This window comes from Amphiura filiformis, chromosome 20 (genome assembly GCF_039555335.1).
Source record: "Amphiura filiformis chromosome 20, Afil_fr2py, whole genome shotgun sequence".
NCBI classification, from domain to species: Eukaryota; Metazoa; Echinodermata; class Ophiuroidea; order Amphilepidida; family Amphiuridae; genus Amphiura; species Amphiura filiformis.
In genome coordinates, this window is record NC_092647.1 from 18,624,156 (window position 1) to 18,912,513 (window position 288,358).

At 36.9% G+C, this 288,358-nt stretch overlaps 4 protein-coding genes and 2 long non-coding RNA genes across 6 annotated transcripts; 1 reads left to right on the forward strand and 5 right to left on the reverse strand.

Moving 5' to 3' along the window:
• Positions 1 to 37,739: 37,739 nt before the first annotated feature.
• Positions 37,740 to 45,250, reverse strand: LOC140143066 (uncharacterized). Its single transcript, XR_011857608.1, has 2 exons — positions 40,136 to 45,250; positions 37,740 to 39,459 (listed from the first exon to the last, which is right to left on the reverse strand). It is a non-coding gene; the product is annotated as an uncharacterized lncRNA (long non-coding RNA).
• Positions 45,251 to 51,300: 6,050 nt separating this feature from the next.
• LOC140142177 (PTB domain-containing engulfment adapter protein 1-like) lies at positions 51,301 to 86,491 on the reverse strand. The gene is made up of 13 exons (XM_072164144.1): positions 86,400 to 86,491; positions 80,148 to 80,270; positions 75,440 to 75,504; positions 73,522 to 73,593; positions 72,562 to 72,660; positions 71,663 to 71,800; positions 70,812 to 70,928; positions 69,624 to 69,731; positions 67,863 to 68,067; positions 62,878 to 63,009; positions 58,603 to 58,686; positions 52,772 to 52,843; positions 51,301 to 51,485 (listed from the first exon to the last, which is right to left on the reverse strand). Exons 2-13 carry the CDS (start codon positions 80,173 to 80,175, stop codon positions 51,301 to 51,303), a joined length of 1,305 nt encoding a protein of 434 aa, XP_072020245.1. The 5' UTR covers positions 80,176 to 80,270; positions 86,400 to 86,491.
• Positions 86,492 to 93,433: 6,942 nt separating this feature from the next.
• Positions 93,434 to 172,148, forward strand: LOC140141758 (telomerase protein component 1-like). The gene is given in 49 exon segments (XM_072163626.1): positions 93,434 to 93,482; positions 97,074 to 97,932; positions 99,290 to 99,424; positions 100,508 to 100,669; positions 103,670 to 103,766; positions 107,115 to 107,373; positions 108,633 to 108,790; positions 109,610 to 109,810; positions 110,982 to 111,126; positions 111,768 to 111,948; positions 112,611 to 112,763; positions 114,817 to 114,894; positions 118,801 to 118,934; positions 120,427 to 120,583; positions 121,144 to 121,235; positions 122,520 to 122,696; positions 123,006 to 123,193; positions 123,196 to 123,247; positions 124,759 to 124,881; positions 126,165 to 126,285; positions 127,345 to 127,527; positions 127,775 to 127,950; positions 128,587 to 128,737; positions 131,446 to 131,622; positions 132,460 to 132,552; positions 133,066 to 133,198; positions 134,938 to 135,121; positions 136,793 to 136,902; positions 137,655 to 137,929; positions 139,391 to 139,612; positions 140,557 to 140,652; positions 140,850 to 140,974; positions 142,151 to 142,409; positions 143,533 to 143,652; positions 144,655 to 144,753; positions 146,060 to 146,320; positions 149,132 to 149,236; positions 149,238 to 149,299; positions 150,888 to 150,996; positions 152,645 to 152,776; positions 154,540 to 154,647; positions 155,522 to 155,657; positions 157,268 to 157,458; positions 158,771 to 158,982; positions 159,683 to 159,913; positions 162,171 to 162,362; positions 164,092 to 164,383; positions 166,582 to 166,686; positions 168,518 to 172,148. Coding segments are annotated over 48 exon segments (8,058 nt in total). The 5' UTR covers positions 93,434 to 93,482; positions 97,074 to 97,149; the 3' UTR covers positions 168,641 to 172,148.
• Positions 172,149 to 201,915: 29,767 nt separating this feature from the next.
• Positions 201,916 to 215,978, reverse strand: LOC140142178 (uncharacterized). The gene is made up of 4 exons (XM_072164145.1): positions 215,612 to 215,978; positions 203,432 to 203,961; positions 203,058 to 203,140; positions 201,916 to 202,354 (listed from the first exon to the last, which is right to left on the reverse strand). The coding sequence occupies exons 1-4, from the start codon at positions 215,718 to 215,720 to the stop codon at positions 201,916 to 201,918; spliced, it is 1,161 nt and encodes a 386-aa protein (XP_072020246.1). The 5' UTR covers positions 215,721 to 215,978.
• A 1,071-nt stretch (positions 215,979 to 217,049) lies between these two features.
• Positions 217,050 to 219,629, reverse strand: LOC140142179 (uncharacterized). Its single transcript, XM_072164146.1, has 4 exons — positions 219,585 to 219,629; positions 218,465 to 218,864; positions 218,194 to 218,371; positions 217,050 to 217,188 (listed from the first exon to the last, which is right to left on the reverse strand). Exons 1-4 carry the CDS (start codon positions 219,627 to 219,629, stop codon positions 217,050 to 217,052), a joined length of 762 nt encoding a protein of 253 aa, XP_072020247.1.
• Positions 219,630 to 238,316: 18,687 nt separating this feature from the next.
• Positions 238,317 to 242,418, reverse strand: LOC140142664 (uncharacterized). Its single transcript, XR_011857554.1, has 3 exons — positions 242,321 to 242,418; positions 240,380 to 240,471; positions 238,317 to 239,984 (listed from the first exon to the last, which is right to left on the reverse strand). It is a non-coding gene; the product is annotated as an uncharacterized lncRNA (long non-coding RNA).
• Between the last annotated feature and the right edge of the window lie 45,940 nt (positions 242,419 to 288,358).

Consider the following 288,358-nt stretch of genomic DNA (forward strand, 5'->3'; position numbering starts at 1 on the left):
CCTTTATCCTTTCATATGGGTATATCTATAACAGCGTATACAAAGAAGCCAATGGAGGCAGAGTACCAACTTGAAGGAAATTACAGAGCAGTTTTGTTGGTACTTGCAACTTTCTGTATGCAAGCAGTTGGGTTGTAATACTTCCACCTGTTTATTTAATTGATTTAACTATTTTATGCTGGACCCAAATCAGATTAAATCTCAAGTTAGGTTGAAATAGGATTTGAACTGTTCATTTGAACCAAAAGTCTTACATAATGTCATTACCTCAAATGACCTTTGACCTCTGTATATGGCCTTGAACACCACCAATACATGAAGGACCCCAGCTCTATGACCCAAGTTTGATATAAAATAAATTGGGTTGATTTAGCCCATTTTATTGGTGGAGCTATGAGTTCTTATAAAATTGGATCAATTGAGCCCATTATTGGTCGAGCTATGAGTTTTATTTATTTATTTATTTATTTATTTATTATGCTTCATCACCGGCTCTAGTCATATACAATTACAATTACAAAAACAAATATATTATATATAAATATTGCACATACTAATCAAGACAAAGTAAAGATAAATAGAATAAAATGCCAGCAAAAAGAATGGGACAAACAGGTGCAAAATCACCTCTAGGACCATCCCTCTTTCGATTTTAGAAAACAATTTATGGGGAAAAAAAACCCAAAACCCATCCCAAATTAAATAAGCCTGCAATTCGAGCATTTGCAGTAAGAGCTCCAAGAGCATATAGGCCTATTCAAAGAACAAAAATTTTGAGTAAAATGAGAATTCAAAAATTCATAAATTTTGGACGAGACGTAGTCTTGTCCAATATTATAGCGAGACCAATAAATATTGCGCGTAAAGCATCCAATTTTATCATTATTATTATGTGTTTGATCCAATATTTTCACACACTTGGATTCATCAAAACATAATAATGGTTGCAATAGAATAGGAAGGTGGATATTGATATTGCACTCTGTACATTCTTGACATTTTCAGAGCCTTGATTAGCAGCGACGTAGCTTGCGACACCATCACAGTGTATCCTACGCCCGGGATCCTACGCTGAATGAAGATGCCGTGATGGTGTCGCACGCTATAAGGCGCAGTAAATCAAGACTTCAAAAAGGTACTTTTAAGCGAAGGATAGGAACTGTTCATATGAGAGTCTAACATATCTTTTGTACAATTAGTGATGCCATATTAAGGGATCTGGAATGAGCGTTTTGAGCGTTTTGACAGTATTTCTTGTGGGACATGAGAGCACCTCAGGCGTGTCGAATTACATTCTTAATCTGACATGTCTTTCTGATATCAAATAATTTTAATTTTTGAAATTCACGATATAATACAAATTTTATGACAAATTATTAAAATTTTATATTTTTCAAATTTTTTATATATAACAGTCCTCGAAGTACATTTTATAAATCTAATGATATATTCTTAAAGTGTATGTAGCTGGGATGGAAAAGCCGACGATCAATTGAAAATTTTGACCTTTCGTATTGAAGATATGGATTTTTTCCCCCAAAAGACCTAATTTTTTTGCTGTTTTGGGAAAAAAATCCATATCTTCAATACGAAAGGTCAAAATTTGTCAATTGATCGTCGGCTTTCCATCCCACCTACATACACTTTAAGTATAAATCATCAGATTTATAAAGTTTACTTTGAGTACTGTTAAATATCAAAAATATCAATTTTTAATGATTTGCCATAAAATGTGTATTACATTGCGAATTTCAAAAAATCAAAATTATTTGATATCAGAAGGACATTCTTCGTATTCAGAATGCAATTCGATATGTCTGGTGTGCTCTGATGTCCCACAATAAATACTGTCCAAACGTTCATACCCCTTCCCTAAAGGTCTTTTCCTTCTGAAAACCTAAAAACACCTTTAGTGGTGGTAGATATTTGTGTATGTGTAGGTGCAGGTGCATCACACATATTTGTTCAGGAAATTAGACACCTACACAAGTATTTCCCTTAAATTATACAAGTTGATTGTATTAGGCCCATTTTTTAACATTAATTTGATTTTTGATGGGATTTTTGACTCCTGGTCTTTTTTCAAACTCTCTCAATCATCCATGTACTCCCATTCACCCCTAAATATTGTTCAAAAATCTCAGTCCAAATTTAATTTATTATTAACCTAAAGTGATCTGGGGGTGGAGGAATATTTGTGAAGAAAGTGCAATACACTATGACACCATCTGCATTGAAATATTTTATGCAATCCTAACCTTATTTCTCAGAACTACCCTTATTGAGTGGTAATTGTTAGGTTTAATTGAGGTCACCATGGTCACGCCCATTCTAATAGTAAACTAAAGCTTCGGCCTCATTAATCAAGAATGACCCTTAAAATCAAATTTCTTGTTTGGTGAGGAAACAAAGGGATTGTAACTTGAGCTTGAACCCTCCTATGGAAGACATGACCTTAGGGGTACACCATTTGATTTATGGGTGGGGGGGCAAATAAATCTGCCTAAACCGAAAATCGTATGCGAGGCCCTGAGATTCAAACAGTGCATCCCTTATTCACTAAAGAAGGAGTCAGCCACTCAGGTAACCCCATTTGAAATTCACAATCCCTGTGTGGAAGATTAAAGTCACATTAGGTGGAGGCACCATATTTAGCGTTAGCTTTGGATATTTAATTATTTCCTTTATTTTTCACCCGGCACCCGAGCTAACGCTAAATAGAGCGCCTCCACCTAATGCATTTCTTTCATATAAACTGGAATAACCCAACGCTGTCTCTTCTTTTATAAAATAAAACTGAGATTAGTTAACATGTTTTACAACCAGGGTGGAAATACAACCAGGGGTCTACTAATCTCCCAAATTTGCCCTTGTGAATTGTCGTTTTTACAGGGGGACATTTTTAAAGGGGGGTAATAAAACTCCACCAAATAGTTCATTTTTGGCATAAATAAAAGTTGAAAATGATTAAATTTGTTACTTTGACCGGGAAGTGGCAAGATTGGGACAAAAATGCCACCATGTCTTCCACTGGCAGTGCCACTGCCCATTGGTTTTGAAAAGATGGTTACACCACTGCCCCCCCTCCCCTTGGCAGTGGTGGTACCATGGAGGGGGGAGCATGGGGGAAATGCCCCAGTCAGAACTCTTTCCCCTGTTGCCCCCAGTAAAAACCCAAAATTAATATATTTTATTTTGCCCCCCATTCACTTTCCCCAGTGCCCCCCAAAAAAAAAATCCTGGCACCGCCACTGCCCCTTGGAAGACTCGTTTACCCTTTGCAAATGTGCCAAGAGGATTGTGAAAGATACAACCTGTCAGAGATGAAATATCACATCAGAAGAGTTTGAGATGAACCTGACCTTGTCCTCTCTTAGACTCAACTCAAGTCAGCTTTTAATTCTGTTTAGGGCTTGTTTGGAAAAAGTAGCCCATCTTTAATACCCCCCCCCCTCATATTGAAAAGACTTGCGAAATTGAACATTAAGAATAAGATGCCTTTTATCATTTGAACTCAGCTCAGCTAAGAAAATATTGTTGTCCTTTTGGGTTTTGTGAGATTGATTATCAGTGGCGGTGCTGGGGTGCAAATGCCCCCTGTCAGAACTCTTTCCCCAGTTGCCCCCCTAAAATTGTCTAATTTTAACCCAAAATTAGGAAATTTTCAACTTTTGGGGGCAATTTTGAGCAACATTTGTTGATTTTGCCCCCCCAATCTACCTGCCACAACTTGAAGTCTGCTTTACATTTTTTGCTTATCGGCTTCCGCACTTGGGTCTGTTCTTAAGTCTAAGTTTGGAGTCAAAAGACTTCTCTTCAACTGGAGTGATACATGGGACAATAATAGCTGGTAGGCAGAATAAATACCTGAAATGGGTCATCTTCTGAAGTAACTAGACTCTTGAATAGATACCTGGGGGTCATTGTGCTATTTGCAGGGTGGTGTGAGTGACCACAGATAAAACAGGCATGAAAAGTCTGAAAAACTATGAAAATTGTAAAGCTCCTAGAAATACTTTTATACAGAGCAAGTGCAGAAAAAGAGCTGAAAACCAAAACAATCAACCTAGAAACGTCGCTTATGCAGGCCTATCTAAATGCTTCCTTAAAGGGACCATTGAAAGAAAAACATATTTGGTATCAAAATAAAGCTAATAACATATAGAATCCATTTCTAAAATGATAAACGCAATTTTCCTTTATTTTACCCCCCAAATCAGCAAATAAAGACAAAGCGCCCAATGTCGCGTCGTTCCTTAATTCATATGTGCAGAGACACGTGGCAACCCCTGTGACGTCAAAGTGGTTATCCTTTCCGCTGCATGGCAACACTGCATAGTCCAGACTTGGTCCTAAACCAACGCATGAACGTGTTTACAGCAATGAACTTTTATGTGCCTTTTAGGCCTAACAAGTATATTAAAAAGGATATTATAAAATAAATTACAAAGCTACAATGACTTCTATGATAGGCCTATATATAAAGTCTAGCTAGGCCTACAAAATTGGCCAACAACGGGGAAACATAAGTAAGTTAGGCATAGGCCTTCATATTGACAAAGTCAAATCTGTCAGTGCTAGCTGCTCGGCGTTTGCAAGAGAGTATCATTTGTTTTGACTGAGGCATTCTGATATATAATAGGCCTATAGCAACTCTTTACTTATATTTCCTCTGAAATATCTGGTGAGGATAAGAAAGAGAAGGCAATGATGTTTCGGGTTAGCCCATGACATGCGACTTAATTTCTTTAGACCTATTATAGTCTACCTCCCGGGCGTGCGGCCTAGGTTAGGCCGTATAAAATTAATATTTTGGTTCTCGTCCAGAGGATTTTCATGAATTGATGAGGGAGGGAGGTGTTTTTTTTTCAGTGTAAAATCAGCATTGTCTGCAGTTTTCGGTCTTTTCCAACAGTGCTCGAGGAAGCGATGACGCACTTTTTTTTTTCAAATGTGAGATTCTGAGGATAAACCCACTAGAGTAGGCCCTACCACAAAAAGACTTGGAAGTGGTCCTTGTTCTAGGGCCTATAGGCCTATGTATGAAAAATTCATAAATCATTCAAAAGTCTTAAAATAATTGAAAAATCTATTTAAAAAAAAAAATCTGACAAATCCCAGAAAAGACACACTTATGGGACCAGGGTCAAAACAAAAGTCAGGCTCGGGATAGCGTGTTGGCGCGGTTGTTTCCTCGCCTTGCACCACTACTGAGGTCCCGGGTTCAACTTCAAGCCCCTGGCGCGCGGCCCAAAGACTCGTGTGAACTTGGTTGATCTCGATCCCGCACGCTTTCTTCGGGATCTCCAGTTTCCTCCTGCTTCTCAAAAATCGGTGATTAGTTGTTTGGTTATCAAAAACTTCCTTCACCCAATGAAATTTGGGGAGCTGAAAAGATAATTGGTGGAAGTTACAATCCAAGCGCGGCTAGATTTGCGACAGGTTCGGCAGCATCCAGCCTAGATGATGCAATCTGATTGTGATAAGTACCATGGCAGCGAAATTACAGCGCTTTCGGCTTTGAACCCTCCGAGATCTGGGAAAAGGCGTTATTATATAAAAGCGAAATTTATTTTATTTATTTTAAAAGCCTATGAAAATGAAAAACAAATTTGAAGATAAAGAACCACGAGAAGAACATATTAAGGCCACTCCAAACAATCATATGAACAATATTTACTGTCAGCCTTTGGTTTGGGATATGGAAATGCTTATAGGCCTAATCCAATCTCAACTCAAACTGATAGGCCTACTTGAAAGTGCAAAGTGTCCGAGCGTTTTATCAAAGGTAGGCCTATAGTTACAAAGTTTATGTTGATTGGGTAAATCTTGTAAAATACAGTGCGCCTGGCTGAATATTTCGTTTTTAGAAATGACTGACATCAATTTAGCATAGCCTAGGCCTACCCGGTCCTAACCATCCATGGATGAAAATAAGTGTAAGCCTATAATATTTCCAATTTGATGTTTGTAGCATATAGGCTTTTTGAAGGCCAATGTATGTTTGTAGGCGCTCCTCGTAATTTATTTCAAGAACAGCTTGCATGTCATGTTCTTCTGAACCAACTTCTTCATCTGCCGTTCAGCTACTGCCCCAGTGCCAACGGCTCAAATAATATTGGCAAGACTCCCGTATTACACATGGTAGGCCTATAGGGGAATACATTTGCAAAATAAAAGGGCCTATGCCTACTTTGCATTGGGGGTATGAAAATAAGCATTTTTGAAAGTTAACTTATGGAAGAAAAAGCTTTTTTATACCAATTGTCAGGTTTTGGAAAAAATAATCATCTCTTGAATATTTTTAAGGTAGAAAAAAAAAAAAAAATACATAGGCCTATAATAATAATATCCATGGGAGGTGCTCGCGCCGGCACCTCATCTGCAATTTATGTGTTGCGACAAATCTTGGCGATATTCCCCTTAACATCGTCACTATATCATAGGCCTATAGGCATACTCATAATTAGTTTTATGGTTTTATATATGCCATGTAGGGCCTACATAAAGTCATCGGAATCATATATTGGTCATGTTGACCGGGGTAGGAAGCTGCATGCTTGATGATGATAAAAAAAAACCAATTGATCGTCCCCGCCCGCTTCCTTTCGCATGGTATTGCAATTGCGGAGTCTGAAATGTTTAATGCTATTTTCTTTATTATAAGGAAAACTTCTTTTTAAAATGTTTCAAAAGTTAATAATATTGTCAATAGTTTAGATTTGCTTCTGTCCATTAAGGATTTCAATTTAGAGGCTTTGTTTTAATCATCTTCTCAGAGAACCATCAAATAACAAGAGCCTCGGTCCTATCATCCTCCTCTACAAATTACACAACTAGTAATAATATCCGGGAATAATACATAGGGCCTAGGCCTAAATGATCCATTTGCATTGTAAAAATAACTAATAAATATAAATAAAAGGCCCTCCACTTCCTCTTTTTGATAACATGTGGACAATCAACTGGAATTTTGTTTTTACTTGACCTTTAAATAATTATAAGTGGTTGTATTACCATGCTTATTGCATCTGATATTTAGATCGCGATCGCTGTTGTCAAATTATCCGGCAAAAATGTCAACGCATAACACAAAAGCGCGTAACCACAATGACGTCATAAGGAAAGCGCCAATTTTCTACTTTGGATAAATGGCCCAGCGATGTAGCGTCGGAAGGGAATAAATCGAGTCGTTGTTTTCATTGTATTTTTATTTCTAAAATAGTTAGTTCTTCAATTGTTTTAAATATTGATTCTATATTTTATGGGCTTTATTTTGATACCAAATCATATTTTCTTTCAATGGTCCCTTTAACACCTAAATGTAGATAATAATAAAAAATTTGCTAAACGCCTAAAATGTTTAAAAAGTGTTACAGCTAGGAATTTACAGTGCATTGACTATTTTGTTTAACATTTGGGAGATATGATGCCCCAGAAAAGCACCCACAAAAGAAATGCATTGTGGGAAGAATGTCCTTGCTTGATGTTTTTCCCTACAGTTTTGGTCCTGGAAAAATAACATTTTTAACACTAGGGCGTAAACAGTCAGCGCAGCTTGAAATATACTTTCAGAAACTAATCTTTGTCATTAATAACAATGTATTTGCCAGTTTGAATTTCATTCTTGCAGATTTAAAAGAGCATTCTGTGTTCCACAGCCTCATCCATCCAATTTTTTCAAAAAAAGTTGAGATTTTTATACCTCTGGAAACCTCTGGCTACATAATGTTTATGTACAAATAACATCGGCCTATGTATGGAGCAGAGTAATACACATAATCATGCATGCATAACTCGCAAACGCAAAATCGAAATCAACTCAAATTTTGGGAATATGCTTTTGTTGTGGATATCTACTGAAAAATAAAAATAGGAGGATAGAATCACAAAATCCGCCTTTAACTTGGGTTATTTTTGGATACAATTTTATGTTTATGTGTAGCCCAGTTTTTCAAGCTTTCTAGTATAAACTTCTAAGGTCCTTTGGAAGTGAACTGAGTCATGGGTGGGGTGGGTAACATAACATGCAGCTGGACTATTACAGCTATGTAACCTAGTTATAATCAAGTGTTATTTCCTTTATTGATCGTTATCAATATTACTTAATTAACACACTTAATCTCCATATACACCTGTATTTATGCCTTGTGAAGTTCACTTTTAAAAAACACTCACACTATAATTAATATATGTGATGCGATCAAGCAAAATCAGTCTGACATAGGCCCAGGTCAAATTTTGTGTGCTTTTTCATTTAAACATAATCAAAGCTCCACATTTAGTGAAAACCCCATGTCAATGCGACCTATGGTTACAAAGTTACAACAATTTGAATGTTGGTGCATTAAAAAGAAGAAACAGAGAAAAATCAAGTTTAAAGTTGGAGTACTTACTGTTTATAAAGTCATATTTACTTTACACCTAAAATACATGTAAATACATAGTCAACTCAGCTAGAATGCCTTTGGTTTAAGATATGGCTACGAAATTTGGCATAACAAAATGCTAAATCTGAGCTTCATTTAGAATAATTTCAGGATTTATAACAATGATCAATGAAAGTTGAATGGGGGTCAAAAAGTAACTTTTTCAACATTTTCCCTTGAATAATTTCATCAAAAATATTTGTGTGTGAAAGAAGAATGTTTTTCACTTTCATTTTTGCAAAAAAAAGTCTATTTTGATTTTTCCCCTACACACATTATTTGGCCTATATCTCAAAACTAGGATTGCCGAGTTCTGACTGATTTTCCTCGATCGCATCACAAATACGCGCATACGGTCTATTTTGAAAATTGTCACATAAGAAATTGGACCCTATCATCCCTATGACATTTGGGCATACACAGTACATGTAGGCCTAGGCTATAGCATATTTTCACCCAAAAAGTGGATCTTTTGTTGAATTGCTTGATTTTAATTTTGATAAGGGTTTGTAGTGTTCTGATCACCCCCCCTTTGGTACAACTCCCCCACCCCCAGCTACAGGCCTGGCCCAGCAAACACAAAACTTGTAAGTTTTAGAGAAAACATTTTAACATCATTGGGTTTAATAAAAGGTGTAAATATAGTAAATAGTAGCATGATGATGGGCTTGACGGATACTTCGAGTGTGTAATTACAGATATTCTATTTATAATCACACAATGCAAGGAAAGCAGTCTATTATTTATAACATTACAGACCCGTCCAGTAATTTGCCCATCTGGACGATCGTAAAAATCATCAAAAAGTTTCCAAGAAACAAGTCATCATAATTTCCCACCACACTTTAATATGATCAGAAACCCAACACAAACATTGATCTATCCCGGCTTAGTAACCTAAGGGCGGAAATTAACTCAATGAACTCTGAAGAAAACTGAAATTCATCCTGCTTAAATTTACCCCTCCCATTTACATGATGTACCAGAGTATACAAGCTGCATCAATACCAATAACAAAGCGAAGGAGAATACTCCTGCCTTAATGCTCTGCGTGCTAGCCATAGGCTTCAACACAAAAAGTCCAAATTTTGAGATGTTTTCTCAAAATATCAAGAGCTACCTCGAGAACCTCTGAACCAATACAAGGCTTGTTTGTACTCATTTTAATGCATTTTTCATGCTGATGCCAAATCTGGTCATGAAAATGTAGAATTCTAAAATTTTTGAATTTTTAAAGAAAATTTGAAACCCATCGTCTGCAGTCGACACCATCGCGGTGAGGGTTAAGATAAATTGGTACCATGGCATTCAATTATTTTCAATAGAGATCAGTTTGTGTGGCATCTTGAGTATATCTCACACCTTTGCTACACCCAAAGTTCAGGTAAAGTAAGTCAACTGGCTCATTATGGCCAATAGATGGGGCTAAACCACTTTTATGGACTCTGTATGTATTAAAGGCATCATCTTCTACACGGCCTACATGATAAAATCCTGTGTGTGGTTGGGAGGATGTTCACATGCCTTTGCTTTAATATACAAATAGAGTGTTTTTGACAGTCTATATTGGCAGGTATTCAATTTATTCTTCCCGTTTGCCCCTAAAACATGTGTTTTAGTGCATGAGATGGTATCACGGAATGATAACAAGTGAAAACACATGATTTTTGACATGGGTAGTTTGAAAACTAAAGTTCTCTAGACCTTTTGTAAAATAGCCATTTTGTTGAGAAAAATTAATAAAACAGTATTTAAACCTTAAAGGGGGATCCAGTTGACCAGGCAAACTTTCAAGGACAACCCAATTAAGTAGGCTTAAAATACAATCAAGTCAATGTTCACCTCTATACCACCAAACTTTATACAGCTCCCAACTTAATGTGTTTTCCAGATATTTATAGCGACCTTTAATCATTTTTCTACATTCTTTCTTCCAGACCCACTTCTCATCAACATAAATGTCACATTGTTGAAGTAAATGTGTGACTGATTCACACATAAAACAAAATAAATTTGGTAAAATATGAACTTGACACTTCCTGTCTGCAACTAACTGGCAATAAAATCTGAATTTATGCACAAAACTGTTGAAAATTGAAACTGATCCTAGTCCATAAAATATGAAATATAACATCTTAGCTATACTTTGTTCTGCTTAATATTATTTGCTTTTTGCTACTGGGTGCATCAATTATTCTCTTGTAAATTCAAAATAGCATGAGCTAGTCACCCAGGCATATCATTAATTTCGGTAGGTATACTCCCCCCCCCCCCTTGAATTTTGAGATGCTGCAAGGTCTGTGGGAGCTGACGACGTACCAGTAAAAGGGGGTCTTTTGGAGTTAACAACAGTCAAAATCAGGAGTTGAAATTTGCCTGAAAAAAAAACCCAGAAATGTGAGGATTGAGCAATTTATAGGGGTCAAAGAGCTGAAATTATCAAAATCAAGGGCATTTTAGTGCTGTTTTGGTACAATTCAGGGCTCTTTCAGAGCTGTGTGGTCCAAAAATAGAGGCCTCTCATATCCCTGGTTTTGCAAAATATTTTGAAACCTTTCGCATTACAAAATAATCCCAAGTCATAACAATGAAAACTATCATCCTTGTCACTCCATCAAACTAAATTAGACCATGATTAGACTTAATAATAAACATGGGAATCTAACCCTGAACCTAAACCTTCAGTCCTGGTTCTGGTAAAGCTGTATTATTAAAAACACAATCTGAAATGGAGGTAAAATTTAAACCAAGCTTGAAATTTTGATAAACAAACAAGGTCTTGAGGGGAAATGTTCAAGGCCCAGTTTAAAAAAGGCTGACAGCCAAATTTGATCATTTAATGGTAGACATCAGTCATACCACCAGAAACGTGATGAACCAAATTGTCTGGTTTTATGTGATAGATGGATGGCATTGTGATTGTCAGGTGGTAGCACTTCTTAAACTGTAAAGGTACATTGTGAAGTTCAATCTATAAAACATTATAATGATGACGTCCATGAACTCTAGAGACTTCCACCAAGTTTGGAAATGAGGCATTTAACTCTCCCTATCACTAGGATTCCATGATGAGCAAATCATGAGGCAGTGGGCCGTTTTACCATGAAAACCACTTTAATCTAGGGTGCCCTTATTATTAAAGACTTTAGGCCTACTATTGATCCCAGAGATTTATACTTCATTATTTCTTCTTCTTCTTCCTTATAAGTGCCTCCCTCATATGTATGAGTATTATCGCACTGAGTACAGACAAGCTGTACTTATTTTTTACTCTGGAACCTAGAGTAGATGAGTGTATTTTGAAGTACAGTCAACATGACCGGGATGATCCCCTGCTCTTTTCGAATAGCCGGTGACGTTCTTTAACGTGCACACTACATTAATGTGAGAAAATATGCATGTACAGGACCGACAGCTTAAAGTGCCCTCCGAAGCACTAAGCAAGTAGAGTGAAGTGTCTTGCTCAAGGACACAAAGAGCCTGACCTGGGATTCGAACCCTTGACCCTTGGGTTCACAGTCCTATGCCTTAACCGTTAGGCCACGCTCTCCTCCTATGAATGTACCCTGGTGGAATGAACTTGTAGTGTCGTGAATGTGTAGTAACTAGTATAGTGTAAAATCTATGCATGTAGGTTTCATGTTATTGTAGGCCTACATAGATTGTGTAGGCCTATTATAGGCAAAGCTTTAAAATATCAGTTTGCCTTAAATCGAGGGCACTCTAGATAAAAGTTGACGTGATAAACAGCCGTACCCTAGGTATAGGGAAATACAAGTTGCAAGTGGGCCGTCAGTTAACCCTTCCTCCTCCAACAAGAATGGTAGGTTTCCGTTTCAAGTAGCCCTCAAAATGAACAAATACCCTGAACCTGCGGTTTCTAAGGGTCGTGGGCAGTGGCGGCACCACGGGGGGGGGGGGGGGGATGGGGCATTTCCAACAGAACTCTTGCCTCCCTGTTGCCCCCAGAAAAAACCCAAAATTACGAAAATTTCCACTTTTTATGCGGTAATTTTATGCAAAATTTGTTGATTTTGCCCCCCTGAAATTCACTTCCCCACCCCCTAATGCCCCCCCCCCCGAACAAAATTCCTGTCGCCACCACTGGTAGTGGGCCATTTGAAAAAAGATTGCGAACAAAACCCTTATGAAAGAAAATTATGAAACTAGCATTATAAAAGTAAAGATACCCTTATTAACTTGCTATTTTTGTGAAACAATTATAAAATATCAGCCCCCCCTACTGAGATTGATTCTAAATATCATCCCTATTAATTTTTGACTATCAATATTCATTCATTTTACCTTTAAATGCACGATGACATGCACTGGAACAGAAAAACATCGATTGATGATGGTTTTTGTTTATTATGATTAATGTGGCTTCACCTTTCTTTCATAAGAGACCTACTTAATGTGGTGATGTTTTTCCATCATAGGCCTACAAAATGTGGTAACCAATCTACATGTATACACTGGAAAAATAATTATTGGTTAATTTGATTACTTTTTCACAGAATTTAAACATTGTGTCTCCTGGCTGGATTTTAATAAAACCATTCTAAAACCTGCCCCTCTAGTTAAAGATCTGCGTACTAGCCATAGGCTTCAGCATAAAAAGTTTTGAGATATTTTCTCAAAATATCAAGAGCTATCTCAAGAATCATTGAAAAAAATTCTGCCCGACCCCAACTTCCAATTCCCCCTCCCCCCAAGTCAAATTGTGCATCCCAAAACCGGGCCCTAAACAAGCAATTTTCTTATGCTAAATGTTCAAAGCAAACAGGTGATAAACAACTTGTCTGATGGTTAACCACTTTCACCACCAAATCGTTCAGTAACCTTTGGACTTGTCATATCGAATCATCTCTTTGGTCCGGTCCGGGCTCTTTGGCTGGCCATAAAATTGGTTTCCTCTATTTCCTCCAGCAATTTTATGCAAACATTGTTGATTTACCCCCCCCTTCATTTCCCCCCCGATAAAAATTGCTGGCACCGCCACTAGTAGCAGTACACACCGGGCAGGTCAACCCACGGCCCACTTTTTTGCACTTTTTGTAGCTTTGCTCACTTTGCTTATGGAGATTGTAACTTTGGGTACCCCATTTTTTGTCACCTTTGCTGTACACACAATGATTTTACCTACACAAAGAAGTAACTGCATAGTGGCTAAATGTATTTTGATGATCTTTTCAATATGTAAACATTTCTGGTAGAAAATATCTCTACACCTATAGATTTTACTTTTAACTCGACTCAAAGATTATTTCCTGAAGCACTCCGAAAACAGATAAAGACAGGAAAGAGTAAAGGATGACCAGATACTTGTTTCCTGCTCTCAAGTATTTATCACATTTCATAGCCTGGTATCAGCATGATCAGGAAACAAGGGGACACTTGAAGTTTGGATTGATGATTAATTTATACACAAAATGATCAAGACATGTAAAAGGCACATTGTCTTGCAATTAATGACTAAAGAATTAATTATATTAGTTTCCCCTCTCCTTGGCTTGTCAAAAAATGCAACCTACATACACAGATTGGAATATATATTATAATTGTTGTACTCTGTGCATAAATTAAATGATATTTCGAGTCTTCTTTATTGACCAGGAAGAAGAAGTGTGGAGCCCAGTTTGACCAGGGATATGATATCCCTGGTTTGACTTATCTCAAGTTTAGCCTATTTCCTGGATCACACCTGGGATCACACAACATTATTACATAACAGATAAGGACAGGAAAGAGCAAGGGCAAGGATGCATGGCCAGATTCTTGTTTCCTCAGTCTTTATCAGATAAAGTGATGTCTCACTTTCCAATTTTCTGTACTGATTTGCTATGGGTAGATAGTGACAAAATGTACCTAAATGCACAGAGTACATCCAGATTTTGCAATGAACAAACAAACACAAAACCTGAAACTCATATTAAATAGAAGTGCCAGAGAAAACTTTACATTTCTAGATATTGCATTTGATATCATGATCCCAAACCCATAATTGAAAATCTGAAAACCACTAATGATGCTATCTTCAGAAGATAGCATAATCACCTGAAGACTCTCAAATGCTCCATCCTTGATTTGGTTATTTTTATTGAAAATAAATGCATATTTCGTTAAAATGTTCACACTTAACTGGTTGAATAATATCCAGTTAAAAATGTTGTTCTTGTTTATTCTTTTCATTACAATCATGTATTCTATTCAATTTCTGTAAAGCTCATAGATGTTTTCAAACATTTTGTAGGCACAAATAAATAAATAAACACAAACCCTTTTCGACATTAATCGCAAAAGGTTAGAAAAGATTGCCATAAAACTTTTAAATGTAGGGTTATATAAAGGTATGAAGGGTATAAAACTTTTCATAACATTTTTTGAAAACTTACTGCAAAATATGCTAATAATATAATGTTATTTAAAAGTGTTGACAAAATATTTGGCAAAACTGTTTGCAAAAAATGATTTATATAGGCCTATATGAACATTTTGCCAACATTTAAAAAATGTTGGTATGTATTTTTAAAATGTTTTCATGACGAGGCATTAAACCGACATTCAATGTTATAAACAATTTTACCAAAACCCAAACCCAAAATCGTTTTAAAAACGTTTTGTGTTTGCTGGGGAAATGATGCAAATTGCATGCAAACAACAGAATTGTACATTTTCATGACCATATTTGGAATCCCCATGTAATAAAAATTCCTTTAAAAAAGGAATGTGGCGCCCAATGTGAACTTGGACGTGATATGGTGAATTCCATGGTGTGTAGATTTGGTATTATAATGATTTTTCTAGGGAAGAGTAGAAGATGATCAAATGCAAGAGAAATGTGTTTGATTGGGGAAGGTGTATGACAGGACCGTTTTGGATGAAATAAATGGGAATGAAGCTTTCGTATGTAAAAAGCATTAAAATGAGTACAAACAAGCCCAGTATTGGTTCAATGGTTCTTAAGATAGCTTTTGATATTTTGAGAAAATATCTCTCAACTTGGAACTTTTTATGTTGAAGCCTATGGCTAGCACACAGAGCATCATGTTCTATATTTTCTGTGAGGTCATTTTTGCACCAGGGTAGTTTTACCTGGCAATCTTTGTTTTAGAGAACCCACCTGTTTCATAAGAATATAATTAAGTTAATAAGAACATCTGATCACTAGAAAAGCTTTAAACAGTTATTATTATTATATTGTTGAACACAACTGTTTGAGACATAATTCTGCAATATTTAGATTCAGCTTAGTGACAACACCTGTCTGTGTTTGGCCAATAACTTTGTCAATTGATTTCTAAATTTCTCTGCATTTGCTTAATCTTGGGATGACCACAAATTGGATTTATTATAATATTATTGGCTTGTTGTGATTTATTCAAATGACCTATATAATTGCTTTTATTGGATGGTCAAGTGTCATGTCCTTTTTTTCTATTTTTCCTTATTTTCATTTTACTATGGTCAATCAACCAGCCAATCAACCAGCCAATCAACCAGCCAATCAACCAATCAATCTATCAACTGAGCAATTTGCTGTAGAAATGATGAAACAGGGTTACCTACCAAGTACCATAGCAATAACAAATTTTATATAAATGCACTGCACAAGTACTGGTACCTTTGAATTGAACCAGTAGACTTTTCCCTTCATATTGACTTTTTATGTGGAGTATGGGGATTCGCACCCCACATCCTCCTGGCTACGGCTCTGTGATCAGGTTAAATATGAACCTGTGTATTAACCAAGTTTTTCTTTCAAACCATTTAATTTTCATGACGAAAATTGGAATCTCTATAATAAAATAAATCATTAACCAAGTTTTTCATTCAAACCATTTAATTTCCATGACCAAAATTGGAATCTCTATAATAAAATAAATCAAAATGCATATAAATCTATTAAATGCTGGTTCATGTTTCTTTTTTTGCAATTGCTGCATTTTCTGAAAAGTTCAAATTTCATTAAAATTGCAAGGAAGCAAAATAGCTGCCTACAAAGGCTATTTTAAGCCTAACATCTCTAATTTAATATAGAGTACCGTACCTTGGAAATAATTGATAAGACAAAATAAGATACCCTGGATCTCAGGGACCTTGTGTTTATGTCTGTGTTAATATGTGAACAGGAAAATTGTTATGTAATTGACTTTCCCTTGCTAGTTTATCTTGATAAAATGATATAACACCATAAATGATAGCCTTAATTGTCAAGTACATTACTTCACAGACTCCGGAGATATATAGATATATTTAACTGATAATATGAGATATGAGTCACTGGAGTCCCCAACATATTTGAGTCATTCAAAAACAAGTGAATTATACCTTCTCATGATGCATTTCATTGGCTTAGGAAGATTTTCAACATGGGGGGGGGGGGGGGCTGAAACTTAAAAAATATTTTGATGGGGGTTTCCCCTCCCCCCTTGGAGTAAGAAAATGTTGCAAATTATAGGTCACAAACACCAATTTTCCCTCTATTTTATCACAATTTTTAACTTCATCTATTATTGAGGTGGGGCTTGAAAGGTATTCCAGTCCCGCACCAAAATTATTGAGGGGGCTGAGCCCCCTCCCCCAGCCCCCCGGTTCCTAAGCCTATGCATTATTTCATTCGTAATATTGCCATTTTTCAGTCTTAATATTGCCATTGGCGTAAAACAATGAGGCGAAAAAAATAATGATATCGCCCATGTTATATGAGACGATAGATGCAATCCAGCAGCTAAAAAAATACTCTAAATATTGGACAAATGAGGTATCAAAATGTGCGTAAATATCAAAATAATATTTAGGCCTATTCCTAAGTTTAAATTATTGTGAATATGATGAATATATAGTTCTGAAGCTATAGACGTGTATATAATGACTGCGTTCCTTTTTGTGAAAGCTTTATTTTCATGCCTACACTGTCAAAATATATAGGCCTACTTGAGGTTTAACTTGCTGACTTTGCAAGGTTTGCAAAAAAGCCTGTTTCTGGCACTACTCCCAAGAAAAAATCAATGGCGCAAGCCTGACAATTACTCACTTTACTCCATTCATTTAGAAAACAATACACAGAATAAAGATTTGTGGACCTATGTAAATTGTCAAAATTATGTTCTTGGGTATTTTTGGCTCTGTTCCGAAAACCGCAAACCATGTTAGATAATACAAATTTGCTACATATGAACCTGTATGTCTCCAGGCACAGTTAACAACATACAGGAACCCTGCGCATCTTGTCTCAGTTCAAAAGTTCAAAACTTCTCAGAGATAACAAATTTACCAAGTAAGCCTGGAGTAAAAAAATATATCACTGCATTTACTTGCATTTACACTTTTTTCAACCTGGTGGGAGAGTCTGCAATTGATCTGATCTGATCTAGTCATACCAAAGGCGGCAAAAATAAGGAGTAAAATACAATAAAAACCAATCAAATGAACATAAAAAAATGTAGAACTTATGAAATATGCCAGAGATGTGTTGACTTCAACATCAATAATACACAAAAAGCTAATTTATTAGCAATGGTATTGCTAAATTGTCAAAATTTCCAACTTCGGTGGATAAGATCATGTCACAAATAGTAAGAAAAAAAAATCTCATTGGATGGTATATAATTCCTGGTGGAATGGTGGTGTAATTTGTAAAATCGGCTCATAGTTGGGAATCCTGGGAGGCCATTTAACGTAATCAAAGGTTATGTGGAAAAAACACCTGTCTTATCTGTCTCGGCAGAGAAGATATTTTACCCTTCCCAGAATCCTTTGCAACATGATGCATCACCTCATTTCATCAAATCACACTCCTATTTTTTAATACAATAGCTTACTTTGTACAGGTTCCTTTTGTTTTCAGTGTGAGAATAAACTGGTTAAACCTGGTTAAACATAGGTCAATCAAGAAATAAACATATTTTGCAAGATCTGGATGTCCTCTGTTTATTCATTGAGGTACCTAAACTACCTTTTGTCGACCCATGCTGAACTGGATTGCAAATCAGTACAGACAATGGAAACGGAAGCAATGCATTATGGGAAGTATAAGATATAGTATTGCCTCTGTACACTGATCTACCAGGGCCTGCAAGAAGGTCATAAGCACTTTTAATATTATATGCACTTACACTTTTCTTGCATTCAGATCTATAATCTATATATTCATAAAAACTAGAAATGTTCAGAAATTCCATAGAGGTAGGCACATGTTATCTAAAATACTGCCAAGCACATGCATGGTAAATTGCAGTGCAGTGTTTATGGGGTTGGGGGTTTTATTCTGGAAAAAGTGGTGCGCCAATTGCAAATGAAATGTTTTTTCCCCAATTTTGTCTTAAATTTTCTCAAATTGACTAATATTGCAAATTTGCAATACAGAATTGCAAATTCTTGTGCACAAATCTCATTTTAACTTGGCCAAAAATACATCAGCACAGGTGTGGGAGGGGTCATTTTAATAGTTCGGCCTATATGATATAAATGTCAATGACCTGTGATTTTACAGCCAGCACACCACTGCATCTCATCCAAATGTGGGTCTATTAAGACCCTGTACAAATTAAAAAATGTCTTCATTCGACGAAGATAAGTTAATCTTGATTAACTAATTAAGCATGCGTACACATTACGCTGAACGAAGATCGAACAAAGACATTGCACCATACACATTTCATGAAAATTAACGAAGCTATTAACGCCCGGCTATTATTAAAGTATTCCTTCGTTGTCAAAACAACCTTTTTAGCTTTGTTGAACGAAGCAATCTTCTTCAAAGGAAGAAAAGAATTGGCACTGATTTTGCCCTATTTTTGCCCACGATTGGAGTCAATAGCTGTGAATATTGGTGGGAAACGGATTCCTTGCCCCCTTTTTGTGAATATGTAACTTCTTTTTTAAAACAAAACTGTAGAAATTTTACAAATTGCATAGATTTGTGGATATTTTTTATCATTCTCTTCCTCAACATCCAGACAGTCAAAATTAGGTCATATTGGTATGTCTGTCTGTGCAAGTAACTTGCTAAATTTCTCCCTGTGGAGCAAAAAAAAAATCTGAAAAAGTCAAACTTTTGCTCACCTCGTAAGTGAGTAAAGGTCACGTACATGTGGCATGGGAACACGCTGGCTTCTTACAAACTATTATTAGTTTAAAATTTCTACCCTAAAATGGATATATAAAAATTATTTGAACTGTATAGACCTACATGTATGTGTGATTATGAAAGAGTGAGTGCATATGAAAGATAGCGCTTTTAGCAATACATGTCCCAAAGCTTGCGAAGATTTTAAAATCTATACCAAATGCGTTTTTTCCCACTCTTCCCCCAAACTCATTTTCATATTGGCCTAAACAAAATGAAATATTTTGACTAAGGGACCGTGCACAAACACTTGTTAGGGGGGCCTGATGCAACAACAAAAAACAGTCAACGGTCCCTAATATACAATTTTACTAGGAAGCACAATGATTCTACCAACAAAATGGTTTCACCAAACTTTTTTGGTTTCTGGTTATGGACAGGCCCAACAAAGATGCCACGCCCCAAGAAAGTCCCTCTGAAAGAAGTGGACTTTTGAGGGTAAAACACGGTAAAAATGTTCAAATTAGAAAGAAAAAATTAAAGAAAGGGATCACTTTTGCCTATAATTCAAACCAGTAGTGTAGTATATGGGTCATCATATGGGGGCACCGGTCCACCGACCATGATTGGGGGCACTGGGCCTGCATGATGTGGGGGGCACAAGCTATTTTTTGACAATTTTTCCAATTAGATTTTCTATATTTTCAGATCAATTTAGGGAAGCACATACGTGCGCCCCGTGCCCCTATGACGCTACGCCACTGATTCAAAGTAAACCCAAATCGCTCTCTCCTGTTTCTTTCTATCCCGTCCTCAACTGCTTGCTTCCTTTCTTTTGCTTAATATAATCAGAACACAGACCCTCTCCTCTTTTTCTAGGGTCTGTGATCAGAACCATTAATACCATTAAACTTGTCACATCATAAATAATCATTATTAAAGTGCTATTTGGGAATTCACCATGAATTGATCTTCCTCCAGGCTAAACTCCCTGTAGGTTGTAAATCAACAGGTACCAACATGAGCCAGAATTAAATCTATTTTTGGACAAAAATAATTGGTATAATAAATAGGTACCTATACCTGTCTATTTTTAATATGATTAAAAAGTTAATATATATTAACCTCTGGTATCAACAAACATAGACCATAGTCTATGCAACAAACAAGGTTTTGTTTGGGAATTTAAAAGGTCATATGAGGATGTACCTTGAACAAAATACCAGCAGAGGAAGCTAGATGACAAACATGAGAGGAGACATTTTTGCATATGCATGAGATGTACATGTGAACTGTACAATATAATATCCTGGGGAAATATCAAGGATTTCTGCATGTCCAGACAATTGTTCACTAATTAATGAGGTCAAAGTATGTTAAATTAAGCATATAATAATCATTTAACATTCAGGAAGTTTGATATATTATTGAGATAAATAATACTCATAGACTGAAAAATAATTAACTTCTGATATCACTTACAAACATGGAGACTTATTGGCAAACGAGGAGATAAAAATAATACTTTCCCTTTTTTGCTTACTTTCAATGTAAATTCTGAACATGGGACTTAAAATTTATTTAGGCCTTTTATATACACCTAGCTACCTGTGGAAGTTTTATTGCCAAAGTTTGAATAAATATGGACTGATTCCAAATATAATTGCAAATTTCTCTTTTCCCTCATCTCATTTACTGATTTAGCAATGTTCATATGGTCACAAGTTATTCCAGTACAATTTCTCAATTTCTGATGATTAATTTGGCACTTTTAAGATGCGCCATTTGTCTACACATTAATGCCGTCTATAATTGCACAGGTACATGATCCATGATAATATTCAAAGAAACAATTAATTTTACAATGATTAAATTACTACTTTATTAAAGAACATAATTTTGGATCTTTTAATGCTCTGCTTGCTAGTCATAGGCTTCAACAAAAATAAGTCCCAAGTTTTGAGATATCTTCTCAAAATATCAAGAGATATCTGAAGAATTACCAAACCAATACTAGGCTTGTTTGTACTCATTTTAATGCATTTATGATGCTGATTCCAACTACGGTCATGAAAATTTACAATTTTAAACTTTTTGAATTAAAAATAAAAATTGAAACTTGTGGTGTGCAGTTGACACCTGCATTTCCATGGTATTCCCTTCATCCCTCGCAAACAGATGTGGGGGTCAATGACGTCAGAGCTAATGGTTCAGTTTGTAGCCTTTTTCAGTGGAGCATAAAATGCATGAAATGTGAAGCTATCCTTTTATTTTGTGTGTTTTTGCTGTGGGTGTCTTGGGAGACTGTAGTATATACCCCCATTGGAGAAGTTGAACCTACGCACCATTAAAGGCACATTCAGCAATTTCCTGTACCAGTTTTAAAAAATTCACTGATCAAAATTCAGATTGTGCATTTTGGGAACATTCGAAGCATAGATGTGTTACTGAAATGGCCAACCAATTTGGTTAACAGTGGTGGCACCAGGATTTTTTTCCAGGTGGGGGGGGGCACAAAGTGAATTTCAGGGGGGGAATTTCTACAAATTTTGTAAAAGTGGAAATTTACGCCATTTGGGGAGGGTTTGCCTCAAAAGTGGCCGGGGGGGGCAAACTGGGAAAAAATATTGGGGGGCACAAAGCCGCCAGTGCTGATTAAGACACGATCGGACATCAAAAAGAAGATACAGAAGAATTATTAGCATTTTTTTGTTCTTTTCACCCCGGGCTTGATCATCAAATTTGGTGCAAAGTATGTTTGGTGTAAACACCGAGCAAACAGGCACAGAGGATAGCAATTTACACTTGCAGAGGGTTATTTACACCTTATTAGACATGATATATTGTAATCAAATCAGCCTAAATTGCTATAAATCTGTTGGCGGTACAGTAATATAGACCCAACATTTTAGACAAATTATTTTGCACAGAAAATCTGTGAATGGGCCTTTAAACTTCCTTCCATGGGTTTTGGAGCAAGCCCTTGGTCATGGTATAAAACCGAAACTTGAGCTGTTCCAAATCTGGTCTTTCTTCCCAGGGTTCTCTTGTCTGGTGGTATTGGTGGCCTGTCCAACCAGACCTTCACATTTAGACTTGTTACAAGTCTTCATGGATGCCATTATTCGGATGGCCTGCTTCTATGAATGGCAGTATCTACACCCTGAGGCAAATCATGTCAACAACAGAACTCAGTGGTGGAATTTGTAGTGTGTATTTGATTCCATCTGTTGCTGTTGTATTGTTTAGAGATGTGCAGAAAAAAAAAAACAATACAAAATTTGATGATGAAGAACGCCGACAAAAAAAATGGTTATAAAAAATGAATAATCTGTGCTTTTTCTAAAAATTTTACAACCATTTTTGTGAAAATGTTGGCCCAAATTTATACCAAAAAGCCTGAAAATGCACCCCAAATCTGCTGCATGCAGGGGTCAATGTCATGGTTCTCTTTCTATTGCTCCTAGATACATGTAGGCCTATGTATTAAATATACAATGTAGTGAACCAAACATTAGAATTCAATGAACTGTAAATTACAAGCTGCACATTTGCACTTCCCTGGACAAATGGATACAGTATGCTAGCATACCAGTTGCAAGTTGTCAGCGGGGTTGTCAGCCCAAGGAGATAAGAACAATTGGGATGACCTAGCTCGAAATACTCTAGCTAAAATACAGGTTGACATTTTACTATCTTACGTTATCTTGTATTTCAGCTAGAGCGCCATACTTAGAAAACCCAGGTTTTTCTGAGAACAATTAAAACACGTAATCTTTCATAACTTCAGTGATGCAACCTCGATGGCCATCATTATTATTCACAATTGAATTGAATGGATACGTGAGTTCCTCACAACAGAAATTAGCATCTCATCATGAATGAGCTGCCAATCTATAGAGTGTATGCAATAAACCCAAGTGGAACGAGAGTTGCTAAGTAACCGCTACCCGAACCATAAACACATGCATGATCAGACAACAAGTGTTCAATTTCCCCATAGCTTCCCACGTTGTACACATGTCAGTCGAATTTGGCGGTGTTGGTTTGTTTGTCCTCAAGTTATAGCATTGTTCACTTTGTGTTGAACATTGTCGTGGGCCTCACTGTAATAACTCAAAGATAACTGTGATCATCATTTCAAGAGGTCACTCTCCCGATTAAGCTAAACAACCTATGTGGAGGAATTTTATGCATGAGCAATCACATCAATGACGTAGTAATGAATACCAGGGCTACGACACTCAGCTCATTTGCATGGCAAAATTACCCGTCTCCTCCACAGCCAATTTGGTTTCGCTCCATCGAAATCAAGCTGGTCACGGAGGAGACTATCCTCCTTTGTGTTTGTTCATTTGTGTATGGAGAGCCATTATTGGAGTCTATAATGACTTAGGCTACGCTCTCAGCTAGAGTCCGCGCTGCACTGTACTAGAAATACCTTTTCTGTTAAATCGCTATAGAGCCAACCGGGGAACACGTATTCGTTTTGAAAATATAGCATTAAAATTAGTATCACCCTTGTGGCCCCGTGCAGTGGAAAACCTTAATTCTTTCATTAAAAAGAAATGAAAATAAAAAACAACACGGGTCTACCTGTGTACCTATAAAATGGGCACAGCAATTTGTCTCAAATATGAGTGAAATTTAAGAAACATACGGGATATGATGAACATTGACCTGGCGCCATGATAGCAGGATCTATTAGTCGTTTTATATACAATGTATATACCGTATTGTCATAATACCAATATTTGTCATAATATATAATGAGTAATATTTAGCTAGCGTAAATGTGCAGTTCATATGCACAAGCGAATACTGATCTTTATGATATTCAGGTTCTTGTACATCGCATACATGTCACATAGGAGGTCATACGTGTTGACCTTCAGCTATTGTATTTGTTCATCTGTGTATGGAGAGAATTAACGCATCATTAAAACTCCATCAGTATTAGGGCGTAGTTCAGTGAACTCACCGGATTGCTATTCCAAGTACTTTGATAATACAGATAATATATATAAATGGGTCGAGCGATTGCATTGAAAAACCTAATAAATTATTCATAACAGTTACGTAATCAATCGATAGTGCGGACACTTTTCATTTGCAAACCACCAAAATTAAATGATCTTTTAGCGTTGGAAAAGAAACCACGTGAATAGAGTGCCCTCTCAAGAATAGGTTCTCTGTGTGAATACCCTCTATAGAATTCACTTTTAGACGGGATGAGCTTGTGTCTGGGATGACCTAGCATTGTAAATGATAATATACAGCTGGGAAATGGGCATATATTGGCTACAAAGTAAACCTATGCTAAAGGAATTTCAAAACAGTGAAAAAAACAAAGGCCTATTCTTTAACAAACTGGTTTCATGCCGGGGCTTCTTGTCAGTTGGTTTTGCAAATAAATTAGGCCTACATATCCAATAGAACTGTGTTCGGAGATGTCAACTGCATGCTGCAGTTAGAATTGGAATCTATTCTTTTTGTTAAATTTCTTAATTATATGAGAAAATGTTTGTTTACAACAAAGAAATCTAGACTACAATACAATAATGGCAGCAGGTAGTAGGCCTATTGGCTGTTGGATCCTGGACAAGAGTAACCCTTTGCCTACAGATTTCAGTAATCGGTACAATAAAGATTACCAAAGGAAACTACAAGGTACAAGTTGATTTTAAAGATTCGGTCCAAGTCTATCATTATCAGTCCACAAACAGCTGGTCTGTCAATTTAGCCTTGTTGACCATCATCTTCACCGGGGTTGATGTGGCCAATAACAACACAGTGGCCTGTCTCATACCCCAGACATAATGAGAGAAAATAATAAACATACTGAAATCAACTTTTCAGTCCATATTTTTTATGTCTTCAATCTAATTAACTTGATTCAGTTGTCACAAAACAGTCATTGACATCAAGCAAATAATGTCAAGGTAAAGTCCCGGGTATAAAGTAGACTGGTTTTTCAATTTTTTTAGTAATCATCACTCCCAGAGCCCCCTGTACCTGGGAAGTTCAAAATGTTTTGGCTTTATCAGCAAAGTCTTGGCTGGAAATTAATGTGAACATCTGTTACTTGGGGTTGTTTATGGTTTAATTTATAACCAATGGTAATAACAGATTTCATTTAATATGTATAATAAAGAAGCAAAATAACATGGGAAAAAGGAACTTTTATATTGTTTCCTGCACTTTTTATGATCGTAAATCCTGCTTATATTATTATATATGCTTTTGATGATAAAATACAGGTATATTGTTATGTGCAAACATTTGAAGTAAATCAGGTGGCACCTAACAGACCCATGATATAAACCATGTTTAATACCAATATTTAATTTCATGACAAAGCTGTTTGGTATGATTCTTAAAACATTTGAAACTATTTTTTTACACTTCTTTATCTTTAGCCCAATTTTGTTTCCCAACCAAATTTTACTCTTTCATGCCACTGATGTATTGTAATAGTAATAGTAATAGTATACAATACTTGCATATTTGTAATGCAAAATATATTTCTAAGGCAATAAATATAATTTATATAATATAAAATAGGGCTGGACATACATGTAATAGAGAAAATTACATGTTCAGGTAAAAATCAAGCAAGTTTGGTAGAAATTTTTGGGTGTGGTCCTTATTGGTGGCAGCATAATAGTTTTATGTATGGTGTAGAGTGTAATTCAACAGAGTGCGCGAACTGTACAAAAGAGGGCGGTATGTAATAAAAGTCACTGGAAGCTTGCTTCAACCATGCCAAGAGAAGCAACCACAAGTCATGTTGAGCTGGCACAGTTTATACATAGAGGGCAGCATTTACTGACAATATCTAGTCACTTACAGCAGCAAATCTGCTGATTTGTTGGCCACGCCTACCCTCCATGTTCAACTCATGAGGGCAGCAATCATGGAAATAGAGTGATTTGCAGTTTCTTAAGGCCAATTACAATTGATCCTTAGTTTCCTGTTTCCCTCGCGCGTCCAAAATCAAGAATGGAAAAATATTTAATTATTTTATTTTTATTTAGGTATTTTCATCTTTTAATTGACTTTTTAATTACTTTTATTTGCTAATATCTGTTTTTGATCATCTCAACTTTGATTACGAATATAAAACAAGAACATTATAGGGTCCCCTACTAATATTAATGTAAAAAATCAATTATAAAGGTAAAATAATTAAATCCGTAGTCTTAGTCAAAATGACCAAATGGACTGTTGATAATAGTCACGACCACATTTTCAAAATAAAGAAAGTAATAGATAATTAATCATTAATAGATAATTAATAATTAATAATTAAAAGTCACCTCGTCCTTTATTTTCAAACTTGAAACAGGAAACTAAGAATTAATTGTGAAGGGCCTAAACCCTAACTTACCCAAAAGCCACAAATAGCCACTACCAGTGCAAGTATTCCATGTGATGCGATTGCGTCATAATGCGAAAACACATATGGGCACGGAAAGCTTGGTCGGTCGTGGGTTAAAAACCGGACCCAAGAAAATTAAAATTCACTTTATCTTCTTCCTTCATTCCTAAGGACACTTGTAACCAGCCTTTTTGAGGCCCCAGCCATTGCCCCCTTTGTAAGGACTCTTATTACCATCTCTGAGGCTTCAGTCCTTTGCCCTCTAATTAAGGACCCTTATCACCCGCTTTCAGGCCCCAGCCCCTGCCCTCTCTGTAAACAGCCCCTGTCCCCTCGGTAATGATACTTGCTACCCCCTATGAGGTATCAGCCCTCAATAGGTACTCTTTGAACCCCAACCTTGCCACCCTCTTTGAGGCACCAGCCACTGCATCCTCAGTAAGGACTTTTACTACCCTCTTTGAGGCCTCAGCCCTTTGCCCCCTCAGTAAGAACCCTTGTCACCCTCTTTGAGGCCCAGCCCCTTCAGTAAGGACCACTGCCACCCTCTTTGAGGCCCAGCCCCTGTCCCCTCAATAAGGAACCTTGCCACCCTCTTCGAGGCCTCAACCCCCTGCTCCATCAGTAAGAACCCTTGTCACCCTCTTTGAGGCCCAAGCTCCTTCAGTAAGGTCCACTGACACCCTCTCTGAGGCCCAGCCCCTGTCCCCTCAGTAGGGAACCTTGCCACCCTCTTAGAGGCCTTAACCTCTTTACCCCCCCCCCCAGTTGCAACCCTCTGAGGCCCAACCCCCTTAGTAAGAAACCATCATCTCTGAGGCCTCAACCCCTTCTCCATCAGTAAGGACCATTGCCACACTCTTTATGGTTCAAACCCTTGCCCCCTCAGTAAGGACCCTTGTCATGCTTGTTGAGCCCCAGCCACCCTGTCCCCCTTGGTTATGTAGCCGCTTTGAGGCGCCAGCTACTCAGTAAGGACTCTTACTACAATCTTTGAGGCCTCAACCCTTTGCCCCCTCAGTAAGAACCCTTGTCACCCTCTTTGAGGCTCATCCCCTTCAGTAAGGACCACTGCCACCCTCTTTGAGGCCCAGCCCCTGTCCCCTCAATAAGGAACCCAGCCCCTGTCCCCTCAGTAGGGAACCTTGCCACCCTCTTAGAGGCCTTAACCTCTTTACCCCCCCCCCCTGAGTAAGGGCAGTTGCAACCCTCTGAGGCCCAACCCCTTAGTAAGAAACCATCATCTCTGAGGCCTCAACCCCTTCTCCATCAGTAAGGACCATTGCCACACTCTTTTAGGTTCAAACCCTTGCCCCCTCAGTAAGGACCCTTGTCACACTTGTTGAGCCCCAGCCACCCTGTCGCCCTTGGTTACGTAGCCGCTTTGAGGCGCCAGCCACTCAGTAAGGACTCTTACTACAATCTTTGAGGCCTCAACCCTTTGCCCCCCTCAGTAAGAACCCTTGTCACCCTCTTTGAGGCTCATCCCCTGCCCCCTCAGTAAGCAGCCCAGCCCCCTCAGAAAGGACCATTGCCACCTTCTTTTGGGGCCCTAACCCCTTGCTACTCTCTTGAAGCCCTATCCCCCAACCCCCTCAGAAAAGACCATTGCCACCTTGAGGCCTCAACCACCCTTCCTACCCTCTTTAGGGACTCTTGCCACATCCCCCAGTTAAGGACCATTACCACCCTCTTTGAGGCCCAAGCCCTTACTCCCTCAGTAAGGAACCTTGCCACCCTCTTTGAGGCCTCAACCTACAGCCCCCTCAGTAAGGACTGTAGCCACCCTATTTGAGGCCCCAGCCCCTGCCCCCTTAGGGACCATTCACAAACACTTGTAAAGGGGCCTGATGCAAAATGAAAATTCACATTTTTCAGCTCCCCCCCCCTTTGGCCATGAAAAATGAACATCAATCCCATAGAAAATAGTGTGAACTCATGTTCTCTGAGAAAAATTATGGTGATTTTTTAAAGACCCCCCCTTCAGAGGGACAAACATTTTCAGGGCCCCACCACTTTTTGCATTAGCCCCCCCCATTACAAGTGTTTGTGAACGGTCCTTAGTGGGGAACCTTGCCATCATCTTTAAGGTCCCAGCCCCCTTTACTCCCTCAGTAAGGACCATTGCCACCATCTTTGAGGCCCCACCCACTCAGTAAAGAACCTTGTCACCCTCTTTGAGGTCTCAACCACTTAGGCCTCTGGAAGGACTGATGCCACCTACTTGAGGCCCTAGCTCCTGTCCTCTCAGGAAGGACCCTTGCCTCCCACTTTCTTTGGGGCCCCAGGCCCAATGCCTCTCAATTAGGACCCCTGTCACCCTCTTTGAGCCCCAGCAACTCTGCCCCCTGAGTTGTCATCCTCTTTGAGGCCTCATCCCCTGTCCCCTCAGTAAACAGCCCTGAGGTCTCAACCACTTGAGCCTCTGGACGGACTGATGCCACCTACTTGAGGCCCTAGCTCCAGCCCTCTCAGTAAAGACCTTTGCCTCCCACTTTCTTTGAGGCCCCAGCCCCAATGCCTCTCATTAAGGACCCCTGTCACCCTCTTTGAGCCCCATCAACCACCCTGCCCTCTCAGTTGTCACCCTCTTTGAGGCCTCATCCCCTGCCCCCTCAGTAAGCAGCCCCTGCCCCCTCAGTAAGGGCCGGCCATTGCCACCTTCTTTGAGGCCTTGACCCAATCAGTAAGAATCACTGCTACCCTCTTTGAGGCCCTATGCCCTTGCTCCCTCAGTAAAGATCGCTGCCACCATCTTTGAGGCCATTATCTCCCTTTCCTCTTAGTAGGGACTCTTGCCTCCTTCTTTGAGGCCGCAGCCACCAAGTTAAGGACAATTGCCACCCTCTTTGAGGCCACAGCCCTTGCTCCTTCACCAAGGCATCAACCTCAACCCCTTGCCCCTCAATAAGGATCACTGCCACCCTCTTTGAGGCCCCAGCCCCTGTCCCCTCAGTAAGGATCCTTGCCACTCTCTTTGAGACCCCAGCACCTACCCCTTAGTAAGAAACCTTGCCATCATCTTTGAGGCCTCAACCCTCTGCCCCCTCAGAAAAGACCATTATCACTCTCTTTTAGGCCCCAGCCCCTGCCCCCTTAGTAAAGAACCTTGCCATCATCTTTGAGGCCCAGCCCCTTGCTCACACAGTAAGGAATGTTGCCACCCTCGTTAAGGTCCCATCCCACTCAGTAAGGAACCTTGCCACCTTCTTCGATGCCCCAACCCCTTGTCTCCTCAATAGGGACCATTGCCACCCTTTTAGAGACCCAGCCCCTTCCCCTTAGTAAGAAACCTTGCCATCATCTTTTGAGGCCTCAACCTCCTGCACCATCATCAGTAAGGATCATTGCCACCCTCTTTTATGCCCCAGCCCCTTGCACCCTCAATAAGGACAGTTGCCATCCTCTTTGAGGCCCCAGCCCCTCCCTTCAATAAGGACAATTGCCACCCTCTTTGCCCTTGCTCCCTCAGTAAGGACCCTTGCCACCCTCTTTGAGCCCCAGCCACCCTGTGTCCTTGGTTAAGTAGCCTTGTCACCCTCTTTGAGGCACCAGTCCCTACCCCCTTGTTAAGGACTCTTATTACCATCTTTGAGGCCTCAATCTTTTGCCCCCTCAGTGAGGATCCTTATCACCAGCTTTCAGGCACCAGCCCCTGCCTCCTCCATCAGCAGCCCCTGTCCCTTCAGTAAGGACTCTTGCTACCCTCTGAGGCATCAGCCCTCAGTAGGTACCCTTGCTACCCTCTTTGAACCCCAACCACCCTGCCCATTCAGTTATGAGCCTTGTCACCCTCTTTGAGGCACCAGCCAATACCCCCTCAGTAAGGACTCTTAATGTTATCCTCTTTGAGGCCAAGCCCTTGTCCCCTCAGTAAGGAACATTGCCACCCTCTTAGAGGTCTCAACCTCTTTCCCCCCTGAGTAAGGGCAATTGCCACCCTCTTTGAGGTCCAACCCCTCAGTAAGAAATCATCATCTTTAACGTCTCACCCCCTGCTCCATCAGTAAGGACCATTGCCACTCTCTTTTAGGCCCCAGCCCCTTGCCCCCTCAGTAAGGACCCTTGTCACCCATGTTGAGCCCCAGACCCTCAGTTAGGACTCTTACTACAATTTTCGAGGCATCTGCCCTTTGCCCCCTCAGTAAGAACCCCTGTCACCCTCTTTGAGGCTCATCCCCTGCCCCCTCAGTAAGCAACCCCAGCCCCCTAAGGACCATTGCCACCTTCTTTTGGGGCCCTAACCCCTTGCTACCCTCTTTGAGGCCTCTAACCCTCTGCCCCCTCAGTAAAGACCATTGCCACCTTTAGGCCTCAACCACCCTTGCCACATCCCTCAGTTAAGGACCATTGCCATCCTCTTTGAGGCCCAAGCCCTTGCTCCCTCAGTAAGGAACCTTGTCAACCTCTTTGAGGCCTCAACCTACTGCCCCCCTCAGTAAGGCTCCCTTCAGAGGAATAAAATTTTTCAGGGCCCGCCCCTTTTTGCATTAGCCCCCCTCCATTACAAGTGTTTGTGAATACTGCCTTAGTGAGGAACCTTGCCATCTTCATTAAGCCCCCAGCCCCTTTGCTCCCTAAGTAAGGACCATTGCCACCATCTTTGAGACCCCACCCACTCAGTAAAGAACCTTGCCACCCTCTTTGAGGTCTCATCCACTTTGAGCCTCTGGAAGGACTGGTGCCACCTACTTGAGGCCCTAGCCCCTGTCCTCTCAGTAAGGACCTTTGCCTCCCACTTTCTTTGAGGCCCCAGCCCCAATGCCTCTCATTAAGGACCCCTGTCACCCTCTTTGAGCCCAAGCAACTCTGCCCCTGAGTTGTCACCCTCTTGAGGCCTCATCCCCTGCCCCTCAGTAAGCAGCCCTGCAGTGCCCCCTCAGTAAGGACCATTGAGACCTTGACCCCCTCAGTAAGGATCACTGCTGCCCTCTTTGAGGCCCTATCCTCTTGCTCCCTCAGTAAAGATCATTGCCACCTTGAGGTCTCAACCACCATTGCTCTCAGCCACCCTAGTAACGACCCGTGTCACTCTCTTTGAGCCTCAGCCACCCTAGTAAGGACCCTTGTCACTCTCTTTGAGCCTCAGCCACCCTAGTAAGGACCCTTGTCACTCTCTTTGAGCCTCAGCCACCCTAGTAAGGACCCTTGTCAGCCACCACCCTAGTAAGGACCCTTGTCAATGAGGACCATTCCTACCCTCAAGGTCCCAGCCCGACCCCTCAGTAAGGACCATTAACACCCTCTTTGAAACTCCACCCGCTCAGTAAGGACCATTACTACCCTCTTTGAAGCTCCCACCCCCTCAGTAAGGACTATTACCAACATCTTTGAGGTCTCAGTCCCATGCCCCTTCAGTAAGGACCCCTGCCACCCTTTATGAGGCCAAGTACCCTGCCCCCTAAGGACCCTTGCCACAATCTTTGAGGCCTCAGCCCCCTAAGAAAGGAGTTACCCTCTTTGAGGCCCCTACCCCACAATCCCCCAGTAAGGACCCTGGTCACCCTTTTTGAGGCCTAGTCCCCATCACCTCAATGAGGACCCTTCCTACCCACTGAGGCCTCATCACCTGTCCCTCAGAAAGGACTATTACCACCCTCTTTGAGGCCTCGGTTTCATTCTCCTTCAGTAAGGACCTGTGCCACAATCTTTGAGGAATCTGCCCCCTCAGTAAGGACTCTTGTTACCCCTCAAAGAGGCTCCTACCCCTGACCCCCAGTAAGGACCCTTGCTACCCTTTTTGACTCCTCAGACCCCTGCCCACTCAGTAAAGACACTTGCTACCCTATTTGAGGCCCAGCCCCCTTAGTAAAAATCTTTGCTACCCTCCTTGAGGCTTCACACCATTTGTCCTCAGTAAGGACCATTGCCACCCTCTTTGAGGAATCTGCCCCCAGTAAGGACCCTTGCTACCCTTTTGACTCCTCAGACCCCTGCCCACTCAGTAAAGACACTTGCTACCCTATTTGAGGCCCAGCCCCCTTAGTAAAAATCTTTGCTACCCTCCTTGAGGCTTCACACCATTTGTCCTCAGTAAGGACCATTGCCACCCTCTTTGAGGAATCTGCCCCCAGTAAGGACCCTTGCTACCCTTTTGACTCCTCAGACCCCTGCCCACTCAGTAAAGACACTTGCTACCCTATTTGAGGCCCCAGCCCCCTTAGTAAAAATCTTTGCTAACCTCCTTGAGGCTTCACACCCTTTGTCCTCAGTAATGGCCATTGCCACCCTTTTTGAGGAATCTGCCCCCAGTAAGGATTTTTGTTACACTCCTAGAGGCTCCTACCCCCTGACCCCCAGTAAGGACCCTTGTTACCCTCTCAGACTCCTCAGACCCCTGCCTCTCAGTAAAGACTCTTGCTACCCTATTTGAGGCCCAGCCCCTGCCCCCTTAGTAAAAATCTTTGCTACCCTCTTTGAGGCTTCACACCCTTTGTCCTCAGTAAGGGCCATTGCCACCCTTTTTGAGGAATGTGACCCATCAATAAGGATTTTTGTTACCCTCCTAGAGGCTCCTACCCCTGACCCCCAGTAAGGACCCTTGCTACCCTCTTTGACTCCTCAGACCCCTGCCCATCAGTAAATACTCTTGCTCCCCTATTTGAGGCCCAGCCCCTGCCCCCCTTAGTAAATATCTTTGCTACCCTCTTTGAGGCTTCACACCCTTTGTCCTCAGTAAGGGCCATTGCCACCCTTTTTGAGGAATCTGACCCCTCAGTAAGGATTTTTGTTACACTCCTAAAGGCTCCTACTCCATGACCCCCAGTAAGGACCCTTCCTACCCTCTTTGACTCCTCAGACCCCTGCCTCTCGGTAAAGACTCTTGATCCCCTATTTGAGGCCCAGCCCCTGTCCCCTTAGTAAAGATCTTTGCTACCCTCTTTGAGGCTTCACACCCTTTGTCCTCAGTAAGGGCCATTGCCACCCTTTTTGAGGAATCTGACCCATCAGTAAGGATTTTTGTTACCCTCCTAGAGGCTCCTACCCCCTGGCCCCCAGTAAGGACCCTTGTTACCCTCTTTGACTCCTCAGACACCTGCCCCTCAGTAAAGACTCTTGCTACCCTATGTGAGGCTCCAGCCCCTGCCCTCTTAGTAAAGATCTTTGCTACCCTCTTTGCGGCTTCACACCCTTTGCCCTCAGTAAGGACCATTGCCACCCTCTTCGAGGCCTCAACCCCCTGTCCCCTTAGTAAGGATCTTTGCAACCATCTTTGAGGCCTCAGGCCCATCTCAGCCTCTCGCCTACTTAGCAAGGACCCTTGTAACCCTCTCAGGCCCCAACCCCTCATTTAATACACTTAGAACTCCCTTAGCACACCAGCCCCCTCAATTCACAGTAAGGACTGTTACCAGCCTCTTTTGAGGCCCCTACTACCTACTTTGAGGACTCAGCCCATCAGCAAGGACCCTGGCTACCTGATTTGCTGCCTCAGCTCCCTCTTCCCATGAATTGGCAGTCTCTTTACAGGGATATACCATTCAGAATCCACACACCCCTCCCCCGACACAGTCATTACAGCCGTTTATTATGTCCATCTTTATCAAGGGTACTCTAAATTTGATATTACGTAACATGTAGTCTATCTGCAATCTACCTTTTGAGGGGTGTTTATTTACTGGCAAAGATCTTGGACAGGGACCATAGGTGGTTTGAACGAGGCATCAAGGAGAATCAATCTTGCTTCTTGTAAAGGAAGTTGCAAGAACAAATGGATTACACAGTGTGAGTGTGAGAATCAATCTTGATTCTTGTAAAGGAAGTTTGCAAGAACTAATGGGTTACAGTGCGAGTGTGAGAATCAATCTTGATTCTTGTAAAGGAAGTTTGCAAGAACTAATGAATTACACAGCGTGAGTGTGAGAATCAATCTTGATTCTTGTAAAGGAAGTTGCAAGAACTAATGGGTTACAGTGTGAGTGTGAGAATCAATCTTGATTCTTGTAAAGGAAGTTTGCAAGAACTAATGGATTACAGTGTTAGTGTGAGAATCAATCTTGATTCTTGTAAAGGAAGTTGCAAGACCTAATGGATTACACAACATGAGTGTGAGAATCAATCTCGATTCTTGTAAAGGAAGTTTGCAAAAACTAATGGATTACACAGTGTGAGAACCAATCTTGATTCTTGTAAAGGAAGTTGCCAGAACTAATGGATTACACAGCAAGAGTGTGAGAATTAATCTTGATTCTTGTAAAGGAAGTTTGCAAGAACTAATGGATTACACAGTGTGAGAACCAATCTTGATTCTTGTAAAGGAAGTTGCCAGAACTAATGGATTACACAGCAAGAGTGTGAGAATTAATCTTGATTCTTGTAAAGGAAGTTTGCAAGAACTAATTGATTACACAGTGTGAGAACCAATCTTGATTCTTGTAAAGGAAGTTGCCAGAACTAATGGATTACACAGCAAGAGTGTGAGAATTAATCTTGATTCTTGTAAAGGAAGTTTACAAGAACTAATTGATTACAGTGTGAGAACCAATCTTGATTCTTGTAAAGGAAGTTTGCAAGAATTAATGGATTACACAGTGTGAGTGTGAAAATCAATCTTGATTCTTGTAAAGGAAGTTTGCAAGAACTAATGGATTACACAGTGTGAGAACCAATCTTGATTCTTGTAAAGGAAGTTGCCAGAACTAATGGATTACACAGCAAGAGTGTGAGAATTAATCTTGATTCTTGTAAAGGAAGTTTGCAAGAACTAATTGATTACAGTGTGAGAACCAATCTTGATTCTTGTAAAGGAAGTTTGCAAGAACTAATGGGTTACAGTGTGAGTGTGAGAATCAATCTTGATTCTTGTAAAGGAAGTGGCAAGAACTAATGGATTGCACAACGTGAGTGTGAGAATCAATCTTGATTCTTGTAAAGGAAGTTGCAAGAACTAATGGGTTACAGTGTGAGTGTGAGAATCAATCTTGATTCTTGTAAAGGAAGTTTGCAAGAACTAATGAATTACACAGCGTGAGTGTGAGAATCAATCTTTATTCTTGTAAAGGAAGTTGCAAGAACTAATGGGTTACAGTGTGAGTGTGAGAATCAATCTTGATTCTTGTAAAGGAAGTTTGCAAGAACTAATGAATTACACAGCGTGAGTGTGAGAATCAATCTTGATTCTTGTAAAGGAAGTTGCAAGAACTAATGGGTTACAGTGTGAGTGTGAGAATTAATCTTGATTCTTGTAAAGGAATTTTTCAAGAACTAATTGATTACACAGTGTGAGTGTAAGAACCAATCTTGATTCTTGTAAAGGAAGTTGCAAGACCTAATGGATTACACAACGTGAGTGTGAGAATCAATCTCGATTCTTGTAAAGAAAGTTTGCAAAAACTAATGGATTACACAGTGCGAGTTAAAATTGACATTGGGTATTTTTAAAATGGAAATTTGGCACAAAAAACGAGGAAAACAATAGTATTGACTAAGTTGAAGCCCCATTCAAATACATGGAGCTAATTTCTCCACATTTTTCATGTAAAATGACCTATTTTGTCTTTATTATACAGCTTTCACAGCTTTTACAGCTCAACCACTTGCAGGCTATGTTAGCACATCTATGCTTATAACAAAGGTGCAATTTTTATGATTTTCTGAATGAGTTAATCACTGAATGGGCCTTTAAAAAATGCCAATTTTTGTTCTTTTCATTAACCAATAAATGCCAGAGGCACACTATTTGCCCTCTACGTGCGACAAACCAAAATGGCGGATTTACCCTAGCATTACACACAGGGCAATTTTGAGTTGGTACTCTTTGGGTATAATCTTTATGGCGGATTTACCATAGCATTACACACTGGGCAATATTGAGTCGGTACTCTTTGGGTATTATCTCTATGGTGGATTTACCATAGCATTACACACTGGGCAATATTGAGTCGGTACTCTTTGGGTATAATCTTTATGGTGGATTTACCATAGCTTTACACACTGGACAATATTGAGTCGGTACTCTGGGGGTATAATCTTTATGGTGGATTTACCATAGCATTACACACTGGGCAATATTGAGTCGGTACTCTTTGGGTATAATCTTTATGGTGGATTTACCATAGCATTACACACTGGGCAATATTGAGTCGGTACTCTTTGGGTATAATCTTAGCGACTCAATATTGCCCAGTGTATAAATCTTTATGGTGGATTTACCATAGTGTTACACACTGGGCAATATTGAGTAGGTTCTCTTTGGGTATAATCTCTATAATGGTGGATTTACCATAGCATTGTACACACTGGGCATTTTGAGTTGGTACTCTTTGGGTATAATCTCTATGGTGGATTTACCATAGCATTACAAAGCGCAATTTTGAGTTGGTACTCTTTGGGTATAATCCCTTTAAACATTAGAAGCCATATCTGTATTTTCATGAACACAAGCTAATGTAAATGTCTAACCCTTGTAAATGAAGCCCGAATACCTTTAAGGGGGTACTACACCCCTGCCCAATTTTGTGCCTATTTTTGCATTTTTCTTAAAAATTATAGCGCATTGGTGACAAGTAAGATATGTATATTATAGGGGCAAGGACTACTGCACTGGAAATTTTATTTCAGCACAGACAACAGTTGTGGAGTTACAGTCAAAAATGAGGGAAAACCAATATTTGATCAATAAATCAATAACTACTTGCCTTGAGTTGCTGAATTTTAAGTGCAGTTGTTGTAGTCCTTGCCCCTATAATATACATATCTTACTTGTCACCAATGCACTATATGCAAAAATAGGCACAAAATTGACCAGGTGTGTAGTACCCCCTTAAAAAATAGTTGGCATATCGGAAATCCGCTCAAAAGCAGTGCTGGTCACCAAAACAAAATTATTATGGTCAATAAAAAATATACACAACAAATCTTAAGATGAGACCACCTCAAACCAATGAGGTGTACATTTACTGTTATTTAAGAATATAGTAAACAAAGTATTTACAACTGTGTGAGTACAAAAGTAGGAAATAGTAACTAATATTTTAAAAATATGCATTATAGTGAATATATTAATGTAAGTGTATGTGCGCTTGTATTAGGAAAACTAGTGGAAACAGATATATGAGATTAGATAGTCCACACTATGGACCACAATGGCCTCATCCCAATGGCATAGTTCAATAACCTCAATCAGAGTGCAAAATTTGACCTCAAGAGTATGAGTTTTTCTACCCAAATTTTCAAAGGTCATTCAATGAATGTACAAATGTATTGGGTTAAAGAACTGTGCCCTGATAGATGATCATGTTATGGATCCAAGTGTCAGTAAACCCTATGCAAGTTATTTGAGATATATAACATTGTCTTACACTTCCCACAATGCATTTCTCCCATTTCAATTTTCTGCGCCGATTTGCTATCTAGTGCAAAATGAGTTGATAGTGACAAAATGTACTGCAATGAACAGAGCACATCCAGATCTTGCAAAATATGTTTATTTCTCGACTATCGACCCATGTCTAGCCAGTGTATTCTTAAAATGAAAACAAAGGCAACTTGTAAAAAGTAATGGGAGTGTCCGGGAAGGGTAAGATATCTTTACTGGTCTTTCACAAGCACAATAGTGGTATAAATTGCAACTTCAGATCTACATCTATTTGTCAAAGTGTTACCTATAAAGCTAAATATAAGTGATAATCTTTTTATAGTCTAAAACCCTCCACGCATTACATTTTAAGCTGCATATATCAAGCAAATTTGATCAACAAATTTGTTATCACATTAATAGGTGCGTTTAGATGGTAGCCTACTTTCGAATGTAACTTACAAGCGAGCCAGCAATTAAATTATGCTACAAGCGAGTGTGTGTCCACTCGGGACTTACCGTAACCACTCGGGTATAAGCCCACCCCCCTAGATGGCAGATTTCACTTCATAAATGGGGTGGGCTTATAGCCGGGGAAGGGCTAGTGCATGAATTAAAAAATAAGAACAATCTTCCCCCATTTGTATTGCCCAATGTGCCAGTAATTTCTATCATCTATGTCAATTTCTTAAAATTATAAGTGTGGAATGTTAATCATCAACTGATATTTTTTTATATTTGTTCTTAAATATGAGAGCAAAGCATTGATTTGTTTTAAGAACTTAGCCAAAATTTAGTACTGGGCTTATACCTGAGTGCACCCTTGTTCCCAGAATGTTTTGAAAAATAGGGGGTGGGCTTATAGCCGATGGTGGGCTTATATTCGGGTGGTTACGGTACTTGTAAGCTATCTCAAAAGTAAGAGTGACCTTCACTGGTAAATTATGCCATGATTATGCACAATCAGAATAGGATTGGGTCATCAAGGTCATGCTTACATGTGAGTTTACATGCAAATCTTGTTCACACTGGCCTTACATTTGAATGTAGCTTGTTACAATATCTTACATGTAAAATTGTCACTTGTAACTTGCATGTAGCTACATGCGAGTGCGTTTAGACGGGTACTACATGCAAGTTTACATTCAAATGTAGTTACAAGCGACTTTACAAGCAATCGTCTGAACAAGCCTAATATAGTGAACTTTTACAGCAAGAAGTATAATGGTATTTCAGTGAAGTAGTAAAGTTCAGTCTGACAGGCATTTCTAACAAAATCATGCTTAAGGTGGTTATGGAGGCATTATAAAAGTGCTCTAAACATGTTTTAAACAGATTAATTGAGTAGAGCAAAGTACACTGATCAATATACCTTGTGTTTGGAGTCAATCGGACATACGGTTTTTCAAAATATATCAATTTATATTTTCTTTGTATCTTATTGTTTTTTTCAATTATCAATCAAGTTAATGAGCTAAAATGACTGGAGAAGCTCATTTACATATAATTTTTTGCCAATATTTTGCTAAAAAATCCATGCATAAATGTTCAGGGTACTTTTATTTTGCATAATTTTATGCCCTGAAACTTAGTCAAAGTGTTTCTAATATGTTCCTAATTAGTATTATATTAGTGAAACTTTGACCAAGTCATTTGCATATTTGCATAATTAATTAGCATTTATGCAACATTTATGCTCATTGATTATTAGAAATTAATATTGGCAAAAATTACATATTAATGAGCCTTTCCAGTCCTTTTGGCTCATTAACTATATTGATTATTGACAAAAACAATAGGATACAAAGAAAATATAAATTGATGTATTTTGGAAACCGTATGTCCGATTGACTCCAAACAAAAGGTATATTGATCAGTGTACTTTACCCTACTCAATTAATCTGTTTAAAACAAGCTCAAAGCATTTTCTAATTTCTAGAAAATGCATCCAATACCACCTTAAGGATGAGGATGTGGTGACAACTCTCTAGTCCGAAGGTTCTCTAGTCAGAAGGCTCCTTAGACCGAAGGTTTGGTAGTCTGAACACGTAATTTACCATTCGCTAGTCCGAAAATCGGGTTCTCTAGTCTGAAGGTTCGCTACTCTGAATAATAAATAAGATTCTGTAGTCCGAATATAGAATAAGGCTCACTAACCCTAACTCTAACACTAACCCTAACCCCAACCCTTATTCTATATTCGGACTAGAGAACCTTCGGATTAGCGAACTTAATTTGATTTTTGGACTAGCGACCCTTTCAGACTAGAGAGCCTTCGGACTAGCGACCCTTCGGACTAGAGAGAAGTCACGGAGGATGTACAACACAAATACCAATGACGTCACTCATTCACATAACATGTCAGGTACAAAAATGAATCCTGTTATTTATATTCAATTTTCTCACATTTTACGCTTAAATAGCCATTAGAATTCTTACGATTTTTGAGAAAAATGTTACAAAATTTCACCCTATGACGGTACAAATTGATATATTCCTACCAACTTTCAAAGTCTATTTTATTGCAGAATTAAATGCTAAACTTTTTAGTTTTTCACACTAACGAACCCATACTTTGTAGTAACTTTGGACAGAATCCCTGAATTAATTAAAGCTCACAATATGCTTTGCTAATACATGTAAGTTGATTATCCTTAAAGCCATAATGTAGGATTTCCATCAAATTTAAGTTTTGTTATTCTTTACTCAAAATGCTGAAATAATATAAGTACCGTATTTGTTCCATTAACCGCCAATGTCGCTTAAGAAATTCATTTTGGGTGCTCACTATGAAATAGCGTCATTTTGCTTGTTGTACAGACACTGGGTGGGCGCTTATAGGAGCATGGGCGTTTAAGGAACAAATATGGTAATACTAAACTGTCAGGAAAGGTTTCTGCCCATTTAGAGCCAGAATAATAAGGTAAAGTGACAGCAACTACACCAACTATTTTGGCCGTTTCACATGGAGTTCTAAGGGGGACTTGATGCCTGAATATGACATTATGCCAAACTTTCACTGTTGACCCCATCTAGCTGATTCCATTTAGATATAATCTGGGACATGTGTAAAATTACAAATATGCCAAAAATCAGGTTTGAAAAAAATGAACTAATTTCATATTATAAGATCATACATTATGGCTTTAAATAGTGCAAAGGTGCTAGTACTATAAAGTTAATGTTCCCATCATATTACCCAGTTGACCTAAGAAAGTATAAAAATCTATCAAATCTACCTACTTACAAAAATATAGTGAAGAATTTAGTACTATTGCATCTACAGAAGAAATAACTGGCTAATTTCAGTAAGTATAAGAGTTCAGTTTGCATGAGTGCTTGCATAGTATCATCAAATTTTCTATCATCAACAATTATCAGGCTGGCATCTTAGCCATAATGAGCTATTCCAGTTGAAATCCACACAATCTATGGAAGACATGACCTTAATCTTCCGCACAAGGAGTGCAAATTTCAAATGGGGCTACTGAATAGGTACTTCCACTTAAAATCTACACTCCCTCTGTGGGAGATTAAGGTTATGCCTTCCATACAGGGTGTATGGATTTCAACTGGAATAGCCCATTGATCTCATTTCTTATGTCAAAGTTCACCAAACCTCCATTAACTATTGTAGCTCAAAATTTGACCTCAAGTCATAGAGTATGAGTTTGTGTACCCGAGAAAATCATTCTATAAATGTACAAGCATATTGTGTTCATAGAAATGTATTGTGACAGATGAACATGAAGAATACTGCACACTGGCAGAATGGGCTATTCCATTTAAAATCCACACTACCCCTGTGGAAGATTTTGGAAATATGTTCCACAAAGGGAATATGAATTTCAAATGGAATGAACACATTAGCAGCTCCGTTTGAAACTCACACTCCCTCAAGGGAAGATTCAGGTTGAATCTTTCTTAGAGGGTGCATGGAATTCAAATGGATCTGCCTAATGCACTCATTTCATTTGAAATACATACTCCCCCTGTGGGAGATATTTCCAAAATCTTCCACAGGGGGAGTGTGGATTTTAAATGGAATAGTCCAATCATGCTATAATTACTTGTCTGACAATGTAAAGATATTATAGTACAAACTGTCTGCATGTCTTCCTCGAGGCAGTAAAGTAAAATCAAATTTTGTGATTTTCTCAAAAACTGCCCAATTTTGCAGGAATCGATTATGCTAGTTGAATTTCTTGTATCATCTCCTTTCTAAAAATGTATCCTTTTAAATACTTATCATTATTACGTTATAGTAGAAAACAAATCTAAATTACTGACTCGATAAAGGCATATGTTCAACCAAGTGTTTATCTGAATTCAACTAAGTTTGAAGTAAATACCCGTCATGATACATGAGATAAAGTGGGCTATTCCATTTAAAAACCACACACCCTCAGTGGAAGATTTCACTACCATCACAATTCCAGTTGTACCTTATGGTCAATGCAGCTGCACATTTTTGCAAGTTTCAAGAAAATTGTTGAAATTTATAAAATCCAGCTGAATTTTGCACAATTTAGCTTAGAATTATTAAGTTTTGTTTAGAATTACAACTTTTTATGGATGAAAGTGGTTGTATCTGGAATAATCTAAACTCTTGAATTTGGTTGAAATTGCAAAATCTTCAGTAGTGGGGGTGTGTTTTTCAAATTGAACAGCCCATTAAGCTGCTTTCCTCACCAAGACTAAAATCTATGCACCAACACATCGTGGGTTTGGTTCAAGAACAGCTTATCTGCAGTAACTGCCCTATAGACAATTGAACCATTTCTGCATTCTATATTGTACACACATGACACCTGGCAGCTGCAACTGCAATAGCTGCCCTATGGACATATGGCAGTTTCTAAAGGCTGTATTGTGCACATATGACAGCTGGCAGCTATTGGTCTTTCTTGCACTACACCCTCGAATGAGGTTTTTGTCAACAATTTGACAAGTCTTAACAATTTTCAAAAATATCTGTCACTATTTGTTTCATAAAAAATGACCCTGCTACGTTACGAGGTTTGAAAACATGTTCAATATGACTTTCTTTTGCATACATAGATAAACACATCTTATTCCATCACCTATGGAAATTGCCATAATAATATTTTGCAGTAAACCTTTGACGAGCTTGTACTACCGTGATGCTGCAAAGTCAGAGCTAACAACACGTACGACGCAAAGTTCATTCGTAAATTTCCACCTCGGCAACGGCAGATCGCCTCAGCAGCCAATCAGAGACAAGTCCGTTTCAACGCTGTTAATATGCGATATACGCTTTCATCAAAGGTTTTCTGCAAAATATTATGGTTCTCTACTTACCTGCTGCTAGTGGTGAACATTGCTCACAACTTCATCAATCTAGAAAATAGGCTGAAACTCCGCACAAGCTTCATACATATCAGCCTTGTAATCCACATTTGCACCTTACCAACAAATGTTCATGTTATCTTCTCTAATAGTTGACCCCATGGGCACTACTAGTCTAATTAGCCATCTCTAAGAACTAATTTGATTGGTTACAAAGAGGACTATATCATATATTGAGCCAATCAGAGATTAAGTTAGAATGCCCATAAGGGCTGAAGGCGATAAAGCTTAAAAACTGCTTAGAGATCTAAAAGCTCCAGTTTGATTGGTTACTCATAATGATCTTATCATGTAATTAACCAATTAGAGACAATGTAAGAAAGCAGTAGTGCCCATGGTGTTAACAGCAGTTCCAATACAACCCTCTGGGTTGGGACCTTATTGGAATAGGTCTGTAATTTAATACTTTTTACTCGTAGCCCAATTGCAAAAAATTTGCGATCCCATAACTTTTGCCATTACCAAAAAATTATGATTTTAGACCCGAATGTACACATCGTGGGATCTTAACAGAATCCTGCCCCAAAGTTTGATGGGAACCACTGCTTGTAATAATCACTACAGACCACAAAAGAATTAAGGTACCAGTTATGATTGTTCACCCCTGTATAATATCCTAAACAAAGAGAGACGTGTCATAATTAGAACTAGCAGCCAATAGCTGCACCTTTTTGTACATTCATTGAAATTGGTCAAGAAATGAAGACACAACAATCCCCAATATCATCCCAACAAAGATGCAAATTCAAAAGTTACAGTTTGCTTCTTTGGATGCTCTTTGTACATAAAGCATTCTCGAAAAAGAGAACTAGCACTGAGCTTTTCATTGATTAGATCATTAAAATTCTTCTGATTTTGTTCTTTCTTTTGGTTTTAGGTCACTGAGTTTCTTTAATTCTCAACCAATTCAACAAACAAGATCTTAAATCAGAGCTATATGGTACAGGTAGTGGCTGCTGGTGTAATGACATATTTGTTGTTGTTTAGGATTGAACATAACTGTGAAGAAGTGAACATAACTGATACCTTAATTCTTTTGTGGTTTGTATAATGTTGCGCTACAGACAGGTGTACATGGACAGTAATCACTTAATAATATACAAATATTGACTGCTATGAAGGGCATAGTTAAAATTATAGGCCCGAGGTGATGTCAAAACCATGACTATGCCCGAAGCGAAGCTGAGGGCATAGTCATGGTTTTGACATCACCTCGGGCCTATAATTTTAAACTGTGCCCCGAATATTAAGCAGTTAATATTTGTTTTATATACCGAATAATATAGATTCTTCTCATTTGATTGGTTAAAAGATTTCCTGACTGACAAGGCCTACAAGCTTTTAACTGCATAGGCCTAAGTAAGCTTAAATGCACACAGTGCATGCAAGAGCAAGGGTGCAGAATTTGGACCGATATCTACCGATTTCATATCTAAAACAACCCTACCGTTTCTGTGCTAACATCACACACTGCCGAGTCTCCAGGTCATAGTAATTTGTCTAAAAAGTGACATTTGGCAGGTCTAAATCCTTGACATGTAACAGATTGTAAACAATCACTGCACTCACGGCGGCCAGGGAAAGATCGTCGTCAAGGAGAGGTCAAATTCCATTTCGAACTGTGATCGCGATAGTCTCTTTTACAACACTGTAATCAACGCCGGCCGTATAGTGGAGTGCGCAATGTATCTGAGCGATCTGTGTATTCGGGTTGGGAATATCCAATTATTTAGCGGGCACAGTTGAATCTATGCCCGGGGCACAGTTGTTGCTTATGACGTCATCTTGATAGAAAAAGGGGGCACAGCTATTTTAATGATTCCACTTTTAACCAATCAGATGAGAGGAATCTATATGAGGTATATAACATGGAATGATATTCCATTAATGTTAAGTTCTTAATTGATAAGATTAGATGTTTAGTTGTAAATGTGATGTCACACATGTACAAAATCTAATCCCATCTAATGTCTTAACAAATAAAACGCATGAGTTCAAATGGATTAGTTTAACTCAACATGATTAGTCATGGTGGTTCAAAATATGTGTACATAAAGACAATACAACTAAACAAATTAGTAAGTAATTCATATAATTCTTATAATTGGTTATTCCAGTTGAAATCCATACACCCTATGGAAAACATGACCTTAATCTCAAACAGGGGGTGTATATTTCAAATGGAGTCACTCGTTTAGGTAACTCCATTTGAAATTCACACTCCATCTGTGGAACATAAGGATATATCTTCCGTAAGGGGGGTTTATGGATTCCAACCAGAATAGCCCAATAATTATGTTCCTACTAATGGCAGTACTGGTTTAGTTAATGAATAAAATTTCACTAATCCAAATTCATTACACACAATAGGGTCATCTGACTCAGTTAGTTAAAACCCTAATCATCTTATTATTTCAACACCAACAACAGTTCTCATATTATATTATATTTCAATTTTAAATCAGAGACAATTCAAAGTCCTATATTCTGGCCTACATACCCTATAAAAGACCCCATTTACAAAATTCAAACCACTTGGCACGTACGTGGTGATCGCTATCAAAATTACACAAATATAAGGCCATTAAATGGTTACCAATGTACATAAAACAAGATACCGGAAATATTTCATTACAATTACGTGGAATATTGACCCACTTTGGAGCCTAATTTTTTAAGCTGTAGATCATTTTTAAACCAAACTAAAATAGTATCATCTCTCCTCTATTTTCAGCTTTGTGCTAAATATACAGTTCATATTTTACAATTTAGAAGTATGTGATGGCTCAGCAGCAAAGAGACGTATTTCCGTACAAGTGCATAAGTGAATTCACCATACATGTGTAGTTCATGCTTATCATAGGTAATCATACACAAAGCAACTAATAAAAAAAGCTCAGTGATTTATAGTGCAGTACCCAGGGTTTCCGCACCTTGAAGCCTTTACAAGGTCAAAAAGCATGATTTTCAAGGATTTACCCCAACACAAAAATCATGATGCGGCTCTCCAAGCGGCACGTGACAGCTCCTCTCCCCAAACTTAGTCAAAATTATACTTCAGGTAAAATTCCAATTTTCAAGGACTTTCAAAGGACCTTGTGCAAATTTCCAGGACTTTTAAGGCCTTGAAAAGGTGTTTTCAAATTCAAGGACTTTCAAGGACCGCAGGAACCCTGGTGCACTATGCACAGGCATAAACCCACAAGCCAAAGCACACTTTACAGGAATTTTCTGACCACTTTGGCCCAAGACACACCATATAAACCATTTTAGCAACACATGAAAAACAGTGGCTTTTTTCGACGGGAATAAGCAAACTATGATGCAATTTTATCAGTTTCGCCGTCGAACAGTGATTAAAGGAGGAAATAGGAAAAGTGATCCCACCCGGGAATTGAACCTAGGACCTCTGGTTTACGAGGCCAGAGCCTTAACCACGGGAGCTTCATAATTAGGCAGACTGGGAATTCAACCTATAAGTGGTCACTTAACCCTACCTCCTTTGTGCAAGTCATCCCAATGTGGCTCGGGCTTGACAAGCGTGAATAGTGCCATCCTCACTGTAGAGGGACATAACATGAAAAACAAGTGGCCAAGTGGATAAGGCGCTGGTCTCGTAAACCAGAGGTCCTGGGTTCAATTCCCGGGCCGGATCACTTTTCCTATTTCCTCCTTTAATCATTGCTCGATGGCGAAACTGATAAAATTGCATCATAATTTTAGCAACAATCACAGACTTGGAGCTAAGAAGCACACACCCTATAGAATACATACTGTAGATTCAACTCCCCAAGTTCTCAGATAACCATGACAATAAAACAGTTAGTTCCTTGCCCAGGTGAATATCAAGTTAGCACAAGTATTTTACGAGAACAAACAGAGACTGCACAGGGCTCGAACTTGCATCCAGAGATGCCACTTGCTTGTTGAAAAAAAATCAGGAATTTGCGAAGCGTATCCACTCATTCATTGCCAAAAATAATCCTGAATGTTTGGCTAAAAATGGCGAAATTTAGGAATTCCTGATAATCGGGAAAAGTGGCATCTTTAACGGTAAATTTTGCGACACTTCGAATCATGTGCATATGCCTCAACTTTGCAATACGGCAGTCCTCCAGTTGCCCCAGCTACTACTTGGGGCAAATCTAGGTTATTATGCAAACGACACCTTTTCGACGAAGGTCGTGATAATCACAGAACCTACAAAAACTCAGTGTTCACTTGACTGATTAGTGGAGATAAGTCTTTCTGCTGCAGAGCCATCAAAACTCAAGTCGAAGTACCTACTAATTATTGGTTATTAATGTATTTATTCATGGTAAACAAAATGAACCAACAATATATTTTATTCCCTACATCAGTTTTGATTCCCAAGCGATTACAAACATGGTGCATTATATTTTAGTTTTGGATATCGTGTATCAAAATATTTTTTCCTAAATAATATTGGAGTACTATAATATTTGTAAAATACAATTTATTACAAAAAGAGATTATTTGTTCATGATTCGTTTAGTACACAACTTTAGGCACAGTACATAATATTTGTAGAAATTCTATTCAATGTATTCATTTACAATTTGAAAAAAAAAAGCAAATAAGAAAAAATACTAAATCCAATAATATATTTAGTTATATTCAGCACTTTGTTTACAATTAACCTGCAAGTACATGAGACAGTACGATGGGCTGTTCCAGTTGAAATCCGTAACCCCTATGGAAGACATCACCTTAATATGAATTTCAAATGCAATCGTCCATTTAGGTACCCCCCATTTGAAATTCACACTCCCTGTGTGGGAGACTAAGGTCGTAACTTCCATAGGGGGTGTATGGATTTCAAATGTAATAGACCAGTACAAAATATTCTAGGCTTGGGACCAGAACTCGCTTTGTTCCCAAAAAAAGTTTGAAAATGTTAATCACTCTGGAAAAATCAAGAAATTTTCAGAAAAATGTATTTTTCCAGTTCTTTTTGAGTAAAAATTTTGAAAAATTGAACATGGCTACTTTAGACACAGTAAGTGTATCCAAGCATAAGCTTCATAATTAGTTACAAATAGAGCTAATCCACTTAAAGAACACACTCCCCATGTGGAAGATTTTGGAAATATTTTCCACAGTGGGAGTATAAATTACCACATTAACTAATTCTATTTGAAACTCACCCTCCCTCTGTGGAAGATCAACATTTAAATGTTCTCAGTGGGTATATGAAATTGAAATGGAGCTGCCTATAATGTTCATTCCATTTGAAATTCATACTCCCCCTGTGGAAGATATTTCCTAAATCTTCCACAGCTGGAGTATGGATTTTAAATGGAATAGCCCTGAGCAAGTTCTGGTTCCAAGTCCTCAATATGACACTAACTTACAACAATAAGGTGTTATTGGTGACTGGTGCATTAACACAACTATGGAAGCAACAGATCACAACCCAGGAACACTGTCAACTGTCATACTCATGAGCATGTCAACTAAATTGTGTAGCCCCCCCCTGAGGATATATATAGATTATGCATCTAATGATATTAGTGCTTTGAAAACTTATACCCAACAACTGATGAGGAACTAGCATCATACCCCAAGTGCTTTTTATACCCTTGTGCATTTAAGGTCATTTCTAGGGTTAGGATCACTGAACTTTGTACGAGAGAATACAAATTACAAATAGACAATTGGGGAACTTCCATTTGAAATACTCCAGTTGCGGAAGATATAGGTAAAGTCATATACAGGGGGAGTATGGGGTTTCAAAATAATTAACCCTGCCCAATTCCATTTGAAAAACATACTCCCTCTGTGGAAGACTTGTTTTAAATCTTCCACAGGGGAATGCCAAGTTTCAATTGAAATAGCCTATATTGAGCCCCTCTCTCTAACATATTATCACTATGGACCACAATGGCCTCATCCCAATGGCATAGTTCAATAACCTCAATGAAACAATCAAAGTGTAAAATTTGACCTCAAGTTGCAGAGTACGAGTTTTTGTACACAAATTTTTAAAGGTCATTCAATGAATGTACAACTGTATTGGGGTTTAAGAACTGTGCCCTGATAGATGAACATGTTGTGAATCCTAGTGTTTACTCATCATTTTGGACTTTTTTAGTTATTTCCAACTAGGAATTTTCCAGGGTGTGAAATCTCGCCCTAATTCAAAAGCTTAAATGCAGCCCAAATATGAGAACGTGTCCCAAATATGAGAATGTGTCAAATATAATAGAGACAAGAATGTATACCATTACAATAGTGCATTGCGGGAAATTCTCAGAAAGGTCTACGCGCAAAATGTGATCCTCGGAAAACCCCAAGTTTACATCTTAATACATTTCGATTCATTTGCATTGTAAATAACTTGGTTCTCAATATAAGACTTTGACAGGTGACAGTGACCCCGATAATGGAATGATCGCACCTTTTCTGTACAGCGGCTTTGGAGATTACTTCTTGAGTTGAACATTGAGATGATTCTCTGCTTACTCCCTCTCCTTCATTCAGAGGAATGATTGCGTCCTACTTATTTAGGGGATCAAAGTCCGCCAATGAGAAGTTCTCTGTTCCTAAGCTTAAGCCACGCTCAAAGCCCTCCTGAAAAAAAAGAGAACAAAAAATCAGAAGCATGTCTTGAAGGCAGATTCTGTGATTTCTGCATCCTTCTTTACTTGTTCAAAATGTGGCCTTGTGTTTTTAGCTGCGAGTCCAGCTCATGCAATAGCCTTTAGTTTGTCCATTCATAACGAATGCGCAATCGCTTGTTCACGGTTGTTTGGTGGGATCATTTATTAATTTTTCAAACAAAACATCATGTACAACCATATTTTAGGCTTAAACAGCTAAAAGTGATATCGTGCTAATGTATACAGATGCTTTTGAGTCATTCTCAACTTTCATTTCCCCTCTTTTACAAAATTATTTACTTTTATAGTATTTTTTAAAGCTTTTTCGGATATAAAATGTATATATTTATGACAAAATTGGTGGCGCTATTTAGTTACTGGAAATTACCCTTTTAAGCTTTTAATACAAATAATTCCATTTATTGTTTGATAAAATTGTTTATAAAATTTCCTTGTTGCTTGTTTCACCTATTCCAGCTGTTTTAATGGCTCTATCAATCACCTAACCCTTGCAAATAAAGAAATATGATTTAGGATAAATAGCGCCATCTATAGTTTGCATTTAGTTAATAATGAAGCCAATTCTATATACATCAAACTGCTGGTCTCCCTTGCTGGGGGCTGGATCATAAGAAGGGAATCTAACCCTTACCCTGGCGATAAACTTACCTGCATTTCCTTCATCTGATTATCCATATAGAGTTGACCTGAGCTTGCAGGGGATCTGATCAGGTCTCCTGCTGCTGGTCTCCCTTGCTGGGGGCTGGATCATAAGAAGGGAGTTTAACCCTAACCCTGAGGACAAACTTACCTGCATTTCCTTCATCTGATTATTCATATAGAGTTGATTGTCTACATCCATGAAGAATTGACCTGAGCCTGTAGGGGATCCGAATGGGACACCTTCTGCTGGTCTTCCTTGCTGACGGCTGGATCATAAGAAGGGAGTTTGACCCTAACCATGATGACAAACTTACCTGCATTTCCTTCATCTGATTATCCATATAGAGTTGATTGTCTACATCCATGGAGAATTGACCTGAGCCTGTTGGGGATCTGAACGGGTCACCTTCTGCCTCCCTTGCTGGGGGCTGGATCATAAGAAGGGAGTTTGACCCTTACCCTGGCGATTAACTTACCTGCATTTCCTTCATCTGATTATCCATATAGAGTTGATTGTCTACATCCATGGAGAATTGACCTGAGCCTGTTGGGGATCCGAACGGGTCACCTGCTGCTGCGGCTCTCCCCTGCTGGGGGCTGGTTCCTGAGAAGGGGGCCTGCCCAAAAGGGTCGCTTGCAGCTCCACCCGACCCTGTTTAAAGAAATTTAAAGGCATAGTTGTGAACCTTTGTTTAAGTGATAACAATCAAAAATGAGTGACTTATTAAACAAATGAACATCCATTTTAGAACTCTGATAAAATCAGAGACAAGCACAATCAGGCATGAGACTGCACTTTCCTAAAAAAACAAAAAAAACTGAAAATGCGCGTGAAATTGGGCAAAAAGTACCAAAAACAGGCTGAAATTAAATAAAGTTGCGGAAATTTTGACTATAAAAAAAACTGAATTCAGTTTTTAAACTGAAAATTCTCATGCCTGCACAATTTTGACCTTTGCCGTTTTATCTTAACCCCATAAGAACTACCTGCCGATGGGCCAAAAAGAAGTTTTCATTATCAATTGGACCAATCAGTAACATTGTTAGAATAATTTCACCACACAAAAAAATTTGGGTGAATTATTTGCAAAACTCCATTCTGATTGGTGATTAAAATGAAAATTGACCAATCAGAGGCAATGTTAGATCGGCAGGTAGTGCTCAGGGGGTTAACAATGGCGAGTATCACACTGCAGCTTTCATATCTTCTTACCATAATATTTCAAGGGAAAACATAACAATGGGTAACATGAAACATTGTTTCAACAGATTTGTAAAAAATTTTAACTTCTGACAATGAGAAAATCAAGACGGCTGGGATTAAGTTTTAAAAATAACAGGTGTGCTACAAATCACACTTCTGGAAATGTTAAGGGGGGCTGTTAGGCATGCTATTAAATTACACTCAATAAGAAGTTTAGGAATCGTGATTTAGGAAGTGTGATATAAATAGCACCCGGCAAGGCAATTTAAAGTGTGTGATGGTGTGTGATCGCACCAGTATGCCTTAAAACTCAATCCCCGAGACAGCTTTTTCATCATGAGAAATATTGAATATTCTTATTCAGTTGGTGTGTCTTGTCAAGAATACACACAATTTGATTGGTTTTGGAGTGTCTTATATCACACAATAGTGGATAAGTGATATTAGTCAGGGCGCGCGCCGCCACGCAACTGCTGCACGCTTGTTGCTCCTCAATGATCGCGCGATAATGCGCCGGCATCCACTACTCAAAATATTGGCCAGCCCACCCATTATGACATGATATTGGATAGGCAAAAGACAAAATCCTATCTTTTATTCTCTAAATATTGAATGGTTTTGGTGTGGCTTTGGTTCGAGGACACCACTCATCTTAAGCAAGCAACTAAGTAAGGTGTGATACAAGACTATATTTTTCTCTCAAAACAGATTTTGTGTGTCTTGGCTATTCTTACCCACGGGTCTTGCAATTGAGCCTGGTGTAGTCCCTGCTCTACTCCTGGTTGATTTAGGTGGTGGTGCAATCCCTGTGCAACATACAGACAAACACACAATCAAATCAATATACGCATATATACAATATAGGATAGAATATGATAACATCATTTTCGATTCGCCAGTGAAGTGTTACGTGTAATCCTATTATCACCATGTCAACTGGATCATGCTTTTGAGTTCTGCAATACAAAGTCTATGGCATGTATTATCAATTCCAAAAGGTGTGTGAACCAGCTACCAGGGAGTTACGTAACCATTTCGCTGGCGGATAGCCTATAATTGCCCTGCTTAAGTGACAGTTTTACAACCATGGGCCCTAAACAAGAGCACCAATGGCGCTGTGGCTCTGTGCTTTTTTGAATGTGAAAGTAATTGCAGTCGAATGTGCAACAGGTGAAATCATATACATTGTATGTGCCAGATCACACGCAATCATACATCTTGCTGGTTGGTAGCTATATCTTATTTGCAGAGCATAATACATCCATCAATAAGTTTCATATCCACATGAGGTTTTAGTAATTTGACCACAGATGACCCCTGAGTGACCTTGGATGACCCCAAAATGACATTCCAAAATTTGGCTTGAAATGTTGACTGTACCCACCAAGTTTCATGCCCATGCGAGTTTTTAGTAACTTAACCTCAGATGACCCCTGGGTGACCTCGGATGACCCCGAAATGACCTTCCAAAAATTTGACTCTAAATGTTGACTGTACCCAGAAAGTTTCATGCCCATACAACAGTTTTTAGTAATTTGACCTCAGATGACCCCTTGGTGACCTCAGATGACCCCAAAATAACCGTCTGAAAATTTGACTCTAAATGTTAAGTGTACCCACCAAGTTTCATGCCCATACAAGTTTTTAGTAATTTGACCTCAGGTGACCCCTTGGTGACCTTGGATGACCCCGAAATGACCGTCCGATAATTTGACTCTAAATGTTGACTGTACCCACCAAGTTTCATGCCCATACGAAGTTTTTAGTAATTTGACCTCAGATGACCCCTTGGTGACCTTGGATGACCCCGAAATTACCTTCCGAAACTTTGACTCATAATGTTAAGTGTATCCATCAAGTTTCATGCTCATACGAGTTTTTAGTAATTTGACCTCGGATGACCCCTAAGTGACCTCGGATGACCCCAAAATGGCCGTCAGAAAATTTGACTCTAAATGTTAACTGTACCCACCAAGTTTCATGCCCATACGACAGTTTTTAGTAATTTGACCTTAGATGACCCCTGGATGACCTCGAAAGTGACCTTCACCCACTAACCAATACAAACTTGTTCTGTCTGGGGTCAAGATGCACCCGCCCACCAAGTTTGAAGAATGTACGACCCTAGTCTCCGAGAAAAAGGTTTTTGCATATTATGCATAAATTATGCAAATTAGGTAGGTAATTACCATATTTTGCGCTGAAAATCGAATCAGGTCGAGATCCTCTGGTCATGCTACCCCCACCACATTTCATCATCATAGGGCTTAGCATTCTTACGGATCCCCAGAAACAGCTTCACAAGGCGGATTTCTTCAGATTTCCAACCATTTTGTAGAAGCGTTCCGCATAAATTATGCAACTTAACAACTAAGTGCGAATACTTTTAACCAAAAACTAATCAGGTGATCAGCAGGTGTGTATCATTCCTGTCACAAGGTTTCGTTACCATGCACCGCTATCAATTTGCGCTGATATTCGCATAAATTATGCAAATTAGCTTGTTAATTTGCATATTTTCACCGAAAACATACAATTACGGAGCAAACTTGGATACCCTTCCTCCCACCAAGTAGCGTCCCCGTAGGTCTTACGGTTCCCCAGATACAGCTCCGGACAAACATTCGGACATCCCACCCCCACACACAGACGGAAATAGTGATTACTAAGTCCCATCCTGAACAAAGTTCAGAAATGAAATTTTATCAATTTGCGCTGATTTTTGCATAAATTATGCAAATTAGCTATGTTAATTTGCATTATTTTTCACCGAAAACATACAATTACGGAGCAAACTTAGATACCCTTCCTCCCACCAAGTAGCGTCCACGTACTGCGTCTTACAGCTTCCAGATACAGCTCCAGACGGACACACGGACATCCACACCCCCGGACAGACAGAAATACTGAGGCGAGACAAAAAATGAAATTTTATAACAAATTTTTGTGACTTGAGATCATTTGCATTTTTTTGTAAACACCAAAACTGTTCTGTCCTGACATGTCTGTTGTGTCATGTGTGTTGAACCGTCCAACCGAACAATCGTAAGTTCTGTTCGGATCTGGATCTGCCTGGTCTGGATGCTGTACTCCGATTAAGCAGGACTAGCCTACATCACATCAGTGTTTATTTCTGATAGATTTCACTTCATGATTTTTTCTTCAATTTCATCACTTACGAGAGTACAAAAGTAGACAATCTAGTAGTCAGTATAACCTCGGAGCAGTTCGTGTGAGACCTACGTACATGGAATAGTAGTACATGGCTTCCGAATTTGGAACTTCACATGTTCAACTTGTCATGCCGGTCGAGTCCCGCGTTTACAACTAAAATCAAACCACTTCTATATTAAGTCCATCGCTGAATTTTACAAATAACTTAAATAAACATCTTTATATTTAATTAAAAAATATTATGGTATGCTCAGTAAATGCTTCGAATGACATTTACCAGAAGCTCATGAGCTCAGAATGGTAAACAAACTAGCGTATTTTCACCTCGATTATGCACCGTAGCTCTCTGTGGTTGAGTTTGCAAGGTCAGTGGGTCAGTGAACTTAGTCTCCTATGCAGCCAGTTTGGTTACGCCCCTCCACAAAAATGTTTGTGTGGAAGGGGCGGAACCAAACTGGCTGCTGTGGAGACTACTGCAAGAATCGATCAATCACACAAAACTGTTTGCTGATTGGTTCAGAAATGGTGATGTCATCAATCAAGAAAACTACTCGATTTATTGGTTCAAAATAGCCTCATAGAAAAGTACGAAGTTTGTTGAGCATCGCAGCTTATCGGTAAAAACGTGACCTTTAACAAAAAAATCGACACAGTGCTTTCATACTGCACTTGCGCAAGCCAAATAGTCCCCCAGAAAAGTCATTTGTTCAGATTTATTCGGGAATTTATTCAAGATTCAGACATGTTCTTGACTATTTTTTGACATTCTTTACCTATCTCTTTATTTAAATTATAAAGAAATAGTGAAGAAAAGTTAAGAAGTAGTCAAATAATTTCTGATCTGAACTAAATCTTAAGAAATGTACCTCCATTGGTTTCCGCTGTATTACGCATCTTAAATTATACAGACCAGAATAATCTCTAGCACACACAGGGAACCAAGATATAACTCGATTATCGTGACTATTTTGGTCTTTTTTACCCAAAAATAATACTTTTATCGCCTGAATTTCAATAAAATCTGGAGTGCAATCGATTCAAAATAACTTAGCCAAACTTAGAAACAAAACTTAAGTCTTCATATCAGTCATTAAATGATCCTTAGCATAAAACCAACAGCGTATTGTGGCCTGAAAATGAATGCTAGTTAGTTGCATGACAAAGGCACTGATAAGCTCCGCTCAGAGCCAACAAAACAGGATAAAGGTTTATTCAGATTTCCTTTTACAAATTAAGCGTACTGCTAGCCGTCCAGCGCGTATTATTTGCACAAGGTTCAATGCACATGCTTGACGTCGCGCACGTATATGCGATGGTTAAGCTGTCAAAGAAATCTGAATAACACTTTACACACACATATTTCCAGTCAAAGAACAATACCATCTGATGATCTGATGTCATGTCACCTTACCTAAAGGTGGAGGAGTGCAAGGCATTCTGTAGGCAGGGTTGCCAACAAATTTCAGCCCCAATCGCGGGTCAAATAATAGAAAAGTCACCCAATTTTTCTCTTTACCATTGGTTTCTATGGGGCAGGAAACTATCGGAAGTCGCCGGAGCCAATGTTGAAAAGTCACCCTTTCTTTTTTCTTATATGGGACAGGAAATTGTCATATAAAGTCACGGGGAAAATCTTCAAAAGTCGCCCAATTCGGCTACCAAATTGCGGGTTTGGCAACACTGTCTATAGGCATGTATAAGCGGAGACTGATTTAAAAATACTAGTTCATACATACTCACGATATAACGACGTTTCTGATTGGATTTGGGACCTTTTTTGCTGGTCATAAATTCTGTTTATGACCAGTACGCAGGGCATAAACAAGCTGCGCCATGCAGCGTTGGAACCCAATTAACACGATCCACGATTTGCTAGTGTTGCGTACATCGCCAAGCATGTCACAGCGCCCATCTCACGCTGGGCGCAAAAGATGACGCTGAATCACGCGTTGACTCCCGGCCGCTGACCTCATGAGCCGAGCTGCTTCCTGCAAGTAGGCCTACTCATTTTCTTCCAATTTATGATGGAAAACGGTATGGAAATGTTATTTAAACTTGTAAACCCTTATTATTTTCATCTGTATTGAATTGCTAAGAATGTTGGGTATGTATGAGCGGGTTCATTCATAGGATTTCGGCATGATCGCTGTTTATGCCCTCAATCCTATGAATGAACCCCTAATTTGCGTCTGGTGTCATCTGTTAATCAAACTCAGAAATGATTTGTCGTGATGATTGAAATGTCTGAACGCTGCAGTAAGACAGCAATGCCCAATAGTCCATTTTCACCTTCAAACATAAAACCTGTCTCAAAAGTTAGATCCTTGTCATTGGAAACTTTCATTCCTAAAGGCACCATGTCAACAATGCTCAGAAAAGTTGCCCTTTGCCATTTTCTACAATTTCTTTTCTTCAATGAAGGCACCAGATGAACCAATTTCCTTTTACACCCTAATAATAATTGGGAGGGCGAGTTAGCGCAGCGGTAGTTCCCTCGCTTTGCACCACTGAGGTCCCGGGTTCAAGCCCCGGCGCGGCCCAAGGACTCATGTGCACTTGGTTTATCCCGATTCAATGCTCGCTCTCGCAGGTTTTCTCCGGGATCTCAGGTTTCCTCCTGTATCGCAAAAAATCGGTGATTAGTTGTTTGGTTATCAAAACTTCCTTCACCCAATGGAATTTGGGGAGCTGCACAGATAATTGGTGGATGTTACAATCTAAATGCGGATAGGTGTGCGCCGCTCGGCAGCAACCTAGTTGATGCGATCTGATTGTGATGATTCACCATTGCAGCGAAATTACAGCGCTTTGAGTTCTCTAAGATCTGGAGAAAGGCGCTTTATAAATCCTAAATTTATTTATAAGGGGCATTTCGTGATCCACAGCCTCATCCCCCACTTTTCCAAAAAAAAATTGAGATTTTTACACCACTGGATACCTCTGGCTACATAATGTTTATGTACCAAATATTTCTTGCAGATTAATTGCTTAGCAAAATAATATCGCTAAATTTGAATTTCGTTCTGGTGCACCAGAACGAAATTACAACACATTGTCTATGGAGCAGTGTAATACACATAATCATGCATAACTCGCAAACGCAAAATCGGAATCAACTGAAATTTTGGAAATAAGCTTTTTTCGTGGATATCTACTGAAAATGTCATAAAAAGAGGATGCTAGGATCACAAAATACTCCTTTAATAACCAATCAAGAGTTGTGGGGAGTTTGATTGACAGTGATGTCAGATCCAAACTATGTAAAATGTACATTTCGCCACAGCACGAAAAAATATCACATCCATATTTGGAAACTGTCTGGATTGAACTTGACTGCTTTGGAAATAATTCCAGAGGAATTTGGTACTGCCTAAAGGGCAAGTCGGCTTACCTGGTGTAACTGAGGCGGCCACTGCATGGGGTCTTGGTCTGCCGGGGGGACTGGCGGGGGTTGGTACGTTGGCACTGGGCGATCCTGAAGAGCAGCAAAAAAGGAAAATGATAAATAAGTTATGCTACAGCTAGAAATAATAGTCAATAAGACAATTCAGCTTTACATTCCAGATTCACTGTGGATGGTTTGGGCAAATTTCAGTACACCTGAACTTTGACCTGTCAGGAAAATTGGGGTTTTTTTTACATAGTATGTAAATTGTTTTACTAAAATTTAAAAATAAACCTACCAACAATTTTGTAATCTCATAAATAATTATTCAAAAAACTTTGAATGATAACATTATTACGCTAATAAATTATTAATTAAAGCAATTTTCCCACAATGCACTGCAAATTTGTGATGCCGAATTGGTTTATTGCTCTACTAAATCGGTTTTTACATTTTACAACTCAACACAATTCCCACGCATCATCAAAACTTGTTAAATAATTATTTTTAGTTCTAAATGAAAATAAAATCACTTCATAATCACCATGCAAATGGAAATAGATTCAAAGCATTTTGCAGGAATTGGAACAAATCCTTGCAGTAAAGTATTTAAACTGAGCAAATGAATGCCCATCATCTCAAATTAAGAGGGCTAGAGCACTTAACCACATGAGAACTACCTGCCGATTGGCCAAAAAGAAGTTTTCATTATCAATTGTACCAATCAGCAACATTGTTAGAATAATTTCACCACGCACAAAATTGGGGTGAATTATTTGCAAAGCTCCATTCTGATTGGTGATTAAAGTGAAGATATCACGTAATTGACCAATCAGATGCAATGTTAGATCGGCAGGTAGTGCTGGGTGCTTTATTATAAATAAATGCATATCACTTGTTGGGAACGAAATTGTACAAAATAATGCATGTGTACTGAGATGTTGATGCATCTAAACATTAGATGCACCAACATCTCAGTACAGGTGCATTATTTTGTACAATTTCTTGAGCAAGAAGTGATACGGCTTTATTAACATATTTCATACACAAGAAAAAAAATTCCATAATTTTTGCTATTTTTATAACGAAATTGTCAGTAAAATGATGGAAAATAAAAGCAAATATAAATGCTTCAACCCGCAAGAAAAATGAACGGGTCCGAAAGCAATGCAAGTAGTACACAGAGTGTGCACCCGTGCATATATACACAATCAATGCATGGTTTGCATTTTTCTAACGCTTGCTTTGATTGGTTCTAGCTATCTAAGAGTGTATCAATTATCAATACATTAAAAGCATTACAAATTAAAATTTTTAAAAAAATGCAATGAAAAGACAGAAATTATGTTTGCGTGTCCACCATGAAAATGTATATGCATATGATAATTTATGGCATAAAATCATAATATTTGTAGCAATCATGTTATTATTAATGCTCTGCATGCTAGTATAGACTTAGAAAAAAAAATCAAAATTTCAAGTTATTTTCTCAACATGTCAAAAGCTATTTTAAGAACTACTGAACCAACACTAGGCTTGTTTGTACTCATTTTAATGCATTTTTCATGATGATTCCAAATGTGGTCATGAAAATGTAAAGTTCCACAATTTATGAATTTATTTAAAGAAAATTTGAAACTTGTCGTCTGCAGTCGACACCCGTGTGGAGAGAGATAAATGACAATATCCATTGATTTAAGAAATAATGGGATGTTGTCATCAGCAGGCTCAGCAGCTGCAGCGCAATATGGTATGAGGTTTGCTTCCTATATGTGACATGATCAAGGGGAATGAGTCACATGTCGGCCCTGGTCGAAAATGAGTTTTACACATGCCTCTAAACAGGGCATTTAGAGCTTTCAGAAACTGAAAACCCCATGTTGATATGACTTTTCATTGTGAAGTTATGTCAAATTATCAATCGCTGAAAACAATATAAAACAAAACAATTTTAACACTTTCTTTGCCAATATCTCAAAATCAATATTAGCGACATCCGACTCATTTCCCTTGATCGTGTCACATATGACAAATTGGCCTATTCCAGTTGAAATCCACATACCCCATATGGAAGACATGTCCTTAATCTCTCACACAGGGAGTGTGAATTTCAAATGGAGCCACACAACTCCTTTGAAACGTACATCCCATGTGTGGAAGATTAAGGTAATGTCTTCCATAGGGGGTGTATGAATTTCAATTGCATTAGCCCAATGTACAAAATGTAAAGTTTGAATGCCTCAAAGTTGTTTTTTGCCTAGAAAAAGTATCAATATCATTCACCATTTTGTGCAATTCCTTTTCTCCAATAAAGGCACCAGATGACATATTTGGTTAGTACCTCCCTAAAGTTTGTTCGGTTTATATAAGGCAGAAAAAATAAGACTCATAACACCATGTATTGATATAGAATGATGTGCACGCTGTTGGGCGCAATGCTTACGCTAGTTGTGCGTTGCGTAATGCGTGGCGAGTGCACGCTTATGTGAATTTAGGCGAGCTTGAGTTGGCACTTTATTGAAGCGTGCAGTAACAAAAGCCAAAAAATTTCCGGCTTATATAAGCCGAACAAACTTTAGTTATGCACAACTGACCAATTACAGGCCGGGTGGAGATGGAATGACAAGTGATGTTAGATGCAACATTGCAATCTTCTCTCTGAATCAGGGTTGTAGCTAGCCAAATTTTACTGCCAGCTAAAATTAAGAGAATGCCAATTACTTGACAGTAATGGCATTTGACAGTTGTTTTTAGGATAATTTTTCATTCTAGCACTGGTATGCAAGACCTACAATTCCCTTGAGTGCCGGTCGGTCATGCTGAGTACTGGATACTGCCGACCACCGTGGCTACAACCCTGCTCTGCATCCAACTTAAATTGTGTTCATTTACATCATGATGAGTAGTTTTGTTTTCCCAAAATCCCAATTTAACAAATTCACCTTCTTAAATTATAGCAAGTTATAGAGTTAAACATGAAGTTAGTATTCAGAACCTACATACAGGTGGAAACAAAATATGGAACAAAACATGTCTGTGTGCACAAACAAAAAACAAGAAAACAAAACAAACTAGTACACAGTATCAACTACCGTATTCATTCCAATAAGCGCCCAGGGTGCTTAACAAATTCATTATGGGTGAGCACTTATTTTTTACATGGTTTTCCCAAATTTTTTCCTAACAGGTGTTACTGTTTATTAGGCGTTATCGTATGTTACTAAAGGGTCCTGAGACGTTCTAGTCGCTTTTCTGATGCAGAAAATACATTACATGTTTACACAGGACTTCTAATCCCCCAGCTATTTCACTGTATCGACGTCTATCCGTCACTTCAACATTAATGGTACCCTTAGCAAATTGAAATTACCCTGGGTGGGCGCTTATTGGGACATGGGCGCTTATTGGAACAAATACGGTACATATCATTACTAAACACACATAGTAATAACATAATTGCATAATAGATACGCATAGTCTTACACCCTTTGGAATCTATCCCAATTTGTGTGCAAGACACTGTTATTCACTCTGATATAGTTATACCAGTTTTACCCCAGTAATCAGTAAGTCCATGCTGTACAGGGTATTCTTGCAAGTAAAGGGTTATAGACCAACAATTCACAGAGGCAACAATTCATGACATTGGGTGATAGCTGACACCAGCAGCATAAGTATCAACAATTACAACTGCAATCAGTTTGTTTTCTCTCTGTCATAAGACCCTGTCACCAATTGTTTTCCATCAAATAGCAGCAATTTTGTGCTTTTCTAATGACACACCGGATCGAGGGCATTTGCAAAGCATACACGGTCATTAAATCATGCTTATGAAAGGCACACACACTAAACGTGTTTCATCAATTTGGACCTTCACTTCACAAGTAAGCTCACCTACCCTTACAAATAAAATAAAACACAAATGAACACAAAAGCATGCCATGAATAGAATCAATGCAGGCAGACTCCAAGATTCAGTTTAGTTACATAATGCACACCACGATCATGAATTGGGTAATTCCAGTTGAAATCCATACACCCCCTATGGAAGACATGTTCTTAATCTTCCACTGAAAGAGAGTGGATTCTAAATGGAGTTACCTGAATGTGCGACTACATTTGAAATCTACACTCCCAGTGTAGAAGATTAAGGTCATGTCTTCCACAGGGGGTGTATGGAATTCAACTGGAATTGCCTGTTGTGATTATCTTGGGATGACGAGGAAAGTAAAAGCTGAAAAATGACAAGATTGGAGCTAGGAAATACGGATTATACTATACCAGTCACAACCGGGGTCATGCCCGTCACAACCGGAGTCACAACAGCCTTCTTAGGGCTCTGTGCAGTATCGGGTGGTAAAGGGTGTGTTTGTGCTCTACGTCTTTTAGAAGATGGAGGTGGGGGAGAGATGGCTGAGAAAAGAGTAATAGACAACACACAATAGACACATATATATATAAAAAAACTATTCTCTAAAGACAACTTGGATTGCTACTATTTGATGACTGCTGGCTGCTTTGGCAAACATCTTATCATATAGGATTCACAACTTATAGTTCCCCCAATGCTTTTTGAAATAAATCAAAAAAATATTTTAGGAAATGTAAAAATGTAAAACGGCATGTGTAGCGTCAGACATCACTGCATTCAGTCACAAATTGTTCATTATGTAAAGAAAGAGGTTGTTTTAAAAGTTGCACCTGAGTCAGTCCCACGCATGAATAGGTAAGACCTCCTGTATTGTTTGAGAGTTGACTCCCACGAATATTCAGATGCAACATTTAAAACTGCCTTTTTTTACATAATGAACCACTGTTACTGAATACAATGGTGTGTGATGATATAAATTAGTCCATGTGTACAAAACAAATAAAGCTACACATGCCATTTTTACACTTTTGTAAAATATTTTTCCATTTATTTCAAAAAGTGTTGGAGGCGGGAGGGGGCTTATAAATTGTAAAACAATATAAATACATCAAACAAAGTCTCTACTTCATTCAGTGGTCATAAATTTGAGCACAATTTATTAAAAGTAAATAAAATCTAGATGGAGGAGTGCTGTAATATGTTACCACAGTTGTTTAATAAAAAGAAGTCGGAATGACAGAGAAATTAACGAGTGAATGACATTCAAAAAGTTGCAGCATGTGTTTATCTGCCTGTGGTCAGTAAAGGAAGCTTAGGTCAGTAATTGAAGTTCAGATTCATTTGGTACAAAGGGACCTAGTGGGCAAATTGGACCACTAACAAAGCAATAATGCTGAAAAATGAACAATAAACTTTTCAATTAAAACCAAAACTGAAAAGTGAACAATAAACTTTTCAATTAAAACTAAAACTGAAATTTGAAATGGTAGTTGGCTACGCTGGGCGGTGGCGGGCGGACCTGCCCGGCACTCTTAATTTCCACTCGGCACTCAAGTTAATTTTGAGCCCAAAACCCAGCACTCCAGTCTCAAATGTTTCAAAATCAATGAAAAATCAATATAAAAACTAGCAATTCTTATCAAAATTTCAATTTTTTTACCATTTCATATAAATTTCACCCGGCACTAAAATTTGCCTAGCTATAACCCTGGTAGTTAGCACCCATACATGTAGACATTGAAGACTTTGTGCAAGCTAAGGGATCTGGAATGAGCGTTTTGAGCATTTCGATAGTATTTTTTGTGGGACATGAGAGCACATCAGACATATCGAATTGCATTCTGAATACGAAGAATGCCTTTCTGATATCAAATAATTCTCATTTTATGAAATTTACGATATAATACAAATTTTATGACAAATTAATAAAATTTGATATTTTTCACATTTTTGAGATATAACAGTCCTCGAAGTAAATTTTATAAATTTAATGATATATTCTTAAAGTGTATGTAGCTGGGAGGAAAAGCCGACGATCAATTGAAAATTGAAAGATAAGGATTTTTTTCCCAAAAAGACCTTTTTTATTTTGGTGTTTTGGGAAAAAAAATCCATATCTTCAATACGAAAGGTCAAAATTTGCAATTGATCGTCGGCTTTTCATCCCACCTATATCTTCTTCAAATATAAATCATTAGATTTATAAAGTTTACTTCGAGTAATGTTAAATATCAAAAATATCAATTTTTAATGATTTGCCATAAAATGTGTATTACTTTGCGAATTTCAAAAAATCAAAATTATTTGATATCAGAAGGCCATTCTTCATATTCAGAATGCAATTCGATATGTCTGATGTGCTCTAATGTCCCACAATAAATACTGCCCAAACGCTCATACCCCTTCCTTAATTCTTTTTATATTTTAAGAAATTTGTAATTTTATGTACAAAATATAGTATGTGAAAGTACATACAATTCATATGTGAAAAGTTGAACTACAAAGTATTCCTGAAACATGCTATTAAAAAGGCCAAAACATAAGCACTTAAAAAAGAAGGCAAGCTAGGTTTCACATCAAATGTCTTTATTTTAGTAAAAGAAGGAGCTACAGTGGAAACTCATTATAACGAAGTTGTCAGGGACAGAGAAATTAGTTCTTTATATCCAAATTTTGTTATATCAGGGTTGTAAAAACAATATATAACAAAAGAATTTTGTATCTTGGTTCTAGAAAAATACTTCTTTATAACAGGGTTTTTCTTGTTATAATGAGGTTTTACTGTATTATAATTCCAGATGAAATCCATACAATCCCCTATGGAAAACATGACCTTAATCTCACACACAGATGCAGTTTTCAGATGGTGTCATCCATTCAGGTAACCCCATTTCAAATTCACACTCAATGTGTGAAAAATGAAGGTCATGTCTTCCATGGGGAGGTGTATATATGGACTTCAACTTGAATAACTGGGGAGGGGGCAGTGGGGCTCATAGTGGAAACGAGGGCAAGGGGATGTGGATTTGGGGTGAATTTTCTATTTTCAGCAATTTAGTTTAAGACTCTGGGTGTAATTTTAGCCATTTCGATTTTTGATGGCCCTCAATTTCATACAAATTGGTTTAAGAAATGGTGTTTTTTCACAATTTTCTTGAAAAAGTGCCAATTTTGCATCATTTTTTTAAGCAAAATTTGCAAAATTTTCCCAAAAATTGGTATAATTTTGGGTCCGATTTTCGTCAGATTTGGTTTAAAGTTGGGTCGTTTTTCGGAGCCCCAGCCACACATCCCCACCCAAACCAAAGTTGATAATAACCCCCCCCCCACACCCGGGTGAATAGCCCAGTAAATGTCACAGCAGTCAGTCACATCAAATAGCACCCAATCCAGATACACACAACAATAACAGGTGCACAAAGTTTGGCAAGTTAATATTGCAGTGCAGTCATGCTTTCTATTGATAAAGACATGGCTTGGTCTCGTATCACTACACATGCATGCACTATATTTACAATGGGAGATTCCAGTTAAAATACACACCCCCTGTGGGAAAAGTTGACTGCCAGCTCAATTCCAATTGCACCTAGCTGGAAATGTGAACTTACAGCTAAAATTTCATCGAAATTTATCAAATCCAGCTAAATTTAGCATAACTTTGCCTAAAATTAGACATATTTTGCTTGGAATTCCAAAATCTTCGACACCTTTTCCAATTTTTAAGGATGAATATGGTAGGATTTGGAATAATTTAGACTGCTGAATTTGGTTGGAATTTCAAAATCTTCCACAGTGGGAGTGTGTTTATCAAATGGAACAGCCCAACACTTGGCCATGCATTTTCACTGCTATTGCTATACAGTGGTTTTTACGGGCCTTGTCAAATCCTTCAGCATATATTATACTGATGTACAGGAGTGTATTAACCCCATGACAACTACCTGCCGATTGGTCAAAAAGAAGTTTTCATTATCAATTGGACCAATCAGCAACATTGTTAGAATAATTTCACCACACAAAAGAATTGGGGTGAATTATTTGCAAAGCTCCATTCTAATTGGTGATTCAAGTAAAGATACCATGTAATTAACCAATCAGAGGCAATGTTAGATCGGCAGGTAGTGCTCAGGGGGTTAACACTAACATACATAGAGAAGTACTGGCAAATGCGAATAGCAATACACTATTACTGTGGACACACATGTTGCGTTTTTGTCTCATTTTCCGCTGAAAGTTCCAGTTTTTACCACTGAGTGTGGACTGACACTATGCGCTATTCCAGTTGAATTCATTACACCCCCTATGGAAGATGTTACCTGAATTTCCCACACAAGGGTGTATATTTCAAACAGAGTCACCCATTCAGGTAACTCAATTTGAAATTCACACTCCCTGTGTGGAAGATAACAGTTATATCTTCTACAGGGGGTGTATGCATTTCAACTGGAATAGCCTCATTGAGCATACACTGTCATGCTTGATTCATGCACTATGATGCATTTCTATTGCATTCCTATACCTTATACTGGATCTACAAAATTATACTGTAAATACAACAGTAAATCTCATTTTGTTCACAGCACCAAACATGTCCATGAATTTTGTAAATTTGAACTAAATTTTAAACTAAAAATTAATGCGCCTTCAAACATTCTAGATTGAATAATTAATAATCACGGATGACTAAATATCTACGCTTCTACAAATCTATGTGCCACAATCAGGGTATAGGCTTGTATCATGCATAATTGCATATGTGATGCGATCAAGCAAAATCAGTCGGAACTCGGAAATATTGATTTTGAGATATAGCCAAACAAAGGTAATATTTCCTTTTGTTTCCTATTGTTTTGGAAACTCTTTAATAGCTCATATCTTTGGAACTGGTTGTTCAATTTAAATGGGCTTTTCTGCAAAACTCAGCTTTGGAAATGCCTTTTACTGTCCTATAACAAACTGAAAATTAATATTTCCGAGTTCCGACTGATTTTGCTTGATCACATCACATATGTGTTAGTCATTAGTATATGAGCCTAACAACATTCTATAAGAGAACTTCAGGATCACAGTAATCAAAGCAAACACACAACGTTTTTGTAACATTCTCAAAAAGAGCACAAAGGTTGCCACAAAATGCTTAAATGTCGGGTTATATAAAGATTATACAGAACGTTTTAATTTATAACATTTTCAAAGCAGTTTTACAAAGTACCACAAGATATTGTGACAAATGACATTTGAAAAAAAAAATTCCTAAAAAACATTAAATTTTGTTTCTAAAGATTGTTTAAAAACGCTTTTCCAATCTTATAATAACCCCACGTTCAAATTTATTTAAATGTTTGATTAAAAATGTTAATAATATATTTTGTATTTGCTCAGTGTTTCTTCCTACCTGGTACATTTGCATTTTCCGGATTTGGTTGCTTCTGCCTACTTGGTACCGTTGCGTATTCTGGACCAAGATGGCCATTTGTGGTACCGTTACCTTGTGGGGTAACAGTCATTGCGGCACCTTGTGGTGTCCCTGGTGATGGCACTCCGCTAGGGAAGGGGGCTGCTTCAAACAAATCCACTGTGGGGGGCTGACTAGGTGGCACCTGACCCATAGATAGGTATACATACAAACAAACAAACAAACACAAAAGGGAAAAGGAAACAAACATGAAGTGAAAAGAAAAACATGCAAAACCAAAGATAGGTCAACATGGCACTAAGCGGCACAGGCAGTTCCATTTAAAACCCACATTACCCCTATGGAAAAGTTTATAAATATCTTCCACATGGGGAAAATGATTTTCAAATGAAATGAACACATTAGGCAGCTCCGTTTGAATTTCATACACCCTCTGAAAAAGATTCCACCTGGATCTTCCACATAGGTTCGTGAGTTTGAAATCGAGCGGCCTATAATGTGTCGATAATGTGTTCATTGCATTTAAAAATCATACTCCCCCTGTAGGAGATATTTCCAAAATCTACCACAGGGGAAGAGTGGATTTTAAATGGAACAGCCCAGGGTTTAGAAGGAGACAGCGAAGTACACACACTTATTCTGTAGCAATTGTTACTTTACGACGGCACTGTTTCAATAAGTTTATCAATTCAAATTGCTTGAATGTGGGCTTCAACAGATTTGTCATTGGACCCATATATATTACAAAATGTAAGGTCCTCCAGTTCCTACTTTTTCTCCTGAAATTAACAGGGTTGGTACAACATCACATCAAGCTGATTGGAAGCTGCTATTGGGCAGGGTCAGAATTCAATCTTGATTCTTGCAGGATAAATTCACGCCAAAATTCTAACAGATTCACGCCAAAATTCTAACCCTGTTGGGTGATTAAATATGATTTTGCCTACCTGTTCAACAACTTGAAAAATTGGCATTATTAGGACAGTTTTATCACAACAGCTTATGTTAATTCAGAGATTCTAGACATTTACAGACCCAGGACCTAAACAATATATTGTAAAACTTTTTATTTTTAAATATTTCTTACGACAAATCAATGTTTTGAGAATCTAACAAAAAGGAGTTGAAAATATAAGAAAACAATAACCACTAAGCCAAATATAACAATTTCTAGGAAACTGACAAGTCAGGGGAAAATACTAAATATCTATAACAACATCCTTACAATTTCAACATGGTTTACAATACACAGAGCATTTAAATTGTTCACTTACATACATTGATAGCAAATTTCACTGTGACAATTAAGGGATCCCTTACAACTAAATCAGAAGCCTAAATTAGCTGCAACTATACACTGTACATACTAATACACACAGTAAGTTTGACTGTAATCTGATATTTTCACATAAAATCTTCCTTTTTTATCGTAAAAAAATATTTCTGGTACTCACTCTAAAAAAATTTTCAATTTCTGTCAGGAATCTTGTTCACTCTCGTCTGGTGTTTCTAGATGTGTTTCAAAGCCAGCAACACTCTTGTCAGGTTTTGATGATATGCACCGATCACCAGACCAGAGTGAATAAGATTCCTGACAGGAATGGAAAGATTTCTGAATTAAAATGCCAAATCTGCAATGCGATCTGACCCTGATCTGAGTTTTTTCTGTAATTTACGACTGATACTGATGAACATGTTTCATATTCTTTATGTCAATTTTTTCCTGACTACTCAACTCACCTGAGAGTTGTGTTCAGTGTAGGCAGGTGGTTTGGGCATATTTTGGCTAGTCTCAACTTCCACTAGACGTGATCTCAGCTTCATGTTCTCAACCTCCAGTTCATGCACCTGAAACAAAGAGAGCGTGGCGCAATGGTTAGGGTACTTGCCTTTAGTACATGAGGTCCCGGTTCAATTCCGGCGGTGACGATTGGCTGGGATATTGACTTGGAAAAAAGGTGGAAATAAGCTTCAATAGAGGCCCTTCTTGGGTTATCCATCCAGGGTTGTCAAAATCCGAACAAATCAAATCAAATTAAAAAATTTAAAAAAAGTAGGTAATGGTGAATCCACCGGACGCGGATACAAAACAAACCAAGGATCAATAAACGATACAAGAGGACACACCTTCAACAGGCAAACATCTGAACTGAACAGAAAGAGCAAAAGTATACCAACTTGATGTGGGGAAACAAGTTAAGGTTAGCAACTATTTTTTACTGTTGCTATTTGGTAGTTCACAGTATCTTGCGAATGGTAGTGAGCTTTGGCAACACTTTATAGCGAGAGTGTAGAAGAATTCAAATATCACATATATAGAGACCTTCTCTGGGTCCTGGGGCTTGAATTTCAGGGAGACCACCAATGTCATTGCCTGCCCTTCTTCAGCCTTGGTGCCCCAGATATTTGTCATTCTTCATCACTAGTTGGCTTTGATGCCCTTCTTTGTCTTTGCCCAGTGGCCTTGAAAATTTGAGGCCTGCTGGGTCTATATCGAAAGGAGACACTTTTGGGCAGGGTCGTAAATGGAGAAATAGCAAAAAACCTGGCCGGGGGTGATTTTTTCACAATTTGGGTTTATTGCAAATTTGTGAAATTAATAATGTTTAAAATATTGTCTGATAGTTTCAGACCAGAATATAACTGCCATCTTTTTTCAGCCATTTTTAAGGTCATTCCTACTCTCAAGATTGTCAATAATAGTTTTAGAGGCTGATATCTATATTTCCAATTTTATAATACCATAACTTACAAACTCAATATCTTCGCTTAGGCTTACGAATGTCCGATTTCATTGGGGAAAACAGCATTGTGGAGCAAAATATTTCTATATTTAAGATATGTAAAACACTCAAAATTGATAACCTGCCCAAAAGTGTCTCTTTTTGATATACCACGTCACATATCATAAAACACCTGTTTGCTTACCTTCTTTTGCAAGGTAATTACTTGTTTCTTCAGTTCCATTTCTTTTCCAGATCCTTGCATAAAATTCTGATAAGCGAGATCAAAAGCTTGTCCTACCGTTAATGTAATGTCTTCAGCCTGTATTCAGAATGCATGTATTAATACGGTTAATATCATAGTGCAGATTTTGATTGAGAAATCTTTCACATAATGAACTTTTACTCCTTTGCAATGCCAATGTATGTATCTTTAATGGACTTAGTCAAAGGCAAGTCCTGGACTTCAAGCTAAAATGTAAGATCTTATAATGTAAAATTGGTTAACATTTTCAAATACGTTTGTGAAGGTTGTCATTCATCCAGGTATAGTCTAATTTTATATTTGATTATACCTGGATGAATGTTAAAACTATTCAACTGGACTCACGGTTTTGAGAGGCAACGGTTTCACGCCTTATCCTAGGTGCATCTTCAGGCCGTCTGTTGGTCTGTCGGCAATTGGTCACTGACCAGTGGCGAGATGGTGTTGCCAGAGGTCATAGATTTAGAGCTTTTTGGTCTCCATTGAACAACAATAAAATCATATTACTTTTCCTGTATCTAATCAACATGTGAAGTGACCTCCACTTGAGATGAGTCTGGTATTTATTCCTAGCTATTATGTGAAATGGGACACATGTAGCAGCCAACAAGTGCATCGTTTTGATATGGATGTACACATAATTATACACGTTATACAGGCATGAGACTGTACTTTCCTAAAAAAACTGAAAATGCATGGGAAATTAGGCAAAAAAGTACCCAAAAAAACTGACTTCGGTTTTAAAACTGAAAATTCTCATGCCTGAAGTTATTTGTGCCCTGCTGACTTACCGCCTTTTCACTTTCCATCACATAACAGACGTGTGTCTCGGTGGTTTCTTCTTTGGAAATGAAGGCACAGATTTTCTTGTCTGATTTGTCGTCTGCACAGTATGAGATTCGATGCAATGGAAATGTGTGTAATTTAGCCTGCAAAATAATATAGAAACAATTCAAATTTGAGTACACAAACAAGAAAGGTGAAATGGGGTATTCCAGTTGTAATCCATAAACCCCTATACATGACCTTCATCTTCCTATATGGGAGACTAGGGATAAATTTTCCATAGGGAGTGTATTGATTTTAAATGGAATAGCTCACACACTATGGGCTATTGCATTTAAAATCCACACTCCCCCTGTGGAAGATTTTGGAAATATTTTCCATAGGGGGAGTATGAATTTCAGATAGAATGAACACATTAGGCAGCTCCATTTGAATTTCATACACCCTCTGAGAAAGATTCAACTTTATAATCTTCCACAGAAGGAGGGAGAGTTTCAATTGGACCTGCTGTGTTCATTCCATCTGAAATTCATATTCCCCTGTGGAAGATATTTCCAAAATCTTCCACAGGGGTAGTGTGGATTTTAAATGGAATAGCCCTATCTGCTCACCTATAACGCTTTAGGGACGTCCACACAGAGAGCTCTTTGCTTAACAAGCACTTTTGCTAGAAGATCGTAAATCACTTAAGAAGTATGTGCCCTCATCTCTGTTAGGGTCATAAGACATGTTTACGATCCACTACTGAAGTCTGCGAAGAGACTAAGGAACACTGGAAACCACTCAAACTTGTTTGCTAGGAAAGTGGATCAGACAACCAATACAGTCATACCTGATAAAGTCCTCTGATGTGTAGGCCGAAAAATTGTAGCAACTAAAAAACTTTCAAAATGTTTGTTTTTACCTTGGTTTGTCTATTCTGTATGCCGACACCGCTAGCTGAGATTGTCAGCTCTACTTTAGGTGGCTTCTCACCCTCTGTGCGTTTTACTTGTTTGTTAAACTGTTGAACAAAAAAAATGTAAATCAGGTAAAATATAAAACACTTCATGTGATCATGTCAAATGAAAATTAAAGCATGTACATGGGCAATTCCAAGCACATCATTCGGAATCATGTCATCATCACATAAGCACCTCAATCACTGTTCAACAAATCTTCCTATACCTTTGTACAGGAGCCAACCGTTGTTAAACCGTGATGAACCCACACTTTTACTGTAGGGTATACGCGAACGCGAGCGAGACTACGCGTTTTTTTTGTCATGCCTGGAACATTTGTGCGTATGCCAGCTTACAAGTTGAATTCAGTATTTTTCAGGTAGCGGCTAAACATTGCTGTTTTATTCTGTAGTTTTATTGCTGATATCAAAAGAGAAATCATCGGAAGTTTTTGTAAGGCTGAGTGGCAGTGATTAACTGACATTCCTCGTAAAATAATCGTGAATTATACGATATTTAGCTTCTTTTCGTTGTTGAAAGGGATTCAATCATGTTTCACCGTTGTTCATCACCGTTTAACAACTCGCGTCCGGCGTGTCTGCATGGTTTACTTCGCAGATGACGCGGCCGCATCGTTGTTAAACGGAGATGAACAACGGTGAAACATGATTGAATCCCTAAATCAATTTGCATAGCATTGTGTCACACAGGCGCAACCTAGTTCTTAAATACGCTATCGGTCGACCAGTGCAAAAAATCTTTGCAAAAATTGTGGTTAAAATAAAAAACATAGCAAAGAGACAACATAATTACAATGAGATGGAGATGGTATAACAGAAGGCCAAAGCTTGAAGCTGCCACATTGTCTAAACTTACTTTTTATCATATTATATTCTTTATGTAAGAATAACTGCACTACTTACTTTGAGTTTTCTTACTGCTTCCCTCACAACTTCTGAACCTTTTGAGCTGTCTACTGTTGTGCTTCCTAAAAGCTGTAACAAGGCACACAAATGTAGTATAAGTTGTATAACAGTAAGCATACCATCAGGACATGTAAATCCACCTTTTTCGGTAAATCCCAAAAGCCTTTGCGAGTAGACCTGAAAAGTCACCTTTTTTCGTAAATCCCAAAAGCCTTTAAGAGTAGACCTGAAAATTCACCTTTTTCGTAAATCCCAAAAGCCTTTGCAGTAGACCTGAAAATTCACCTTTTTCGGTAAATCCCAAAAGCCTTTAAGAGTAGACCTGAAAATTCACCTTTTTCGTAAATCCCAAAAGCCTAAGTTGCGAGTAGACCTGAAAATTCACCTTTTTCGTAAATCCAAAAAGCCTTTAAGAGTAGACCTGAAAATTCACCTTTTTTCGGTAAATCCCAAAAGCCTTTGAGTAGACCTGAAAATTCACCTTTTTCGGTAAATCCCAAAAGCCTAAGTTGCGAGTAGACCTGAAAATTCACCTTTTTCGGTAAATCCCAAAAGCCTTTGCGAGTAGACCTGGAAATTCACCTTTTTCGGTAAATCCCAAAAGCCTTTGCGAGTAGACCTGAAAATTCACCTTTTTCGGTAAATCCCAAAAGCCTTTCTTGAGTAGACCTGAAATTCACCTTTTTCGTAAATCCCAAAAGCCTTTATTGAGTAGACCTGAAAATTCACCTTTTTCGTAAATCCCAAAAGCCTTTGCGAGTAGTAGACCTGAAAATTCACCTTTTTCGGTAAATCCCAAAAGCCTTTAGAGCGAGTAGATCTGGAAATTCACCTTTTTCGGTAAATCCCAAAAGCCTTTGCGAGTAGACCTGAAAATTCACCTTTTTCGGTAAATCCCAAAAGCCTTTGCGAGTAGACCTGAAAATTCACCTTTTTCGAAATTCCTGGAAATTCACCTTTTTCGGTAAATCCCAAAAGCCTTTGCGGGTAGACCTGGAAATTCACCTTTTTCGGTAAATCCCAAAAGCCTTTGCGAGTAGACCTGAAAATTCACCTTTTTCGGTAAATCCCAAAAGCCTTTGCGAGTAGACCTGAAATTCACCTTTTTCGGTAAATCCCAAAAGCCTTTGCGGGTAGACCTGAAATGTCGTCACGCCGATGCGCACATCGTTACTGCGCACTTCACAGCTTTGAAATGCGCAGAAACGATGTTTGCTAAACAATGTGCACATCGGCATGACATCAAATGACGATATCTCAGATCTACCCGGCTTATAGGATTTATTGAAAAGGTCATTAATGGCAAAGGCACTCTAATGTAAACACAGGATAGTGGTGAGAACACTGTGAGTGCATGAAAAAAAAGTCAAAGATGCTTTTCACTGGGAATCCATAACAAACAATAAATTTTCAACAGGTACCAGTAACTAATTATCGTTAAGGTGGGGAAGTCCATAACATACTTTAAATTTTTGCATGATGTATGCATCATTTGGACCAGTATGATGTCTTTTGAGTTGTAACATTTTAGTCCCCAGTATTAGATTTAATTTACAAAATAATGAACTACTGGATGAATAATCTACACCAAGATACAAGATGGTAATATACTTTGTTTCACTCTGACTTTGATAGTAATGTCCATGACTTTACTAGTTGTACTGCAGGCATGGCAACATACTGCCCTTTGTATGCGAGTGGTACTCTGCAGGATAAGGTTAGCACACATGATTTGATAGCGCAACAAGCCAAATAATGCACTTCTACGCATGTACGTTCTGGCTCTGTGTTATTTCTGTTGTGTGGCAAGAATTGCAGTGGCTCTAATGGAAGCTGTAATTTGAAAATTCGAGTCCAAGACTTCTCAAGATTTCACCTTAAAACTTATTTTCATAATCATTATTGTTAAACCTACCTTAACATTATATACTACATGGCCACTGGTTAGTGCCTGTGGGGGATGAATCCACTGCTTCACAGCTGAAATGATAAGAATATATTATCAATCAAATGCAAATGAATACCTAAGTGGAAGAACGGCTCAACTCCACCATTTCAAAAAATGAGTTAGATGCAGTATTTTATTGCTAGCACTTCTTCCTTGTGAGTGAAAGAAGGCCTCAAATCCACTCTCTAAGTCTTCCATGGTTTCCATGAAGAAAGGCCCAACTCCATGGAGATGGGCCTTTCTGCCACAAATATTGGGTACATTATGGAGGAAAGGCCCAACTCTGGCTCATATTAAGACTTGTATCGTTGCCATGGAATCATCATATATCATTTTACATGTATGTAATAATATATGTTCATGTATTAAATGTCCCTAAAGATGAAAACATTCTGGCTCTAAAGCTTTTCCAAATCATGTGATGTGATCAAACAAAATCAGTCAGAAGTCAGAAATATCGATCTTGAGATATAGCCAAACAAAGAAAGAATTTCATTTTGTTTCCTATTGTTTTGAAAACTCTTTAACCGCCCACATCTTTCGAACTGGTTGTCCACATTCAATGTGGTTTTCTGCAAAATGTAGCTTTGCAAATACTGTTTACAATCTTGTAAGAAACTGAAAATTGAATATGTCCGGCTTCAGACTGACTTTGCTAGATCACACCAAATATGAAGTTTTTTCTTAATATCTCAAAACCAGTTTTGATGGAGTTGGGCCCTTCTTCCTCTTGGGTATTCAATTACTTACCTAAAGTACTTTACCTTATTGACCCCCCGGGAACGCTTCAAGATGCCAGAAACGCTTCAAGATGATTAGTGAATGGTGTTACCTTTAGTGTTAAGATATTTTTAAAACTCTTTCCACATGGGTGTTTATTGGAGACGACAAGTTCCAATTTTTTCTTTTAATTCAAAAATTTCAGAAATGTACATTTTCATGAACATATTTAGAATCATAAAAATGCATTAAAATTAGTACAAGCCTAGTACTGGTTTAGTGTTTTTGAGATAGCTCTTGATATTTTGGGGAAATATCACAAAACTTGGGTTTTATTATGTTAAGAATGTGGTTAGCATGCACAGCATTAAGGGGGTTCGAAATGATGTTTCTGGAAAACAGAAACTGAATTTAGAACCATTTGAATAGATTGAATAAGTTAAGCTAAATACACTGAGCAAAATATTTTTTGTTTGAAGGAAATCGGACATACGGTTGTCAAGATATACATGTTTTTAGTTTCTTTGTATTCTATTGTTTTTGCCAATATATTGATGAAGTTAATGAGGAAAATTGGCATAATGTGCTCTGAATATTCATGTTTGCCAATATTATACCAATATCTTATGAATAAACCTTCATACTACTTTTATTTTATATGATTTTGACATGAAACTTTGCCAATGTGTTTCTATGGCCTAAAACATTAACATGTGATTTTCCGCCCTCTAATTTGCATATTTGCATAATTAATTAGCATTATACTTAAGGCTAATTAATTATGCAAATATGCAAATTAGATGGGCGGGAAAATCACATGTTAAAGGTTTAGGTCATAGAGACACATTGGCAAAGTTTCAGGTCAAAATTCTTAAAGATAAAAGTAGTATGAAGGTTTATTCATAAAATATTGGGAAAATATTGGCAAAAATTAATATTAATGAGCACATTTTGCCAATTTTCCTCATTAACTTCATCAATATATTGGCAAAAAACAATAGAATACAAAGAATCTTTCAACAGCAATATCTCAAAAACCGTTTGTCCGATTTAACTCATTTTTTGGAATTAAGATTATTTTGCATATCTCTCTGCAACAAGTCTATTTTAATCTCAATCAGAGCAACTTGATTTTGCCTTTCGTACCACCTTAAGGTTTCAGATTATTAGGACTATGATTAGGATCATTGTATGGGTATGGAAGGTTTAAGTTAGGACTAGGATTATCAATGTTCATGTTAAGGTTAGGGTTAGGGTTAGAATTTTAAAAAGCATTAGATTAAGATTACTTCCTATTCCAGAAAAATGCAGCACTGATGTTTTTGGATTTAAAAAAATATTATCTTGTTTTGCCAAATGACACATAGCTGAATCCTAATCCTTTACTTAGTTCTAAATGACAATTAAAGTTAAATTTTAATATTTGGTTAGATATGCATTCTACTTTTTGGAATTTAACCCATTTTCTAATCTTTTTCATAACCAACTATCAACAAAAATAACAAAATATTAAAATAATGAGCTAACTCTTTGATACTCTATGTAGATTTTGTATATAGTTAAAGACTTGTGCAAAGTCTTATAATTTTGTAACTATTTGCCTCAAATTGCAAAAATATCAAAAATTTACTTTTTATTGCCAGGTAGAACTAAATAAAGGATTAGAATTTAAATATGTTTCATTTGGCAAAACAAATATTTTTTAATCCCAAAATATTAGCGATGTATTTTTCTGGAATCAGGAGAAGTTAGTACTTTTTGTGACTAACAACTCACTTTTACTTGATCACAACACCTACATGTACAATGCAGCAAAATCTTTGAGAAATTGTTGAGAAACCAATTAAAAGAATATTATTTTTGGATTGAAAAAAATATTATCCTGTTTTGCCAAATGACAAATAGCTAAATCTTAAAGTAACCTTTAGTTAGTTCTTCTAACTGGCAATTAAAGTAAAATTTTGAAAGCTTTGCAATATTTTTGAATAGGTCAAAAGCATGCAATTTTGCATGATTTCTTACCATTTCAGTCCCTTGGCACAAGTCTAAGCATTCAAAATGTGTAGTATAGGATCTGAGTTTGTTATGTTTATTTTGGTAATTGGTTATAAAAGATATTAGAAAATGCATAGGCTTAGTCCAAGTCTTTAGGCTTGATTGTCACAGCATACGAAAGACACAACACACATTTTTGGCCTTTGTTTCCAAAAATTGGCCAAATATTAAAATTTTACTTTGATTGAAAGTTAGAACCAACTAAAGGATTAGGATTTAGCTATGTTTCACTTGGCAAAACAAGATAATATTTTTAATCCCACAAAAATTAGTGCTGTATGTTTCTGGAATAGTGAATAGATCCCTCCCTCCCCCAGCCAATATCATTTCAGATCTTCACCCCCACTGACCCATGCACTTGTCACTCATCCCGGTTTCAGGACCAGAGCTTACCAACCTCACTCCCATCCAACTTTGTTCCCAAAGATATTTTTATCAAAACATACTACATTTTTTAAGTTTCCTAAAATGAGAAGTCGAAACTGCTCTAAAAAGCTATATTTCACATATCGTAAGCCTGCTACGCTAATTGCCTAAGTCGTTTTTTGTAGTTTTGAAAACAAAGAACAAAATGTGGTTCAAGCACGTAATCACCCTAATTATTTCTCATTATTCCCTTTCATTTGTATCATTATCATTGGTTCTTGTGCAAATATTGGTGAATAAATATGTTTAAATGCATGTTTGAACCATATTTTGTACTTTGTTGTCAAAATGACTTAGGCAATTAGCATAGCAGGCTGGCAATATAACATGTCCAAAATTGTTACAACTGTTGCTTGTGGGGTAGCTTTGACTTCACCTGAAGTTTTCTCACTTGTCTCCTCACATCTTATCTGTCCTCTGGCATGGACTGCTGACAATCTGTTGCATAAACCCATGAGTACTACCTGCTGATTGGTTACAAGTAGACTATTATGATTTATTGTTCACCAATCAGCAACATGGTAAGAATGGTGGTAGGGCTGAAGTGGATTGAGCTTAAATACTTAGAAGGTGTATTTATTTGTTCAAACAGATAAGTGTATATTTTTTTTAAAAAGCGACACGGCTAAACATTGATCCACAAGCATCAGCTCACTTTTACAGGTTATTGCTGATGACCACTATGGCCCACATCATTCCATAAACCATTAAACAACACCACAGGGATTTGCTGCTGAGAAGCGCACACCCTAGACATTCCACAATTGACCTTTACAGCCAGGATCAGCTCCCTAAGTTTCGTACGGGTTACAACGAGACAATTAGCTGTAAGTTCCTTGTCCAGGGGAATTTCAAGCTTCATGTAACTCAAATTGTTAGCGTACTAGCCACCACCGGGGTTTGAACCCGCAACCTCTCGCACCATAGCCGAATGCCTTATCGATTGAACTAATTTGATTGCATACTTACATGTAACCAATCAGACAGGTATATAGTACGGTACTTAGTTCTCAGGGGGTTACAAAATATTGTTGCAACTATTGTTTGCGGTGCAGTTTTTGGCTTGAATGGTAGGTCCCACCCTCCCCATCCCACCCCATCTAGGCCATCTGACTCCATTCGCACAATGGGGGCTACCAACTATCCCCAAAATGCTCCCCACTCCCCATCATATTACAATGGGATTTTCCATTTAACATCCACACTACCCCTGTAGAAGATTTTGGAAGTATCTTCCACAGGAAGAGAATGAATTTCAAATGGAATGAACACATTAGGCAGCCCCACTTGAATTTCATACAAACTCTGAGAAAGATTCAACCTGAATCCTCCACTGAGGGAGGGCAAGTTTCAAATAGTTGATTAATGTGCTAATTCCATTTGAAATTCCTTCCGTTTGAAATACCTTCCACAATCTTCCACAGGGGGAGTGTGGACTTAATGGAATAACCCAACACAAGCTATGCATACTTACAAGTTCTTTGCTGGTTGGCTTTTCTCATTGTTTTCTTTGTTACAAAATGGAAGCTACACAAAATATGAAGTGCTGCATAAAGTATAGTAATTCCTACTCCAATTCTCTTCCTCTTCTCTCAATCTGCTGGTACGAGGATTAAGAAAAAAAACACAATGTGAGAATGATCAGTACTACATGTAAAGGGATAGGCCTACACAGGGATGGAAATTAGCACCATCCGATTGCAAGTGATGAGTAAATAAGGGACCTGGCTGGTACAGTTTCAAAATCACCAGCCTGCATGGTATAAAGTAACATTTCCACAGCCTAAAACCATAGAAATCTATGCTAAGACCCACAAGAATTATCCAAAGCAGTGCCAGATTGCATGGTCGTGTTCTGCCCTCTGACATGTTCTTTTCTTGACACAAAATATATTCTCTTTGTTCCAACTCAATGCTCTGCATGGCCACAGTAAAGCTAAAAAATTGCTATGTCTCAATGCCTTTGTACATGTATGTAAGTACACAGCAGCCATACATTTAACATTTTGGTTCATTTACAGAACTGAAGTATCAATTGTTTATACCTCTAATCAAATCAAGTAAATTTTGTTCAAAATATTTCTTAGAATTTCATTATTTTACTGCAAAATACTAAAAAAATCTGAAGGAAATGAAAAAAAAAATATTTATAGCCTAAACAGTCCGCTTATGACAGGGATAGTGACCAGCCAGCTAGCAGGGTCAGAACACATGTGGGGATTTGTCACCAGTAATTACTCGAGAAGTTGTAGCCTTGAATTTGCTTGTTTATAGCTTCACATTCATAAGAGTCCTGTGCTATATGGAGCATGGCATCGTGTAAAGTACGGTACCACAACGGGTGATAGCATCAAAAGCATTCTAAAATTGCACTTCAACTAAATTTTTGACTGTTCAATATAAAGGCTACCTTTGCTCTAGACTACCCCGTAGTCCACTTGCCCATTGTGCATACTCTGGATATTGTATTTAAGCTTAAAACTCTGATTTAATTAATGTGTGCACAATTGATAGATTTTCACATCTGATCTTTTCAGTCACCCTACTCCCTCTGTTTGTTAGCTTCCCAAGTGGACTACTGACATTGGATTGCGGTTTACATGCTTAACACGGCTGTCTATGAGCTTCTATGGATGAGATTGTCGGAAATCTGGCCTACTAAAATTGGCGATGATGTAATGCATCTTCAAATGGATCTGGCTTGTGATTGGTCGCCCAGATCTCGTTATGGTTTAAATCCTCCGGGTACCTGTCATTACCATTAATAACTACATGGTACACAAGTATGTGGCCTCGCCGCCTTTTGTGTGTTGTGTAATTGCATGAACAGCGTCAGTAAGTCAATGAGCGCGTCTTGTATTTGCTTATGTTAAATTTGATTGATAAACAAGTATGATTGACAGTGTGAGTGTTAGGGACTTTGCCTGTTCAAAATCACGCTTTTAATTGAATGTCCATAGTCTATTTTAACCTGGAATTTCGCGATTAATAAACTGGCAGATTCTAAAATCAGAATTTTTCAGTACTGAAGTGCCAATACAATTATGACATTATGATATGTTGCATTCAATAATATAAGCCACTTTACTTTTACTGTCACTAATATAATTATATTAACTTTTTCATAACAATTTTATACTAGTATTTTGATGTATTAAATATCAGTATAATTTCGAGTTCAACTGAATGCTTTCATCATGATTAACATGCTTTTATTTATCAAAAATAGACTATGGCATAGTCTACCTTTGCTCTAAAGATACAGTTGATTCATCAAAATAACTTGGCTTCTGAATTTAGACATCAACATAATATCTAACATGCATTGCAAAAATAATGAATAATGAAATAGTTGCCTCATTATGGTTTGAAAAAAATGTTACAATAAATATCGACTTTCATTTTGATCACCACTTTGCCTTATTCAAAATGTTACAACAGGGATGAAAGTCCACTTTTGACAAAAACCTTGAAACACAGCATGAAAATGACTAGAATGGAACTAAAACGGGCTGAAAATAAAAGAAAGTGCTGAAATCTCGACTACAAAAAAGCCAGTGAATTCAGGCAAAAGCCTAAAAACTTGCATAACATACATGTACATGTACATGTACCTCCCTTAGTGGGTGTACAACCCCTGTTACTTTCCTATTCAGCGAGGATGACAATTTTGACATCCTTGTCTGTTTACAAACAGAGATGTAGACAATTTCCTGTCAAAATTGTTCCGTTTGTCCAAATGCTCAAGTATCATCAGTATGGGCCACAATAGAGTGATTCACGCAACAGGGTCAGGGATCCATTGTCCAGTTTGCCATCAAGATTTAGAATGGAAACAGTTCAGACCCAGAACATGATTACAAATGTTTTTCAATAATATTTTGTTCTGGGACTGACTTACACATGCCAAGACAGTCTGAAACGATACCAGCAAATTCAAGAATTCAAGGAACACCAGCCTCACAATGCGTATGACCCTTTTTTAGCCTACGTCTCGTATCCTGCTATCATTGAAGAAACCAGGAAACCTCATCACAAATTCACTCACCTTGCGATCCTACACCACCAGTTGAAATAAACTCAAAACTCAAAAAGCTTTGTTATTTGTACCGGGCATTTTTCTACAAATTCGTCCAAAGTACAGTAAGCAAAGGGTTGGGGATCACATTTTTTAACTATCACTAAAATGTTTTGGAGTTGAGGTCCGCTATTAAAAAGTAGACCATTTCGGGGTATACATCATGTCACGTTTTGAACAATGAGTGAAAACCGACTACAATCACTACATACGCTGGTAAATTATAGCGACGCTGTTGTACTAGACAGCCGTTCCCGAAAAGAATGGCTGTTTACATGTACAAGTAGGCATACATTGTAGGACTAATTTAATATTCAAACTTTAAATTACAATTAGGCCTACATGTAAATTAGTCCGAATAATCAGACCCAGAACAAAATATTAATTTCTGACATGATCGTGTTCTGAACTGTTTCCAAAATCTTGATGCCAAATTCGACAAAAGAAGCACATGGTCCTACTTGTTCGAAATATTTACTAACGGTCAAAGCTTGCTTTGACCGCAGTGTTCGAAATAAGCACTTATCCTCTTGTCCTCTTGTCCAAAAATCACTGGGGACAACCATATTGAGCTATGTACTTATCCCCTGGACAACCACTATATTTTACCTCTAAAATCATGTTTGATTTTATAAAACTTGAAATTAAATTTTGAGTTTTGACTTCATGTTTGATTGTAATTTGTATCCTTACGCAAGATCTATAGACCACGTCTGCTAGCACATAGTATTATAATATGATGTGATGTCAACTTGTTCAGCATGTCCAGTTCTGAACATTTTTTATAACCATTTCACTGAGTTCCCAATGGTGGCAGTGCTTGAGATCTGCATGATCAGAATGGCAAATCTTGAAGCTTGTACATGTTTAGCAATTTGTGGCTACGGATTTTCCAGAACAAAAGACTAAAAAATATGGCACATTTTGGGGACAACCAAAATGTTTTGAGGACAAGTAGAATTTAAGCTTTGGTTATCCTCGGGACAACCTCCATATTTTCCTTATTTCGGACACTGTTTGACCGTTAGATTCCGTTCGTACTGAATATCGGTCGGAACCCGGTGTATAAAAATGCATCGGGATATAAAAATGCTATGTATTGGCTTACTTAACCAGCACATATTAATAAGCGTGTCATTAAATAAGTTTTATTGTACTATTACCTACCTGTTTGCACTTTCGATGCATACGATCCTAACATTATAAAGGAAATATCAGCTAAATTTTCGGCAAGTTTTTCAGAGCTGGATCCGGCCTGAACATGCTATTATTATTGTAGCTGTTTGCGCCGTGCTGATGGTGAAACAGTCTCAACCTACGAGGGCATTTCACACACATAAATTGTGCTTACGTAACAGGCTCACGTGATAAGCAATTAGTTTTTAACCAATGAGGTGGAGCGTTTTAGCTGTGTTGGACTTGTCTCTGTTATGTTTGTGTTTTTAGTACAAACCTAATTTAACAATATACAAAATATTGATATAGTGTTATAAAATAGTCCAAAAACAAATCAGCAGTTAATGAAGAAGTAATTTCCGATATACTGTCAGTAGCAATTAGAAAAATTTATTATTTTTAAGAGTTTTGTTTATTAATACACATGTCTAGGGAAATTGAAATTACAAACTAGAAACAACAGTAAATTTTACTTCGTGAACTGACAGTTGAATCATCGCCGATCAATGGAAAAATGGGAGCAATTTTAGTGATGAAATATTCACGCAATTGCACTTGAAATGCGAAGTATTACTGAGAATTATGTTGGGAATGTGTATAGTAACAAATTGGTATGTCATGTTATGTGGAAAGTGGTATTTGAGGGTATGCTTATTGAAGCAGTCAGTGGCCTATTGTATTTAAAGTACCGTATACGGTGTTATTTACTTGTTTATTCCCGCACTGCATTCAGTTACGAAAGGACGCTAGCTACGAATGCGAGGGCATCTGTGAGCAAATTCGTAGCTAGTGTTTCTCGAGCAAGGTCCTACTTCACAGTTTTTTAATCCCCTATTCATGTTGCGTGAATCACTCCATTGTGGACCATCCTTTTGATACTTGAGTATTTGGACAAGCGGAACAGTTTTGACAGGCCCTTTGTCTACCTCTCTCTGTTTGTAAACAAACAAGGTTGAAATTGTCCTCCTCTGCGAATACGAAAGGCAGCGTAATAGTACGGCACTACATGTAAATAACAACCATGATCATGCAACAGAATTTTTAACTCTAAAAAAAAAGGAAAATTCATGTAAAATAATGAATGAATATTTAGGACATGACATTTCAAGAGATACAATGTACTATGAAACGCTGAATGAAGCTGTACGTATGTACCTTCCTTGCATACGTCATGTATACATCATGACATCCTAGTCACGATTATCGCACTTTCAGTTTCCCACGCGTTTGAACGGGAATTGGATTGCGTACTTTTTCGATATTTGAATATTTTGAGAAAATGATGTCAAATTTTCTATTCTGTATTGTTTGGTAATAATGTCTTTTGCCAATAGTATGTTTAAAGTTGTAATTTTGTGTTTTTGATCGCAAAGATCGGATATTTTCGCTCCCGATTCAATTCTGAACCCTTCGCAAGGGTGCCGATTTCGCAGAACTTTGTTATAGTCAGGCTCACATCACACACTACAGGTGGCGCTATTCGTCCATAGGGAAGTGGAATGTGCCTGTACGGTCCCAAAATGGCTTTACTGTGGGGCTCAATGGAAAAAATTACTAAAAATTAATTTTGATAACCAAAACCTAAGTGATGTTGACTTACGTTGGTACTGGCATAATAATGGATTCATAAGCTATCACATTGTGCAATCTATGTTCCACCAAGTGGACGCTCGTTAAAGCGCAAAAGCAATTTGTGTGTAAATCAAGACCATCCAAAACAGCTTTCTTACAGTAAAGAATAGGAGGTCATCTGGGGTCACATACAGTAGTGTACATTGTACATGTGCCTGCTGTCACAATTTCACACACAAAATTTTGGACAATTTGGTGACACTATTTTTGTTTGTAACTTCAAAAGTATATGCACTAGAAACATGATTGACCCCTTATTGTTTAGGTAATTTGATTCTCTTTCAAATGAAAGAACTTTCAGCTAAAAATATTGAACTTCAAAATTTTATGAACATACATAACTTTGACGATAATTTTGCCCTTTTGGACACTAAAATGCTTTCGATCCTTAATTTTGTTTCAACCGAGTCTTAAATTAGCAAGCACAATACAATACGGTTGGTACCACTTTTATATACATTGATGACATTTTAAAGATGTTTTTTCAAGTTTCTAACCGGCGCAAATCGTTAAGTGTGTATTTCCCATTGACATCCAAAATGGCGTAAGCCAGTCCTCAATATACATAGGTACGGCGTATATAGGACTGGCAAGCGAGTCTATGACATCCCGCCATGACATACCACTGACATACATGACATGTTGTTAGTGCAGTGCAGCAGTGCAGTGGGCCGGGTCATTCGGTCATGACATTGACTGTCATTCAATACAATGCAATGGAGAATGTTATGCATGAAATTAGGCCAATGATTCCACGGTAAATAACAGCGCTTGGTCCATCGACACCTCAATTAAGATTCACTAACTGTTACTTGGTAAATTAAACATAGCAATACTCACGTCTTATATTCACCATCGACTTTAGAAAAGTGAAAATTTAAGGTATTTTTAACGAAGATACCAGCCCTGATACCACTCAACCTGGTCGTGTGTAGACGTGTACAAAAGTTAAGTCATCTCCCGTTTGACCTTGTAAATTACAATACCATTTGGAGTGCAATAACAGACTGCGTAAACGACTATGAAGTATTATGGTCAGGACGCCCCCACATCAGAATGACTCAGAAAGTCAGGGAAATGCTATTCATGTTGGCATGCAAGGTCTCAGATCTGAGATGCAAGGGGTGGAGCAATTTTGAGTAATTTTGAAAACTTTTGAAAGTGTTTTCTGCAACTTCAGGCAGTTTTGAAAAAAATGTTAAGCAATTTTGTGAAACTTTTAGTAACTTCATGAATTTTTTAGAAAATGTTAAGCGATTAAAATTTTTGTGAAATCAACTATGCGATTTTGAGAAAGTTTTTTAAAAATTGAAAATTATCTGGGCCAAATTTTTTTGCTGTCTGGAATTAGGAACAAAATCGTTTTCGATTGTATATTCAGTCGAGTGATTTTATTTTCAATCTTTCATTCTTTTCTTTTTTTCAATCAAAGGGAGTGATCCCCAATCTTTTAGCGATTAACAAAGTTAGGGGTAAATCTTTTTCGATTGAATTTTCAGTAGAAATGGGTGGGTTTTCATTGTTTTTCAATCTTTTGTAGACTCAACTTAGGGACAAATCCTCAGTTCCAATGGAAAGAAAAATGAAAATATTCACTCAAAAAGGTTTCAAATCTCATTACAAAAATCCATTTCAATCTAATTTTCATCTATTTAGATTGACTTTCAGTAAAAAGGACTGTTTTCACTAATTGATTTTCATTATTGTTCAATCATCCTTTGAAGACTGCTCACTATGGACTACAATGGCCTCATCCCAATGGCATAGTTCAAAAACCTCAAGTACACATCATAGTGCAAAATTTGACTTCTAGTTGCAGAGTAGGCCTATGAGTTTTTGTACCCAAATTGTCAAAAAAAGGTCATTCAATGAATGTACAAATATATTGGGGGAGTGATCCCCAATCTTTTAGCGATTAACAAAGTTAGGGGTAAATCTTTTTCGATTGAATTTTCAGTAGAAATTGGTGGGTTTTCATTGTTTTTCAATCTTTTGTAGACTCAAATTAGGGACAAATCCTCAGTTCCAATGGAAAGAAAAATGAAAATATTCACTCAAAAAGGTTTCAAATCTCATTACAAACATGTGCAATACATGCCTTTGACAGTACATTTAGGAGTAACACATGATTGGATCTTGGATGATGAAATCAGTCAAACTGAGAGTAAGCTTCCCAGCAAACACAAAAACGTTTTAAAAACGTTATAAATAAGTTATATTTTGGCTTTTGGTTTAGGTAACAACGTTTTAATAACATTTAAATGTCGGGTTATATAAAGGTCATGAAAACGTTTTAATACGTTTTATATGAAAACACACTACAACAATATTTTTAAATGTTTTCAAAAATGTTATTGTAAACTATTTTCGCAAACGTTTTTTGCCAAATATTTTGTCAACACTTAAGTAACATTATGTTAAAATATTTGCACTCAGCAAACACAGAAATGTTCTTAAAATGTTTTATTCAAAACGTTTTGATAACATTTAAATGTCGGGTTATATAAAGGTCGTGAAAACGTTTTTAAAACGTTATTGCAAATATTTTGGGCAAACATTTTTCGCAAAATATTTTTTCAACCCCAAAATAACATTCTGTTTAGAATGATTTGTATCAAGTTTTCAAAAATGTTTTTGGAATTTAAATAAAACGTTTTTATACCCTTTATATAACCCGACATTTAAACGTTTTCTGTAAAACATTTTGTGTTTGTTGGGCAGTATATTATCAAAAAATGTTTTTAAATGTTATGAAAACGTTTTATACCTTTAATATAACCTTTGGGATCCCAAGTTTGAAAACCTTATGGTCTTATTTTATTCAAGGCCGCGCCCCATGAATGTGTGCCAAAATCGCTTGCTCAGCTGGCCAAAAACTGCTTTCCCCCTTTTCGGCTTGCCAAAACTTTCTTGCCCCCACCCAATTTTACCCTCCCCAAACAAATAAATGAAGGAGGCAATATGGTCATTTTTTCAAAAGAGTATTAAATTTTTATACACAGATTATAAATAAATAAATAAATAAATAAATAAATAAATAAATAAATAAATAAATAAATAAATAAATAAATAAATAAATAAATAAATAAATAAATAAATAAATAAATAAATAAATAAATAAATAAATAAATAAATAAATAAATAAATAAATAAATAAATAAATAAATAAATATTACACGTATATCAATACAGTATGTATTGGACTCGATACACTGTGTTTCACGTTGCTAAACGATCATCAGGCGAATGACTACAAACTACGGAGGTTTTTTCTTCTTCCTGGCAGTGTTGCCATGTCGACATTTGCTTATGAATTCAGTCCGTTTGTTTAACGATCTGTTTGGATCGGCTTTTTTATTATTAAGGATTGCTAATTTCTCTTCGAGGCATAGATTGCACATACCCGTTTTGCGCCTAAAAGTATTTGATTTGAGGATGGTTGCTAGGATATATCATATTTAACATTATTGTCTTTCAGACTCCAAATGTGTTTAGATAATTCGGTTTCGTTCTTGTATTTTTTGTGGGTAAACGACTTAACATGGTTATTATACCTTTCCTTGAATTTGCCACCAGCAAGGCCTACATAGGTTTTACAACCCTTACTGGAGCTGATGTTAGCTTGATACACTACTGCTTCTGACAAGCATTTCCCTTTTAAGGGCAATTTCCTTTATATTTGCGAGTACAGTTGCACTGTTTCTTGGGGGGGTTCTTCATTTTGCGTTTTATTTTTGAGTTTTGCGCTTTGATAATTGCACCAACATTTTTCATGCAGCTATAGCTTATTTTTACGCTGTTGCGGTTGAAAATTCTGTTCAGTTTGGACCCTTTGGGGAAATGCTTGTCTACAAGCTTTAAGAATTTCTGACCAATATTCGTTTTTACACTTCTACTATACGGAGGATTATACCAAGTGGTTTTTCTTTTTCTGTTACGAGATTTTCTACCACTGGTTGCATTGTTCTTTTGGTATTTGTTTTTTCCTCATATCCTGAGGATGCTAGAGCTTTGTTGTAGATTTCTGCGTTACGATTGAAGACTTCCTCGTTGGATGAAAGTTCTGAGATTCTACGCCCGATAGCAGCTGGAATGTTTTTGGTTATGTTCGGAGGATGGTCTGAGTTGGCAATGCATGCACATATACAGGGGTGTTGTTGGGCTTTCTGTAAGGTTTATGTATTCCTGTACGAAGGTCCAAGTTCGCGTCCAGGAAGTTGATTGAGCTTGCTACTGCCTCAACCGTGATTTGCAAGCCTGCTGATCTGAAGATTTTGATGATCTTCTTTCTTGTTCTTTCTGCTTGGCTTCCAGATGAGTTCTTCAACACGGCGAGACCGTCGTCTCTATAAAGGCCGACGCTTTCTACTTTGAGATCGTTGTTGAGTTTCTGGAGCATGTACAGGCCAACTAGCTCGCACACTTCGGCACCGTCAAATGCTCCCATAGCGACGTCGAATGCGTTGTCATTTTCCTTCTTTATCCATGCTGTGCTGTCACCATCATACAAGAGTGTTTTTCTCGCGTGTAAGATCGTGTCTTGTTCCAGTTTTGAGACAGTCGTGAACTGTTTGGCCCATTTGAGTGTGTTCCTTAATAGCGTTTCGGAAATCGAGGGATAGAAGTCACGACATCGAATGAAAGGAAAGACAATTTGCTTTTGTCTTTGAGTTTGATAAACCAATCTAACACTGCCGCCGTATTACGCCATTGGTTTACTTTTAGCTTGTCCCTTATGGTCGAGTTGATGCGATCAAGCATGATCTTGCTGGCTTTACCTATTTCTGACTTGGTCGGGTTTATTAACCTGCACTTAGGGCTATTACTTAGCGAAATTGTCCTTGTGATCTTTTAGCGTTACAAGCATTGTAGACAAGCATTTCCCCAAAGGGTCCAAACCTGAGACCATAATACCTAAATTATGGTCTCAGGTCCAAACTGAACAGAATTTTCAACCGCAACAGCGTAAAAATAAGCTATAGCTGCATGAAAAATGTTGGTGCAATTATCAAAGCGCAAAACTCAAAAATAAAACGCAAAATGAAGAAACCCCCAAGAAACAGTGCAACTGTAGGCCTACTCGCAAATATAAAGGAAATTTCCCCTTAAAAGGGAAATGCTTGTCAGAAGCAGTAGTGTATCAAGCTATAAACATCAGCTCCAGTAAGGGTTGTAAAACCTATGTAGGCCTTGCTGGTGGCAAATTCAAGGAAAGGTATAATAACCATGTTAAGTCGTTTACCCACAAAAAATACAAGAACGAAACCGAATTATCTAAACACATTTGGAGTCTGAAAGACAATAATGTTAAATATGATATATCCTGGGAAACCATCCTCAAATCAAATACTTTTAGGCGCAAAACGGGTATGTGTGCAATCTATGCCTCGAAGAGAAATTGGCAATCCTTAATAATAAAAAAGCCGATCCAAACAGATCGTTAAGGCTGAGTAAAAAAAAATACATGTTTCTCGTCCGCACCCTCCTCATTTTTTGAAGATTTTTCAAATTTCTTTTTATTTTGTAAACTTTCAGATATAACTTGTTGAAAAAGATGTTTCAGAAGTTGAAACTTATTTTACGGCTTTGTAAATGCATAATACATCATTTAAGAAGAGTTTTGTGATCACTAGAGGGTCTACCTCTCAAAACAATAAAATAAAAGGGCCTCCTCCTTTTCTCAGATATCAATCTGTACATGTCGAGTACCCGAAATATGGTGTCAAATACAGGTATTTAGCGTCGTTTTCCAATAAAAAATAGAAAATAAAAAGCCCCTCATTCTCCTAATTTTTAAAAACCCGGACGAGAAACATGTTTTTATTTTTACTTGGCCTAACGGACTGAATTCATAAGCAAATGTCGACATGGCAACACTGCCAGGAAGAAGAAAAAACCTCCGTAGTTTGTAGTAAGTTCGCCTGATGATCGTTTAGCAACGCGAAACACAGTGTAGCGAGTCCAATACATACTGTATTGATATACGTGTAATATTACTGCTCTTTTTCGAAATCGAGCACTCTTTTACAGCAGTTTGTGATAACTTTTTTCGTGTATAAATAAATAAATAAATAAATAAATAAATAAATAAATAAATAAATAAATAAATATTATTATTAGTGAAATTACCACATCGTAATACAAATTTGTTTCGTATGGATGGTTTCACCCATCCACACTCGTCAGTTGCAATGTGTAAAATGACAAAGAATATGTCTTGAGTTTGATGCGCGCGCAAGAGGAATTAACGCAACCGCGTATCTTAAAGTTGCGCAACACAATACGCGTCTTAAGTGCGTATCCATGTCTGGGCCTACTTATTGCTAAACATGCTAAAAGAGCGACTTATTTATAGTTACACAGTAAATGTTTTTTTCTATGCCTGCAGCCACTTGCTAGTTCGTTTCTGTGGTTCAAGGTTGACATTTGTGGTTTATTTATAATAAAGTATTTCTCAGTAATGCATAGATTGCATTTTTTGCTGCTGGTAGAGTACGATTTACTTCGAGCAATAATTCTCCATTTGATGGAATATGATACTTTCTTATCATTAAGGTTCCAGATGTAGTTGCTCAGAGCGGTGGCGTATCTTTGATTTACATTTTTGAAGGTACTGTTATGGACATACAAATTGAAAATTAAATAGATGCTGGGAATAAAGCCTCGGAATGAAGCACTGAGATTTTACTTCAGAAGAGAATTTACTTTTTTACAAATCAAGTTTTGTATTGAAGTTTTTTATTTTTATTTTGTTTAATTAATTTTTAATTAATTATCCTTTTCATCTTTTCATTAGAATTACTTATTCCAAAAGTAAATCAATCAAAACCAAGTATCTCCAATATCAAAATTGTTATTCCACAAATTGGCCACACTTGTGTGCCGAAAAGTCGGCGAAAAGTGCTTTCCTTCCTGATCAGCTGATTGATTGAGACTTTTAAACAGCCTAGGTATCAGAAAACACCGTTCTGCGACACGTGGGTTTCTGAGTTCGTAATGATAATGCGTACACAACACTGTGTAGAGAATCTACTTTTGGCTTAGCATACCATCGATTCCGGGTTTGTGCAGGTGCACTCTGGCACTGGCATGACTCTGGGCTGGGCAAGTTTACATGTTGTGGTGCAATGTCAGTTCCCGGGGGGGTCACTCACATACCAAAGTGGTATGCATGCTCGTCCCCAAAAACGGCGAAAAGGGTTGATTTTTGGCCTTGTGGCGGCGTCGCCGTTTTTAGAAAAAGGGTGCTTTTCAGGTAAAGTTTCGACGTTTAGGGTATATTTTTCAACTTCAGTGGGTTTGTTTTAGAATTTACGCCATTTAGGGGTCCATTTTAGTTTCTTACGCCGAATTATGCCATATTTTAGGGGTAAGATTTACAGAGTCTTACGCCAATAAGGGGTGAAATCTTTCCACACTGATTACGCCATGTAGGGTCCATTTTTGAGGTGCTGGGACGAGCATGCATACCACTTTGGTATGCGAGTGATCCCCCCGGGTGTCAGTTTCTTCTTCCTTATAAGTGCCTCCCTCATATGTATGTATGAGTATTGTCGCACTGCGTACAGACAAGCTGTACTTATTTTTTACTCTGGAACCTAGAGTAGATGAGTGTATTTTGAAGTACAGTCAACATGACCGGGATGATCCCCTGCTCTTTTCGAATAGCCTGTGACGTTCTTTAACGTGCACACTACATTAATGTGAGAAAATATGCATGTACACGGGACCGACAGCTTAAAGTGCCCTCCGAAGCACTAAGCAAGTAGAGTGAAGTGTCTTGCTCAAGGACACAAAGAGCCGGACCTGGGATTCGAACCCTTGACCCTTGGGTTCACAGTCCTATGCCTTAACCGCTAGGCCACGCTCTCCTCTTTCCTATGCAATGTCAGTGCAATCACCAAGCACAACTGCCTAGGCAATGTAAGTTATTGTGTATTATTGACGATTTTGCTGACATTCAGTGCGTACTATGTTATAATTCCTGTCCGATGCTGCAGAATGAATGAGAATCGGTAAGTCATTGTAAGCTTAACGAAAAGTAAACAAACTAGAAAAGGCTGCAGAATTTGACACCTAGAATAGTAGAAGGCTAGCTGAGTTTCTTCTCTAGTCTGCAAGGCTCTGCACCAGTCACTGTTTTTATGCGCACCCTTGGATTATGCACCCTCAGTTGAGTTGTTTTTAGACATTTGTGATGCCACCAGAGTCTGGACGTTGTTCGAGCATATTCTCTAACACGTAAATGCTTTAGCATTTACTGTTAGAGATGGCTACTATGTCATCCTTGTGCATAGTCCGGTTCATAAAATTGTACCGGAACGTAAACATGCTTCATAGTTCACAAACACACTTCATAAGCGTGTCATTATAAGCTTTATTCTATTTCATGTATTACGCCGTACCTTTTTACATTTTCGATACTTACGATCCTAAAAATTGGAAGCAAATATAAGCTGATTTTTGCTGACTGCACAGCCAACGAAAAGATGGCAGAAATTTAACCTCAACCTGTAGGGGCATTTGACGCAGGTAAATATTCATGAATAATGACTGGGAGGTCATAGGCTAACAGATTCTATAGATGAGAGTATCTTTACCACGTGAGCTTACTTGACGTGACCTGACCTTAGATTGCTGCCCTCAGTCAGGCGGCGGATGACATGCATGATAGAGAGAGACGGCAAAACTGCTAAGCCGTATGCACATGATGGCACTTTCCACACAAGTGCGATGAATTTCGCAGCTGCCGTGATCACTGATACGCGCCATTCAATTTGCACACTGAGTGATCGGAGCCTAACCAACACGGCGAATTACGTCAGAGTGACTCTCATCCAGTAATAATCAAATTTTACAGTATTTAATTAATTTGAAGGTTATTTTTGTAGGGTTCATTATCGAACCCCAACGGTTTCAGCTTGTTTTAATTAACATAGGCCTACTTGTTTGTGATATTTTAAGCGCTTTTAAATTTCAAAATAATCCCATTCAATTACACGGCTGACAAAGCAAATTTACTGAATTTAGAGATTGCACGGCGTTCACCACCTGCATCTCTCTGACCTTTTATGCTGGTTTCATACTACCCTGCCGCTTGCCACTGAGCGGCGTGCGCTATACGCCAGCATTGCAGACAAACGGACACAATAAAGGCTTGCCATTGGTTGAAAGCCCTGCCGCTTGCCGCAGCGGCAAGCGGCAGGAAAGTATGCTGGAGGCTTTACTTGAATTACTTCCTGACAAAATGGTGACGCTTAGCCGATCGCCGGAAAATATTGGAGCAATTTCTCCAGAAATAGTAATGAAATATTTACCTAAATGCACCTGAAATGACACATAGGACTGAGAATTACGTCAACAACTCGCATAGTAACAAATTGGTAGGTAAAGCTACGTACAATGAGGTATTTCAGAACTTCAACTTGCACTACCGACACCATGAAAAATATTTTAATTATTACCGATCCTTCAGAATACTTGCAAATATTGGCAGTTTCATAAAATCCTGCTGCTGAAAATCGTAAATTCCACAATCTTCTGTCAGATCCAGGTCAGTAAATCACAGATGGGCGAATCTACCAGCGTGACAAGACCAGAGATAATAAGGGATGAGAGGCCACACCGTACAAATAGCTAGCCTGATTGGCAAGCGTCGTCGCTGGCCAGATCTTCTACGGTCGTGTATGATGAGTAGAGACCATAGAGCCCTATATAGGGCTCTGTGGAAGAAACGGTTCCTAATTTTGAAGCCATGGATAAGATTCATTTATACGAGAACCATATTTTTGTACCAATCACAGAACAGAATTTCACCTACTCACAGCTGTCAATCATTCTTGTGAAACGTAAGCTCCGCCTAGTATCAAGGTCTTCTTCTGCGCATTGGTTGTGCGCATTAACTAGCCTCCAGCACAAATCCTGTGCACATCAGGTTGGATGGGCGGTTTACGCCTGGTTTACACAATAGGAACTGCGATGCATCCTAAACTGGATCGTTTCCGTATTCGCATTGCATGGTGGGTAATCGCCTGCCAGTTTATGTAGCTCCACGCTCACAACAGTTTAAAATCAACACAGGTAAATCCATATAAAAATTAACATGGACACAAAATTGACATAGCTTATGTAATTCAAATAATAAAATGTAATATTATCATGATAGATGCACGTTTTATTAAAACTTGAAAAGATTATTAAGTCCAATAATTTGTTTGTGTTAGCTTGCACTAGTCACTAAATGGCGACCCATCACACATTTTCTGCATGTGCCGACATTAGTAACTCATAGTGACTGTCCTCAAACTAGCGCCAGTGTGTCTCAGGCCTGATAACGACCCCAGGTAATTTTATGCAGAAAGTTTTCTTGCGAACAGCTGCAGGTGACAATTTAACAATGAACACGGCTTGTTTATGTACATGCGTGGGGAGGCTTGCACTTGTACGTCAGCTGACGTGTTTTGGACATGTTCCGGCGTAAAAAAGTGTTGTTTTTCTTCATGACAAATACCAGCGATGACCAGTTTTTTGTGGGCTATTTGATTTACAGGTATGTCGGTTCGTCATAGGGTAGAAATGATAGCTGTACAATTTGTATAACATACAGTTTAACATAGGCCTAAACATTAAATGGGCACAACTCGACCTTCCGTATTATGCACAAGTATGTGGAAGTGGCAGGCATAGCTCTGCACAACGGCAGCACCAATACGAAAATGTCATACCGATAAATGATGTGTCTGTTTTGCCCGTTATTTAAGTTTGTGTTGCGAACTAATGTAGATGTAGAAACAAGAGAGAGGTGCAAAGTAAAGTAAAATTACGAGGGGAGTGTGGCCGAGCAGTTTATTGGGTTGGACTGTGAATTCAGCATTGTAAGGTCAAGCAAGGGTTCGAAATCTGAGTATAGCCTCCGCTAGCTCGAGAGGCTCTAGCTAAAATACAGGTTTACATTTTACTATCTTACTGTATTTCAGCTAGAGTGCCATACATTGTAGGTAGAAAACCCAGTTCCAATAATTGAATCTCCTGGCTCCGAGCAGGAGTTGCAACAGGTGCTGTGTATGTGTTTATGTGTTTAATGTACATTCACATACAGCTACATACATACTTGGCCGTCGGTACGAAGAAATCGTTGCTCCATAAATTGAAAATTACACATAATTTGTCAATATTAATATTTTGCGACATTTATAACAAAAACAATTAACACTGGAAACATCCTTTAGCACCTGCTACAACTTGAGAACAAGTCCTCAAACATTTGAAATTTGTAGTTGACAACTGACATCACCCTTTATCTTTTGAGTAAAATTTGCCTAGTTTGAACAGTCAAAAATTTTGTTTAAGTGCAATTTTAGCAACATTTTTGATGCGATCGCCCGTCGTGATTAGCTGTGTTTACTTCAGTGAATCCAACTAGATTTTGAATGCAATGGTCATAGATAAAAAATTAAGGTCAATTTTCATTAAAATTGATTAAAATCACTATCACATTTTATCTTATTTTTGCAGAATCTAAATGGTTGTGATAATAGGATAAGTTTCAAGAATCCGTCTCCTCACATAGCAATCCATACATCAAGTCAAGATGAAGATGGATGACAAGAAACCAAGTCTTCTCAACCCTCTCTTGGCAACCAAACCATCACATTCCAGTCTACTCACATCATCTAAACCAACATCATCACTTGGTTTGCTCACATTAAGACAATCGTCACCCTCCACTAGCCTCCGTACCCAAGCAAAGAAACCAAAGGCAGAGGACAAGTCAAATCCGATGTTGATGGCTCAAAAAGCAAACAAGAAGTCGGTGAAGAAAGAGGGTGCGTCAAAGGAGAAAAAAGTCGCATCCAAGAAAAATGTGGGATTAAAAAGTGCTTTGCAAAATCCTCTTTTGGGTGTATCAACCAAGCAGCATACACTTCTTTCTGGATCAATCCCATATGGCAGCTCTTTGTCTGGCATATCAGGAGCATCTGGGACAAGTCTGCTACTGACCAAACCAGGAATCTCATCAAGTTTCCATCTGTCATCTAGTAAGTCATCATCTGCACCATCAACATCACTCTCCTCCAGTCGTTTATTCGGTTCATCTTTGTCAAGCAAATTTTCATCTAGTAAACCATCCAGCACAACCACTTCGTCGTTCTTCCATGGAACATCTGCAAGGAAGACAAAGCCAACCGACCATCATGGACGTCACACAGATGTTCCAGCAGCATTTGAGATCCCTCTACCGGATTATGATTTTCATCTTGAGGATGGTGACTTTGAAGGTCTAGGTGAGGGTGATGAGGTTGATGGTTTCCCAGCATTGGAGGCAGAGGAATTGGCACTTGAGATGGCACTTGTGGATGTTAGCGCCAGAAAGGTAAAGTTTGGTATTCATGTTTTTTTATATACAGGAGTTTCTTTCAGTTTTTGTAAGATTATTATACCAACAGAAACCTAGCAGATTGTTTGACAAAGATATCATCCAGTTTGTATTTTCAAGCTTTCGACAGCCCAAAATAATAATATAGTAGCCTATGGGATGCTGTAATACATGTACCGTATTCGTTCCAATAAGCGCCCATGCCCCAATAAGCGCCCACCCAGCAACTTTGCAACAAACACAATATGAAATTATTAACCGCCCATCCAATGTTGTCAAAATACTTCCAGTAAGCTTATCTGTCGAGTGATTTTACATGCATACATGAGGGAAATTGAGCATCAAAAGTATCCAAAATGTTCACCAAAATTAAATTATGATGCTATTTCATAGTGTGCAGATGTATAGATATTAAAAATACTTCACAATAACCACCTGCAAATGCCTTTAAAAGGCCAAGTTTGAGCTAATTCTGTCTCAAATTTGTATTTTTTGCCGGCGCGCAGCGGCCATCTTTATAGTGCACCCTCAAAAAAATTTTGTCAATATAATATTAAATTAAGACACATATGAGGGCGCACTAACTGAGAGTAACTAAATACTTTCAGACGGTGATTGATGACTAAAAACCAGGTAAAAAATAAGCGCCCACCCAAAATGACTTTGTTAATACGGTAATTATGCGTACGGTACCGTTAACTCACAAATTCATGTCCGATACAACTGAAATATTGTAAATAAGCTGTTTTCATAGATATATAATCTATTAAACCATACTATAAAAAAGATGATAAAATCACAAAATACCACTTTAAACAAAAGAGTGAAGGATCTAGAAACAGTCCCTATTACTGAAAACACTACCTACATTTTCTTTGACCTTTCACTTGACACCATACACTCCCTATGGAAGACGTGGCTTTAATCTTCCACAGGGAGTGTGCATTTCAAATAAGATTACCTGAATGAGTGATTCAATTTGAAATCTACACCCCTTACTGGGAGATGACAGGTAATGTCTTCCATAGGGGCACGGGGGGCCGGTGTCACCTCCACCTTTCGGCAAATGGTCCCCCCCCACACATTTCAAGCCGGATTGGCGCTAATGCATAGGGGGTGTATGGATTTTAACTGGAATAGCCCAATGTTTACAGTTAGGTACTTCTTCCACTGCAGCCTTCGTGTAGAAATAAAAATCAACATATTTTGTATGATTTGCATCCAACTTGCTTTGCTTGCATCGCATTAAAAATTACGATTCACTTTATCCAAATTTTCAATTTTTTACAGCGGTAGATACGTATATTGCACACATGTAAATATATTTCATTTCCTGTTACCATTTCTTCAACAGAATCTGTTCATCAACTCTGTGAGTGCTTCCCTGATAGGTGGTCCATCATTTGATAATAGACATGATGCAACCAGGGTACAACTGATAGAGCAAGTGGACGTAGTCATTCAGCATGATCCAGAATTCCTTCTCAAGGTTTGTGACAGAAGCTCCCAGGTTCAGTTCTACTTATTTAAACCCTAACCCTTAACCCAACTCATTGAGTGCTTCCCAGAAATTTGGCCATACAAAAATAATTCTGGATGTATAATCGGTCAGGTCTATGTTTGTGATGAACAGTGAACCATGCCAAAAGGGTGTGTACATGTAATAATAGATCTAGTGAACTGTAAGAGTGTGCTAACTTAACTATAGTACATGTAATGGGGCGCGTAAGTGACTACCAAGCTTGACGTGTGCAGACACAAAGCTGATCTTCCATGATAATGAGCCCATATGAGGCTCTACGGGCCATGGGAGGAGCTCTGTTCTGTTTTGATGGTATAAAAACCCAGGGATATAATTTTCAAAAATCTCTTCTAGTCCTGCTAGGGATATTAAATTCACCTCTTCTAGTCTCCAAAGGGGGGAGGTATCAAATTTTCTGATTCCATGCCCACGTATCTCATTTGTTGGTATTTTGGACAAAAATAAGAACAAAATGTGACTTTTTGACTTTCAAAAGTCAATTCTGGTACAATAATTGTCATATTTTTGTGCACTTTGTCTTTGTGGGGAGGACTTTCACCAAAACTCCTGGTGAAAGCTAGTCTTGTAGGGGTATGTTTTTATAGAAATCTGGTCCTGCTAAGGGTGTGTTTTTATAAAAATGTGGTCCCGCTAGGGGTTACCTCCAGGAACCCTGGATCTAAAGTTTGTTCGGCTTATATAAGGCAGAAATTATTCGGCTTTTGTTACTGCACATATCAATCAAGTCCCAACTCGCGCTTGCATAAATTCACATAAACGTGTGCCAGTCACGCATTACACAACGCACAACTAGCGTAAGCATTGCACCCAACTGCATGCATTATCAATACACGAACAAACTTTAGAAAATCCTTGAGAACCCCTCCCCCCGGATGTAATCTAAAACTTGGTATTCACCTCATCAAATACAAATCTAAATGTGACTACAGTCATTTGAGTTGATATGAGGTGAGTTTTTTTTATAAGACCAACATTTTCAACAGTTCTTCATGTAATATCAAATCTTTACTATATGTTTATTACACCCAGGTTGCCCTGTACACCCGTAAGGAACTGAACATCAGGAGTACAGCCAATTTCTTGTTGGCGCTAGCAGCTAACCGCCGTGAATGCCGACCATACCTGAAGAAATACTTCAAAAATTCCATTGCTCTACCATCAGATTGGGCTAGTGTAGCTGAACTTTATCAAGTAAGTTAGTTGTCAAGTATGACTTAAAATAGAGTAATGGGGAGTCAGAGATCTGGTACATTACGATGCTTTTAACTAGAGCGATAACCGCACCATAGCTGAACCATGTGGATTCGGCAGTATTTGATTTGTAGTTTCATTTCTGGTAGACAACAGTGTGTCAGATATAACCAAACTTTATCTGACTACAAAAACTTAAATGGGGGGTTGCCACAAGGCACAAAAATGGGCCCTTTGGGTTTCCAAATCATTATCAATGATGCAGCATCAGATGCTGATGCTAGTGTGTGGAAGTATGTAGATGACCTATCTTTGGCATCAAATGTATCCTATCCTACCAAGAGTACGCTGCAAAAAGATCTGAACAGTTTTGTTGATTGGTCAAAAATAATAATTTGACACTAAATCCATCCAAGTGTCAAGGGCTTCAGGTTTGTTTCATGAATGACCCACCTGCTCCCACTGTGTCTATTGACGATGTGCCTCTTCAGTTTGTTAAATTTGCTAAAATTCTTGGCATTTGGATACAGGATGATTTGAAGTGGGACAAACAAATTAATGAAATGCTAAAAAAAACCAATAGCCGCATGTATATGCTCCGTACTCTTAAAAGATTTGGTTTTACATCTGATGAACTTGCAGTTATTTACAAAGGCTATGTACGGCCATTGTTAGAATATGGTGATGTTGTATGGGATTCGTCTTTGACATGTGAACAGGTTAATTCTCTTGAAAGAGTGCAAAAAGGGCTTGCAAAATAATACTTGGCAAGAAATACAACTCATATACTGATGCAATTGAAGAATGTGGAATTCAGACTCTTTCTGACCGTAGGAAAAATCACAGTGTTAAATTTGCTCAGTCTCTGCCAAAATGTGATCGTCGACCAATCTCATTCCCCTACAAGGCGTTCTATGCATGGCAGAGAATTGCGCAAATTCAAATTCCATCACTCGTTTACCTTGTAGAACTGAGCGGTTCAGAAAGAGTCCAATTCCACACTTCATCAACTTACTTAATGCTTAAAATTGATGTTTTGTTTCACCCATTGATGCAGTTTAACAATTTGATGCAATTTAATTTAATTATTTTGATGTGACAATTTTTATGGTATGGGTATGACAGTGAATATGAGTGTATTGAGTGACTTGGTATGTATGCATATTATTTAGGGTGACTGTGTTTGGAAGTTCATGTAAGAGGTGCGCTCAAGAGTGAGTGGGGGTGTGTTTGTGAGGATAAGTGTGGATATAAGATTAGTTAAGGGTTTGCTTTCATAATTATGTGCAATATAATTTTGTGTTTCTTTTATGCTTTTTGATGCTTATTTGATTTGGTGTGTGGCTAGTATTATTTGTGGTCACTGTGTTTGGGAGTAAGAGGTGTGCTTAGGGGTGGGTGTGTGTGAGTGTGGTGTGATGGGGTGAGTGTGGAGATAAGCTTTTATAATTATGTGCAATATAATTCTGAATATTATATGTTTTTCTTATGTTCATTTCTTGTAATATGTATTTTAATAACTTTTATGTATAATAATAGTAAATAATTTTTTGATGTTTTAATATATTGTAAAAAGTGACGCAATTTGGCTATTTGCCACGATGTTATTTTCAATAAATATGAAATGAAATATGAAATGAAATGAAAAGTATATTGTGGTAGGCCTATACCACAGTCACCCGGAGTCTGTAATGGACATAATCTCGAAATGCTGCGAAGGTATGACCGCCCGAGTGGTGTCAATGAAAGAGGAAAAGTAAAGAATATAAAATAAACTAGAGCTACTGAGCCCTTTGCAAGGGCACGAGGTAAGTTAGGCGGATGACTGTGACGATCTGATCAAGCAGCAATACTGTGCTGGATAGTATTAATTTTAATAAGACTGTTTCATTAATTGCTGTTTTAATATACCTTGATCGTGGAAAGCTGGCATTTTGAAAACTTGACTTTTGACCTCTGTCTCTGAAAACTTGACTTTTGACCTTAAATGAATTTTAAAATATTTAAAACATGTTAAGAATGTCATAAGGATCATTGCATTTAAATTTCAGCTCAATTGAAGCATTTTGAAAACATGACCTTTGACCCCTTTATTGCCCCTTAATGACCTTAAATGAATTTTAAAATATTTTCAGCATGTTTAGAATGTCATAAGGATCATTGCATTTAAATTTCAGCTGAATCGGAGCATTTTCGGTTAAAATGACCTTTTTGACCCCTGTGACCCCTGGATGACCTCTGACGTTTGGAAATATTTTTATTATATTCTTTATGTTTTCTTCTTTCGTATGACACCACTCATGGTGTCATACCTTCGTGGCATTTAGAGATATGGCCATTTCAGACCAAATGGTTAGTCAGTTAGTAAGCTAGTAAGCTAGTAAGTAAGCTAGTAAGCTAGTAACATTCACTCATATAGGCTGATACCATTTCATGGTTCAGCAAAAATTACAATTCACTGAATTTTTAACCATTTTTTTTAAGAAGCCCAATATTTCACTTTTGTATTCTGCTGTATATTTCTTGAATCAGGAATAGTTAAATGTGTATTAATTTAGTAAATTGACTCTGTTGTTTGGATTTAGTCAAATGTAAATTTATTTGATAAATTGCTTATCAATACTGTACTCTGAAGATCTTGAATTTTATTTCATAGCAAAGACATATTCTCCCTCGCTGGGATAAAATGATGCCATGGAAAGGCATTTTCTTGACTTTAGGAAATGCTGTGAGCATAATTATTTTAAACATATTAATAGAGTAAGGTAACATACACAGATCAATTGGCATTTTGTTTGATGCAAATTGCGCGTACCATTTTCATATACAACAGTTTTGTAATCTTTGTATTTCATTGATTTAAAATAACAAATGCAGTTTAATGAGCTAAAATAACAGTGAGTGCTCAAGATATGCGATAATGCAATTTTTCACTCATATTTTGCTAAAAACCATGCATGCCTTATTAATGTTCCATGTTGTATTTATTATTTCTTCCAGACCTTCTACGACAAGTCCATTAATTATGGCTCTTTGCCTACAGCCCTGCGTAAAGTCATGGTGGCCAAGTTCCCTGACTTTGATAAATACCAACTCGGTGAGTAAAAGAGTTTGTTGGTTGGCGAGTGAGTGCAAGATGAAAGACTTCATGTCACACAGAGTCATCTCAAGATGCTTGAGCTATTACAGTTGCAATCCATACACTCTGCACAGTGTCGACTTCCTATACGATAAATATAAACTTAATACTCCGTTGGTGAGCGACGGGCGACTGGTATTTCACCGAACGCAAGAAAAGGAGTTCTATCTGATTGGCTAGCAATCGATCGCTTAGGTCGCTTAGTAGTCAACTACAAACTCAAAACTGAGCATCGTATTCAATTCGATTGAAATCGATATTCTATTATTGCCGTAGATAAAGAGAGTGATAGTGTGTCAATAATGTACATTGTATTGCAGCTGGATTTTACATGCATTCTTTTATATAAATTTTTCTCAAAGAGTTGAATATGATCACAATTTTTACTCAGGATTTCAAATTTTTACCCGCAAATTGCAGTTAAACATATCCACAGCAAAATACCGGTCCTCACTAATTAGTGTATTTAATTTCCAGTTAGTGTATTTAAGATAAACCCTGACAACAAATAAAATTTTCTTGCAATAGAAATATCATATGGGATACTGATATGGTAGGTCGCAACCGCCACAACGTGGAGCTGCTACTGGCAGAAGCTGACTTTTTTGCTCCGTGGAGCCAAATTGACCAATCATGATCATGTTAGAGTTTTTCATTACTCGGAGGTAAAACTGACTAATTAAGTACGACTTACTCATTACGTGAAGCGAATTTATTCATTAAGAATTTGCCAGACGAAGCGTCCACGTAGTTGCAAGATATCCTCGGTCACGAAAGTTATGATTCAAAAAGTAGTTTATGAAAAGTACGAACTGACTTATTATTAAGATGGACATGCACTCATAAGAAACTCATACAGTATTGTACATAACTATATAGCTAGGCAGAGTGGTGGTAAACTATGCACACAGTTCTGCGATCTGCAGTGTATCGCCGGGAGCTAATTTGTATAACTTGCGCGGTGTCCCTGCGGAATTCGACCTTCAGCAAACTGCAAACCAGTTCGGATTTACTTTATATACTAGTAGGCCTAGTAGGCCATACATACTGTAGTTACTGTCCGTTTTCCTATACACAATACTCAGTGCGCTCACCATTGACGCATGACCTCTACAAATAGTGTATGTTAGAAGTATAGGCCATTGCCTAGTTGATGTCACTGTGTAAAAAATAACCGGCCAATATTTAAAGTATTCTCTGAAATTCTAGAAAATATAGTTTTGTAACATGTCCTACATTTTTAGCTAATTTAGGTGTTTGGTAATATTGGTACTTTAGTGTTTTAGGAAGGATATGTAAACGACAGATAACACCAAAAAATATGAAGAAATTATTTCTAAACCGTGTTAAGTCATTAAGCTTCTCATTTTCAAGAACGCTGGTTAACAATAAGCAGACTATTGTCTCATTTAAGTAAACAAAAGCCCACAGTATTGTTACCTTGCGTTCGCTTTATAATCGTTCACCCAACTGAAACTATAATACCAGCTCATTGCTCATTGCACAGGTAAAACAGACACAAGTGCAGTGTGTATTTAACCAGAGAAGATCTGATGTAGCATAGTTGAGCTGTTTTCATTGAGTGTTATCTTGGTTTTATAGCTTTTAATAGGGTTTAAGTCCTTCAAAGGTCGTGGTGAGTTCTACTGTAGACATGACTGCATCATGATTATTTTAAAGTCAACAACATTCAACAATATGATCACCGTGATAGTATGAGAGTATCAGTACCGTGGGTGTCGGTGATCCTGGCCTGACACAGTAGACAAACAAACAAACAAACACGCCACACACATGACACATGCATGCAAGGTAACATTGACTATACACTAATCAAACAATGGTATTGATCCTGTACAACTGGTCGTGGTTTATTTACAATCGATTCATTTAAAATCCCCATAGTAAACATTAATTTTGGCAAGAGTTTTCTCTCTCTGGAACGAGGATGCATCCACTGGCTCCGCGTAATGAAAAGATCTAACATGATCGAAGCGAAAAGTAAGCTACGCGTAGCAGCTCCACGTTGTGGCGGTTACGGCCAGCCATATATTGATCATGCGAAAACATAGAATAGAAACAGTGTGGCGGCTCTCAAAATCTCAAATTGTATGCTTAGCCTGAGTCGCACGGCCTACCTCGAACAAAATCACTATGCGTAGTTGTTGAAAAACGTGAGGATTCATCGTACTATCACGGCAATTTTTAACACGAAGATATAGGGATGATGACGGTGTGCTCTGTGGAAGACATGTCCTTAATCTCACACAAATGTCATTTGAAATACACTGTGTGGAAGATTAAGGTCATGTCTTCAGGGTGTATGGATTTCAACTGGAATAGCCCATTTTGGAGCAGACGACACTGAATGGGTGACTCCATTTGATATTCACACTCCCTGTGTGGGAGATTAAGGTCATGTCTTCCATAGGTGTAAGGATTTCAAATGGAATAATCCATTGTAACTTGTGAGATGAATAGATCTTCACACATGTAGTATATACATTTTAAAAATCAACATATTAGTTTTGTGTATGAAGGAATTACGTCCAAATACGATAAACCTTACAGGATCACACCACCAAATCAAGTTCCTATTCTTTTATGTGTTAAAAGGTACAGAAGAAGTCATCATTTTCTCATGGTGCATTTTAAACACCATTTTGCCTAATGTTTTGGTAGATGAACTGCTTGAATTTTCACGGTATACATAAATCATACTAATCTTACAGCAAAGCGCCTCTATGTTGTGACTATATTTCATGAAAAAAACAAGAATGTACCTAAAATTTCAAAAATTGTAACATTATTTTATGCTTTGATAAAAACATCCATAAAGCACAACTATCACAAAAGATGGCCACATCAGCCTTCATTCCAATTTTGTTTTCCATTTGGACCAACCAGGCGTGGTTCTGCGAATGAAAACACTGTTGTTGTTTTTTCAGTCAGATTGGCTGAACCCGATCTAGTGGTGTGAATGTGATCGCTTAATGGTTACATGCCCCCCCCTGTGCATATGAGTTGACATTATGTACTTCAACACTTGCTTGGTTTGAAACAAATGTAATTTGAAAGAATATTCTGCAGCTAGAAAGTGAGAGATTTTATGCTGCCTGATAGAAATACCTTTTTATTGGAGAACATTTTCCATGGCAAATTTACTGTGTCATATTTGTGAAAATTGGAGATTATTTGTGAATGGGATGGCAGGAGCCATATTTTTCCAGTAACAAAAAAAATTGCAGTATACTGATCTTACTTGATATTTTGTTTTCACACATTCTTTTCATAAAATTCATACAGCTAAATACAACAAGGCAAAGAAACCCAAGAAAGCAGCAATTCAAAACAAATATCCCAGCAAGGAGACAGAGAAGGAGAAGACTGAGACGGATGCTATGCTACTGGGTGGTCTAGTGGAAGAGGACGATGATGTTGATGTTGATTCTGATGGAGAAGATGAGGAGAGACATGAGGCTGTTACATTCACACTGAAACAACTGATTCGTAAACTTCACATCATAGAGCCAGTCGAACATGTCATGTCCTTATTAGGAAAGAGGTAAGTGGTATGGGAACTTCAGCCTATTAAAAAGTAGAAGTCCTATACCATTTTTGGCCCCCACATATATGTGGGGCTTATGTTATCATCCAGATGGTTGTTTGTTTCCTTGCCTGTTTGTTTGTTTGTTTGTCCGGGCAGAAGCAAATTCATTAATCCGCTCTCCAGCTTAAACGCAATCACTGATCAATTTCAAACTTGGTATCGTGATATTATATGATGGCCTCATGTGGTGTATAGTTTTGTGGGGGCCACCTTAATTACGAACCTCGTAATTCTAGTTTGCTTTGACAAGGCAATGAGTTGGTGCACATATAATTGGATGCAGCTTCAAATCATGTGTGTACGCTCAAATCCTACACACATACACACACCCCCACACACATTTATAGACACCGCATAGCTGCCTCAATGTGTTAACGTCACTGCCTCATCAAGATAAAAAATGGTTTAAGCTATAGTTTCATCTGTAACTGGCAGAAGTGCTGTGTTATATTGTAGCAATTAAACAATAGAAACAATAACAATGCATCGTCTGCATCACATACAAAAGACTGCCTTGCATGAATTTTATTATCATTGTAATATTTCATATTATCATTTTATATTTCAGAATGTTGCTTTCATTTATGAATGGACATAGAATAGTTATAAAAAGTTTAAAAAAATTAATTTTACAGTGTATCTCATCACAGTTAGATGACAATGATGAAAAAAATCACACAAGGCAGCCTTTTGAGATATGACAGTATGTGAAGCAGACATCAAAATGGTAGTTTGGTTTTGAAGCCATCCCTTACAGATTTTAATTTGCAGTATTATGAGTTCTGCCTATTTAGTATAAGCAGGGCTATAGGGCATAGTATACATTTAAGTCTAACACTATCCTTTAATCCTAACTCCTTTGAGGCTCATTGGCGGAGGGGAAGGAAAGAAGGAAGGAAGGAAGAATGGAAGAAGATGAAGAGAATTTTCATTTTCTCGGGTGCGGTTTTGATCCCCCACCCCTCGGGACCTCGGGTGCTAGACACGCTCACATCCATACCTTGCCAAGGGGGATTGTCTCGCCCGGCCAAGCTTTCCACAACCATATGTGCTTTCACATGATGACGCAATCGCATCACATGGAATACTTGCGCTCGCAGTTTCTTGCCCTTGTAGCTTTTTGTAGCTTTTGGTCACGTTAGGGTTAAACTAGAGTAGCAAGAACTAGCAAAGTGCTTTGCACAATTTGAAATCATTACTTGGTCACTTTTCAGGTACCCAGAAGATTTGGAGAGTTTCTATAAGAGTAAGTTACCAGACACATGGGATGCTGACAGAGCTGGTAAGCGTATGAAGCTACCTATACCTGAGACATGGGAGACTCAAGTGTCTATGAAAGGGAATAAGGCTTCTACATGGGAAGAACTCATAGGTGAGTTGAATGATTTGTATATGCAAGTCTAAAAAATGGTAATAAATTTTAAAAGAAAAAGAAAAACATCAAATTTTAGATCTTCCTCAATATGGTAATGCCTATATCAAGCTTTGCCTGAAAAATGGCTCAATGGAATGCATTTTTCATGTAGGTTTCAAAATATGGTCAAAATTGTCATAGGTTTAATAGGTCTACCACATATCGAGTAGAGTACCTGTCTCATGAGACTACTTTAACTCCCTGAGCAATACCTGCCTCTGATTGGTCAATTACATGATATCTTCACTTCAATCACCAGTCAGAATGGAGCTTTGCAAATAATTCACCCCAATTTTTTTGCGTGGTGAAATTATTCTAACAATGTTGCTGATTGGGTCAATTGATAATGAAAACTTCTTTTTGGCCAATCGGCAGGTAGTTCTCATGCGGTTAAGGCTTCGAAAATGATAAAAGAAGAGACATCTTGATATATCACCACAAAGAAGATATTTTATACTATCCACAATGCATTTCTGCCATTTCAATTTTTTGTACTGATTTGCTCCCGGGGGATTTGCTATCTTGTGCAAAAAGTACCTCAATGAACAGAGCACATCCAGATCTTGCAAAAGATGTGTATTTCTTGGCTATCAAACCATGCTTAGCCAGTCTATTCTCAACATGAAAACAAATGGAACCTGTGCAAAGCAATAGGAATGTCATTTGTTGCAAAGGATTCTGGGAAGAGTAAATTATCTCCTCTGATATCATCATAGTGTAATCAGTAATTACAGATGTGTGTTTATTTCTGTTATTTCTGAATTTATTAATCAACAGACCACAAGAAGCTTCCTTTCATGGCCATGCTGCGTAATCTGCGCAACATGATCCAAGCAGGAATCGGACCCAAGTACCACACATGGGTTATCAGGAAACTGACCGATGAGGGCGCTGTCATCCATAGCAAGCAGTTTCCCTTCCGATTCTTCTCAGCATATGAGGTGTTGAGTCAGATGGAGAAGCAGTTAAACAGAGCAGGTAGGATGGGTAAACAGAGCAGGTAATATGGGCTTGTTTTATGTGTTGATAACACTTGGTTAGATATTTTGTATACAGTAAAAATATAGCACGGTACTATTCTTAAATTAAACATACATGTATAATCGGAGACAGAATTAAAAAGAAGAGTTTGAGTCTGAAGTCACCCGTCAATCAAACTCAGAAACGATTCATTTACGAGTTTTAATGATTGAGTTTCTGAAACAGCATGCTGAGTGGTTAATTTAGCACTTTCAAACATACAATCCATCTGAAAAGTTAAGTCTTAGTATAATAGGAAACATTCTCTCCTGAAGGCACCATGTCAACAATGCCTGGAAAAGTTGCTTTCTGCAACTTGAAACTTGTTGAAGAACACTGATTCTATAATGGATGTAACATGTAAAATATGTTTGTATATGCTCAATCACTGTCTGCCTGCATATGTCGAGTGGTATCCATAAACTATAATGGTCCTCCATATGATCCTCTCTTGCATTGCTGTTGCCATGTCAGTAGATTCAAATACGGTGTCTTGTCTTAGAATGTTGACATATGTTGAAGCAGGCCTTCCTGTTTTTCTTTTTCCATTCTCCGGAATCCTGTGCACCAGTTTAGATACAGATTCTGTCTTGTTTCTATAGCAGTGACGAGCAAACAGAGTCTTTCTTTCTCTGATCTTGTCTGATAACTTTGGAAGGTCACTATACAACTCTTTATTTGTCATACACTGTTTCCAGTGGCCCACACTTCTTCTTCTAGGTTACTGGCAGGGCTCAAACTTTGAGCATATAAGCCAGGCATGTGCAGGGGTTATGCTGGTTAGTTGAGGTTCTGATGCATCTGCAGTTGTACCTTGAAACTCTTAACACTTTGAGATGTGATGATATTGTCAGTTAGATTATTCCACTCCTTTATAGTATGTGGGAATTATGAGTTCTTATAGGTGTTTGTGTGGCAGTGAGGTATTTGATAATTTTGTGAGTTCTTGGGGCGAAGGCCTTGTCGGGTCACCGGCATAAGGAACTGGTCACTGGGTATGTCGACAAGTTCTTGTGTAATCTTGTACATAAGTGCGAGACGAGCTGCAGACCTTCTGTCCTGGAGAGATGGCCAATCAAGGTCGCCAAGAAATGACCATATAATATGTTGAGTACTTGTAATTTTTCAGAGGCTGAAGCCGAATATGCCCCATCAAAAGCAGAGAAGAGGAATATGGCGAGAGACAGAGGAAGAGGACGGGGACGAGGACGTGGAAGAGGAGGAGGAAGGGGAGGATATGGAGGAGCAGGGGGTGGAAAAGGGAAAAAACAAGTGTAAGTATTAAAGGCAAACTATCTATATGTGTAACTGATCTTAGCTGTGATAGTTCATCTTGATGTAGGCTAATAAAGGTACTGTACTGATAATGTTTGGTGTGTAGTACATAATGGAAAAGGACAAATGCAATCTTAGCTATGATACTGAAAAAGTGGAAATTTTTGTGCGATTAATTGTTTGCGCTTTGCCATTTTGAACTGTTTCCCTTGTTTTTAAATTCACATTTTAAGTTTCCTTACATTGACCTAAACACAAAAGGCATATATTTGTGAATTGTTATTTTCGCGGGAGCAGCTTGGAATGAGAAAAGGGCGAAAATAAATGTGGCGTGAAAATTTCCACTTTTATAGTAGTTCATCTTGAACTTATTGACCAATCAAAATAAGTCTCTGTCAAGCTATCTGTTACAATATCACCCCTCCTTTCTTACAGAGCTCCTGATTGGTTCATTACATAATATTATCATCTCAGCAGCCAATCAAAATAGAGCATTTAGAACTTTTGGCAATTTTAAGCAGAATCCCATTAAGCCCTACTGACTATTCTTACCATATCTCTGATTGGCTCATCACATGATATACCAATTCTTTGAGGCCGATAATCAATATCTTTTTCCTTCATTTCATTCTGAATTCAGTGAAATCAAGTACGACCTTAACACCCTGAAGCGCTATCGTAAAGCGCTGGATGTGTCTGTCAAGATAGCCACCTGCTACAATGTATCACCGATACGAGGGACCACTCTACTATTTTGCAATGTAGGAGCCAGCATGAATAAGCCATGTACATCTGCCAGAGGGCTGGGACAACCAAGAACGGTAAGAGGATCCTCTTTCTGTAATATGTAACTGACTAAAGGTCTGTTCATACTATGTTGCAATTGCGTTGCGTTGCGTTGCCGATATATCATTTACTTTTTTGCCGCAACTCGCCACATTTCCAAGTTAAAATGTATTTAACTTTATTGTGATACCGCAATCAGTATTTTGTAGTATGATGCAGCAGCAACGCACAGCATCGCAAAGCAATTGCGGTGTAGTATGAATGGACCTTAACAACTAACTTGGAGGACTTACAGTGCCATTAACTCTCTCTATGCAGCTGTCAACTGCAGACAATAAATTTCAAGATATTTTTTAATTAAAAAAATGTCAGAATAGTACATTTTCATGTCCACATTTGGAATCAGCATGAAAAATGCATTAAAATGAGTACAAACAAGGTATGCATGGCATAATGAAATACAAGCACTGACCTATATCCCTAAAAGTAGTTATCTGTAACTTGCGTATCACACACCTCAAGGGTTCAAACCCCATTGTGGTATTCTAATTGTTAAGCGGCTAAATAGGTGATTTCATCATTTACTTTGAATGGGCGGTCTCACACATATTTTATTTGAGGATACCTGGATCAACCTCCTCTTTCTTACATCTTTGCCTTAGCCTAATAACCATCCCTATGTGTGTATGACTTGTAGGTGTTAGAAATTGGTCTTCTGCTTGGTTTGATGTGCAAGTATTCCTGTGAAGAGTGTACTATGGTTATCTATGGAGCCAAGAAACACCAGACGGTAGATCTTGAACAGGGCACCATCCTGGATAATATGAAGAGCTTATTGCAATGTACAGATGTGAGTATATGAGATATTATTGCAGTTTCTTCTCACAATTTGTCACAAATGTCATCTGTTTTGTTGCAATCTTTAGTGGGGTCCGCCGGACAACCTCAAAAAGATATTTGGTTGTCCGAAAATATTTTTGGTTGTCCGAAATTTATATGAACTTTTTGTGCCGTAAAAAATTAAGTAAAAAAAAAAAAAAACATATACTGCCGTCAGTATTCACATGTCACACACCTTTCCCAAACTCACCTTGTTGCTATTATAAAATATCAAATATATCCAAGAAAATACAGGTTACATGTAACATGTTCATCATTTATTTATCATCAATAAATTCATATTTGTGCTGGATTTTATGCTTAAAAGCATCAGAATTCCCCCGGGCAGAATTCATTCTTTTCAAGTCAAAAGACGTAAACATGATGTCCATTGATAAAGTGTCTCATTAATTATTCATGAGCTCATTGGTTTTCCCAGATAATTAGTTTCAAAATACCCATTTTGAAACTAATTATTTATGCATGTCAGGTATAGCTTTAGGGGTCTTGAAACCTGGTGATGTCAGAGATTGTGTCAGAGGTCAGGTCACTCTGATCAGGTCATGAGGTTTTTCCAGGGGCCGGCCCGGCCATGTGCTATAGCTGCTTGTGTACCGTGGTGCACCGTCTCACTTCCCTGCACCGATTGATATTGCACACCTGGTAAAGGCTAGTCACGATTATCGCACTTTCAGTTTCCCACGCGTTTGGAGGGGAATTGGATTGCGTACTTTGTCGATGTCTAGTGAGCAAATTTTTTCAATATTTTGAGAAAATGATGTCAAATTTTCTATTCTGTATTGTTTGGTAATAATGTCTTTTGCCAATAGTATGCTTAAAGTTGTAATTTTGTGTTTTTGATCGCAAAGATCGGATATTTTCGTTCGATTCAATTCTGAACCCTTCGCAAGGGTGCCGATTTCGCAGAACTTTGACGATAATTTTGCCTTTTGGACACTAAAATGCTTTCGATCCTCAATTTTGTTTCAACCGAGTCTTAAATTAGCAAGCACAATACGGTTGGTACCACTTTTATATACATTGATGAAATTTTAAAGAATTTTGTTTCAAGTTTCTAACCGGCGCAAATCGTTAAGTGTGTATTTCCCATTGACATCCAAAATGGGAAATACGAGTCTGATGGACATAGGAACGGCGTCCATGAGACTCAGCGAGTCTAGTAAAGGCCAAGGTTATCATGATTATGATGATGTTTATAAAATACTTGCTACAAATTTATGGGAAAACAACATTTTTAGTCATGATTTCTTCTGAACATTTCAAGATTTATGCAATGCATTTTATGGTAAGCTTACTCTGTAACATTGGTACACATTTTTATGGTTGTCCCTCGGACAACTGCCGTCAGCATTTTGGGTTGTCCGACGTTCATTGTGGTTGTCCCGGACAACCGGACAACCACTTATTTCGAACGCTGGTAATAAAACTTTAAAATCTTAACCCCCTGAGCACTACCTGCCGATCTAACATTGCCTCTAATTGGTCAATTACATGATATCATCATTTTAATCACCAATCAGAATGGAGCTTTGCAAATAATCCACCCCAGTGTTTTGTGTGGTGATATTATTCTAACAATGTTGCTGATTGGTCCAATTGATAATGAAAACTTCTTTATGACCAATAATAGGCAGGTAGTTCTCATGGAGTTAACCAAAACTCTATTCTCAAATAAAACCTACACAAATGCGTTATGTGATTTGCCAATGCGGTTAAAGCTTGATAATTTCATTATCAACATACTATGACTTGTAACTGTATTGGGGTATTCCAATTGAAATCCACACATTATCCCCTATTGAAGACATGACCTTAATCTTCCACACAGGAGTTGAGAATTTTAAATGGGTTTACCTGATTGAGTGACTTCGTTTGAAATGTACTCTTCCTGTGTGGAAGATTGAGATGATGTCTTTCATAAGAGGTGTTTGGATTTTAACTGGAATATCCCAAATGTATTTTGATTGACCTTTGCCAATCAGTATTTCTACTTCTTAATGCAGGCAATGAACGACTACTCAGATGACCAGGCTATCTTCAATACAGAGATTCTCTTTGATATGCTCAGAGATAGAACACAGGTAATGAATACCGCCTTGAATTCAAACCCTGCAAGCTGGGTGCGTCCGCTACAGTGGGGGGCGCTCAGCACATAGATTTACCTCCGACCAAACACACCTGAAAGGTGTTAGGGTTAGTCGGGCACATTTAGTCAAAACAGTGACCACCAGTGTTTTGGCCCAAAACACTACGGCATATGTGTACAAGGTTTTGGGGCTATTTATATAGCACTAGTACAATGAACCTGGAGGTAGACTGTCTTGTCTATAACAAACAGTCCCCCTCTAATAAACGCCCCTCCAATTTTTTTTGCAAACATTTCCATGCCATATCGTATGAGTAAGCTTTAAACTTGCATCAGTCATGTCAGTGATGATCGCTATATTGCATGGACAAAACCTATTATGACTCAAACTTCCAACCATTTCATTCAATTTAACGTAATTAAATTATAGCCTTAATCCCTGAAAAAGAAAGAGAAGGTGTCAGTAGTTTGTAGGTGGTTCATATTGGTATGAATTAATGATCTTTCGGACCTAGAGAGTGACTCGAACATTACATACAACAAAAGTGTGATTTGACCACTCGTGTTAGCGAGTGGTTGACCACTCGCCTTTAAAATCTAGACGGCAAGGCCTGCATGTTACACAAACCTGCATGCCCCATATTTTGCAGGTGGTGGAAGGACTTGAATTATGTTGAGTAAAGAGTGCTTGTAAGATATTAAAAACCTCGCGTCGAGGTTTTGCCAAGTTTTAAAAATAACGGTTACTTAATGAAATAACGGTTAGTTCATGAAAAAGAAGAAGTGAAATTTAGCAAAACGCGATTTGAGGTTTATTTACCCGTAAGAGAGATCTATTGTTCCGCTTATTGTATCCGCTATTGTATCCACTATTGTATTCTATTCATAAAAGCTACTGCAGGAATCAAGGCAATCCCTGATATCGCGGTGTCTACCGCCATGCGTTTAGATTTATTAACATTCAAAATGATCCGATACTCTTACATTTATAGACTTATTCCCGCTTTTTATATAATATTCAGAAATTGCAATTATGAAAACTACAAACTTTGAAAGTGAAAATATATTACCATCGAAAATATATCATACTTAAATTCTATAGAATCTATAGAAGCATTGCATGTGACGTATCATCCCGTAAATATGGCAGACTACTCAAATGCATTCAACAAAAGCATGATTGCAATCTACCGTGACAGTTCGTCTCACACACATAACCCTGCACTATGATCAAATAAGTTGATGACAACATTTGATTGAATGGACTGTACTCCGCCATAACTACGGTGAAGGACACCGGTTCAAATTCTTTGTTTGGAGCCAATCAATAATTTCATGCAGGGCCTCTATAGATACCCAACCCAGAAGTGCCCATTTATTTTCTATTTTTTTGTAATCGCGCCCAAATATCCCCGCAAATATCTTATACACGGTTTTATTGATTCATTTTGGGCATTTCAAAAGTTAGAAGTCGTCAAAAATGGCAACATCCATTGATATCAATGGTTGAGTAAACATTGTCTAAACACTAGATAAAAAGACAGCTTTGTACTACAGAGAATATGTGAGGAAAAGGAGATAGATCCAGCTATCCTCAAACAGAATATGTGTGCTGCCGCTCATTCAAAAGTAATCACGCTATTCAGGTTTAACAATAAAATACAATAAAGGGGTTCAAACCCATGATGGGTGTGATACACAACTTGCTGCTTACTAGTTTTAGGGAAAGGTCAGTGTCTGTATATCATCATACTATGCATACCATGCATGCAGACCCTAACATCCAGTTATATTTCAAATAAAATATGACCAAGTTCCATGGCAAATTATAATTTTGACGCTTGTTGACTCTTTCAACCTCTACGATTTATGATACAGACTATTTTCAATTATCAAAATATCTTTATTAGGTTTGCAGGAAATGACAGGAAAATACATACAACAATAAAATAAACATGATCAACAATCATCCCTTTTCTAACAAAATCCTAAAACACTCTCCCTAAATAATTATAATTCGAAATAATAACACCTATTCATTTATTCATTATAAACCTCTCGCAAACTGGAATGTGTATGTGGTGAATTGTAATTTTAATAACCGATATATGGAAACAAACAGGTGCTATAATATTATTCAAAATCAAGAATAATATCAAACAAATCCTCCTACTCGAACAGTACACTTAATTTAGGCCCGGGATTTAGGCCTACGTTATGATTATAGACCTAAGGTAAAAATACTTGAAGAGATAACAAGAAACCTTTCGTGCTTGGCCACTGTAGTGCTTGGCTGATCCTTGCTGGATGAAGGTCAATATTGATCTATTATGTGAGTGAAATCAAACACAGTGTTCTCGTTGCTACTCCCATGTAATCGAAGGTCGTAAAAATTAATCTGATAACAATAGAGGGTATTCATTACTACATCATTGATGTGGTTGCTCAATGCACATGCATAAAATTCTTCCACATAGGCTGTTTAGCTTAATCATGTTAATCGGGATGTGACCTCTTGAAATGATATCATCACACTGATCAGAATGATCTTTATGTTATTACAGTGCGGCACACATAAAATGTTCAACACAAAGTGAACGATGTTATAACTTGGAGGGCTAATAAACCAACACCGCCAAATTCGACTGACGTGTGTACATGTACAACGTGAGAAAATGGAACACTCGTTGTCTGATAATGCATGTGTTTATGGTTCGGATAGCGGTTACTTAGCAGCTCTCGTTCCGCTTGGGTTTATTGAATACACTCTATATATAGTCATCAATATGTCGTTTTCAGTCCCTGGCTGAACTATAGGGTTCAGCTATAATTTTTAAAAATAATTCTTTTACCCCATGCAGCTGATTGGGGTGGTTACGGTCGTTTAAAACCACTAACCGCTGAAATGAGGATATCGAACATAGGCACCGCAGGGCTACAAAAACTGCTAACCGAAATATGGATATCCAACTAGTTTGCCCTCGAGCTGTAAAAACCACTCATCGCGAAATATGGATATCCAACTAGTTTGCCCATAGGGCTACAAAGAACCACAAACCGCGAAATATGGATATCCAACAAGTTTGCCCCGCAGGGCTACAAAGAACTGCTAACAACAAAATATATCCAAATAGTTTGCCCAACAAAGAAAAAAAAAACCACTCATCGCGAAATATGGATATCCAACTAGTTTGCCCCGCAGGGCTACAAAAAACCATTAACCGCGAAATATGGATATCCAACTACTTCGCCTCGCATGGCTACAAAGAACCACTTAACGCGCAATATCTTTTTACCTCAAAAAAGAATTAATATCTACCAAAGCACGTTTCAAAAAGAAAAAAGGGGCCAAATTTAAAAAATCTATCCTGTGTGGCTTTTCACCCTTTTTTAAACTTAGTCCCATTTATGAAAGTTTCTAAAGACCCATACGAAGTCATCTTTAGGCTACTTGTTTGTTTTCTTAGTTGTCAGTGTTCATTTTGTAGAGTAAATTAATTAATGTTCGTGCTTGATTGAAGTTTTTCCGTAAAGACGTTATAATGTATTTTGATTTAAGCAAAAGTAGCAAATACTCACTTTGTTAAATTCTTCATCGTCTTGTGCGATCCTGCGCCTTATGTACAGATGTAGGGCCTATAATATGTAACAGGTTGACAGACAGTCAATTTGCTAAGTATATATAATACTCTACTACTCTTTATGAACACGCAATATAATGAAACATAAACCTTCAAATGTTTTTGATAATACATAGCCTACGTCATATTGCACCGCTTTCGAACAGTCTTAAACCTAATTGTTGCATGTAGAAATTAGGACTCATTCTTCATGTTATTACGGTACCAGTTTACTGAATCATATATTTACTGATAATGATGCTGGTTTGATTTCTTCCCAGATTGATAATATTCTAATATTATCTGACGGTGATGATGATGGTGGTCTCATTGGAACATTCCTGGGCAAATACCGACGTCTGGTCAACCCAAATCTACTCTTTGTTAACGTTGATCTCAGTGGTGCAAAGTGCAGGTAAATATCATAGTGATGATCTCGCCAATCAGACAATAATAATAAGATATTGTTTTTAGCTGCTGGAGTGCACTAAATCATCTCATATAACACAGGCGACATCATTATTTTAAGTAAAACATTGAGGTGAAGCCGAGTTGTTTCACTTCATTGTTTTTCACCAAATATAATGATGTCGCGTGTTATTTGAGACGATAGATGCACAACAGTGGCTAAAAACAATACCTTTATTCTCATTCTTGAACATTTCTATTCAAAAAATATATTAAATTATACCAAATTTTAATCAAATTAAATCCTACGTTTTACAAGGAATTACCTAGGGCTTAGAATCGATCAGTCCTGTTGTTGCTATGCACCTCCGATTGGTTAAAATAGCATGTACGAGTATCGCATCGACACGTATGTGCGAAGTGTGTAATATCGTGTCATATCACAAGAATAAGAACCAATAAGATTGCAAGAACATTCTCAAGTGTGTAAGAATGTTGTATATATCTACATCCAAGTTAGCTACTGGTCAACAATAATATAATATCTCGGAAAGCTGGCACTTACCAGCATGGTTGTTCTCAGGGAGCAAGAGCCCAGTAAGAGGGGAACCAGGAATAACAAAGTCAATTGGCTTCCAATCCATCCCATTCACCTGGAATATATTTTCAGTTTTCCCCCTGCCACCTTCATCCCATGTGGTGCACGATGTGGATAAGATGTATGCGCTTATTGCATCAAAGTTGTCATTCTTTCTCTCATTTATTCCGCTTTCAGAGCGTCAAGCGATGTCGTTTTAACTTGAAGTTGACATGTGAATGATTCAACCAATCATTTCCAACCAACTGGATCTATTATTTTGCTAATTCATTTATCTTTCTCGATTATCAACTTTCGGTGATGAATAAATTCAAAACAATAATTATTGACAGCAATGAATGTTCTATATAATGTGACACGATCAAGGGAAATGAGTCGGATGTCGCTAATATTGATTTTGAGATATTGGCAGAGAAAGTGTTAAAATTCTTTTGTTTTATATTGTTTTCAGCGATTGATAAATTGACGTAACTTTGCAAAGAAAGGTTGTTTCAACATGTGGTTTTCAGTTTCTGAAAGCTCTAATTGTTCTCTTTAGAAACATTATGTAAACCTCATTTTCGACCAAAATGTATTTTTTGGCATTTAGAATGTTTTAATTGTCGTCTGCAATCGCTATTGCCGTGATAAGTATAAATGCAAAAGCAACGGGCGATGCATCGCAAAATTCTGCAATTGACAATCGCTTTCCAAAAGTGGTACATCGCAATCGCTCAGCGATTGAGTATAAATTCAGCTTAACATTGAAACAAAGCATATTTTAAAACATAACAAACAGAATTATTGGCCAATTTAAAGATAACAATTTTTTACATAGGAACAAAATCACAAATGTCCTTCAACATTTTTTTTAACAAAAGTAATTTTATTATATTATTTGTTATTTCTGTGTAATTTTCAGTGTTTCTAGTTCATCTGACATGTACCAACATCCAAATGATGTCTGCATAGCAGGCTACAGTGACCAGATACTTAGATTTGTAGCAGAGAGAGGCAATGGAGGACAGCTGAACCATGTGGAGAATATAGACAAGGCTTATGGCTTGCAGTCTAATACAGTAAGTCAAGTCAACCCAAGTAGTCACCATGGTCGAGACGAAAACTGTGACACGATTTGTCCAAAAAAAATTCCAGTTAAATGAAGATTGATATGGTGAAACATGAAGTTAGATTTTGCTAAAGGTGCTCCCATTTCCAAAATACTATCAATGACATATTTTGAACTATTTTAAACTAAATGACATTGTGAATTCAGTCTATGGTATATTTTGACCAACATATAAAATTGAAACTCAATTAAAGTATTATGTACACCCACCAATATATTATTTTCATATTCGCTATCATTTTGCAATTAGAAACAAACTACATTTCTTTTGGTTGAATAAATTCATCAGGATCGGTAGAGTAAACTCAGTAACCAAAGTTCTTGATATCTGATCCAGAAATTGCACTTACTTTGTGTACATTTCTTTTGTTGTTTTATTGTAGTTTATGCTATATTTTTCAGATGGCAGCCATAGCACATCAGGATATTCAGACAGCCATTAAAACCTCAACTTAAAATCCAAATTTGGTATTAGCACCCATAATATATGCATATGTTTCTATTTCTCAGATGGCAGCCATAGCACGTCAGGGTGTTTCCAGACAGGTCTCTATCCAGCCACAGAAGCCATTGCCAATACTTGCATCACAGCAGACTAAAAGGTAACCACTATTTATTGGCTCCCCCGGGTACTCAGTACAAATTATCATACGGGGATGCTTCACCTTTGGTATAATGACCCCTTTGTAGACCAATTTTTAAATATGGATGGGTCATTTTTTTACAATTGTCACAATAGTCAAAATTTTCTGAAAATTTGGGGGAAAGTTGTTAAATTTGGTCGATAATGTTAACTTCTAATATATCAATGGGTCCAAATTTATTGAAAAATTGGTATATTAATGGGTCCACTTTCAAATTCTCAGCAGCACACCCCTACCCAAACCAAACTTGTATATTGCTTCAGAACTGCAAATCATCTACTTGGAAAATACAGGGGTGTGAAATCTCCTCTTTTAAGGGGTACAACACCCCTGTGGTAAATTTGTGACTATTTATGTATTTTTCTCAAAAAACAATAACACACTGGTAACAAAAGTTATGTATATTATTGGGGCAAGGAATCCAATTACTACACTGAAATTTCAGTGACTCAAGACAAGCGGTTCAGTATATATGATAGGAAAGGATGTACATCCTAGCGGTACCTTGTTTCTTATCATAAATAATGAAACGCTTGTCTTGGGTCACTGAAATTCCAGTGTAGTAATTGGATTCTTTGCCCCTATAATATACATAACTTTTGTTAAATTCTTCCGGTTCCGATTTATGTGCCGAGTGTCGAGCGTAAATACATAACATAAACAATCATGCTGATTGGCTGATCAACAGTCATGACAACAACATAGTTGACCCATTGGTCATCAGCGCATAGGAATGGTGGAGACTTGGCCTTTATTCATCTTGGATTCCTTATTCAGACAATTATACTCTTAAGGGATGTCTCCGGCAATCACAACATTATGCCTTATATGTTAGAAAATTAATTATCAAGCATGAAACAAGTGGTTTCATTTTAAACAAACTCAAAAACAAATTAAAACAGCCGTCTCTCAACACGCCATATTCAAAATTCCCGGACGCCGTAATTGACTAGTGCAATGACGTCCCAGTAATACAATGAAGGCTGACAACAATTGAGCACAATTAACCATTACGTCATTGCATTAGTCAATTTTGGCGCAGGAATTTTGAATATCGCTTGTTTTATGGTCAATATGACTTTAAAAAAAATAAAACCATGTGATTTGTGCTTTATAATTCTTTTTCTAACATTTAAGGCATAATGTTGTGATTGCTGGAGACATCCTTCAAGTCAGACATTTTGAGTTACTAGTCTCAACATTACTCTAAATCTGTGGTCTCAATAACTGTCTCATTTGCAGGTGGAGAACTGCCCGTGTTTTCATCTCATCCACATTCCGTGACATGCATGGAGAGCGTGATCTACTGACTCGATTCGTCTTTCCTGAATTACGAGCAAGGGCAAGAGGGCGCTACATCAATCTATATGAGGTGGATCTCAGATGGGGTGTGACAGAAGAGGAAACAAAGCAAAACAAGTAAGTGCTGTTTGTATGCACTCAAGGAATACTGCCTTTAAATTCATGTCTCTTGAATGACATGGACTTTATTAGCACTGATGGACTACATCATTTTTGAAACAATGATACAATTTATTTGTGTGGCAACGTTTTAAGATTTTGAAACATGTTTCAAAAGATTAATTGTTACAAGTGTAAATATTTATCAAAAGTGTTTTTTTTTTTTTCAAAATCAGCTCGGCCCACAAAAAAAAGAAGAATATATCTATTTTAAGCATATATGGCAACTACAGGACTTGCATTTTTTGTACCACTGATTTTTTACAGGGCGGTTGAGATCTGTCTTTCTGAAGTCTCAAGATGCGATTTCTTCATCGGCATATTGGGAGAAAGATACGGCTATGTCCCCAACAGCTACATGGTCCCCGACAGTGAGGAATTTGATTGGTTGAAGGATCTACCATCTGGTCGCTCTGTCACTGAGCTAGAAATCTTTCATGGTGCATTGAACAAGCCAGAGGATGCTAGGGCAAGGCATTTTTCTTTATACGAGATCCGGACCTTGTCAGGTAGGTTTCTAACATATTATGATCGGTGGAGGCAGATCTCTACCCTATATCTTTATATGTTCATGACTCACAGTTACGTATTGCGCATTGAGACTTTCAGCTTATGTTATCACCCAGATGATTCTTTGTTTGTGTAGCTGTCCGGGCGGAAGCAAATTCATTAATCCACTGTCCAGCTCAAATGTAATAACTGGTCAACTTCAAACTTGGTATGGTGACAGGATATGGTGGCCTGATGTGCTGTATAGTTTTGTGTCAAGTTACTTGCATATTTAATGAGCTTCTTTGCATTTACAAACCTTTGTTATTTACACACCATTGTGGGGTGGGGGCCACCTTAATTACGAACCGCATAATTCTAGTTATTTAACTAATTATTGATGAAGTCAGCCATGTTTTTATGTGATGTCATTTCTAGCAATTTGTGTAATTACATTGCATGGCAGCAGCCTTTTTTGGTGAATGGCAACGCCCATGATCCAATATGTCAGCGTCCACAATCCAATGTGTCAGCGCAGTAATTACAAGGCACAGTGTCGACACCCTATATTATAAATATAAACTTAATACTCCGTTGGTGAGCGACGGGCGAGTGGTATTTCACCGAACAAAAGAAAAGGAGTTCTATCTGATTGGCGGGCAATCGATCCCTGGATCGCTCAGTGGTGAACTACAAACTCAAAATGGAGTGATGTATTCAATTCGATTGAAATCGATATTCTATTATTGACGCAGATAAAGAAAGTGGCATAGTGTGTATTGTATGACTTGTGATTTAATTTTCTAATACATGTGTTCCTTTATAGAATTGGAATTCTCAAACAGTTGAATATATCACAATTTTTATTTTGAAGATCAAAATCGTTACTTATAAAATGCAGTAAAATATATCCACAGCAAAATACTGGTCCCCGCTAATTAGTGTATTTAATTCCCAGTTAGTGTATTAAAAATAAAACCTGTGATTTATTTGAGAACAAATCAAATTTTCTTGTAATAGAAATATCATATGGGATACTGATCATGCGCAACTCGTAAAAACATAGAATATAAACTGTGTGGCAGGCTCTGTGGAATCTCATATTGTGTGTAAAATGGTATGCTAATTAGCCTGAGTCGCTCGGCCTATCTCGAACAAAATCGCCATGCGTAGCTTTTGAAAAACGAGAGGATTCATTGTACTATCACGGCAATTTTTAACACGAAGATATAGGGATGATGACGCTGTGCAAGGGGGAGGTTGTGCCTGCTCACCTTTTTGTTGTATTGCGTTGCCTTGGAATTTCATCAATATTATGTTGATTACTAGGCTAATTGATGATAATAATATTAACTCAATTTTCAAAGTTGCCTTCTTTGGTCTGACTGGTTTGGACTAGATCTTGTCATATAAAACAAGGAGACAGCTTTCCTAGCAACAATGTAGATGCAAGCATTATTTGGATACACAACAGTTTGTTACAGCAATTTCATCTTTCATCATGGACATTAATGTTGTTTTCTCTTTGCAGCAAAATTCCCAAGCATGCTGTATCCATCAGGAAAGACTTTGAAGTTGAATCCGAGTCAGCCAGAGTAAAGCTAGAAGATCTAAAACATCGCTTGAGGAACAGTGGCATGGAAGTATATGATAGGTAGGTTTATGTAAAGACTGGAAATGGATTTGATGTATACTTGAAAAGCATATTAAAGCATAGCTTGAGTGGCATGGAAGTATATGATAGGCAAGTTTATGTAAAGGCTGGAGATGGATTTGATGTATACTTGAAAAGCATATTAAAGCATAGCTTGAGTGGCATGGAAGTATATGATAGGCAAGTTTATGTAAAGGCTGGAAATGGATTTGATGTATACTTGAAAAGCATATTAAAGCATAGCTTGAGTGGCATGGAAGTATATGATAGGCAAGTTTATGTAAAGGCTGGAGATGGATTTGATGTATACTTGAAAAGCATATTAAAGCATAGCTTGAGTGGCATGGAAGTATATGATAGGCAAGTTTATGTAAAGGCTGGAAATGGATTTGATGTATACTTGAAAAGCATATTAAAGCATAGCTTGAGTGGCATGGAAGTATATGATAGGCAAGTTTATGTAAAGGCTGGAGATGGATTTGATGTATACTTGAAAAGCATATTAAAGCATAGCTTGAGTGGCATGGAAGTATATGATAGGCAAGTTTATGTAAAGGCTGGAAATGGATTTGATGTATACTTGAAAAGCATATTAAAGCATAGCTTGAGTGACATGGAAGTATATAATAGGCAAGTTTATGTAAAGGCTGGAGATGGATTTGATGTATACTTGAAAAGCATATTAAAGCATAGCTTGAGTGACATGGAAGTATATAATAGGCAAGTTTATGTAAAGGCTGGAGATGGATTTGATGTATACTTAATTGATTCAGGTCTTATCATAAGCTGCCAAGCATGTTGTATACACAAATGTCAAGGGCCCTCCAAAAAATAAGGGCTCTCACATATTAAAGCATTGCTTGAGGAACAGTGGCTTGGAAGTGTTACAACTATAGATAGTAAGTGGCTACTTCCTATAGATAGTAAGTAGAAATGAAGTGCTTGTTTCCAAACCATGTTAAGTCCACAACCATTATGCTGCTCATTTACAATCACAATTGCTTTGGCAAGTTTGGCATTAGCAGAGTATTGTTCTCATTTGGGAACCAAAGACTTCAAATAGTATTGTTACTGTGCATCCATCCACTGTTTGCTTTGTAATGGTGCATCCAACTGAAATTATAATACCTATAGCATCACAATCCATTGTAATATCGCACAGGTAAATCAGAAACATGTGTTTATGGACTTAACATGGTTTGGAATCAAGATCTTCGAATACAGACAATTTACTGAAATAGAATGTAAAACTAACAGAACTTGGTTGACTTGATTTATTTCAGGTATCCATGTGAATTTGGTGGTGTTGCCGAGGGACAAGCAGTGGCCAATAAACTGGAGAGGTTTGGTCAACGTGTCATTAACAACCTGTGGAATGCATTGCTGACACATTATCCAGATGAGGTGGGTACATTGGCTATTCCACTTGAAATGTGCCATCCCCCTGTGGATGATTTAAGAAAAGTCTTCCACAGTGGGAGTATGTTTTTCAAATGGAATTTGCTAGGGTTAATCATTTTGAAACCTATACTCACCCTGTGTATGGCTTTACCTTTATCTTTCACAACTGGATTGAGTATTTCAAATGGAAGTTACCTAACTGTCTATTCTATTTGAAACCCATACTCCCTCTGGAAGACTTCAGCTTAATCTTCCACAGGGGTAGAGTGGACTTCAAATGGAATAACTATTATTATGTGAAAAAAGGTATTTTAGTGTCTGTACTACATCTATTGTCTGACATAACACAGGGAACAATAGCAGTATTATTAAGTAGGGGATGAAATCCAAACTTGACCGGTGGTTGACCGCCAGTTCCGCCCAGGTCAGCCCGGTTTTCATTGTTTAGAACAATAGAAACCGAGCGGAACCGTCAAGTTTTGGTTTCATCCCTAGGACATCATGGGCAAATAATGAATTGCTCTGTATTGTATATTTTATGAGATGATGTATTACAGAAGTGAAAAACAATACCTTCTTCTTATTCTTAAACAGTTTCATTGATAGAGGATGTTAATATTTTATAACAAATGAAAGTAAATTCTAGATTTTGTTATCACTGTGGGAATGCGATTGGTTCGATTGGTACGGTGGCGCAGCGGTACAGGCTCTACCTCGCAATCAGAGGCTTATGAGTTTGGCCCCTTGCGGTGCCATCATGATGTGCACTTGGGCAAGGGGCTTTACCTCACTTGCCTCTCTACCCAGGGGTGAAATGGGGAACTGTTATGAATATTTTCCATTGAGCACCGCCCAAAGGTATGAACATGCCTTGGGCATTTTATGGCAGCTGACATTTTCTAACGGTAATAAATGTAAAGTGCTTTGATACACATGAAATATAATATACATCATATATGATCTCATATAACGAGGGCAGAAATCAATACAATTGCCTTCAAAGTGTCTTCAAATTGTTTTAAGAATATTTATTTAGAATGATATCAATTTGTTATCATTCAGGACATATATCTTGATGAGACGGCACACCAGACAGCTTTACACGATGCATTCCTAGAGACCCATACTCAGGGTTTCACTGGACGCAAGATGCAGATTAAGAATGCTGTAGATACCATACAAACCAGTAAGAATGGCGTTGTCATGGTGACTGGGAAGAGTGGATGTGGCAAGACTGCATTCATGGTAAGTGCTTAAAAACGGGATGTTTGGGACAAAAATGGGATCAGGGCAGGGCAGGTTGAATCTATGAGCAAGACAGTCCTGGAGGCTGGTCTTGTACTCACAGCATCTATTCTTAAAAACAAGAGAATAAAACAAATCCTCTGTTAAATAGTACCATTCATGAAATTGTTGCAGTTTATGTGTTTTATTGTGGCATGTAAACAAGGTTTCTTACAACTACCATATTCATTGTTTTTAATTTCTCCAGGCTACTCTTGCGCAACGTTTCCGTGAGAAATATGGCGAGACTTTGCATCATCAGGTGATGGTGCACTTCGTAGGAGCCGCTCCTGGCTCAGGGAATCTGTTAGGTGTCATCAACAGGCTATGTCAACAACTCAAAAACACATTTGGTCTGAGCTTGAATGTCCCACAAGATTTCAAGTAAGTTGTGTCATATGAAATCACAAATAAACAGGTAAATAATTCAATCAAAATCCAAGTGAAAGTGTTCTTTATATTGCATCAATACTGCAACTCAGATGATGAAAATGGCATGGAATCGTTTGGGATAATTTTGAGTTTTAAAATATCTGGTGTTTCATGCAAGTTCCAGCAGTTATATCCAAGGCAACAATGTCACAGACATGGATGGTTCAAATGAAAAACACTTACTCATTCTTTTTAAGTTGTTTGACATCATGGCATAATTTATTACTGTATTTCCACATCATGAGACAAAACACAACCTGAGCGCAAGAAGACCGTAAGTCCACTTGGCCCCTCAACATGTATACACTAAAGTTACGTATAGTTTCTTAGGGTTTTATAATGTTTAATACATGTTCGAGGGTGAAAACATCATGAAAGGTTGTGAAAGATTTTTTGGCCCCTGAACATGTATAAAACATTACCAAACTATACGAAACTATACGCAACTTGAGTGTATACATGTTGAGGGGCCAAGTGGACTTACGGTGCTCAGGTCTTCAAGGATAAACCAGCCAATGTGGCAACTATTTAAATATTCACACACATAAACTAACATTTTTTCCTTCTAAATGTTTTCTTTTAAAATAGGAATTTAGTGTCTGAATTCCCAGAATTCCTAAAGAGTGCCGCAGTGCATTGTGGGTCGTATCCTCTGATGATCTTCATTGATGGTGTGGATATGATGGAAAGCATGCATCAAGCCAAGAACATGGAATGGCTGCCAATGAATATACCAGAGGTAAGCGGGCACTAATCACAGTGTCTTTTACTTCTTTTAGAATTTGAGTTGAATGAAATTCTTTACTCATGAAGGGAATTAGCTTTGTCAGGTCTCAGAGGATACTAACATGCAATATGGTTCTACAACTTATTTCTCAGCACTGGGTAACTTTTCAACATCTTTGACCTCCGGTAGCTTCATATCTCATAGAAACCAATGGTTTAGAGAAAAATTGGGCGACTTTTGAAATCCAGGATAAATGCTGCCAGGAACAGACTTTGATAAGCCAAAGCAAAATATAGCTAATAAACAAGGCTTTTTGAGCATAGAAATAATTCTTCCTTGTACTGATTTAGGGATTCATTAATATTATTAAACAGTTGTGCCTGAGGGCTGCTTGCGATCCTTATTTCATCAAAATTTTGTGATTCTTAAGGAAGGGGTATGAACGTTTGGACAGTATTTATTGTGGGACATTAGAGCACATCAGACATATCGAATTGCATTCTGAATACGAAGAATGTCCTTCTGATATCAAATAATTTTGATTTTTTGAAATTCGCAATGTAATACACATTTTATGGCAAGTCGTTAAAAATTGATATTTTTGATATTTAACAGTACTTGAAGTAAACTTTATAAATCTCATGATTTATACTTAAAGTGTATGTAGGTGAGATGAAAAGCCGACGATCAATTGAAAATTTTGACCTTTCGTATTGAAGATATGGATTTTTTTTCTCAAAACACCAAAACAAAATAGGTCTTTTGGGAAAAAAATCCATATCTTCAATATAAAAGGTCAAAATTTTCAATTGATCGTCGGCTTTTCCTCCCAGCTACATACACTTTAAGAATATATCATTATATTTATAAAATTTATTTCGAGGACTGTTATATATCAGAAAATTGAAAAATATCAAATTTTAATAATTTGTCATAAAATTTGTATTATATCGTGAATTTCAAAAATGAAAATTATTTGATATCAGAAAGACATGCTTCAGATTCAGAATGCAATTCGATACATCTGAGGTGCTCTGATGTCCCACAAAAAATACTGTCGAAACGCCATAAACCCTCATTCTAGATCCCTTAATTCATCAAAATAATGACAGAAAATACCACATAACATTATTAGAATATGTGATTTTCCTTCATTTTCTCTACCCTGCAATTGCACATCTGGGCCACCGGGCATTAATGTTGTTAATATCCGGCTATCGACCAATCATGCACGCTGTTATATAGCGTATGTATGTGCTTGTTGTTTTGTGTTTGAAGACAGAGTCAGGGTTGCCAAAACTTTTTAGCCCAAGTCGCGTATTAGCCGTGAAATGTCGCCTAAATAGCCAAAAAAATCGCCCAAAATTTTAAAGTCGATTTAGGGGGTTCTACACCCCGCTTTTATTTTGAAATTTTTGGAAAATGCTGAAATAAATTCTAAAAAACAACAAAAACTGAAAAAAAAAAAAAATAAATAAAAAAAAATAATTTAAAAAAAAGCGGAAGAAAATTTTAAAAAAAGTCGATTTGAGGGGGATCTACACCCACTTTATTTTGGAAGTTTTAGAAAAGCTGAAATAAATTATAAAAAACTAACAAAAAATTAAAAAGGTTTAAAAAAAAGAGGAAAAAATGAAAGACGGCTCAGGGGGTTCTACACCCCTTTCTTTCTATTTTTTTAATGCTGAAATAAATTATAAAAAAATAACAAAAACTGATTTTTTTTGTTATAGGCCTAGCCCTACTGTAAGGAAAATTTATTTGTGAATTTTTGTGGAAATATCGAAATAAATTATAAACTAACAAAATTGAAAAAAAATGTTTAAACTGCAAATTGAAATAATGAAAAACTAACAAACATTTTCAAAAATTTAAGAAAAAAATAAACTGCAAGGAAAATAAAATGTTGACTTTTGACGGGTTCTTTTTTAATTTTGGGAAATGCTGAAACAAATTAAAATTATTTAAAAAATGCCAGGAAAACAATCACATTTATTAATAGACATGCCATTCATTGCAATATAGGGGGGATAGGCCTACAAAAATTGCCTGAGTGATAACAACATGTGCATGTAATATTTTTATTCAAATTCAAAACGGCCAGTACTTTTGATCATCATGCCGTTTCAAAAGAAAATGTGCGGTAGGTGTTTACACATTTTTATTTCAAAAGAACCGCCATTGGAAAAAAAAAAAGAACTTATGTTGAAGTAGAAACTTAAACTTGGCACCCCGCTGACACTAAGAAGCTGAAAGTCGTCTTAAACCACTTGTGAGTAATAGATGGGAATATTCTAAGGATAATCCTCCAACTCAAGTGGTCTTTAGCAACAACATGTGATGCGATTAACCAGCCCCCCTCCCTGTGCGTGCTATTGTCATGGGAAGCACAATCAATCACACTGACCACAGAGTGTTTTGTAACTTTTGCTTATTGAATTAGTTGTTTGGTGCATTTGTTGAATGACCATTGAAAGAATGGGCAATCATGATCAAAAAATAAGTTTTGAAGTCAGCTTTGTCACAAATCGGCCAACATTTAATACATTTCGCGGGTGTGATTTTCAAAGTAGCCCAAATGTCGCGAAATCGCGGGAGCACTTTCTTTGTCGCGGGACGGAAGTCGAAAATCGCCCAATTGGGCGCCGAAATCGCGGGTTTGGCAACCCTGGACAGAGTGTGTTGATAAAGCTTTTTTTGTTGCCTTTTGTTCAATGTAGGATGTAGTGTTTGTGGTCAGCGTTCAGGATAATGGTCAGTGTCATAAGGCGTTGCTAAGGAGACAACCTACACATATTAGTCTCGGACCACTTGACCTAATGGACAAGGCATTGGTTGTCAGGTCAACCCTGGCGGTACATCGCAAGGCACTGGAAGAAACAGCCTTCAACAATCAGGTGAGGATTGATGGAAATGAAAAGTGCAAATGAAAGTAAAAATTTCATCCATTCATCGTATAATGTAGTTTTCCTGTTAGTCCTAAAGTCATTACTTGGTATCTATAATTTATAGTGGGTAAATTGAACAACTTATGTTCCAGCTAGGTTGTCAAGGGTGACAATTAACATTTACTTCAAGATCGGCCTGTATTGTTCACTGTTGCATAGGGTTTGAGAAAATGACAGTAATTGTGAAAATGAGATAATACCAAAAATACAGAAGTGAAAAAATTGGTATTATAAAGCTCATCTTGGTAACCAGAGGATGTTTAAAGACATTCCCATAACCCAATGGGGTTTCTGACCTTGGTATGTCTGGCTTTTGTACACAATACCTTGTATTGGGATTGTGTGCAAATATCTGGTGTTTTCATCCTTTTATTTAACATTCAAAACATTGAGACTTATGAATAAAATTAATGCAGTGGGATAATATGAATGTTTCCTGTAAGAAAGTCAAATATAAGTCATAAGTCTCAACTATTAGCTCTTTGGCTGCAGTTTTAATATTACAATTTTGTGTGTTTGGCAATGGGGAGTTTGCCTTTAAAATTAGGTTATATTGATCAAATTTCCCAATCATAGTGCATTGTAGGAATGCCTTTAAGCCTCCTCTGCTTGGTAACCAAGATGCTAGAAATTAAGACTTCAGCAATGATGCAGTTTGTTACTGGACATGATGATGATGAAAATAATGATGATGATGATGATGATAATAATAACACTATTATCAAAATTGTGGGCCTGGTTTTGTTTCACAAATTTATACAATCACCAAACTGTTTTTCTTTTCAGATGAAGCTGCTTGTTTCAAAGCGTGAAGCCAACTTACCACTGTTCCTGAGTCTAGCCTGTGAAGAACTCAGAGTGTTTGGTGTCTTTGAACAGGTAAACAAAAATATTTGCCATTTATCTTTGTTTTATTGGCAGACAGACTTGGCAAGTAGGGTTGGTCATTTGTGCAGCTTTTTTTTCTTTTTCTGGAAGAAGGTAAATCACAGGAAGTTCGAAAATATTTTGCAAACATATTTGAAAATGTTCCAAAAAAATACCCAAAATGCGAAATCTGTATATATTGGGTTTTTTTTTCCATTGTCTTTGTTTCTGTATCTCTTCTCTCTTGTTTATGTGAGTATGATAGTGTAAGTAGGGTTTATGTTTAATGCTTTTGTATATCAGCAAATGAGGACACACATGAGAAATCTCTGTAACTATGGACATGTAAGAACTGCGGACATCTGCAGTTCCTGGACAATATTTCTATATCGAAAACACCATTTAAAAGCAGTGTCAGCATAACTTACTAAATTTATAGTAGGTGGTTGTGTAGGGGTGTAGGGGTGGGGTGTGGGGTGGATCTGTGTGTATTTATTTTGATTAATAAAAGTCTGTTTCCTGCAGGTGTCTGAGAGATTGAAGACCATGGCCCACACAGTATCTAATCTGCTACAAGAAGTACTACAGAGGCTAGAAGGGGACCATGATAAAGACCTTGTGGCTATTGCTTTGGTCCTGTTGGTCTGTGCAAGAGATGGTATGTATTCAAAATACACTACTGTAAAAGAATTAAGGTACTTAAAGTCCCATTCAGTGATCCCAGCGCAAGTGTGAAAAAAATAAAATTGTTTACAAATTGCTTAAAAGTGAAGGATAAGTCATTCAAACTGTCATTTGGTATTTTTGAAATGACAAATTTGGCAAAAAACGAACAAAAACAGCAGTACTGACGAAGTTGAAGCCCCATTCAAATACATGTAGCTAATTTAGATACTGTCAGTATCTAAATTACAGATTTGTGTCAAATGTCTTATTTTGTCTTAAATACACGGCTTTTGGCTGAACCACTCGCAGGCTATGTTAGCACATCTATGACAATGACAAAGGTACCAAAATCTGAATTTTTATGAATTTTACGATTGTCCGGATGAGCAAATCACTGAATGGGCCTTTAAGGTTCACTCCTGTAAAGAAAGACAAATAGGTCAAAATGAAAACAAACAGCCAATAGCTGTACCTTTTAGCTCTGCTTTCAGACCTCATTTGTTGAAATTGATTGAGAATGAAAGAAACATTTATCTAAAACCCAAGGAAGGAACAAAATCAAAAAGTTGCATTTTAATGATCTAGTCAAAGGAAAGTACGGTGCTAGTTCTCCTGTTGCAGAACACTGTGTGTACAAATCAGTGGGGCATACAATGGAGCAATCTGCAACTTTCGTTTTTGCATCTACCTTAGAATTTTGGATCATCATCTTTATTTCTTGACTAATTTCAACAAATGAGGTCTTAAATCCAAGCTAAAAGATGCAGCTATTGGCTGCTGGTTCTAATTATGACATACCTGTCTTTGTTAAAGATATACAGGGGTAAAATTATTGCTACCTTAATTCATTTGTAGTCTGTATGCTACTCAAAATATTTAACGGATCAGAGACAAAGAGGTTTTTACTTTAGTAAAACAAGATGAGCTTATCTGTATACCGCTGCGTGGCTGCAAACGTAACCGTCTCAGCTGAAACATGCATGTAAATGAATCAAAAAAGGTACGGAAAGACATTCGCATCACGGATGTCGAAGTTCACTTTCCAATTATGCAATCTGTAGTTAGGATAACGAAAACGACTGGTAAGCAAGTCTACTAAATTGCTTCAAAATCTGAAGGGAAAAAATGGCGGACAAATCAGACCTTTCCTGAATTAATGCAGCATATTTAGCCATTGTCAAAATGGGGTCATCGCCAGGAATATTTTCCCTATATAAAAACTAACACCTCCGCTTATATGGTATTTCATGATATAACATTAATGGAAAGAAAAGTGCAAATGTTTTTGTGTTTCAATCGGACGAGTAACAAGCTCTATGACATTGTGATGTAAACAATGTCCGGGCCATTAATAATTAATTAGGTAAACCCAAATATGGAAACCTCCAAAAGTCAGAATACGATCAGCCCATCCCAGCTCCAATTCTATGCAAATGAGTTGAAGGAGGTTACGTGAACATGTACACTGGTTCGTCTCTTGTGTATAGTGGACCTCTGTGATCAGAGACTACAATCCTGATTTTTATTCTTTTGTTGCCGAGAAAAGTGTATTTCAGTGTCACAGGACTTCAGTACTTATTAATACAAGTCTCAAGTAGCCTAAACATTATTGAATGAAATATTACACTCATCAGATTTATAATGCTACTGCTGTTTTTGAAATATACTAATAAATACTTATTTATCAAGACTTTGTTGAAGACTACTTATTACATCTCATTGACTTCACAGGCCTACTGGAGGATGAATTGCATCATCTCCTTAGCCTTTACCAAGTCCTTGGAAACAGCAAGTTTACTTATCAAGATGTGAAGAACATCCAGGTGTCAGCTGATTCCATGATGCCTCAGGCTGTCTTTGCTATGCTACTCAGGGGAATCAAAGGATTCCTGGGACCAACAGGAGGTGATCATAGGTGAGAAATATATTAACTCTCTCCACATGGGTGTCGACTGCAGACGACAAGTTTCAAATTTTCTTTAAAAATACAACAATTTCTGAATTGTACATGACCATATTTGGCATCAGCATGAAAAATGCATTTAAATGAGTTCAAACAAGCCTACAGTTTCTGCCAGAGAAGAACAGCAGTTGTTTACATTTTGAGAGCGTGCTCATTGGCTGATTCAATTGTCTGACAATCATTACAACAGGTAATCTGATTGGTCGATTACGGCGTCATAACGTTGGTTGGTGTAAACAAAGTTTCGCATATGTCGCTCATTAACAGGGTGCTCGCGTCAATCTGAGCAAGGGACCTTCGTTCTTCTCTGAAACCGAGTGTAGTATTGGTTCTGTAGTTCTTGAGATCTAGATATTTTGAGAAAATATCTCAAAACTTTTTATGTTGAGGCCTATGGCTAGCACGCACAGCATTAAGGAAACATATGAAGGACTATCCGTGAAGAGATGCATTTGTAGGATTGAATAAATAGCTGCCAGATGGCATATTGTCAGATTGTGTACAATGTAGAATGCACAAATTGTCAAATATCTATAGGGCAGCAATTGCAGTTTATGTCTGCCAAATCAAATCTAAAATTTACTCATAATTCTTAGCTTTTGCTATCTTGCCTGTGGACTAAGCCATCTGTGGCAAAGCTTTTGCCCTAAACCCCTGATTAATCCAATCCTTAATACACTGCGTGCTAGCCATACGCTTCAACATAACAAGTAAAAGTTTTGAGATATTTTATCAAAATATCAAGAACTATCTCAAGCACGCTTCTTCATGGCATCATCATATCAGCACCACATTCGCTGGTCAAGCTGCATAGCATCGCGTGACCTAGTTCTATTTACGCGATAATCACAAAGAACAGATGGACACTGTTGAAGGAATTTGCTGAATGGTATATTCTGAAAAGGTAAATACAATAAATACAGCCAATGAAGAGCACACACATTCAGACATTACTCCCCATTCCAGAAAAATACAGAACTATTTTTTTTTGGATTAAAAAAATATTATCCGGTTTTGCCAAATGAAACCTAGCTTAATCATAATCCTTTAGGTAGTCCTAACTGGTAATAAAAGTCAAATTTTAATATTTGGTCAATTTTTGTAAATAAGGGTGTTTTTCGACCATTTTCGTATTCTGTGACAATCAGGCACAAAGACTTGAACAAAGACTAATTTCAAGTTGTGCATTCTAATCTTTTTCATGCCCAATTAGCAAAAATAACATACAATATTAAAATTATGAGCTAATTCTTAGCCTATACTCAAGATGTTGAATGCTTAGACTAGTGCCAAGTCTTACAATTTTGTCACTACAGTTGTAAGAAAACATGCAAAATTGCATGTTTTTGGAACATTTTACCTCAAATTGCAAAAATATTAAAATTGGACTTTTATTGCCAGTTAGGACAACTATAAAGGATTAAGATTTAGCTATTTTTCATTTGGCAAAACAGGTTAATATTTTTTTAATTCCAAAAAATTAGTGCTGTATTATTCTGGAATAGGGAGTAGAAACAACACACTGAAGGAGTAGCATTAGGTTTGTTCTTTAGGATTAGGATTATTGTTGAAGTGACAACCACAAATTTTAAAGTTGTTCCAATATTTCTTATCTTAATTTAGTGTGAATCGTTTGAGTCTGGCCCATGGTGAAGTTGAGAAGGCTGTAAGACAGAGGTACATGCGAGGTGCAGCAGCAGAACTAGAGAGCAGACTACATGCATTGTTAGCTGGTGAGTATTGAGGTTGCTTTTGTCTAGTGTTTTTTTACTTTGGTTTGCTCATGTTGTTAGGGCTGTGACACCGTGACTTCTCTTTAGTCCGAAGGGTCGCTAGTCTGAAGGTCCTCTAATCCGAAGTCGCTAGTCCGAAAACCAAATTAAGGTTGCTAATCTGAAGGTTCTCTAGTCCGAATATAGAATAAGGGTTAGTGTTTGGGTTTAAAGTTAGGGTTTCGGGTTAGGGTTAGGGTTTAGGGTTAGGGTTAGCGAGCCTTATTCTATATTCGGACTAGAGAACCTTATTCATTATTTGGACTAGCAAACCCTCGGACTAGAGAACCTGATATTCGGACTAGAGAACCTGATATTCGGACTAGCGAACCTTGTTCAGAATTCGGACTAGCGAATGGTAAATTATGTGTTCGGACTAGCGAACCTTCGGACTAAGGAGCCTTTGGACTAGGGAACCTTCTGACTAGAGAGTTGTCACCTGTGACACAGCATTTACATATTGACTGGGAAGGGAAGGGAACAGATGGCTGGCTGTAAGACAGAGATTCATGCAAGGTGCAGTAGCAGAGCCAGGGTTGCCAAACCTGCATATTGGTAGCCCAATTGGGCGACTTTCGAAAATTTTCCCTGCGGCTTTTGACAATTTCCTGTCCCATAGAAACCACAGAGGTACATGCAACTTGTTGCTGAGAACATATTATGTACCGATTTTCCTAACTGCTAAACTGCTAACACTGTTTTAATTTATATAGGATATTTCTACTCCCAAGCTGACCCAAACAAGGACCACACCTGGCGTGGCAAACAAGTGCGCCCTCTATCACACTTAGCCTACCATCTCGCAAGTGCCAATGCCTATCAAGATTTGGCTTCAGTTCTATGCAGCCTGCATTACATCAAGGTCAAATGTCAACTAGGCCTAGCTGCTCAGCTATTGGAGGATTATCAGGCTGTAGGAGGGACTACCAGCGCAAACCGCAGTGTGCAAAGAGAGAGGGAGAAGTTCTTAGCTAGGCCTAATATACAAGTAAGTGTGATTATTCAAATTTCAAATGGATATTTCACCCATATTATAATAACATACAGCTTAGACATTTTGGATTTTAGTTTGACAGCTCTATGTTCGTTGAATAGATTCATCAGGTTTGTTCAGTAAATAGACATTTTGGATTTTAGTTTGACAAAACCGAGTGAATATTTGGTACTCACCACAATGTTTCGTCCTACTTATCGGAGGACTTCATCAGGTATGACTGATATGGTCATCTGATCCACTTTCCCGGGAAACAAGCTTCCCGGAAACAAGTTTGAGTGGTTTCTGGAGTTGCTTGTTTCCCGGGAAAGTGGATCAGATGACCATATCAGTCATACCTTATGAAGTCCTCTGATGGGTAGGACGAAATATTGTGGTGAGTACCAAATATTCACTCGGTTTTGTCAAACTAAAATCCAAAATGTCTATTTACTGAACAAACCTGATGAATCTATTCAACGAACATAGAGCTTGCTTGTATTGCACCTGAATCTATGTAATAGAAACCTTTATGTAGATAAATATAATACCTAATCACTTGTAGTAAGAAGGTTTTCTATATTCTCTGTTAAAGCCAGGCCCTTGGAACTTGGAAGTAAAACAGTGTATTAATATGAGACTTATTTTGGAAGGTTTGACATCACTGCCCTTAGATTAATGTATTAAGTCTCGGGTTCATCGCACTATGTGCTATATTTTTAGTCTGTGATAAAGCTAAAGCATCCACTTTTTATGACATTTTTCAGTAGATATCCACGAAAAGAGCTTATTCCCAAAATTTCAGTTGATTCCGATTTTGCGTTTGCGAGTTATGCATTATTATGTGTATTACACTGCTCCATAGGCCACTGTTGTAATTTCGTTCTGGTATACCAGAAAACAAATTTGACAATATTTTTGCTAAACGAATGATTCTCCAAGAAATTTTTGGTACATAAACATTATGTCACCAGAGGTTTCCAGTGGTGTAACAATCTCAACTTTTTTTGAGAAAAGTGGGGGGATGAGACTGTGGATCACGAAATGCCCTTTTACAAAGCCGTCAAAACATATCACAATAAAAGGCTGATAACTCGGCTAACCAGGAGATTAGCATCAGGCTTAAGATAGAGGTTATCCACGTTACTCATGTGTGACTTCTAACAAAAGGCGCTGGTTCCCGTAGTATTCCTCATTCAAACCAATTCAATGCACAACCTTGGAATTACTTGCATGACTTTGGCGGGCTATTTTAAAACAGTCATGGTTGCACATGCAGGTACTTCTTTTGAAAATCCTAAACAAGGTCTAGCAGTCACTAATAGAATATGCAGCTTATAGAACACGGATAACCTCTATTATGGGTAGGGTTAGGTTAAAGTTAATCTTAATGGGATTAAGATATTAAGATTAGGATTATGGCTATGCGGACAACCACTGTTTTAAAGTTGCTTCAATATTTCTTTTCTTTGTCAGGTTTTCCGGTCTTTTGTCTCACGTAATCTTCACATTCTGACACGCTACCCTGCCCTCACTTGGCAGCAAGCAGCGAATGAGCCGTCAGATTCCCCTGTCTGTCAAGCTATCAGGACCATGATGGAAAGTTCACATGGCAATAGAGATCTCAATATCTTTGAATGGAAAAACAAAGCTGAAACTGAGGAGTCTTGCATGATGACATTAACTGGGTGTTCACAGGTAAGAATCATTTGATTTTGATTTTAAAGATTTTTTTAATAAACTATATTTATGTAAATCCATATCAAAAGGATTCACTTGTCGGTTGTTACATGTGTCTCTTTTTACATAATAGGAAATACCAGACTCATCTCAAGTAGTGGTCACTTCAAATCATCTTCAAGTGACATAGTTTTTAAGAATGTTTTCTGTATTCCTAAACCATGTGACCTGGGGAAGATTTGAAGTGACCTCCACTTGAGATGAGTCTGGTATTTATTCCTAGCTTTGATGTAAAAAAAGGCACATGTTACAGCCGACAAGTGCATCCTTTTGATATGGATATACATGTACACATAATAATTTGATGTCCAATTCAGACACCATTCTATCATAATGCCCAGGGCAGGTGTTTGAACAGCCTTGTTTTTTCAATCCCTTGGACACTACTGGTCATCTAACAGCATTTCTGATTGGTTTATAACTTGAAATGCTCATTTCTATTGCCAATTATGACTAGCCTTTAAACTATATATGGTCAAACTTGCATTTGCTGATAATCTTAATAATACCCTCCTTGATTGGTTCAAAATTGGACAAAATATTCATTTTGTCCAATCAGCAGGAAGTTCTTATGGTGTTAACCATGGAGGAGGTACTCAAGTTTGGCCTGGGTAGGGATGTGCCTCTGAGATACTGAAAATGGACCCATATTTATACTAATTTCCCAAAAATATTGACCCATTTCTTTACTGAGGCCCTGATTTAAACTAAATGGCTAAATTAAAGAAAATTCTATGCAAAATTTCTGGAAAAAAAGACATTTGGGCTCCAGTTAGGAAAATGGGGATATTTCTTTAAAAAAAATGAAAACAATGACCCTTTATTTGTATCAAAATGACCAAAAAATGGGTCATTTTTGAGCCTGTGTTCAGTATGATGAGTTTCTTTTCTTTCACTTACAGCCTGTTAACTGTGTAGCTATATCTGCTGGTGATCACTTCTTTGCATCTGGTTCCCAAGACTGCTCAGTAAAACTCTATGACACAGAGACAGGAAAGGTGAGTTAGGCAGATGTAAATAAATGGTGAGACTGGAAAAAAACCCAAGATTTTCTCTTTGTTGAACCTTGTTGCTGTATACCCTCTGCGCTAATTTACCACAGATACTTACATTTTGTTTACTGTGTTTGCTTTTAGACCAATAATCATTACCCCAATAACAATAATACGAAACCATTCATTATTATTTTTCGCAGGAATTGAAGAGCTTTTTGGGACATTCAGATGCCATCATCAGTTGTTGCTTTGTAGGTAGACAGAGACTTGTAACTGCATCATTGGATAATACTCTCAGCCTTTGGGATGTTGAACATGGTCATAGGTAAGTGATATGGTGTCTGTTTGCCTGTTAGTTTGCTGGGGTGCATTTGTTTGTGAGTATGTTTGTTTGTGTGTTTGTTATGCATTGTAATGAAAGACAGAGATAAAAAGACTAAATCGCGTCTGACGTCGCTGTCAATCAAATTCCCTACGATCCTTAAAGGCCCATATAAATTTAACAGATGTGGAAATAGGAGCATAAACTGACCAGTAAATACCAGTTGTAGTCCTACTAATTCATGGCATATTGGATGGATGGCCTAGGGGAAAGTTAGCCCATATTTGCAAGACTATTCCTGCTTTCAAGGTGAAACAAACCTACTCATGTTACCCTCTGGCCATGGGCTGGTCTGGTGTCAGATCTTACCCAGGGAAAGATGACATTCCAGTATTGGCCTTTAAGACAATAAACAAATAGTCCTTGATTTTTTAATAGCGCATAAAAGGAAGGCCGATTTATCTTGTCCCGATCGGAGAAAAGGAATAGCAGAAAATGGCGAAAATTATTTACTTTTAAAAAGGCAAAGAGCAACTTTTCTAGGCATTGTTGACATGGTGCCTTCGGGAAAGAAAGTTTCCTACTATAAAGACCTTAATTTTTGAGATGGTTTGTATGTTTGAAGGTGCAAAATTAACCAATATAAATAATCGATTAAATTATTAATAAGGGCCCCGGTTGTACCACCATGTTCAGCAAGTCATCATCACAACACTTGTTACCAAACCGTGCTCGATTGATTGATTGATTGATTGACAGATGACGGCAGACGTGATTTAGTCTTTTTATCTCTGTCTTTCATTATACCGGATACCCTGCCCCACTACAGGGGAGATACACAAGGTGTTGAATTTTGAGCTATTTTGTTGAGATAAGATTAGCTTAGAGACCAGCTGTAGACCCTGTTCCAGGAAATTGGTCATGTTAACAAAAGGAGTAGGCTACCCTGCACCGCAGGCGTATTCAGGTGAACTCAGGCATTGCTTACCCCCGGGGAAGGAGGGGAGGTATGCGGAGACCAGCGCCTTAATGTTTACTCTTTGTAAAGGCTTCCTAGTGTTGTATAAAGTGTGCATAGAATATGCATGTTGTGGTCTTTTTTGGTCAATCTGGCTGTTGTCACTTGGTGGGCATTATGGGGCTTCATATTATTAATCATGTGTTTTTATTCTTGTACAGGATTGCTGTAATGAAAGGCCACAGGCGTCAAGTAAACCACTGTTGCTCCAATGCTAGCGGCACTGTGATTGCTTCGTCATCATGGGATTGCTGCATCAAGCTTTGGGATGGCAACACTGGCAAACCCACTGATACTATCAGGGCAGACTCTAAACCAATCAACTGTGCTGCTTTCCACCCTGAAGGCAAACTGATTGCGACTGGCTGCTGGGATGCTACGCTGAAAATATGGGATAGCTTCAACAAGAAAAGAGTCGCTGTGAGTAATTCATTTATAGTTTAATAAATTACACGGAGCGTATGCCCGTGAATTGTTCGCAATGCATTGTTCGTATTTTGTAATGTTTATTCTGATTGGTTCTCACTATCTAAGAGTGTACAAATACTATTTAAGATTGTCCAAACCAAATTTAAGGTGGTACTACACCCCCTGATAAATTTTGTGACTAATGTTGCATTTTTCTCAAAAAATAACTGAACACTGGTAACAAAAGTTATGTATATTATTGGGGCAAGGAATCAAATTATTTCACTGAAATTTCAGTGATTCAAGACAAGTGGTTCATTATATATGTTAAGAAATGAGGTACATTCTAGTGGTACCTCTTTTCTTATCATAAATAACATACCGCTTGTCTTGAGTCACTGAAATTCCAGTGTAGTAACTGCATTCCTTGCCCCATAATATACATAACTTTTGTTACCAGTGTGTTATAATTATTTGAGAAAAATGAAAAAATAGTCACAAATTTATCAAGGGGTGTAGCACCACCTTAAGGAATAGTGATTTTCATTCATATTTAGCCAAAAATCAAGTGAAATAGCATGTTTGTATGATTTTTTTAGCGTATTTTTTGTACATAGCCAGTATTCCCAATTTTGCAAGGGCGCACTCATATTATGACACCATAGCGCTGTAATGTGGAGCATGTTGGTACTTACTATGAACATTGTGTACGCGTTTTGACTAATATTTCCATCATAATGATTAAACAACAGTTCCTGTGCTTTATTCAAAGTTTTTGATTTTGACAAAACTACAGCACCTTTTTAATTCTTGATTTTGATTTTTGCAGGGTATGTTAGTTTAATAAAGTACATTACAATGGTGTAAAAAAACAGAATTGTGAAAAATATTGAGGCGGCATCCTCAGCAAATGTTACCATATGGCTTTAAGTGAGAGGCATGCTAATTAGGTCTAATACAGTACTCTCTGTTATCAAAGTGTAATTTTTAATACAAACACACATCACACTCCAAAATTCCATGGAAGATATTCAAAAATTTTGTTTGGATCAAAAATTGCAACTCCAATCACAAATTTACGAACACAGAAATCTTTAATTTGTATCTGTTGTTTTCAATTTATTGTTTTCTTTAGATCTTGAGAGGTCACAGGTCATCTGTGAGGGCAGTAGCATATTCTCCTAGTGGTCGACATATCGCATCGGCATCATTAGATGGCGCTGTCAAACTTTGGTCAGCTAACACAGGAACACAGGTGGGTATTTCTTCTTGCTGTTTTAGTAGTTTTAATGACAATGAAGGGAACAAATCAATACCTATGCATTTGTGACCCATCACATCGAAACAGACCACTTCGCGGCTAGCTTCATTGGCAGATAACAATGAAAGAAGATAAAAAATTATAAAGAAAATAAAAAGAATTCTGAGCTTGTTTTTCCTCATAAAACATTTTTACTGTATCTGATTTCAACAAGTAATTAAAGGTGTCATTTTCAAGCTAAAAAGCAGCAGTTTAAATCTCCATTTTCATTTCTGCCACTAGGTGGTCTGTTTCAATGTGACAGGTCACATTTTTTCATTATGGTTGACAAAATCAAGTAAATTTTTACTTGCTACAATATTTTGTCCTTCACATCCGAGGACTGGAGGAGGATCAGATGTATAAATTTAAACTGGAATAGTCCATTGGAGTAGGACCTGATCTGCATTCTTACAATGAGTAGATAACTATGTTACTTTGTAATAATAAATCCAGAGGATTGGAGGAGGATCAGATGTATAAATTTAAACTGGAATAGTCCATTAGAGTAGCACCTAACCCACATTCTTACATGTACAATGAGTATGATACTATGTTACTTTGTAATAAAAAATCCTGTGAATTGGAGGAGGATCAGATGTATAAATTTAAACTGGAATAGTCCATTAGAGTAGCACCTAACCCACATTCTTACATGTACAATGAGTATGATACTATGTTACTTTGTAATAAAAAATCCTGTGAATTGGAGGAGGATCAGATGTATATATTTAAACTGGAATAGTCCATTAGAGTAGGACCTAACCTGCATTCTTTCATGTATAATGAGTATGATACTATGTTACTTTGTAATAAAAAATCCTGTGAATTGGAGGAGGATCAGATGTATAAATTTAAACTGGAATAGTCCATTAGAGTAGGACCTAACCCACATTCTTACAATAACTATGTTAATTTGAAATAATAAATCACATCCCTACTTAATCTTCTCATCAGGTTGGTAGTCTGACAGGTCACATGCAACCTATCAATGCCTTGTGTTTCTCAGCAAATGGTCAGCAGCTGATTACAGCGAGTGAAGACCACAAAGTCAAAGTAAGTAGTTTTGTTTTGAAAAGAAAGAGTGAACAGTTAACCAACCCAAAGTGTTATAATTAAACTAGATAGCAAATGTGACCATCCAGCACAACTGAGCCCTGAAGTCGCCAATCATCATTTTTGAGATAGTCAACCAAAATATTTTGCTTGAAATTAGCTTTAAAATGATGTATATCATGTCTATAGTACTTGACATTTAAGTAGTGAAAAATCAATAAAACAGTCAATAAATCCTTTGTTTCATATTGTTTATTGTTAAGTTCAATGGAGCATTTCTCAATAGTGGCACTGGCGACATCCGGGCTTAGTTGTGGTGGATGGTCACATATAAATGAAATCCTGCCCGGCACACAACCTAATTGAAAAAATTAAGCAAGTAAATGTGCCGGTGTGGGATTTAAACCCAGGAACTCTTGTTTCTTAGTCGGACACTTTTTTTTTGTTCTTCCATTATATAATCTTGGTTTAGTATCAGTGTTTGAACAGTGAAGGGAGTGGGTATTTGACTTTCGAATTGACGAGTGTGTGCGGACAGCGATTCAAAACTAGGGTTCATCAGGTAGGGATTTGATGCCATAAAGAAGGTCATTGTGTGAAAAACCCTGAAAATGGGACTTGGCCAATTTTGGGCCTATAAAAATGGAGTCAAAAATGAAGTCAAAATGGAGTAAAATCTGATAATGAAAAAAAAAAAAACATAACATAATTCCGGTCTTTTAAGAAAAAAAGGGTTATCCGGTGAGAGCTTATCTAAAATGTATTAAAGCACTGTCGCCCATTTTAGTGAGTGCTGGGGGATACTACTTGAACCAGGGTAAATATCTTCAGTGGCATGTGCTAAGGGGCCGGGGGGCTTGTGGCCACCACTTTTGCTGGTAAGTCGTGTTAAAATTTGGGACTACTATTACGGCGAGCGAGGCGAAAATTTTGGAACAGTCGGGGGAATCGAGACCCATGGCCTCCCACTTTTAAGAACCTGCGAACACCACTGAATATCTTACCCACAGCTACCTTCGTCCAATATGTGACATGTTTTATTAGTAGACTGAATTGTACATATTGGCGTATGTGCTTTTGGCCCCTGAACATGTTTAAAACAAAACTGCCACAAGGTTACATAGGAGGTTTTGCTTTAAACTTGTTCAGGGGCCAGTGACACATAGGAGTTTTTCTTGCCCAACAACGTTATGTATCTTCCTACCCAGTTGTTTTGACGGCCTAATTGTCATACTTGTATGCTTAGAAATGGAGTATGCAACTAATCAAAATTTGTATTCAACTAATCAAAATTTATATTTTACAGGTGTGGTCTGGTACTCTAGGAAAGAAAATCCTGACCCTAGGTGATAAGAATTCCAGCCATGCGACAGCCACTAGTTTCAGCCCAAATGGAGCCCAAATTGCTGTAGGTTATCATGACGGACGTGTGCGGTTATACGAGGTCAGCAGCGGTGCCGAGCTGTTTGCGGTCGTGTTTTCGTCACGTGTCAAGTGTCTGAAATGGTGTTCCCTACCCGGTGGAAAGAGGTATCTGCTAGTAGGCTTTGATAGTGGGCATGTGGAGGTAGGTTATTAGCACTTTATTTTACATACCTTATTGGTTATTATCAAAGACAGAATTAAAAAGACTAATTTGCGTCTGACATCATCTGTCAATCAAACTCTGCCGCGATTTATTTACGAGTGGCGTGATGATTGAGTTTCTGAATATGGTGGTAAAACAGCATGCCTGATGGTTAATTTTGCACCTTCAAATATACAAACCGTCTCAAAAGCAAGGTCTTAGTAATAGGAAACTTTCTTTCTGAAGGCACCATGTCAACAATGCCTAGAAAAGTTGCTTTATGCCTTGTATTAGGACCATAACTTTTCACCATTTTCGGTGATTCCTTTTCTCCAATTAGCACCAGATGAATCAACCTTCCTTTTAATGCACTATTAAACAATCAAGTATCATGGGGTGTTTGATTGACAAAGATGTCAGACGCAGACTAGACTTATAAATCTGTCTCAGATTGTAAGCGATAGACATAGATTGGGCTATTCCAGATGTATTCCGCACCCCCTATGGAAGACACTTCCGAATTGGGCTAAATTGACAGCGGAAAACCCATGGAAGACACTGCGGAATTGTGGTAATATGGCCAGCCGGAATTCACGTAAATGTAAATGTCTTCCATAGGATTCCAGCTGGAATGAGAACATTTTTTGTTTCCAGCCAGAATTCAAGTAAATGTCTTTCATAGGTTAATCGAGATGGTGATCATAAGTGAAGATTCTGCTGGAATTGGAGCATTTTTGACCATTTTCCAGCGGAATATTAAGAAATGTGAATGTCTTCCATAGGCACATCATGGCCTTTCACAATCCCCACTCTTTGTTTTTTCGTTTATTTTAGCAGCCGGAATTTCAATGTCTTCCATACCCTACAGCCGGAATCTTTGCTAAAAATGACTGCTGGAATTCTAGACACATCTCAATTCCAGCTGGAATTGTATTTTTTTTTAATGTCTTCCATAGGGGGGGGGGGTGCGGAATACATCTGGAATAGCCCATTGTGATCGTTGCTCAGCTTCTCAGTGTGATTATTGTGAGGAAGATTAAGTAGAAAAATAATGTATAAAGACATTACATCTTAACTTGAGACAAAATATCACTTAGTATTAGTGATCAATAGTGCAATGTTTTGGTATAGGCCTATATGAAGGTATTTAGTAAATAGAATTTGGAGCATGGTCGTTCAACAAGCAATGAGTAATGAGCACTGTCTCATACTTTAGTCATTTTTGCAAACATTAAGATGATCTGTATTGCATGTGCCCATTGAGATTTGAAAATCATATTCTCCTTAATTGATAATTGTTTTGCTTCAGACATTAGTTACTAGTACTGTACTGTACTGTACTGTACTGTACTGTACTGTACTGTACTGTACTGTACTGTACTGTACTGTACTGTACTGTACTGTATTGTACTGTACTAGTTAATAGTAAGGGTCTACCTGGCATCTGCAGTATAATATGAACCGAACTGACTAACACTGTTGACTTAGTTATTTTTGTACAACTCCAAGAAAAGTAAAGGTTTTCAACTCATGTTTTTTCACTTTTCACACTAGTGGTTTCATCAGACTAGCAACCCATCACATCTGACTGTTTCCATTTATAGCAAGGATTCTCGAGTACTAATATACTATAGGATAAGCCACTCGTTTGTGCAAATGAAGTCAGTCATTCAGCCTGTGCGCGATAATGCATGTGATGGCATAGTACCCCTGTACGTGTAGGAGTATATCACCTGTGGGAGAGATGATGCATGTTTACGTCATCATTTAAAAAAAAATTAAATGGCGAAAAACGGCGAACATTTGGTCGAATCTTTCCATTACTATTATATAGTGAAAAACCAAATAGCTGAGGAGTTAGCTCAATATGCTAGGAAAATATTCTCTTCGATGACCCCATGACGAGACTGGCTAAATAAGCTGTATTTTTGCTGGAAAGGGTCCGAATAATTGGCAGTCGATGTGCGCCATCTTGGAAAATAGCTTGAAATAGACTTCCTCGACAGTCGTTCAAGATTAGAACTGAGATCTGGAACTTCATTAACCAATCAAATCTTGCGCACTCAAATGACCTAGCAACTGTCAATCAAATACAGGATAAGTCCTTTTGAACAATAAAGCAGTCTTGCGCATCATAGCCGTTCACAAGTACGTAAGATTTAGGCTACGCTCTCAAATGCATAGCAACCGGCATAGCAACCGTCCTCAAACTGCCGGGCGAAGTGACTTCATTTTTATACAGGGATTGAATACTGAGTGTCACGGCCATGTTTATAGGTGACAGGAACTGCCATAGAAGGCGTGATAAGAGTGTCTTTTCCTTTTTGGCATATCCTGATGACTTCTTTTAGCCCAGTGTAGTGGTAAAAGGTCACTAAAAATGCGAGTTTAAGGGGGTACTACATCCCTGCCCAATTTTGTGCCCATTTTGCATTTTTCTCAAAAATTATAGCGCATTGGTGACAAGTAAGATATGTATATTATAGGGGCAAGGACTACAACTACTGCACTGGAAATTTTATTTCAGCACAGACAACAGTTGTGGAGTTACAGTCAAAAATGAGGGAAACCAATATTTGATCAATAAATCAATAACTACTTGCAGTAGCTGTAGTCATTGCCCCTATAATATACATATCTTACTTGTCACCAATGCGCTATAATTTTTGAGAAAATTGCTAAAATAGACACAAAATTGGCCAGGGGTGTAGTACCCCCTTAACACCTTCATTTTTCAACAGTTGAATCTAACATTGCAAATGAACTTATTCAAAGAAACTGACTAATACTTTTCATATATCATAATTCCAGTTGTTAGCTGACAATGGAAACATAGTCTTGAGTTTGATTGACTCACCAAGCAGCTCTGTTACAAGTGTCACCTACAGCCATGTTAATAGGCTGGTGGCAGTAACGATATGAGGATAACTCCATCTATCTATGGAGGTTGCAATATGAGCTGAAGTCAAGCAAGAAAAAGTAAGTCAATTGTAAAATAACAGAATTAGCGGTTCATTCATATATTTTCATGACTAAACGATTGTTTTGCCCAAGAGGCTGTTTGTGATCTGAGGGCATAAACAAGGTTTAGTCGTGAAAATATATGAATGAATCTTGTTCATATATACATAACAGAATATTTTGTGATTCTTATTTCATTAAGGGAAGGGGTATGAGCGTTTGGACAGTATTTATTGTGGGACATTAGAGCACATCAGACATATCGAATTGCATTCTGAATACAAAGAATGTCCTTCTGATATCAAATAATTTTGATTTTTTGAAATTATCAAGGTAATACACATTTTATGGCAAATGACTAAAAATTGATATTTTTGATATTTAACAGTACTCGAAGTAAACTTTATAAATCTGATGATTTATACTTAACGTGTATGTAGGTGGGATGAAAAGCTGACGATCAATTGAAAATTTTGACCTTTCGTATTGAAGATATGGATTTTTTTCCCCAAAACACAAAAAAAATTAGGTCTTTTTGGGAAAAAATCCATATTTTCAATATGAAAGGTCAAAATTTTCAATTGATCATCGGCTTTTCCTCCCAGCTGCATACACTTTAAGAATATATACTTCAAGGACTGTTATATATCAAAAATGTGAAAAATATCAAATTTTAATAAGTTGTCATAAAATTTGTATTATACCGTGAATTTCAAAAAATGTAAATTATTTGATATTAGAAAGATATTCTTCGTATTCAGAATGCAATTTGATATGTCTGATGTGCTCTCATGTCCCACAAAAAATACTGTCGAAAAGCTCAAAACGCTCATTCGAGATTCCTTAAAATAATAACAAAAATTCAAAAGTAACATTATCAAAAAAAAGATAATTTTCCTTAATTTTTCCCTACCTGCAATCACATATCCAAGCCACCTTGTTTAAATTTGTTTACTTCATGGTGGAGCACGGATGTGTATCCACAGCATAAGTGACATCATGTATTGCGGAAATATTGAACGTGTAACCAAGCTTACTGGTATGCGTAGAATGTGTTATGCTTGATACATTGTTACAGAATAATGAGCTTTCATGTGATGCGTTTTGACAAATCACTGTGCATGATTTTCAATAATGGGTTGGGAGGGTAATAGATAGTGTCTAATAGAACATGGGTAGGGACCAATGTAATTGGGCTATTCCATTTAAAATCCACACTACCCCTGTGGAAGATTTAGCTAAGGTCTTCCACAGAGGGAGTATGAGTTTCAAATAGAATCAACATTTGCGTAACTTCCATTTGAATTACTCACTCCAGTTGTGGAAGATATTGGCAAACCTACAATACAGGGGGAGTATGGGTTTCAAAGTGACTAACCCTGACCAATTACATTTGAGAAACATACTCCTCCCGTGGAAGATATTTTCAAAATCTTCCATAAGGGTAGTGTTGATTTCAACTGGAATAGCCCATTGCATGAATCTACTCAGCTGTTTAAGAATGATTTTTTTAATCCATCTTGATAGGTCTGCGCCCAAACCTGAGGCTATAATGCATGCAACATGCAATGGAACACTCATGATTCTGTTTTATTCCCCTTGATAGGTCTGCACCCAAGCCTGAGGCCATAATGCATGCAACCTGCAATGGAACAATAAGCTGCTCAGATCTTAACAAAGATGGAACTCGACTTATCACAGCTAGCAGAGATGCAGTAAGTCTGATTAACATGATTGTAAACACAGCCAAAAAAGAAAGTCTCCAGTAGTTCCATCCCCATTTAATCAGAGTCTGATGAGTTTATGGCTAAATAATTTATATAATAATTTTCTATACACTTTCCTTCAAAGGTTGATATCAAATTTGATATAAAAAGTTTAATCATCATGGGCATAGGAGCCGTTGTTTGGCAATTCGTGCAATTTTAAAAATGACAAATTACGAATTGACCACGCAAAATCCAATGCTTGGTATCAGCTTATTATGTGGCCTGAAGCAACCCGTACAGGAATCATTGCACACTTGCCTGCGCACAATTGAAAGAGCGGGGTATTTGATTTGCATTTTGACATGCATGGGTAAACCTTTAACCTGCCGGCCTATTCAGGCGACGTAATTCTTGGCACTCAAGCTAGCTCTGCTACGTGATACAATTCCCTATGTCATTTTTAAAATTGAGCGAATTTCCAAACAACGGTTTCTATGCTCACGATGATCAAACTTTTGATATCAAATTTGGTATCAACCTTTGAAGGAAAGTGTATAGAAAATTATTATATAAATTATTTTGCCATAAACTCATCAGACTCTGATTAAATGGGGATGGAACTGCTGGAGACTTTCTTTTTTGGCTGTGTTTATTAATCCTGTATTGAAGATGTGATCCATTAGAAAAATGGAAACTTGGGTTATTTTTGCCAACTATTACACATGGGTTGATTTTGCAGATATTTGATTACTTTTTCAGTATCTGGTACTACATGATCCCAAAGTGGGCCCTGAATAATGTACAAATTCAATTTCATAATACAAAATTTGCATACAGAAGCAATGCAATATGCATAATAATAATATTATTACTTAATATGTATACACTACTGTATTACATCCGAATGAGTTAATTATGTTTTTTTTTTCTTTTCGACAGCCATGGTGTTACTGCCTCTGGTTTATTGAAAATAGATTATACAACAAAAAATAAACATGGCTGATTTTTTAGGTTTTAAGAAAAACAAACAAAAATACACACACACAAAATTACAGTTGCAGCAAACAAATTGAATTGTCAGTTTTCAAGAAACTGAAACATAGCCAAGTACAAATGAATTATGTGCATACATTGTATAGATACGGGTACAAGTACATTCCGTGCAAAAACGATACAATTATTTTTCCAAGTGTACACCACAATTAAAGAATGAGATTTATAAGTCAAACCTCCATTTTTTAAAATGAGGGGCAGTTTGTTGCTCTTGTTAGCAGTGCTATATTCAGTTTCTCTGATGGTTTTTGTGGAAAGGATATTATTTGCCATTTGCTACCAAAATGAGGTCCTCCTGCAAATGCATGCGCAAAATGTCCACTTCTATTTCTTGCGCTTTTCTAGCGCAGAGCCAGAAGGCTTTTGCAATGCGTACACATTAATTAAAGCATGCGTTTGATAGGTGTATCTACATTCAGTATGCACTTTGCGGGTAGAACCTCGTTTTGATATGATATGACCATGCGATTGGCGAATATTAACATTACAAAATACTGATGTAGATTTTCCTTACAAAAATCACAAATATGAGTATTTTTTTGTTATTGTCTTTTCAAACTTGTGCTATGGTTTTCTAAACTCGGTCATTTTCATTTTTTAGAGTATATTTGTTTGGACTACGGGTCAAGAATCGCTGGATGCAGGAGGTCCTTATACACCACTTATATCAATGCATGGATGCCATAAAGACTGGATTAATGCATGCACTTTGTCTGATAATGCTGAATACTTGGTAAGTGTTTTTTATGGTTAAGTTTCTTTAAAGGATTATTTTGTGATTCTTGCATCCTCTTTTTATGGTATGTTTGAGTAGATCCACAAAAAAAAGATTATTCCCCAAATCTCAGTTGATTTCGATTTTGCATTAGCAAGTTATGCATGATAGATAATGGATATTACAATTTGTTCCATAGGCCACTATGCTGTAATTTTATTTTGGTAACAGAACACGATTATAAATTTTACGATAATTTTGCTAAGCGAATGGATCTACAAGAATTTTTGCACATAAACATTATATAGCCAGAGATTTCCAATGGTATAAAAATGGGGGATGAGGCTGTGGATCTCAAAATGCCCCTTAGACGACAAAAAAAGAAAACCCTGTTCTACGGGCCCGACCAACCCAGATTTTGAACAAATTATGAAAAAAAATTTCCTGTACAAATGAATGCCGACCCAATTTTTGGAAATTTCAGGAACAAAATTTTTTCCCTATTTTCTCAGATTGCAAATTACTTACAGATTTTGGTGATATTTTGGGTCATTTAAAAAAAAAAAAAAGCAGACTGACCGACCTTACTTGAAAGGTCTGTCCGCCCGCAGAACAGGGCTCAGCGTCATCATCCCTATATCTTCGTGTCAAAAATTGCTGTGATAGTACGGTGAACCATCTCATTTTTCAACAGCTACGCATGGCGATTTTGTTCGAGATAGGCTGAGCGACTCAGGCTAAGCATACCATTTACAAGATATGAGATACCACAGAGCCTGCCACAGAGTTTCTATTCTACGTTTTTATGATTTGCGCATGATCAGTACCCCATATGATATTGCCATTATAAGAAAATTCGATTTGTTGTCAGGCAAAATCTTATCTGCATCAATAATAGAATATTGATTTCAATCGAATTGAATACATCTCTCCATTTTGAGTTTGTACTTCCCCACTGAGCGATCTAGCGATTGATTTCTAGCCAGTCAGATAGGACTCCTTTTCTTGCATTCGGTGAAACACCAATCGCCCGTCGCTCACCAACGGAGTATTAAGTTTATATTTATAATACAGGGTGTTGACACTGTGCAGGGTTTCGCCTTAAAGTTATGAAAATACCAAATTTGGCTTCATGATATCTTAACCCCCTGAGGAATAGTACCTTTTTTGCAGCATTTCTGATTTTTTCACAACAGAGTCTCTGATTGGATAATTACACAATATTATCATCTGAGTAACCAATCAAAATAGAGCTTACAGACAGGGTTGTATCTAGCAGGGTGGCAACTGAGCCAAACAGCGATGATGAGTGCTGGGGGCGGCAATTTACAGAATTTGCTTGATTTAGCAAGATTTCAACAACAGTGGACACTTTCATGATAAATTTGTTAAAATACACTTGCTTTTTTTCAGTTTGAGTGGTGGGCTCTAGCATCAAAATGAACCTTCAGTGGTGAGCTCCAGAAGTGAGTGGTGGGCTCCACCGCCCACTGCCACCCACCGTAGCTACAACCCTACTTATAGGTCTCTTAGCAACTTTAAGCTTAATCCTCTTCAGCCCTTATGGGCATTCTTACCACATTTCTGATTGGCTCAATACATGGTAGCCCTCCTCCTTGTAACCAATCAATTGAGTTCTTAGAGGGTGATAATTCGACTGGTTGTGCCCATGGTTTCAAAATAAGAACAATGCGAGGATCACATGGGCTCAGTTGATTCTGTTGGAATGTACATATATGTGTATGTATGTTATAAGTATCAATTTGTTTTTATTTTCTTAGGTAACAGCATCCAATGATTTCACCCTCAAGTTGTGGGATATGAAGACCCAAAAAGAGAAGTATCAGTTTGTTGGACATAACAGCGCAATCAACTCAGTGGCATTTGCTGTAAGTACAGACGTAATCTTGTAATATGAGACTGTGAGATCTTGTTTTCCATCGTCAGAACTGGGGGTGAAAATGTAATAACTTTACATGCTTGTGTTTGATGCCAGAAATAGGAAAAATATCACCAAAATTTATTATTATTTTCAAATAAATTTCTTGGAAGTGACACAATCATGACCTTGTTTACTCTTGTGTTTGAGAAAACCTGTTTTCAAAACCAGTACAGAAATGCCCAAACTGAACACTCTAGATGATGTGAAGTACAGTACCAAATTACTTCTGTGTTATTATGAATTAAGAGTTTCTTCTCAATTAAACAAAGAATAGCAGGCTATAAAAGATTTGGCACAATAAAAAAAAAAAGCAAAAAAAAAAGCGCAGTGATTTATAGTGCACTACGTGCAGGCACAACGCCTAGACGTTGATCCACAAGCCTCAGCACACTTTACAGGTTGTCGCTGACCACTACGGCCCCACATCATTCCAGAAAAAATTAAACAACAATTCAGGGACTTTTGCTGCTTCAAGAGAGCACACCCTAGACATTCCACTAATAACCATCGCAACCAGGATCAGCTCCCCGAGTTTCGTACGGGTTACAACGAGACAAATTAGCAGTGAGTTCCTTGTCCAGGGGAATTTCAAGCTAACTCAATTTTTCAAGCTAACTCAATTTTTTCCATGTGAGCGTACTAGGCACTTGGCGTAAAACAACTCGGCTTCGCCTCGTTGTTTTACTTCAAATAATGATGTCGCCCGTGTTATATGAGAAGATAGATGCACTCCAGCGGCTAAAAACAATACCTTTATTCTCTAAATGGTGCACAATATTAGCAATTGTTCAAATACTACTTGTCTTTTGATTTTGTTACAGTATGGTTGTGTTGTATCAGCCTGCTTTGATGGCACAGTGAAAGTGTGGTCACACAAAGGAGTTGAAATCACTACCCTCTATGGGCATAGCCAGAGAGTCAACAGCTGTGATATCTTTGTTCAAGCACCAGATCAAGGTAAGTGTTGTATATATACTTTGTTTCAGGTTGAGTTTGGTAACCAGGTACGTATTTTGGTGGGTTGCAGTATTAAATTATGCATGTCAGCTAATCCCGCCGAGCGGCGTATCTGCTTAGAAGCAACAACATCACTACCAAACTTGAGGAGAAATGAAGTATCGGTTGCTGATTATTGATTGTTAAGTCAGTAGCGTAACCAGGGGGCAGAGTGCCCTCCCGACAAAATATAAAGAGAAAATTGCCCCTCTGACAAGAAGTGAAAGAAAATCGTCTGGAAGGCGGGAAAAGAAAAGCGGAAAGGGGACGTCAACCAGTGGGCCAAAATAGTGTAAAATATCAATTTTTTGCATGCTATGCGTGCACAATTGTCCAAGTAAAACCCTTTTTTGGAACCTTGAAGACTTAACACGTACAGTCGCTTCAAAAACCCCATATATGTAATTATGTATATATCTCGCCAATAATACAGGGTCAAAATGATGCACATTTGTTTTGTTTCTTCCCAAAAATTTTTATTTTGCCCCACCCAACAAAGAAATCTGGCTACGCTATGGTGAAATCATCACACTTTATCGTCATAGATATGGAGTTGCAATACCGTAAAACCTCGTCTACAAGCATATAGAGTGCTCTTGATGAATGCTAAATAATTAATCCAGACGCCATCCATCGACAAAATTATAACATTATGGAGTATGAGCTAATAAATTACTCATACAAACATGTACAAACTACCACGTATGTAAGACAATTCTATTGTATTAGCATATTTACGGCTATTTCATATAAATTTAGCTTTCATCAAAAACACTCTTTATGCTTGTAGACGAGGTGTTACGGCATCTGTGTCCAAATATTTTTTTATATTGTTTATGTATAATTGCATAATTATGTGAAAAGGCCCAAAGTATAGATTTCATGTGTAGATGGTTACACGTTTGATACATGTGTAGTTGGATCCTGCACATAATGATGGAGGATAAAAGTTGCTGGATGGGTGCTTAAATACCACTAATTCTCTATAACACAGGTTTCAATGGAAAAATAGGTGATTTCAAGCACGATTTTCTCATAAGGAACTCTCACAGTGAAATGACATGAGAGTAGAAGGATGAATCCCCAAATGACCAAAATTTCAACATAATTATTATGACCTGAGACTTTTTTTGTTTTAAAGCGCTGAAGTGGAAAGACCACAATTTTACAGTGCGCCCTCTTTTTTTGTGAACAGATTTTAGCCAACTGGATGGGGGGCAAAACCGATGTGCAGTGGATGAATTTCGTGGAACTTTTCATCAAAACTGTAAAATAATGGTAGAAAACATGCGTTTTCTGCATGTTACTCTGAAATTTGCATTTTTTTTACTATACAGCTTGGTATTTTTCAGTGATTTTTAAGCACTTTTTAAGGATGCCATGCAGGAAAAAAGTCCCTCTCTTATTTTCACGCACTGCCCAGCACTAATTAGTGGTATTTAACCTATAGGGGCATGGGCGGTTGCAATGAATATGGTACCCTGTTTTTAAAGCATGAGCTCATTTGCATACAGAGCTACAGATACCAGCAAGTTTATCATCATCACCATTATACATTTTTCTGTTAACAGATTCCAATCTGGATTTAGACACTGATGATAATGATCCTGGAACCAGCTGGGCATCCATGACTGCCACAGAAGAATGGGCAGAAAAACACCAGAAGAAGAAATTAGACAAAGTGTCAAAGGTCAAAATAGAGAATGTATCCGTGGTAACAGCCAGTGATGATGGTACTGTGCAACTATGGAAGCCTCTGCAGGTGAGTGAGTGGTTGAAAACAATTATTGGAATGGCAATGAGCTATTCTGTTTGAAATCCATACACCCCCTATAAAATTTCAAATTTCACTGCACACTGCCTGCGATTGAAGACAATGCATACGTGTTTGCCGATAAACGAGGACACACACAAGATTTTTCACCCTAAACTGTGGACCTACTTCCAACCGAGGACTGTCCTCGGTCTCAAACTGCTGCAAAAGACCTCAAATGCATGCTAGATGCTTTAAACGCTATTTGCCTGAAACCGAGGACCACACGTGTAAAAACTACCGTCCGCAGGGTGATGGCTAAAATTCTGTTTCGTATTATACACAAAAAAAATCCGCCATTTTAGTCCACGGTTAGGCGATGAAAACATCATGTATACACACGTCCTCGGTTAGATAGCAAAACACAATGTCCACGTTTGGAGGCAAACACAGACAAGGGGGGGGGGGTGGGTGTGTATGGGGATTGCTTTTGTAAATACCAGTAAGCAAGGACATTCATGGTTCCTGGATGGTATTTCTAGATTCAAAACAGCATAAGAACAAATTGTGGCCATTTACTGCTTTTGCCTGTGTAGGGTTAGTTTGCACTTAGATGTAAGTAGTAAAAACTTAACCACATCCACAGTGAGGGGACACCCCAATGTGTGGATCCACAATTGGACAGTAAAAATTCAATAGGGTGCATCGCTATCTTGGTTGCCAGTGTTTACATGTAGGTGTGGGGGTGTGTGCACACACATGTACCCCTACATTGAATGGTGATAACAGGGTTGCCAAAAGATTTCAGCCCAAATCGCGGGTCAAATAATCGAAAAGTCACCCAATTTTTCTCTTTACCATTGGTTTCTATATGGGGCAGGAAACTCGGAAGTCGCGGGAGCCAATGTTGAAAAGTCGCCCAAATTTTTTCTTAACCATTGGTTTTTATGGGACAGGAAATTGTCAAAAGTCACGGGAAAAATCTTCAAAAGTCACTCAATTGGGCTACCAAATCACGGGTTTGGCAACCCTGTATGTGATAGGTCAACTGTATGATCCAAAGTCTAATGTGATTGTGATGATGTCATGTGGCCCTTCCAGTTGAAATCCATACACCCTATGGAAGACATGGCCTTAATCTTCCACACAGGGAGTGTGAATTTCTAATGGGACTACCTGAATTGGTGACTCCATATAAAGCCTACACCCAGTGTGTGTGAGATGTAAGTTCATGTCTTCCCTGTATGGATTTCAACTGCAATAACCCATTGTACCCTTTTAAAAACTTTGTTTGTTTGTTTGTTTGTTTGTTTGTTTACAGGGTAATGAGCAAGCTTCTCTGAGTGGTCACTCAGACCGTGTGACCACTGTAGCCATATCCAGTAAAGGTCAGCTGGTGTCTGGCTCACTGGACAAGACGGTGAAATTATGGCGTCCTAAGGTGGAAGGCCAGCGTTTGGTTGAGGGTCATGAGGCAGAGGTCACATGTGTGGCTTATTCTCCACAAGGAACATATGCAGTGTCAACTGGAAGGTAGGTTTATGTGACTACGTCGGCAGAGTGCTACACTATCGTAAGTGCAGTAGAATGTAATAGCTGCCATTTGCAACATTTCAATAAATGTACCTACTTTTAACCAATAACCCTAGAAAAACACCCAACTACATGTAAAGGTGATATCTTGGGTTAGCTTAGTGGCCATCAGGCAAATAATACAGAACATCAACACTTTACAATGAGGGGATGTGCTGCAAATAATAGGTGTTTTACAAAAGGCAGCTATTACATTCTACTGCACTTACGACAGTGTAGCACTCTGCCGACGGTCACCATGGGGATGAAAAAAACCCTGTTCTACGGGCCCAACAACCCAGATTTTGCTGGGGGTTTGTAGCTGTACTTTTGGAAAAAATATCAATAATTAAAAAAAAAGAAAGAAAGAAAAAAAAGACCCCGCTTTGAAAGTCTCGCCACCTGTAGAATGTTTTTTTTGTCACCTAAAAGCAATCATGTAAATAAATAAATGCAGTGATTTATAACATGTATATATTCAACAAGTAGATCGGTTGTGTAGCACAATTTAATGCAGCTATAATGCAACAAGGTGACCGGAAAAGACGGGACAGAAATATAGGAAGAGGTCTTTAAAAGAATTTGGTGATAAACACTGTATGAAAAATTTGGACCACCCAGCTTTAAATTTATACACCGTTATTAAATTTCTTCATTTCAGAGATGGCCAAGCTGTCATTTGGTATATACCCAAGAACGATGCCACCAATAACGATATAAATAGCAACGCAATCCTACCAAAGAAAGTGTTCTCCATTCCTGTGTCTGAGAAGTCTGTCAATACAGTGTGCTTTATGACCAATAGTAGGTTTGCTGTGGGTTCTGACGAGGGTTCTGTCACGGTGTGGAACATTGAAGAACCATCTGCTGCTGGCAAAGCTTGGAGAGTCAAGTAAGTAATTTAGCATTTATGACTAATAGTGTGTTTGTTGTGGGTTCTGACAAGGGGTCTGTCACAGCATAGATTATCAATACATAATCTATGGTCACAGTGTGGTATCAATTAAGTGATTTTGCATTTATAACCAACAGTAGGTTTGCTGTGGGTTCTGACAAGGGGTCTGTCACAGTGTGAAGTCATGTATGAGATTTATCATTTATATTTATATTTCTTCAATTTGCATACAAGAAGGTCGTAAACTGAGATAATTATTGCGCTGCATGCTAGCCATAGGATTCAACATAAAAAGTCACAAGTTTTGAGATATTTTCTCAAAATATCAAGAGCTATCTCAAGAATCACTGAATCAATACTAGGCTTGTTTGTACTCATTTTAGTGCATTTTTCATGCTGATTCTAAATATGGTCATGCAAATTTTTTAATCTTAAATTTGTTTTGAAACTTGCTGTCTGCAGTCCATGCCAGCATGGAGGGAGTTAAAGTAGTACCTTAAGGCCAGAGTAATGGAAGACACATTCGTCCACGCCCGAATTTGAGATTTCTTGATATTTATCAACACTAAGATGTATTCTTTCATTTGAAACTGATAAAATACAACTTGTTAATATTTACACATATTTTTGCTTGATTTATTTCACTCTTTTCAACTCTAAAAAGTCACATGGCTCAAGACAGCTTAGTAAATTGGTGGGAAATAATGAGTCAGAAATGCGCGAATGCGAAATATTGTGATTACGTGCGCGATTCGAGTCGTGTGACGCGGCGCAACTCTGCGCGTATGTCCAACGCTGTCAAGGCGCATTCGGTATGTTGTTAATGCCGGCAAATGCGGTGTAAACAAAACAAAAATTTGCAGTCAAAAATGCCACTTAGATTTTTTAATTATTTAGAATTTTGGCGCACTAAAAGCAGACATTATAAATTCATTGCTGCAAAAAGATGCATATTTAGACCATGCACCAGATACAACTTTTACAAGCGTGAAAGTCTTGCCGTTTTAAAATATAAGGACACTTTGTGCATAATTTTGACATTTCTTTACTAAAACGTCGATTTCTCATAGTTCACTTTTTACAATATTGCACGATTTTTGTGACAAGATAACTCAAAAAATATGCAAGAAAAAGGTAAACTTTTTGCACTATCGTTTACAGTACATCAAAGTCTAGGGAAGGTTTTCTCATTTTTTCAAAATATTTGTTTTAAACAAAAATATACACCATTATGTGCAATTTTTAGCTGAATAGAGTGACAAAATTGATTTTTTCACATGTTTTTTTCAATATTTCGAAAAAAGAGACAAATTTCAAAAAAATAAAAAAAACCTTCCCTAAGTTCATGTCTCTTCTTCATAAAAAGCTAACTGAATTTTTTTTACTCCGAACGGATTTTTTTTTTTAAGTTGTCACAAAAAAATTGGGGTAAAAAAGTGATTTTTTGTGATTTTATCAAAAACTCGAGATTTTTGAAAAATCTGACGTCACCATGGGATTCCTTGACTCATTTCCTTTCCAAAAATGTATAGTTTTATATACTTTTGACATACAATTCAGAAATAATGATGCTCGAAAAGGTCCATGTTCTCTCCCATTACACTGGCCTTAAAACTAAGCAATGACTCTTGTTTACAGACCTGTGCTAATAAAGAGAAATAAAATCTGGGAATATGGGTTATGCCATTTGAAACCACATGTCTTATCCACTGCAGATCCAGCAAGTTTATTCTTTACAGATCCAATAGTTTTCATCCGAAGTGAAAAATGTATGGAAGTTTTTGGAATTCCTAACATAGTTTACCAAATTGTGTCAAGTCCCACAATTTTGTTGGGGTACTTAGTTTATTTCATGCATCTCGCTCCCCTTAATCATTGTTGAATGCTGAAAAATAATGAAAGGTGGTTGCACTACATGTCTCCTCCAACATTGTTTCCAGGGGGAGGGAGGGGGAGTAAGCAAGTTTCACAGGAATTTGATCTTTCAATGTCCAAACGATTTTTGCATAAGATTGTAGTTTCAAGTTGGATTTTAAGTTGAAATGTTCAATAAAAATCTACATACCGGTAGATTGAACAAATAGTTCATCTTCCAGAGGGAGTGTTGATATCAAAAGGATTAGCCAACTCATTGACCAAATAGTTCAACAGACCAAATTGAGCAGTGTCATATTCCAGAGGGAGTGTCGATTTCAAATGTAATAACCAACTCACAATTGGATGTAATCAATTTGTTATTTTTGTATATCTTCAGGCTTGTACGGACCATCAAACCAAAAGCTGGGAGAGCCAGTGGTTTAAGCAGTAGTGAAGTGTGTAGCCCTATATCCAGTGTGGCCTATGACACCGTTACTGATACTTTGTATACCGGACATTGTTACCTGTCTTCTGGTATCGTTATATCATTCAGAGGCAACGGAGGAAAACAACTAGAAGTTATGAGATTGTAAGTTAAATGACTGCTGAACTGACTTTCATTATATAGCCTTTTTATATTTGCATGCTACTAACTGTACACATGGCCCCTATCCCCATATATTCCAGGTAATTATGCACAAAATGGATGAATCTGTATGTAAAAATATAATTTTAAAAGAATTGTGTCATGTCTATTGAACAGTTTTTGATGCGTAAATCAATTCTTTATTAAGAAGACTCTTTTATGCTGGCATTACTACCAATTACACTTTAAATATTTTGATATTTAAAAACTGCCATTTTCAAGCATTTTAGGTAACATTTTGCCATTAAAAATAGCACAAAAATGTCCATATAATTCTGTCAAATAGTCCAAATCAATTATTTAATTTTAATTTTTATGTTTGGAACCAGTACTACATTGAAAACAACATAAAAATGCAAACTTGATGCACTCATACACTTCAAAGATGTCAATCAAAATATTGCTGCGGTAATGTTTGGCTATGAGCTTATTAATTATTCAGAGTTATTAATTATTCTTGAGCCTATTAATTTGTCTATATTTACATAATGAATTATAAAACTTCTTTTTGTAGAAGCTTAAAATCTAGGCTTTCCAATGATATGCCACTAACCGTTTCCTCCCTACTGATAACACTATCAATCCAGAAGTTAGTACATGTATATACCTCCTCTGCGCCCCTCAAATATACCACTTTTGATGGGTCGTAGAATAGGGTTGAATGAAATACCAGTGTTTGATTTTTTTTGTATTCAAGTTAGCTCAATTGATAAGGCGTTCGACTGTGGTACGAGAGGTTGCGGGTTCGAACCCTGGCAGTGCCTATACGCTCACGTGGAAAAATTGAGTTAGCTTGAAATTCCCTTGGACAAGGAACTCACTGCTAATTTGTCTCGTTGTAACCGTCTTTAAACTCGGGAGCTGATCCTGGTTGCGATGGTTATTTGTGGAATGTCTAGGGTGTGCGCTCTTGAAGCAGCAAAGTCCCTGATTTGTTGTTTAATGGTTTGTGGAATGATGTGGGGCCGTAGTGGTCAGCGACAACCTGTAAAGTGTGCTGAGGCTTGTGGATCACAGGCATGAGAATTTTCAGTTTAAAAACTGAATTCAGTTTTTTTTTATAGTCAAAATTTCCGCAACTTTATTTAATTTCAGCCTGTTTTTGGTACTTTTTGCCCAATTTCACGCGCATTTTCAGTTTTTTTTAGGAAAGTGCAGTCTCATGCCTGGGATCAACGTCTAGGCGTTGTGCCTGTGCGTAGCGCACTATAAATCACTGCGCTTTTTTTTCAGTGATGACTGGGTCTTGGACCTGAAGTATGTCAATGTCAGTCTCCTTGTTAACTCCCTATGTAATTGTACCTATGTATTATATTTCAGTGATGACTGGGTCTTGGACCTGAAGTATGTCAATGGTAGTCTCCTTGTTAACTCCCTATGTAATTGTACCTATGTATTATATTTCAGTGATGACTGGGTCTTGGACCTGAAGTATGTCAATGTCAGTCTCCTTGTTAACTCCCTATATGTAATTGTACCTTTGTATTATATTTCAGTGATGACTAGGTCTTGGACCTGAAGTATGTCAATGTCAGTCTCCTTGTTAACTCCCTATGTAATTGTACCTATGTATTATATTTCAGTGATGACTGGGTCTTGGACCTGAAGTATGTCAATGTCAGTCTCCTTGTTAACTCCCTATATGTAATTGTACCTATGTATTATATTTCAGTGATGACTGGGTCTTGGATCTGAAGTATGTCAATGGCAGTCTCCTTGTTAACTCAGCCTCACCAAAGATACAGCTATTCAATAAATCGGTATGTACACCATATTGGGAATATTACACCATGACGATACCATCAGATGCTGATAAATCGGTCCCTACAGACATTAAGCAGCAGCCATGTTGGGTGAATTCAGTTGCGTTACTCACATCTACACCACAGCAGTTTCTAATAGGAGACTCGTGGGGGCGCTTGACAGCTCAGAATACTCATGCTGATGTGGACTTCCAGCAAAAGGTATACAGTTGTTCTTATTTGGTGATGATGACCTATATAATTGGCTATTCCAGTTGAAATCCATACACCCCCATGGAAGACATGACCTTCATCTCTCACACAGGGGGTGTAGCTTTCAAGCGGAGTCACCCATTCAGGTAACCCCATTTGAAAGTCACACTCCCTGTGTGGAAGATTAAGGTTGTGTCTTCCATAGGGAGTGTATGGACTTCAACTGGAATAGCCCATTTTGGAGCAGACGACACTAAATGGGCAACTCAATTTGAAATTCACACTCCCTGTGTGGAAGATTAAGGTCATGTCTTCCATAGGGGGTGTATGGATTTCAACTGGAATAGCCCATTTTGAAGCAGACGACACTGAATGGGCGACTCCATTTTAAATTCACACTCCCTGTGTGGAAGATTAAGGTCATGTCTGCCATAGGGTGTGTATGGATTTCAACTGGAATAACTCAATTCAACCCCTCAATGGAATTTCTTAACTTTAATCTAGAGGCTGATTCAATCATCTGACAATCATAACAAGCCAATAATCTGATTGGCCGATTATGCGTCAAAGTGTTGGTCGGCGCAAAGCGGCACTCTTGAAGGGTACACAAAGCTTCGCGTATGTCACTCACGAACAGGGTGCTTGTGTCAATCAGAGTATTATACTGCTATACTTCTCAGGAAGCTTGTATGAAATTAACATCTTAACCTTCTGGCTCAGGATTATGATGACTTTGACTTCAGATAATGTTTATGTGTGTAAATTTTGACTTTCATTTCTTCATGTTAATAAGCCCTCCCACCTAGTAATTGACTTAAAGGGGTATTTTGAGAGTACACATTCTCTTTTTATGTCAATGTTTGAGTAGATACTCAATGTTTGAGTAGACATCCACAAAGTGTATTCCCAAAATTCCAATTGATTCCTATTTTGCATTTGCGAGATTATTACATGATTATACATATTACATTGCTCCATATAGGCCACTGTGTTGTAATTTTGTTCTGTTAAAGTAACACTCCGGCAATCACAACATTATGCCTTATATGTTAGAAAAACAATTACCAAGCACATATGACATGGTTTTATTTAAAACAAACTCATATTGACCATGAAAACAAATAAAACAGCTGTGTCTCATCACATGATATTCAAAATTCTTGCGTTGGAATTGTCTAGGGCAATGATGTCATGGTTATTTGTGCTCAATTGTCGTCAGCCTTCATTGCATTGTGTTACTGGGACGTCATTGCGACAGGCAATTTTGGTGCCCCGGAAATTTGAATATCATGTGGCGAGAGCTGGCTGTTTTTGTTCGGTTTTATGGTCAATATGAGTTTGTTTTTAAAAAAATCACATGATTCGTGCTTGATAATTGTTTTTCTAACATAAAAGGCATATTGTTGTGATTGCCAGAGTGTTCCTTTAAGGGATCTGGTATGAGCGTTTCGACAGTATTTTTTGTGGGACATGAGAGCACATCAGACATATCGAATGCATTCTGAATACGAAGAATGTCTTTCTGATATCAAATAATTTTCATTTTTTGAAATTTACGATATAATACAAATTTTATGACAAATTATTAAAATTTGATATTTTTCACATTTTTGATATATAACAGTCCTCGAGTAAATTTTATAAATCTAATGACATATTCTTAAAGTGTATGTAGCTGGGAAGAAAAGGCGACGATCAATTGAAAATTTTGACCTTTCATATTGAAAATATGGATTTTTTTCCCCCAAAAGACCTTTTTATTTTTTTGTGTGTTTTGAGAAAAAAATCCATATCTTCAATATGATAGGTCAAAATTTTCAATTGATCGTCGGCTTTTCATCCCACCTACACACACTTTTAAGTATAAATCATCAGATTCATAAGGTTTACTTCGAGTACTGTTAAATATCAAATATATCAATTTTTAATCATTTGCCATAAAATGTGTATTACATTGCAATTTCAAAAATTCAAAATTATTTGATATCAGAAGGACATTCTTCGATTCAGAATGCAATTCGATATGTCTGATGTGCTCTAATGTCCCAAAATAAATACTGTCCAAACGTTCATACCCCAGCCCTTAACAGGTCATGAATGCAAATTTGACAATATTTTTGCTAACAACATAAATGAAGCATTATTGGGGGCATTTCACAAAAATCTGGGAAAAGGTACTAATCATGTTAATTTTATTTTCCCACTAGGTCCATGGTGGATCAGTAACAGGTATAGCAGTGGCAACCAGTGTGATCTGTACAGCATCTAATGATGCTACACTCAAGCTATGGTCTAAGGATGCATTTAAACAGGTTAGTCTCCAGTAATATAGGCCTATATCTTAATCTAGGTTAGCCACTTACTATTACTAGTTATCTGTATAGCATCTAATGATGCTATACTCAAGCTATGGTCTAAGGATGCTTTTAAACAGGTTAGTCTCCGGTAATATATATCTTAATCTAGGTTAGTCACCTACTATTACTAGTTATCTGTATAGCATCTAATGATGCTACACTCAAGCTATGGTCTAAGGATGCATTTAAACAGGTTAGTCTCCGAAAATATATATCGCGCGTAATTTTGGACAAATAAGGCCTCCCACTAATTAATTTTTACTAGAAGTTGAATATTGGTCTTAAAATGTTCTTTTAATTGATGTTGTGCCCCTAAGGGTGGCGCCCGGGGCACGTTGCCCCGCCCCGCCCCGCCCCCTAGTTATGCCACTGCACTCATAAATATCTATTTATAAATGGTAAATTATATATTAAAGTGATACTTGTTGTCATGGAGACTGCCTTTCTACAGAAGCTTAACATTAAAGACTAGCATGTGCAAACCAAGGTTATGTTATCACTCATAGACCTCTATTTATAAATGGTAAATTATATATTAAAGTGGTACTTGTTATCATGGAGACTGCCTTTCAAGAAGCTTCTAGACCCTTTTCATACAACATGCATACAAACCATGGGTGTAGGTTTGTTGTAAAAATGTGAGGGGGGTGAATTCAAGAAAAAGTTTACGTCTATGCACAAGCCTCATGGCATGGGGAGAGGTTGAGAGGAAGAAGCCCCCAGAAGCTTCTGACATGAACCAAATGTGAGGGGTACACCCCGTTAGTCCGAAACCCTGTCAGTCCGAATCACCGCTAGTCCGAATTTTAAGCTTACCTAACGCTAACCCTAACCCTAAACCTAACCCTAAATCTAACCCTAACCTGAAAAATTCGGACTAGCGGTGGTTTCGGAATGACAGTGTTTCGGACTGACGGGTAGACCCCGAATCTGAGAATTAGAAATGGTGCCATAATTTGATAGGAATCATCACAATTTAACACTCAAAAAGTAAGATGTGATGTGGTATATATATAAAAAAGCACTATTAATTTTGAGTGTTTTACTAAAAATATAGAGATGTTTTGCTCCACAACGCTGTTTTCCCCAATGAAATCGGACATTCCTAAGCAAAGATATTGAGTTCGTAAGTTATGGTATTTTAAAATTGGAAATTGAGATATTGGCCTTTAAAAATATTATTGGCAATGTTGAGAGTAGGAATAACCTTGATAAATGTTTCAAAAAATACAAGATGCCAGTTAAATTCCGGTCTGAAACTATATCAGACAATATTTTATTTTAACATTATTAACATCACAAATTTGCAACAAACCCAATTTGTGAAAAAAATTGCACCAGGGCAGATTTTTTGCTATTTCTTCATTTTCGATTCTGCCCCAAAGTGTCTCCTTTCGATATACCACATCACAAATGTCAGCAAATTCAATATTAACCCCATGAGAACTACTTGCCGATTGGCCAAAAAGAAGTTTTCATTATCAATTGGACCAATCGGCAATATTGTTAGAATAATTTCACCACACAAAATAATTGGGGTGAATTGTTTGCAAAGCTCCATTCTGATTAATGATTACAGTGAAGATATCATGTAATTGACCAATCAGAGGCAATGTTAGATCGGCAGGTAGTGCTCAGGGGGTTAACAATGAAATTAAATGAGAATCTCTTCATCTGCAGGAGTTTGACTAATTGGTTGAAAATGACCTAATTAATGATGTGATAAAATGGGGGTGGGGATGATAGGGCCATGATACAAATAGTACTGTTTATGTTTTTTTTTCAGGTTGGTCAGTTTTTCTGCCAAGCCCCAGTGACCTGCCTAGCTACAGCAAGTGATACACAAGGACATGCTGGATTCATGTGTGGTGACAAGCTAGGTAACATATACTTCTTGGAGTGGAATTAACTCTCTCTTCGTGGATGTCGACTGCAGACGACAAGTTTCAAATTTCCAAATTGTATATTTTCATGAGCATAATTGGAATCAGCATGAAAAATGCATTTAAATGAGTACAAACAAGCCTAGTATTGTTTCAGTGGTTTTTGAAATATAGAGTGCTATTTTTAGAAAATAATCTCAAAACTTTGACTTTTTATGTTGAAGCCTATAGCATGCAGAGCATTATAGTACACAAAGTTTTATTTTGATATGTAAGATATATATAAAGATTTGATAGTTTTAAAACTGGTAGATAGTTTTAAGGCTGGTTCATGGACTAAATATCAAAGGTTTTAAGTTCAAAATAACCTTTCAAAGATTTGAGGCTTTGAAGAAAAATAATTTGTTTATAAAATGTAACTTGTTCCAACAAAATATACCGTAAGTGTATTTAAAAAAAAAAGGATTTAATAATTTGTAGAAAGAAGCAAAAATTAGCTTTTAAGGTTATTAATTATTTTAAACTGTTGTGATTTGGTAGTTCACAGCATCTTACGAATGGTAGTGAGCTTTGGCAAAAACTGCATTGCTCAATTCATAGCGGCGTGTAGAAGAATTAAAATATCACAGATATACTTTTATAGGTGCTGCGGTTCTTGAGTTACGTTGTCAAGAGGTCTGAAACAACAACACTTTTGTAAAACGTACATAACTCATTAACAACAATAAATTAAGCAAGTTTGCAAAGTATAAGATTTGTAGAATGAACTTTTGCAAAGCATCAAGGTGTTAATTTTCAATAATATATTGATCTGGATAATGAAAATCGATTTTTAGGTTGCTTCAACCAACAATACCTCGTCTACCCTTAATGACACCTTGCTTTTGAAAATTGAAAGTTTGGTTTTGGAGTTATGATGAATTATTTAGTCAATATTTTTCTCATGTTTTTCGTTATATTTTTCTAGCTTAGCTTGTATATTTCCCATTACTTGTCAGGCTGATTCAAAATGTGGGACTGATTAAGTAGGCATGGGAACGTTAAACACATGTACCATTAAACGCACGCATGACCCTTCAATTTTCCATTTTCAATGCTAATCAACAGTTGAAAGTAACAAAATCTGAAGACGACCTTAATAATTTACATAAAACTTGCTCAAAACATTCATTACCGTATTTAACACTAATAGGTCAAAATAATGCTTAGTTTTTGACATGTTTGGGCCGTTGACTTTGCGAATTTTACCTTATGTACAGCGCCATTGGTACTAACATAAATTCTGGTTTTGTGAGGCGCACCGCACCTATTGTATATTCATGAAATCTTGCCGCCAGACGGAGATGAATCAATGCATGTTAATACGTTAAACGCACGCATCACTGATGCGTTAAACATGTAGAAAAATACACGGAATAACCCATCCCTAGTTATAAGGGGAGTATTAGTAATAACAATAATATTAGCGAACAAATGTGCAAAAAAAAAAAGGTCATCATATCGTATTCTGTAAGTTGAACTTCCCTTTCTGCCAGACCTGACTTATTTTCTTATATAATGTAAGGGAAATTATCTTGAGAGGTGTTTTTAATAGCAATAAGATTTTGGCCTTGACTCTCCCATGAACTTGATTTGCCTGCAGTATGCAAATGATATTTTCTGTTTTGAAATGTAAATGTACAGTACTCGATCATTTTGTACCTTTAGTTGTGGTATCAATATGTTTTATTATTCTGGAAGGAAGTTGTAATAATGCCTAAATTTTGTAAAATCTGGACCAGAGACTAGTTCTCTGGCTGTGGGTTTTAGTCATAAACAGATATACAGGGTGTATCAAAATGTTGGTACCCATCAAATTTAATGTCTAATGAAATGCCTGCTTCTCCCGAATTCAACATTAGCTCAGCTTGAAACGACTACAATATGTATATGTATGGCCCTTTATCACATAAATCTACAAATAAGGTGTATGTTATGCTGCATTTTGATGTGGCAGTCTTTGCTATGCTCATTGGATATTGATGGGTATCAATCATTTTGATACACCTTGTACTATGGGTCACATTTAACATAAACAGATATACAGCAAAGAAATCAATAAAGGAGAATTTGGACATTCTATGCCACCCTTTATAATGGCGCTGGCATCCCTTGGAGGGGGGATTTAGGGGTATTTGATTTGGCACGAAGAACCAAACAGAAGTCTTTTGATAAATCTGTGCTTGTGGGCTCGCTCTCTCAGTGCATCACAACATGGCTTGTTTCTAGCTTGGTCTGTAAGTGTTGGACACATTATCCCCAAATTTTACTCCATGCATGAACGAAGATGACAAAGTGAGAAATCCTATTTCTCATTTAAATCTATTTTTTGTGATATACATAAATTATAAATGGGTCTTTAGTTTTGTACACATGTAGTTTTAAACTTTATATGTCAACAAGATATGTCATAAAGAAGTAAAGTTGGTTGAACTATCTAAATGTTTTATTAAACATCTACATAATTATACAATGTAGCTATTATTTAAAAAGGGTATAATTGATTGTTGCATACTTGTACATACATGTAATAGAATTATGAACACTGTAGTTTGGGCAAAACTATGCAGTATAAATTGCTGCCCCTGTAGGAGTGTGTGCAAGGAGTCTGACGTATCTTCCATGCGTATCCTATACCGCCTTTATAGTGCACAGCATAACGTTGTTGAGCAGGAAAAACCTCCTATGTGTCATTGGCCCCTGAACATGTTTAAAGCAAAACCTCCTATGTCACCTTTTGGCACTTTTGTATTAAACATATTCAGGGGCCACAATCTGGAAGATTTTTCTTGCCCAAAGACAATATTGAGACTGCAGGGGTTTGAACGCTTAATCTATTGATCATGAGTCAAAAGCCATTGTACTTTCAAGTAAAACCATAACTGATCATGAAATAATATATAAGATAAATCCAAATTTGTGTGTGTAATAGAAAAACGTAATTTATATATATAGGCATACAAAAGTATCTTTACATATGAAAAATATATATAATATTAATATATATATAAGAGAAAAAGAAAACACTATAGGTCTCTATAAATTGTAATAATATATATAGTTCTTTTTGGAAACATGTGCCTTATATTAATCAATGTGCTATTACATTTAAGAATCCACACTCTCCCTGTGGAAGATGTTGGAGATATGTTCCACAGTGGGAGTGTGAATTTCACTTGAAATGAACACATTATACAGCTCCATTTTAATTTCATACACCCTGAGAAAGATTCGACCTGAATCTTCCACAGAGGATGGGTGAGTTTCAAGTTGAGTTGGTTAATGTCCAAATTCGTTTTGAAATTCATACTCCCTCTGTTGAAGATAAAAATTTCCACAGGGAGTGTGGACTTCAACTGGAATATGCCAATGTTGTTACTGCAGTTATTATAAAAGTAGATTATGTTTAATAAAATTGCTTATTACAGAAGTTACAACTTGTGAAGTCAGGTTTGATGTATTGGTAGCCAGGGTACTGTATAATTGTATATTTTTGCTGGGTTCATTTTTTTCGCCATTTGATCAATTCTGGACAGTTAAGTGGGTGTTTAATTTGTGTTTCCAAATATAATCACATTAACGGTGGTCTTACCTTGGAATTATGGAAATATTTGGGCCTCATAACTGCTAAACTGTTGGTTTAAAGTATATAAAAGTAATAGCAAAGACTTGATGAATTCATTTGTGAGGTCAAATTTTGGCCCAAAATGCTCATTTTTTGAGATAATCCCCAAACTACGTAACAAAACAAGAGCGATAACCGCACCATAGCTGAACCATGTGGCTTCAGCAGTATATTGTGGTAGGCCTATACCACTATCACCCGGAGTCTATAATGGACATAATCTTGAAATGCTACGAAGGTATGGCCGCCCGAGTGGTGATAATGAAAGAGGAAAAGTGAAGAATATAAAATAAACTAGAGCAACTGTGCCCTTTACAAGGACACAAGGTAAGTTTGATTACTCTAACGATCTGATCAAGCAGCAATACTGTGCTGGATAGTATTAATTTTAATAAGACTGTTTCAGTCTGTAAATGTAAATTCATTAATTGCCGTTTTAATATACCTTGAACGTGGAAAGCTGGCATTTTGAAAACTGGACTTTTGACCTCTGTATGACACCCTTAATGGCCTTAAATGAATTTTAAAATATTTTCAACATGTTTAGAATGTCATAAGGATCATTGCGTTTAAATTTCAGCTCAATCGGAGCATTTTGGAAAACTTGACCTTTGACCCCTTTAGGACCCCTTAATGACCTTAAATGAATCTTAAAATGTTTTTAAAATGTTAAGAATGTCATAAGGATCATTGCATATAAATTTCAGCTCAATTGGAGCATTTTGAAAAACTTGACCTTTGACCCCTTTAGGACCCCTTAATGACCTTAAATGAATTTTAAAATATTTTTTAAATGTTTAGAATGTCATAAGGATCATTGCATTTAAATTTTTTTAATTTCAGCTCAATTGCAGCATTTTGAGAACCTTGACCTTTGACCCCTTTATGACCCCTTAATGACCTTAAATTAATTTTTAAAGGTTTTAAACATGTTTAGAATGTCATAAGGATCATTGCATTTAAATTTAAGTTTAATCGGAGCATTTTCAGTTAAAATGACCTTTGTGACCCCTGGATGACCTCCGACGTTTGGAAACATTTTTATTATATTTTTTATATTTTCCTATTTTTAGAGATAGTAACTCGGGCCTCGACTTAGTAACTCGGGTCCGAGATAGTAACTCGGGTCAGAGATAGTAACTTGGGGCCTCGACATAGGATCCTGGTGTCTAAGATAGTAACACGGACCCCGAGATATGGGGCCCCAACATAGTAACTCGGGGACCGAGATAGTAACTCGGGCCCGACTTAGTAATTGGGGGTTAGAGATAGTAACTCGGGCCTCGACTTAGTAACTCGGGTCCGAGATAGTGACTCGGGCCTCGACTTGTTAACTCGGGTCTCAGATAGTCAAATGGATCCCGAGATTGTAACTCGGGGTCCGAGATAGTAACTCGGGGGCCCGACTTAGTAATTGGGGGTTAGAGATAGTAACTCGGGCCTCAACTTAGTAACTTGGGTCTGAGATAGTAACACGGACCCCGAGATAGTAACTCCGGGTCCGAGATAGCAACTCGGGACCCAGACTTATTAATCACACAGTCCCTAGTATTGTGTTGTCGTGGATACATGTAGTTGATAAATTACTTGATCAAATCATTTGGTTAAGGGGGTACTACACCCCTGCCCAATTTTGTGCCTATTTTTGCATTTTTCTCAAAAATTATAGAGCATTTGTGACAAGTAAGATATGTATATTATAGGGGCAAGGACTACAACTGCTCATTCATTTTATTTCAGCAGACAACAGTTGTGGAGTTACAGTAAAAAATGAGGGAAAAACAATATTTGATCAATAAATCAATAACTACTTGCCTTGAGTTGCTGAATTTTCAGTGCAGTAGTTATAGTCCTTGCCTCTATATCTATATCTTACTTGTCACCAATGCACTATAATTTTTTGAGAAAAACACAAAAATAAGCAAAAAATTTGGCTAGGGGTGTATTACCCCTTTAAACATAATATATCCCACACAATTTAAAACCAATGTAACCCAACATCTACAAGAAATCTATAGACTAAAATGTGCATGCATGCGCATATTAACCTATCCGTTTGGGCAGTATCAAGATCAAGATGATGTGCAAATTCCAAGTTAGACTTCATCATGTTCTTGCTGTCATTGACATATTTGTAGAGACGACTAGAGTCCCCGCTAGTACATACATCGAATGTATGGACTAGGAAGCCAATTGTCGAAAGCCATAACTCACACATACGATACACCCATCAAATGTGTGTCATCGGTCCAGTCATCGGCCTTGTAGGAAGTTGGCGGGCGGGCCTTGTACCCGAGTCCAGCTTGTCCGAGTCCGAGCCGAGCCGAGCCGAGTCCATTTGTATCCGAGTCCGAGCCAAGTCCGAGTCCTTTTGTGCCCGAGTCCAAGTTCGGGGGTGCCGAGTCCGAGCCAAGTCCGAGTCCAACAAAAATAAGACCCGAGTCCGGACTCGAGTCCGGCTCGAGTCCGGACTCGGTCAGAGTCCATGCCCGTGGTGGTGGTGGTGGTGGTGGTGGTGGAGGGGGGGTGTCATTCAATTTTAATGTGAAAGGTAGGCTATCTACCCATATTGCTTAGTTTGTATAAAAATGGGTCATTTGGTATAACAGAATCAAAAAAGAGTAATTTGGTATAAAATTTGAATGAAGGGGGTCATTTGGTATAATATTTTGAAAAAATGGGTTGTTATTTTCAAAAAATTGACCAAAATTTTATATTTTGTTTCTAATTTGAAAATTTACAATACAAATGTCCTGAAAACAAAGAAAATGTCAAAGTTTCTGCATAATTTTATGGCATTTTGATGATAAAATTGTAGAAAAAGAAGGTTATTGGTCAAAGGTCACTCACTACTACCATACCACACATCACTCTCTCTCTCTATACACATCCATCCTACCAAACCCCACCCCACCCACCGTACCCCACTGAATTGATATTTCAGAGACTCAACTCAACCAACCAATCAACCATACACACATACTTCAAACACCCATATCCATGAACAGGTAACTCCTGAAGCTTAAAAATACATTTATCAGACCACCTGTATCAGAACAGCAGTTATGTAGGGGTATTGGTGTGTGTATGGCACACAACATGTAAACTCTCAGTTAACTGGCAACCAGTGATTAGAGAAGTGTCACTAGGCTGTGTGCAGTATGCATGTGAATGAATTGCAATGTATTCAAATACATTACCGTATAGAAACATAACATCATCATCATCATCATCATCATCATCGTCATCATCATCGTTATCATCATCATCATCATCGACATTATCGTTATCATCATTGTCATAATAATAATAATGCTAACAGAAATTCACCTTTAATTCTTCTTTTCAAAATTGTCCCATACAATACAAATGTGCAGTGAGTAGTGAGCACACACACATGCACATCCCAGACGCCCTATAGCCCTGTGTGGATGACTACCAATTTACAGAGTTGGCGCTGAGATGTATAATACTATGATCCAGTGTGCATGCAAGCAGTTGGTCATTGCGCTATCTGCTCCTATAACAAGTAGGTCATCAATGCGAGCTAATGCGCTATCTACCGCTGATAGCAAGTAGTTCATCAATGCTCTATCTACTGCTGATAGCAAGTAGTTCATCAATGGCCTATCTACTGCTGATAGCAAGTAGTTCATAAATGCCATATCTACTGCTGATAGCAAGTAGTTCATCAATGCTCTATCTACTGCTGATAGCAAGTAGTTCATCAATGGCCTATCTACTGCTGATAGCAAGTAGTTCATAAATGCCCTATCTACTGCTGATAGCAAGTAGTTCATCAATGCTCTATCTACTGCTGATAGCAAGTAGTTTATCAATGTCCTATCTACTACTGATAACAAGTATTACATCCAAGCACTTTCTACTCCTGATAGCAAGTAATTCATCAATGCGCTATCTACTCCTGATAGCAAGCGGGATAGCAAGTAGTTCACCAACGCGCCATCTACTGCTCGATAGTTCATCAATGCTCTATCTACTGCTGATAACAAGTTTAAGTCGTTCATCAAAGTGCTATAAGTATTTCGTCGACGCCCTATCTATATTTCTGAAAGAAAATCATTCATCAATTATATACAACATATGGAAAAAAATTGCGACAATACTCATACATATGAGGGAGGCACTTATAAGGAAGAAGATAGGTGCCACGGTGCAAAACAAAATAATAACATGAATAAACAAAACGAGAAAAATAAATCCTCATCTTTATCATAATCACCCGCATCATCATCATTTTTTGTTATCTATCAGATCATCATAGACTTATAGACGAGCCATATTATAACATTTGCTGAGAACGTTCTAAAAGATTTTTAATTCTGGTTTTACACGATTGTAATGTACTTTAGTCAATAAAGATACTCTGAAAAAATCAAGACTTTAGGTGCTGTAGTTTTGTCAAAATGATCCGAGATTTTGAATAAAACGATGGAACCGGCGTTTTATTATTACGATGGAAATATTAGTCGAACACTTATGCATATGCAATTATGCATGCACGGCGTGCGGGATACACATACACACACACACCCCGAGGATCGTACCGTATTATAACCGCGGGAGTAACATGCATATGCGCTAGTAGTAAATTCAATTTTTCTATGTTTTACCTCACTTGTTCGGCTCAAAATTAAAAGGGGACATATCTGACAGTAAAAGCTAACATTTTATGGAAAATAACTTCTAATTTTACAGAAATGTTATAATATGGCTTAATGACGTTCATCACTAATTTTTCATGATCGATTTACCGATTTCTGGCTTTTAGTAACATGCATATTTTTTATTTTCCAGAAACAACATCATGACATGACTTGGGTAATGTACGAAAGACGTTTGGAGCGATAAAATACTGACTGGGAAAACAGAAGACTGAAATCTTGATGGACATAGCTGCAGTGTACACCATTATTCTGAAAAAAGTTAAGTAGCCCTATTAGGCCTATACCATTCTTTTAAAATTTGCTATTTGTGACCCATTCCCACAAAACATGCGAGCATGAGAAGAAAGTGGACTTCATATGTTAGAAAATTTGTGACCCATTCCCACAAAACATGCGAGCATGAGAAGAAAGTGGACTTCATATGTTTTAATACACACCTATGACGTCGCGCTATTGTTTTACCGCTCCATTATTTTCCACGAATGGAGCGATGATTACAATAACACGCCATTCGTAAATGCCTTTCTCTTTTTCTGAAAAGCAAATACTTTTCAGGGAAAAAGTACTGGCATTTACGAATGTAGTGTTAATAACAATTGCACTTTCGAAAAGCATGTATTTGCGTAAAGTGCAGTATTGTTTATCATCACTTCATTCATGCAAAACAATGATACGAAAAACAACAAAACTATGATTTTCATTAATACAATAAATTAAGGAAGCGGATAGCAACATTTGCACATTATTGTTATGGGACATGAGAGCACATCAGACATATCGAATTACATGCTGAATACGAGGATTGTCCTTCTGATATAAAAAAAAAAATTTTTGATTTTGTGAAATTCGTGATATAATACAAATTTTATGGCAAATTATTAAAATGTCATATTTTTTAATTTAACAGTCCTCGAAGTAAACTTTATAAATCTAATAAATGATATGTAATGAAACTGTAGGCCTATGTAGGCCTAGCTGGGATGAAAAGCCGAATTGAAAATTTTGACCTTTCATATTGAACATAAACATTTTTTTCCAAAAAGACCTACATTTTTAGTGTTTTGAGGAAAAAAAATCTGTAATAATGAAGGTCAAAATTTTCATATGATGGACAGCTGTTCATCCCAACTTCATAATCTTTAGGTGCATATCGTTAGATTTATACAATTTACTTTTTTACAATTTACAATTTTTAATAATTTGCCATAAAATGTGTAATGTATATATCGCGAATTTAAGGTTGGTCTGAACCCTGGAATTATGAAAACTTTCGAGCCTCATAACTGCTAAATTATTAGTCTAAGAATATAAAAGTATACATTTTTAGAATGGAAATGACTTGCTGAATTCATCTGTGAGGTCCAATTTGGGCCAAAATGATCATTTTTGGAGAAAATCCAAAAAAACGGGTTTTTGGCCCAAATTTTTTCGTGCAACGTAACAAAAAAATTGTTTGGCCAAAAAAAAATTTTTATTAATTTTTAAAAACTAGATAAAAATATCTAGGGAGCGTTTTTTCATTTTTTGAATTTTGACCAACTTCACCAAAAATATTTGAAATTTGGGCGAAAATCAGGCTTTTTATGATTTTTTTGAAAATTTTGCATTTTTTACCATTTTTGGTGCAAATTTCTCAAAGTTGGTCAAAATTCAAAAAAATAAAAAAACCCTCCCTAGATATTTTTATCTAGTTTTTTTTTTTTTTTTTAAAAATTTTTTTTGTCCAAACAATTTTTTTGTTATGTTGCATGAAAATTTGGGCCAAAAACCCGTTTTTGGGATTTTCTCCAAAATGAGCATTTTGGCCCAAATTGACCTCCCAGATGAATTCAGCAAGTCATTTCCATTCTAAAATGTATACTTTTATATTCTTTAGACTAATAATTTAGCAGTTATGAGGCCCGAAAGTTTCCATAATTCCAGGGTTCAGACCACCCTTAATAAAAATCAGAATTATTTGATATCAGAAGGACATTCCTCGTGTTCAAAATCCAATTCGATGTGTCTGATTTGCTCTCAGGTCCCTCAAATATATTATATAGGCCTACACGTGAAAACGTCGCTATCCGAGCCCTTAAACATAAATTTACAATGCAATCTGTGAAAAGTAAGGCAAGATCAAAACGGGCAGGTTAAAAGTTGTATATACTTATTATGCAAGATGTGTTTTTACCCTCACTTTGGTGGAAAATGCTTATTTAGGCTTAACTTAGTAAGCCCGTAACTTTAAATTATTTGGACCTTTCTTTCTACGCTTAGTGTTTTTATATCATTTTTTTGTTCTTTATATTTTTATACGTTTTCAGTGGCTTGGGACCAACGTTTAATTTGTTACATTTTGGGCAACATTGCTACATAATACACATTATGTATCATGTATTTAGGCCTATGTATCTGTTTATTTTTAAATCGTTTGCTTTGGGCATGTTTAATAATGATAAAAGCCACAGTAGGTCTATTTTCGGTATAATTTTTATTTCACTTTAGTACATCTGATGTTTCATCTGATAGTATTTTGGCATGTTTGAATATTTACTTACATCGATCAGTAGGCCTATCCGATAATTAAATATTATAATGTTAGGGACGCTCCAGTTGATTTCGGGAGGGGGACTGGAAGTTGAGCTTTTATTTCGCGTAGGAAGCGGCGAAGTTTGTTTGTTGTTGTTTTTTGCCGCCGAAGTTCAGGGACATAATAGGCCTAGGTAAAATGGGTTGCAATAAGGCCAACCAAATAAAACAAAGTTTACACATTTAAAATTTTCGTACCTTACTTCGGCTTAAAGTAGAATCATACCTGATTTAGGTCCTTGCTGCGAATCAACAATATATATCCTCGGAATGATTCCATCACAAATTATAATTACTAGTATCCAAGATAAATAAATAGTGTCCATAATTGCAAGGTTGTCCAAAATCGAACACTCGATTCATAGAGAAGAATATCATTGCTCATGATAGCGGCAGGTCTACCTTTCTTGAGGTACAAAACTGCAATGATCTGCATTTAACTATTTCATATTAACCTATGACCAGTTTGCCAATTTTCTTTATTATGCAAAATACAGACCTAAACGCAACTACTTCAATCATGTCAATAGTTAACACATTAGAAGTGGGCATAAAGAACTATTGATTGTACTTCTAATCACTTTAATGATTTTACGAATCTACGTTTATTCAATTTGGGTAACAAACATTTTAGATCTTTATAATTCAAGAACGTGGTTACGGATGATTTAAACTAAACACCTGGATCGTGATATGATGGGTAATTCTATAGAAATTTTACATAAAGCTGAGTCCGTGTATTTTTCACCCGCACCTAGTACGATCATTCTATTAGTGTATTTGATAGTGTATTCAGTGTGAGCAATTGATCAATTTGTAAAGAGCATCAAATTTCAATAACACTCCATTCGTGGAAAATAATGGAGCGGTAAAACAATAGCGCGACGTCATAAGTGTATATTAAGTCGGTTAATGGTCGCGGATTAGAACGTGAGTGGCTAAGAATGGCCTAGGGCCTCCGGCCCACGGCCATTCTTAGCCACTCACGTTCTAATCCGCGGCCATTATCCTATACAGAAAATTGTTAAAAATTGTACATTTCTCAGAATTGCATGACACTAAATATCTATTGCACCCACGATAAATTGTACCATATCATCAAAAGCATCCAAAGGACAAAAACAAATGATCATAAATTATGCGTCCATCTAAATGTTCAGATTTCATCAGATAAATGATAATGTGAAACTATTGACTCGGCGCTGGAATTGTTGCCTGTTTTTACCTCGGGATTCCGAAATCACGTTCAAAATATTGGATTCTGTCATATTTACACCAACGTAGACTTCCATTTTACATGGCGTTTTATTTTAGTATTTGAATATACATTGTAATTGTTTGAAAATTTTAATTTTTAGAAAAACAAGGGCTTTGATTTCAGCAATTTTACATTTATTAGCGCACATGTGCATTGTGTTCATTTTCCCATTCACGTTTTTTTTTTTTACGTAGAAGACCACGCTGATTCTGAACTTGATGTTCATCACATCGAACTGATAATGAAATCAATTTTTTTGACATTTTATAATCTTTTGAGAATTATTGAATAAGCAAGTTGAAATTCATTTCATGATACTGAAGCTCAGAATTTATTCCATGCATATATCAGACAATTATCATCGTCAGGTTATTTGGCGATTTAAAGTAATATACCTTGAGTATATCGTACAGAAATGTTAGGCTCCCTGTAATTTTAGTAGTTTTGATTATGAACACTATCTTCGGTGAATTGTGTTTGGTTAAAATTTGTAGCTGCAAAAACAAGATGTTGTACGCCTATACCTTAAAATGTGGTGCGTTACTAGGCCTAATATATAATAAACATCTCAAAAAAAGTAACTAACCCCCCTTAAATAATGACCATTATTCAAAAACGGGTGATTGTATTACAAATCTGTAAAATGTGTTGGAAGCAGAATTTATTTCTGCACATTTTGACACCTCGTTTGTAGCAATTGACTAAATAATGACGTCACAGCGTACATTTAAATCAATGTAGATTTGAAAGTTGCAGTAAATTTTATTGATTTTGCATTCAGTGTAATGATATACTGAGTGTTTTTGTATTGTAAAAATGTGTATGTAAGTGCAACTTTCAAATCTGGACCTCACTACATTAAATTGACCGGTGTTTTATTGTTTTCTGGGCTATCGTATCAAATGAGGTGATGCTTCCAAATGAGGAGATGCTTCCAACGCATTTTACAGATTTGTAATACAATAGCCTCTTTTTGAATAATTTAAGGGGGGTTAGTTACTTTTTTTGAGATGTTTACAATCAATTACATTTATAATACAGGGTGATGAATTCCACGTTAATGAGTTTTACAAAATCGTGGAAAGAAACGTGCAAATCTGATATTTCAATTTTAAAATAGCTGATTCACACCCTCTGTATTAAAAAAACACTAACAAAATTAAGGGGACTGTCATTTTCTTTGGGAGCTGGGTCCAGTAAAAATAAAAATTAACGTGACAGATTCAATTTGTGTAAATCTCTAAATCTGAGGTTGGTCATTCGTATGACCAAAGGTAGGCCTATGATGAGAGCCTCGAGAGCTCTCCTTGCATTCAACTTCATGAACCCATTTTCAATTGTATTTGAAAAAGGACCCACACTTCAGTTTTAACAATTTTATAAACCCTATATTTTAGTAGGCCTATATCAAAATATTATGACTCCCGGTGGTTTTTGGGCCCATTTCCAAACAAAATGACAGTAAATTGCAAGTTACTTATCCTACCATGACATACACCGAAAAGATTAATTCATCAAAAAATGTGGTATAATTTAACAAATTAAAATTAAAATTAGTCAATGTAAATGAAATATTTATTATTAAAGACAAAAATGGTGAAAGTGCTTGGAATGTTGAGGGAACAATTTATAGCATCTCAAATTAATATTCATCATTACAAATATTTTCACGACTCATTTTTAATGACGGAATTGATGAGTAGGCCTAATTTATAAAACAAATTAATGAATGACAATGTCTATGACAAATTAAATGACTAATTTTAATTCATAATTGATTCATCATAAATTTGTCATACTCATGCACCAAAATGTTTTTAGACCACATTTTTTGACGAATTAATGTTTTCAGTGAAACCTATAATCTTTGCAACACAATGTAACTCAACCTAACCTGATCTTGCCTTACTAGTAACCCAGCAACCATAACACGTTACTTAAACTTAAGGGGTATGAAGAGTGTAAAACATTTTAATAACATTCAAAAACATTTTTGAAAACTTGCTGCAGCGTGCTGTTGAAATGTTTAAAAAATATGTTTGCCTAAAATATTTTGCAATAAAATTTCATATAACGTATCTTTAAAAACGTTTTCATGACCTTTATACAACTCGCCATTATAAATATTAAAACGTTTTGACTCAAATCAAAATACGTTTTCAACACGTTTATAACGTTTTAAAAACACTTCTGTGTTTGCTGGGAACACAACTTTATATTCTACATGTAGGCCTATAGTATCTAGGCTTAATTGATAATATATCAATATATTTAAACACACCTAGCATTACTTTACTTAACCCTAGCATGGCACAACCTAACATAACCCAAGCATGGCACAACCTAACATAAACCTATGGCACAACCTAACATAACCCTATCCGTTATAGCACGACATAACCTAACCCAATAACCTAACCCATAATCTTACCTTTAATTCTCGCTATTCGCAATAAGGGCGCCGCCAGCGGTTTGTGATGTAATCGTGATGTATCATGGGAAAAGGTCGACATCAAGTCCGCGCAATACGAATATTACCATGCTATTACATAGGAACACGTGACAATATTTTTTAGTTTGTCAAAATAAAGGTGTTACACGCGAATCGATACTCAATAATACTTAATAATGTGATTTGAAATGTGCACAATTCATTTTTTCTATCGATTTGCGTGTAATACCGTTATATTGACAAACTAAAAATATTGTCACGTGTTCCTATGTAATAGCATGGTAATATTCGTATTGCGCGGCCTTGGATGTCGACCTTTTCCCATGATACATCACGATTTTCCCATGATACATCACGATTACATCGCAAACCGCTGGCGGCGCCCTTATTGCGAATAGCGAGAATTGAAGACTAGTTTGTGTATGACGTTCTGTCAACCAGACCAAAAAAAATGCCGTACTGCGCAGGTCAGCAACCAATCACGCCACGCCTTTGCCCTGACGTCAGACGCAAACTAGTCTTAATTATTATAATATAACCATAATCCTAACCCAGTACACGGACAGATAGGCTTGGTCTCTAAAATTCTGATGAAATTATAATCTATCTTTGTACGCGTTTTATGTTGATTTCATCACCCTGTGCCAGAAATATATTATATTTCATTAAAAACCTCCTTGGTATTGGCCTAGACCATACGACAATATACAAAAAAAACCTAGGCCTATTACAGAAAAGTTTAGGCTTATGCCAGGGTCTACATTTCTGCACAATAAATTATCAAGGCCTATTTCTTTGAATCGCCAACTAACTTTGCGATGCTAATTGTCATGATACATGCACCGAATCAATAAAGAGCTTCATAATCATAAAATGAATTTCAACCTGCTTGTTAAATCATTCTTAAAAGATTATCAATGTCAAATGATTTGATTTCATTATCATTTAGATGTTATGAACATCAAGTTCGGAATCCGCGTGGAATCTACATTAAAAATAGTTGAATATAGGAAAGTTAACATAATGTACATGTACGCTAATATAAACGTAAAATTGCTCAAATGGTGGCCTTCGTTTTTTCTCAAAATTATTACGATTTTAAGACGATAGCATTGTACATTTACATACTAAAATGAAATTCCTTGTTAAATGGAAATCTACTTTGGTGTAAATGTGACAAAATCCAATATTTTGAATAAAATTCCGGAATCTTGAGGTAAAAACGGTCAACAGTTCAAACGCCAAATCATTAATTTCACACTATCATTTATCTGATGAAATATGGACATTTTAGATGGACACATACTTTATGATTATTTGTTTTTGTACCGTGGATGCGTTTTAAGATATGGAACAATTTATCAAGGGTTCAATATATATTTAGTGTCATGCAATTTTGAGAAATATAGGCTACAATTAAAAACAAAAGTCCACAGAAACTTTGCATTATTGCTTTTAAATCAATAACCATGATTTTAATCAACAACCTCAACTCAACCGGGGGAGCACTCCCTTATGATGTAACGTGCATGAGTGTCTCCCCTTTTTGGAGTACATACTGATTTTAGTGTTCCACGATTTACGCCGTTGAAACCCGAATATTATTCGAAATTTAGTGATTAAAAATGAATACCATGCATTCAATCATCTTTCTATTAATTTTATTTTATTTTATTTTGCATTATGCCGTACGGAGACTCACATACCCATCGGAGGACTACAATGTATTGCCGAAATCAAGTAGGTCTACATCTGAAAAGATCAACGAAGCTATACATGATAGTGATACACAAGCATAATAAGTAGAGGTGGCCATGCAATGATAGAGGGACCAAAAAACCACCGATATCTGAAGATCTGCAAAGCGGAGAAGCGGAAGGCAAAAAGAAGATTGCACGATGATATAAAATCATAAAGATTGGGGCGGAACAAGGGATGTACGAGACAAGCAGATATTGAACATTATTGAAGGCTTCACACTACAGAGGATGAAACGGAATAGCGAGTGGAAGTGCAGACTATAGTTGCACCAAAACATTTTGCATTAGGTAAGTTGTCGAAGTAGTAGGTAGACTTTATAAATCTAATGCTATATACTTCATCCCAGCTACATACACTTTAAATTTTAGGCCTTTTGGGAAACTTCAATGCAAAAGGTAAATATTTTCTTATGATGGTCGGCCTTTCCTAAAAGACACTTTAAGTTCAATACATAGCAATATCTTTATAAAGTTACTAGTACTTCGAGTACTGTTAAATGTCACAAATTTTAATTTTAATTTAATTTCGCCGTAAAATTTGAATTATATCGCGAATTTCACAAAATCAGAAATATTTGATATCATCAGGACATTACTCGTATTCAGAATGCAATTTGGTGTGTTTATAATGTGCTCTCATGTCCTATACATAAAATACTGTGCAAAGGTTGGTTACAGAAACATAATTATTACTCGCCGCTTATTTTTTTAAATGCTTGTTTTGCATATTTTAAGTTTGCGCTTGCGAGGACTGAGCGGATCACCTGAAGATCGGCAGCTATAGCAATATTTAATCACATTACCAATCGGAGACCAACTAATCGAGTCGATCCGATTTGATTGTTTTGAAATACCAAAACATTATGTGATTCGCTCTGACAAAACCAGGAACAAGTCACATTTTTGACATTTCATGATTTCAATAAAAAATATAAGCATAAAATTATACCAGAATTACATAAATATAGCATCAATACTTTTCAAGATATGGATAATTTTTGTCAAATTGCTATTCTGAGTAATGGACCAATTAGTTTACTGCCTTACATAGGATTGAATAGGGATTGTTGTAGTTCAGCTGTTATTTATTGATTAAATAAACCACTTAGTCCCACAGTCAAATACCATGAAATGAAGAATTCCAAATTTTTTTTATGGGAATGCCATCTGTTAAAGGCCTATAACTCAAAAACATGTCTGGCGACTTGTTCCGGGTTTTGTTGGAGCTGGTCACATTATTATTTTGGCTTTTTTTTTTTTAAATAGTTCACTGAATATGAAATTTATATTGCAAGTTAGGTCGAAGTAAGCACGGTAAAGGATTAACATGTTTGTAGCAGAATGTTTAAGTTGCAAAAAAAAACATTTGTTTTAAATCGGAAGTAGCCTCCGTCCTCTAATCTTTACACATATCTGAACCAACCCCCCGGGATAAAAGCAGGGGGCGACCGAAATGAAGGGGCGACGGAAGAAGGGGCGGCAAAAACAAGGGCGGCAAAAATAGGGGCGGCAAAAAAGAAGGGGGCGGCAAATAGAATTAGTAAATAAAAAAGGGCGGCAAATTTTGATAAAGCATAACATTTTTTGAAAAAATGGCACTATAAATCAATGTGCTGCTTTTAGGGCGCTAGCGCGTGAAACCCAAAGTCTTACTTAAAAAGAAACCAAAAAAATGCACATGTGGCATGATCTGGTCCATGGAAGTCAAAGGAGGCATTTTTGAGTTATTATAATCATAATTTTATACAAACATTATACTGAAAACACTGAAGATCTAGCATACTTAGTTCTAAAGTTATGTGGTGCCTATTTTCTTATGTATTTTATTGTTTTTCACTTCATATTTTTGCCTTTTTCTTAATTTCAAATTTGCCGCCTTTGGCCCCATGGACCAGCTCGTGTTACGTATAGTTTTCAAATATCAATTCAAATGTAGCTTTGTAAGTTAGCTTTACACAACACGTCAGATCTTTTCGGATATAGTTTTATAAAAAAAACTATACCTCTCCTTTGTTTTAAGGACGAGATCCACTGCTGACTAGTGAATACTGTCTTCTTCAGGCCATTCACGGAAACAACGCAGCTGTTTGCCTATTGGATCGACTGCCGTATCTTCAGTGGACCAAGTGCGGGACCAAGTGGGACATCCAAAATCAGCAAGGCAGAACAGAAGACCCAGAAATGAATGTTGAGACTTTGCTGTTAATAAATCTTTTTCATCTGAAATTATCAGTGGTTTTACTTTGAAAAAAAAATAAAGAAAATATATCGAAATTACTCACAATCCCTTTCAATAATAAATATAGCTTCTGGTGATGTCATCTGACTATTATTTTGTAAAAGTAAAATCACTGATAATTTCAGCAGTGGTCGTTTCTTGATGCAGTCAACACAAATGACTTTAATGATAATGAACATGGTAAATGTTATATGTAGACCATATGTATATCTCAGCCCAATTTGGGTGCAATTGTGTCAACACCCAGTTTAGATTTGGACAACACAACAACTTTTTTAGTGTATGAACAAACATTTTCATAGAGCACGTTATTATTACATATTTGTTTGTTTTTGGTTTAGGTTTTTTTTGGGGGGGGGGTAGGTATTTTTTGTTGGTTTTAAACGAATTTTATTACGACGCTGCGTGTGATCATTTTAGCCTATCTGACGGTAATCAAATGTCTTAACATTAACCTTCACATGTATGTTACTCAACACTACACTATGCAACTTTACGACGTTGTGACAACGTTAAATGACGTGTGAGTGTGTGTTACTCGGTTAACCTTAATCCCTAACCATAACCTTAACCATATGGCACTGTAACAATAACCCTAACCTAACCATAAAACTGCAACCACCATTAGCACGACTTATTAGGTCCGTATAAACAAAGGCGTAGACCGGGTCTAAAGTTAGACCTGGTTTAAGTGAAATTTAGTCCCAGGAGAAAGGACATTTTCCTTCACATTTGCTTAATTTATTTTGTATTATTTTTGAACTTTGAATTTAAATCTATAGAATTTGCTAGCTACTTATGAAAGAAATAAGAGTAAAGGACCATTCCTTATGGAATTCCACTTAGACCAGGTCTCCTTTGTGCACTTTGTTCATGTCAACGTTTTGCACTTCACTCAATGTATTTCGTCAACCCACCCCTACATACGTAAATTTTAAATCGGAAATAATAATGATTAAAATGATCACGCATTTGCGCACTTTTAATTGCGATTTACGCGAGTAATTAAGTGAATATTCATGAGATCATATAAAATGAGAATATTCATGAGGTAATGTCATAATGCGAATATTCATATGAGGGCAAGTATGCTAATAGTCATTAGGTAATAAAAATATAATATGATAGTGAAAATGTTTTACATTAAAATATTAATCGTGATAAAACCACACAATTCTGAAGTAAATTGAACAAATGTATTTTATAGGAGTTGCGTGGTTTGTGTGATTGCGGTGTGTATTTGATGGAATATTATCAATATTTAAATATTTATAAATATTTTTAAAAATCAAATTTGTATGAATATTCCAATTTATATATTCAAATATTTAAGAATATTCCATTTTTTAAATATTAGTTTCAATTCTTATAATGTCAATAATATCCAAAAAATGTGAATATTCCTAATATTTTAAAATTCACGAAATGATTCAACTTCATTTTGTATGAATATTCAAATTCAAATTCAAATTAGAAATTTAATATTAAAAATCGTAAAAATTTGAATATTCATAATTGAATATTCATCAAACTTGAATACTCGTTTAAATTTGATTAAATACAATGGATAAAAATTGAATATTCAAAGAAAAAAATAAAATTTGAATATACAATATTTTCATAATTATTGTTTCATCAATTTTTATAATGCAATTTTACGAATTCTAAATTTAAATTTAGATTTAGATTTAGATTCAAATTTAGATTTAGATTCAAATTTAGATTTAGATTCAAATTTAGATTTAGATTCAAATTTAGATTAAGATTCAAATTTAGATAAGATACAAATTTAGGTAAGATACAAATTTAGGTAAGATCTAAATTTAGGTAAGATTCAAATTTAGGTAAGATTCAAATTTAGGTAAGATTCAAATTTAGGTAAGATTCAAATTTAGGTAAGATTCAAATTTAGGTAAGATTCAAATTTAGGTAAGATTCAAATTTAGGTAAGATTCAAATTTAGGTAAGATTCAAATTTAGGTAAGATTCAAATTTAGGTAAGATTCAAATTTAGGTAAGATTCAAATTTAGGTAAGATTCAAATTTAGGTAAGATTCAAATTTAGGTAAGATTCAAATTTAGGTAAATTTAGATTGGATTCGAATTTAGATTAGATTCGAATTTAGATTAGATTCGAATTTAGATTAGATTCGAATTTAGATTAGATTCGAATTTAGATTAGATTCGAATTTAGATTAGATTCGAATTTAGATTAGATTCGAATTTAGATTAGATTCGAATTTAGATTAGATTCGAATTTGCATCAGAATTTGCATCATTAAAATTTAAAATTTGCATATATTAAAATCCAAAATTTGCATAAAATCTAAAATTTGCATATCATTAAAATTTAAAATTTGCATATCATTAAAATTTAAAATTTGCATATCATTGAAATTTAAAATTTGCATATCATTAAAATTAAAAAATTTGCATATCATTAAAATTAAAAAATTTGCATATCACTAAAATTAAACAAATTGCATATCACTAAAATTTAAAATTTGCATATCATTAAAATTTAAAATTGGCATATCATTAAAATTTGCATATCATTAAAATTAATTTTTTTATATATTAAAATTTGCATATCATTAAAATTTAAAATTTTCATATATTAAAATTTGCATATCAATAAAATTTAAAATTTGCATATCATTAAAATTTGCATATCATTAAAATTTAAAATTTGCATATCATTAAAATGTGCATATCATTGAAAATATATGACGTCATCTCATGAATATGCAAATAAATGACGTCATCGTATGAATATGCAAATGAATGACGCCATTATATGCAAATGAATGACGTCATCGTATGAATATGCAAAATGATTGACGTCATCGCATGAATATGCAAATAAATGACGTCATCGTATGAATATGCAAATAAATGACGTTATCGCATGAATATCCAAATAAATGACGTCATCGTATGAATATGCAAATGAATGACGTCATCGCATGAATATGCAAATAAATGACGTCATCGTATGAATATGCAAATAAATGACGTCATTGCAGGAATATGCAAATGAATGACGTCATCGTATGAATATGTAAATGAATGACGTCATCGTATGAATATGCAAATAAATGACGTCTTCGCATGAATATGCAAATAAATGACGTCATCGCATGAATATGCAAATAAATGACGTCATCGTATGAATATGCAAATGATTGACGTCATTGCATGAATATGCAAATGAATGACGTCATCGTATGAATATGCAAATAAATGACGTCATCGCAGGAATATGCAAATGAATGACGTCATCGTATGAATATGCAAATGAATGACGTCATCGTATGAATATGCAAATAAATAACGTCATCGCATGAATATGCAAATAAATGACGTCATCGCATGAATATGCAAATAAATGACGTCATCGTATGAATATGCAAATAAATGGCGGCATCGCATGAATATGCAAATGAATGGCGTCATCGCATGAATATGTAAATGAATGACGACATCGTATGAATATGCAAATAAATGACGTCATCGCAGGAATATGCAAATGAATTACGTCATCGTATGAATATGTAAATGAATGACGTCATCGCATGAATATGCACATAAATGACGTCATCGCATGAATATGCAAATAAATGACGCCATCGAATAAATATACAAATAAATGACGTCATCTAATGAATATGCAAATAACTTTCATCTCGTGAATATATAAGTGACGTCATCTCATGAATATGTAAATATAAATGACGTCATCGCATGAATATGTAAATAAATGACGTCATCGCATGAATATTCAAATAAATAACGTCATCTCATGAATATACAAATAAATGACGTCATAAATGATAGAATATTTTATAATATTCATAAATTTTGAATGCTGACTTTTGAAATATAAAAATTCTTAAAATTCTAATAATTAATTTCCTTTTAAAAATTGGATGGAATATTTATGCAGATAAATATTTTTGTATGATATATGGACCAAACCACACAACTCTCGAATACATTTGTTAAATTTACATTTATGCTTAATTATCATGCTTAATATTTCAATATTTAATATTAATTATTATTTGATGACTATTTGAGATCAAGGGGAAAATTGCCCAAAGTTGACTAAATTGTCCAAAAACGACTGACATTTCACAAAATTGCATAAAGCTGCCTTGTCCATTTTGATCGACTTTCGGCAACTAATAAGCTCTAATAGTGACCACGGCAACAACCTCCGCTAACTTTGAGCACATGTTCGCAAGGTGGCGCAATTTTGAGTAATTTTGAAAACAACTTTAGGCAATTTTAAGTAATTTTAAGTAATCTTGTGAAACTTTTTGACAACTTCGGGCACTTTCCCCCGTGACATGGGCCTTATTTGCAAACATGATATCATGACTATTTGCCCTCAAAATTAGTGAATATCTTTGTGAATATTCAAAAGTCGGGTATGACATAACCTCATGAATATTCATTCACATCATTATTCGCGTAAATCGCAAGTTCCGATTTGAAATTTGATAGTTTTATTTGGTACATTGAGTCAAGTACAAGACGTCAACGTGAACTTCACAGTCGTGCCAGTGTAGTGGTAATTGTAGTAAGTTTCGTGCTAATTGTAGTAAGTTTTGTTAATTTTGTTAATTCGCCATATAATACATATAATATATATTTAATGGCAAATAATTAAAATACAGTCTTCGAAGTAAACTTTATAAATGTAGTGATATGTTCCAGTCTTCGAAGTAAACTGTATAAATGTAGTGATCAATATATACTTAAAAGTAAAAGTATATAATTTATGTAGCTGGGATGAAAATCTGATGATCAATTTCGCATTAAAGATATGAATTTTTTCCCCAAAACACAAAAAAGCACAAAGAATAGAGGTATTTTTGATTCAAAGTTAAATTGCAAAACACTGGTGATAAAGTATGTCGATCTCATGTGTTGCATAGTTGTGTCATTATGAATATCAATTAGCTAATTTGCATAATTTTGCCCGAAATCCCGTTAATCCATTCTGTAGCCTACACGCGATCACCGAACTGCTAACATGGTTTTTGCTGTTATTTGCACATTTATGAATATTAATTACCATAATTTGCATATCTGAAGGTGAATTGTATTTGTCAACTAAACGTAAAAGAAAACCTCTTTCCAACCTGGACAATGGGGTATATATCAAAATCTATGCACCAGTTGTTACAGTTAAGGAAACGGGAAAACATTCAATTGTTAGGTCCTAGGATGTAAAAGCAATTTTCTTTCATAATATTGTATAGACGAATCCAATTTCACGCATTCCTACTCCTCAATGGCAATCAATTGGATAAATATTATCAGGTGGTAATAAATTTGCATTGGACAATAGATTACTATATAATGGTTTAGTACTGCATATATCGGTTTAATCTTCAGTAAGCGGGTTTATGGCTGGAAAGGTCACGGTGAATATGCCGTGGACGACACTGCACTATGTCATGCCTAAAGTTGTTTTATTAGAAGCTTAATGATGGTTGGCCAAACATTAAATGGAGTGCAAAGGTCCCGTAATTAGACGAATATGTTTGGTGCTTTATTTGCGCGTTTTAGCGTACCGGAAAACAATGTCATTTATTTAAAACACGAGAGTTAACATGCTTAAGAAGACAAAAAACACGTCAATACCTTAGGTTCTGGATGAATAAGAAGAAAAATGGCCTAAATACATCTCACGCTAGCTTTATTCTAACAATATGAAGAGCATACAAAGATTTTGTAGCACCTGTTACAAGAAAGACGATTTATGTCAATAGTAAATCTCAAAGGAATCGAGTTATTTCAGTCAATCTCAAAAATAATATTATCTAATTACTTCTGCAATTCATAAGCCCGATCTATTAGGTTAGAATCTATAATAAATTACTGAGTTTGGCGAATTGGTAAGAATAAAAACTTATACAGTTTACATTATTTTGGAAAACGGATTTTTGCATTACGTAGAGTAAGGTTGTCCGCACCCCAATAAAACGTCTTTGTTTTTGTTTACGTTAATGGTGTCAAATAATGTTAATTAGTTTAAAAAGCACTGAAAGCTCCCTGCGCGCTAAAACTTTTCACGCCAATACAATACACTAATGTTGACATAGCCAGAAATAGGCCTTCTGTCCTGTCATCAGTGTGAAGATAATATGCCTGTAGTCTCAACTATTACATGACACAGTAGAAACTCAATAAACATCTATTGTTTATTCAACTAATTTGTCAACATTAGCATGTATTCTGTGTTCAGCAGTGTCTGTTTTTATGGAGAACCTATAGTCAACAGTAGAGTGTTTGTTTATTGAATTAATTTGTAAGTGAAGCTTTTGAGTTGAAGGAGAGATTAATCAGGGTTGCCAATTGGTAACCCAAATGGGTGACTTTTGAACAATTTCCCTGAGACTTCCCATAGGAACAGATCATGGTTAAGAAAAAAATTGGGTGACTTTTCAGCAATGCAGGTGCAAGTCTGGTAAGGATAAGTAGTGGATGTCTTGAAAGCCTACATTTATTCAACTAAGGGACTGGCTCGGAGAGGGTTTGTCTGATACAGGAGCAGCTGACAGGTAATTTGTGTCTGTGCAAAATATTTAGGCCCATGCGGAACGTAAGTGTCCTACAAAATTTATTTTGATTGTTCTGAGACTGCACTTCAAATTGCGCTGCATCAGGTGAAATTGCACCACAACTTGGGGTGCACCCCAAGGTAACAAAATAAACTCAAATATTGAAATTGCTTCTGACCTTCTCAATTGTAATTCTAAATGACAACATCCTCTCACCTCACTAATCACATTAAATAGAACATTTAAAAACAAATTATATAAAATATCAGTACCGCGAAAGACGGTGACCGCGAAAGACGGGTGACTGCTAGTATAAATAATATTGCACTTTACAAATATTGAAATAGAAATTTAATATCTTTCACCTGTTCATTTTTTGTTAATTTTCAGCTCAGGGAATCTAATCTAAGAAAAATAAGATAATTATTGTTCAAACACCGGAACAATTAAGATCTGCCATTCGTGTTAGTTCGACACCAAGCATTCATAGAATTTTACTTTATTTTAGTTAAAGTTGAATGTCCCGGGGTAAGATGGTTATCTAAACTCGGCAGCGCTAAAAGGAGTGCGCAGAAGGTGGGCCCACGATTAGACCAATGCGCTTGATGCTTTGTTTGCGTTTTAACACATCCGTTTATAAGGGATCAACCCCTGGAGCCCAACCGCTCAAGTTTGACGACAAGTTAAATAATCTAGATCTAGTTCGTGTCGTCAAACTGCACGTTACTTTTAGTATGTTCAGGGTGAATTACCGTGAAGGGTGTGTACAAACTGTATATCGACGAACGAAGAATAAAGAATAATGGATGAATTTAAATCGAAGGACAAACGTGGAACTGACCTTTTTTAAATGATTATACAAATAATCAATCCAAAATGTTCCCATGGCTCTGTAATTTTCCATTTCCCCATTCTCCATTCGTCGTTCTTCGCTTTTAAACGCACCGGAATAAGCTTTATAGGTTTGAGACCCGCTCAAACACGACTTTGGGATACGTTCCCAAGTGGAGCCCTTAGACATACAGGCTGAGTCAAAAAGAAGTAAACTCATGTTTGAGGGTCTGCAACTCGAGATTTGTAAGAAAACTGCTAAAAATGAAAATACCACTGGAAAGAGCAAATTCTACACGTCTTAATAAAAAAAAAAGAATTGTTGCAATTGCTCACAGCAAACTCAAGTTATACTCATTTTAATAAAACCACCCATTTTTGTAGCTGCACACGGTTACACTTTCTAAGTAGGGGCCTACCTATTTATATTGATTGGTAAGACGCGATATTCAAACGCAAATAAAGTTCTGTGGCAGGTGTGGTTTCGATCAATAATTCCTACATGTTAAAGGGCTCTTTTCAATATGAATTTTACCTCATTGCACTACATTATAATAAAACGGGCCAAATGACAACATGGTACCACACTTTACCGCACGGGAACGCACGTTTCTGTCGACGAAGTATCATGAAACTAAGAGTCCCGCTGAAGTTCAGCATCTTTTACGTCTCCGATTTCCTAAAGCTAACCGGGTTTCATGTAAGGGAGCAGTATATAAGAATGTGAACAAGCTCAATGTGCATGGGACACTAAGGAACATACAGCCGGAAGCGTCAGGCAGACCACGGACTGCTAGATTAAAGTGAACATTGCTAGAGTTAGACATGCGTTACAGCAAGACCAACGATCAGCTCAATCCTTTACCCAACATTCCGCAATCGTTCGTAAAGACTTGAAATTGGTATCCCTACAAACTATAGTACCGTCATGGACTTTCTTGAATATTAATTCAAAGCAAAAGTTGTCTTTTCAACAATAAATCCTGTTAGCACTTTGCTGATTCATCGAAATTAAAAAGCTTTGAAATGGATGAAAATCAATCAGCCGTGTGCAGCTACAAAAATGGGTGGTTGTATTCAAATGAGTATAACTTTGGTTTGCTTTGAGCATTTGCAACATTTCCTCTTTTTATTTAGACGTGTAGAATTTGTTCTTTCCAGTGGTATTTTTATTTTTAGCAGGTTCCTTGCAGATCTCGAGTTACACCCCCTCAAACATGAGTTTACTTCTTTTTGACTCAGCCTGTAACTTTCTATTCATCACTGTGAAGGATAAACAACAGTTTATTATAGAAGTGATGATGTAACAGGACTAACTACCATAGCAATAGGGTAAAATATTTAAAAATATCGCCCTGCACTGCAAGCAGGTTGCACTCATCATCTGTATATGTCTGCAATCATTGATTGAATACAATACCGCTCTTTTCAAAGACACTAATCTTACAGGTGCAAGTGTTCTGCATGATATGAATATTCTATATAATTACCATTCAGGTCTTTTTATCTGTTCTTTGACATCTATGGTTCAATGCAAAGGTACCGCGTGAACGCACTAGTGCAGTGCGATATATTCATCAATTGTTTTAACATATTGCTATGGTAGTTAATCCTGTCAATAACTTCTACGGCGAATACCCAGACGGAAATATACTTTATTTTATTCGAGTCGCCGGCCAGGTAAAGCGTTAATATGATGTCAAATCCAATTTAATGGGCGAAGCCTTGTCCGAAGCAATGATACCACTTGTATGAATAGTATGTCGGCAAATTATTTTGGCTTCAACGGAAAATGCATAACTTCATATATTGCTTCTCCATATTTAATATTCAACATCCTTGTATGCACCACCAAATTCGTTGGACAAGGGTTTAAAAATTATACGTTACCTCTCGCAGGTTCTAGATGAAAGAAGAATGACGAACGGAGATTGAAGTTGTCGAATCACATTTAGATTTTTGGTATAAGTTAACGACAAAGACATTTTCCTTTTACAACTATAAAATGTGTCAACAATTTGTTCCAAACTACCAAAAAATTTAACGAAAATCGGAGAAACTTGTCAAAAACGATTTTGTACATAAATAAAACAAATTTTGTGACACTTACCATGCTTACCGGTCATATTTTGTAAAAATTATCAACATTTTGGAAAATTGTCTGTAATATGCAACAAACCGCACGCTTCTACACCTTTTACTGTTCCTGTAATAATCAAAAATCTAATTTCACTTTTTATACCAAAAATATGATGATTTGATGCAAATTCCTTGAAAAGTCAGATTTATACCCATGCAAATTTTTGTAGAAATGATTGGGATATACCTCACAGTGTTTTCTTCAATTTTTAGTGAAATTTTGATGTTTTGCGACCGTTGTCGGTGCATTGGTTTCTCAACCTCGCCTCCGCTTAGCTCAATATACAACACACAGTTTACACAATCGTTCCAAAATGATGTAATGGCTATAGTTTTCATTTTCCCCGTTTTTCGTTCTTCGGTTTAATATACACCCCGGGGGGGGGGGGGCACTCCAACTTTGGAGGTGACGCATATGTAGGGCTGTTAAGACCCCCTTTTTCAGCATCGCTGTCACCCAAAGACCCCATATTTTTTTACGAACACATGCTCTTGTCACCCGAAGACCCCCTATTTTTCCATTTGATCTGTCACCCAAAGACCCTTACAAGTTCAATTTGAACAGCATCTTTCATTTATCACTGATTTTGTTACTTATTTTGAAAAAACAATGAAATTTGAAGCCATTTAGAACTAGAAATTGGATTTTCGAGGTCTCTGTGGCGCTGTTTCGGCTCTCACCCAAAGATTCCATTTAAAAAAAAGGTCATGTTCTCACCCAATGACCCCATATTTTTTACATTTTGGTCTCACCGAATGCCAAAAATCATGCTCTCACCCAATGACCCCATATTTTTTACATTTTGCTCTCACCGGATGCCCCTTAGTGCGCAAGTGCCAGCCCTACACCTATATCCATTTCATATTGAAGTGCCCTCCCCGGGATATACACCTGTATATACATGTATTGGCTCAGTACTAAAGCAGTACTAAACTGAGAACAAACTATGAGCACAAACGTGATACATCTGACAAAAAGAAGTTTAATAGGTGTAATAGCAAATTAGCCCTTTGGTGTTTTAGCTATTTCAATAAATCCCAACTTAAATATCATGAGCGCGATCATACAATGCCGTTTATATTTACTTGTAAACTCAGCTCACGATGAATCAAATAATTATACGTTATTAAATTTTCCCTTTATTGAAGTAGAAACTTAATACCTTTTGTTTTATGCTTATAATAAGAAATGTAGCTCAGAAAAAATTAATAGAATAAAATCAGATGTTTACACATGTGATGCGATCAAGTAAATTCAGTCGGAACTCGGAAATATTGATTTTGAGATATAGCCAAACAAAGGAAATATTTAGTCCAGCCGAGCGGCGGCTGGACTCCTGTTTTCAGTGGTTTCTTCTTCTTCTTTCTGTCAACATTTGACATAATTGGCTCTAGCTCCCTAATTATTTGACCGATTTTAACCATTATTATGTTTTCAGAATCTTGCTTCCTATACCTCTCCACACAGTTTAAAACGTCAAAAAAATAGCATATTGGATCCATTTCGAATCCAATTTTAGCGCCACCTGGATCCCAATCCCCCGTGATTTTTAAAATCGCTGATTTTGCCGCCAATTTTAACGTATTGTAAATTGACCGATCGTATGTGATCAAGAGATAACACAAACGCACTGTATGAGACTATTCATTCATGAACTCGATTTTGTTTATTTTGCTGTCAAACCGGGAGAATTTGATTTTCTACGGACGCGGAAAGAGATGTTTAATTTCATGATTCTAGGCTTGAAAGTCAACAATGTGGGGTACTAAATGCATGTTTCAGCTGCTTAGAAATGAAGAAATTAATGTGGTTTGTTGAAATATCTTTGGAAAGTACAAAAAAGTAGTAAAAACCGGTGCTAAACCACTACGTAAAAGCTGCAGAATTCGGCAATCTCGCACAATCGGACATCAAAAATTATCAAATTTTCCGACCAAACCAGAGGATTTATACCTGCCAAATGCCAATTATCACTTTTTGAACTAATTTGAGACTCTGCAAGGTGTGAATGATGTTAGCACAGACAAGGTAGGGTTTTAGATAAGCTTATGAAATCGGCAAATATAGTCCACCCAACTGCACTGTTGCCTTGGCTCTTGCACTGGCTGCAGGCTTGCACTCTGATTTTGTAGCTTAAGTTACGCTTACTTTATCAGTTTATTGCCTATCAAATATCATTATAAACACTTTATTACTTCATATTTTTAACCCTCATAATTCAATTATATCATTTCGCAACTTACGAACGACTCGGAACGAGTACGTAACTTCATGAGACAGGGATTTTTTCCCATTTCTTTCCCTCTACATGTAGTGTTGGTAGGCAATCTCTGGGAAGTGCAGATTAGTAAATAATTTTAGTGAAATGTATTTTACAATACATTCTAAAGTTACGATGGATTTTGAGACTTACGAAGCGCTACGAATCGTCATAAATTTTGGTGAAATGAATCCCCATTAATTTAAATGTTACGGAAACTTATGGAATTCCGGAAGTAGGGCTGGCCAAAAAAAGTCCGGAAGTAGGCCGGAAAAAAAAAAAAAAAAAAATTTCAATTTTTTTTTTTTTTGCTCTAGGCATGTAAGATCAGTCGATTTTGACCTCCCCACAAAAAAAAAAAAAAAAATCACGAAAAATTTTTTTAAAAAAAATCGAATTTTGTCTTTTAATTTAAGATTCTGAAAACATAATAATGATAAAATTGGATGGTTTATTTCACCCAATGCAAAATTTATTGGTCTCGCTATGAGTTTTAAAATATTGGACTCGACTACGTCTCGTCCAATATTTTAAAACTCATAGCTCGACCAATAAATTTGTGCATTGGGTTCAAACCATCCAATGCAAAATTTATTGGTCTCGCTATGAGTTTTAAAATATTGGACTCGACTATGTCTCGTCCAATATTTTAAAACTCATAGCTCGACCAATAAATTTGTGCATTGGGTTCAAACCATCCAATTTTATATCAAACTTGGGTGAAAAGCTCCACTACCCCAGCCTTTACATTTGACATGACCCATTTGGGGTCAAATGTCACGCATGAGTAATTTTGGCTAAAAATGCGATTTTTACCAAAAATGCTTCTTCTTTACAGATTACATGGTAGCGCAATGAGACTTGGTCATCGGCATGGACTATAGTTGGGGTCTATGGGGTAAACACAGATTTGGGGTCAAAGGTCATTAAGGGATTTTTTCAGCACATAACAAAATAACTTCAAAATGCTTCTTTTCCTACAGATTACATGGTACAGAGATACGATTGACACATATGCATTGACATTAGCTGGTGTCTATGGGGTAAACACAGATTTGGATTTCAAGGTCATGAAGGGGTCAAATAGGTTAGATTACTGAAAATTACCTTAAAATTCACTATTTACTACAGAATAATGCCAGAATGACTATAACATTGGGTGCATATAGGGTTATAATCAGATTTGGCTTGAACATGGGGAGGGTCTGTTTTGGGGTCAAAAGGGTAAAATTCTCAAATTTGTCCAATTCGAATGAAAATTAGTATATGTGATCACGATATGATTCAAAATATGATGGAGGTCATTTCAAGGTCACCAGAGGTCACCTAAAGGTTAAAAGGGGTAAAGTTCCAAAATTCGTCCAAATTAACTTTAAATTAGAATATATAATATTGATGTGATTTAAAACAAAATGGAGGTCATTTCAAGGTCATCAGAGGTCAACAAAGGTCAAATTGTTTTATTAGCTAGATTGTTATTAAACTTAATGCCTACATCTGTCACGAAAATGCAATTTTGTTTCAAATCTTTTCAAGGTCATCAGATGTCACTTCAAGGTCACGGCTGGACTTCACAGCCTTACAGGGATGCAATATATCTAGTTCCTTTTGTTTTCTTTTGTTTTGGAAACTCTTTAGTTGCTCATATCTTTGGAACTGGTTGTTCAATTTCAATGGGGTTTTCTACAAAATGCAGCTTTGTAAATGCTCTTTACTATTCTGTAAAAAACCTGCAAATTCAATATTTCCGGGTTCCGACTGATTTTGCTTGATCGCATCACATATTTCTTTTCAACATTGTTCCACTATGTTAAATAATGCAAACATTTTACACGCTAATCTAAACATATTGGGTAATCTGATGAAGGTTAATAGATGAATGGAGGTGTTTTGAAGCACAAGCCCATAATTTATTTATTATAGGACTTCAGTTTGGAATCTGTACGAAAAATAAGAATTTACCTTGCAGATTTAAAAAAAGACTAGACACAAACGGTTAATTTGATTAGAAAATGTTGATGAAATAAAAGACAATATTGCTCAAAGACAATATTGTTCAAGGTTGCGCTGCAGGCTTACAAAGAAATAATGTTGCTCCAAAATCAATAGCAAACAAGCTTAAACTATACATTAGGCCCCGATAGAGGGCAGGGCCTGAAAAATGAGAGGAAATTATGGGATGAAAAGTACAAAAAGTATGAAATGGGCTGTCTCAAACCCCAACCCACTAACCCTAACCCTAACCCACTAACACTAACCCTAACCCATTAACCCTAACCCACTAACCCTAACCCCAACCCACTAACCCTAACCCTAGTAACCCACTAACCCTAACCCCAACCCACTAACACTAACCCCAACCCACTAACACTAACCCTAACCCACTAACCTCAACCGTAACCCTAACTCATTAACCCTAACACTAACCCACTAACCCTAACCGTAATGTAACATTGCCCAACTGCCCAACAAGCACCCTTAATGTAAATGTAAAACAGAGGGGGCTATTTACTGCCTTATATTCAGTCTCATATGGACTGATTACGAGTGTGCGTTCAGTCGCATACAGTCTGAATATTAGAGAGACCAGGTTGGAATTCGTTCATGTCTTTTCATTTCATATGACAGTGTGAAGCTTTTGTTGCAATATTGGCAAGTATAAGGCTTCTCTTTCGTATAAATTCGTTCATGTATTTTAAATACATGAACGAATTTATGCTACTTGCCTGTGTGAAGCTGTTGTTGCAGATTTGGCACGTATAAGGTTTCTCTTTTGTATGAATTCGTTCATGTGCTTTCAAGTTTCCTGGAGTTATAAAACGCAGTATTCATTGCAGTATGTAAGGAGTCTCGTTGGTATGAACTAGTTCAAGCTGCAAGTTGCAAGACTGTGTGAAGCCTTTATTGCATTTTTGACATATGTGTAAAGCTCCTCTCTCGTATGAATTCTTTCATGTCTTCTCAAGCTACAAGCCTGTGTGAAGCTTGTGTTGCAGATTTGGCAAGTATAAGGTTTCTTTTTTGTATGAATTCGTTCATGTGCTTTCAAGTTACCTTTCAGTGTGAAGCCTTTATTGCAATATTGACATAAGTAAGGCTTCTCTTTCGTTTGAATTCGTTCATGTATTTTCAAGTAACGGGACTTTGCGAAGCCTTTGTTGCAGACTTGGCAAGTATAAGGCTTCTCTTTTGTATGAATTCGTTCATGTATTTTCAAGTCACTTGACTGTGTGAATCCTTTGTTGCAATATTGACATATGTAAAGCTTCTCTCTCGTATGCATTCGTTCATGTCTTTTCAAGCTACCCAGCAAACACAAAACGTTTTCGACATCATTCGCAAAAGGTTATAAAAGGTTGTCGGAAAACGTTTAAATGTCGGGTTATATAAAAGGTACATTAATGGTATAAAACGTCTTCATAACATTAAATAACATTTGTTGGTAATTTACTGCACAGCAAACACAAATGTTTTACAGAAAATATTTAAATGTCGAGTTATATAAAGGGTATAAAAACGTTTTAATAACATTCCAAAAACATTTGTGAAAACTTGGTACAAATCATTCCAAACAGAATGTTATTTTGGGGTTGAAAAAATATTTTGCAAAAAATGTTTGCCCAAAATATTTAAAATAACGTTTTTAAAATGTTTTCACGACCTTTATAAAACCCGACATTTAAATGTTATTAAAACGTTTTGTAAAAAACATTTAAAGAACATTTCTGTGTTTGCTGGGTGCAAATATTTTAATATAATGTTATTTAAGTGTTGACAAAATATTTGACCAAAAATGTTTGCAAAAATAGTTTACAATGACATTTCGAAAACATTTTAAAAATATTGTTGTAGTGTGTTTTCATACAAAACGTTTTAAAACGATTTCATGACCTTTATATAACCCGACATTTTAATGTTATTAAAACGTTTTACCTAAACCAAAACCCAAAATATAACTTATTTAAAACGTTTTAAAAACGTTTTTGTGTTTGCTGGGTACCTGACTGTATGAAGCTTTTGTTGCAGATTTGGCAAGTGTAAGGTTCCTCTTTTGAATGAATTCGTTCATGTATTTTCAAGGCACATGACTGTGTGAAGCCTTTGTTGCAGTATTGGCATATGAAAGGCCTCTCTTTCGTATGGATTCGTTCATGTATTTTCAAGGCACATGACTGTGTGAAGCCTTTGTTGCAATATTGACATGTGTAAGGCGTCTCGTTGGTATGAAATCGTTCATGATATTTCAAGTAACCAGACGTTGTGAAGCCTTTGTTGCAGTATTGGCAAATATAAGGCCTTTCTTTGGTATGTATTCGTTCATGTATTTTCAAGTTCCCAGACTGTGCGAAGCCTTTGTTGCAGTATTGACATATGAAAGGCTTCTCTTTCGTATGAATTCGTTCATGTGTTTTCAATTCACCAGACTGTGTGAAGCCTTTGTTGCAGTATTGGCATATGAAAGGCTTCTCTTTCGTATGGATTCGTTCATGTGTTTTCAAGTGACCTGACGTTGTGAAGCCTTTGTTGCAGTATTGGCATATGAAAGGCTTCTCTTTCGTATGAATTCGTTCATGTCTTTTCAAGTTACCTGACGTTGTGAAGCCTTCGTTGCAGTATTGGCATATGAAAGGCTTCTCTTTCGTATGGACTCGTTCATGTATTTTCAAGGCACATGGCTGTGTGAAGCCTTTGTTGCAATATTGACATATGTAAGGCGTCTCGTTGGTATGAATTCGTTCATGTGTTTTTAAGTTCCCAGACGTTGTGAAGCCTTTGTCGCAGTATTGGCATATGAAAGGCTTCTCTTTCGTATGGATTCGTTCATGTGTTTTCAAGTGACCTGACTGTGTGAAGCCTTTATTACAGTATTGACATATGAAAGGCTTCTCTTTCGTATTATTTTGTTTATGTACATTTACCTTACTGATTGAAAACGGTTTGTCAAAATTTTGACCTTGATAAAATACCAATTGCGAATCGTTCTCATTGGTTGGTTTGCTTGATGAACCATTACCACTTGTCCATTGGTCAAGAGATGGTGACGTCAAATAACCATCGCTTCTGCTATTATCGGAGGTCTTTATATTTCTGCTTGGAATGGGTATCAATTTCTTCTTATAGTCATACCAATATGCACGAATCCACAGCTCATGACGCAGATGACGCAGATATCGATGATTATTATTAAAGAACCTTCGTCTGCAATATTTACACACGTGAGGCATCAGGTATTCCCATTCTCGTGGTCTTCTTAGAGGCATTCCTGCAATGAATGGTAAAAAGCAATCTGTCTAATTAAGGCAACATTACGAATTTGAGAAAACTATTTCATTATTGGGTTACTTGTTAGTTCTACTTTCACGGGACTGTTCCAATTGTATGCCTCCTTGTAGGCGTTTCTGATACAAATTATATGCGAGGCTATTCTTTACTTGATTTGGAAGTCGTTAAGGGTAGACGAAGCAATTGTTGGTCGAAGCAACCTAAAAATCGATTTTCATTATCTTGATCAATATATTATTGAAAAATTACACCTTGATGTTTTGCAAAAGTTCATTCTACAAATCGTATACTTTGCAAACTTGCTTAATTTATTGTTGTTAATGAGTTATGTACGTTTTACAAAAGTGTTGTTGTTTCAGCCCTCTTTACAACATAACTCAAGAACCACAGGACCTACAAAAGTATATCTGTGATATTTTAATTCTTCTACACAATCGCTATGAATTGAGCAATGCAGTTTTTGCCAAAGCTCACTACCATTCGTACGATGCTGTGAACTACCAAATCACAACAGTTTAAAATAATCAATAACCTTAAAGACATTTTCAAGATTTTGAGTTGAAACATTTGTGCACAAATTGTGTTTTATGTTACATGTCCTGTTATTGCATTTAGCGCAGCACAATATCTAGGTCTCATCATCAGCGTACCCGAAACTGAGTACATGGCAGTCAAATGCAACCCACAGCCACAGACACGACTTCAAGTGTATGAGAGCCTATCAAACATGTATCCAACTTCAAATATCTGGGATCAATGATGGCCTCTAGTACCAGCGACCGATCCAGACGGAAAGCAGTTCCTTTGACTGGTTTTAGGAAGTATTGGAAGAAGTCCATCAATCTCCATCATAATTAAAATCAGGCTTTTCAACATCAACCATACATGCTATTGCCTCAGTAGTTGTGGATCGTAGAGAAACTTAGTAGTCGTCTGCTCCGAATTAAAGTGAAATGAAAGAATGCCAAATGTCTCAAAGACTAAATTTGGAATAGTACAGGGTGTCCCTGAAAGAAATGTATCTTCAGAAACTTAATTGTTTGGGTATTTTAACGCCACAACTAAACATAACTAAATAATTGACGTGGTTTACATAGGCTTCAATCTGGAAAAACACATCTTATCTAAACCAGTGATGTGCACCCAATCCTGTTTTTGCTATCGGAAGTTAAAGAAGAAACGAAAAAGGAAAGAAGATGAATAAAGAAGTCACTTGGCAGAGATTCCGTGAGCATATAACACCGGCATATAACACTTACAGTGATTGCGTCATCGCAGACCCGGGGATTCACGCATGCGCAGTGGTTTTCATCGTGGTATTTTGTGGTATCTATGGGTGTTAGGGTTAAGGAATAAATCAGCTATCACATACTTTTTGAATTTTGACAATTGACCTTGCCGTTCTTGAAATATAAGAATTTTACGAAACTCTTTCATTTTCAAACCTTTCCACGGATTCAAATATCAATCGATGATCTGTATTCGGAGTGTTAATCACTACGCATAATCAGCGCATGAGGCGTCTATTGTCATTGATAGATATTTGACTCCGTGGAACGGATTGAAAATGATGCGGTTTCGTGAAATTCTTTTATTTCAAAAACAGAGCGGTCAATTGTAAAAATTCAAAAAGTATGTGATAGCTGATATTCCTCAACCGCATCAGTTATTTAGTTATGTTTGGTTTATGCGTTAAAATACGCAAAAAAATAAAGTTTCCGACGATAAAGTTCTTTCAGGGACACCCTGTATGTAAGAGTTGAAACCTAATCAGATCTGATAATTTAACACAATTTGCTGTCTTGAATTTAATACAAAAATAAACATAAACATTTCTGTCGACAGTGTTTGTTAAAGTTCCTTTAATGATGACTAAGTGCAATTACTAAGCTAAAAGAACAGTATGATATTTGATTGGACCACAACTATTATCAACGTTCAACAGTTCAATATTTACTTTTCTTCAACAATCCCAATAAACATACATATGAAAGGAAGTAACCTAACAATATACTTAGCATGATCGTCGTGTAAAGCCGTCAAATATACAGTATTTAGCAAAAGTGGGTGTTCTTGATGTATTTATCAAAAGCACACTCTGCCAATTAAATTATAATGAACTTCTAAACAAAACTGGATTCAACATCAAGCCAGTTTACTATGTTTATAATACCATCTCAAAATATTCACGTTTTGTGTAAATATTTTTACAAAACAAAGGACTCCAGACTGAGTCCTCACTCAGGTCCACCAGGCTGAAAGAAGTAATTCTGTTGGGTCAACTAGACCATGCAATATACAAAACAGAGAACCGTAAAAAAGAACACCTAAATTACCATGCTGCACATTATGAGAATAAACTGGGTTTGCTGCAACCATGTATTGTTTGCTTTCGTTTGCAATACATTATAACATGCGCATCTACAATATGGTTCAATTGCAACAAGTTTAAGTGTACTTACTTGGAAGTGAGCTTAGAGGCTCTCGGATATGACCAGTTAAACGTTTCAGTTGTAGATTGATCACTGCCGTAATCCTGGAATTGACAATTATAATTATTTGCTGAGCTTCGAGTGTATTTAACGTAAAAACGTACTTCCACAGCTACTGGATATGGTGGTTTTACGTGCGTTTTTAAAATACCACTGCCCTGTCCTATGATTCCACATGAGAGTGAACAATAATTAAGTAGGCTATATGTTATCTGGTTTTAAGCAACGCGTCCAAAGGTCGATCGATATGCATACACGATGTAGAGATTGAAGCTGTGTAATGCACGTTTTTGAATATTGCTCATTGTTCTACTTATTTTGATTGACAGCTACTTAAAGTACCTCTAATGAATGTAAACATGTATGTATTGCTTGGAATGAGAACATGATACATTGCGTCGTGATTATGATTGAGTTGAAATCACTTGTATTTCACCGTCAGATTTGTCAAATCCATTTTGTTAATTGGTAGATTACATTTTGAATCAGGATATCAAGCGGAAACTAGAGCCTCTGCCCTCAATTCGTACATTTTATCAACATCGTTTAATTGCTGGCATATTCTAATACGCCTAACCTTCTAAAGAAAGAGAGTTTTAGGCTATACATACAACATATACAAAGAATAATAATATGCGTGAATCAAACAGCATGTGTATAAATATTAACTCTATAATCTTTATGTAAAAGTTTTACAAAAGATTTCTGTATCTTTTACGCTCGCTTGTGTAATTTTATTATGATTCTTATGAATTTCTTCTTTCACATTGGATGTGTGAAGAGCTTTATGTGCAAGGATATCGATAAATTATTAAAATTTGTATATATCACCATACCAATCCGCCGTTGTGGGGCTTTGTTAGTCTCGGGCCCAGCCGATTTGTGCTCCTTCGTCACTAAACAAACCGTCTGGCGACAACCTCATAGTACGTCTTTTCTGGTTGGCTGAACCTCACCTCACGAAAAAGTTAAGACGGTCAAAATTGGCATGCAGCTGTTGCGATTACATAAATCCACACAAGTACGTGCGTGCGCGCTGTGAGTCGCTGACATGAAATGCGATATATCAGACAATTGGCACCTGAATGTCTGCTCAGCTAGCGTACATTTCGCGTTTGCGGTATCTGCAAATAGTCATGATAGTGGAGGACCTGTCACTTACCCAAGTCACGTCCTTTTGCCAATTGAAAACAGTTTTATTTGCAAATTCATTAACCACTCGGTCATCGTCATTTCACGGGTTGTCGCCGGACGGTTTGTTTGGTGACAGAGGAACACAAACCGGCTGGGACCGAGACAAGGGCTTTGTTTGCGTTTTAGCATACCCACTTATAAGGGTTTAATCGTCCAATTTATTGGACAAGGGTTTTAAAATAAAATGCAATTCGTGTTGTTAAGGTATACGTTACACAGTGTCATCGCCCCGATATCTTCATGGCAGAAATCGCCATGATGGTGAATCCACTAACTTCTTCAACAGCCGCGCATGGCCATTTTGTTCCGACCTGTTTAATAGTTTTGAGACTATGGGCCGAGGGATCTCCGACTAAGGTTATTGACAATAGCCTTGGTTACTGATCTGTGTAGATGTCAGTGAGCCTGCTACGTCATCTGCCTTAGACTATTTCCTGCTTTAGTCTACATTGCGCTACTACCGTGTTATGTTCTGTAACCCTGCAGGGTTGACGAACACGCAGTCCTTTTTTTCTTCTGCACATATAAAATCCGAATTTTTGTCATTTTTTGATTTCAAAACGCACGGTTGTTTATCAATACGCACGAATGCAGCTATCATGTTTTAACAACACATATATTCAAGTGCAAGCCTTAAAATTGATTTCTTTGGAAAGCAAAAATGACGGAAGATATTCATCATTTTCTACCCCGGTATCCAAAGATAGCAGATACACCACCCTACGCTAGTGCTGCACTCGGCTGCCCAACTGTCTAGCTCTTTGGTGTTTAGATCTATTGCAATTAGCCCCATGATTAAACATCAAGTTATATCATGAGAGCGTTCATACAATGTCGTTTATATTTACTTATAAACTCAGCTCATGATGAATGAAATTGAACTGTCATTGAACTTTCAAAGCAAACTGTTAAAGATACTTGAAAAGTTATCACGTTGATCCACACTATTTTATTTTAATATTTTCTCTCGTTTAGATAATGCTGTTTGGAAAGAATAACTTTTCTTATGTGACTTTTGAACTTGAACTTGAATTTGAGCATTTGAACTTGAATCTTTCAAAGCAAAACAGTGTTCATAGCATGAAATTCATGTATGAATTGGTGAATTTTGTCATCTATGATTTTACATCATGAAATTGTTTATAAACTTTATTTATCTTTGAACTTCCATAGCAAACTATTAAAGATACATGTTTCCAGAGCTTTTTTGGTGAAAAGTTACCTCATTGTTCTCCAATATTAATTTTAATATTGCTCTCGCTTTGATAATGCTGTTTGGAAAGAATAACTCTTCTTATGTGACTTTTGAACTTGAACTTGATCATTTGAATTTGAGCATTTGAACTTGAGCATTTGAATTTGAGCATTTGAACTTGAATCTTTCAAAGCAAAACAGTGTTCATAGCATGAAATTCATGTATGAATTGGTGAATCTGTCATCTATGATTATGCAACATGAAATTGTATTTAAACTTTATTTATCATTTCCAGAATGTACTTGGTGATCATCATGTTTATTCATATCCATATTGCTTAAATTTATCTCGTATTGAAATGTATTGTGTGTGTATTTTCCCCACATTTTCCCATTATGTTTCCTCATTTATATATTTTTTTCTCTCGTTTACATATATTTCTTATTTGTTTTATTTACTTACCTAGGTACTTTAAATTCATTCTTGTACTGTTTAATTCTTTGTCGCCTTTTATTGACTATCTTTAATTATTAATGTTTTTCTTATTTATTCAATCTCTTATTTATTTATTTATTTATTTACTACTTATTTACCATTATACTTTTTTTTCTTCTTCTTACCCTGTCATTTGTGCTCTATCATTCATTATTATTCTTGGTAGGTTTCCGCCTCACACCACCTGTGTTTCTACTGCCTTAACTTCTTTTAGTGTATTAAACCCTCTTGTTTTTGTATTAAGTGTTTTTCGTATCTATATAATTGTTGTATGTTGGTATTTTATGGCAGAAAAGTGTAATAATTGCTGTAAATTGATTTTAAGACATCATTCTCATATATCATGTACTTCTTGTAATTATTTATATCATACCCGTTGTGTTTATACTGATGTTGACAATCACCTAGATTGGTTTTGTTTCAAATGTACTGGTAACCTTTTCCCTTTTAACCATTATGTCGATGACGACGAGTTCAGATTTGCCTTATTTTGTTTTGACAATACAATTGAGTTTAATCGTATGCTTAGTTTGAAATTAAATCCCTTTAACTTTGAAGATATGTTTCGGACATCATCCAATGAATCTATTAATTTGAATGAGCACACAAGCCCTCTCAATAATTGTTCTTATTTATTTGACAACGATATTACCTGTTCAGGTGATAATGATTTTTCAATTTTGCATTTCAATTCACGTAGTCTCAACAAAAATTTTGATAACATTCATAGCTTTATTTCTGGACTAAGTCACACTTTTACAATTATTTCCATTTCAGAAACGTGGTTAAATGATGACAATTTTAATATGATTGATATTGAAAATTATGTTCTCGTTAATGCACCCCGACAAGGTAGAAGAAGCGGTGGCTCTGCTATTTATATTCATGATTCAGTTGCTTACCGTGAAAGGGAAGATCTTAAATTAATTGTTGAATCATCTGATGACATCGACCACTCTGAGTCTGTATTTATTGAAATTTTAAATTCTGTTAACAAAAATATAATTGTGGGTAATATTTATCGTGCACATCGTACTAATGTAAATATGTTCCTTACTGACTTGGAAAATTGTGTTGCTAAATTGTCGTGTGAAAATAAGCAGTGTTATGTTTCTGGCGATTTTAATTTTGATTTATTACAGTATACTAACAATAACACAATTAATGATTTTCTCAATATTTTTTACAATAATAATATGCACCCACTGATTGACAGGCCTACTAGAATAACACCCACTACCGCTTCTTTACTTGACAATATTTTTACAAATGTCCTCACACACCAAATAAAATCTGGTATTTTCGTTAGAGGCTTAACTGATCATTACCCTATTTTTCAAATTACCAAATCTATTCCTCTTACACACCCACGCCACCACCAGCATACAACATATCGTTTAATTAATCAAAATAGAATCCGAAATTTTCAGAATCATTTAAAACTGGTTGATTGGAATTTTGTTGAAAACATAGGTTCTTGTGAGCCTGCCTACATGGCTTTTCTTAATAAATTTTCTGATTTATATAACATTCATTTTCCCTTGAAATCGTCTCGCTCTAGTAGTTCCAGTAGTCGTCGAACTCCTCGCAAACCGTGGATTACAACAGCTGTCCTTAAATCTATTGTTCGAAAGGAAAAACTTTACAGAAAGTATGTCGGTCATCCAACAGAGTCTAATAAAACGAATTATCATGTTTATCGCAATCGACTGACTTCTATCATTAGGTCTTCCAAAAAAGATTACTACGCTGAGAAACTAGAGAATTGTAAAAATAACTCAAAACGAACTTGGAATATTTTAAATTCCATTCTAGGTCGCCAACATAGGCTTGATCTTCCAACCATGTTTAACATCAATAACGTTTCAACTTCGGATTCTCAGCATATTGCAGATAATTTCAATTCATATTTTGTTAATATTGGCTCTAAATTAGCTAGCAAAATTCATCAACCAAATACTGATTTTCGTGAATTTTTAATTAATGCTCATTCTCCTGTTAACTCACTCTTTTTTTCACCCACCAACTTCGATGAAGTAGTCAATCTTTGTATGGCACTGAAGCCTGGGGCAAGCTGTGGTCATGATGAAATCAAACCCGAGGTTATTAAAGCAGTCAGCACCTTAATCGCAACCCCACTTGTCCACATTTTTAATTTATCCCTGTCTTCTGGTTTTGTTCCCCACCAACTCAAGATCGCTAAAGTTGTTCCCATTTTTAAGATGGTGATCGCCACGATTCTTCCAATTATAGACCAATTTCAGTTCTTCCTGCTTTTTCAAAAGTTCTTGAGCGTCTGGTCCACAAGAGGTTGTACAATTTTATTTCCCGATTTAATCTACTTCATAACTCCCAATTTGGTTTTCGTTCTAACCGTTCCACATCTATGGCCATCATGGAAGTCTACAATAAAATTGTTAACGATCTCGATAACAAAAATCACGCCCTTGGTATCTTCCTGGACCTCTCGAAGGCATTCGACACGGTTAACCATGATATTCTTTTTTCAAAACTCGCTCATTACGGTATTCGTGGGAATGCCTTCGATTGGTTCAGGAGTTACCTTACTGATAGGTCCCAGTTCGTTAACTTTAATCATCGTAAATCAATTCATTTGAATACAAGTTGTGGAGTTCCACAGGGCTCGATCTTAGGCCCCTTATTATTCATTTTATATATAAATGACATTGTGTTTACAAGTAAATTCTTCTCATTTGTCATCTATGCTGATGACACTAATTTATTGGCTTCACATAAAAATCTCCATCACCTCATACATTCAGCTAATATCGAACTTACAAAAATTTCCACATGGCTTAAAGTAAACAAACTTTCCCTTAATATTAAAAAGACCACGTATATGTTATTTAAAAACAAACACAACACGCGCTTAACGTATCCAGACACCATATCAATAAATATTGAAAACAAACCTATCTCAAGGGTCTCTCACACAAAATTTCTCAGGATAATTCTTGATGATTCTCTAACATGGCATCAACATAACACTTATATTACAAATATTGTTTCGAAGTATTCAGGTATCCTTTATCGTCTTAAACACATACTTTCTGGCTCAACGTTATTTTCTCTTTATTCTAGTTTGGTTTTACCACATATTCAATATTGTAATATCATTTGGGCCGACAAGAATAATTGCTATTTACAATCTATTTATCTCAAACAAAAGAAAATTGTCCGTTTATGCACCAACTCACATTACCTTGCACACACACAACCTTTGTTTAAGAGATTAAATACACTTACAGTCTTTGATATTTACAAATATCAAATTTCCCTCTTATGTATAAGTTCAAAAGTGGCTTACTCCCAAATATTTTCACTGATTATTTTAAGAAGAGTAATACCTTCCATTCTTATGGAACCAGGTCAGCTGAACTGTATAGACCTCACAACTTCAGAACAGATCTTGCAAATAACACAATGAAAAGACAGGGTCCATTAAGTTGGAATGTAATTGATCTCAATATTCGTAACTGTAACACCGTTAAATGTTTTAGTAACCTGTATAAAGATTATCTTGTATCACAATATGAGTTGTAATTAGATTGCTTCGGGATTTATCTATTCATCATGTTGATTTCCAATAAATATTTTCTTGACTTGTGTCTCGTAAAACCATTATTTATTATCATGATTATACTGCCATTGCCAACATACTTGTCTGTCTCACCTGTGTTGTCCTGTCTCGTTTTGCACATTGTAGTTTTGTCGCTTTATAATGTCTCTTGTCTCTGCACGTAGTATTTAAGTTAGCTCTCTCATAAATTTCTTTCAGGGTGGCCAAACTTGTACGAGCCTTGTGCTCTTTTTTGGTCATCCCTCCATTAATTGCGTTTGTTTTCGATTTATATGATAAATTTATATGGTAAATAAACTGAAACTGAAACTGAAACTGAAATATAGTTATCAAATTTCATTTATTAAAGTAGAAACGCAATGCCTTTCATTTTAAATACTCATAAAATATGTTTAATAGCATAGCATAAGATGATTAATGTAGCTTTTCAGTCAGTGCACCAAACATTTGCAGATTGGTTTTTGATTTGGTTTCTAAAATTTAATGATGTCTTTTCCAAAATTGCACATACTTGCTAACAAATCGCAGCCTTGTAGGCATACTTGTAGTATGTCTTTTTGAATTTGTACTCATTTTGTGGGACAGGGACAAATAGCATAATATTTTGAGGTTTACTAAAAAGTTTGGCTAACCCAGCCAGGGTACAATGACCTTACTATTGACAAGGCTTTTTTCTATGTCATGAACGATCTAGACCCAGGGTCTTTGGTGTGAAAATAATGGCATACCCAGTGGAGTAGTGTTTATACCCTCATGGAAGGGACAGATTTTCTTAATTTTTTTGATCAATAGTAGGTGGGTATGTTCTAGTATCTTTGCCACTGAGCTCCATGCTGTTGATGGGCAAATAATGGTGATGCAAAGGGATAAAATCTGATGTAGTGAAATTAGTAGTAAAATGTTGAAAAAGTATTAAAAAACACTGAGAAGAACAAATTGCTGCTAGAATTGTCAGCAGTAATTTCTTTTGAGCAGGAAAAAAACAAATTTTGTTGAGCGTTTTAATGGTAGGCCTGCCCAATCATGCTGAAAGTCACGCCTCTTAGTCTTAGCTCCTCTTGTTGAAAGCAACGACGTGTAGGCTTATGCAGCACTGGCACATATTAGGGAGTGTTCAGAATTACCTTGGTGGGGGCGGAAAATATGTGGGGGTCATAAAATTGTTGGAATTCTGAATAGGGGGTTAAAAACGTTTTAGGCGTGTAAACAGGGGGGTTAAAACGTTATTTAGCACATAGAAGGGGGGAGTGTAAAAACTTAAACTTAAAAATACAAAATTGAGGTCAAAGGTCAAATGTTGAAATGGACCCGAATTAACTTGGTGCAAATCATCTTTGATACGAGGGGAGCATATGCAAAAGTCAACCTGAGGTTACCCAAGGCGAAAGGTCAAATGAGGTTACATGTTAAAATTTGTCCGATTGGGCTTAAACTTGATGCAAAGAATCCTTAATATGAGCTAGGGAACATGAAAAGTCAATCTAAAGTTACCCAAGGTCAAAGGTCAAATGATGTCAAATGTTGAAATGGGCCCGATTGTGCTTAAACATGGTGAATATCATCTTTGATGTCAGGGGAACATGAAAACGTGAAGATAATGTTAAAAGTTAGGTTAGAAAATATTTCCATTATATTCATTACATTTCTCTTTCATGTGACACCACTAAAAGGGTCATACCTTCTTGAAATTTAAAAATATGTCCATTTCAGACAAAAACGTTACTAAGTGCAGAAATAAGGAAGTCATGAAATAAGGAAATAACATAAACTAACATAAGCTAACACTATCTTACGGTTCACCAAAAAAAAAGCTAATACCTTTTCATGGTTCTCAAAAACACTACTACACATCACTCAACCAAACCTTTCAACAAAACGCCAAACGATATATTAGGCTCCTGACTGAGCAACAGTTGCTCTAGTTCTCTTTTGAATTAGCTCGTTCATATAGTTTTAAATGAGTTATATTTTGGGGTATAGTTTTGGTAAAAACGTTTTAATAACATTAAAATGTCGGGTTATACAAAGGTCATCAAAACGTTTTTAATACATATTAAAACACACTACAACGAACTTGTTGTCAAAATGTTATTGTAAAATGTTTTTGCAAACATGTTTTAACAAATATTTCGTCAACACCTAAGTTACATTATGTTATAAAAACGTTTTATACTCTTTATATACCTTTTATATAACCCGACATTTACACGTTTTTTGGCAATCTTTTTAACCTTTTGTGAATGTTGTCGGAAACGTGTTGTGTTTGCTGGGGCGTCTTTTTGGCATGACTTCGCTCATGTGTTTTCAAATTACCTGACTTTGTGAAGCCTTTGTTGCAGTATTGACATATGTAAGGCTTCAATTTAGTATGAATTCGTTCACGTGTTTTCAAGTTACCTAACTGCATGAAGCCTTTGTTGTAGTATTGGCATATGTAAGGCTTCTCTTTGGTATGGATACATTCATGTCTTTTCAAGCTACCTGACTGTGTGAAGCCTTTGTTGCAGTATTGGCATAGGTAAGGCTTCTCTTAAGTATGAATTTGCTCATGTGTTTTGAAGTCACTAGACTGTGTGAAGCATTTGTTGCAGTATTGGCATATGTAAAGCTTCCCTTTGGCATGAATTAGTTCATGTGTTTTCAAGCTACCTGACTGTGTGAAGCATTTGTTGCAATATTGGCACATGTAAGGTTTCTCTTTCTTATTGTTTGTTTGTTTGTTTGTTTACCCAGGTTGGTCCGTGAGGAACACATGCTAATCCATGGAAAACCATGGACAGTTCCAAGCTCATACAAATGCACAAGCCTGGATAGCCAGTGTAGGCTAATATATGCATGTTGGCCTAGATAGCTTTGATAAACAAAGCAAGAAATGGAAGAAAATAGCTAGGAAAAAGAGAAAAGAGAGAAGGCCACTCCCAAACACAATTGTACAATTTTACTCTTAGCCCTTACTTCGTGAGAAAGGAAACTGGAATTCCAATCTGAATTCGTTCATGTATTTGTAAGTTCCCAGATTGTGTGAAACCTTTGTTGCAGTATTGGCATATATAAGGCTTCACTTTGGTATGGATACGTTCATGTCTTTTCAAATAAACAGAATGTGTGAAGCCTTTGTTGCAGTATTGGCATAGGTAAGGCTTCTCTTTTGTATCAAACTGTGTAGACTCTCATTCATCTGGGTATGTTGAAATTAAGATTTAATTTAAATCTGGTCAACCAGACATACCTATTTTTGACGGACGAACCGACGTTGCGACTGAAACCTTCAGTCTTCAGCTGGGTTGTGATGCAAATGACCTTGAGTACCGGACACTTCCGGTATTGATGACAATCGACGAGGAATGTCCTTTATGATCCTGTCCCAGCCGTGTGAACACTTCATGAACGGACAAACTTGTCTCCTGATCAATTATGTGATCTACTTAGTCTCTGCTTAGATAACACCTACTTTTCGTACAGTGGAAAATTTTACCAACAATGTCATGGATGTTCCATGGGTTCGCCCGTCTCACCGATTATCGCTAACTTGTATATGGAAAGATTTGAGCGCATTGCTTTGTCAATTTTTCCCGGTATAGCGCCATCTAGATGGTATCGATACGTGGATGATACTTGGATTTTAATTAAATCCAACGAACTTGATAGGTTTTTCAACCACATCAATGAAATCGATCCCCATATCAAGTTCACGCAGGAAGGAGTGTCAAATAACAAACTCGCGTTTCTTGACTGTTTAGTGTCCGTGGAAGAAGATCGCTCCCTTACTGTGTCTGTTTATCGAAAACAGACACACACGGACCAGTACCTTCAATTCGGTTCCAATCACCCGCTCATTCAGAAACTCGGCGTGGTCAACACCTTGTTCCACAGAGCTGAGTCGATCATCACCAAAGACTCAGATAAGATTGCTGAACAACAACATCTTCGCAAAGCGCTGGGTAACTGTGGTTACCAGGACTGGGCCATAAACAAGGCCTTGAACAAGGACAGCAATAAACCCACCGCCAGTAGCACGAATCAGACGGGGAGAACAACAAGTATTACCATCCCATATCACGGAGACTTATCGGAAAAACTCAAAAGAATCTATCGCGACCACGGAATTACCACCCACTTTAAACCAACGAACACGATCCGCCAGTCCTTAGTGCATCCCAAGGACAAGCAGCCCAAGGGGAGAATCAGTGGAGTGGTCTACGGGGTCCGCTGTTCCGAAGAGCAAGCCTGTCAAGACTCTTACATAGGAGAAACCGCCCAACCTCTTCACAATCGCATGTTACAACATCGCAGAGCCAGCTCAGGTGGAAACGACTCATCAGTGTATTTACATTTGAAAGCCACCGGACACCATTTTGACACCAAGGATGTCCGAATCCTAGATCGCGAGCATCGTTGGTTTGAGCGTGGAGTGAAAGAGGCAATCTGGGTGAGGGCTGAGCAACCATCCCTCAACCGCGGTGGCGGTGTCCGGGCCAAACTATCACACGGCTGGGACAGGATCATAAAGGACATTCCTCGTCGATTGTCATCAATACCGGAAGTGTCCGGTACTCAAGGTCATTTGCATCACAACCCAGCTGAAGACTGAAGGTTTCAGTCGCAACGTCGGTTCGTCCGTCAAAAATAGGTATGTCTGGTTGACCAGATTTAAATTAAATCTTAATTTCTCTTTTGTATGATTTTTGTCATGTGTTTTCAAGTCACTAGACTGTGTGAAGCTTTCTTTGCAGTATTGGCACATGTAAAGCTTCCCTTTGGCATGAAGTAGTTTATGTGTTTTCAAGTTACCTGACTGTGTGAAGCATTTGTTGCAATATTGGCACATGAAAGGCTTCTCTTTCGTATGAATTCGTTCATGTATTTTCAAGTAACCAGACGTTGTGAAGCCTTTGTTGCAGTATTGGCATATGAAAGGCTTCTCTTTGGTATGAGTTCGTTCATGTGTTTTCAAGTTACCAGACTGTGTGAAGCCTTTGTTGCAGTATTGACATATGAAAGACTTCTCTTTCGTATGAATTCGTTCATGTCTTTCCAAGTCAACAGACCGTGTGAAGCCTTTGTTGCAGTATTGGCATTTATATGGCTTCTCTTTGGTATGAGTTCGTTCGTGTGTTTTCAAGTGATTAGACTGTGTGAAGCCTTTATTACAGTATTGGCATATATAAAGCTTGTCTTTGGTATGAATTCGTTCGTGTGTTTTCAAGCTATTTGACCGTGTGAAGCATTTGTTGCAATATTGGCACATGTAAGGTTTCTCTTTCTTATGAATTCGTTCATGTGTTTTTAAGTTCCCAGATTGTGTGAAACCTTTGTTGCAGTATTGGCATATGAAAGGCTTCTCTTTGGTATGGATACGTTCATGCCTTTTCAAGTGACAATAATGTGAGAAGCCTTTGTTGCAGTATTGACATGGGTACGGCTTCCCTTTTGTATGAATTTGTTCATGTGTTTTCAAGTCACTAGACTGTGTGAAGCATTTGTTGCAGTATTGGCATATGTTAAGCTTTCCTTTGGCATGAAGTAGTTCATGTGTTTTCGAGGTACCTGACTGTGTGAAGCATTTGTTGCAATATTGGCATATGAAAGGCTTCTCTTTCGTATGAATTCGTTCATGTGTTTTTAAGTTCCCAGACGTTGTGAAGCGTTTGTCGCAGTATTGGCATATAAAAGGCTTCTCTTTCGTATGAATTCGTACATGTATTTTCAAGTAACGAGACTGTGCGAAGCCTTTGTTGCAGTATTGACATATGTTAGGCTTCTCTTTCGTATGAACTCGTTCGTGTGCTTTCAAGTTACTAGACTGTGCGAAGCCTTTGTTGCAGTATTGACATATGTAAGGCTTCTCTTTCGTATGAATTCGTTCATGTCTTTCCAAGTCAACAGACTGTGTGAAGCCTTTGTTGCAGTATTGGCATATGTAGGGCTTCTCTTTTGTATTATTTTGTTTATGTACGTTTACCTTACTGATTGAAAACGTTTTGTCATAATTTTGACCTTGGTAAAATAACAGTTGCGAATCGTCCTCCTCGTTCGTTTTTTTGCTTGATGAGTCATTACCACGTGTCCATTGGTCAGGAGAGGGTGACGTCAGAAAACCATCGCTTCTGCTCTTATCGGAGGTATTTATATTTCTGCTTGGAATGGGTATGAACTTCTTCTTATACGAGTAGTCATACCAATATGCACGAATCCACAGCTCATGATGACGCAGATGATGAAGATATCGATGATTATTATTAAAGAACCTTCGTCTGCAATATTTACACACGTGAGGCATCAGGTAATCCCATTCTCGTGGTCTTCTTAGAGGCATTCCTGAAATGAATGGTAAATAGCAGTCTGTCTAATTGAGGCAACATTACGAATCTGATAAACCATTTCATTATTGGGCTACTTCCCAGCAAACCCAAAAATGTTTTGAAAGAGTATAAACGTGTTATAAACACGATTTGGTTTTGGTCAAAACGTTTTAAGAACAAAAAATGTAGGTAATGGTGAATCCATCGGACGAGGACCCAAATCAAGTATCAATAGTCATGATGTTACCTTTAATATGAACAACTGGAAAGAAAGAGAGTAAGGTACTCCAACTTGACGTGGGCAAACAAGTAAAATACAGACTATATAACATTCAATAACTAAATAGCATTTAACTCAATAACATTCAAACGTCGGGTTATGTAAAACATTATTTAGAGAATAAACAATAGGAATTTTTGTTTTTACTATCCTCTACCGTGTGATAGACGACAGGCAGGTCCAATATCACTACGAAAAATATATTGTACCTGCCTGTTGTCTATCATCAACCTAGAAAGGCAGCATTTACTTAATTCGCTTCCCTCGGACACATCTAGAGGATGCCAGTATCAGTAGAGGAGCTCTGTAGAAGGTGAGGCAAACGCCCCCCCCCCCGACAAAACTCTTGCCCCAGTCCCCCCCTCGTAAAAAGCCCAAATTACGAAAAAAAAAAAAACACCTTTTGCGGTAATTTTGTGCAAAATTTGTTGATTTTGCCCCCCCTTGAAATTCTTTTTACCCCCCCATGTCTGCCCGAAAAAGACCAGGGCTACAAAGGACAGTTGGGAATACCAACAACGATTTACAACCAGCCTCACTCGCGGAAAAACTTTGTAGTCAGTTGTCTGCGCCGCAGTCGAATGAAACGTCTAATTAGAGAATAAACGATAGGAATTTTTATTTTGCCTATCCTCTACCGTGTGATAGACGACAGGCAGGTCCAATATTTTGAGTAATGGATGCCGGCGCAGCCGGTATCCACTACGATAAAAATATTGGACATGCCTGTCGTCTATCATAGGTAGAGTATAGGCAAAATACAAATTCCTATCGTTTATTCTCATTCTTAGTCAGTTAAATATTATTTTAATAACTGTAAACAATTTTTTTAAAGCAAAACTAAGTTACCGTTATAAAAACTCCCCTCATTATAAAATGAACGAAGCTTGTTTACAACTTCACGTATTCTGTTGCGCGTACTGCTAACTTCTTCCGCACTAGTCTACGCATCCAGCACGATACATACGCGCACCTCTACACGCGTGTTACGCATTATCAAGACGCATGACGTGGGGTCGTCTACGGCCTGATAGACGGCACCCGAAATCATGCGATTGTCCAATCAGAAATGTGTCTACGAACTAGACCACTCCCACTGACTAAGAATACACTAATATTTAGGCTTAAAGTACTAATTCATTTGCGACCATGCGATATGTAAAACGGACAACCGTAAAAAAGGACACCGAAATTGCTACACTGATTATGAGAAGAAACTAAATTGGCTGAAACTTTGTGTTGTTTTCTTTCTGTTGCATGCAATAGGCTTACATTATCACACGTACACCCATAATATGGTTCAATTGTAACGAGTTTAAGTGAACTTACTTTGAGATGTCGAGTTAAACGTTTCAGTTGTAGATTGCTCACTGTAGTAATCCTTAAATTCACAATTATAATAATTCGCTTCGAATGCAGATAACATAAAAAGGTACTTTAAAAGCTACTGGATACGGTGGTTTAGCGTGCTTCTTAAAAATATCACTTCCCTGTCTATATGCTGCCGCATGAGAGTGAACAATAATACGTTATCTTGTTTTTAGTCAACGCGCGCGTCCAAAGGTCGATTGATATGCATACACGATGTAGAGCCTTCCGGTGCATTTAGATTCATCTAAATTCCCGGTGGATTATGTGTATTTAGATTGAAGATGTCCAAATAATTGTAATCTGTTTTACATGCACCTTTTCATGAGAACATGATACCTTACTTCATGATTATGATTGAACTGAAATTACTTTATGGATTTCACAGATTTGTCAGAGGGTAGTTCATAATTACAACGCAGCGTACGTGCTATCAATGACTTTCTTTCCATTTTGCTAATTGGTAGATTATATTTTGATACAATTAACATCGTTTAGTTTGGGGCAATTTGTAACACGTCTAATGCTCTAAAGAAAGAGGGTATACATACATGTACAACATGAACAAAGAACAATAAGGCCGTATAAAATTAATTTGACATTGAAAAAATCTCCCTCCCTCATCAATTCAAGAAAATTCTCTAGACGAGAACCAAAGCATCAATTTTATACCGCCTAATATGCGTGAATCAGAAAAAGTATAATCATTCTGTAACAGTTTTACAAAAGATTTGTGTAAATTTTACTTGATTTCTGTATCTTTTACGCTTAATTGTATCATTTTGATTCCTAGAGATTTCTTTTTTCACATCGGATGTGTCGGCATTGAAAATAATCACAATTTTAAGTGTAAGGCTTCCCTTTTTGATTAATTTGTTTATGTCTCTTCATGATGTCTGACCTTGTGAAGCCTGTATTGGCATATTTAACGTTTCTCTTTCGTACGTTCATGTGTTTTCAAGCTACCTCATCATGTGAAGCCTTTGTTGCAGTATTGGCACATTTAGGGGTACACGATGTATTGTTGGTCGAAGCAGCCAAAATATCGATTTTCATTATCTTATATAATTGAAAAATAACACTTTTGTGTTTTGCAGTAGTTCATTCTACAAATCATATACTTTGAAAACTTGATTTATTGTTGTTATTTACAAAAGTGTTGTTGTTTCAGCTCTCTTTACAACATAACTCAAATACCTACAAAATTAAATATGTGATATTTGAATTCTTCTACACACTAGCTATGAAATGATCAATGTAATTTTTGCCAAAGCTCACTACCATTGCAAGATGCTGTGAACTACCAAATCGCAACAGTTTAAAATAGTTGCTAACCTTAACTCTTCTCTTTCGTATGAACCATATAGTTCATGCATTTTCAAACTACATGACCATGTGAAGCCTTTATTTTAATATTGGCATATGTAAGGCATCGATCTCTTTGGTATGATTTAGTTCATGAATCTGCAAACTATATGAATGTGCAAATGTTTTATTGCAATACCGATATATGTAAGGCTTCTCTTTGGTATGAATTCGTTCATGTATTTTCAAGTTACCTAACTGTGTGAAGCCTTTATTGCAATATTGACAAATGTAAGGCTTCTCTTTGGTATGGATTCGTTCATGTATTTTCAAATTACCTAACTGTGTGAAGCCTTTATTGCAATATTGACATAAGTAAGGCTTCTCTCTCGTATGAATTCGTCCATGTACTTTCAAGCTACTTGGCTGTGTGAAGCTTTTGTTGCATATTTGGCAAGTATACGGTTTCTCGTTTGTATGGATACGTTCATGGCTTTTCAAGCTACCTGACTGTGTGAAGCATTTGTAGCAGTATCCGGAGCAGTATCAGCATATGTAAGGCTTCTCTTTGTTATGAATTACTTCATGACGCTTCAAACTATCTGAATATGCAAATGCTTCATTGCAATACTGGCATATGTAAGGCGTCTCTTTGGTATGAATTTATTCATGTCTTTTGAAGCTACCTGACGTTGTGAAGCTTTTGTTGCAGAGTTGGCAAGTATAAGGTTTCTCTTCTGTGTGAATTCGTTCATGTCTTTTCATTCAAGCTACATAGCCATGTGAAGCCTTTATTGCAATACAAAGGTCATCAAAACGTTTTTAATACATATTAAAACACACTACAACGAACTTGTTGTCAAAATGTTATTGTAAAATGTTTTTGCAAACATGTTTTAACAAACATTTCGTCAACACCTAAATTACATTATGTTATAAAAACGTTTTATACTCTTTATATACACTTTATATAACCCGACATTTACACGTTTTTTGGCAATCTTTTTTAACCTTTTGCGAACGTTGTCGGAAACGTGTTGTGTTTGCTGGGGCGTCTCTTTGGCATGACTTCTCTCATGTGTTTTCAAGTTACCTGACTTTGTGAAGCCTTTGTTGCAGTATTGACATATGTAAGGCTTCATTTTTGTATGAATTCGCTCACGTGATTTCAAGTTACCTAACTGTATGAAGCCTTTGTTGTAGTATTGACATTATGTAAGGTTTCTCTTTGGTATGGATACATTCATGTCTTTTCAAGCTACCTGACTGTGTGAAGCCTATGTTGCAGTATTGGCATAGGTAAGGCTTCTCTTTAGTATGAACTTGCTCATGTGTTTTGAAGTCACTAGACTGTGTGAAGCATTTGCTGCAGTATTGGCATATGTAAAGCTTCCCTTTGGCATGGAGTAGTTCATGTGTTTTCAACTTACCTGACTTTGTGAAGCCTTTGTTGCAGTATCGGCACATGTAAGGCTTCTCTTTGTATGAATTCGTTCATGTGTTTTTAAGTTCCCAGATTGTGTGAAACCTCTGTTGCAGTATTGGCATATGAAAGGCTTCTCTTTGGTATGGATACGTTCATGCCTTTTCAAGTGACAATAATGTGAGAAGCCTTTGTTGCAGTATTGACATGGGTACGGCTTCCCTTTTGTATGAATTTGTTCATGTGTTTTCAAGTCACTAGACTGTGTGAAGCATTTGTTGCAGTATTGGCATATGTTAAGCTTTCCTTTGGCATGAATTAGTTCATGATATTTCAAGCTGCTTGATTGTGTGAAGCTTTTGTTACAGTATTGACATACATATGGCTTTTTGTTGGTATGGATTCGTTCATGTGTTTTCAAGTTACTTGACTGTGTGAATCCTTTGTTGCAGTATTGGCATACATATGGCTTTTTGTTGGTATGGATTCGTTCATGTGTTTTCAAGTTACTTGACCCTGCGAAGCCTTTATTGCAATATTGGCATATGAAAGGCTTCTCTTTCGTATGAATTCGTTCATGTACTTTCAGGTCATCAGACCGTGCGAAGCCTTTGTTGCAGTATTGGCATAGGTAAGGCGTTTCTTTCATATGAATTCGTTCATGTCTTTTCAATTCACCAGACTGTGTGAAGCCTTTGTTGCAGTATTGGCATATGTAAGGTTTCTCTTTCGTATGAATTCGTTCATGTCTTTTTAAGTTCCCAGAGTGTGTGAAGCCTTTGTTGCAGTATTGGCATATGAAAGGCGTCTCTTTCGTATGAATTCGTTCATGTGTTTTCAAGTTACCATACTGTGCGAAGCCTTTGTTGCAGTATTGACATATATAAAGCTTCTCTTTGGTGTGGATTCGTTCGTGTGTTTTCAAGCTACTTGACCGTGTGAAGCCTTTGTTGCGGTATTGGCATATGAAAGGCTTCTCTTTCATATTATTTTGTTCATGTACGTTTACCTTACTGATTGAAAACGGTTTGTCATAATATTGACCTTGGTAACATAACAGTTGCGAATCGTCCTCCTCATTCGTTTTTTTGCTTGTTGAGTCATTACCACGTGTCCATTGGTCAAGAGATGGTGACGTCAGAAAACCATCGCTTCTGCTATCGGATGTATTTATATTTCTGCTTGGAATGGGTATCAACTTCTTCTTATAGTCATACCAATATGCACGAATCCACAGCTCATGATGACGTAGATGACGCAGATATCGATGATTATTATTAAAGAACCTTCGTCTGCAATATTTACACACGTGAGGCATCAGGTATTCCCATTCTCGTGGTCTTCTTAGAGGCATTCCTGAAATGAATGGTAAAAAGTAATCTGTCTAATTAAGGCAACATTACGAATCTGAGAAAACTATTTCATAATGGGTTACTTGTTAGTTCTACTTTCACGGGACTGTTCCAATTGTATGCCTCCTTGTAGGCGTTTCTGATACAAATTATATGCGAGGCTATTCTTTACTTGATTTGGAAGTCTATAAAGGCATATTCAAGATTTTGAGTTGAAACATTTTTGCACAAATTGTGTTTTATGTTACATATACTGTTATTGCATTTAGCGCAGCACAACATCTAGGTCTCATCATCAGCGTACCCACAACTGAGTACATGACAGTCAAATGCAACCCACAGCCACAGACACGACTTCAATACAACACAATACACTACAATACAATACAATACAATACAATACAATACAATACAATACAATACAATGCAATACAATACAATACAAGGAGTATTTGCGCCATTTCCAAAAGGCTCAGAGCGCTTACAATATAAAAACCTTAAGGGCGTACTACACCCATATATTGGTTTGATTGGTCTAAAAAAATATTTTTTCATTTATAGCGAGGCGATATATGCACGGATCATGTGAGATAAAAATTTTTTTAAAAAAATAAATAAAAAAAGGTGCTTTTAAACCATTGTATAGTAAGTCATTTTAGCCCTATATATTTTTTTGTTTACCGTATCCTGGTAACTCAGATGCGTGTTTCATAACAAACCATAATTTATTCTTTTCAACATGTTCAAGTAGGGTACATGAATAGAATACATTAAATCCTTTGTTATACTCTCTATAGAAAATCTAGTGGTGCTTGCAAAATATATAACACTGAATAAATTAAATAAACACTTACACAATAGATGCATAGTCATTAGTCAATTTGATATTGATGTTGTTATTGATGTGTTGTTAGGAGAAGAAAAGGCTATTAGGTCACCGTATGTCAGGTTATAGGTCAATTGGTTCAGGTCAAATTTAAGCATCAATTTTGAATACACATGTGAGAGTCTGTGATACAAAATGTATCATAATGAGGAATAATTTTGATATTCTGTCTTTAACTGGATATATATCGAGAAGTGCAAGGTGGATATACTAATATACCTTGGGATGTAAATGGTGAGTACAATTTAGAATGCCTAGTTGAGATAGATTTCACAAATAAATATAAAATAGTTACCAAAATCACAAAAGTTACTCTTACGGAAAAATACTCAATATGGTGGTATAGGCGACAAGAAATACAATTTTTTTCAACATTGCTGTAGTATGGTTGTGGTAACCTGTTACCTATGGCTTAATTAAGTTTCAGTGAAATAATGTCGTAAGTTAAAAATACAAAATATAGCTCAACATTGAAAATAGAAGCATTTTAACCAGTTCCTTTTTGATAGTTGTGGAGCACCAAGTTCATGAAGTCATAAAAGAAATCAGGAACCACTTATTCCCATTTTACATATCAACTTTATTTCCCTAACGTGTTAGCAACACATATCCAAAATTTTAACGAAATCCGTTGATATTAAGCTTTCCAAAATGAAGTGAATTTAAATCATCAGTGATGTACCACCTTTTGGCTTCTACTTTTAAAAGCATGTGAGCTACGTTGATACCGATGCCACCAATAAAACGAGATGATTTGCCCCTTCATTTTGCATACCACTTTGTCCAATTTTTTTTGTAATTTCTTCACAAAATGCAAAAAATGCAAAAAAAAAAAATCAATGGGTGTAGTACCCCTTAATATTACCACTTAAAACTATACATTTGTATAGGTGCATCTTAAAAAATATAAAATTACAATATCAATTAAAAACAGGTTACGGAAGCAAATAAGTTTTTTCAAAACCATCAAAACATCCAACAGGAAAAAAATCAACTGGCAACACAGTCAACAAGTCAATCACCAAAAAATCAATAGGTGATTGGATGACCAGTTCACAGTACTTAGCAGTCTTCATTCAGTGTTGATAAAGATAACCGAGTGGTTATCGAAACGTACACAGTAAGTGCAATTTATTGGATCAGAAATAGAACCTTTTGATTGAAGTTTTTTCAGAGCTTTTAAAAACATTTTTGTAGATGAAGATTGTCTAATATAGACAGGTAACTTATTCCACTCTTTTGATGCAGAAACTGTGAAAGTTCTATCGCCAGCTAATAATCTAGTGATGGGATAGTCAAGACGAAGATACTCATTGCAAAATCGGAGTTGCCTCTTTGGAACATATAATGATAAACAATTTTTAAATTAGCATTTATCCAACTTCAAATATCTGGGATTAACGATGGCCTAGTACCAGCGACCGATCCAGGCGGAAAGCCTGGACTGGTTTTAGGAAGTTAGTGCACCTTCGAAGAAGTCCATCAATCTCCATCGTAATTAAAATCAGGCTTTTCAACACCAACCAGAGATGCTATTGCCTCAGTAGTTGTGGATCGTGGAGAAACTTTGTAGTCGTCTGCTCTGAATTCAAATGAAATGAAATAATGCCAAACGTCTCATAGTACTTAAATAATAAATTTTCACCTTTCAATATTTACTTTTCTTCAACAATCCCAATAAACATACATATGAAAGGAAGTAACCCAACAATATACTTAGCATGATCGTCGTGTAAAACAGCCAACATTTACAGTATTTAGCAAATAATTTAAGTGGGTGTTGTTGATGTATTTATCAAAAGCGCACTCTGCCAATTAAATTATAATGAACTTTTAAACAAAACTGGATTCAACATCTCGCCCAAAGTGATAACATTACCCACTGTTCAGTAGCCACTTGATTATTACGAATACTTCAGTCAGTGTGCTATGTTTAAAATGACCATCTAAAGTGACAAACTAAAAATATTCACGTTTTGTGTAAATATTTTTGAAAAACATTAGGACTCCAGACTGGGTCCAGACTCATATCCAGTAGGCTGAAAGTACTTATTATGTTGTGTCAACTAGACCATCATGACCATGTGATGTACAAAACAGAGAACCGTAAAAAAGGACAACGGAATTGCTATACTGCACATGAATTCTATGGTGTTCTTGATGTAGTTACATCAATCGCACTCTGTCAATTAAATCATAATACATTTCTGAACAGAACTGGATTCAACATCTCGCTCAAAGTGTTAACATTACCCACTGTTAATGGAACTCAATAGCCACATGATCATTTCTAAAGTGACAAACCGAATACGTTCACGTTTTGTGTAAATGTTTTTGAAAAACATTATGGAGCTATAATCAGGAGCTATAATCACAGACCCAACAGTCATATCAAACGGATTCAACGATTTCTTTGTTAATGTAGGACCTAAATTAGCATCTCCTATTCCACTGATTTCTTGCGTACATTGGAAACGACACCCCCTGGTTCAAAAGCCGTTGTTGACTGTGGTATCTCCGCACAATTATGCAGGCATCTGGACTCTAAATCTTCTCCGTTATCCTTGTCCTTTTCATCAGAATCCGCTTCAAAGTTCTCAATCACAACCTAACAGAAAAACTAAGCGCTGGAAAAAGCGTGGAAAAAAAGGTGGTCGCAAATCACGACTACAGAACCTTGAACCAAACCCCATCCCCGTGCTCATAACTACTAGACTGGTTTCACCCACCCATTGTCAGTCTTCTGTAAATCACAAGTTCTTGCGTTCATTTCAAAGACAAAATGATAGAAATGTTAACATTCGACAATGGAACGCACGCTCAGTCCGTAAGAAAACTGTGGCAATTAGCGAAAACATCATTGAAAACGATGTTGACATTTTCGTGATCACCGAAACTTGGCTTGCTGAAGACGACCCAGTAGTGATAGGCGAACTGCTACCCCCCGGGTATTCATTTATGAATTTCCCCAGAAAAAGTAGTGAGCATGGCGGTATTGGTATTGTTCACAAAACCCAACTGAGCCTTCAGAGTGCTCCTACATGCCAGTGTAATTGTCAAAAAAACTGGACTTAGAATAATATCAATCTACCGTCCCCCTCCGTCCAAAGAAAATGGGTTTAAAACGAGTGATTACCTGTGTGAATTTGAAGCTTTCTTAGATGAAATTTGTCTCACTCCGACAAAAACCATTCTCCTTGGGGATTACAACATTCACGTTGATCTACCTTCTAAGCCAGAGGTGTCTAGGTTTCTGGATGCCCTCACCGTCAATGGTCTTCACCAGCATGTTGATTCACCAACACATAAGGATGGTCACATACTGGACCTCGTCATATCACGTCCTGAAGATGACCTAGTGGACAAGTGTTGTGTTTTGCCAGGCTTAGGATCTGATCACAAGTTGGTATACTGGACCTTAAATTGTATTAAACCAGCGCCACTCAGGGTTACGTCAATTGTTAGGAACATTAAAAACATTGACGCGATTTTATTTGCAAATGATCTTAAATCTGAAGTTGGAGGTCTTGATGCTCGGGGTCCTGTCGATGAGATGCTCGATAAATTTGATTTATCCGTGTCTGGTGTGTTCGACGTTCATGCACCTCCTCGACAACGATCTCGGAGTATCAAACCTCGGCTTCCTTGGTGTAATGAAGACATTAATGTTGCCAGACGTGAAAGGAGAAGGATTGAGCGTAAATGGCGCAAATCCAAGAGTAATGTAGATCTTGAAGCCTATGTTGAGCAAACTAAATATGTCAGTAAATTAATCCAGTGTGCTAAGGAAGTATACTATAATGATATTCTTGAGTCTGCCGATACTAAGAACATGTACTTTACCTTAAACAAACTGTTGAGTAAGAACACTAGACAACTGCCTGATGCAGAATGTATGATTGAATTGTGCAATTCATTTGCAAGGTACTTTACTCAAAAGGTAATTAAGATCAGAAATGAACGCGATGCAACACCTGTTACGTATAATGCTGCCCATACTATACTTGATGAGAGTTCTAACCTTAACACACCATCTTTTTGTGAGTTTAGGCATGTTTCTGCTGATGATATCAAGAAAATTGTGCTCGCAACACCTAACAAGACTAGTTCTTTAGACACAATTCCTATGGAGTTGCTCAAAGATAATATCAATGTTTTGATCCAACCTCTTGCCAGTATATCGTTCATCAATCACTCAGTAGCGGAGTATTTCCTTCAAAACTTCGTGAGGCGGTGGTATCTCCCATCCTCAAAAAATCCACGCTTGACAAAAACATCCTTAAGAACTACCGCCCTGTCTCAAATATCAGGTACCTCTCGAAAATCATGGAGAAAATTGCTTGTGCTCAAATCAAAGATCATCTCAGTACCAATTGCCTTCTTGAGGATTTCCAATCTGCGTACAGACAGCAGCACAGCACGGAGACGGCTTTACTACGAGTCGAAACGGATATCCTGTGTGCTTTGGACAATTATAAGGCTGTGGCTGTTGTGTTGTTAGACCTATCCGCAGCCTTCGACACTGTAGATCATCAGATACTGTTGAAACGGCTTTCGAATACTTTTGGTATTTCTGGAACAGTCCTGAATTGGATAAGATCCTATCTCAAGGACCGCTCATTCCGGGTGTGTCTGGGGGATAATTCGTCCATTAATCACACGCTTGACTTCGGCCTCCCACAAGGATCTGTTGTTGGACCTTTATTCTTCAGCATGTATACTTATCATATCGGTGCCATCATACGGAATCATAACATCTGCTACCATATGTATGCCGATGATGTCCAACTTTATCTGACGTTCAACCCAAAAGTGGATGGAGACGGTCATCGAGCAGTGACCAGATTGGCAGCCTGCATTGATGAAATTAGTGCATGGATGACTCAGAATAAACTGAAACTTAACAATGATAAGCCGTTACATTACCACAGAAAGTTGCCATCATCTTGTCCGTGCTCTGATTCTGTCCCGGCTCGACTACGCCAATGCTCTGATGTTTGGGATTTCGGCCAAAGACCGTAAGCAGCTGCAGAAAGTCCAAAACAGGGCCGCAAGAATTGTTTTTAGAGCCGAAAGACTGCATCCATCAGCACCGCTACTCAAACACCTTCATTGGCTGCCAATTGAACAGCGAATCAAGTTCAAAATCTTGCTTATCACCTTCAAAGGAGTCCACGGCCTCATTCCACCTTACCTCGCCGAATTTCTTCAGAGATATTCATGCGGTAGGCCAAACTTGCGTTCCAGTGATGACAGTCTCCTTTTACGCAATCCACGAACCTACAGAAACGACGGTGACAAGGCCTTCTACGCTGCAGCCCCCCGACTATGGAACTCCATACCTGCTTCCCTTCGTCATTCCTCCTCTGTCCTTGCTTTTAGGAAGGGTCTTAAGACCTATTTATTCCCCGGTTGATACCACCGCCTTATTCACGCCCCGTAAAATTGTGTTTTGTGGAGTTTTTATATGTATTTTGTTTGTTTTTATCCATGAACTGCTATGCCGGACTGGCATCTTTTATAACATGTGTTCATGCAGCATGCTCCTCTGCTTTAATCAATTATTGTGTGTTTTTGATGTATTTTGCTTGCGTACATTTAAATTTGCTATGTTTTTGTAAAACATTTTTGCATGTTGGTTGCTACTGTTCTTCCAAATTGAGCTGGTCACGCTATGTATTTTATCATGTAATTGTTGTGTATATCGTGCTGCCTATGAGTCTTTCATATGTAATAGGCCCTCCAGCCACATAGCGGGAGTTCCATATTGAGCTGTTTTAAAATTGTATAATTTCCTGCTCTTTTAAATAATGAGCTGGTCTCGCTAAGTATTTTTAACTTTTTATCGTATTTCTTGCTAAATTATTGGGTTTTTGTTTTCTTGCCATATGTAGTGCTATTTTTGTTGTTTTTATAATGTATTGTATTGTAAAGCGCTTTGTACATGAAAAGGCGCTTAATAAATGATGCTTATTATTATATTATTATTATCTCTAATTCATAACTCTGGCAAAAATTATTACGATTATCTAAGTGAACCATGCCAAAACAGTATATTTCTGAAACCAATAGTTGAATCAGAGATCTTGAAAATAATCAACAAATTCAACCAGAATAAAAGCGCAGGTCATGACGACATAGGAAACTTCGTTGTAAAAAAAACTTGCTCAACCTCTTACAGCAATCTTTAATTTGTCTTTGTCAACAGGATATGTTCCTACCCAATTAAAATTAGCTAAGATAATCCCTATCTATAAAAAAGATGATGCCGAGATATTATCAAATTACAGACCTATATCACTTCTGCCGGTTTTCTCCAAAATCCTTGAAAGATTGATCTTTAATAGAAGTGTTGAATTTATTAATAATAATAACATTCTCAATGATAAACAATTTGGATTTAGAGCCAATCATTCCACTCAAATGGCAATTATGCATCTGGTTGATAAGATAAATAATGCAGTAGAAAAAATGATGATACTACTATAGGAGTGTTTCTAGACCTATCAAAAGCTTTCGACACTATTGACCATAGTATTCTACTTCATAAATTAGAACATTTTGGATTCAGAGGAATTGCTTATGACTGGTTCAAGAGCTATTTAAGTGATAGAAAACAATAGAAAACAACACTTCAATAATAAAAATTCCAAATATAAAAGTATAATTTGCGGAGTCCCTCAAGGCTCAATATTAGGTCCTTTACTATTTATATTGTACATAAATGATATAACGAATACATCGACTATATTAGACTTTGTATTGTTTGCTGATGATACGACAATTTGCTAATCAAATGTCATTAATAAATAAAGAGTTATCCGAAGTGAGTAACTGGTTTAAAGCAAACAAACTTTCTGTAAATGCTAGTAAAACTAATTACATGATTATGGGTACCCCTAGAATGACTTCGATAAATAATTCACAAGAAAACAGAGATATTACTTTGGATGGTACAAACTTGCAAAGGGTAACCGAAACCAAATTTTTAGGTGTAATTATCGATGAAAATCTCACATGGAAAAACCATATCATCGGAATCTCAAAAACAATCTCACGGAATATAGGTATGATAAACAAGTTGAAATTTTTTATACCTGGGCGTGTTTTGCACACGCTTTATTGTACGCTTGTCTTGCTTTATATTAATTATGGTATACTTACATGGGGGAATGCATGTAAAACATATCTTGATCAAATACATTTGCTCTAAAAATGGGCCATGAGAACCATTTCAAATAGCCATTATCGAGGCCATTCTGGACCACTATTTCATAAATTCAATATGCTCAATGTATATGATATATTCAAACTAGAACTAGGTGTATACATGTATAAATATTCTATTAAACAACTGCCATGTTCATTTGACAGTTTCTTTCTAAAACGATCCGATATTCATAGCTATCACACAAGAAACAGTAATAGTATAATCAAACAAGAAACAAGTAAGTATTCACTGGTCATTCAATCTGGACTACCGGCCCACTGTTATGGAATTCCCTGAACGATAACCTTAAAGTAGCAAACTCAATCAAACATTTTCGAAACAAATATAAAACACAGCTAATCTCATTTTACAACTAGTTCTTGGAGCCCCGTTTTTGTTCTTGTGTGATAGGCTTAATATACTCTGTTTGTTTGTTGTTGTATTAATTTAGTTCTGTAAGGGGATGGTCAATGCTGGCCTTAATGGCCTTTCGATCATCTCCTCCATAATTGTCTTGTTTTATTTTTATGATGTTGAATTTCTTTGTATTTTGTTGTTTTTTATTATGGAAATAAAGATTCATTCATTCATTCATTTGTATGACTCCAGACTTGGTCTTCACTCAGGTCCACCAGGCTGAAAGTACTAATTCTGTTGGTTCAACTAGACCAGACGATAAACAAAACAGAGAACCGTAAAAAGGAACACCGAAATTACCATGCTGCACATTTATGAGAATAAACTGGGTTTGCTGCAACCATGTGTAAATTGTTTGCTTTCGTTTGCAATACACTATAACAAAAAATTTAACATGCGCATCTACAATATCACATATGGTTCAACTGCAATAAGTTTAAGTGAACTTACTTGGAAGTGAGCTTGGAAGCTCTCGGATATGACCAGTTAAACGTTTCAGTTGTAGACTGCTCACTGCAGTAATCCTGAAATTGACAATTCGCTGAGCTCGAGGCTGAGCTTCGTGTGCAGTTCCGGGGTGCAGTTAACATAAAAAGATTCTTCTAAAGCTACTGGATACGGTGCTTTTAAAATACCACGTCCCTGTAAGCTCCTGTATGCACGAGAGTGAGCAATAATTATACCCGGGGGGGCACTCCAACTTTGGAGGTGACGCGTATGTAGGGCAGTTAAGACACCATTTTTCAGCGGCGCTGTCACCCAAAGACCCCATATTTTTTTACGAACACATGCTCTGTCACCCGAAGACCCCTATTTTTCCATTTGATCTGTCACCCAAAGACCCTTACAAGTTCAATTTGAACAGCAACTTTCATTTATCACTGATTTTGCCAAAAATCATACTCTCACCCAATGACCCCATATTTTTGACATTTTGCTCTCACCGAGCCCTACACCTATATCCATTTCATATTGAAGTGCCCCCAGGAATTATACGTTATCTGGCATTTTATAATCAACGCGTCCGAAGGTCAATCGATGTGCATACACGATCCTGCAGATAGAAGTGGCGTGTATTTGGTTTGAAGATGTCCGTATTCAGCATGATATTAATATTCTATAGAATTACGATCCAAGTCTCTTATACTTATTCTTTAAAATTGATGGTTCAATGCAGTGGTACCCCGTGGACATAGTAGTGAAGTGGGATATATTCATAAATTGTTTTAACCTATTGCTATGGTAGTTAATCCTGTTAGATCATCACTTCTACGACGAAAACCCGGACGAAATTTTGTTTATTCGAGTCGCCTGCCAGGTTAGTCTCGCGGCCAGACTGTATGTGGCTATCACGAACATACAGTCTGGGAAACTGAAGGATCTACGTGATTGTGATTGGACAGTCGATTCTGAGTGTCAAGTCACGCAATTGATATAACATCGTTCGCAATTGGTCAAGATACCATGACGTAATTTAACCCCGGAAGCCGTTCGTCAGCTGGCTGCAGTGTATTACGGGATTTCCTGGAACTGTTTACGGTTATGTTTACGAGGATTTTATGTAAACAAACAAGGTGTTAAACATGAACAAAAGAAAGTATAATTAAAATGCTGTGTGGCGATCCGAGTGACACTTTATGGATACAATTTGTATGGATTTACCGTGACCGGCGCGGCCGCCAGCTGAGGCACGATCGCGACAGTGCAGAGACAATACTGGCAGTTTTGTGCTGATCTAAGGGGTGGTGCAATAATTATGTGTACCCCGGGGTGAATTCTCAAAATGGTCTGCCAAAATCGCTTGCCCCCCTTTGGCCGTGCCAAAAACCTTTTCCCCCCTTTCGACATGCCAAAAACCTTTGCCCCCCCCTTTTGACGTGCCAAAAATCTTTGCCCCCCTTACACATGCAAGATTTTGGGGAACCCGAATTTAAAACCTTAAATTGTCTTAACATATATTGCGAGCGCAGCGAGCAGGAAATTTTGCATATTTGAACGTGTTCGTAACGTTTTCCTACGCCTTTTAGGGCGTAATATAGAAACGGTGCCCAAAATATCTGTGCCAAAAATTGCTTGCCCCCCCTTTCGACCTGCCAAAATCGCTTGACCCCCCTTTCGACCTGCCAAAAATGCTTGCCCCCCTTTTGGCCTGCCAAAAATCTTGCCCCCCTATAATTCACCCCGGGGTACACATATAATTATTGCACCACCCTAAGAAAGCTTAAAAGTGACGTGAGTATATTTATATTTAATTAAATAATTAGGTGGCTGGCATTTTCTTCGGAAGGGGGTGGGTCTCAAATATACTTGGGGGGGGGTCATACAATTTTTAGACCAAAAATAGGGGGGTTATAATTTTTTAACACCCAAAATAGGGGGTTTGTAGAATTATTAAGGGCTGGCGACTAAAAATTTTCACGTGCTGCGTGCGCATTCTTTAACTTCACAATCAAAATGTGCATACAATCTATAGCTATATAATGCAAATTTTTTATGCACTTCACGCGTCTTCATCGCTCTTAGCCTTTGGCGCACTCCGCTTTAGTTCCGGCAATGAATGATTTGTCTTGAGTGCGTGTAGGTGGAAGGGGTGGGGGTGGGGTTGGTCATAAACATTTTTGACCCAAGATAAGGGGGTTGTTAAAAAGTTTTGGCCGCGATAGGGGGGTCATAAAAAATTGACTCTGGTCACTGACATATTTGGGACCCCCTTGTGAAGAAAATGCCAGCCCCTTATACTAGGTGCTTTACATGAATTGAATCCTACAGTCTGAGGGCAGATGACACACATTCGATGGGTGTAAGGTGCTTGCATGGAAGGTCATTAGTTCAAATCATCATCCACTGACCTCCAGACTGGCGCTCCAGAAGACATGCAAATGCATTTGCATGTCTTCTGGAGCATGTCTGGAGGATGATTTGAACTGATGACCTTCCGTGCAATAATTAGGGGCTGTGCAATAATTATGAGCCGGGGGGAGGGTAAAATTTCCGAACGGTTCGCCAAAAATTGCTTGCCCCACCCTCTCTCAACCTGCCAAAAATTATTCGCCCCCCCCTTGCGCATGGCCGCATGCCAAATTTTTGGGATCCTAATTTACAAGATACATGTTGTGAGCGCAGCAAGCAGGAATATTTGCGTATTTAAGCATTTCTGTACTGTTTTCCTAAGCCTTTTTAGAGCGTTTTATTTAAAAGGCGCCACATGAATGTGTGCCAAAAATTCCTAGCACCCCCAATTTTACCCTCTAGGGCTCATAATTATTGCACAGCCCCTTATATGTACCGCAGGGTGGTGAATTGGGGGGGGGGGGCAAAGTTTTTTTGGTAGGCCTGTTCTATGGGGCTGACCTACTGAGATTTTTCCAAAATTGGGAAACAATTTAAGTTTACAAATGAATGCCACTGAGTAAACCAAATGTTGGGAGGGTAATTTTTAAAGTTTGACTACCTATAAAAATGTACCTACAGTCCACCTGATCTGCAACCAGTATGTGACCAGTCACAGTGTATCATTTTCAATTTACCAAAAACATTGTTTGATTTTAAACAATAAAAATATTTTATTCTTTTTTTTTTAAAATTTACAGGTTGAGGTGGTAAGCCGAGTGGTTGACCAAGCCTGGGAAACTTACAGAAGCCACCTGGGAGTCAGCAATATGAGGTTCCACATTCTGCGTTATTAGTCCGATGTACACTGGTGTGGCAACAAGCACTCCACAAACAACTTTTAATTTAACACATTCCAATTTAGAAACTAAATTTATGCAGTGAACTGTGGCAACAAATGAATAAGGATTGATATTATGAAGCTTTGTTAGACTGGATAGACAGAAGCTGAGAATCATGTTTATTCAGTGATTCTCAAATCTCCAATGAGTGCACCACTGTGAACTCTTTAAATTACACCATAGTACCACTTTCAGTGCACCTTAATAGCATGTAATTGGTACAAAATTCACAGCGAAATCATCTGGCCATTCTTACATCTGTTCACAGCTCAACTTATTGTCAGAAAAATGCAAGTATTTTCATACCCTATGAAATACTTCCACTAACTCATTGTGTGGCAATAGATGGCCTTGAGGTCTACATGAAATGTGTAATTTCCACCTCTTGATAGGAAATTTAGTTTCATCTCTTTTAAAAAGGGTCAAGGTTCACTTGTTTCATTTAGACTTTAAATGTGTTTATGTGTTACTGGTAACATATGTCCTGGAATTAACTCTCAGTTGGTCAGCCAAATATTTTATAGTGAATTGTGATCACATGTACATGCTGTTGAGGTCTGTCAGGAACTAGTAAGGACATTGATGAGAGATGAATGACTATAATCTGACTTATAAATGACCATGGTATATAAAAAGTACATTTTATTCAACCTCTTTTCATGGTATCTGAAGATTTACTTTTCATACACTATTGAAAGAAACTATAATTATATTTGATAACACAAGCACTGGTAATACTGTTGGTAATTACAGATGGCATTTAATAACAATCATGACTTTGTATTTCATGACTTTGTATGTGTAACAATGGAAAGAAAGAATAATAATTACAAGCATAATTATTTTAGTTTGTTTGAATTTGCTTCGGTGTTAATACCTGGGGAACCACTCAGAATAAATGTGTTGTCATCATCGAGCAAAAATTTGCAGGAAAGGGTACTCTTTTCATGCATCATCGCGGTCTGCAATTTAATATACAATCCTACAAACCTATGGGACAAAAATATTTTTGCAGGCAAAAATAAAAATCATGAAAGATCATGGGTTTTATTTTTGCCTGCAAAAATGTTTTTGTCCCGTAGGCTGTAAATGTTTGAAACTGTGAATACAAGAAACTGCAAGTTGAAGGGGTTGGAATAAGCGATAGCCCGATAGCCATGCCTACCAAATTTTCCATTGGGCTATTGGGTTTTATCTCCATGTGGCCCGTTGGGCTATTTAAAAAACATTTAATTAATTTATTTAGTTATTTATTTTTTCGGTTTTGGAGTGTCCCTGGACCCTAGAGCTAAGGCCTTAAAAAATTGTTTGATTGGCGTAACCCGAGCGACCCTAAACTTAAACACCCTAAAAAAATAATAATAAAAAAACCTTTTTTTTAAGTTCCAAGGCCTTTATCATACGCAATTTACAGCTTAAAAAGCGGGTGCAAAAACGAAGAAAAAAAAAAGGGAAAAAATGCTGACCAACCTACCCTAATTTTTCAAATGTCAATCAAACAATTTTTAGGCCTAAATGCTAGGATCATTCATGGTTGATATTTAAAAAAGAAGAAAAAAAAAATAATAGGCCCTAGTGTTTTTAATATGCAAATAGTTATATATAATGTGTTCATGTCATACTCTATTAATGATTTCAAAATGGATACAAATGCATTTTGAAATCATTAATAGAGTATCTCATGAACACACCGAATTATAGCTTTGCAAAAACACTGGGGCCTTATTTTTCTTATCTTTTGTTTTAAATGTCAATGAAGACTGATCCTAGCATTTAGCTCTAGTACAGGGACACTCCAAAACCAAAACAATAAAAAAACAAAAAAAACTTAAATACAGAACTGTACTCTCTGAACTTTAATTATTGTTCCTAGTTTGGTTCCTGAACCAAACCGTTGATTTTCAAAATTAAAAAGTAAGTGACAGATGCTTTACCACGTAACAACATACACCTTTTTAATTTCTTTGTAGCAAAATTAATTACGGTACTCAAAAATTAAATTTTCTGACTGCAGTTCTTTCAGAGGCCCTGTATTAAATCAAATTCCTGTGTCATAATCTTTGAGTGTTATACATGTGTACATTGTTTATGTAATTTTTAGAGTAATACTGGAGCCCTTTTAGTTTTGTTCTCCATGAACACAATCATTTTGTGTTCTGTGTTTCTGCACAATTCATTTTCATACAGGCCAAACAAGTGTTTTTGTCTGATTTTTCTCAATTGCTGAATGCTGTAACTTTACATCTAATTGCTATTTGAGAAGTATGTGACAAATCAGTAGGCTACATAATCCACTGAATAATCAGCAATAATAGTTCTGTTCTGTCTGTTGATTCAAAAATCAGTTGTTCAAGGTGGCCATCACAAGGTCCAATTTCCAAATCATCATGCATGCTCCTGTAAGACAATAATAACAATTAAACATAATATATTAAATGGGTCTGATAAATGTCTGCATGGAGATTTATTCACCAATAAAGTGAGTGCTGAGACATCTCATTACGTATCATTGAATCAGTGACATTATGGGGATTTAGTATTTTTTCTTTCAAATCAAAAACAAGTAAAAAGAGCCATTTTAATGTGCTGCCATAGATTATGTTTTTCACATTTTCAAGCCTTTCTGTGATTGTTTAGCGTAATGTAGCCTCTTCCAGTTTTTTAGTTGCTTGTCTTATCTAAGCTTATTTATATTCCACCATTCTTAATTTCACCATTATACTCTATGGTGTTTTGCTGTTGGCATGATTCTAAAGGAAAAATGAGTTGACATTAAGAATGTTTTTATTTACAAAGTAACAGGTCACTGTCTGTCAGAAATCCAAGATCGTGTTGCATCAAGCCATCTCCATTACTGTTGTTCATCAGATGTCATCTTGGTCAACTGCAAACCAAATACACAAATTAATGATTTAATAAATAGCAGTTTTTTTCTCACAAATGATGTTTTCATCATAAAATGAGTAAAAACTTTTTAGGGTATATCCCAATTTACCAATTCCTCATGTTTGCTAAAAAATTGTGCCCTGAGCTGGCGCTCTAATTGGATATGCTATATTAACCGGCACTCAACTTGAGCTAGCTAAACCTGATTTGTCTCTAGGCCTCAACCGATATGGCAGAACTGTCTACCGATTGGATATCGATGTAAATAATACCGGCCAATATCTGATCCGATCAGATATCAGTTTAAAAAAAAAAATTTAATTCAATTAAAAAAAAAATTTTCCCAAAGTTTCCAGCGACTTTGAAGAACCACTGGACCTATTCTGAGGTGCTAAGATCAGAAACAATTACAATTTTCCATGCATTTATAATAATTATGTAGGCCTAATAGATGAAGAGCTAAGAGGTAAACATTTGTTGATAGTTTGCATATTGGATAACAAACTGTAATGTTTTCGTAATTTTTTTCCAAATTTTTTTCTTCAAATTAACTATGCTAGCACCTCAGAATATGTGCAGTGGTTCTTCAAAGTTGCAGAAAACTTTTTTTGGACTGATATCCGATCCAATACCAATATCGAAAATATCTGGCCGACGTCACGGTACAATATCCGATTTAATGATACTGAGATAAAATTGTTACTAATTTTGAGTTAGATTCAGAATGCCAAAATCGGGGACTTCACAAGTGAAAAAAAAATTTCCACCATACTCCCATGGGACCAGGATTTGTACCATTCGAGAATCGAGACAGTAACGTTTGCTTACTACTTACTTGAGAACTCTAGCTTCAAATTTGCACACAATAGTTTTACATGTACAGCTTTGTACGCATTCGATGCTATCATGCTCGAGTCCATTTGCTATCATTATTTCAGTGGATCTGCCAATCAGCACTGACATGTAATATTTCTGCTGATTTTGATGCAAGTTAAAATTTGATTGAGTCAACTGTGTATTTTAAGGAAATGCTGCCTATTTTTAACAGTCTAATATTTAGTTGAAGTGCAAACTGCAATTTTAGCAACATTTTTGATACGATCTCCAGCAGTGATCGGCTGTATTTACTTACAGCTTCCCTAGCCATTGATTTCTAAGTACTAGATTTTGATAGGTCAGGACTCGTCTTTAAATAGTGTGAAGCTATCTGTGACAAATTCGAAGCTAGACTTCTCGTACAAGCGTTCATGTGTATTGTGTAATTACACACACAATCACATGTTTATAAATTAACACTGTTTGAAGGCCGCAGTCACCTCGCACCACATCCCGAACCCCGAAGAATCCCTAAGTATAATATGTTGTAGTAAACCTTTGATGAGCCCGTACGTACCGTGATGTTGCAAAGTCAGAGCTAACAATGTGTTATGTACGGCACAAAGTTAATTTGTAAATTTCCACTGACTCCACATCAGCAGATCACCTCTGCAGAGCTCTGCAGACAACAATCAGACAAGTGTGTTCCAACAAATGACTGAGTAAATTTTGTGATGTACACTCTCGTCAAAGGTTTACTCATGTACTCCAAACGCCATGCCATCAGACAGAATCAGTATCATGCATGCATGCAATGGCTAGTATTATAATATATTTATAATATTCCAGTGTAATAGTATGTGTGCCATGTACAAATGTGAAATGATGTAAACATTCATTGTAATGTACAGATGACAGATGTATCATGCACGGGATCATGCAGGAATTTTAGACGGGACTATATGGACCTAGCCTGCGCCTGTCGAGCTGTATCAATAAAATCAACAGAAATCAGTTCGTTAAGTACTTACTTTCTCGTTTTGAGATTTTCTTTCGTGCTCAAAATTACCAAATAGATGTTGAAAATTCGTTCAATTTTCAATCAAATCTGCTCCCGTTGACAGATCGTGCCACGGCGAACGAAATCAATCAGCTGTTCAAAGGTCAAATCAAATTGATCAGGTCAACAGTCACTTCCGTTTCCCCGAAATATGGGGAACCAATCAGAAGAGTCGTTATATGTGCTCTTTTGCAGACTGTTTGTTAGGAGGATCGACGAGTGTCAGACCGACGCAAACTGGCTGTGTAGGAGACTACTGCCAGGTAAAGCGTTTAAATGACGTCAGGTCAGTTACCAATTTAATGGACGAAGCCGTTTGCCCGAAGCAATGATACCACTTGTATGAGTAGCCAGTCGGCAAATATTTATTTTTCAACCTCATTGTATACACCACCAAATTCTTTCGACAAGTTTTTTTTAATTACACGTTACCTCTCGTAGGTTCTAGATGAATAAGAAGAGGTGTTTGTACACTACCGAAGAACGAAGAATAACGGACGGAGATTCAGTGAAGAAAGAAATTGTTCTAGATACACACCATACACATCGAACTTCTATTGACGCAGTACTAAAGCACTTACTTTGCTGAGAAAAGTAAGCACAAGTACACGTGGATTGATTTATTATAGGACTTGAGTTTGGAATCTTACCTTCAGAATTTCATAGACTAATGACTACCCAGCAAACACACAGCGTTTTACAGAACATGTTTAAATGTCGGGTTATATAAAAACGTTCTAATAACATTCATAAAACATTTTTGAAAGCGTGATGCAAAATATTTTAACAGAATGTTATTTAACTGTTGACAAAATATTTTGCCAATCTTAATATCATGACATTTAAATGTTATTAGAAAAAACGTTTTGAATAACCGTTTTAATAACATTTTAGTGTTTGCTAGCTAGACACAGAAACAGTTAATTGGATTAGCAAATACACTCAGTTGATAGCAAACGCTCTCCAAAAATTAGGAAGACAAATTTAATGAACAAACTAAATTTTAATCACAAAGTAACTTAAGGGCTGGGGTATGAACGTTTGGACAGTATTTATTGTGGGACATTAGAGCACATCAGACATGTCGAATTGCATTCTGAATACGAAGAATGTCATTCTGATATCAAATAATTTTGATTTTTGAAATTCGCAATTTAATACACATTTTATGGCAAATCATTAAAATTGATATTTTTGATATTTAACAGTACTTGAAGTAAACTTTATAAATCTGATGATTTATACTTAAAGTGTATGTAGGTGGGATGAAAAGCCGACGATCAATTGAAAATTTTGACCTTTCGTATTGAAAATATGGATTTTTTCCCAAAACACCAAAAAAATTAGGTCTTTTGGGAAAAAAATCCATATCTTCAATATGAAAGGTCAAAATTTTCAATTGACCGTCGGCTTTTCTCCTGCTACATACACTTTAAGAATATGTCATTAGATTTATATAATTTACTTCGAGGACTGTTATATATCAAAAATTTGAAAAATATCAAATTTTTACAATTTGTCATAAAATTTGTATTATATTGTGATTTTCAAAAAATGGAAATTATTTAATATCAGAAAGACATGCTTCGTATTCAGAATGCAATTCGATAGGTCTGAGGTGCTCTCATGTCCCATAAAAAATACTGTCGAAACGCAATAAACGCTCATTTTAGATCCCTTAACAGAGAAAAATGATACCTAAAAACTGCATTGCTAGTGTAAAAATTTGTTTTGTAACATTTACGTAAACATAGATTAGGGGCTCTGCGATAATAATGAACCTCAGAGCAAAATTTCCAAAAGGACGTGCCAAAAACCGCTTCTTCCCCCCTCCCTCTCGGCCTGTCACATACATCCCCATGAGCACCACCAAACATTTTATGGAATTTTGACAGGTTTCATGTGTAAAATATCCGGTCCTCTTATGTGCTTTCGGCATGTTGTAAGATATTCATTTAATTTATCATCTTGTATTTGGAAAATTTAAATAACTAATGGGCATGTGAAAGTTTATGCTTGACCACGCCCATCTGATGATTTCTCGTTCAAGATAGGTATAATACTATAACGACATTAACACATCCAGTTAACATGGTTACCATGTACTTAGTATGCGGGCTTCTTTGTGCGAGCAATGATTCCGGCCGTTATGGCAAAAGAGCTCCTCGCCATCTGGGATCGAAACTATTGTAAATAAATTTTAGCAGTGAGAGCTGCGAACAAATTCTAAACAATTTTCTTGTGCATATCATAAAATAACAACAACAAAAAAAAGTCGGTTTCCAGCTTTAACCCGAATTTGCCGAGTGCAGATAAATAAACATTTATTTCCGCAAGAGGACCAGTCTATCATGCGTCGAAATTGAAATCAATCCTAATTTTAAGTGTAAGACATCCCTTTTGGATGAATTAGTCTATTTTATTATCATGCTATCTGACCTTGCGAAGCCTTCATTGCAGTATCAGCATATAATTATGTTAGGCTTCTCTTTCGTATGAATTCGTTCATGAGTTTTTAAGCTACATGGCTGTGTGAATCCATTGCAGTATTGGTATATGCATGGCTTCTCTTTCGTATGGATTCGTTCATGTGTTTTCAATTCACTAAACTGTGTGAAGCCTTTATTGCAGTGTTGACATCTGTAAGGCGTCTCGTTTGTATGAACAAGTCCATGTGTTTTTAAGCCCCCTGACCATGTGAAGCCTTTATTGTAGTATTGACATCTGTAAGGCGTCTCTTTGGTATGAATTATTTCATGTGCTTTCAAGTTACCTTTCAGCGTGAAGCCTTTATTACAGTATTGACATAATTATGTAAGGCTTCTCCTTGGTATGGGTTCGTTCATGTCTTTTCAAGTGACCAGACGTTGTGAAGCTTTTGTTGCAGAGTTGGCATAAGTAAGGCTCCTCTCTCGTATGAATTCGTTCATGTGCTTTCAAGCTACATGCCTGTGTGAATCCTTTGTTGCAGAATTGGCAAGTATAAGGTTTTTCATTGGTATGAATTCTTTCATGTCTTTTCAAGCTATATGACAGTGTGAAACCTTTATTGCAGTATTGGCATTTGTAAGGCGTCTCTTTGGTATGAATTCTTTCATGTGCTTTCAATCCACTAGACTGTGTGAAGCCTTTGTTGCAGTATTGACATGTGAAAGGCTTCTCTTTGGTATGAATTCGTTCATGTGTTTTCAAGTGACAAGACTGTGTGAACCCTTTGTTACAGTATTGGCATATGTAAGGCTTCTCTTTCGTATGAATTCGTTCATGTCTTTTCAAGCAACTTGACTGTGTGAAGCATTTGCGGCAGTATTGGCATATGTAAGGCTTCTCTTTGGTATGTGTTCGAGTGTGTTCTTTCAAGTCACATGACTGTGTGAAGCCTTTTTTACAGTATAAACATATGTAAGGCTTATCTTTGATGTGGGTTCGTTCATGTACGTTTATATTACTCACGATTGGAAACGTTTTTTCATAACGTTCACCTTGGTAATATTCCAATTGCGAATCGTTCTCATTCATTTCTTTGCTTATTGAGTCATTTCCACGTGTCCAATGGTTTAGAGATGGTGATGTCAGAAAACCATCTGTTCTGCTATCATCGGCGATGCTTATCTTACTGCTTGGTATTGGTATCGGTATCAACTTCTTCTTATAGTCATACCAGTATGCACGAATCCACAGCTCATGATGACGCAGATGACGAAGATATCGATGATTATTATTAAAGAACCTTCGTCTGCAATATTTACACACGTGAGGCATTAGATGGTCCCATTCTCTTGGTCTTCTTAGAGGCATTCCTGAAATGAATGATGAATAGCAATCTGTCTAATTAAGACAACATAACGAATCTGAGAAAACCATTTCATTATCGGGATTACTTGTTAGTTCTACTTCCATGGAAGGAACTTTTGGCAAGCCGAGGGGTTGGGGGAAAGCGATTTTTGGCACACATTCTTGGGGCGCCTTTTAAATAAAATCCTCTAAAAAGACTTGGGAAAACCGTACGGAAACTCTTAAATATGCAAATTTTCCTGCTCGCTGCGCTTGAAACATGTATATAGACCATTTAAGGTTTGCAAATTGGGATCCCAAAAATTTGGCATGGCGATTTTTGGCGAGCTGTTCGGAAATTAACCCCCGGGAGGCTCATAATTATTGCACAGCCCCTAAGCATACCCAGAACTGAGACAGACATCACTGTAAGTGCATGGAGTGCATATAAAGCACGTATCCAACTTGAAATAATTATATTCCATGCTGAGGTCACTTGCGGACTGTTTTTAGGAAGTTAGTGCTCCTGCGGAGATGTCCAATAATCTCCATCTCAACCACAATCAGGGTTCTTAACACCACCTGTATAACAGTGCTTTCATGGCTGTGAATCCTACGGTGTTCTTCATGTATTTATAAAAAAGCACACTCTGTCAGTTAAATTATAACGAACTTCTGAACAGAGCTGGATTCAACATCTCGCCCAAAACTCAATAGCCACTGGAGCATTTGCAAAAAGAGGTCAATTTTGCTATGTTTATAATGACAATCTAAAGTGACTATTATATACATTCATGTTTTTGCGTAAATGTTTTTAAACAACATTAGGATTCCAGAGTGGGTTCTCACTCAGGTCCACCAGGCTGAAAGAAGTAATTCTGTTGGGTCAACTAGACCACGCGATATATACAAAACAGAGAACCGTTAAAAAGAACACCGAAATTACCATGCTGCGCCTTATGAGAATATTAAACTGGGATTCCTGCCACCATGTATTGGTTGCTTTCGTTTGCAATACACTTTAACATGCGCATCCACAATATGGTTCAATTGCAACAAGTTTAAGTGTTCTTACTTGGAAGCGGGCTTGGAGGTTCTTGGATATATCCCGTTAAACGTTTCACTTGTAGTAATCCTGAAATTGGCGATTATGATTATTCGTTGAGGTTCGAGTGCAGTTAATATAAAAAGGTACTTCCAAAGCTGAATAAAGTGGTTCTACGTGTGCTTTTAAAATACCACGTCCCGGTCCCTATGATGCTACATGAGAGTGAACAATAATTATACGTTATCTGCTTTTTATCAACGCGTCCAAAGGTCGATCGATGTGTACACGATGTAGATCCTGCAGATAAAAGTAGCATGTATTTGGATTGAAGATGTCTGTATTAGATAAATGTCAACCTTGAGCGCAGAACTTTTGTAATCACAGCCCCATGAAATTTGGCACGGATGTAGAGGTTTCAACCTTCAAACTCAAATAGAGAGCTTTTTAAAAATATTTGCTCAGTTTTTGAAGAAAAAGGTGATTTTCCCAATTTTTGGCTGGAAAATACGTAATTTGGATTTTAACGATCTCGATACCCTAATTAATATAGATTTTAAAAGTTTATAACCATAGTAGCCATACCAAAATTCATGAATTTATGAATTGGAAGTAAAAATCCTGTCCGCAATGTGATCTACCTAAAAATCCAAGATGGCCGCCGTTTCTATGTCAACCATATGCGCGGACATTTTCTTCCGCCCATTCAAAATAGTTTCACCTGAGTACCATGAAAATAGGACCAATATTGCTTTTCCCTCGCAAGCTCTACCTACAACATAGAAAATAATATAAAATAGATTAGAAAATATTGATGAAATAGCAAGTTTATATTCAAAGGAATCCAAACTAATACAAGAAATATTAGGGGGACAATTTATCTTTATTGAGCTTAATTTTCATCATAAAGTAGCTTCACAGAGAAATAGGATACGCAAAAAATGCATTGCTAGTGTAAAAATGTGTTTTGTAAACATATTACATAAACATAGATTCGGGGCTGTGCAATATTATTGAGCCTCCAGGGTCAAAATTTCAAAACGGCGTGCCAAAATACTCTTCCCACTCTCGGCCTGCCAAAAAAATGCTTCCCTTCCCCACTCGGCCTGCCCAAAATATCCTTGCACCCCTCCACCATGTCCACCGTTTGCATATTTAAAAGTTGTCGTAAGATAGCATTATATTAAAAGGTACCCCTTAAATATGTATCAAAAGTTGCTTGCCACCAACACTTTTGACCTGACAAAAATGGCTTCTTCCTCACTTTTTGGACAGCACCCATCTGAGGATTTCTCGTTCAAATTAGCCACAATGCCTCAGTAGGACATTAACACATTTACACAAATGTTTGTTCATGGCATTACAATTTTTCAGCTGAGGTTAGAATTAACTCTGATTACAATGGTTGATATACTTATGTATGCTAACTTCGCACAGTTATTCTGGCTGCAGTTCCGAAAGAGGAACTCGCTGTCAGGGACGCGTATTTACTTTCTGCAACTATAATGGGCCGCAATAGCTTATTAATACACATATGACTCATATATATGTTAATTGCATACACTAATTTAAATGTACTGAATATTCATTAGCAATGTACTGAATATTCATTAGCAAAAGAATTAACATGCTGATTAATCCATCATTAACCATGCATGCCCACTACCTCTCCCATATGAGATATGCATCCCGACCCTCCCTACCATCCTGACCATCCCTAGCACGATAACCATCCATGCCCACTACCCCTCCCATATGAGATATGCACCAAAACCACTTTGAACAATCGCAAGTGAGAGGTACAACCTCCAAAGTAAAAACAACCATAGACTAATTACTATAACTATACAGACCAATCACCAACAGCATAATCTGTTATAGAGAGCCAATCGTTCCATGAAGCACGCAAACGAAAACGCTACATCCAATCTGTGCCTGTTACCGTGTGGCCCGCGATATTTTTGTCGTACATCATTTTGGTAAATTTTGGATTTGTTTCCGTTTTTTATAATTTAACACGGAATAAAGCAAAATTTATTGAAAAACAAGATTTACTGAAAAATCAACTGATTTTTCCGAATGTGTTGCAAAAACAAAATCGCATCCCGGGCCCCATGTATTCAGTTTCAAAGCACTAAACTGTACCATGTGTATGAGCTCTACACGTCTTGCTGTATAAAACCTATGAATTGGAGGTCTTGCTGATTTGAAGCTGGTTGAGTCTTGTCTGAGACAGAATCAGAAGCAAGCTATAAATTAAATGAATTACGATTTAGTACAGTTGGGTCTGAAGAGAAAGTAAATGATCTCGCTTGCAAAAACGACCGAAGCATATCGATATCGATAACCTTCTTGCCTTTCAACAAGGCTTTGCCTCACACCACTCCACGCCATACATAAATTCTGCCAGTCACATTTCCCCAATATGAAATTTTTTTAAAGTAAAATTTTACTTTTAATTTTACTTCATTAAAGTTTGGCGGAGGCGGGGTTCGAACTCACGGCGGCGGACTGCTTTGGATACACTACGAACCCAGCGCCTTAGACCACTCGGCCACTTGGCTTCTTGGAATTCATTTGAAACTTATTGAAGATATAATCGCAACTTCAACATAGGCCTACCACGTGACAAGCAAAGGCAGAAAACGTACCATATTTTGGAATTTTATTTGCCTAAAAACATTTATGTGTATTATTAGCGCTCAATTATTGTTAACTGCGTGTTTTATACAAAAAAAATCCAATAATAAACATGATAACTGTGCGTCTGTATGGACAATACATTATATCGATTTTGACACGTGCTTGTGTCTCAGTACATTTCCATGGTCAGTAAAATACTATAGAGGAAAACCTACCGTTTTCTTGTATACACGTTCGATGTTTTTATCAAATACATAAAAAATCCATTTTAGACCCCAAATGTTTTTTCAGGAAATAAAAGATTAGATTACCATAAAAACGAAACAGTAATCTTTTGCCGGGTCTAATGTAATATTCACATAGGATTTTCAACGTTTTTCTATCCTTATTCTTGCTCAATTAAAAAATATTTTGGCGTATATAAAATTGAAATAAAATTCTCTGCTTCTTAAACGACATCAAATGTGCCACAATTGGGTATCACGAATCGTTATATATGATGTGCAGTTAATATTCATATTTTCTTTTATACAGAGGATGCTTCAGTTTTGACAGGAAAAATATTTTCTTGAAAACCCTCTCACTCGGTTATTTTAAAAAGGTAACCACGCTTCCCTAGAATGTGCAATAAATTAGCATTAAAATTTTTCTTATTCTAACAGCAAGCGTTTCTAGAATGTATTTTGGCGAAATGTGGTGTAGCTTTGCCTAGAGCACCGTAGTGGGAGCGCCATCTATCTTATTCTACTTCCGGTCTGACAAAACTCGACTTTAACTTGGAGATCATATACTGCGGGAAATCCAAAAGGTGCCGCTACGTGATTCTGAGGTATTTCAGCCTCAAGCTGACCAATAGCTCGAGCCTTATCCAGGTCTGATAATCGAACCATAGAACTTTCTTGCAAATTACCACAATGAAGAAGTGACCATCAAGAGATGTTGATCCATTTGAATCCACATGTAGTAGAACTGTTAATCTCATCCTAGCACTTTTCATTCAACATGATGTACTGCAAACAACTCTTCATTCATTCTTTTATTTATGCATTAAACCACTCGTTCATTCATTCATTCAAAGCAATATTGATGAGTGCAGACAATGGTCAGTTTGGCACATTTTCTTAAAGACCTCTCTGTCTTTCAAAGAAAGTTACTCAGCCGTGGAATAAGTTATTGTCACAAATGAGATGTCATTGATGACAGAAAAGAACAATGTTTCCACTGATATGAATCAATATGGTGATAGATTTCAAAAATATCTGATATACAGCCGTTTTTGAGGAATTTATGTGCGCACTGTAACAAATGTCCGTTTTTCGAAATTTCTTGTATGGGCGGGTGTGGATTAGGTGGTTCTGATCACAAAAGGTGTTTTGCTTACGGATTTCGACATTTCGTCCGTTAATTTACGGTCATTTTTTACAGTGTATGGTTACATAATCTTACACGTTTTTTGGTACATTTGGCCATTCATAGACACGGGCGTTGAAACGATCGGCCCTCATGAACAAGCAATAATTCTCAGTGAATACAAAGCACAGGGACTTCGCCTGCTGGTGGATGGTTTGTGTGTTATAAGTCTATGAAAACAAAACTGCTAAGAAATTTGATCCAAAATTAAAAGCACACTGCCGAAAAATAATAATCATTATATTTTAAAAAGAAGCAATCTATTGTATAAGTATTATAATCCTATAAAGTTTTTTCACGAATTTCAATTATTTTTTATTTTAAGAAAGAAATTGGCATAGATACAGTAACGTAGGCAGGGAGGGCAGCTTCCCTTCTGAGAAGTCTTGTGAGGGGCGGAGGAAGAGGAGGGCGGAGGGATAAGGTAAATGAGAGGAGGCCTAGAGGAAGAGAGAAAGAGGAAAAAATTAAAAAGAAATCGATGGTTCAGAACCAGAAAGCCTTAACTCACTTTTTTGCCATTTTGGGATTTTGGTACCACAATAATCGCCAGCATCCACAGATTCTTCCAATCATAAATCTTTAACACAATCAAACGTCATATTGCAGATTTATAGCGCAATTCTTCTTAGCCACATCTCAATATAGCCAATTGCAGTTAGCCAGAAGAGTTGAGGCTTTCTGGTTCGAACTCAATGTTGGTCAAACACTGAGATATCTTTCTGGCATGCACAATATTTATTATAATTGCTATTTATATATTCCAAAGAGAGTTTAACCTGGGTCACTTGAGGTTAACAATAATGTTCAAGTTTCACACTAATCCATCTCAAAGAACTTGTTTAAGTGTAGTTACAGAACTATAATAGATAATAGGTAATTGAATGGTCATTAGGGAGCGATCGTTATTTATGGCAGGGGGGAATGGGTAAATTTAGGGGGAACACGAAATTTTTTGTGGTCTTGAGGGGGGAACTTGAAATTTTTAGTTGAAATTTAAATTTTAAATGGAGAAAATTGGGAAAACAAGGGGGGAACGCGAAAATTTTGAGCGGACGCGAGGGGGGAACGCGAAATTTGTTGTCGATATTTTTGCCAAAACACCCATTCCCCCCCTGCCGTAAATAACGATCGGTCCCTTAGCTTCTATTGTAACACATTCCATCCACCATTTACAACATTGAAAGTTAGAAGCCGTAAATCAGAGATTTCAGTTAACGCCAAACAAGACGTAACTCAGTACGTACAGGAATACTAAAGAATATCTTAAATTCCACTATTCTTATATATATTGACATTTGTTATAATGGATAGGATACAACATCCGGTTATTATAGGCTAAACTTGACTTAAATCAGACACTTACATTGTGAGTTATACTTAGGTTTAGTTCGGTAAAAATATTAAAACCTGTTCTCAAAATTGCATTTCTTGAGTTAAGGCTTTTCTGGTTCTCAACCCTCGAATAAATAAATAGAAAGATAACAAAATAATTCGTTCATGTCTCTTCATGATATCACACCTTGTGAAACATTTTTCGCAGTATTAGCATAAGGCTTCTCTTTAGTATGAATTCATTTATGTGTTTAGTAACTAGACAGTGGGAAGCCTTTGTTGCATTATTTACCTATGTAAGGATTATCTTTGATATGAACTCTTTCATGCTTCTTCAAATTATTTGACGCTGCAAAGCTTTTATTGCAATACTGGCATTTGTAAGGCTTCTCTTTGGTATGGATTCGTTCATGTATTTTCAAGTTCCCAGACTGTGTGAAGCATTTTTTGCAGTATTTACATATGTAAGGCTTCTCTTTGGTATGAATTCGTTCATGTCTTTTCCAGTGACCTGACTGTGTGAAGCCTTTATTACAGTATTGACATACGTAAGGCTTCTCTTTCGTATGGATTCGTTCATGTGTTTTCAACTTAAATAACTGTGTGAAGCCTTTGTTGCAGACTTTGCATAGGTAAGGCTTCTCTTTCGTATGAATTCGTTCATGTGTTTTCAAATTACATAACTGTATGAAGCCTTTGTTGCAGTATTGGCATATCCCAGCAAACACAAAACGTTTTCGACATTATTCGCAAAAGGTTATAAAAGGTTGTCAGAAAACGTTTAAATGTCGGGTTATATAAAGGGCATATTAAGGGTATAAAACGTTTTCATAACATTGAAAATCATTTTTTGATAATCTACTGCTCAGCAAACAAAAATATTTTACAGAAAACGTTTAAATGTCGGGTTATATAAAGGGTATAAAAACGTTTTAATAACATTCCAAAAACATTTTTGAAAACTTGATACAAAACATTCTAAACAGAATGTTATTTTGGGAGTTGAAAAATATTTTGCGAAAAATGTTTGCCCAAAATATTTGCAATAACGTTTTGAAAACGTTTTCATGACCTTTATATAACCCGACATTTAAATGTTATTAAAACGTTTTGAAAAAAACATTTTAAGAACATTTCTGTGTTTGCTGGATGCAAATATTTTAACATAATGTTATTTAAGTGTTGACAAAATATTTGGCAAAAATGTTTGCAAAAAAGTTTACAATAACATTTTGAAAACATTTTAAAAATATTGTGGTAGTGTGTTTTCATACAAAACGTTTTAAAACGTTTTCATGACCTTTATATAACCCGACATTTTAATGTTATTAAAACGTTTTTATGTAAACCAAAAACCAAAATATAACTTATTAAAAACGTTTTTAAAACGTTTTTGTGTTTGCTGGGATGTAAGGCGTCTCTTTGGTATGAATTCGTTCATGTATTTTCAAGTTATATGACCGTATGAAGCATTTATTACAATATTGGCATATGTAAGGCGTCTCTTTGGCATGAGTTTGTTCATGTACTTTCAAGTTACCTGACTTTGTGAAGCCTTTTTTACAGTATTGGCATATGTAAGGCTTCTCTTTGGTATGGATTCGTTCATGTTCTTTCAAGTGACCTGACCGTGGGAAGCCTTTATTACAATATTGACATATGTAAGGCTTCTCTTTCGTATGAATTCGTTCATGTGTTTTCAAATGACATAACTGTGTGAAGCCTTTGTTGCAGTATTGGCATATGTAAGGCGTCTTATTGGTATGAATTCGTTCATGTGATTTCAAGTGGCCAGACGTTGTGAAGCCTTTATTACAATATTGACATATGTATGGCGTCTCTTTGGTATGGATTCGTTCATGTGTTTTCAAGGGACTTGACTGTGTGAAGCCCTTATTACAGTATTGACATATGTAAGGCTTCTCTTTCGTATGAATTCGTTCATGTGTTTTCAAATGACATAACTGTGTGAAGCCTTTGTTGCAGTATTGGCATATGTAAGGCGTCTTATTGGTATGAATTCGTTCATGTGATTTCAAGTGGCCAGACGTTGTGAAGCCTTTATTACAATATTGGCATATGTATGTCGTCTCTTTGGTATGGATTCGTTCATGTGTTTTCAAGTGACTTGACTGTGTGAAGCCCTTATTACAGTATTGACATATGTAAGGCTTCTCTTTCGTATGAATTCGTTCATGTGTTTTCAAATTACATAACTGTGTGAAGCCTTTGTTGCAGCGTTTGCATAGGTAAGGCCTCTCTTTGGTATGATTTAGTTCATGATTTTTCAAGCTATGTACATATGGAAACCCTTTATTGCAAAACTGACATAGGTACGGCGTCTCCTTGGTATGAATTCGTTCATGTCTTTTCAAGTTACCTGACTGTGTGAAGCCTTTTTTACAGTATTGACATATGTAAGGCTTCTCCTTGGTATGGATTCGTTCATGTACTTTCAAGTTACTTAACTGTGTGAAGCCTTTATTACAGTATTGACATATGTAAGGCTTCTCGGTTCGTTCATGTACTTTTACCTTACTCCTGGTTGGAAACATTGTCTCATAATATTCACCTTGGTAAAATACCAATTGCGAATCGTTCTCCTTCGTTTGTTTGCTTGATGGGTCATTTTCACCTGTCCATTGGTCAAGAAATGGTAACGTCAGAAAACCGCCTTTTCTAATGGCATCGGAGATGTTTATATTTCTGCTTGGAGAGGGTATCATCAACTTCTTCTTATACCAGTATGCTCGAATCCACAGCTCATGACGACGTAGATGACACAGATATCGATGTGTATTATTAAAGAACCTTCTGCAATATTTACACACGTGAGGCATCAAGCACTGCCATTCTCGTGATCCTCTTGGAGGCATTCCTGGAACAAACGAAACAATAAGAGCAATCTAATTGAGGCAATTATTGAACATTGCGAATCTGAGAGACTCGTTTCACTGATTCAATGATTATTGGACTACTTTTAAAGTTCTAGTTCACTATTTCTGATGAAATCTCGATGTCATTAAATAACTGAAATATTTTCTTCATCTGCTGTCACAGCAACATAATTGTTTTGGAGTCAGTTTCAACTCCAAATTATATCTAATTGGAGCCAGTGTAAATGAAGAATACTTACTTGGAAATAAAAAGAACGCTAACTGGCTGTAACTGATAAATACAATCCACACATACACTGTTATTCCGATATTGTAGTTTGTAGTTCACCCTCTGTATGATGATCACGAAGTAAAGAATAGTGCTCTAGTATTTAAGCTGATATGGGTGAAAAGTCAGCACTCCATTATAGTCGTTAACGTGCAACCACGCTCTAATGGATTTATGCATTATCGGGAATAATCCTTTTATGCTATAATTTTAATCCGGATTTTACGTGCTGAAGGACGAGCTGCCGCTATTTACATACATCACTGAACATCAAAATGCAGGCAAATATGTTGATCTCCGTGTCAGACAATGATACTTGTGATTGTGAATAGTAATTACAATAGCATCCATACATTTTAAGTTTCACCTAACGAATTTTGAAATAAACATGATAAAGAGAATAAATATTTTAATGTAAAAATATTTAAAAAAGTTATGTGTAACCAAATTTGCATTCTATATACAATTTGTCACTTGTTTGGCTCATAAGTCTTTAAGGGCTGGGGTATGAACGTTTGGACAGTATTTATTTTGGGACATTAGAGCACATCAGACATATCGAATTGCATTCTGAATACGAAGAATGTCCTTCTGATATGAAATAATTTTGATTTTTTGAAATTCGCAATTTAATACACATTTTATGGCAAATCATTAAAAATTGATATTTTTGATATTGAACAGTACTCGAAGTAAACTTTACAAATTTGATGATTTATACTTAAAGTGTATGTAGATGGGATGAAAAGCCGACGATCAATTGAGAATTTTGACCTTTCGTATTGGAGATATGGATTTTTTCCCCAAAACACCAAAAAAAAGGGTCTTTTGGGACAAAAATCCATATCTTCAATATGAAAGGTCAAAATTTTCAATTGACCGTCGGCTTTTCCTCCCAGCTACATACACTTTAAGAATATATCATTAGATTTATATAATTTACTTCGAGGACTGTTATATATCAAAAATTTGAAAAATATTAAATTTTCATAATTTGTCATAAAATTTGTATTATATTGTGATTTTCAAAAAATGAAAATTATTTGATTTCAGAAAGACATGCTTCGTATTCAGAATGCAATTCGATAGGTCTGAGGTGCTCTCATGTCCCTCAAAAAATACTGTCGAAACGCAATAAACGCTCATTCTAGATCCCTTAAACAGATACAATTATTTGACTTATACCAAACACTCAGAACGCCACTGACTATCATCTATTGTTATGCATAGTCGCGCTAAAAGTTCACAGATACACCTTTTTGCTATGAAATTCATTTTCTCGGTCAAATATAAAGAAATATTTTTTTCTTTAGTAATGTCAGTTAAAAACATAGTGCGTACCTTTTTTAGAACAAAATCTTGGTGTTAAAATTAGGCATAAAATAAATTGTGTCTTTCAGTATAAGATTTTTGATTTTTACAGGTCTCAACTTCGCCCGTGAGCTTTTTGCTTATTTTTTTTTGGCGTTTGAAACTAATATAGTTTGCTAAAGAAAGATATTTCCCACCTCTGTACTAAGGCACATCATGTGGGGCTATATATTGTAGTTTTGTCGGAATATCCGTTTTCACTTGCGACTGCCAAAATGTCCAACCAGTACAAAAATGTACTTCATTTCTAATAAAACTAGCAGACATAATCGATATTTCTATTGTGGCTTGCAAAATCATCCATCCATGGGTACATTCGGGAGTTGATTTTGACAATATTGGTAGTCGGAATTGAAAAATGGTGCCGCAGAACCTGACAAAATTCTGACAAAACTATGACATATAGTTTTACATAATGTGCTTTAGAAAGTTGGGAAATATCTTTCGTTAGCGAATTATGTTACTTTGAAAAGCAAAAACGTTGACCCAAAAAAGCTCGCGGGGCAAGTTGAAGCCTGTGAAAATCAAACATCTTACACTAGAAGCCTAAATTTCACACCTAAGTTTAACATCAGGTTTTAATAAAATATACAGCATCTATCATTATAGTTTTCTTCTGACATTTGCCGAAGAAATGAAAATTATTGGTTTTCATTTGACCGAGAAAATTAATTATGAAGTGAAAAGATGTAACTAAAAAATTTGCTAATTTCAACTCCGAATTCGATCATTTCAAGCGCTTAATTATATCATGATATAACTGAGTGGGTCTAGTTTAACAATAGCCATCGACTGACTAGCGTTGTACGTGTTTACTGTGCACCACGCTCTAATGGATCTATAGGGAACTATCCTTTTGTTATGCTAAACTTGTAATCTGGATTTTACGTGCTGAAGGACGAGCTACCGCTGTCTACATACATCAGGGAACATCAAAAAGAAGGCAAGTATGTTGATCGCTGTGTCCCAAACAATAACACTTGTGTGTAGTAACTTATAAGTTCCCCTCAACGCATTTGAAAATAAATAGAAGTTCAAATGTATCTCTTTTTGAAGCACAGCAATTACAACACAAGCTCTCACATTTTTATACATCAGAAACCCAATGATCTATTAATAGACCATTATGTAACATTGCAACACTTCCTGTGGGTATTCCCAGTGATGTCATACCTACTTTCTATTATCATGGGATTCCCCAGTTAACACTAAGCAATGCACTATGATTGAGCAATACAGGAATGTTCTGTAATAGTAGGGATTTTCCCAGACTCTGATTGAGTTTGTTTTAGAGTAACTTGTTGTAACATGTTGTAATACACTTGGTTTTCCCCTTTCTCTTATCTCTCATGAAATACTTTCAGCTTGTAAGCAAAGTTAAATTAAATTAAATTTTCCAACTTCATCCTCCATGTCATAAAGAAATCTACGCCACTGTAAAAAAGAGGGCGATACGAGACCCCTTAACAAGTACCTAGGGACAACGCTGGTATCAACCGGTGTGTTATAAAATATTGGTGAGTATAAAGGTCATCTCTTGCTAAACTATATGTCTCAAATTGTTACTCTTCATAAACTGTTTTAAATCTTTAAGATTAAGAAGAGTTTTCTTACATTAGGTAACATAACAAAATAGGTCAAGGTCAATAGATTCAATTGGGACTTTTTCACCTATGTTACTATAGGTAATGAAACAATCAAGACATGGAAAACGTTCTTAATTAAAAATGGTTTTGGAAGACAGATAATTTGAGACCATGTTTGAAAGGTTTTGACCCCATGGCCACGTGGAGCCCAAAAATGTGACCCTTTTGCTTATAATTAAAAAACAATACATAGCAGATAGGTCAAACTATACTTTTTCTGAACTGTTACTTTCAGGGTTTGAACAAGATTTGAGCAATTAATAATGACCTCTAAAACCTTTGACCAGGTTTTTTTGGATTTGCACCTCGGGGATATTCTAGACCTCACTGGTCACCTTCATAACCCCCAACCCGTTAAGGGGGTACTACACCCCTGTAGTAAATGTGTGACTATTTTTGCATTTTTCTCAAAAATTAATAACACACTTGTAACAAAAGTTAAGTATATTATTGGGGTAAGGAATCCAATTACTACACTGAAATTTCAGTGACTCAAGACAATCGGTTCAGTAAATATGATAGGAAATGAGGTACATCCTAGCGGTACCTCGTTTTCTATCATAAGTATCGAACCGCTTGTCTTGGGTCACTGAAATTCCAGTGTAGTAATGGAATTCCTTGCCCCTATAATACACTTTTGTTACCAATGTGTTATTAGTTTTTGAGAAAAATGCAAAAATAGTCACAAATTTATTGAGGGGTGTAGTACCCCCTTAAACATTCCAGTTGATGTAAATTTACTTAGGCCCTCATGCAATGGAGAAGTATATAAATTTAAGGAAGAATGCAGAAAGAGTAGTACACATCTGTACCACTTGAGGGCGATTGACGCGCGGCGCGGTATCATCTTGAACACATGACGAGTCAATTTAATGTCGCTTCAACCGTTGTAAACAATCAGCACTGTTGTATCACATCAATAATAATCCAGAGTTTTTCCGGAAATAGAGATAAATGCCGTTGGTGGCGTCTGGCCAGATGAAGGGGGCTATATACCCGGCTACCTGTACATGTATAGACCCGTGACGTCACGCAGACGTCACGGGTCTATTAGATCTGTCGACGGATAAAATGCACTTTTTGGCCCAGATCTACCGTATGCTGTTTTGTATATTTATCAGCGATTCCCTTTCGAAACCATTCTAAGGCATCCCATGCGCTACAATGTCAAATTGTGGCTACATCATAGATATCTCGGGCATCTCAGAGCATTACCTGGTTTTTCCATATGAAAGTAATTAAGGTGTTCCATCAAAGCTTTCGTCGTGTGCTGCCACCTATCGGTGGTTCCGGGAACGTTGCGTCCAGTGGCAAATAGTCTACGACGCGGTCAGTTATTTCGAAGTTTCAAACATTCGGTGCAATGATAGCACTAAGCGTGAGCGAATTTTCATGTTGGTCCTCTTCATATCAATTCTTCTTCTTTCGAACTTTGTCATAGCCAATAATTGCGGGTTTAATTGTTGTACCTATGTGATGAAGGCATTACAAACGGTCATATATTCGTCTCAGACAATCTACTCATCTTTGCATCTATGCCGACGAAACTTTATATATTATTTATCAACATAGGCCTATTTGTTTGTGATATTTCAAGCGTTTTAAAATTTCAAAATAATCCCATTCAATTACACGGTTGACGATGAAAATTTACTGAATTTAGAGAATGCAATGCGGCCACCACCTGGCTTCAACAGTGGACTTCGGTTGTATATATAAATGCGCATATATAAATGCGCACGTGACATCTACAAGTCGCCATACCGTATTAAACGATATAAGGTACCCGGATGTACATAAACTCCCCGTGCAAAAGTATAGGGAAAATGACAGGTCGCAAGGAAAATTGCTTTTGCAAAATAGTGGCATTGATTGCAAAGGGTAAAATAACTTGACCCGAAAGATAAACTCTTTATTAACGTTTTCCATCACGGAAAAAAAAAAATTAACTACGGAAAAGCTAGATATAGCTGATTTACAAACTTATATTTCATAATTTCCGTGCTAAATGGGCGTGCCAATTGGCCATATCTATGACGTAGTGCTGGTTTCATACTATCATGCTGCTTGCCGCCGAGCGGCGTGACACACGCGCATTGTAGACAAACAGACACAATCAAGACTTGTGAATGGCTGATAAGTCATGCCTCTTGTCGCAACGGCATGAAAGTATGAAAGGGGACATGATTGGCTTTAAGGTCAGAACTGTGCAGGCGGCGGATGACATGATCGAGCCGGCAACTTGTGAAACCGCCCGGCCGTATGGCATTTTCCAATATAGTCGGTTAATTTTGTGGGGTTCATTATCGAACCCCAACGGTTTTAGCTTGTATTTATATTATTTATCAACATAGGCCTATTTGTTTGTGATATTTCAAGCGTTTTAAAATTTCAAAATAATCCCATTCATGCAATTACACGGTTGACGATGAAAATGTACTGAATTTAGAGAATGCAATGCGGCCACCACCTGGAACTGTGGTCGCAATTTCAGTGATTGACAGTGAGGTAACACGAACATGGCACTGGCCATCTGGTCACGTGCGCATTTAGGCCTATATATGCGCATTTATATATACAACCGAAGTCCACTGTTCAACCATGTCAACTCATTTCTCATGTCAGTTTGTGTCTGCCTCACGTGTAATTGTAGTTCCACTGCTAGCTCATAATCAAAACAATATTCCCTCTACTTACCGCAGAGCGACCTGATTTTTTGCGCACTTAGTTCTTAAATGATGTTGTCACTTTTCTCTCAAAATAAAAGTTCTTTAACAATATCGATGATATTAAATCTATTTACAGCTAACAGTGGCTTCTTTCGTGAGTTTCTCCATATAAATATCTTTGATTTAGCTTGCTTATTCCAACGTGACGTCGGGCGCAACAACTTTGCAGGGGATGTTTCAATACGATAGACTTTGCGTTTTCAATTCTCCGCAGCGACTTGTTTTGTGAGAAATTCGCCATTACCATGGCGTAGAAACAACGATATCAGAGTGTAAATGTCGACATTTTTTGAGAAACAAATAAGCCCAAAACCACGAAAAGAAGCGCCCAAACGCAACAGTCGCTATACGGCGACGGTTGGCCGTCGCTGATAACGTGATAGCGTTGCTTTTTGGTGATAACGTGGATGCATTGCGCGAGAGACCGTTTACCATTACACCATCATCATAAAAAATTGGGTTTCATAGCAATGCAAGCGATGCAAGCCTCTTTTTTTTTGAGTAAACGTTTTGATTTTTTTCCCAGCAAAACAGTAAAATCTATGGTGTATTTTAAAACTGTGTATTAAAAAAGAAGAATCAAGCTTTAACATAGGCTAAATTTTATTAAAATTTCTCAAAACTTAATTAAATGTTTGACTGTGATAGTATATATCATGTATAGCGTAAATAGTTATGGTCGACCACAACTTTTGGCGTGTCCTTTTCAAAAATTTGCATTTTTTTCCAAATTTGTAAGATACAATTGCATGCTCCAATAATCCAATGTTTTTGTAAAAATGTATACTTTTATATACTTGTCATTGTAACTTCAAAAGTTGAAGTGAAAATAAAGTTTTAAAATAGTTCACGTCAAAACGATCCCCGCGTGCACCCTTAAAACATAATTTCCTGCATTTCATACATTTTCTATTATAATCATCATTAAATATAATCAACAATTACATGATTGCCCTTTTTGAATGTATGTATGTACCCTTTTTTTTAAATTTAAAATCTTAAGACCAAATTTTCATATATTGATTCTATCGTCAGTTGTCTCAGCCAGGCCCGTACGCAGGGGGTGCGGGGGGGTGCGACGAACCCCCCCAAAAAAAATTGGAAAAGTATACAAAAAGTCCAAAATTTTAAGAATTTGCGAACGTAGCGAGCCAAAAAATCAGGGTTTTTACGCTTTTTTGGACAAAAAAGGCCCAAATGAAATCCTGGGTACGGGCCTGGTCTCAGCACGAATCAACGATATACCGTCGATCGCTGACGTTTTACTTTCTCAAGGTTATCAGTGACAATGGGCTATTCCCGTTGAAATTGACACTAAGTTAATTTCTTTAAACTTCCGTGGTCCGAGCTGTGCGCTAAGCGTCTACGAGCGTACACACAGAAAAAATAAGCAATCACGCTGATTGGCTGATCAACGCACTTGACAACAAGTCGGTTGACCCATTGGTTGTCTGTTCGGCGCGTAGTAGGCGACCTTGTCACTTTTACGCGATCGTAATTCACCAGCGAGTACCCCGACCACGGAAGTTTAACAAAAACTTTACCCCTGTGTAGGATTTTCGAAATATCTTCCACACGTGGAGTATGTTTTTCAAATGTAATTGGCCAGGGCTAATTATTTTAAAACCCATACTCCCCTGTATTATGGCTTTACCTATATCTTCTACAACTGGTGTGAGTATTTCAAATGAAAGTTCCCAAATTGCCTATTGTATTCAAAACTTACACTCCCTCTGTGGAAGACTTTAACTAAATCTTCCACAGGGGTAGTGTGGATTTTAAATGGAATAACCCAATTGTATTTTTTGGCGAACCAGACTGTTTATTGAATTTCTCTCTTGCTGTTCGTTGAACTTACAAAATTGATTTATTAAAATTTTGCTGAAGGTGATTTATTTTTTATTATTTCTACTTTTCATTGCCGCCAATTGTACTCTTATCTACAGAATTCTTCATTGAACACGTCAGACAATTAATAAGCTGTATGCAATGCTTTATTAATGAATGCAAAAATCCTTTTGTATGACAGTTCTTAAGGGGGCACACAGGATCACTCAAAGTCGGGTATTTTAGACATTGTTTTGTATTGTATCTTTAAAAGTAATGATGATAAGTATATAAAAGTATACATTTTCAGAAAGGAAATAACACAAGGAATCCAACTAGCACGGCAGATTTCTGCAAAATTGAGCAGTTTTTGAGAAATGCGCCAAAATTTTCCATGCCAATCTTTTTCGGTCCGCCATAACAACTTACCCTAAATTTCAAAATTGATGAAAATTGCATATTTGTGTTCTTAAGACACAGATCTAGAAAGTGTTTTCTTAAATTTTTGAATTTTTCCTTCGTTTTAAAAATATGGGTCAAAAAGGATTAAAATTTGACTTTTTTTTTTTTTGACCAAAATTTGGGATATTTTAAGGTATATTTTCAAAACGAAGAAAAAATTCAAAAATTTGAGGAAACACTTTCTAGATTTGTGTCTTTAGAACACAAATATCTTATTTTTGTCAATTTTGATATTTAGGGTAAGTTGTTATGGCGGACCGAAAAAAAATTGGCATGGAAAATCAATTTTGGCGCTTTTCTCAAAAAGTGCTCATTTTTGCAGAAATCTGCCGTGCTAGTTGGATTCCTTGCATCATTTCCTTTCTGAAAATGTGTACTTTTATGTACTTATCTTCATTACTTTTAAAGATACAATACAAAACAATGTCTAAAAATTTCCACTTTGAGTGATCCTGTGTGCCACCTTAAACCTGTAAGAATTATTACATTTGGTACACTGTTAAAAAAAGGTTTCGTAAACGAACGGCAAAGGTGCTGCCAGCAACTTTCCGTTTTTTACAGATTTGTCCCCATTTTACAGAATTTCACAGAACATTTCTGTTTTTACAGAATGTTTCTGTTTTCTCATTTAAAAAAAAAATAGAAAAAACAGATGTAGAAAAAACGTCCGTCCGTATTAAAACAGCAGATTTTCTTCTTCTGATGTTTACTGATGTGTATGTAGAGTTACAGTTCCTGCATAGAGTGTATAACCTTCACCACGTAAAATTCGGAAGGCTATTGGCGTAACCATATATCCTGGAAATATCCCAGGATCTGTGGCATAACAAAACAGATAGTTCCCTTAAGGGCTGGGGTATGAACGTTTGGACAGTATTTATTTTGGGACATTAGAGCACATCAGACATATCGAATTGCATTCTGAATACGAAGAATGTCATTCTGATATCAAATAATTTTGAATTTTGAAATTCACAATTTAATACACATTTTATGGCAAATCATTAAAAATTGATATTTTTGATATTTAACAGTACTTGAAGTAAACTTTATAAATCTGATGATTTATACTTAAAGTGTATGTAGGTGGGTTGAAAAGCCGACGATCAATTGAAAATTTTGACCTTTCGTATTAAAGATATGGATTTTTTTTCCCAAAACACCAAAAAAATTAGGTCTGTTTGGGAAAAAAATCCATATCTTCAATATGAAAGGTCAAAATTTTCAATTGACCGTCGGCTTTTCCTCCCTTCACTTGACAAAGGTCTATGACCGAAAATTTACGTGTTTAATTTTGCTACGCAAATAAATCTATACAAATGTGGTTTGACACCAAATATTTCTGCTCTTGGACTCTTTTACTTGGCTTTTCCTCCCTGCTACATACACTTTAAGAATATATCATTAGATTTATATAATTTACTTCGAGGACTGTTATATATCAAAAATTCGAAAATATCAAATTTTATAATTTGTCATAAAATTTGTATTATATTGTGATTTTCAAAAATTAAAATTATTTGATATCAGAAAGACATGCTTCGTATTCAGAATACAATTTGATAGGTCTGAGGTGCTCTCATGTGCCACAAAAAATACTGTCGAAACGCAATAAACGCTCATTTTAGACCCCTTAACATGTCGAGCACGGAAATATATCTATTTATTAGCTTAAGGGGATATAATACCCTGATTTTCATCAGTACCCATCTTCTTTTTTTTTGTTGCAAATTTATGAAGTATTTATATATGTTCATCACCTCATGTCCTGAACTTATAAAATATCTCTACATACAAAGTGCTTTTAAATCATTTTAGAAAATCATTTTAGCCCTATATATTTTTTTGTTTACTGTATCCTAGTAACTGAGATGTGTGTTTCATAACAAACCATAATTTATTCTATCCAACATGTCCAAGTAGAATACATGAATAGAATACATTAAATCCTTTGTTATACTATCTATAGAAATGTACTCACTGATTATAACACTGAATAAATTAAATAAGCCTAATCTCTTCCACATAGACAATTTAATACTACACCATGTATGTATCTTCTATAATGTGTTGTTAGGAAAAGAGATTAAAAAAGGCTATAAGGTCATCAAAGGTCAGGTTATAGGTCAATTGGTTCAGGTCAAATTCAGGCATCTATTTTGAATACATGTGATAGTCTGTGATATCATACATGTCATAACGAGGCATCAATTTTGATATTTTGTATGTTACTGGATATATAATGGAAATGTGTGAGGTGGATATACTAAAATACCTTGGGATGTAATGGCTGAACCCCTTTATTCGAAACAATGGTACCACTTTTATGAATAGCCTGTCGCAACTTCTAATCGGCATCAAACGAACAAAAGATTATATAATCTATTGCGACTCTATTTCTATTTAAAAGCTCTTTGGTTTCAAACTTCATTTCGCAAACTCTCTATTAGTGTTGTATTTCCTACACTTGGATGTCCCAATGTTCAACATGAGAGATTAGTGCTGTCTCTCCTGCACTAGGGTGTCCCAATGTTCAACGTGAGAGATTAGTGTTGTCTTTCCTACACTTGGGTGCCCCAATGTTCAACATGAGAGATTAGTGTTGTGTTTCCTACACTTGGATGCCCCAATGTTCAACGTGAGAGATTTGTACTGTCTTTCCTATGCTTGGGTGCCCCAATGTTCAACGTGAGAGATTAGTGTTGTCTTTCCTACACTTGGGTGCCACAATAGAGGTTATCCACTTTACTCATGCGTGACTTCTAACAAAAGGCGCTGATTCCCGTAGTATTCCTCAGTCAACCCAATTCAATGCGCGACCTCGGAGTTACCTGTATGACTTTGGCGGGCTATTTTGAAGCAGTCATGGTTGCACATGCGGGTACTGTCTTTGAAAATCCTAAACAAGGTATAGCAGTCGCCTATAGACGAATCCAACGAGCCAAGTCATGGTCAGGATTTGGTCGGCCATCTTTGGTTTCCCGCTAGCACCAACCTTGGGTTTTGAGCACCCGATTGTGCAAATAAACGCCGCCTAACACCTAGAGAAGATGCAAAGACGAGGAGGGTTAATATATAGAATAATAATATACAATAGAGGTAATCATGTCGCATCTATTCATACATAGTCCTTTTGTTCATCCATTTGTACATCTATGAATAGATGCAACGGGATTGCCTGCGGAATTATCTCTATTGTATTATTCTATTAACCCTCCTCGACCTTCTCTAGGTGTAAGGCGGCTTTTATTTGCACAATTGTTGGAACTGTATTGTGTTGTAAACTTCTTTTGTCTACCTGTGTTTCGCGGAAGGTGTAAAACGGGTGATAGAATGCAGTTTAAAATTTCCGCCAAGGCCGAATCATTTCACATTTTGGATGCATTGTAGCCGACGGGGACCCAACTAAAGGCTGCTAGTCAGGTGTAGGAATGCGTGTATTTGGATTCCTCTATAGATATGCCACTTATAGAACACGGATAACATCTATGCCAGGATGATAATGAAATCGAACACTCGAAGTTCTCGTACTGATTTATTCAGGCTGTGGTATATGGATCGTGAGTGATTTCCGATAAATAAGCCCTATATAAATAACACATAATAGAACGGAAAGCAAGTAGCAAAACGAGTACAAATCACAAGATATACATTATCATTTGCCAAATAAATGACTAAAACATAAATGTACCTGTTATAACAGAATATGCTCCAACAGAAAAGTGCAGACTGCTGAATGCATCTACAGGCTCAGAAAGTGACGTCTGCCCTCACATTGTCTTTCCAACAATATCACTGACCAATCAGGAGAGGGCGACACAGATTTTTGTCCTCAATCACTCTTCACCGATATACCTGCCTTGAATAAAACCTGTTTGATAATATTAATGAGGAGTTTTTTTTATAAGCGATGTGCAAGAGCTTTTGTAATAATTTTATAGTCTACATTTTTAAACACGAGATGGGACGCCAATTCTTTACATACAATGGTACATAATACTTTTTGGTATAAGGTTATTATGCCCCTTTTCTGAGAGACAGATAATTCAGCTGTATTAAAAGAATGATTTATTGAATCTGTGTCCAGAATGTTTAATTAAACTCACATTATGGCAAGCCATCAGTGCCAGGTAACCTATTACTAGGCATTGTTTAACAGCATTTCAACACTCTTGTACAGATAGGTGACCCTTTGTAAACTACTTTTATTATTTAGCTTAGGGAGAGATGGTCGAGAAAAATAGGATTCAGTGTGTCTATGACATCATCTTCAATATTTTGTGAGTATAAAATTCTCATAAAAAGCAGCTTCCGCATTCAAATTTCATTTGCATCATAAATTTCTTTCCCGTCAAAATTGTCAACATTCAATTTGTGGATGGTCTTCTTCTCATGTCTATCTTTCATCATTTTTTTAAATTTTGCATCAATGCATCCCAATTGAACTCAAAATGTGTATTTGGCAAGTAGCGTAGCCAGAAGTCAAAGGCGGAAGCTGTCACCTTCCTCCTTATTGCCAACCATCTTACCAATGTGGGAAGCTTCTTGAAAGTTGTCTTACACCCCCCCCATCTCTACAATACAAAGCATATGGTATTTATACTTCAAACTCTCATTTTTCATCCATTCTAGGGTTTAGGCAAGATAGGTGCCCTGTAAACATTTTATTTTGACTCTTTCTGCATTTAATATTATGACACATGTTTTAATAGGGTGTTCTTACACTTCATGATGCAGTCATGTCTACATTAGAATTCACCACGACCTTTGCAGGACTTACACCCCATTAAAAGCTAATAAACCAAGATAACACTCATTGAAAACAGCTCAACTATGTTACATCAGATCTTCTCTGGTTAAATCCACACTACACATGTTTCTGTTTTACCTGTGCAATGAGCAATGAGCTGGTATTATAGTTTCAGTTGGGTGAACGATTATAAAGCAATCGCAAGGTAACAATACTGTGTTGGGCCTTTGTTCACGAAATGAGACAATAGTGTGCATATTGTTAACCAGAATTCTTGAAAATGAGAAAAATAATGGATGTGTACCGTAACACGGTTTGGAAAAATTGTCTTCATATTTTTTGGTGTTATCCTTCCTAAAACACAAAAGTGCGAATATTTCCAAACACCTAAATTAGCTAAAAATTTAGGACATGTTACAAAACTATATTTTCTAGAATTTCAGAAGAGTACTTTAAATCATTGGCCGGTTATTTTTCACACAGTGATGTTAACAAGGTAATGTCATATTACCTATAACATAAACTAAAACTCCAAAGTACGAATATTTCCAAACATCTAAATTAGCTAAAAAGTTAGGACATGTTACAAAACTATATTTTCTAGAATTTCAGAAGAGTACTTTAAATATTGGCCGGTTATTTTTCACACAGCGACGTTAACTAGGCAATTGCCTATACTTCTAACATACACTATTTGTAGAGGTTACGCGTCAATGGTGAGAGCACTGTGAGTAGATGTTGGGTCATTTGAGGTAATTGATGTTTTGCGTAATTTCCTCATGACGTCACCTTTTGTATATGACGTCTTGGTTACCCTATGATGTAATAATTGTTTTGGGTACACATTTATTTGTTTGTGTGGTTGCTAGGATACACCCTATACTCATTTGGCATATATAGTAATAGAATGGCATTAAATGTTACATTAACTTTTTTGCATCATTAACCTGAGAAAACTAATTCGAGAAGAGTGTCGCAGAACACCTACATATAGTTTCTACTTGATATACTGTGCTATAGTAGTTGGAATCTAACCAGAATCATGTCTTACACTGATGTAATGAACTTTTATCGTCCAAATGATGATATAGTACTAGCTTCATTAGAATGAGACATTGATGACTCTATGAGTCTGATCACCCATCCACCATCACCACAGCCACTAATGTTAGATTTGGGTACCGATGCACCACATCCACAATGGGGATGCTTGACATCATCAGATGATCTCCCACAGGCGGCATAGGACACGCAACACGGACGTACGAGGCTGGCGAAGATACAGGACTGACAGCCCCATTCACAATATTCCGATTATAAATGGACAATTAACATACTTGCAGTGGGGTACTTTGCAGAACCCCAACGGTTTTAGAGTAAGATAATTTTGCTTTGACACCACATAACAAATTTAGAATTGTTTGTGAAGATTTCATGATTATGTGTTAATCCAATGGCGACGTCAAAAATAGCGATATCGCATCCACCATCATCTGATCTCCCAGACAACATAGGATATGATGAGGCGGGGACTGGTGTTAGTCGCAATGCATAATGATGTGCTCAAGTCGCAGGGTGAATTTTACTCATTACCCCATGCTTTGGATTTTGAACTCATGTTGGACAATACAGTTCGTGAACAGGAACAGAAGAAAGTTGACCAAATTCTTCAACAAGCAATTGAATCTACAGAAAAAGACAATGAAACACTATCACATGAGGAAACAAACAAGAATATCACTGTGCTGGATGGACATTTGAACTCAAATCAGATGCAAGATCAAAATGCAAAAGATATCCATGTGTTGGATAGTTAATTTTACTTCTTTTAAAGTTTGGCAGAGGCGGGGTTCGAACTCACGCCCAACCGATTTGGCTATCACGTACGGTATACCATATGACCAGCGCCTTAGACCGCTCGTCCACGAGGGACTTGATAGTGTCATTGTGAAAATTTAAACATATATTATTAATAAATCGCAACTTCATTACTACATCATATTTTGGAATTTTATCGGCTTAAAACATTAATGTGTATTATAATAAAGCTACCATTATTTATATTGTTGAATTCTTAAGCGCATAGAGACAATTAATACGAGGGTCCTATGAATAGGCCTACATACACAATATAGGTATGCTAGGTGAATTCAAATTTGCCATCAAACTGCATCATTTCATATATCAAATTAAAGCCCTTGAGTAAACAAAGCCAAAACTGAAAACCATTTTTTCATAGCACTTTCCGTAGCAAAGTTACATCTTGTCAAAGATTGACTTTCATCAAAAAGTTTCAGCTAGCAAAATTCCCCAAAACGGCATTTCGGGGGTGTTTCTAGATCTTAAGTCTCATTATGATAGCAGCTTTTTTTAATGGAACTGCTATCCAAATCCCTCTAAAATTCCATGTGATGTGCCCTGAGTAATTTAATTTGATGATTTATCTTTGTTTACAAAGTTACATGAGTGATGACATTTTGGGGGAATTCCCCTCTCAAATTGAGCAAAACAAGTTGAATCATCTAATTTGGAATATTTGGAAACCCCCCTTCAGATTGTAAAGAGATGACATCATATATGGGATTCCCCTCAGGAAGTGATGTAATGGGATTTCCCCTCAGGAAGTGATGTCATGTGAAAGGTTAATGTTATAAATAAGACTTTGGAATTTCCCAGATTGAGCATAATGTGAAGGTAGTAAATGACCCATAATAGAATGGGGTTTTTCCCATGCTTGAGATATAAGAAATGTAAACACAATTATTGTCACAGTTGATAGTGTTGATCTGGGCTATGCTTACAGTCCAATTCCTTGAAAGAAAGGAAATTACAAACCAGAAATATTTTATGTAGTCAAAGTACTACTATTTACGAGTGTTGTCGGAGAAGATCTAGAATACGTCAAAGAACGTTATTCTTCCAAGAAAGGAAATATATTCTTCTGTCGACTTGCTGAAGTCTGGTATTTTGATTCAACGCAACTGTCAAAATAAGTGGGGACAACTGCATCGCAGTCCTGCTTCCTGAAGATATTGTGTGAAAGGTGGAAATAGCACCAAGTTTGGAGAAAGCAGCGCAAGGAGTTAAATTTGGAGAACTGCGCAAGGAGTTTAGCATAGGAGAACGGCGCAAGGAGTTTAGCATAGGAGAACGGCGCAAGGAGTTTAGCATAGGAGGACGGCGCAAGGAGTTTAGTATAGGAGAATTGCGCAAGGAGTTGTAAACGTGTTTGGAGAACACCATTTTCCTGTAAGGATTTTATACGCAAGGAGTTATCAATGCAAGTGTACAAAGGACTTCGCTGATTGTCGCAGGACAAGTGAATAGGGATATATTACATCAGTCGTCCAGAACATTACAAGAACTTTATGATCACCAAGAAGAAGAATGCTGGCTAAGTACAAAATAGATAAAGAGTGATTATATTTGATTAATGTATATGTGCATTTGTAGTCATTATATTGTACCAAACGAAACTTGCTTTCAATTAAAGACTTAGATTTTGTTAGCTTAAACGAACAGTGTATTTGTGTTGTGCATTCGTGTGAGTTCGGGTAAAAGGTGATTTTGGCCTTGAGTCAAGTACGACTCGTAACACTTATCACCATAAAAAATCACATATTTGGGTCAAGTGAAGTATAGAAAACATATTTATGTAGGTTTCTTTCTTCGGGCACTTGTTTTAAATTTCTATGTAAAAATGCATTGACACTGTCGGCGAATTTGGCTGACTAGCAAATGTGTTAACTAAGGTTTGCCTGGGTTACCTACACAATACATAAAATCGATTTTGATATCGGCCACGTGCTCTGCTGTGCATGTGGTTTCCCGTAGTGTGGCGGAAGTTGTATTACGAAGTGCCCGAACTCCATTTTGAAGCAAATGCTTTTGACAAGGCATTGGATTGTTCCAGTTTGCATCCTAAATCCACATTAGACCCCTAATTTTATTTACGAAATCAAAAGAATAGATTATCATAACAACAAAACGGTAATCTTTTGTCGGGTCTAATGTGAAAATTACATTAAAAAAATACATTTTTACAGAATTAATTTTCACTTAATTCCAAAAAAAAAATGGCGTATATAAGATTGAAATAAATTCTTTACATTCTGCTCTTGCCATTTCTTCGAGTTTCGTTTTTGAATAATGGCCATTATTTAAGGGGGTAGTTACTTTTTTGAGATGTTTATAATTCAACCCTGGCACAAACTGGTATAATCCTAGCGGCATGACCCCATATGACCTTTGACCACGGATGACCTCTGGTTGATAACCTTTGATCTCGGATGACATTAATTAATCAATTAATCAAATTTATTTATTTATTTATTTATTTATTTATTTATTTATTTATTTATTTATTTATTTATTTATTTATTTATTTATTTATTTATTTAACTGAAAACTCTTTCTTTCTTTCTTCATTTATTAAGGGTTAATGTATTTAAGCAATCTCTGTCACAATATGGTATAATCCTAGTTTCATATCAACAGTCTATTGATGGTAATATGTGACCGTCCACGGCGAATGAGCCGTAAATTCCTCCCCGGTCAATTTTGTTTTTATTTCGTGTTTAAAAATAAACATCATAAACTTAAAAATGGTATATCATTTGACTTCAAACGATATCCAGAAGCGGAGTTATAGTTAGTTAAACTTTGCGCCTTCAACAAAATTATAGCTTTTTTCGTTTCTATGTGTGTCTCTTTTTCAACATTGCCGGCAATAAATATCAAACAGTCATAATTGGCGGTCATTTCAAATCATCCCCAAGTCAACGAGGTTTAAGAAGTGTTCTCTCATTGTTAATTGTTGGTTATGCATACCTATACAAATAACCCACCACTTGAAAAGGATTTAGCAAAAGCAAACAAAGACCAGAGCTATTAAAAGTTCTATAGCCATCTAAGGTAGAAGCTTATTATCCACTTCAATAATAGGATTATTGATTGGTGTTGTGACTATCAAAATAAGACGGATGTCGCGCCAGCTTAAGTGACCGATGAATACGACCTTCGTACACATTTTACACCATAACTCAGAATGCAATTTAGGGAATTTACGGCTCGTTTGTGCTGCCGGGTCACATATGAGCTCTGAGTGAGATATGCATGTGTGGATGGAGAAAGTTCAATAACATCGACCATGGGCAGGTACGCATTGGGTTTTAGAGAGAAAAAAATGGTTTTAAATTATACTATTCCATATCATAATCGCATCAAGTTTGGAGGAACATTATTTTAACAAATACAGCAACATAATGCAGTACATTAATATTATGGCAACACACGACTATATGCATGTAATTAAGCTATTTGTATATCTTCATATCAGATAACTTCTAGAAATGATTTATGTCAATTCCAACACTATATGCCTGCCTCTGCAGACTTGAAAACCGATGCCTTGGGATGAATTTTGGTAACATTCCAACAAATAAAACATTTCAAAGCATCAAAACCCAAAATGCAATATTTTTTGTCCATATAGCCTGGTCATTTTCAGGGAGTTTGAAGCAGCTTTATGGCCTACAAGCAAATAGAGGGCGAAATTCAGGTCAAATTGCAAAAAGCTGCAATTGAGCTCAGCTGTGAGGAAAATGATCCCAGCCAAAGGACACACCCTGATTTTGGGATCTACAAAGCCAATAACCATGATAGCCGAAAACCGCGAAATACGGGTAACCGCCTAGTTCTCCATAATACGGGAGCATGAACAAAATCAAGCCGAGGTCACTTGAGATCAAAAGTTATAATGGGGTCAAATTTTCGAGTATGCCCAATCGGGCTTAAAAGTGGTAAAAAATCTTCAATTTAACGTGAACATGTCAAAAAGTCAAGCGGGTCATCAGGGCCGGGTGAAACAGCATCGCTAGCAGTTGCTCTCACAGCTACGGGTGAACTAGTGGAACCCTAAAATTATACAAGCTAACTACATCTCATATCTTGCACCTCCTGCACCGTGCCGATGCACCTCAGAAACTTATTGTTCTGGCAAATAATCCTGCAAATAATATGTATTTTAATTTTTAAATAACTTTAAAATGAATGTTTAAAAACTTTAGGCGTCTAACGGTAACTCTACAACTTCAACACTTAAAAAAACCACCAATTGGGCTGATCATTCAAAGTCAACACTCCCCGTGAGGAAGATTTTGAAAATATCTGCCACAGGGGGCGTATGAATTTCAAATGGAATTAGCTCATTAACCAAGTCTATTATACCCGGTACCCTCCCTTTGTGGAAGATGCGTGTTGAAACTTTCTCAGAGGGTATATCAAATTCAAATGCAGCTGCCTTTTATGTTCATTCTATTTGAAATTCATACTCCCCCTGTAAAAGTTGTTTTTAAAATTGTCATCAGGGGGAGTGTGGAATTTCAATGGAATAGGCCATTTTACAAATGGCGTGTATTTAAAATAATAAAATACAAAGCAGTTGTACCCTTCTTTTACACAAATCTCATTATCATTGTAATTATCATTAGCGTGTATTTTATTGTCTTATAAACAAGATGAGAATATTTTGTCAATCAATCAAGTAAATGTGTTTTTGTCATCGTTAGTATCATCAAAACCAATATGAAATCTGATCAAGCCGGAATATTTGAATAAAATTATAAAGAATGGTACACGTTTGCGCTGTATTTTATTGTTTTTAGTAAAAATTAAGCATATGGCCAAATTTGTTTTCAGCATAGTATAACCATGTATGAAAACTGGTAAATTTGCTTGATAATATCAGAAATAATCACAGTTTGCAAGCTACAAAACAATTTAGGAATCCGAAGGTTTATCCTACAATGTTTGAATTTATAATACTTAGGCCTATACTCAATGAGCGTGCGTGTTTAGGCCCTTCAATTGATTTTGAGTTTACCGTTTCCCTCTCGCATCCAAAATTGAGAATTGCAAAATATTTAATTATTTGATTTTTATTTGACATTTTCTCTTTAAAATGACATTTTAATTACATTAGTTTGCCACTTTCTTACCTTGATCATCTTAACTATGATGCTGAACAAACAAAGAGCACCCCTGCATTATTATCAATGTATAATAAAATCAACCATAATTGCACAAAAAAAATGAAATCTGCGGTGCCAAAATGTACCGTTGATATTGGGCTGTGACCACTCGTTTCAAAATAAAGAAAAACAATAAGAAATTGATAATTAAAAGTTACCTCTGTCTTTTTTTTTAAATCTTAAACAGTAAACTAAGAATCAATTGTGAAGGGCCTTATTATAACAGACTATACAGCAATAACATTGAATTTTGTAATACTATACGTTAAATTCAGGGTTTTCTTTCCTTCAAATCCCTAGTTCCAAAGTCCAATGCGTACAAAATCTTGAAAACGTACGCGTTCAGATATTGCAAGAATTTAATAGAGAAACACCTGATATTGTGTATTTATTCTCGGCTTTTGGCATTTTCTTTGACCTCTTTTATATTAGTGCGCCCACTTGATCCCAAATAGCTATTACTTTTTTTTGTCTACCAGTTGCCAAAGATGCTAGACGATGAAAAATAAAATTGGGATCTTGTTGGCGCATCTTTTTGTGATGCAGTAAAAAGCCCACATTGTGCTACACGTCATTAATGAGGGGAAAAGAGGGCAATTATTGACCTCCACAATGAGGCTAAGTCCATTTTCAAAAAATCAGAAAAATATGAAGATCAAGAGATCCCAAGCTAATTTTTTCAGTACTTGCAGAGAATTACATCTTCTTTGATGAAATGCTATTCGGAGAGTCAGGTGACGTTGGTGCGCGATAACACAGGCGTGCAAAAATGTGCGAAAATAGGAAATTTTGACCTTTGACCTCTGTTAACTCGGTGCGCCAACGAAATCCCAAAATTTCTTTGCTGAAAAATGAAACTTGCCATGGAGGTCTTAAATTTCAAACTTGTTCAGACTTGGGATCTTGATGGCGCAGCCCGTTATGATGCTTTGAAGTTTGCACGAGGGCGCTTTTCATCAAATCATTGGATTTGCTGATTTCGTGCGCCATCAAGATCCCAATTTTTTTTCTTGGTTTTTGTAATGTAACCATTTGGTACTTTAAAAAAAATGCAAAATGCAGGTTGGGATGATGATGGCTCACGATGTTATGCACCTCCAAAGTTTACCATTTGCAAGTAAGGCTCAGAGAGGCTGAAATGTCAAGAATTTTTCGCTCATATTTTACATGTGAGTTGTTGGTGCTAATATGTACCAAAATTATTTTTTAGAGACAATTCTATTTTTTTTTGTATCGCAAATCCGTACATAATAAGGGAGACTGGCTCTTAATATATTAATTAATTAATTAATTGACTAATTAATTGACCGATTAATTACTTAACCAATTACTTTCTTAGTTAATTAGCTAATTAAATAAAATCAATTAATTCACTTATTAATTAATTGACTGATTAATTACTTAACCAATTAATGAATTTAATTGTCTGGTTGATTACTTAACCAATTAATTAAGTAATTAATTATCAGTCAAATAATTAGTGAATTAAGTAATTAAGTAATTGGTTCAGTAATTAATTAGTCAATTAAATAATTAGCGATTCAATTGATTGATTGTTTGATTGATTGATTTTAATTTAATTAATTAATGTTGTTTAATTAATTGGTTAAGAAAATTTAATCAGTCAATTAAATAATTAATGAATTGATTGATTGATTGAATAATTGAACGATCGATCAATCGATTGATTGATCAATCAATCAATCAATCGTTAGTAAGTTGGTGATGATACGTTGTATGGGACATCCAGGTATTGGAAAACAACATTAATCACTGACGTTTCACATAATTGAGTGCTCGGGTATTGTTTTCCGCACGACATTAAAAAAATAGTTAATTTAATTAAAATCAATCAATCAAATTAATTAATTAATTAATTAATGTAGCAAAATAGATATATGTTATTTTTCAAACATCCGGGTGTCCAATTATGTGTAATATCAGAGATTCATGTTGTCCCCTAATATCCGGGGAGCCAAATTTCTGAAGGGCTGTTTTTATGATGTATTGATCTCTAGTGATGAGAGTGTTACTTCAATCAATACCAACAGGAAGTTAGTGTCAACAAGCAACAACTCAAGCATATCAGTGCATTATCTGGCTGATGAAAAGAGCAGACCTTAGTCCTCGAAACGTCCCATACAATAAGTGTTTCATAGAACCTTGCAGAGAAAAAATGTTTAAATAAGTGAGAGATTAGTGTTGTCTTTCCTACACTTGGGTGTCCCAATGTTCAACATGAGAGATTAGTGTTGTCTTTCCTACACTTGGGTGTCCCAATGTTCAACGTGAGAGATTAGTGTTGTCTCTCCTACACTTGGGTGTCCCAATGTTCAACGTGAGAGATTAGTGTTTGTTTGTTTGTTTGTTTGTTTTATTTCTTCTTTAACCTGGGACACTCAATCAGTTGAAAACACAATTAATCATCTGTTCTTCCTTGAGGCCCAGGGAAACAGTGTTGTCTCTCCTACACTTGGGTGTCCCAATATTCAATGTAAGAGATTAGTGTTGTCTTTCCAACACTTGGGTATCCTAATGTTCAACATGAGAGATTAGTGTTGTCTTTCCTACACTTGGGTGTCCCAATGTTCAACGTGAGAGATTAGTGTTGTCTCTCCTACACTTGGGTGTCCCAATGTTCAACGTGAGAGATTAGTGTTTGTTTGTTTGTTTGTTTGTTTGTTTGTTTGTTTGTTTGTTTGTTTTATTTCTTCTTTAACCTGGGACACTCAATCAGTTGAAAACACAATTAATCATCTGTTCTTCCTTGAGGCCCAGGGAAACAGTGTTGTCTCTCCTACACTTGGGTGTCCCAATATTCAATGTAAGAGATTAGTGTTGTCTTTCCTACACTTGGGTATCCTAATGTTCAACATGAGAGATTAGTGTTGTCTTTCCTACACTTGGGTGTCCCAATGTTCAACGTGAGAGATTAGTGTTGTCTTTCCTACATTTAGCTGTCCCAATGTTCAACGTGAGAGATTAGTGTTGTCTTTCCTACACTTGGGTGTCCCAATATTCAATGTAAGAGATTAGTGTTGTCTTTTCTACACTTGGGTGTCCCAATGTTCAACGTGAGAGATTAGTGTTGTCTTTCCTACACTTGGGTGTCCCAATATTCAATGTAAGAGATTAGCGTTGTCTTTCCTACACTTGGGTGTCCCAATGTTCAACGTGAGATATTAGTGTTGTCTTTCCTACACTTGGGTGTCCCAATATTCAATGTAAGAGATTAGTGTTGTTTTTTCTACACTTGGGTGCCCCATTCAACGTGAGAGATTAGTGCTGTCTTTCCTACACTTGGGTGCCCTATTCAACGTGAGAGATTAGTGTTGTCTTTCCTACACTTGGGTGTCCCAATATTCAATGTAAGAGATTAGTGTTGTCTTTCCTACACTTGGGTGTCCCAATGTTCAACGTGAGATATTAGTGTTGTCTTTCCTACACTTGGGTGTCCTAATATTCAATGTAAGAGATTAGTGTTGTCTTTTCTACACTTGGGTGTCCCAATATTCAACATGAGAGATTAGTGTTGTCTTTCCTACACTTGGGTGTCCCAATGTTCAACGTGAGATATTAGTGTTGTCTTTCATACACTTGGGTGTCCCAATATTCAATGTAAAAGATTAGTGTTGTCTTTTCTACACTTGGGTGCCCCATTCAACGTGAGAGATTAGTGCAATCTTTCCTACACTTGGGTGCCCCATTCAACGTGAGAGATTAGTGTTGTCTTTCCTACACTTGGGTGTCCCAATATTCAATGTAAGAGATTAGTGTTGTCTTTCCTGCACTTGGGTGTCCCAATATTCAACGTGAGATATTAGTGTTGTCTTTCCTACACTTGGGTGTCCCAATATTCAATGTAAGAGATTAGTGTTGTCTTTCCTACACGAGGGTGTCCCAATGTTCAACGTGAGAGATTAGTGTTGTCTTTCATACACTTGGGTGTTCCAATGTTCAACGTGAGAGATTAGTGTTGTCTTTCATACACTTGGGTGTCTCAATGTTCAACATGAGATATAAGTGTTGTCTTTCCTACACTTGGGTGTCTCAATGATCAACTTGAGAGATTAGTGTTGTCTTTCATACACTTGGGTGTCCCAATGTTCAACGTGAAAGATTAGTGTTGTCTTTCATACACTTGGGTGCCTCAATGTTCAACATGAGATATAAGTGTTGTCTTTCCTACACTTGTGTGTCTCAATGTTGAACATGAGATATAAGTGTTGTCTTTCATACACTTGTGGGTCTCAATGTTCAACGTGAGAGATTAGTATTGTCTCCCCTACACTTGGGTGTCCCAATATTCAATGTAAGAGATTAGTGCTGTCTTGCCTACACTTGGGTATCCTAATGTTCAACATGAGAGATTAGTGTTGTCTTTCCTACACGTGGGTGTCCCAATGTTCAACGTGAGAGATCAGTGTTGTCTTTCCTACATTTAGGTGTCCCAATGTTCAACGTGAGAGATTAGTGTTGTCTTTCCTACACTTGGGTGTCCCAATATTCATTGTAAGAGATTAGTGTTGTCTTTCCTACACTTGGGTGTCCCAATGTTCAACGTGAGATATTAGTGTTGTCTTTCCTACACCTGGGTGTCCCAATATTCAATGTAAGAGATTAGTGTTGTCTTTTCTACACTTGGGTGCCCCATTCAACATGAGAGATTAGTGCTGTCTTTCCTACACTTGGGTGCCCCATTCAACGTGAGAGATTAGTGTTGTCTTTCCTACACGTGGGTGTCCCAATATTCAATGTAAGAGATTAGTGTTGTCTTTCCTACACTTGGGTGTCCCAATGTTCAACGTGAGATATTAGTGTTGTCTTTCCTACACTTGGGTGTCCCAATATTCAATGTAAGAGATTAGTGTTGTCTTTTCTACACTTGGGTGTCCCAATGTTCAACGTGAGAGATTAGTGTTGTCTTTCCTACACTTGGGTGTCCCAATATTCAATGTAAGATATTGGTGTTGTCTTTCCTACACTTGGGTGTCCCAATGTTCAACGTGAGAGATTAGTGTTGTCTTTCCTACACTTGGGTGTCCCAATATTCAATGTAAGAGATTAGTGTTGTCTTTCCTACACTTGGGTGCCCCAATATTCAATGTAAGAGATTAGTGTTGTCTTTTCTACACTTGGGTGTCCCAATATTTAACATGAGAGATTAGTGCTGTCTTTCCTACACTTGGGTGTCCCAATGTTCAACATGATAGATTAGTATTGTCTTTCCAACACTTGGGTGTCCCAATATTCAATGTAAGAGATTAGTGTTGTCTTTTCTACACTTGGGTGTCCCAATATTCAACATGATAGATTAGTGTTGTCTTTCCTACACTTGGGTATCCTAATGTTCAACATGAGGAATTAGTATTGTCTTTCCTACACTTGGGTGTCCCAATGTTCAACATGAGAGATTAGTATTGTCTTTCCTACACTTGGATGTCCAAATGTTCAACGTGAGAGATTAGTGTTGTCTTTCCTACACTAGGGTGTCCCAATGTTCAACGTGAGAGATTAGTGTTGTCTTTCATACACTTGGGTGTCCCAATGTTCAACGTGAGAGATTAGTGTTGTCTTTCATACACTTGGGTGTCTCAATGTTCAACATGAGATATAAGTGTTGTCTTTCATACACTTGGGTGTCTCAATGTTCAACATGAGATATAAGTGTTGTCTTTCCTACACTTGGGTGTCCAAATGATCAACTTGAGAGATTAGTGTTGTCTTTCATACACTTGGGTGTCCCAATGTTCAACGTGAAAGATTAGCGTTGTCTTTCAATGTTCAACATGAGATATAAGTGTTGTCTTTCCTACACTTGGGTGTCTCAATGATCAACGTGAGAGATTAGTATTGTCTTTCAATTACTCTATCTTCACCGATATACCTACCTTGAATAACACTTGTTTTTTAAGCGACGTGAAAGATTTAAACACGAGATGGGAAGCCATCCTTTTTTAAATACAATGGTACTTTATACTTGTTTTTGGTAACAAGGTTATTATGCCCCTGCTCTGAGAGACAGATTAGTCAGATCTATTAAAGGAATCTGTGTCCAGAAGGTTTTTATAAAACTCACTTGGAAAGTCATCAGTGCCAGGTAACCTATTACTAGGCATTGTTTCAACAGCTTTTCAACACTCAATACATTTTAAGCTGCTTTCATTATCAAGCGTAGGGAGAGATGGTCGAGAAAAAATAGGATTCAGTGTGTCAATGACATAATCTTCAATATTTTGTGGGTAGGGGGACCTATAAAAATCCTCATAAAAAGCAGCTTCCGCATTCAAATTTCATTTGGATCATAAATTTCTTTCCCGTCAAAATGGTCAACATTCAATTTGTGGATGGTCTTCTTCTCATGTCTATCTTTGATTTAAAATTTTGCATCCCAATTGAACTCAAAATGTGTATTTGGCATGTAGCGTATAGCCAGAAGTCAAAGGCGGAAGCTGTCACCCTCCTCCATATGGGATATTTTGCCAACCATCTTACCCCTTTGTGGGAGCCTTACTGCCGCTGAGGTATTTTTAAATTCTGTCCTTTTTGGTTCTTTTTAGCCCATTTTGGTCAAAGTTTGGCCCTCCTTGAAAGTTGTCTTACCCCCTCCTAGACTATTCCACAGTCGATTCTCGATAAATAAAAATATGTTATTAATCATGATGAACGCATGTTTCAGTTGAACTCAAAATTATACTGATTTTTATTGCATCAAAATACTAGTAAATGGGTTATAAAACGTTTGTATAATTAGTGACAGTAAAAGTAAAGTATACGTAGGCTTATATTATTGAATACATCATATCTTATGGCATTATTATAATGGCTCACTTCAATACTGAACAATTTTGATTTTAGAATCTACCAGTTTATTGATAGCCAGAGTAATAAATCACTTGGGAAGCTAACAAACAGAGGGAGTACTGTTACTGAAAAGATCAGATGTGAAATGTATCAATTGTGCACAAATTAATACAAATTTTATATACAACTCTACATACTATATATAACAAATTTAGCTTTATTTAAGCTCAAACATAATAGCCAGAGTATGTACAATGGGCAAGTGGACTATGGAGAAGTCTACCCCCCCTCCCCGGTACAGGTTTTTGATGAACGACAGTAAATCAGTAATAGGCATTATTGTGATACATCGTATTATTCATAAATACAAAGCATATGGTATTTATACTGTTACCTTAATACTCTCATTTTCATCCATTCTAGGGTTTAGGCAAGATAGCTGCCCTATAGACATTTGACAATTTTCTGCATTCGATATAGTATGCATCTATAAAATGTGACACATGGCAGCGTTTTACAAAGGTTCTTCTTACACTAATGGTTCAATACCACTAATTATATATACCTACTAGCACTATAATTACACAGTTTTTAATGGAAAAATAAATAATTTCGTGCGGAATATTCTGATATGCAGAGCTCTCTCAATTAAAAGGCAACAATACCAGATGAAACTAGATGATTTAGATTCCAACCAAATGATCAAAGACTCAACGTGGGTTGACTTTAGACGTTTCTTGTTTTATTACACTGAACCGTAAATATCTTAACCATAATACTTCATGCCTTCATAAAAATCGATATTTCGGATTATGACAGTGCGCCCTCGAAGCTGAAAGTTACAATTGGGGCCAAAAGTTACTAAAAACCGATGCCTTGGGATGATTTTTGGCAATATTCCAACAAATATGTCATGAAAGAATATATTTCAAGCATCAAAACCCAAAATGCAAGTTTTTGCCTTATAACCAGGTCATTTTCAGGGAGTTTAAGCAGCTTTACATAGTGCACTTATGTCCGCGGCAAATTCATCGTGACCTTTCCAGCCATAAACCCGCTTAGTGAAGATTAAACCGAGATATGCAGTACTAAACCATTATAGTAATCGATTGTCTGACGCAAATTTATTACCACGTGATAATATTAATCCAATGAGCGATCGAATTATCCGCTACGGTCGACTAATCCAATCGATAATGACGCTATTGACATGTACGGGCGGAGCTCCACTGACTCAGTTTTGGGGTATGTTTCACTGGTTTGCTGTCATTTACTCATCAAGGCGGTCCACACGTTATTATAAGGACTATGCTAATGATTTAAAGATTGACATGTAGAGAATAAACCATACTTGATTGACAGAAAGTACTAAATTTGTACCTATTACGGTTTCAAGACACCCCTCTTGCAAATGCGACCAAGTCAGGGCGGCCCGGTGAAGCAAAGTGTGCATTGGAATAACACGGGAGTTTGGATACAGATAGTATATTTCTTTCTCATACAAATGTATGGTTCCCCCGTTATTAAAGCTTGTACCGGGTTGAAAATTCAGATATTTTGAAAAGAATAAGTATTATTGAAAGATAGAGAAAGTACTAAAATCATAGTTTTTATACTCTTTAATATATGATGCTAACTAATAATAATAATAATAATAATAATAATAATAATAATAATAATAATAATAATAATAATAATAATAATAATAATAATATTCTCCTTATTTATTCCTTTCTTTTCCTTTCTCTGCACTTATTCTTTTTTATGCCTACACTTTAGGCCTGTCACGCGCCATCGCCCTCCTCCTCACCCTCCCCTTCTCCCCTCTTCCTTTCTTATTCTTTTTGTCTTCCTCCCCACCCTACCAATCTCGATCACCAATCCTTCTCCTCTTTTTTCACTCCTCGACCCCTACTTCACTCCCTCACTTGTCCCTGGCTTTTAAAATGGATATTCGTGATATTAAGAAACCCATTTGACTTAGGCCTATAACCATGATAACAACGTATACTGCGAAGTAGTTAATTATAATTATAATTATAGAAGATGACACAGATAGGCCTATATAGCAGCCATGGCACGTTGTTACGGGTAATCGATCAGCAACTTTGTTGAATCTATTTAAATGAGGCGCCTAAATTAAGGCGGTGGTAAATAATAATTGTAGGCCTACGTCGCCGGTAAAGTGTGCTTTTGTGTGCTGGCGAAGACTCAGTCACACCCTTGGGTTGAATGAGAACAATAGGCACCTCTAGCTCAAGTGGGCGCTTTCACATGACATTCTTTTGATCACTTATTGACAGTAGGCTGCCTGGTAAAGCGTTAATACGCTGTCAGGATAGTTACCGATTAAATAGCGGAACCCTTGTCCTGAACAAATATGGATAGGTTGTCGGTAAATCAAATAGGCACAAACGAACAATGCGTTACGTAATCTATTACGCCTCCACACGAATATGATAGCGCCATGGGTAATCACCTAAAATCTCGAATTCTGCCATCTTTCGGCATTACCCTACAACTTTTCAATACTTTAAAAAAGCTCATAATAATATAAGTCAACCTCCTAAAAACCTAAGGTTTGTCTTAACTCCGGAATTACAGAAACTCTTGGGCCACATCTGCTAAATTGTTTGTATAATGTCATTTAGCAGGTCCATTTCTGTGTTTGTCTGACAATAGTAATCAATCAATCAAGCAATCAATCAATCAATCAATCAATCAGTCAATCAGTAAATAAATAAATAAATAAATAAATAAATAAATAAATAAATAAATAAATAAATAAATAAATAAATAAATAAATAAATAAATAAATAAATAAATAAATAAATAAATGTCAGTATTTTGTTGCAATTTTTGCTACAATATGGAGGCCTGTTTTATTTGGTTTTAGTAAAATTCTCCTCAGCCAAATTATGCATGCTATAACGCCCACCCTACCCATTAACTTTAATTGTCATTATCTTGCTTTATAATTTGTTTGGTGAAGAGAATATTGTTTAAAATACTGGTACTTCTGTTTTATTATCTTGTATAAAACAAAATATCATTTTTATTACCTTGAATAATTTTAGTTGAATTAATTAGGCCTAATCACAGTAATTTGGTGAAGTGAATATTGTTATAATAGAGAGCTTGCGAAATGAAGTTACTTTAACTTTAACTTTAACGTCTAGAGGATTATAGAGGATTATGTATTCAAAACCAAGGTGGTTTTGAATACATAATCCTCTATAATCCTCTAGACGTTAAAGTTAAAGTTAAAGTAACGTCATTTCGCAAGCTCTCTATTGTTTTAAACACTGGTACGTGTAAGCACAAAATATAAACAGAAAGTAAAGAGAATATACAATTCAAGCCCATTTAAAATCTCTATCATCTGGATCCATATGGGCAATTCTACGAAAATGGATTTAATTACGTTTTTACCATTCTTTTGTGTATCATCATCATCATCAGTCGGCTGCGGAGCAGGCGACTACAAGCTTTCTACAACTAATGCGATCTTGGGCGAGCGAAACAATTTTGTTTGGCTGCAGCATCCCTTCAATATCTCCCAGGAGGTGCTGGACATACTGTAAGTACAGTGTGCGCGGCCGTCCCGGTTTCCTCTTCCCATGTGGTGGAATATAAAGCGCATATTCTTTCACAGGCTCGCCATCTTCAAGACGCAGTATATGGCCGAGAAATTTGAGTTGATGAATCTTGACTCTGGCAACCAGTAGAGTGGTGTTGGTCAGGTTGTAGATGGTTTCATTTGGAATCTGATCCACACGCTTGATGTTTAACATGACTCTGTAGCAAGATGTTGCAAATGCATTGATCTTGTTTTCCATGTCCTTGGTAATCCGGGGGGGCACTCATATATGACAGTGTACGCATGCGTGACCAAATTTTTTTCAAACACCCCCTAAACGAGTTTTACCCTACCAGCAAATTTAGCCCCTTAATAAGGTAATTTAGTGTAGAATTTACCCCTTAATGAGTTTATGGCTGGTGAAAATGTAACAAATGTTACATTTTTTGGACTCATAATTTACCAAAAATTTGAAAAGGTACCCTAAACAAGTTGTCCCAGAAAACTACCCTTATTCTTGAAAATCACTGTTTTTTAGACCCTAAACGCGTCACGCGCGTAACTTGCCTTGCCTAAAAAACACCCCTTCTACTTGTTTTTTGGTCACGCATGCGTACAGACCATTTATGTGAGTGACCCCCCCCCGGGCTTGGTAATTACCCATGACTCGCACCCGTACAGTAACACACGTTGTCTGAAACAGCTTGATTTTTGTTTCGATTGGCAGGGACGGGCTTCTCCAAAGGCGTTCCAGTTTCCAGAAAGCTGCCCAGGCTAGTACTTTTCTTCTTTTAGGTCTCCAACACTAGAGCCCATCTTGGAACCCAAATACTTGAAGTCTGTGACATGGTTGATGGTACTACCATAGACTTCAAGTGCTGGTTGGGCGTTACAGTTTGCAGTCATATACGACGTATTCTGTCTTAGGTGCGCTGATGACAAGGCCTAGATCTGCTGCTGCAGTTGCAGTCCTAGTAAGCTGTGACTGGGCCCGGTCTAAGATTCCAGCAGGGCAATATCATTAGCAAAATCCAGGTCATTCAGCATCATTTTCGAAGGTCATTTTGGGGTCATCCGGGGTAATCTAAGGTCAAATTAGTAAAAACTATCGTATGGGCATGAAACTTGGTGGGTACAGTCACCATTAGCCAGGTAATCGCGACCGCCTAATTTGGGTAAGGGGTGGTACAATAATTATGTGTACCCCGGTGGTGAATTCTCAAAATGGTCTGCCAAAATCGCTTGCCCCCCTTTAGCCATGCCAAAAATCTTTGCCCCCCCCTTTCGACGTGCCAAAACCCTTTGCCCCTCTTTCGATGTGCCAAAAATCTTCCCCCCACCTTACACATGCAAGATTTTTGGGAACCTAAATTTAAAACCTTGCATATTTGAACGTGTTCCTAACGTTTTCCTACATCTTTTTAGGGCGTAATATAGAAATGATGCCCAAAATACCTGTGCCAAAAATCGCTTGCCCCCCCCCCACTTTTGACCTGCCAAAATCGCTTGACCCCCTTTCGACCTGCCCCAAAAATCGCTTGACCCCTTTCGACCTGCCAAAAATGCTTGCCCCCCCCCATTTTGGCCTGCCAAAAAATCTTTGGCCCCATCCCCTATAATTCACCACCCCGGGGGTACACATAATTATTGCACCACCTTTAACCGCATGGGTATGGGTATGGGTCTTAAACTCGTATGGGTCTTAAACTCGGTGGGTGGGTGTAGTTCTGTCATGGCAAGAAGAAGATTATGTTCGTTGAGTCATCAGACCCCGGGCCTCCTCCGGGGGTCGTCTCTCTTACTCCCCATAGGTTATCATGGCCAGTCTCTCTTATTAACACCGCCTATTGTCTCGGAGACAAAGGGGTTGGTAGGTGGGTGCATTATTATTATTTTCTGAGTAGTCCTACGTGTATGGGGTGGGTGGGTAGTTGGGTTTTAGATGAAAGTAGTCCTATGGGGGACCTTTTTATACTTTGTTGCAAGTAGGCTAGTCCTAAAGGGGGACCATTTTCCTTATTTACTGTAGGCCTTCGTGAGTGGGGTGGGGTGGGTGGGTGTATGTTAGATGAAAGTAGTCCTACGGGGACCTTTTTTCATACTTGTAGTCGTACACTGGCCCATTTACCTTCTTTACTTTAGTGATTAGCTTTATGTAGTCCTGTGAGGATATGGGTGGGGGCGAAAAGTAGTCCAATATGGGAACTTTCTGTCTGTGTGTTTGTTTGTGTGTCTGCCTGTCCGCCTATTTTCTCGGACACTTGGGTCGCACGTTCCTCAAACTTGGTGGGTTGGTGCATCTTGACCCCATACGGAACAAGTTTGTATTGGTTAGTGGGTCAAGGTCATCCAGGGTTCATCTGAGATCGAATTATCATAAACTGTCATATGGGCATGAAACTTGGTGGGTACAGCCAACATATAGAGCCAAATTTTT

Coding starts and splice junctions, on each gene's coding strand:
- LOC140142179 (XM_072164146.1), bottom strand. CDS start 219,629: ATGCCTCTAAGAAGACCACGAGAATGGGATTACCTGATGCCTCAC. Junction 218,372..218,464: donor GCTTTATATATGCCAATACT/GTAATAAAGGCT, acceptor ACTGCAACAAAG/GCTTCACACGGTCTGTTGAC. Junction 217,189..218,193: donor TGCAACAAAGGCTTCACAAC/GTCTGGTTACTT, acceptor TGATCGACTCAG/CTCTGTGGAACAAGGTGTTG.
- LOC140142177 (XM_072164144.1), bottom strand. CDS start 80,175: ATGAGAAAAGCCAACCAGCAAAGAACTT. Junction 73,594..75,439: donor ATGTAGTATATAATGTTAAG/GTAGGTTTAACA, acceptor GCCTTGTTACAG/CTTTTAGGAAGCACAACAGT. Junction 72,661..73,521: donor AAGCAGTAAGAAAACTCAAA/GTAAGTAGTGCA, acceptor TTTGTTCAACAG/TTTAACAAACAAGTAAAACG.
- LOC140142178 (XM_072164145.1), bottom strand. CDS start 215,720: ATGCAGTTAGGTAACTTGAAAACACGTGAACGAATTCATACTAAATTG. Junction 203,141..203,431: donor GAATTCATACGAAAGAGAAG/CCTTTCATATGT, acceptor GGCTTCACACAG/TCATGTGCCTTGAAAATACA. Junction 202,355..203,057: donor TGCAACAAAAGCTTCATACA/GTCAGGTACCCA, acceptor TTTGCTGGGTAG/CTTGAAAAGACATGAACGAA.